This window comes from Coregonus clupeaformis, chromosome 23 (assembly GCF_020615455.1).
Source record: "Coregonus clupeaformis isolate EN_2021a chromosome 23, ASM2061545v1, whole genome shotgun sequence".
NCBI classification, from domain to species: Eukaryota; Metazoa; Chordata; class Actinopteri; order Salmoniformes; family Salmonidae; genus Coregonus; species Coregonus clupeaformis.
The window spans coordinates 38,301,377-38,524,862 of record NC_059214.1 but is presented as its reverse complement, the minus strand read 5'-3'; the positions used below and the strand labels follow the sequence as shown (position 1 = coordinate 38,524,862).

The 223,486-nt window shown below is 43.5% G+C and overlaps 7 protein-coding genes and 1 pseudogene across 9 annotated transcripts; 7 read left to right on the top strand and 1 right to left on the bottom strand.

Annotated features, from left to right (window-relative positions):
• The first annotated feature begins 27,801 nt into the window (after positions 1–27,801).
• On the top strand, positions 27,802–49,188 carry LOC121536149 (annotated as a pseudogene).
• Positions 49,189–61,183: 11,995 nt separating this feature from the next.
• On the top strand, positions 61,184–79,425 carry LOC121536985 (leishmanolysin-like peptidase). The gene is made up of 17 exons (XM_041844686.2): positions 61,184–61,509; positions 61,873–61,970; positions 62,081–62,111; positions 62,297–62,379; positions 62,727–62,844; positions 64,053–64,231; positions 64,442–64,547; positions 64,706–64,800; positions 66,571–66,688; positions 66,906–67,013; positions 68,024–68,100; positions 68,330–68,440; positions 71,355–71,487; positions 71,811–71,970; positions 72,192–72,322; positions 75,623–75,833; positions 75,970–79,425. Exons 1-17 carry the CDS (start codon positions 61,387–61,389, stop codon positions 76,068–76,070), a joined length of 1,983 nt encoding a protein of 660 aa, XP_041700620.1. The 5' UTR covers positions 61,184–61,386; the 3' UTR covers positions 76,071–79,425.
• Positions 79,426–83,300: 3,875 nt separating this feature from the next.
• LOC121536986 (TGF-beta receptor type-2-like) lies at positions 83,301–100,174 on the bottom strand. The gene is made up of 10 exons (XM_041844687.2): positions 99,989–100,174; positions 90,534–90,684; positions 87,445–87,647; positions 86,728–86,891; positions 86,195–86,449; positions 85,928–86,104; positions 85,331–85,582; positions 84,889–85,030; positions 84,620–84,747; positions 83,301–84,177 (listed from the first exon to the last, which is right to left on the bottom strand). The coding sequence occupies exons 1-10, from the start codon at positions 100,035–100,037 to the stop codon at positions 83,914–83,916; spliced, it is 1,785 nt and encodes a 594-aa protein (XP_041700621.1). The 5' UTR covers positions 100,038–100,174; the 3' UTR covers positions 83,301–83,913.
• A 607-nt stretch (positions 100,175–100,781) lies between these two features.
• On the top strand, positions 100,782–116,262 carry snx4 (sorting nexin 4). The gene is made up of 14 exons (XM_041844688.1): positions 100,782–100,930; positions 101,405–101,535; positions 102,478–102,616; positions 102,824–102,973; positions 103,511–103,558; positions 103,822–103,877; positions 104,285–104,357; positions 105,106–105,167; positions 106,907–106,972; positions 113,598–113,687; positions 114,076–114,175; positions 114,474–114,619; positions 114,811–114,925; positions 115,199–116,262. The coding sequence occupies exons 1-14, from the start codon at positions 100,841–100,843 to the stop codon at positions 115,244–115,246; spliced, it is 1,314 nt and encodes a 437-aa protein (XP_041700622.1). The 5' UTR covers positions 100,782–100,840; the 3' UTR covers positions 115,247–116,262.
• A 9,416-nt stretch (positions 116,263–125,678) lies between these two features.
• On the top strand, positions 125,679–139,560 carry LOC121536317 (phosphatidylcholine-sterol acyltransferase-like). The gene is made up of 6 exons (XM_041843593.2): positions 125,679–125,897; positions 137,087–137,243; positions 137,504–137,619; positions 137,704–137,799; positions 137,929–138,153; positions 138,783–139,560. Exons 1-6 carry the CDS (start codon positions 125,750–125,752, stop codon positions 139,403–139,405), a joined length of 1,365 nt encoding a protein of 454 aa, XP_041699527.1. The 5' UTR covers positions 125,679–125,749; the 3' UTR covers positions 139,406–139,560.
• Positions 139,561–153,689: 14,129 nt separating this feature from the next.
• Positions 153,690–160,302, top strand: LOC121536988 (zinc finger protein 148-like). The gene is made up of 6 exons (XM_041844689.2): positions 153,690–154,964; positions 155,179–155,307; positions 156,963–157,086; positions 157,246–157,329; positions 157,452–157,570; positions 157,783–160,302. Exons 1-6 carry the CDS (start codon positions 154,653–154,655, stop codon positions 159,430–159,432), a joined length of 2,418 nt encoding a protein of 805 aa, XP_041700623.2. The 5' UTR covers positions 153,690–154,652; the 3' UTR covers positions 159,433–160,302.
• Positions 160,303–168,801: 8,499 nt separating this feature from the next.
• Positions 168,802–196,756, top strand: slc12a8 (solute carrier family 12 member 8). Of its 2 annotated transcripts, XM_041844692.1 has the most exons (16): positions 168,802–169,085; positions 169,367–169,557; positions 171,882–172,028; positions 172,807–172,998; positions 173,214–173,445; positions 183,280–183,393; positions 183,884–183,971; positions 184,212–184,299; positions 191,648–191,794; positions 192,816–192,967; positions 193,060–193,183; positions 193,335–193,764; positions 194,079–194,176; positions 194,272–194,389; positions 194,876–194,936; positions 196,272–196,756. In XM_041844692.1, exons 2-16 carry the CDS (start codon positions 169,417–169,419, stop codon positions 196,435–196,437), a joined length of 2,298 nt encoding a protein of 765 aa, XP_041700626.1. In that variant the 5' UTR covers positions 168,802–169,085; positions 169,367–169,416; the 3' UTR covers positions 196,438–196,756. The 2 variants fall into 2 exon arrangements, with proteins under 2 accessions (XP_041700626.1, XP_045062374.1); XM_045206439.1 differs by lacking the exon at positions 168,802–169,085 and having other exon boundaries at positions 169,133–169,557.
• Positions 196,757–197,206: 450 nt separating this feature from the next.
• On the top strand, positions 197,207–214,326 carry LOC121536989 (protein HEG). 2 transcript variants are annotated; one of them, XM_041844690.2, is made up of 14 exons: positions 197,207–197,692; positions 201,850–203,154; positions 203,332–204,384; positions 204,582–204,695; positions 204,903–205,031; positions 207,259–207,350; positions 207,703–207,758; positions 208,032–208,192; positions 208,537–208,671; positions 209,020–209,062; positions 209,153–209,190; positions 210,396–210,483; positions 210,767–210,944; positions 212,795–214,326. In XM_041844690.2, the coding sequence occupies exons 1-14, from the start codon at positions 197,371–197,373 to the stop codon at positions 212,936–212,938; spliced, it is 3,858 nt and encodes a 1,285-aa protein (XP_041700624.1). In that variant the 5' UTR covers positions 197,207–197,370; the 3' UTR covers positions 212,939–214,326. The 2 variants fall into 2 exon arrangements, with proteins under 2 accessions (XP_041700624.1, XP_041700625.1); XM_041844691.2 differs by lacking the exon at positions 197,207–197,692 and adding an exon at positions 198,712–198,795.
• Positions 214,327–223,486: the final 9,160 nt, after the last annotated feature.

Sequence of the window (223,486 nt, the reverse complement as noted above, 5' to 3'; positions counted from 1 at the left end):
GAAATATATAGACATTTCTCAAATATTTTAGACTTGTTTTATTGAGTTTTTACCTGAAATTGCAGTAACAGCCTATTACATTATGAAATTGTCGCAGTAGCTGCCGGCTGCACTGAGCCATGTAAAATGATGGAAGCTCATCCCCACTATCAAAAACATGTCAAATGTAGATCATACAAATAGGATATGGTTTTTTTCTTTCATTTGTTACACTGTGTGGTGATTTCAGAGGTGGCACCACAGGTCCCAGAGTGGTGGGGGGGAAATTGTTTTCCTGGGGCCCAGAGTTTTTCCTGAGGAGGAGGAGGTGAGGGCTCTGGGAGAGTGGTGCCAGGAAAATAACCTCTCACTCAATGTCAACAAAACAAAGGAGATGATCGTGGACTTCAGGAAACAGCAGAGGGTGCACCCCCCTATCCACATCGACGGGACCGCAGTGGAGAAGGTGGAAAGCTTCAAGTTCCTTGGCGTACACATCACTGACAAACTGAAATGGTCCACCCACGCAGACAGTGTGGTGAAGAAGGCGCAACAGAGCCTCTTCAACCTCATGAGGCTGAAGAAATTTGGCTTGGCACCTAAAACCCTCACAAACCTGTACAGATGCACAATTGAGAGCATCCTGTCGGGCTGTATCACTGCCTGGTACGGCAACTGCACCGCCCGCAACCGCAGAGCTCTCCAGAGGATGGTGCGGTCTGCCGAACGCATTACCGGGGGCAAACTACCCGCCCTCCAAGACACCTACAGCACCCGATGTCACAGGAAGGCCAAAAAGATCATCAAGGACATCAACCACCCAAACCACTGCCTGTTCACCCCGCTATCATCCAGAAGGCAAGGTCAGTACAGGTGCATCAAAGCTGGGACCGAGAGAATGAAAAACAGCTTCTATCTCAAGGCCATCAGACTGTTAAATAGCCATCACTAGCACATTAGAGGCTGCTGCTGCCTATTGAATCACTGGCCACTTTAAGAAATGGAACACTAGTCACTTTAATAATGTTTACATATCTTGCACTACTCATCTCATGTATATACTGTATTCTATTCTATAATATTCTACTGTATCTTAGTCCATGCCACTCTGTCATTGCTTGTCCATCTATGTATATATTCTTAAATTCCATTCCTTACTAGATTTGTGTGTATTGGGTATATGTTGTGAAATTGTTAGATATTACTTGTTAGATATTACTGCACTGTCGGAGCTAGAAGCACAAGCATTTCGCTACACCTGCAATAACATCTGCTAAACACGTGTATGTGACAAAGAACATTTGGTTTGATTTGATCTGGTAGTAGGCTAACCTGACCAACTCCGGACCCTAGTTGTAGCATATGGCATAGTAATAAATGAGATGTAAAAATTTTTTTATATGGGTTATGATGGGACCCGATTTTTGTTCTAATCCGGTCACATGTAAAAAAACAAACAAAAAATCCTGGCCCTAGGAAGGATGAAAACATTAAAAGCCTTTACGCAGACAACTGTGATTGGACAATAAAACTAACAGGGCTGAGCTCACTGTCACGATCGTCAGGGAGAGACCAAGGCGCAGCGTGTTGAACGAACATGGTGAACTTTATTATCTTTAGTGATAATCGATACAATAAACAAAACAAGAAACGACTCGTGAAGTCCACGGTAACAATGACCGAACACGGAACAAGAACCCACCAACACAAAGGGAAAACAGACAGTTTAAATATGGCTCCCAATCAGAGACAACCAGCCAACAGCTGACACTCGTTGCCTCTGATTGGGAGTCACTCAGGCAAACATAGAATAAAACAAACTAGAACCCCCAACATAGACATATAACACATAGAATAAACACACCCTGGCTCAACAAATAGAGTCCCAGAGCCAGGGTGTGACAGTACCCCCCACTAAAGGCGCGGACTGCGACCGCGCCTCAACTAAAGCAAAACAGGGGAGGGCTGGGCGGGCATACCTCCTCGGCGGCGGTTCTGGCTCTGGCCTTGACCACCACCCTCCATTAAACCCCCCATAGCGCCCCTGGTCCAGTCTGGCCCCGCTGGCTGGAGCTGAACTGGACGTAGCAGGAGCGGTTAGCTTCAGCTCCGTAGTGGAGCAGTTGACCGGTACCTTCCCAGGCACCGGTGACCCAGGCACGGGTTGTGCCGGACTGACGACGCGCACCCCTGGCCTGGTGCGTGGAGGAGGAACGGGCCTTACCAGGCTGACGACGCGCACCCCTGGCCTGGTGCGTGGAGGAGGAACGGGCCTTACCAGGCTGACGACTCGCACCCCTGGCTTGGTGCGTGGAGGAGGAACGGGCCTTACCAGGCTGACGACTCGCACCCCTGGCTTGGTGCGTGGAGGAGGGACGGGCCTTACCAGGCTGACGTCTCGCACCCCTGGCTTAGTGCGAGTGGCAGGAACAGGCCGGCCGGGCTGGCGACGCGCACCGTAGACTTGGTGCGAGTGGCAGGAACAGGCCGGGCGGGGCTGGCGACGCGCACCGTATACTTGGTGCGAGTGGCAGGAACAGGCCGGGCCGGATGGCAAAGCGCACCGTAGACTTGGTGCGTGGAGCAGGGACAGGCCGGACTGGGCTGGCGACGCACACCGTAGGCTTGGTGCGTGGAGCAGGGACAGGCCGGACTGGGCTGGCGACGCACACCGTAGGCTTGGTGCGTGGAGCAGGGACAGGCCGGACTGGGCTGGCGACGCACACCGTAGGCTTGGTGCGTGGAGCAGGAACAGGTCGGACTGGGCTGGCGACGCACACCGTAGGCTTGGTGCGTGGAGCAGGGACAGGCCGGACTGGGCTGGCGACGCACACCGTAGGCTTGGTGCGTGGAGCAGGGACAGGCCGGACTGGGCTGGCGACGCACACCGTAGGCTTGGTGCGTGGAGCAGGGACAGGCCGGACTGGGCTGGCGACGCACACCGTAGGCTTGGTGCGTGGACCAGGGACAGGCCGGACTGGGCTGGCGACGCACACCGTAGGCTTGGTGCGTGGAGCAGGGACAGGCCGGACCGGGCTGGCGACGCACACCGTCCATTTGGTGCGAGGGGCCGTAACAGGCCGGACCGTACTGGGGACACAAACCACTGGCTCTACTTTGACCAGTGGCCCCCGTAACCTGGTGGCCTTCTGAATACGCCCCTTTTCTGCCTCCGTCAGCCCCGTCGTCCATGCCGTGTGCCCCCCCCCTAAAAATGTTCTGGGGTTGCCTCTCGCCTGTCCGACGTTGACCCGTTTGGCGCCGCTGCTCCTCTCTACGGCGCGCCTCCACCGTCTCTTCCCACGGACGCCGATCCATCCCGGCCTGTATCTCCTTCCAAGTCCAGGATCCTTTCCCGTCCAATATCTCCTCCCATGTCCAGGCTGCCTGCTCCTGGACACGCTGCTTGGTCCTTGTTTGGTGGGTTTTTCTGTCACGATCGTCAGGGAGAGACCAAGGCGCAGCGTGTTGAACGAACATGGTGAACTTTATTATCTTTAGTGATAATCGATACAATAAACAAAACAAGAAACGACTCGTGAAGTCCACGGTAACAATGACCGAACACGGAACAAGAACCCACCAACACAAAGGGAAAACAGACAGTTTAAATATGGCTCCCAATCAGAGACAAACAGCCAACAGCTGACACTCGTTGCCTCTGATTGGGAGTCACTCAGGCAAACATAGAATAAAACAAACTAGAACCCCCAACATAGACATATAACACATAGAATAAACACACCCTGGCTCAACAAATAGAGTCCCAGAGCCAGGGTGTGACACTCACTGTATGCAGGGTTTCATGGTGTAGGCCTTTGCATCTGTAATTATAGATACTCATACAATATGTCATCACTATTGTGTTGATTGATTAATTCCAGCCACCCGAAGTTTGAATATAAACCAAATTTGATCACGTTCACATTTTCTCCAAAAACTAATAATTGGGCCTATTTTAGGCTATAAATACATAGCTTAGGCTAAAAAAACATGATGTTACGTTTCCACCTGGCCCAGATGGGATCAGAGCACATAAGGCTTCTCTGGGCTACCTGCAACTGTGGTTGGTTGTTATCAGTAGGCTACACAGTTAATCAGACTGAAGCACAGACTAATTGTGCACTTTCACAAATCATGAGGTATTATATTAAATTTTGGGGGTGGCGGGTATGGGCTTCCATATAAAACAGCTTGCCACAGTGAATTCACCTATACCCACATTTTCAGTCCTAATTTGCTTTACCACATGTAATTATTTGCATGATAGTGATAAAAAATTAAGCCAGGTTTGTTGTAATGTTGTAAGGTAAGCCAACTGTACTTTTACAGTGAGGGAAAAAAGTATTTGATCCCATGCTGATTTTGTATGTTTGCCCACTGACAAAGAAATGATCAATCTATAATTTTAATGGTAGGTTTATTTGAACAGTGAGAGACAGAATAACAACAAAAAAATCCAGAAAAACGCATCTCAAAAATGTTATAAATTGATTTGCATTTTAATGTGGGAAATAAGTATTTGACCCCCTCTCAATCAGAAAGATTTCTGGCTCCCAGGTGTCTTTTATACAGGTAACGAGCTGAGATTAGGAGCACACTCTTAAAGGGACTGCTCCTAATCTAATCTTGTTACCTGTATAAAAGACACCTGTCCACAGAAGCAATCAATCAATCAATCAGATTCCAAACTCTCCACCATGGCCAAGACCAAAGAGCTCTCCAAGGATGTCAGGGACAAGATTGTAGACCTACACAAGGCTGGAATGGGCTACAAGACCATCGCCAAGCAGCTTGGTGAGAAGGTGACAACAGTTGGTGCGATTATTCGCAAATGGAAGAAACACAAAAGCACTGTCAATCTCCCTCGGCCTGGGGCTCCATGCAAGATCTCACCTCGTGAAGTTGCAATGATCATGAGAACGGTGAGGAATCAGCCCAGAACTACACAGGAGGATCTTGTCAATGATCTCAAGGCAGCTGGGACCATAGTCACCAAGAAAACAATTGGTAACACACTACGCCGTGAAGGACTGAAATCCTGCAGCGCCCGCAAGGTCCCCCTGCTCAAGAAAGCACATATACATGCCCGTCTGAAGTTTGCCAATGAACATCTGAATGATTCAGAGGAGAACTGTGTGAAAGTATTGTGGTCAGATGAGACCAAAATCGAGCTCTTTGGCATCAACTCAACTCGCCGTGTTTGGAGAAGGAGGAACGCTGCCTATGACCCCAAGAACACCATCCCCACCGTCAAACATAGAGGTGGAAACATTATGCTTTGGGGGTGTTTTTCTGCTAAGGGGATAGGACAACTTCACCGCATCAAAGGGACGATGGACGGGGCCATGTACCGTCAAATCTTGGGTGAGAACATCCTTCCCTCAGCCAGGGCATTGAAAATGGGTCGTGGATGGGTATTCCAGCATGACAATGACCCAAAACACACAGCCAAGGCAACAAAGGAGTGGCTCAAGAAGAAGCACATTAAGGTCCTGGAGTGGCCTAGCCAGTCTCCAGACCTTAATTCCATAGAAAATCTGTGGAGGGAGCTGAAGGTTCGAGTTGCCAAACGTCAGCCTCGAAACCTTAATAACTTGGAGAAGATCTGGAGTGGGACAAAAGAGGAGAACAAAATCCCTCCTGAGATGTGTGCAAACCTGGTGGCCAACTACAAGAAACGGCTGACCTCTGTGATTGCCAACAAGGGTTTTGCCACCAAGTACTAAGTCATGTTTTGCAGAGGGGTCAAATACTTATTTCCCTCATTAAAATGCAAATTAATTTATAACATTTCTGACATGCGTTTTTCTGGATTTTTGTTGTTGTTATTTTGTCTCTCACTGTTCAAATAAACCTACCATTAAAATTATAGACTGATCATGTCTTTGTCAGTGGGCAAACGTACAAAATCAGCAGGGGATCAAATACTTTTTTCCCTCACTGTATATTCGTATGAGAGGGTTAATTGTTCATTTATGATAGGCTAATGAACGTTACTTGATGAAGACATGCTGTTAGCCACTCTGTGCTTAATTTTGTCTTTAAGTTCAAATGTAATGAGTAGCCTACAGACAACAAAATAAACCCCTTTGTCTGCACATGCTTGTGAAAGTGTAATATAGTTTGGTTGCATTATTCAATGGTATAATATGTTTTAGAAAAAAAGTTTCTGTCATTGTTAAATAGTTTGTGCTTACTGGCTAATGGCTACTGTGATATTTACATCAATTTGAGCTGCTGACCAATAATTTCTCGTTGCCAGCTGCAATGAAAAGCAAGGAAAGGATGTGATGTAAATTGAAAAGTAGAAATCTCTTTCGCCATTCTGCTCCTCAGACTCTCCTTCATATCTCATAGTGGGAATAGGGCCTTAATTTGATCACCCTTTTGAAGTATAACTTTCCTGCAATGCAAGAAATGTTTAACTTGTAGTGTATTTGAAGTTTAAATGGGCTTCTGAAGTTTGTAATTTCCACTTTGACATTTCAGACTTGATTTTCCCTTACGGAAAATGTATCAACCCCTACAAAAATATCCATTAAGTATAGTTTCCAATAATTCACATTGCTGCAGGATTATTTTCCGGCTGTAGCAAACTGGCTCAAATTAAGATCCTACATCTGTAGAAGGGGTTTTAATAGTAGGCTATTATAGCATTAAGCCACATACTAAATACCAAACAAAGAGCAGCGCATATAATTGTCCTACAGGTTTACTGGAAATTATAATATTCAATGCCTTTATTTTCCATGTAACTTTTAATGCAGTGCACTCCATGTGAAGTAGGAAAAAAATGTAGCTGTAATATTCTGAAACTATAGGAAATTGTTTCACAACTTCTCTACTAAAACTAAAATTGTCCCAAGTCTGATGCTCCATCCCGTATCTGCAGCTTCCATATTTGTCCATACAGTGGGAAAAAAAAGTATTTAGTCAGCCACCAATTGTGCAAGTTCTCCCACTTAAAAAGATGAGAGAAGCCTGTAATTTTCATCATAGGTACACATCAACTATGACAGACAAAATGAGGAAAAAAAATCCAGAAAATCACATTGTAGGATTTTTTATGAATTTATTTGCAAATTATGGTGGAAAATAAGTATTTGGTCACCTACAAACAAGCAAGATTTCTGGCTCTCACAGACCTGTAACTTCTTCTTTAAGAGGCTCCTCTGTCCTCCACTCGTTACCTGTATTAATGGCACCTGTTTGAACTTGTTATCAGTAAAAGACACCTGTCCACAACCTCAAACAGTCACACTCCAAACTCCACTATGGCCAAGACCAAAGAGCTGTCAAAGGACACCAGAAACAAAATTGTAGACCTGCACCAGGCTGGAAAGACTGAATCTGCAATAGGTAAGCAGCTTGGTTTGAAGAAATCAACTGTGGGAGCAATTATTAGGAAATGGAAGACATACAAGACCACTGATAATCTCCCTCGATCTGGGGCTCCACGCAAGATCTCATCCCGTGGGGTCAAAATTATCACAAGAACGGTGACCAAAAATCCCAGAACCACAAGGGGGAACCTAGTGAATGACCTGTAGAGAGCTGGGACCAAAGTAACAAAGCCTACCATCAGTAACACACTACGCCGAGGGACTTAAATCCTGCAGTGCCAGACGTGTCCCCTTCCTTAAGCCAGTACATGTCCAGGCCCGTCTGAAGTTTGCTAGAGTGCATTTGGATGAACCAGAAGAGGATTGGGAGAATGTCATATGGTCAGATGAAACCAAAATATAACTTTTTGGTAAAAACTCAACTCGTCGTGTTTGGAGGACAAAGAATGCTGAGTTGCATCCAAAGATCACCATACCTACTGTGAAGCATGGGGGTGGAAACATCATGTTTTGGGGCAGTTTTTCTGCAAAGGGACCAGGACGACTGATCCGTGTAAAGGAAAGAATGAATGGGGCCATGTATCGTGAGATTTTGAGTGAAAACCTCCTTCCATCAGCAAGGGCATTGAAGATGAAACGTGGCTGGGTCTTTCAGCATGACAATGATCCCAAACACACCGCCCGGGCAACGAAGGAGTGGCTTCGTAAGAAGCATTTCAAGGTCCTGGAGTGGCCTAGCCAGTCTCCAGATCTCAACCCCATAGAAAATCTTTGGAGGGAGTTGAAAGTCTGTGTTGCTCAGCGACAGCCCCAAAACATCACTGTTCTAGAGGAGATCTGCATGGAGGAATGGGCCAAAATACCAGCAACAGTGTGTGAAAACCTTGTGAAGACTTACAGAAAACGTTTGACCTGTGTCATTGCCCACAAAGGGTATATAACAAAGTATTGAGAAACTTTTGTTATTGACCAAATACTTATTTTCCACCATAATTTGCAAATAAATTCATTAAAAATCCTACAATGTGATTTTCTGGATTTTTTTTCCTCATTTTGTCTGTCATAGTTGACGTGTACCTATGATGAAAATTACAGGCCTCTCTCATCTTTTTAAGTGGGAGAACTTGCACAATTGGTGGCTGACTAAATACTTTTTTTCCCCACTGTGTCACGATCGTCTGAAGAAGCGGACCAATACGCAGCGCGTGGAGTGAACATGATGACTTTATTTATTAAAGCAACCACGAAAAACAACAAATGACGATAGTGAAGTCCTCTGTAACACTGACAGAAACATGGAACACTGGAACAATAACCCACAAAACAAAGGAGAAAACACACAGAATATATATGGCTCCCAATCAGAGATAACGAGCCGACAGCTGACACTCGTTACCTCCGATTGGGAGTCATAGACCAATCACCACTAGACACAAACAAAATGAAACTCACCCATCCCCAACACCACCAAATGAAATACACCCAAACCAATGACAATGAACAACCCTGGCTCAAATATCAAAGTCCATGGAGCCAGAGTGTCACAGTACCCCCCTAAAGGTGCGAACTCCGGGCGCACCAATATCAGGACTAGGGAGGGTCTGGGTGGCGTCTGTCCACGGTGGCGGCTCTGGCCCCGGTCGTGATCCCCACCCCACCACAGTCACAACCTGCTTCGGTAGCCTCCTCCCAATGACCACCCTCCAACTAACCCCACCTGGACTAAGGGGCAACACCGGACTAAGGGGCAGCATCGGCCTAAGGGGCAGCACCGGGATAAGGGGCAGCACCGGGATAAGGGGCAGCACCGGGACAAGGGCAGCACCGGGCTAAGGGGCAGCACCGGACTAAGGGGCAGCACCGGACTACGGGGCAGTACCGGACTAAGGGGCAGTACCGGACTAAGGGGCAGTACCCGGCTAAGGGACAGCACCAGGATAAGGGACAGCAACAGGATAAGGAGCAACACCGAGCTAAGGGGCAGCACCTGACTAAATGGCGGATCCTGGCTGGCTGGCTCTGGCGGATCCTGGCTGGCTGGCGGATCCTGGCTGGACGGCTCTGACGGATCCCGGTTGGACGGCTCTGGCGGATCCCGGCTGGGCGGCTCTGGCGGATCCTGGCTGGACGGCTCTGGCGGATCCTGGCTGGGCGGCTCATGGCTGGCTGACGGAACTGGCTGCTCATGGCTGGCTAACGGATCTGGCTGCTCATGGCTGGCTAACGGATCTGGCTGCTCATGGCTGGCTGACGGATCTGGCTGCTCATGGCTGGCTGACGGATCTGGCTGCTCATGGCCGACTGACGGATCTGGCTGCTCATGGCCGACTGACGGATCTGGCTGATCCTGTCTGGCGGAAGGCTCTGGCTGATCCTGTCTGGCAGAAGGCTCTGGCTGATCCTGTCTGGCAGAAGGCTCTGGCTGATCCTGTCTGGCAGAAGGCTCTGGCTGATCCTGTCTGGCGGAAGGCTCTGGCTGATCCTGTCTGGCGGAAGGCTCTAGCGGCTCCGGTCTGGCGGACGGCTCTGATGGCTCATGGCAGACGGGCGGCTTTGCAGGCTTTGGGCAGACGGGCAGTTCAGGCCCCGTTGGGCAGACGGCAGACTCTGGCCGTCTGAGGCGCATCGTAGGCCTGGTGCGTGGTGCCGGAACAGGAGGTACCGGGCTGAGGACACGCATCCCAGGGCTAGTGCGCGGAGAAGCAACAGGGCATGCTGGACCCTGGGGACGCACCGTAGGCCTGATGCGTGGTGCCGGAACTGGAGGTACCGGGCTGAGGACACGCATCTCAGGGCTAGTGCGGGAAGCAGCAACAGGGCATGCTTGGCCCTGGGGACGCACCGTAGGCCTGATGCGTGGTGCCGGAACTGGAGGTACCGGGCTGAGGACACGCATCTCAGGGCTAGTGCGGGGAGTCGGAACAGGGCATGCTGGACCCTGGGGACTCCCATAACGCCTAGTGCGGGGAGCCGGAACAGGGCATGCTGGACCCTGGGGACTCACCTCACGCCTAGTGCGGAGAGCAGGAACAGGCCGGGGCGGGGCTGGCGACGCGCACCGTATCCCTGGTGCGCAGTGGCCGGAACAGGCCGGGCCGGGCTGGCGAGCGCACCGTATCCCCTGGTGCGTGGAGTAGGAACAGGCCGGGCTGGGCTGGCCGGCGCACCGTATCCCTGGTGCGTGGAGTAGGAACAGGCCGGGCTGGGCTGGCGGGCGCACCGTATCCCTGGTGCGTGGAGTAGGAACAGGCCGGGCTGAGCTGGCGACGCGCACCGCATACTTGGTGCGTATGGCAGGAACAGGCCGAACCGGGCTGGCGACGCGCACCTTACACTTAGTGCGAGGGACCGGAACAGGCCGTACCGTACAGGGGAACACACACTACTGGCTGCACCTCGGGACTAGGAACGGGCCGGACCGAACTGGTTACACACCCCAGTACCTCACGCCGTGCCTCAACACCTTCCTTCCCTGCTTTACCCAGTAGCCCCCTTGACCTGGTAGCCCACTGAATCCGTCCCTTCTCTGCCTCCGTCAGCCCCCTTAACCTGGCAGCCCTCTGACTCTGCCTTGTGGCAGCCTCCTGCTGCTCCGTCGCCCAAGCCATGTGCCCCCAAAAAATTTCTTGGGGTTGCCTCTCGTCCTTCCGACGTTGGCTCTGCCGACGCCGTTGCTCCTCTCTCCGTCGCCTCTCCTCTGTTTCGCTCCATGGACGGCGATCCATGCCGTCCAGGATTTCTTCCCACGTCCAGGACCCTTTACCGTCCAACAGTTCCTCCCATGTCCAGACCCTTTGCTCCTGGACGCGCTGCTTGGTCCTTTTTTGGTGGGTTATTCTGTCACGATCGTCTGAAGAAGCGGACCAATACGCAGCGCGTGGAGTGAACATGATGACTTTATTTATTAAAGCAACCACAAAAAACAACAAATGACGATAGTGAAGTCCTCTGTAACACTGACAGAAACATGGAACACTGGAACAATAACCCACAAAACAAAGGAGAAAACACACAGAATATATATGGCTCCCAATCAGAGATAACGAGCCGACAGCTGACACTCGTTACCTCCGATTGGGAGTCATAGACCAATCACCACTAGACACAAACAAAATGAAACTCACCCATCCCCAACACCACCAAATGAAATACACCCAAACCAATGACAATGAACAACCCTGGCTCAAATATCAAAGTCCATGGAGCCAGAGTGTCACACACTGTATATTTGTTGCCATATGTTTACCTAAAATATGGGGACATATTATGTATAAAACCCCTGACATAAAATGTGACTTTATGCTCCTTTTTATTCATCTGTTGATCTACAATCAAAATCGCCTATAGAGCTAAAACAACATGGATGCGGTGTCCATCTCCTGGACAAGCTTACTACAGGGCACAGACCTCAGTTTAAGGTCTGGTTTTGATTTACATTTGATTGCGTTGTCTACTAACGTGAATTCAAAGATAAATCAACAAAAAAAATTACAATGTCATTGGATTTAGGTTAAACGTTGGTTTAATTCCTTTATGTTTATGACTTTTTGCAAATCGAATCAGTTTTCCACTTTGATTCAGTCATAACGTACTTCTTGTTTTTTTCTTGTTTTTTTTACGTGGAAACAACCTTGAGTAACCAGTTTGCGCCCAGTGGGATGGCCATGTTTCTCCAGGAGATGGCACTCGTGCTTTATTTTAGATGTGAATGAAAGAGTCTTAACCTGTGGTCCCAACAGTGACAGTATGTTGCTCTGTCATACAGTATGTAAAGGGATGAAACACAGCCCTTGTGGATAGGTGTCTGGACAAGTAAAAAGTGACTGTCTGTCACAAAGAGAAATACTGGACTATTAAAACATGTTCAAACATATTTGGCACAAACAGTAGATAGCCTATTTCACTCAATGACATCTTGATTTGTTATACATAATTTACAATTGTTATTGTTCTTATTTTTGTTTGATATGTTATATTTTTAAAATATATTGTTAAAATTGTTATATACATATATTATTGTACACATTTTATTCATCAACATAGTAGGGAAATCCAATGTCAGGAATGAAGGGCCTATGTGGTTGTTGCAACTATAGCATAACGTCAAAAAAGGTCTCAGAAAACATTTAATGCATGAAGAATATGTGTTTTCTCTTATTTCATGGTGAGTTGTTTATTTGCCTCTACAGTTACCTCTCCTTCATTTGAGAGAGTAGCCGGCCTGTCAGGTCAGGGACCTTTCTGGCTTCAGCACCAGCTTTGCATTTTTACACCATAAGCAGAATGAGATGTCTTGGCAGTGAGGTACAAGAAGCATAAACCTGAAACCATCCACACCTTCATTTTCTGTCGGTTATTTCCCCTTTCTGTGTTTGCTTCCATTGATAGGCTACTCTCCGGTCCAGTGGATTCTTTCTACTAAGAAACATCCCTGTAACTGTAACCTGACCTTTCACAATAACATGTGAGTTTACAGCTCTCCCTAACTTGGATTTAGGAACCTACAGCTGTCCCGGGCTGATATGTGAGCCAGCCACCTTGCGACTTCAAACCATTGCAAAACCCTGGCCAGTAGGACAGGTTCGTCGACCAACATAACCCTCTTCAATGTATCAGTGGCTGGGGCTGAGTGAGGCAGAGGACATGAAAACTCATTCTTGCTTTCTACAAATAGGACAAACAGGTCCTGGTTCCTCAAACCTCAACCTGTTGGCTTGGGGACTGGGGGCCTTTCAATACAAATGGACTGAATCAGGAAGCGTTTTCTTTGTTTACAAACATATAGGCCTATTTCTTCATAATCCATATGGGTCGTTATTGAATTCCGGTGGCATTTGGGCATGGCATTTTTGAAAAAAACAACTTATTTAATTCTGTATATACACAGGTATATACAGTGGGGGAAAAAAGTATTTAGTCAGCCACCAATTGTGCAAGTTCTCCCACTTAAAAAGATGAGAGAGGCCTGTAATTTTCATCATAGGTACACGTCAACTATGACAGACAAAATTAGAAAAAAAATCCAGAAAATCACATTGTAGGATTTTTAATGAATTTATTTGCAAATTATGGTGGAAAATAAGTATTTGGTCACCTACAAACAAGCAAGATTTCTGGCTCTCACAGACCTGTAACTTCTTCTTTAAGAGGCTCCTCTGTCCTCCACTCGTTACCTGTATTAATGGCACCTGTTTGAACTTGTTATCAGTAAAAAAGACACCTGTCCACAACCTCAAACAGTCACACTCCAAACTCCACTATGGCCAAGACCAAAGAGCTGTCAAAGGACACCAGAAACAAAATTGTAGACCTGCACCAGGCTGGAAAGACTGAATCTGCAATAGGTAAGCAGCTTGGTTTGAAGAAATCAACGTTTCTCAATACTTTGTTATATTCCCTTTGTTGGCAATGACACAGGTCAAACATTTTCTGTAAGTCTTCACAAGGTTTTCACACACTGTTGCTGGTATTTTGGCCCATTCCTCCATGCAGATCTCCTCTAGAGCAGTGATGTTTTGGGGCTGTCGCTGGGCAACACAGACTTTCAACTCCCTCCAAAGATTTTCTATGGGGTTGAGAGCTGGAGACTGGCTAGGCCACTCCAGGACCTTGAAATGCTTCTTACGAAGCCACTCCTTCGTTTCCCGGGTGGTGTGTTTGGGATCATTGTCATGCTGAAAGACCCAGCCACGTTTCATCTTCAATGCCCTTGCTGATAGAAGGAGGTTTTCACTCAAAATCTCACGATACATGGCCCCATTAATTATTTCCTTTACACGGATCAGTCGTCCTGGTCCCTTTGCAGAAAAACAGCCCCAAAGCATGATGTTTCCACCCCCATGTTTCACAGTAGGTATGGTGTTCTTTGGATGCAACTCAGCATTCTTTGTCCTCCAAACACGACGAGTTGAGTTTTTACAAAAAAGTTATATTTTGGTTTCATCTGACCATATGACATTCTCCCAATCCTCTTCTGGATCATCCAAATGCACTCTAGGAAACTTCAGATGGGCCTGGACATGTACTGGCTTAAGCAGGGGGACACGTCTTGCACTGCAGGATTTGAGTCCCTGGCGGCGTAGTGTGTTACTGATGGTAGGCTTTGTTACTTTGGTCCCAGCTCTCTGCAGGTCATTCACTAGGTCCCCCCGTGTGGTTCTGGGATTTTGTTATCATTTTGACCCCACAGGGTGAGATCTTGCGTGGAGCCCCAGATCGAGGGAGATTATCAGTGGTCTTGTATGTCTTCCATTTCCTAATAATTGCTCCCACAGTTGATTTCTTCAAACCAAGCTGCTTACCTATTGCAGATTCAGTCTTCCTAGCCTGGTGCAGGTCTACAATTTTGTTTCTGGTGTCCTTTGACAACTCTTTGGTCTTGGCCATAGTGGAGTTTGGAGTGTGACTGTTTGAGGTTGTGGACAGGTGTCTTTTATACTGATAACAAGTTCAAACAGGTGCCATTAATACAGGTAACAGTGGAGGACAGAGGAGCCTCTTAAAGAAGTTACAGGTCTGTGAGAGCCAGAAATCTTGCTTGTTTGTAGGTGACCAAATACTTATTTTCCACCATATTTTGCAAATAAATTCATTAAAATCCTACAATGTGATTTTCTGGATTTTTTTCCCCTCAATTTGTCTGTCATAGTTGACGTGTACCTATGATGAAAATTACAGGCCTCTCTCATCTTTTTAAGTGGGAGAACTTGCACAATTGGTGGCTGACTAAATACTTTTTTCCCCACTGTATATATATAAACAGTACCAGTCAAAGGTTTGGACACACCTACTCATTCCAGGGTTTTTCTTTATTTGTACTATTTTCTACATTGTAAAATAATAGTGACGACTTCAAAATTATGAAATAAAACATATGGAATCATGTACAGTTGTGGTCACAAGTTTTGAGAAGGACACAAATACTAATTTTCACAAAGTCTGCAGCCTCAGTTTTGATGATGGCAATTTGCATATAATCCAGAATGTCATGAAGAGTGATCAGATGAATTGCAATTAATTGCAAAGTCCCTCTTTGCCATGAAATTGAACTTAATCCCCCCCAAAAAACATTTCCACTGCATTTCAGCCCCGCCACAAAAGGACCAGCTGCCATCATGTCAGTGATTCTCTCGTTAACACAGGTGAGAGTGTTGATGAGGACAAGGCTGGAGATCACTCTGTCATGCTGATTGAGTTAGAATAACAGACTGGAAGCTTTAAAGGAGGGTGGTGCTTGAAATCATTGTTCTTCCTCTGTTAACCATGGTTACCTGCAAGGAAACACGTGCCATCATCATTGCTTTGCACAAAAAGGGCTTAACAGTCAAGGATATTGCTGCTAGTAAGATTGCACCTAAATCAACCATTTATCGGATCATCAAGAACTTCAAGGAGAGAGGTTCAATTGTTGTGAAGAAGGCGTCAGGGCGCCCAAGAAAGTCCAGCAAGCGCCAGGACCATCTACTAAAGATGATTTAGCTGCGGGATCGAGGCACCACCAGTGCAGAGCTTGCTCAGGAATGGCAGCAGGCAGGTGTGAGTGCCTCTGCACGCACAGTGAGGCGAAGACGTTTGGAGGATGGCCTGGTGTCAAGAAAGGCAGCAAAGAAGCCACTTCTCTCCAGGAAAAACATTAGGGACAGACTGATATTCTGCAAAAGGTACAAGGATTGGACTGCTGAGGACTGGGGTAAAGTCATTTTCTCTGATGAATCCCCTTTCCGATTGTTTGGGGCATCCGGAAAACACCTTGTCCGGAGAAGACAAGGTGAGCGCTACCATCAGTCCTGTGTCATGCCAACAGTAAAGCATCCTGAGACAATTCATGTGTGGGGTTACTTCTCAGCCAAGGGAGTGGGATCACTCACAATTTTGCCTAAGAACACAGCCATGAATAAAGAATGGTACTAACACATCCTCCGAGAGCAACTTCTCCCAACCATCCAAGAACAGTTTGGTGACGACCAATGCCTTTTCCAGCATGATGGAGCACCTTGCCATAAGGCAAAAGTTATAACTAAGTGGCTCGGGTAACAAAACATAGAAATGTTGGGTCCATGGCCAGGAAACTCCCCAGACCTTAATCCCATTGAGAACTTGTGGTCGATCCTCAAGAGGCAGGTGGACAAACAAAAACCCACAAATTCTGACAAACTCCAAGCATTGATTATGCAAGAATGGGCTGCCATCAGTCAGGATGTGGCCCAGAAGTTAATTGACAGCATTCCAGGACGGATTGCAGAGGTCTTGAAAAAGAAGGTTCAACACTGCAAATATTGACTCTTTGCATAAACTTAATGTAATTGTCAATAAAAGCCTTTGACACTTATGGAATGCTTATAATTATACTAACTTTGTGAAGACCAATACTTGTGTCATTCTCAAAACTTTTGTCCACGTCTGTAGTAACCAAAAAAGTGTTAAACAAATCAAAATATATTTTATATTTGAGATTCTTCAAAGTAGCCACCCTTTGCCTTTGACAGCTTTGCACTCTCTTGGCATTCTCTCAACCAGCTTCACCTGGAATGCTTTTCCAACAGTCTTGAGGACTTCCCACATATTCTGAGCACTTGTTGGCTGCTTTTCCTATACTCTGCGGTCCGACTGATCCCAAACCATCTCAATTGGGTTGAGGTCGGGGGATTGTGGAGACCAGGTCATCTGATGCAACACTCCATCACTCTCCTTCTTGGTAAAATAGCCCTTACACAGCCTGGAGGTGTGTTGGGTCATGATCCTGTTGAAAAACAAATGATAGTCCCACTAAGCGCAAACCAGATGGGATGGCATATCGCAGCAGAATGCTGTGGTAGCCATGCTGGTTAAGTGTGCCTTGAATTCTAAATCAATCATAGATAGTGTCACCTGCGAAGCACCCCCAAACCATAACACCTCCTCCTCCATGCATTACGGTGGGAAATACACATGCTGAGATCATCCGTTCACCCACACCGCGGTTGGTAACCAAAAATCTCCAATTTGGACAAATTTCCACCAGTCTAATGTCCATTGCTCGTGTTTCTTGGCCCAAGCAGGTCTCTTCTTCTTGTTCGTGTCCTTTAGTAATGGTTTCTTTGCAGCAATTCGACCATGAAGGCCTCATTCACAGTCTCCTCTGAAAAGTTGATGTTGAGATGTGTTTGTTACTTGAACTCTGTGAAGCATTTATTTGGGCTGCAATTTCTGAGGCTGGTAACTCTAATGAACTTAACCTCTGCAGCAGAGGTAACTCTGGGTCTTCCATTCCTGTGGTGGTCCTCATGAGAACCAGTTTCATCATAGCGCTTGATGGTTTTTGCGACTGCACTTCCGTATTGACTGACCTTCATGTCCTAAATAATGATGGAATGTCGTTTCTTTTTGCTTGATTGAGCGGTTCTTGCCATAATATGGACTTGGTCTCTTACCAAATAGGGCCATCTTCTGTATACCCCCTCTACCCTGTCACAACACAACTGATTGGCTCAAACGCATTAAGGAAAGAAATTCCACAAATTAACTTAAGGTACACCTGTTAATTGAAAAACCCTTGAATGAGTAGGTGTCCAAACTTTTGACTGGTACTGTTTATCTTCACATTCTAAATCAACTAATATGGCAGCGTAATGACTGAATAATTTGTACCATTGTGACAACATTGTGCCACCAGTAGGAGTAGTAACACCAATAATGGTAATACCAATAAGACATTTTAGGTTGAGGATTTTCTTAAATGGCGTCCACAGATGCTCAAATTGAACATCATTCACACTTTAAAATAATTGTATAAAGTGATAAGATTAATAATTTTGCTCACTATGTTATTTCCCTTCATTTAAATTGAGTAACACCAAGTGACACTTTGGATTTAGATGAAATGATCAATGGAATCCTCAGATTTATGACAATAATTGCCAATAATTGATTTAATATAGACCCCTCCCATAACTATGGGACAAGGCAATATGCTTACCTTAAGTACTTTAAATACAATGCATAAAGTTTTGTAGTATAAAGGACTCATGTTTTATTGATTAACAGTTCGATATAAAACAAAGACATGGATGTGTAACCATTTGTAATTTCAAAGTGTGGTTCATGGTTGCAAAGGCAAGGGACGCAAATACCATCGCAATTCAAGAAGGACCCATATGGGAATGCAATTTGTTGTATTTTTAAATGTACCTTCATATGACAGCTATAGCATCTCCAATCAAAAGTTAGATCTAGAATCGGCTTCCTATTTCGCAACAAAGCCTCCTTCACTCATGCTGCCAAACATGCCCTCGTAAAACTGACTATCCTACCGATCCTTGACTTCGGCGATGTCATTTACAAAATAGCCTCCAACACTCTACTCAGCAAATTGGATGTAGTCTATCACAGTGCCATCCGTTTTGTCATCAAAGTCCCATATACTACCCACCATTGTGACCTGTACGCTCTTGTTGGCTGGCCCTCACTACATATTCGTTGACAAACCCACTGGCTCCAGGTCATCTATAAATCACTGCTAGGCAAATCCCCACCTTATCTTAGCTCATTGGTCACCATAGCAACACCCACCCGTAGTATGCACTCCAGCAGGTATATCTCACTGCTCATCCCCAAAGCCAACACCTCCTTTGGCCGCCATTCCTTCCAGTTCTCTGCTGCTAATGACTGGAATGAACTGCAAAAATCTCTGAAGCTGGAGACTCTTATCTCCCTCACTAACTTTAAGCATCAGTTGTCAGAGCAGCTTACCGATCACTGCACCTGTACACAGCCCATCTGTAATTAGCCCACCCAACTACCTCATCCCCATATTGTTATTTATTTTGCTCATTTGCACCCCAGTATCTCTATTTGCACATCATCTTCTGCACATCTACCACTCCAGTGTTAATACTAAATTGTAATTATTTTGCACTATGGCCTATTTATTGCCTTACCTCCATAGTTTACTACATTTGCACACACTGTATATAGATTTTATATTGTGTTATTGACTGTATGTTTTGTTTTATCCCATGTGTAACTCTGTGTTGTTGTTGTTTTTATCGCACTGCTTTGCTTTATCTTGGCCAGGTCGCAGTTGTAAATGAGAATCTCAACTGGCTTACCTGGTTAAATAAAGGTGAAAAAAGGGTAAGTGGGGGTAGAATGATTACTTTATCCTATCCCGGGTATTCCTTAAAGAGGTGGGGTTTCAACTGTCTCCGGAAGGTGGTGAGTGACTCCGCTGTCCTGACGTCGTGAGGGAGCTTGTTCCACCATTGGGGTGCCAGAGCAGCGAACAGTTTTGACTGGGCTGAGAGGGAACTGTGCTTCCGCAGAGGTAGGGGGGCCAGCAGGCCAGAGGTGGATGAACGCAATGTCCTCGTTTGGGTGTAGGGACTGATCAGAGCCTGAAGGTACGGAGGTGCCGTTCCCCTCACAGCTCCATAGGCAAGCACCATGGTCTTGTAGCAGATGCGAGCTTCAACTGGAAGCCAGTGGAGTGTGCGGAGGAGCGGGGTGACGTGAGAGAACTTGGGAAGGTTGAACACCAGACGGGCTGCGGCGTTCTGGATGAGTTGTAGGGGTTTAATGGCACAGGCAGGGAGCCCAGCCAACCGCGAGTTGCAGTAATCCAGATGGAAGATGACAAGTGCCTGGATTAGGACCTGTGCCGCTTCCTGTGTAAGGCAGGGTTGTACTCTGCGAATGTTGTAGAGCATGAACCTACAGGATCGGGTCACCACCTTGATGTTAGCGGAGAACAACAGGGTGTTGTCCAGGGTCACGCCAAGGCTCTTTGCACACTGGGAGGAGGACACAACAGAGTTGTCAACCGTGATGGCGAGATCATGGAACGGGCAGTCCTTCCCCGGGAGGAAGAGCAGCTCCGTCTTGCTGAGGTTCAGCTTGAGGTGGTGATCCGTCATCCACACTGATATGTCTGCCAGACATGCAGAGATGCGATTCCCCACCTGGTTATCAGAAGGGGGAAAGGAGAAGATTAATTGTGTGTCGTCTGTGTAGCAATGATAGGAGAGGCCATGTGAGGATATGACAGAGCCAAGTGACTTGGTGTATAGCGAGAATAGGAGAGGGCCTAGAACTGAGCCCTGGGGGACACCAGTGGTGAGAGCACGTGGTGCGGAGACAGATTCTCGCCATGCCACCTGGTAGGAGCGACCTGTCAGGTAGGGCGCAATCCAAGAGTGAGCCGCGCCGGAGATGCCCAACTTGGAGAGGGTGGAGAGGAGGATCTGATGGTTCACAGTATCAAAGGCAGCAGATAGGTCTAGAAGGACGAGAGCAGAGGAGAGAGAGTTAGCTTTAGCAGTGCGGAGAGCCTCCGTGACACAGAGAAGAGCAGTCTCAGTTGAATGACCAGTCTTGAAACGTGACTGGTTTGGATCAAGAAGGTCATTCTGAGAGAGATTGCAAGAGAGTTGGCTAAAGACGGCACGCTCAAGAGTTTTGGAGAGAAAATAAAGAAGGGATACTGGTCTGTAGTTGTTAACATCGGAGGGATCGAGTGTAGGTTTTTTGAGAAGGGGTGCAACTCTCGCTCTCTTGAAGACGGAAGGGACATAGCCAGCAGTCATGGATGAGTTGATGAGCGAGGTGAGGTAAGGGAGAAGGTCTCCGGAAATAGTCTGGAGAAGAGAGGAGGGGATAGGGTCAAGCGGGCAGGTTGTTGGGCGGCCGGCCATCACAAGTCACAAGATTTCATCTGGAGAGAGAGGGGAGAAAGAAGTCAAAGCATAGGGTAGGGCAGTGTGAGCAGGACCAGCGGTGTCATTTGACTTAACAAACGAGGATCGGATGTCGTCAACCTTCCTAGAGAGGAGGGAGAGAAAAGATGCCAGGTCCGCAGGGAGTCTAGTTTTCCTCTATTTCCTGTTCTGTGAGCCCTGTTCTGTGAGCTCGCAATGAGTCGTCAAGCCACGGAGCAGGAGGGGAGGACCGAGCCGGCCGGGAGGATAGGGGACATAGAGAGTCAAAGGATGCAGAAAGGGAGGAGAGGAGGGTTGAGGAGGCAGAATCAGGAGATTGGAGGGAGAAGGATTGAGCAGAGGGAAGAGATGATAGGATGGAAGAGGAGAGAGTAGCGGGAGAGAGAGAGCGAAGGTTGCGACAGTGCATTACCATCTGAGTAGGGGCAGAGTGAGTAGTGTTGGAGGAGAGCGAGAGAGAAAAGGATACAAAGTAGTGGTCGGAGACTTGGAGGGGAGTTGCAGTGAGATTAGTAGAAGAACAGCATCTAGTAAAGATGAGGTCAAGCGTATTGCCTGCCTTGTGAGTAGGGGGGGGGCGGTGAGAGGGTGAGGTCAAAAGAGGAGAGGAGTGGAAAGAAGGAGGCAGAGAGAAATGAGTCAAAGGTAGACGTAGGGAGGTTAAAGTCACCCAGAACTGTGAGGGGTGAGCCATCCTCAGGAAAGGAACTTATCAAGGCGTCAAGCTCATTGATGAACTCTCCAAGGGAACCTGGAGGGCGATCAATTATAAGGATGTTAAGCTTGAATGGGCTAGTGACTGTGACAGCATGGAATTCAAATGAGGAGATGGGTCAGGGGAGAAAGAGAGAATGTCCACTTGGGAGAGATGAGGATTCCTGTGCCACCACCCTGCTGACCAGATGCTCTCGGGGTATGTGAGAACACATGGTCAGACGAGGAGAGAGCAGTAGGAGTAGCAGTGTTTTCTGTGGTAATCCATGTTTCCGTCAGCGCCAAGAAGTCGAGGGACTGGAGGGTAGCATAGGCTGAGATGAACTCTGCCTTGTTGGCCGCAGAACGGCAGTTCCAGAGGCTGCCGGAGACCTGGAACTCCACGTGGGTCGTGCGTGCAGGGACCACCAGGTTAGAGAGGCAGCAGCCACGCGGTGTGAGGCGTTTGTATAGCCTGTGCGGAGAGGAGTGAACAGGGATAGACAGACACATAGTTGACAAGCTACAGAAAATGGCTACAATAATGCAAAGGAGATCGGAATGAAATGAACTAAACATCTGGGAAAGTGAGAGAGCGGGGCCTCCCTCACTTACGTTTCACTGAAACACCCAAATATAACTCTCCCAACTTCCACCTCAGAAACTATAATTGTTGTAAACTACAGCGGTTCAATGTTTTCTAGGAATAGACTAACTTAGTTTATTCAGCTAGCTAACTTGGTACAGTATTCTTCCGTGAAAACCGTCCAGGGCACCGAAACCTATGACGCCACAGCCAGTTAGCATGCCAGCCTCCAACAACACGGTTTAGCACCAATACTCGGCCACAACAAACCACCAGTGTGTCAACACGCCAAGCAGATAATTTGTGTCCGTGTCTAACGTTGTGTAAAGTTCTGGGTTAGTCCCGACAGCTTGAGCGAGTCCGTCATCAACTTATTCAGCCAGTTAGTTAGCTAGAATAGTTTGCATACTAGCTAGCCATTGCTCTCTGCCAACGAAAAAAAAAACTCCTCCCACGGCACGAACACACAGAGAGAGCTAGTCACCCATGTCCCGAATTCCCTTGAACGACTCTGGTTACCAGTATGTAAAAACAAAACACAAATGTAGGTTATAACTTACCCCTAGCAGCTACTGTTAGCCAGCCAAGTGCAAAGCTAGCCACTGAATCGACTCAGCCAGTTCGCGTCTGTTCGCTAGGTCGTTCCAGCTATTGTTTAGTTAGCTATCCAGGTAGCAACAAGCTAGCTACATTTCGAGTACAGTAGCTACTAACTACCTAACGCCAACGCTTCAGACAATGAGGTTAGTACAGTCCATGTATAACATACTGAGCTGTTGCCTGAAGCAGATCACACACAGTTGTGCCAAGTTCAGTGCCTAAATGGATGTTGCATGAGACAACCAATAATATTGCATTCAACATACACAATACCAACATACAGTCTCCAACCTTAAGACCAATGAGTCAAACAGATGAAGTGGAGGGACAACTGCATCATTTAAATATTAATTAGTGACAAGGTTTGATATCATGAGTTTAAATAATTTTAGATTTCCCTTCTAGTTGTGCACAATATAACAATGGAAGTTATCCTTAAAATGCAGGGCATATTACATTCAGGCATAATGTTATCACTTTACCCCTGTTGGTGGTATGGGCTTACAAACAAATCGATCCAGATCAGCTTGGTTTGCAAAGTACTTTTCCTCTTTTTTTGGTGGCTCATAACTTGATCCAGGCAACTTTTTCCTTGGCAAACCAAAAAGCCCATGAGCTGCTACCACCACTGTTCCATTGTCCTGTAAAGAGATGTCAAATATATTTGGATACAACTTAATAGTTTTTGGACCCCAGGAAGAGTAGCTGCTGCTTTGTAACAGATCATGGGGACACATCACAATTTATATCTTATGCTTTGATGTGTTTTTTGGTGGTGATTAAAAATGTAATAGGCCAAATACAACAAACCTTGGGACAGAACGGGCCCTGGGTTCCATCGGCAGTTTCTGGGGCCAGATGGCGCAACATATCAAGTTCGGAACTCCACATAGGCCTCATTTGTCAGGGCAGTATACAAGCCTCTTCCCTGAAACAGAGTCACTTAAAGTCACTCTGATTCATTACTGCATTCCAGTAGGCCATCAACACATACAGCAAATGCATCTTCACATACAAGTAGCATGTGGTTTCTATGACAGATCTGTTTATCAAAACAGGAATTTGGTTATTAACTTTTTCAGACAAAGAAGACACATTATAGAATCAGAATATAAAAGTGATTACTTACTGTCCTATGAGAATTGAATGACAGGCATATGGCCCTCAGTGAAACACCACTCTCAAACTGCAGGCTGGTAGTGAGCAGACCACTGCAGTCTGAGGCTGGCAGGGTGTGCAAGGCCAGAGCATGTACCTGACCAATGACACTGCTTACGGCTCACACTGGCAGAGCTCTACTCGCACATCATGCACTCGGCCTGAAAGAAGAAAAATAGTTAGTAATAAAAAGTTCAATTAAAAAGACACAAATAACCTGTTAACACAATGGAGCAAAAGCTACACATTTCCAATGCAAATATCAATAGTTTTCTTTGACATATCTGTGATGCGTACCGGCACAATCCGCAGTCGGGAATTCACTTACACCATCATTCGGGGTCAACAACGTAGAAAACTTTGCATTTCACATAGTAAACATAATCAACAAGCTTAAGAAGTTTAGTTTTGGCGAAAAATTTATGAGAAATAACGTTACCTCTGAGTGCATTATAATTAGCCTTGTCCCAGCCATAACAGCCCATATCTCATGTTTCAGTAGCGTGAGGCAACTTGATACACAAGGATACCCCCTGGACAGGTCTCAAGGTTTAACAATCCTTTAACCTGTCTCCTCCCCTTCATTACACTGATTGAAGTGGATTTATCAATAAGGGATCATAGATTTCACATTGATTCACATGGTCAGTCTATGTCATGGAAAAGGCAGGTTTTCTTAATGTTTTGTATATGTGACGTACACAAAATGTATGGTCACATTTGTGTTTATGTATTGTTTATTTGTATTGGGGAAGAGTGCTTTTACTGAAATATCAGTCCTCCAAGGTTTCGCCATTGCGATGTACTTATACTTCTGTTGGCTAGTAGGGGGCAGTGAGACGTGTTCGCTTTGCACTGGGACAAAATGCGATCCTTGCACCGCACCTGTGTGTTCTCATTGAGAGAACCGTAGAAAGAGAAGGCACGTTCTCCTGTTTCATCATTTATCCTGTGTTACAGGTCAGTAAAGTACAAAAATACAATGAATACCATATTATAGTTTTGTAACTTTCCTGTTGAAGTGAATGTAATGGTTTTGAACAACGTAGTAATTGTATAACTTCGTATTAGACAGAAAACGCATGTCTAGTGTAAAATGAAATGATGGCGGTGTATTCCTTTGATCTAGAAAACCCCAATTTGTTAACTCCTGAAATTTTTTGTTGTTGTTGAAAAAGACACTCCTGACAATATCCTAAGGGTTTAGAGAATTTGATGTTGTAACTGTGATGTTTAAGAACTTTGTAATTGTTGTACTGTAAATGTTAGAAAAGCCGCGAGCTAGCTCCGGTTAGCTGTTTGCTAGCTCCGGTCAGTTGGGTTGCTGGCTTCGGTTAGCGCTATGCTAGCTTGTTCAGTCATTTTCCAATAATTAGCATTAATGTCATTTGCAATAGTCTTGTCTTTCTATTAGCCCTTCTTACACTGGGTGAATGTATTTTGAGCATGGGTATAAAATAACTTCTAATGAGTTATAGCAGTCTTTAAAGGCTTTCATGTTTTAGAGTCTCCTATGAGGCTATAGTGGGCAACAGTCAACTACATAATTATAACCTGTTTATTAAAGTTAAGAGTAAATGTGTTGGGTATACATGTAAAGAATTTTAGGATGTGAATTGGATTGGAATGTAATATTTTGTATGTGTACATTTATGTGTTTTTGATATGTTTATGGAAAAATCAGGGATTTATGAGACCGATTATTAAATACACTTTAAATGGAAAAAAATACAAAAAAAAATTGAAATACAATGAAAAGATGATTTGCCCTTGAATGTTGAATAAAATAATTGAGAGAACCTTTGAAAGAGAAGCCACGTTCTCCTGTTTCATCATTTATCCTGTGTTACAGGAACTATTATCTGCTGCACCAGTCCCAAAACTGGGACCTGTAACATATACTCAAACAAAATTGCCTTGAACTTGTCATGTAATAACAACATTTTGAAAAACAGGTTATGTAGAGATCAAGTTGAAAGGTTTTTGTTTACTGTAAGATATTACTAACAAATGCTTTATTACTTACCAAAGTCATCAAATACCCTCAGAAGTCTACTGTGTAGTGAGCACTTATGGCCATCTCTCCGCCTCCAGTGCCATTTGAAAGCAAATGGAAGGGTCCTTTTAAATTGACCATCCTAAAGAGGAAGAGTATTGGTTAAGAGTTTGGCCTTGGTTTCAATGATTTAGCCATAGCTAAAAAGCATGACCTGGTGAAAATAAGTAAGTTGTGGGTGGAACTACAGTGGGGAGAACAAGTATTTGATACACTGCCGATTTTGCAGGTTTTCCTACTTACAAAGCATGTAGAGGTCTGTAATTTTTATCATAGGTACACTTCAACTGTGAGAGACGGAATCTAAAACAAAAATCCAGAAAATCACATTGTATGATTTTTAAGTAATTAATTTGCATTTTATAGCATTACATAAGTATTTGATACATCAGAAAAGCAGAACTTAATATTTGGTACAGAAACCTTTGTTTGCAATTACAGAGATCATACGTTTCCTGTAGGTCTTGACCAGGTTTGCACACACTGCAGCAGGGATTTTGGCCCACTCCTCCATACAGACCTTCTCCAGATCCTTCAGGTTTCGGGGCTGTCGCTGGGCAATACAGACTTTCAGCTCCCTCCAAAGATTTTCTATTTGGTTCAGGTCTGGAGACTGGCTAGGCCACTCCAGGACCTTGAGATGCTTCTTACGGAGCCACTCCTTAGTTGCCTTGGCTGTGTGTTTCGGGTCGTTGTCATGCTGGAAGACCCAGCCACGACCCATCTTCAATGATCTTACTGAGGGAAGGAGGTTGTTGGCCAAGATCTCGCGATACATGGCCCTATCCATCCTCCCCTCAATACGGTGCAGTCGTCCTGTCCCCTTTGCAGAAAAGCATCCCCAAAGAATGATGTTTTCACCTCCATGCTTCACGGTTGGGATGGTGTTCTTGGGGTTGTACTCATCCTTCTTCTTCCTCCAAACACGGCGAGTGGAGTTTAGACCAAAAAGCTCTATTTTTGTCTCATCAGACCACATGACCTTCTCCCATTCCTCTGGATCATCCAGATGGTCATTGGCAAACTTCAGACGGGCCTGGACATGCGCTGGCTTGAGCAGGGGGACCTTGCGTGCGCTGCAGGATTTTAATCCATGACGGCGTAGTGTGTTACTAATGAGTGGAGAACAGGAGGGCTTTTTAAAGAAAAACTAACAGGTCTGTGAGAGCCGGAATTCTTACTGGTTGGTAGGTGATCAAATACTTATGTCATGCAATAAAATGCAAATGAATTACTTAAAAATCATACAATGTGATTTTCTGGATTTTTGTTTTAGATTCCGTCTCTCACAATTGAAGTGTACCTATGATAAAAATTACAGACCTCTACATGCTTTGTAAGTAGGAAAACCTGCAAAATCGGCAGTGTATCAAATACTTGTTCTCCCCACTGTATGTATCAGAGAGACAGAGAGAGAGCAAATACATTTAGTTGATCTGTTTAAGTGCAACTGAAAATAGTACAAATGCTTGGTTTGAAGGTGATGACAGTGATCCTTCGTGGGATAAACCTCTGCGAAGGCCTCCGACACTGACCATTTAACTTAACATATGTTTGAGAAAATCGTTTATTTGTCAATTGGGCACATCATCAAACATTGAGAATGATACTTACCTGCCAGATCTCCAGGTAGTGCTGTTCCTAATGTGACTTGTTATCCTATGTTTTACAGGAGTGCCTGAGGCACCAGAGATGCCCAACGTGAGGGAGGTGTACACCGACAACTGCCTTGTGCTTTGGAGCGGACCTTATGATGGCGGCATGCCCATCACTAACTACATCTTGGAGAAGAAGGAGCCAGCTGCAAAGAGATGGTCTTGTGCCACCAGAGAACCCCTCTAACCAGCTACTCAGTTCAGGGTTCTCGGCCTTATTGAAGGCTGTCAATATCAATTCCGGGTTATGGCAGAGAATAAAATCGGCACTGGTGACCCCAGTCCCCCGTCAAACTCAATTCTTGCCAAAGATCCAATTGTCTATTACCTATTTTCAAAAGCCTGATAAACTATTTAGTATATTGTAAATTATTTATATGAAGTAAGGATTGGTTACTGATGCGTTTTCTCTCTGCATAGTTCCTCCCAGTCCCCCTGTACTGCCAGAAGCAATTGACAAGACCAAGGATACCGTAAGCCTGAAATGGCAGCTACCTCGCCATGATGGCAAAGGGAAAATCTTTGGTTACCTTGTTGAGTACAAGAAGGCTGGTGCATTAGAATGGTCAAAGGGCAATGAGACTCCTGAAGAGTGTCCAGAATGCAACTATGTTCTAAAGGGCCTGGAAGATGGAGCAGAGTACAACATCAAGGTCTTCACTGTGAATGCTGCTGGACCCTCTGAGCCTGCCCCTTGTAAGCAAACAGTGAAAGTACATGACAGACTGGGTAAGTAGTTCATTAAAAAAAAATCTATTAACTTTTTATCAACATGGAAATGATAATCAATAATTTTATGTACAACTCGTACAATAATATATTTTGTTTTATCCCTATAGAGAAGAAAGAGTTTCTTGATGCCAATATGTCCCATGACCATCTTGTGATGGTAGGAACTAATATCACTCTCAGTTCAGTGATAAAAGGCATGCCACCTCCCACTGTGGTATGGCAGAAGAATGGAGAAGAGGTTCCCGCAGATCGTTGTACCATTGCAGCCACTGCCACTGGCAGCAAACTTGTTATGCTCAACTGTGTCAGCCCCGACAGCGGCAACTACACACTCACTATTGAAAATGCAGCTGGAAAGAAGTCTGCTACATGCGCAGTGCTCATCTTAGGTACAGTGGGTGAAAAAAGTATTTAGTCAGCCACCAATTGTGCAAGTTCTCCCACGTAAAAAGATGACAGAGGCCTGTAATTTTTATCATAGGTACACGTCAACTATGACTGACAAAATGAGAAAAAAAAATCCAGAAAATCACATTGTAGGATTTTTTATGAATTTATTTGAAAATTATGGTGGAAAATAAGTATTTGGTCAATAACAAAAGTTTCTCAATACTTTGTTATATACCCTTTGTTGGCAATGACACAGGTCAAATGTTTTCTGTAAGTCTTCACAAGGTTTTCACACACTGTTGCTGGTATTTTGGCCCAGTCCTCCATGCAGATCTCCTCTAGAGCAGTGATGTTTTGGGGCTGTCGCTGGGCAACACAGACTTTCAACTCCTTCCAAAGATTTTCTATGGGGTTGAGATCTGGAGACTGGCTAGGCCACTCCAGGACCTTGAAATGCTTCTTACGAAGCCACTCCTTCGCTGCCCGGGCGGTGTGTTTGGGATCATTGTCATGCTGAAAGACCCAGCCACGTTTCATCTTCAATGCCCTTGCTGATGGAAGGAGGTTTTCACTCAAAAAATCTCCGATACATGGCCCCATTCATTCTTTCCTTTACACGGATCAGTCGTCCTGGTCCTTTGCAGAAAAACAGCCCCAAAGCATGATGTTTCCACCCCCATGCTTCACAGTAGGTATGGTGTTCTTTGGATGCAACTCAGCATTCTTTGTCCTCCAAACACGACGAGTTGAGTTTTTACCAAAAAGTTCTATTTTGGTTTCATCTGACATTCTCCCAATCCTCTTCTGGATCATCCAAATGCACTCTAGCAAACTTCAGACGGGCCTGGACATGTACTGGCTTAAGCAGGGGGACACGTCTGGCACTGCAGGATTTGAGTCCCTGGCGGCGTAGTGTGTTACTGATGGTAGGCTTTGTTACCTTGGTCCCAGCTCTCTGCAGGTCATTCACTAGGTCCCCCCGTGTGGTTCTGGGATTTTTGCTCACCGTTCTTGTGATCATTTTGACCCCACGGGGTGAGATCTTGCGTGGAGCCCCAGATTGAGGGAGATTATCAGTGGTCTTGTATGTCTTCCATTTCCTAATAATTGCTCCCACAGTTGATTTCTTCAAACCAAGCTGCTTACCTATTGCAGATTCAGTCTTCCCAGCCTGGTGCAGGTCTACAATATTGTTTCTGGTGTCCTTTGACAACTCTTTGGTCTTGGCCATAGTGGAGTTTGGAGTGTGACTGTTTGAGGTTGTGGACAGGTGTCTTTTATACTGATAACAAGTTCAAACAGGTGCCATTAATACAGGTAACTTGAGTGGAGGACAGAGGAGCCTCTTAAAGAAGAAGTTACAGGTCTGTGAGAGCCAGAAATCTTGCTTGTTTGTAGGTGACCAAATACTTATTTTCCACCATAATTTGCAAATAAATTCATTAAAAATCCTACAATGGGAGGAGATCACGTGACCCTTGAACGAGATGGCCGCATGAACTAGGAGCTCCGCACAAGTAGTTTCCAATTCCTAATCTTACCTCCACTTCAAGTTTAAACTCATTTAGCTTTAGTCAAAAAGTCATGGCGGCTTCAAAAGGCAACACTACAGGTGACATTTTTACCCGGACTCGAGTACTAGCGACGGAAAAAGCCTCCAAGAAGCAGCTAGCTTCAGAAAAAGCTAGCGCCATTAGCCAGGAGAAAGAGGACCCGTCCCCCGAGGCCCAACGAATGCCAACCTCGCACTCTGTCGAAGACATCTTTTCTGAGCTGAGATCCCAACGTACAGAACTCAACACTAAACTAGATGCCATTAACGCTCAGCTCAGTGCGATAGGGGGCAAGGTGACAATCCTGGAAAATGCCTTGCCTGACATAAACAACAAGATAACCATAAACGCGGGGCGCCTGGACGAGGCAGAGGGGCGAATCCTATCCACGGAAAACTTATTGACAGACGCCATGGAAACAATAGCATATGCTAAAAAAAAAATAGAGCAGCTGGAAGAGAAAACAGAGGACCTGGAAAACAGGGGGCGAAGGAATAATTGTGTTCTATTAAATCTGGGCGAAAAAGAAGAGGGAAACATGCCACTGATCCGCTACCTGCAAGACAAACTTCCCGAGTGGCTCCACCTGTCCACCGACAGACCCATAGAACTCGAGAGAGCTCACCGAGCACTGAGGCCCCCACCAGCAGCCAGACAACCACCGCGCCCAATCACCATACGTTTCCTGAGATTCACCGACAAGGAACGAGTCCTACAGGCGGCGAAAACCAACACCATCACAGTGGGAAACGCCAAACTCACCTTACTCCAGGACCTGTCAGCTGGAATACGCCGAAAGCGCCGAGAGTTTGACGAGGTGAAGAAATGCTCCATTGACCGAGGCATCTTTAGGGGATTCAAATACCCAAACGAGCTCAGGATTCTTCACCAAGGAGCCCTGCGACACTTCAAAACTCCCGAAGAGGCAAAACGTTTTTTGAAAGACAACCCCGGTCAATGAGAAATGGACCATTGACTTAATGTGATTACTGTTATTACTAAAGGAGGTAAGACAACATATAGCCGATATCCAAAGACCCTCCGCCCTGCTAAATTTCATTATAGCCGTCCAATCTATATTTATGTTCCTTTAGCTGAGAGGGATAGGCCCCATATTATAACTTAGGCCTACTGTATGTAGGCTGGGCTACTGATTTTATTTTCTCCCTTTCTTAATGTGTTCTGGACGGGGGCTACGTTGTCAGTTACTCAATGCGGGCGGAGAGGATGAGGCATTTCTTTGGTGGGGAGGGGGAGACGTTGTGCGTTGCTAACTGTTCCCGGTCTTTTTTTTTGTTGGAACACAGAATTGTGACTGAGCGGGGAGGTAATAGATCCAACGGGATATGTCGAGTTGTTTGGGAACTCGGCTGGGGTGTTCAGAGATTGTTCTTTTATGTAAACCATTTATTTTCCTTTTATGTGAACGCAGCTGTAAATACGATCCACCTTTATCCAGAGATGACTTGCACTAAAGTTCGATTACTGTTCGATGACGATGACTAGTACCTTAAATCTATTGACATGGAACTGCCACGGTCTAGGCCATGCAATAAAACGGAAAAAGATACTATGTGCTCTAAAAAAGGAAAAAGCAGACATCGCGCTATTGCAAGAGACACACCTCTGTGATGCTGAACATGCCAAACTCCGCAGAGCTTGGGTGGGACAGGTGTATTTCTCATCTTTCAAATCCAACAGTAGAGGTACAGCAATACTTATCCATAAGAATGTTCCATTCATAATTGACAAAAACATATCTGATCCGGAGGGGAGATTTATCTTGATAACTGGGTCACTGTATGGGCAACCAATTACTATCTTAAACATATACGCCCTAACACAGATACTCCTGCTTTTATGTCGAAAATGATAACTCTGTTCAATGAGCATTGTGTCTCCTTTGGAGTGTTGGCCGGAGATTTTAATTGTACCCTGAACCCAACCCTAGACAAATCATCTCAAATCACCACCACAAATCCTAGATCTGCAAAGATGTTGAACTCTCTTACTAAAGAGATGGGACTGATAGATATCTGGAGAGAGACTAATAGCTCAGCGATGGACTATACATACTACTCTAATGTCCATAACACCTACTCCCGTATAGATTACATTTTTATCCCAAAGAGTTTCATAAATTCAGCCACGTGTACAATCGGACCCATAGCGCTTTCGGATCACGCCTTTGTCCACCTCCGCTTTGACCTCTGCAAAAACATCCCGAGATCAAAGAGCTGGAAATTCAACACCTCCATGCTATCAAACGAAGCATTCCATACATTGGTAACTACATGGATAGACAACTACACACAAGACAACAAAGATTCTCCTGTTTCTCCGGCCACAATGTGGGACGCTGCTAAAGCCACACTAAGAGGTCATCTAATTGCATATGCTTCCTCTAAGAAAAAAGCAATGGAAGCACACAGGCTAGATCTGGAGAGGGAGCTGGAACGCTGTGAAAAAGTACATAAACAATCCCCAGACAGCACCTCCTGGAGTCAACTTAAAGCAGCCAAAGCCAAACTGAATTTGGACTATACTCGGGAGATAAAAAAAAAGTTTTCTTTACTAAACAGAAATACCATGAGTATAGCAATAGGCCTAGTAGATTGCTTGCTTATCAATTAAAAAAGAGCAGTCAGAGCGTACAATTATGGCTATCCGAACAGCAGAGGATGAGGTCACATATGATCCAAAAAAGATCAATTTAGCTTTTCATGATTTTTACTGCAAACTATATACCTCTGAGAGAAAACACACAGAGGCAGAACTCCACTCCTTCCTAGAGGGAATCTCGCTACCTAAACTATCAGAGACCGACCAAGAAGATCTCAACTCCCCCTTCACTCCTGAGGAGATCCTGGAGGCAATTACCTCCATGCCACCTAACAAGTCCCCAGGCCCAGATGGATTCCCCAGAGAGTTCTACAAAGCTTTTGGCCCCAGCTTAGCCCTATTTTCATGCCAATGCTGGAGGATTTTTGCAAAAACGGAGTTCTCCCAGACTCAATGCACACAGCTCGCATTACAGTGTTGCTCAAAAAGACAAGGATCCCCTATCCTGCTCCTCCTTCCGGCCCATAAGCTTGTTGGATTTCGACTACAAAATAATCACCAAATTGCTCGCCAAAAGACTAAACACTCTTCTTCCCAAAATAATAAAAGCGGACCAGACGGGATTTATTAGAGACAGATACTCTTCTGATAACATTCGCCGTCTTTTTGATATTATTGATCAAGTAAACGCACAGAAGACCCCTGTCCTGCTGGCTTCACTGGATGCTGAGAAGGCGTTCGACAGGATGGAGTGGAGCTTTCTGTTCTCAGTCTTAGAGAAGTTCAACATGGGCCCAAACTTTATTAAATGGATCAAATCACTATACTCTCATCCAAATGCCATGGTGACTACTAATGGACTGAACTCTGACAGATTCCCTTTGGGACGGGGCACAAAACAAGGGTGCTCGCTGTCCCCCCTGCTCTACTTGTTGGGGGCGGAGCCTCTGGCAGAGTTGATAAGGAGCAACCCAAGTATTATGGGTGTTCCTGCAGGCGGCCTGCAGCACAAGATTTCGCTTTACGCGGATGATGTCTTGCTCTACATATCCAACCCTGAGAAATCCCTTCCTCCCATCTTAGATACAATTGCTCAGTATGGCACGTTTTCAGGTTATAAGATTAATTTTAACAAATCCACTGTCTGCCCTCTCAATATTATACTCACCAGTTCTATGAAGACACTATGCCCATTCCAATGGAAGACACAGGGGTTTCAATACCTTGGGATATTCATAACACCAGATCTGAATAGGCTTTTCAAAGAGAATTATCTTCCACTCCTGGATCAAATCAAGAACAACCTCCAAACCTGGATCTCCCTCCCAATTAGCTTAGTAGGAAGAATTAATGTAATCCGTATGAACATCCTCCCTAGACTGAACTATTTATTTCAGATGCTCCCATGCTATCTCCCAGCTTCCTTTTTCAAAACAATTAACCAAAGCATCACCACATTTATATGGGGCAATAAAAAACCTAGGATCAAGCTTTCCACTCTATCGAAACCTGAATCTAAGGGTGGTCTTGCCCTTCCCTCCCTTCAATTGTACTACTGGTCTGCCCAAATCCGCAACATGCTAACATGGATCACAAACAGACAAGAGTCAACGTGGAGCCAGATAGAAGCCCAATCTTGTGGTTCATTGCCACTAAGCTCAACCATATTAATTGATAACTTTAGTGAAGTGGGCAACATAGCCAAAACATTTGTGATTTACAGTACCCTACGAGCGTGGAGGGACTGTAAGAAATACTTGGGCATCTCCTCCCAAATATGTTCTCACTCGCCTATAGTAGGCAACCCAGACTTGCCAAAAGCCCTGAGAGATGCCAACTTTAATCTTTGGCATACTCTAGGAATCAGGACCTTTTCAGACCTATTTCATCAGAAGACCACTACACTGAAATCCTTTCAAGAGCTCTGCAATGAATTCAATGTGCCAAGATCCCATTTTTTAAAATATCTACAAATTAGACATGTCATCTCCTCATTTACTTCCAAGAGGAGGTTTAGAACTCAGTTGAATGAAGTTGAAACCCTTCTTGTCACAGCACAATCCATTAAAGGCAAAATATCCTATATCTATAGACTCCTTTCTGAGAAAGGAGGATCCTCCTTTACTCCTTTGAAAATAATATGGGAAAAGGACCTTGGTCTGACTATCAGTGATGAGTTATGGGCGGAGGTTTGCGACAGGGTATACTGCTCCTCTACTAATGTAAAAATTTTTGTACAAATTTTATTACACTCCCCTGAGACTCCATAAAATGAAAACAGACATTTCTCCTAATTGTAATAGATGTACCTCTGAAAGTGGAACCTATATGCATGTATTTTGGAGCTGCAGAGAGATTGCCAGATTTTGGCAATCTATACATACTGCTGCACAGAAAATACTAGATGTACAGTTTGATATGACCCCGTGTCTCTATCTTCTTAATGCCCAGCAGGACTTTGTTCTTGATCCTGACAGAGAAAATTTGCTCATGACCATTACATACTTTGCTAAGAAATGTATTCTTCTATTGTGGGCCTCTAATACTTCTCCTACATTTAAAATGTGGATTGACCAGATTGTTGACTTTCTCCCTCTTGAAAAGCTCACTTATGACCTCCACAAGAGACAGCCCAAGTTTGATAGACTCTGGTCTCCACTACTCAACTATATTTCAAATTGGACAGAGTGAATGGGGGAATCAGGGAGATGGGCAGATGCGTGTTGTGTAAGGTGCTGTAAAACCTAAAAACTAATTATTGGCTCGTCATCTCAGCTAAGGCTGGAAATAGCTAATAAGAACCTTGATAGTGCTGCTGCAAGTTCTATAATTTAAATTTTGTTATAATTATTATTTGTGTGTGTATGTATGTATGTATGTATGTATGTATATATATGTATGTATATATATATACATATATAAAACAATTTTTTATTATTATTATTTTTTTAATTTTTTTTTAATTTTTTTTAATTCACATCTGTGAATGTGGAATGTGTTTGGTTGGTTGATTGAAAACTTAATAAAACTTTAAATTGAAAAAAAAAAATCCTACAATGTGATTTTCTGGATTTTTCTTTCTCAATTTGTCTGTCATTGTTGATGTGTACCTATGATGAAAATTACAGGCCTCTCTCATCTTTTTAAGTGGGAGAACTTGCACAATTGGTGGCTGACTAAATACTTTTTTCCCCCACTGTATGTTATATTTAACTGAGAACAATTAATAAGAAGTTTGTTTATTTGAGAAAAATCCCAACAAAAAGTTGCTCTCATTATGCATATTCAACACAACATTCAATGTACTGTATGATGTTATTTTTAGGCTTGCTTGTGGGGACTTATAATTGATTTAAATAAGTAAATAAGTAACATGTTGTGTTGAATAATTGATCAATATTTGTGTGTTTATCTAGATAAACCCGGACCTCCTCTGGACCTTAATATCTCTGAGATCACCAGTGAGTCAGCCTACCTGACCTGGAAGTTTCCTGAGGACAATGGAGGGGCTGTCATCTCTCACTACCTTGTGGAGAAGAAAGATGTAGAGGCTGAGAAATGGGTGCCAGTCGCTGCATCAAACAAGAAGCCTAGCCTGATGGCTCTGCATCTTATGGAAGGCATCCAGTATCTGTTCCGTGTTGCTGCTGAGAACCAGTTTGGCAGAAGTGCCTACATCATGACTAAGACGCCTATCAAGGCTATTGATCCTCTCTGTGAGTACTGATGATAATAAGAATAGAATGGAATGGAATAGAATAAATTAGGATGTTATTGCCCATCCAAGGATGGTAGAAAAATCTTTGCCATCCTCGAATGGATAATAAAGTTATATTCTATTAGGGCATTTTCACATATGACTCTGGTTCGGTTTCCTGGAGCGTTTTTGAGAATTCTACAGAATACACAGTTTCAGGGTGTGATTAGCAAGACACACATTCTACATGATGTTAGCGAGCTAGCTTGTTTACAACGGGGAAAAAGGTAAAATGATGTCATACATACAGTACATGCAGGCGAAAACTCCATCCCACCAAAACAGGCTGAAATTTCAAGCAGTCTTTTCAAACAGCTCTTACACTAAAGGGGCATTATCATAATTGTTTAAGTCAAATTAAATTGTATTTGGCACATGTTTCGCAAACAACAGGTGTAGACTAACAGTGAAATGCTTACTTATGGGCCATTCCCAACAATGCAAAGAGAAATAATAGAAAAATATTAAAATAATAATATGAGGAATAAATACACAATGAGTAACGATAACTTGGCTATATACACTCGGTACCAGTACCGAGTCGATGTGCAGGGGTGCTAGGTAATTGAGGTATATCTGTACATATAGGTTACAATTTCACAGTATTATTCCAGTGTGGAAATATATAAACACAGAAAAATCATGTTTTTGACTGCACTGGGCCTTTAAATACACTGTAAACCCGAATAAGTAAGCAGAACTTTAAAAAAGTGAGGCAATCAGTTGCCACAATTTTTTTGAGTTCATAAACTCAAACATTTGAGTATATCATCGCTTATATATTTGGAGTTCATGTTAAATGTAATTTTAAATTATAATTAAATTACATTTACTGATTAAGCCAACTCAAACATTTTCAGTTTATGCTACTAAGAATATTTATTCATCTTTCTCATTGCAATAACTCAAGAGAACTTAATCATTTCAAGCATGAAAACTCAGGATATTTATGTTTCATTAACTTAACATTTATTAGCTTTTTCAATCAATCTTCTGATTACCCATAACTCAAAAACATAGACTTGTTACAACTCAAAATCATTTACCACCAAACTTAAAATATTTGTGGCAGCTGATTGCCTTAAAAATAATAAGTACTCTTGACTTAAAAGTCAAACAAAAAAACATCAAATTAAAAGTAAATATGTTTTCTATTCAGATGTTTAGTAGAAACATTTCTTGCCCAGTCTTTTAGCAAAAAAATTTATGAATTTCTTTAAAAAAAAATACATAAATAACAATTAACAAGTCTACTTCTGGGCATTTTGTTTATACTTTAAGATGAACTATGTAATAGTAGAAAATATTCAAACTCAGAAAAGCTAAAATTACATTAAGAAAATATCATTATGTCACAAATAGCTTATAAACTGTTAATACAACATTACCAGGGGAGCATCAGCAAGTCTTGGGTGGTGACCAAAAATTAGAGTTTAGAAAGATTATTTGCCCACACCTGTGCCTTTTAGCACAAAATGAAACAATCTATTTAATAATAATAGTAATATAACAATAATAGTAATACAAATAATTAAGAATTAAAAAGAGAATTAAATAAACAATTACAAAGGCACACTTTTGGCCATCTGGTTGTAATCTTGCAGTGCAGCAATGTATAAACAAATTGCTTGTAAATTCTTCACAACTAAAACTGCTAAAATTTCAAAATGGTACATTAACATGTACAAAGGCAGTGTGTAGCCTTCCTTTGGCTATCTGGTTCAAATCTAGCAACTTCAGGGTGCACTGTATAGTTTTAGAAAATTAATTCAAACTCGAAAAGCAAAATTAACAATATTAATAAGACAATAAAAATGATTTGTTCCATTTCCGTAACTGAATAAACATCCCATCCTCAGAAGAAAATAAAGTCCATATAACACTGTTTCCAACTAGAAAGGTGGCTACTTTACTAAAGTAAAGTAGCCTGAAACTTTGAGGACAGTTTATTTATTTATGAAAATGTATCAATGAAGAGCTTTCCTTTCTGATAAAAATTTACTTCCCAAAACTATATAGTACACCTTTTAAAAACAAAATGCCATAGTGTATAAATATGGAGGATATATTTATTCATAATTCAAATTGAAAGTCCAAAGAGAAAACGAAGCAAGATCAAATTAATAGTATTATTTTACTACGCTACTAGGAAAAATCATGCCATAATTAAATGTATGATGTAAAAGCTTAAATGGAAATACTTCAATTAAAATCTCAAATATAATTTTTTATTTTAGCCTTTCCCCTTTATAATTTTCAATTGGACATTTTATCTTTTGAATTTTACGTTTTACATTTGACATTGACATTTTAAGATTCACCTTTTACATTTTGATTTAACATTAAGCTTTTCATTTAGAAGTGACAGGTGTCAATTTAAATGAGGAGGCGTGGCCCAACGGCTGGTGGGAGGGTCTGAAACGACTTCCAGCTGACAGTTGAAGCTTTGCATTTTAAATTTGACTTATTTAATTTAATTATGGCATGATTTTTCCTAGTAGTGTAGTAAAATAATAATATTTTTAATTTGATCTCGCTTCGTTTTCTCTTGGGACTTTCAATTTGAATTATGAATAAAAATATCCTCCACATATAAACACTTAATTCAAACCTGCATTTCAGTTTAACAACAATAAAATGTACATTAACAAGTACAAAGACAGTGTGTACTTTGTGCCATTTGGCTGAAAACCAGTTGAGTATAGCAGCAACTTTAACATCAGTTGAACAGTATCAGTTGAACAGTATTCAACATGGACCTGACATGACATATTCTCATTGTGGACTATGCTCTAACAGAGTGAGCCATTAGAATCCACCACTCCTTTTTGGATCTTCAGTTACACATACAACAACAGCTCATTTTTAAGAGTCTGCAGCTTGGGTGACAGTTTAGAGTCATCAAGACCAAGTAAGATTTTCTGTGTGAACTCAAAAGTGTTTGTCAGTCCCTTGGGATAGCTGAGATGTAGTGCATAAATCAGGCCGAACATTACCAGGAAGGCATCAGCAAGCCTGGGGAGATTGACAACCACATCACCCTCTAGGACGTGTGTCTGAACCGAGGTATGAACCGAACCGTGACTTCTGTGTACCGTTCCACCCCTAGTTGGAGGTCATATAAATAACAATAAATACACAAGTCTGAAAGACTCCTGTTCATTCTGCTGCGTTGTGCTCTCGTTGCTGAGAAAGTGAGATTATGTTTATGTGTTCCACTGTGAGGCTAATGACGGCTACTTGATTTTCTTTGCAGTTGATTTTTTTGATGCCGTAATGGGCTCAAAATGACACTTCACACTTATAAACATCTTGCCAGAGGTTTGTAGTTGAAAGACTGGTACATATACAGAAATTCTAGTGTGTTGGAAATGAAATGAAGATATGAATTTGTTAATTTACAGTACAATAGGCCTGATATCTCTTTACTGGGACTTACCACACATGTTCTGAAAAATCCAGAGACTTCCTCTAGTAGAAAAACAGGAAGGACATGGAGAACAGTGGTACACCTTGTGTGGACATCATGTAATTCCTAAGAAGATTAAAATAGTGTTGTGACAAGTTTACTAATCAAACCCAATGACAAACAGTCCCAACTAATTATTAATTAATTAATTACCAATACCTGCACATAAATCTACTAATAACCTGCTGACTGGTGCAATTGTGGAATTCAAAAGCTTATTTGAAGCATTAAACTCCCAACATTACACTAAGACTCTTTCTGTGAAATGTATAATCACCTGTGTATCATGGACTTTGAAAATGTTTGCCAAAGCATCTGCAGTCTTTCCAGTTTTGGAAGCTTTCTGTCTAAATAAGGCCATCAAACGAGGAGTGTGGCGATCAAGCTCGGCATAGAAAGTGTTAGGTAGGTTCTGGTTAGTTATCCGTTGGAACTCTGCATATACCTCCATTGAGGAAAGGACAGTAACAGCAATTATTTATTTTATGATGAATGAAATTAGGCAACATTACACACAATGTGACATACAGTAGCAAAGATAAAAACAGAAAAAAGAACCTACAAAATGAATTTATTTATTAAATTGATGATGATTTTACCTCAGACTGCATATGAAGAGCAGGCCAGAGGTCCATTTCACCGGTAGGCAGGACATTACAATAGTCTGTCGTCGCAAGGCAAACGTGGAGGCCATCTGCTCAGACGTTCTGGGGATGACACATCTGAAAGGGTATCAGTTGATGCAAGAGAACTGGAATCCTGTCTAACTGAAATATGAACACAGGCTTTTTGTGGTAACTCCTCAATGTCAACAAGGCAAGTGAGTTTTCCATCAAAGTCTGGATCTTCGTATTGCAAACTGAAGTCACAGTCCAATTCCAGTTGTTCTTTTAAAATCTCAATCACTGCATCAACAGAGGCTGGACGGGAGCTGAGTTTTAATTTTCTAACACGGTCTGCCTCGATGACACGAAGGATCATGTTTTGTGGGGCTTCAGCTGCCATCACTTTAATAAATGAAGAGATTTGGAGGTTAAAAACACATCAGCACACAGACATTATAGTGCATTTATAAGGCTTTCTAAATGTTTATAATCATTAATGACAACCTCCAACGTGTTCAGCATTCATAATGCTTTATACCTCCATGCCAAAGTGACAGTGTTTGAAAGAAAAATCTGAGACCTGGGTTCCACAGTACATTATAACTACCATAGGGCTGGGGGAGGCCCTAGCAGACATAATGAATGTATGGCAAAACAAACACTGCATGTCTCCAAAACTTATCAGGCATGTTTCCAGGATGCCAAGTAGCCTACTCATTTCAATGTAACAATTGCCGATGAGAACCGGTGTCAAAAACGAAAAGGTGGATGCAGGTGGATAGACAGGCTTCCCTGTGTGGCTGACAGCTCATAGGATCGAAGATGCTCTACATACCAGGAGTCATAATCACAACAGAGAAAATAAACATTGTGATTCACAAGGTAGATAGATCTGTGTTAGTCTGCAAAATTTCGACGGTCTCCCGCTCTTCTCCTCGGCTCCGGTCTGCTGCCTGAAGAGGAAGTGCACACAAATACTACAAAATAAAATATGTGAGCGCATATATGTAATTTATTAACTAGCCAACCTTGTAACAAGCAAACTATTAACAATTAATTCTTTATAAACGTATATACACGTGTGTGTGTGTGTGTGTGATATTTTATATATACAAATCTATCTGATGCAATTGATTTATTCTCAATTAGTTCTTGATTTGATTTATTTGTTCTTTCAAAATAAGACATAAATTAATGTTTAATCCATATAGTTTTAAGTTAAAAAAAAATAATTTTAAGTAGCAGTTACATAAAAATGAAAAATGTTCATATTATTCAAAAATTACAAGCTCAATAAACTCAAAAAGAAGAAAATTGCTACTGGCACTCAACATTTTAAAGTAAGTACAACTTTGAAGAACATTTTAAGTTTAGTTTATTACAATTAATTATTTTGAACATTCGGGTTTACAGTGTATTTAGAGACAATTATATTAATGTATTGCTTCACCCTCACAGATCCACCTGGCTCACCCCAGAACCCAAGAGTCACAGACACCACAAAATCATCAGTGTCTCTGGCCTGGAGTCCTCCTGATGAGGAAGATTGCTCTAAGGTCTCAGGTTATCTGATTTAGATGCAGAAGGCAGGCTCAGTCGCCTGGATCAAATGTAATACAACACCTTCTCTGATCTGTGAATACACACTCACCAAAATGCCCAAAGGAGAGGAGTTCAAGATCCGTGTGATGGCTTTATTCACCATTCTGAATTTCAGAAAAACCTGATCATGAACTGGAAGCAAAGTACAAGGACGTTTTTGTCGTCAGATAGTGTCATCAAACTCTCCGTACCCATCAAGGGTAAACCAGTCCCTACATGCAAGTGGACAAAGGAAGTTGCTGACATGCCTGAGAAAGCAATGCTCGCTTCCAATGACAATTGCACTGAGCTGGTGATCAAGGGCGCAGAAAGAACCGACTCTGGCACTTATGACCTGCTACTTGAGAACAAGTGTGGCAAGAAGACCGTTCACAACAAGGTTAAGGTTATCAGCCGTTCAACTGCTCCAGAGGGACCACTTGGATTCAAAGACGTCCAGGCACAATCTGTTAAGTTGACCTGGAAGGCTAATTCAGATGACGGTAGCTCTGAAATCCTTGGATACATTGTTGAGAGACAGCAGGTTCCCAAGACAGCCTGGTACACTGTAGACACCAGGGTGGTGGACACATCTCTGGTTGTGAAGGGACTGAAGGAGGGACAAGAGTATCACTTCAAGGTGACAGCTGAAAACACATTCGGTATCAGCAGATCTCTGAAGGTAACGTAACCCCTTGTCCCAAAGACTCCTTTCTGTAAGTATTACTTTATTGATCCCGTATTACATGAGTATGCAAACATATACACTCACTGGACAGTTTATTAGGTACACTGTGTCGGACCCCCCTTTGCCTCCAGAACAGCCTGAATTCTTCGGGGCATGGATTCTACGAGTCAGAAACGTTCCACAGGGATGTTGGTCCATGCTGACGCAATGGCATCACACAGTTGCTGCAGATTGTATGACAGTACACCACCGCCACCAGCCTGTACCGTTGACACCAGGCAGGCTGGGTCCATGGACTCATGCTACTTACGCCAAACCCTTACTACCATTAGCATGACGCAACAGGAACTGGAATTCGTTGGACCAGGCAATGTCCAGTGTTGGTGATAGCATGCCCACTGGAGCCGCTTCTTGTTTTTTTAGCTGATAGGAGTGGAACCCAGTGTGGTCGGCTGCAGCAATAGCCCATCCGTGACAAGGATTGACGAGTTGTTCGTTCCGAAATGCCGTTCTGCACATCACTGTTGTACTGCACCGTTATTTGTCTGTTTGTGGCCCGCCTGTTAGCTTGCACAATTCTTGCCATTCTCCTTCGACCTCTCGCATCAACGAGCTGTTTTCGCCCACAGGACTGCCGCTGACTGGATGTTTTTTGTTTGTCGCACCATTCTAGGAAAACCCTAGACACTGTTGTGCGTGAAAAGCCCAGGAGGTCGGACGTTTCTGAGATACTGGATCCGGCGTGCCTGGCACCGATGATCATACCACGCTCAAAGTCACTTAGGACACTTGTTCTGCCCATTCTAACGTTTTCTCTGATTAAAACCGGTCCCCCAGAGACATCAAGCATCGCACCAGAGGTTATGGATGTCACTAAGAGCTCGGCCTCTCTGTTTTGGTCGAGACCTAAGGATGACGGTGGCTCTGCAATTACTGGATATTTTAGTACAAAGAAGTGACCTCTGAGACATGGATCCGTCATGAGAAGAAGGTAGTTTCAACCCAGTTTACCGTCCCTAGACTCGGCTGACGCCGAGTACCAGTTCTGTGTTATTGCTCAAAATGATATTGGAGACAGCGAACAAGGACCTGTATCTGAACTAGGCACATGCAAAGATCCATTTGGTGAGTTAGAAACAGATAACCATGTCAGATGTCATGTCATGATTGATGACTTAGCTAACCATGTCATGATTGATGACTTAGATATACATTGAACTGCTACGTTTTTACATTTGCCCTGCTCTATTCTTCCAGACAAGCCAAGCCAACCAGGCGATATTGACACAGTAACTGTCACAAAGGATGCTGTCGCCATTATGTGGGCGGCGCCAGAATGTGATGGTGGAAAGAAGGTCCTTGGTTACTGGATTGAATGCAGGAAGTCTGCAGAGGCTACCTGGAAGAAATGCAACAAGATGTGCACCAAGGAGAAACAGTTCACCATTACTGGTCTGGCCGAGGCCGCTGAGTATGAGTTCAGAGTGATGGCTGAGAATGAGACCGGAATCAGCAGACCACGCAGAACAGCCACATGCATCAAAACCAAACTGGGCGGTAAGTGACTGAAGCAATTCATTATTTCACCTTTATGTATTACTTGTTTATAATACCTTGAGAAAGTAAGGTGATACAATTATTTTTCCAACAGCTGGAACTCAACCAAGCCTGAAGAAAGAAATGGATGAAGTTACCACTAAATAATACCAACCAGGAATTATGAAATGCCAGATTATTGGTAGACCTCTTTCCGATATCAAATGGTATAAATCTGGCAAGGAGGTTGAGTATCGTAAATATGAGATGAGCTCTGATGGCCGTAACCATTCACTGACCATTATGACAGACCAGCAAGAGGATGAAGGAGAATACACATGCAAGGCTATCAACGATGCAGGTGAAACAGAGACCAGTGGCGTTCTGGTTTTGGAAGCTGCTCCCCAGTTCAAACCTGACTTCCCGTTGAAGAATACCTACTATGCCGAAAGCGGCACCACTCTGCGTCTGCATGTTGCCTACGTCGGACGCCCTGAGCCTAAAATAATCTGGCTTTATGGAGCTACAACTGTGGTGGCTTCTGAGAATATCAGCATTGAAAACACAGAGCATTACACTCACCTGGTGATCAAGAATGTGCAACGCAGGGTACATGGAGGAAAATACAGAGTCAGACTGCACAATCACTTTGGCAGAGCTAACGCTCCCCACTCCCATTCTTATCAAGAGTTCAATGGGTAAGTTGAGTCTCACAATATAGTTACAGTACAAGATCATGTATTTGTACAAACATGAGATTAACATAGTTTTGGATCCTTACTAACGTTATTATGTTATATTTACAGATAAACCTTCACCACAACTGCTGCCAGTGGTCTCTGGTGTGACCAACGTTTCCTGTGTCGTGTCCTGGAAGCCTCCTCTCACTGATGGTGGCTCCAAGATCAAGAGCTACTGCCTTGAGAAGAAGAGCGAATGGACACTGGTCACTACTGATGAAATCAAATCCACAGTCTTCTCTGTCAAACGCCTCACAGAGGGATGCGAATACATCTTCCGCGTGAACTGTGAAAACCTTGGAGGAGTGAGTGAATGGAGTGTGGAATCTGAAGCAGTCGTTCCAAAGATTGAAGATTCAAGAGTTCAAGGGAGACTATCACCAACTGGTTATCTCTGCTGCTGATGAGGAAGACTCTATTGTCTACCAGATCAGAGCAACCAACCAGGGAGGATCCATCTGCACCACTGTCTCTCTGTGTCATGAATCCCGCTTCCTGAGTCGGTTTCTGCCTGAGTTGCCTGTTTTCTGTCCTGGAGTCTTTTTTTTCCTGAGTTTCCTGAACGCACCCTGTCTGGTTGCCGGGCGACGAGGCAAGGCGGGAGATCTCTCCATTACCCGCACCTGCATCTCATCAGCTATCTGCACACCTGGTTCTGATCATCACCTCTCCACTTCATAAGCTCTGACCTGCCATCCATTCCCTGCCGGATCGTTAGCCATGAACAGTATGTTGTGCCTGCGTATCAGCCTCAGATTACTAAAAGTTAGTTTTGCTGTTCTGTTACTTTTTGCTTGCTGTGAACTCACCTTTGTTTCCTCTGTCTACAGTTACTCTCCCGGAATATTCACTCCACCTCTGCCTGGTCGTCTGTGGCTTCAGAAACATCATTGGATCTGCCCATTCACTCCCACCAACTCACCTCCACTGCCAGCTCCGTCACCTGGATTCTCCTGCTTCCACATTTAAGTCTTTAAATAAATACTCACCTTCATTCAACTCACCTTGTCCTGGTCTGCTTCTGGGTTCCGCTTTAGAGAATCGTGACACTGGATGTTGAAGGTAAGCTCACTAATGTGTATGCAATAATACTTACATAGTATACAGTACATGTACAGTTGTACATTTACATGAATACAATTCCATGTATTTGTTCCACATATAAATAACATTATCAGTACATTTATAATACTTATTTGTTTGTTACTTATGATGTGAAATCTTAACCTGCCCAAGAATCTTAAGGACAAAGAGGCAATCCCTGCCCTCCGGGGAGAGATTTTTAATATCAAGATTTAATTCAGTGGCAAACCCAATCCTGTCATCATCTGGCAGAAGGGACAAGACCTCATCGATAACAATGGATACTACCAAGTCATCGTCACAAGGTCATTCACATCGCTCGTGTTCCCCAATGGAGTTGATAGGAAGGATGCTGGTTTCTACATCGTTTGTGCCAAGAACAGATTTGGCATTGACCAACAGACAGTTGAACTGGATGTTGCAGACGTGCCCGACCCACCACGTGGTACCAAACAAGTGATTTTTCAAGAGACTCAGTCACTCTGAGTTGTCAAGTACCTGCTAATGATGGTGGAAGCAGAGTAACCAGCTTCGTTGTGGAGAAGTGTCCCACAACAGCTGACCGATGGGAACGTGTTGCACAGGCTCGTGATACTCGCTACACTGTCATCAACAAGTTCGGAGGAACCAGCTACCAGTTCTGAGTCATAGCCGAGAACAAATTGGGTCAAAGTCAACCATGTGAACCAAGCGGTCCCGTTACAACAAAAGAGGACAAATCAAGAGTCCTTGGCTATGACAGCGAGGTTTGTGACAGAGATGTTCCCAAGCAAAAGGCTCCCCATTCAAGTGCCAAGAATGTGCATACCAAGTACATGATTGCTGAGGAGCAGGGACGTGGCCAGTTTGGTATCATTCACCGTTGTGTTGAGACCAGCTCTGAGAGGACATACATTTTCGACAAGGTGAGGGGTGCAGATCAAGCATTCATCAAGAAAGAAATTGCAACACTGAAACTGGCCAGACCCAACAACTTCTTGTGTCTTCATGAGTCCTTCGACAGCACTGAGGAATTAGTCATGATCTATGACTTTGTCTCAGGTCAAGACATCTTTGAATGCCTCGGCACAGCCGACTGAGCTGAATGAGTGTGAATTCACCAACTACATCAGACAGGTATGTGAAGCTCTTGAGTTCTTACACAACAAGAGTTTTGGTCACGTTGACATCAGACCTGAGAACATTGTGTACACCATAAGAAAGGGCAGTAAAGTCAAGATCATTGAGCTAGGACAGGCAAGACACCTGACTCCTGGGGACCAGATCAAGGTTCAGTACACTACAGCTGAGTAGTGCTCCTGAGATTCACCAGAATGACATGGTCAGCAGTGTTACTGACATGTGGCCAGTTGGTGTTCTAGTCTATGTCCTTCTCAGTGGACTCAATCCATTTACCGCCGAGACTCATCAGCAGATGATTGACAACATCTCAAATGCTGAGTACAGTTACGACGATGAAACCTTCAAGGTGCCTACTGTTCAAGCATTAGACTTTATCAACTGCCTTCTCACCAAGGAGCGCAAGCACCGGATGACTGCTGCCCAGGCTTTAGAACGTCCTTGGCTGAAGATGCCAGCAGAATAACTTTGCGCCACAGCAATAACGACCACAAGGCATACGAGATACTACCAGGCCATGGCAAAGAAAGAATGGGCCACTGTCGTCGCAGGAGCAAGAGTCACTAGCGGCGATGCAATCAGAGCCTAGAGAGTTGTCACAGTTGCCAAAGTAAAGATTGCACCATTTGAACATGGTCCAGTCGGTGGTCAAATCCTTCATACAGTGGTGGATGTGGGAGCAGATGTCAAATTAGTTTGCAACATTGAGAACTACGACAGTGCCACAGAGGTAACATGGTAGTGCGGTGTGCGTCAACTAGAGGCATGTGACAAGTATGAAATTGACTATGAGGATGGTCTGGCTGTCATTTGTATCAATGACGTCACCAAAGTAGATGACGGCACCTATAGATGCAAGATCGTCAATGAGTACGGTGAGGACAGTGCCTACGGACAGCTCTTTGTGAACGAAGTCAGATCATACCGCTAGCACTTCACAGCTTGTGTGGTGAAGAAGATGAAACGTAGAGTAGACACAGCAAGACTGCTCCAGAAACCACCAGAGTTCACCCTGCCCCTGTTCAACCATGCAGCTTACATCGGAGAAGATGTTCGCTTCGGTGTGACTATCACCATGCACCCTGAGCCACGTGTTACATGGTACAAATCTGGCCAAAAGATGGTCCCTGGTGACGATGAGAAAAAGTACACTTTCACAACTGACAAGGGTCTTTATCAATTGGTAATTCACTGTGTTGATGCTGATGAGGATGCGGAGTACTCTGTTGTGGCCCGTAACAGATTTGGTGATGACAGCTGTAAGGCAAAACTGGCTGTGACACCTCGCCCAGCTCCAAACGTGGAGTGTAGGGAAGGCCAGAATGCACGCTTTGAAATCAGAGTGTCAGGACTCCCAACTCTGAAGTGGGAGAAGGATGGCATGCCATTGGCATTTGGTCCACAAATTGAAGTGTTCCATGAGGGCCTGGATTACTTTGCCCTGCATGTGAAAGATACTCTACCTGACGATTCTGGCTGTTACAGAGTTATTGCAACCAATTCAGCTGGATCTGCCAGTTGTCAAGCCATTCTCAAGGTGGACCGTGTCACCCATGTGAAGAAGGTTTACGAGAGTGACAGAGACAAAAAGAAACAAGCAGAGAAATAACAAATTGAGAAGAAGGTCAGATTATCTCAAATCATGGCTGGAACTGATGTCATGCCACTTCCTGCTGTGGCACAACACGCTTTGAGAAAAGCTGCATTGTTGTGCAAACCAGTAGAGGCAACCAAGAAGGACAAGACTGAAGCTGAAGATAGGAAACGGGCAGAAGAAAGGGCAAAGAGAGCAGAGGAGAAGAGACTGCCAACCTCGTGAACGTGGACCAACTGCTCTTTTGGAAGACATGGAAATCAAACACTATAAACCTTGCTCCGAATCAAACACTATAAACCTTGCTCCGACATGAAATGGTACAAGAAACTCCGCAATCAATATGAGTTCCCTGAACCAATGGACAAGATTTCACAGAAGAGACTGAAACGCATCCGTCTCTCCAGGTGGGATCAGTTCTACGAAGTCCCTCTACCAAGAATCAAGGAATCTTACAAGCCAAAGTGGCGTCTTCCACAAGTTTCACAGGATGATTTGGAGACTGTCAGACCTTCAAGGCAACATATGCCTTCTCCTGAAATAGAAGCATATCAAAGAATCAGAAGAAGGTCTCTTGGTGATCTCTCAGGCGAGGAGCTTCTCCTGCCAATTAATGAATATCTGACAATGAAGATAACTGAGGAGACTTCAACTTGAGGAAGAACTTGAACTTGGCTACTCTGCTTCCCCACCAAGCCTTAGGCCTGTGCACTTTGAATTAGGTGCACTGCACCACACATCACCAAGACGTTCCATGAACGCCTACCAGACCTTGGACGTGAACTGGGGACCTCGGTCGGACACTATATCCTCTGGTACGCCGTAGTGCCGGAAGACGTGAGTAAACAGGGCCTCCGCAGTTTGCAGGGCCGTGGGGAGACCGGGCAGAGGAAGGAGGCGGCAGGACTTGGAAAAGCGGTCTACAACGACCAGGATGGTGGTGTTACCTTGGGAGAGGGGAAGATCAGTCAAGAAAGCAACACTTAGGTGAGACCATGGTTGTTGTGGAAATGGTAAAGGTTGTAACTTACCTGCTGGGAGGTGCCTAGGTGCCTTACTCTGGGCGCTCACCGAGCAGGAGGAGACGTACACCCTCACGTCCTTAGCCAAGATAGGCCACCAGTACTTTCTGGTCAGGCAGCGCACTGTACGACCGATACCTGGGTGACCAGAGGAGGGTGATGTGTGTGCCCAGTAGATCAGACGGTCATGGATAAGAGCAGGCACGTACCACAGCCCAGCTGGACACTGAGGTGGAGATGGATCTGTGCGTAATGCCTGCTCTATATCCGCGTCCATCGCCCATACTACCGGCGCCACAATGCAGGAGGCCGGGAGTATGGGGGTGTTGTCTCTGGGCCTCTCCTCTGTGTCATACAGCCGGGACAGTGCGTCTGCCTTCACGTTCTTCGTACCCGAAATGTATGACAGTGTAAAATGTATGACAAATGTATGACAGTGTAAAATCAAACCGAGTGAAGAATAGGGCCCACCTGGCCTGACGAGGATTCAGCCTCCTCGCTGCCCGGATGTACTCCAGGTTACGGTGGTCCGTCCAGACGAGGAAAGGGTGTTTCACCCCTTCGAGCCAATGCCTCCTCACGGTCAAACCTCGGACAACAGCCAACAGTTCCCGATCACCAACTTTGTAGTTCTGCTCTGCCGGGCTGAGCTTCTTAAAGAAGAATGCACAGGGGCGGAGCTTGGGTGGCGTGCCCGAGCGTTGATATAGGACAGAGCCTATCCCTACCTCGGACGCATCCACCTCCACTACGAACGGTAGTGATGGATTGGGGTGGGCCAGTACCGGGGCTGAGGTGAACAGACCCCGTTTCCTGAAGGCCAGGTCAGCCTCAGCAGACCAGCGGAGCCGGGATGGCCCACCCTTCAACAGGGATATAATGGGAGCTGCGACCTTGCCAAAGCCCCGGATAAACCTCCGATAGTAGTTGGCAAAGCCAAGGAAGCGCTGCACCTCCTTAACCGTGGTTGGAGTCTGCCAATTACGCATGGCTGAAATGCGATCTCCCTCCATTTCCACACCTGAGGTGGTAATGCGGTATCCGAGGAAGAAGACGGACTGCTGGAAAAACATACACTTCTCTGCCTTGGCATAAAGGTCCTTTTCCAACAGTCAGGCCAGTACTTTGCGAACCAGGGACACATGCTCGGCGCGCGTGGCGGAATACACCAGGATGTCATTGATGTAGACCACTACTCCGCGACCAAGCATGTCCCGAAACACCTTGTTCACAAAGGACTGGAAGACGGATGGAGCATTCATCAAACCGTAGGGCATCACCAGGTAGTCATAATGCCCCGTGGTTGTGCTGAATGCTCTCTTCCACTCATCCCCCTCCCGAACACGCACCAGGTTGTATGCACTCCTGAGATCTAATTTGGTGAAGAAGCGCGCCCCATGCATTGACTCAATCACTGAAGGAATGAGGGGGAGAGGATAACTAAATCTTTGTTCAGTGATCGATAATCAATGCACAGGCGCAGACCGCCGTCTTTCTTCTTCACAAAGAAGAAACTCGAGGAGGCGGGTGAAGTGGAGGGACGTATATACCCCTGGCCCAGGGACTCAGTGACGTATGTTTCCATAGCCTCCATTTCAGCCTGCGACAGGGGGTACACATGACTCGTGGGAGGTACAGCGTCTACCCGAAGGTTTATCGCGCAATCCCCCGCCCGATGAGGTGGTAATTTTGTCGCCTGCGTCTTAGAAAACGTGTGCGCCAAATCGAGGTATCCGTGGGGAATATGCACGGGAGAGGTACCGTCTGGACTTTCCACCGGGGTTGCACCAACTGAAACACCTAGACACCTACCCTGACAGTCTCGCGACCACCCCGTGAGAACCCTCTGCGGCCATGAGAAGGTGGGGTTGTGGAGTGCTAGCCAAGGGATACCTAATACCACAGGGAAAGCAGGAGACTCAATAATCGAAAAAGTTACCTGCTCACAATGAGTCTCCTGGGTGATCATTGTGACTGGTACAGTAACTTCCTTAACAAACCCGGACCCTAATGGTCGACTATCAAGTGCTCTGATGGGGAGTGGAATGGATGGGGGAACCAATGAAATGCCTTGACGGCGTGAGAATGCCCTGTCCATAAAGTTCCCAGCTGCAGATGGCACCGGAAATGGTCGATCAGGGCCCGCTCGTTCCACCCGGACCCCGCTGCAAGAGTCCGAAGCTCCAACGCGAAGTCCTGCGCGGTCCTCGTCCCCTGCCTCAGGTGGACCAGCGGCTCGTCCGCCTCTCGACCTTCGGGCAGGTGATCAAAGACAGCCTGAAAGAGGCGAGCGAACTCCCCGTAGTTCTCCAACGCGGCTCCTCCTTCGTTCCAAACAGAGTTGGCCCACTCCAGGGCTTTCGCCGAGATGCAGGAAACGAGGACGGACCTCGATGGGGCCGGCCTGATGCTGGAGAAGTAGAGCTCCAGTTGGAGGAGGAATCCTTGGCAGAGCGCCGCCGTCCCGTCAAACGCCCGTGGTCGGGATATCTGGATCCCTCCGGGTGCTGGGGTGTAGGTGGCTGGATCCGGTTGGCCAGCTGGTCTCGACAGATCGGGTCCTCTCCTCTCCAGGCGTTGGATGACCTGAAGAACCCGATCCATCGCTTCCCCCAAGCTGGCCAGCATTGTGGAATGCTCCTGGACCTGTGCCACGACTCCAGGCATGCGCTCCTCTCCCGCTGACTCCATAGCGGGTGGGTGATTCTGTGATGAGTGTGATAGAAGGAGTCAGGCGCAGGAGGGTAATCACCGAATACAGATTTTATTCCGTCGTACACAACTGCGCTGGATAGTGTGACGTCACGAGAGGCTACACAGCTTTCAGCGGGATTGCTCAAGTAGTGCAAGGAGACAAGGTTCAAACAAAACAAGGATTTTATTATAGGTCTTGGGAAATTAACGAAAATATAACAAAATTCTGTTCTCTTGTGGCTCTTTAAGGGTTAACAGTTCAGGGATGTCTCTTCCACATCCAAAATCATAATTCTCACTCGCTCAGATAACTTTTCCCCAGCCTTACTGTAGTCCACGTTGCAGCTAGTGGCCAACCCAGCAAAAAGTCCTTCCAAATGTCTCTCACGTATTTCCACCGGTGCATATATCCAAAGGTGAGTATTTCCCAAAGGTAAGTATCTCCAAATCCTTATATTCCTCATGGAAGTGGACGTGCAGCACTCTTGTCCTCCAGAGAGCCCAGGTTGGAGACTGTGTCTCTTCCCTTCCCAAACCTTCAGCTCATCAGCTCCTCATTTGTTTCAGCTGCGTAGGAAGATTGGCCATAGAGGGGTGGAGTTCCCGACCATACCAGCAGATGGAGCCATAGCTGTCTGGGTTTGCAGCCACCTCAGGGGGATGTAACGTCCCTCCAGGACACAGCCTCTCGTGACATCACACATCCCCCTCCTCGGGGCCGACGTCCTCGTCGGGGTAAAGGCAGCGAAGAAGGCATCACGCCGGGAGAGGGCGTCCGCATTGCCGTGGTGCTTGCCAGACTGCTCTCTCTTCAACTCCTCCAACTCTAGGACCAGGGACTCAGCCTCCTGTTGTCTCTCCTTGAGTTTCTTACTGAACGCATCAGCCTTGGTTTTAGCAGAGTTTAGCTTCTGTTGAGCAGCTTTCAGTTCCTTCTCTCTCTCTGCCTCCGCATTCTTCATCTTGTTCTCCAACACCTTGTACTTCTCCTCTGCCTTCTTCTGGACCTCCTTACTACTGCGCAGGGTCTCCTCACACTCCTCGATGGTCCTGCGCAGCCTCTCCAGCTCCTCCTGTTGCTTAGGGAAGGAGCTCTGTTGGAGTTTAGCCTGGAGGATATCTAACTCTTCTGTCTTCATGTCTAACTGTTGCTTTAACAAACGATACCTCTCAGCGGTCCCCTTCAGACCAGACAGTTCTTTGTCCAGATTCTGTAGCTCCGTCTCTGTGTCGGTCTGGGCACCTGCCATCCCTATCAGAGCCCGGGCGGGAGTGAGTAACTCGGAGGATTGCACCGGAGCCTTCCCAGGATGAGTCTTGCCTCTCCGTTTCCGAGGTACTCGGGTTATCCTCTCCTGAGACTCTCTCCAGAGTGGGTAAAAGGCTGGGCAGTCTCGTCCAATTAGGACAGGGACGGGGAGGGAATCAACCACCCCCGCCGTCGTGTGTATGGTTCCCCGTGTGCTGGTCATTGTAAGTTCAGTAATGGGGTATTCTCTGGTGTCCCCATGGACACAGGAAACTGGGAGGACTTTCCCCGGGGTCAGACACGTTGGGCCCACCAAATCCTTACGCACCAGGGTGGCCCGGCTACCAGAATCCAGTAAGGCCTCCACATCATGGTGATTCACAGTTACCGGGCAGGTGGGGGGTCGATCTGGGCCGCCATCTACGACTCCCAAGAGCGAGGCAAAACGGTGTGTGGGTGCTGAGCTGGAGGACTCCGCAGTGGGCATAGGTTCATCGGCTGGTTTCCCACACTGCCAGGAGATATGTCCCATCTCCCCACACCGGTAACACTGTCGAGTTTCCCCCCTCCTGGTGTACTCTTCTTGGACCCGCCTGGTTTCTGGCTCCCCCTGGAGCCGGGATAAGTCCTGACGTGGCTGGGTTCGAGACCTTGGGGTCCTTTGGACGGGTTCTTCCCATTTGTGGTGGGGCCGCCCTCCTGGGGTCTTTTTCGGGAAGCATTCAGCATCTCCGCTGTGGCCTGGTACTTTTCCACAGCTTCCACGGTCAGATCAGCCGTGGTCAAGGCCTGTTGACTGATGAACCGTTTTGCCTCATAAGGCAGGGCGCGTAGGTAACGATCCACCACAACGGCCTCCACCACCGCCGCTGCTGTATTCCTCTGCGGATCCAGCCATTTCCTTGCGATTCGGACAAGTTCATGCATCTGCGCCCGAGGAGGTTGGTCTGGTTGGAAGGTCCAACTGTGAAAGCGCTGGGCCATACCAAACTTTGTGAGTCCATATCTGCTGAGGATCTCAGACTTCAGGGCATCATAGTCAGTAACCTGGTCAGGGCCCAGGTCCCGGACAGCATTCAGCGATTCCCCGGTTAGAAAGGGGGCTAACAGACCAACCCACTGTTGCTTGGGCCAGGCTTCCCTAGTGGCCGTGGCCTCAAATGCATGCAGGTATGCCTCAATGTCATCGGTAGCTCCCATCTTAGATATAAAGTCACTTGCCTTTATTGGGCGGGTATTTTGGACCACCCTCTGTCTCTGCAACTGCAATTCCTCTGCCTTCAGAAGGTTGGCTTTCTTTTGCTCCTCCAAGAGAGCCACGTTTGCTTGCATCTGGGCTTGCTGGCCAGCAACAAGGGCTTTCAATATGTCCTCCATTTCAGTCGGCGGGAGCCTACGGCCAACTTGGAAAACTGGGTGATCAAACCTTCGGTATCCTCCTCTGACATGCACTATTAACGCTTGAGCGTGCCTGTATTCTCCACCATCTGTGACGTCACGAGAGGCTACACAGCTTTCAGCGGGATTGCTCAAGTAGTGCAAGGAGACAAGGTTCAAACAAAACAAGGATTTTATTATAGGTCTTGGGAAATTAACGAAAATATAACAAAATTCTGTTCTCTTGTGGCTCTTTAAGGGTTAACAGTTCAGGGATGTCTCTTCCACATCCAAAATCATAATTCTCACTCGCTCAGATAACTTTTCCCCAGCCTTACTGTAGTCCACGTTGCAGCTAGTGGCCAACCCAGCAAAAAGTCCTTCCAAATGTCTCTCACGTATTTCCACCGGTGCATATATCCAAAGGTGAGTATTTCCCAAAGGTAAGTATCTCCAAATCCTTATATTCCTCATGGAAGTGGACGTGCAGCACTCTTGTCCTCCAGAGAGCCCAGGTTGGAGACTGTGTCTCTTCCCTTCCCAAACCTTCAGCTCATCAGCTCCTCATTTGTTTCAGCTGCGTAGGAAGATTGGCCATAGAGGGGTGGAGTTCCCGACCATACCAGCAGATGGAGCCATAGCTGTCTGGGTTTGCAGCCACCTCAGGGGGATGTAACGTCCCTCCAGGACACAGCCTCTCGTGACATCACAATAGCGACAACAGAAAACAGGCACAGGGGAAACCATCTACCCTGGCAATACAAAGTACGGGTAGCTCCAACAATAATACAGGCACAGGGGAAAAATCTACCCCGGCAATACAAGGTACGAGTAGCTCCACCGAGCTACACTACTCTCACAAATAAACAATCACCCACAAGGACAAGGGGGCAGAGGGAACACGTATACACTGACTAATGAGGGGATAAGAACCAGGTGTGTGTAATTGACAAGACAAGACAAATGGAATGATGATATATGTAGCGGCAGTGGCTAGTAAGCCGGTGACGACGAACGCTGAAGCCTGCCCGAACAAGGAGGGGAGGCAGCCTCGGCGGAAGTCGTGACACAAGCACTATGGATGCAAGGACTGACCATCCATGAGATCATCAAAATTATAGTTTTAACATTTGACATTGTTTACAAACATTGGAGTAAAACAAGCTTATATTTTGGGTTCTGATGGGGTACGACGAAGCTGAACGAAGCTCACAAGACAATAAGTTATATTCTTCAAGAATCAATGGCTATATATCATTAATTTAACAGTCAAAAAATTGATGTAGCAGCAACTGCAGATTGCAGGTGTGGATGATGCAGATGCAGGAATAGCATATAACAGATGTACAGTGAGGGAAAAAAGTATTTGATCCCCTGCTGATTTTGTAAGTTTGGCCACTGACGAAGAAATTATCAGTCTATAATTTTAATGGTAGGTTTATTTGAACCGTGAGAGACAGAATAACAACAAAAAAATCCAGAAAAACGCATGTAAAAAATGTTATGTAATTGATTAGCATTTTAATGAGGGAAATAAGTATTTGACCCCTCTGCAAAACATGACTTAGTACTTGGTGGCAAAACCCTTGTTGGCAATCACAGAGGTCAGAGATTTCTTGTAGTTGGCCACCAGGTTTGCACACATCTCAGGAGGGATTTTGTCCCACTCCTCTTTGCAGATATTCTCCAAGTCATTAAGGTTTCGAGGCTGACATTTGTCAACTCAAACCTTCAGCTCCCTCCACAGATTTTCTATGGGATAGGCAGCATTCCTCCTCCTCCAAACACGGCGAGTTGAGTTGATGCCAAAGAGCTCCATTTTGGTCTTATCTGACCACAACACTTTCACCCAGTTCTCCTCTGAATCATTGAGATGTTCATTGACATACTTCAGACGGGCATGTATATGTGCTTTCTTGAGCAGGGGGACCTTGCGGGCGCTGCAGGATTTCAGTCCTTCACGGCGTAGTGTGTTACCAATTGTTTTCTTGGTGACTATGGTCCCAGCTGCCTTGAGATCATTGACAAGATCCTCCCGTGTAGTTCTGGGCTGATTCCTCACCGTTCTCATGATCATTGCAACTCCACAAGGTGAGATCTTGCATGGAGCCCCAGGCCAAGGGAGATTGACAGTTATTTTGTGTTTCTTCCATTTGCGAATAATCGCACCAACTGTTGTCACCTTCTCACCAAGCTGCTTGGCGATGGTCTTGTAGCCCATTCCAGCCTTGTGTAGGTCTACAATCTTGTCCCTGACATCCTTGGAGAGCTCTTTGGTCTTTAGAATCTGATTGATTGATTGCTTCTGTGGACAGGTGTCTTTTATACAGGTAACAAGCTGAGATTAGGAGTACTCCCTTTAAGAGTGTGCTCCTAATCTCAGCTCGTTACCTCTATAAAAGACACCTGGGAGCTAGAAATCTTTCTGATTGAGAGGGGATCAAATACTTATTTCCCTCATTAAAATGCAAATCAATTTATAACATTTCTGACATGTGTTTTTCTGGATTTTTATGTTGTTATTCTGTCTCTCACTGTTCAAATAAACCTACCATTAAAATTATAGACTGATCATTTCTTTGTCAGTGGGCAAACGTACAAAATCAGCAGGGGATCAAATACTTTTTTCCCTCACTGTACATAAAGGTTTTTTTGAAGAAAAAGGTAATGACATGAAATATCACTAATTATAATTCTTCCACCATATCAGTCATATAGTAAATGCACCAACCTGACACATTTTGAGAATTTAGCCTGATGAACTGAAGGCTAATAAACTGCATTTCTTTGGCACTGCAACAGTATTACTAATTGTTTAATAATGTTTACTCGACTACCGCCAGAGTTGCACTTCCATTCTTACTGAGATAAGTGGATACAGTGGGGAAAAAAAGTATTTAGTCAGCCACCAATTGTGCAAGTTCTCCCACTTAAAAAGATGAGAGAGGCCTGTAATTTTCATCATAGGTACACGTCAACTATGACAGACAAAATGAGAAAAAAAAATCCAGAAAATCACATTGTAGGATTTTTAATGAATTTATTTGCAAATTATGGTGGAAAATAAGTATTTGGTCAATAACAAAAGTTTCTCAATACTTTGTTATATACCCTTTGTTGGCAATGACACAGGTCAAACGTTTTCTGTAAGTCTTCACAAGGTTTTCACACACTGTTGCTGGTATTTTGGCCCATTCCTCCATGCAGATCTCCTCTAGAGCAGTGATGTTTTGGGGCTGTCGCTGGGCAACACGGACTTTCAACTCCCTCCAAAGATTTTCTATGGGGTTGAGATCTGGAGACTGGCTAGGCCACTCCAGGACCTTGAAATGCTTCTTACGAAGCCACTCATTCGTTGCCCGGGCGGTGTGTTTGGGATCATTGTCATGCTGAAAGACCCAGCCACGTTTCATCTTCAATGCCCTTGCTGATGGAAGGAGGTTTTCACTCAAAATCTCACGATACATGGCCCCATTCATTCTTTCCTTTACACGGATCAGTCGTCCTGGTCCCTTTGCAAAAAACAGCCCCAAAGCATGATGTTTCCACCCCCATGCTTCACAGTAGGTATGGTGTTCTTTGGATGCAACTCAGCATTCTTTGTCCTCCAAACACGACGAGTTGAGTTTTTACCAAAAAGTTACATTTTGGTTTCATCTGACCATATGACATTCTCCCAATCCTCTTCTGGATCATCCAAATGCACTCTAGCAAACTTCAGACGGGCCTGGACATGTACTGGCTTAAGCAGGGGGACACGTCCGGCACTGCAGGATTTGAGTCCCTGGCGGTGTAGTGTGTTACTGATGGTAGGCTTTGTTACCTTGGTCCCAGCTCTCTGCAGGTCATTCACTAGGCCCCCCCGTGTGGTTCTGGGATTTTTGCTCACCGTTCTTGTGTTCATTTTGACCCCACGGGGTGAGATCTTGCGTGGAGCCCCAGATCGAGGGAGATTATCAGTGGTCTTGTATGTCTTCCATTTCCTAATAATTGCTCCCACAGTTGATTTCTTCAAACCAAGCTGCTTACCTATTGCAGATTCAGTCTTCCCAGCCTGGTGCAGGTCTACAATTTTGTTTCTGGTGTCCTTTGACAGCTCTTTGGTCTTGGCCATAGTGGAGTTTGGAGTGTGACTGTTTGAGGTTGTGGACAGTTGTCTTTTATACTGATAACAAGTTCAAACAGGTGCCATTAATACAGGTAATGAGTGGAGGACAGAGGAGCCTCTTAAAGAAGAAGTTACAGGTCTGTGAGAGCCAGAAATCTTGCTTGTTTGTAGGTGACCAAATACTTATTTTCCACCATAATTTGCAAATAAATTCATTAAAAATCCTACAATGTGATTTTCTGGATTTTTTTTCTCAATTTGTCTGTCATAGTTGACGTGTACCTATGATGAAAATTACAGGCCTCTCTCATCTTTTTAAGTGGGAGAACTTGCACAGTTGGTGGCTGACTAAATACTTTTTTTCCCCACTGTAACCAGCATGACTACCACAGCATTCTGCAGCAATACACCATCCCATCTGGTTCGCGCTTAGTGGGACTATCATTTGTTTTTTAACAGGACAATGACCCAAAACACACCTCCAGGCTGTGTAAGGGCTATTTGACCAAGAAGGAGAGTGATGGAGTGCTGCATCAGATGACCTGGCCTCCACAATTACCCGACCTCAACCCAATTGAGATGGTTTGGGATGAGTTGGACCGCAGAGTGAAGGAAAAGCAGGCAACAAGTGCTCAGCATTTGTGGGAACTTCTTCAAGACTGTTGAAAATGTAGAAAATTGTAAAAATAAAGAAAAACCCTTGAATGATTAGGTGTGTCCAAACTTTTGACTGGTACTGTATATATATATATGTTGTTGTTTTTTACTGACAAATAAAATCTATCAATCCAAACTGTGCAGCGGCCATTTCATGAATGGAAAGAGACATCTGATACAAAACATCAAAAGGTTTAATGACATTCGGAGATTGTCAAGCCAAGCCTTCGATACTGGGTAGGGAGGGATGAATTTTCTGTTTGTCAAGATTGACATAGTCTATTTATTGTGGTGTTGAAAACGCAAACCCATGATATGGAAGCGCCGAAGTCGGTATGCTTTGTTTATTGGTTGTGTGTTGCATTGGCACAAAAACCTGTTGGTGAAATTTTTATTTTGAATATATTTTATATAATTATAAATATGGCATCAAAATTTAGAAAATCTGATTTCCCCCTAGCTGATCATTGTCTGCAGCCGGCTCTGATCGTAGTGTAGGCCTAATGAGACATGCAGGAAGAGTGAGTGAGTCCGACTCTGTGGTGATCGGTGAACCCTCAACCTTCTGGCCAGTAGCCCTGCGTGGCATCAACTGAGCCATAAAAACTTGATGAAGTGGCAAAGTCAATATCCATGTTTATAACTACAGGGTCCCTACATTTATTGTTATTTGTGGTCGTAAACATTAGTGTGCTATTTTATTTTTTTACAGTACAAGGGGGTCATGTGAAAATATTTGTAACATTGGGAAGGTGGGTGCATTGATTTATTTTTGGTCCAGCCCCCCAGTAAATTTCGAACTCCCCTTTAGCATGCAGTTCCCCCTGTATTGTTAAGATGGAAGACTTTTGTTGTGAAGCTTTTTTCAGGGAAATCTGACGACCCGGAAGTGATGATGTAAAGGCTAAGCACTACCAGCTAAACTAAAGGCTAAAGCTAGCAACACACGGGTAAATTGCATTGGTTTCGCCGGACTGATAAGATATATACTATCAATAACATAGTGGTGGAGGGGCATAGTTCTCTCTGTGCGCTGTGATTATGTAGTTAGCGATGAATGAAACAGGAGTTCAATCACTACTGGTGTCAGCTTCGCTGGACATAAGATGGCGACAGAGCTGAGACGCTTTTGGAAGCTTGGGTCATTGAGCCGTATCTGCACCTTCTCCCTTCTATTTCTGTTTGTGCATTGTCATACGTGTAAACATCAAGTCCCATCTCCGTCGGAGGTGAGTGTCGTTTATCGCTTGCTTACCAGTTATTTTCTCGTAAGGAGCGGTGCATAGCCGAGGTACTTTGCGTGGGGCGCTCGAGCCATATCAATAGGGGCGTTTCAGGTCGACTGTTAGAAAGTACAGAGTAGGGGGAATGGGTATTTTGGGGGCTGGGCCCTGTTGAAAATGTTACATTACACAAAGGTTTACTTTTTAATTTTGTTATTCAACATTTAATTGAAAGCATGCAATTACATTTATTATTTACACGAAGAGCGCTGTATCAAAATCACGCTAATCGTAACACACCTCAAATTGTTTCTACATGATAATACAGTACTACCGCTACTTTGCTTTCAACAATATTTATTCTTGTAGGTTGTCCATAAAGTATACCTGAAGTCTGAAAGATTAACCAAAAGAAGTTCTGATCAACAATTGAAGATAAAGATAATTTATGATTCAAGTGTGGATAAGTAAGTTAATTTTGTCTCCTACTATAGAATAGTCAGAGTTTGTAATATAAGTGTGTGCCAGGCTTTACTGTAGGCTGGTTATTGTAAATACACGTTGTCTTCTTCCAAAGGTTAACTTCAGACAAAAGAAGACTTGTGAAGGTATGTTTGTGTGAATGAGGTCAGAGATATTTGCCATTGACATACAGGACGATATGTCTATTGTCATGTCTATCACATGATAATGTTACCGTTGTGAAGTTTTGTTGCTGCAGGCTAATATTATGTTGTGTATCCTTTTTAGCTGGCTGCTGGTTTAATAAACACTGCCTTTTCGTTTTCTACAGGATAAACTTTTTCCACAAGCAATTGCTTATCTACAGAAGGCATTTCAGGTTCGCCGGCAAGCAGGACCTGTATTACTCAGCAGGTAAAGTTCTCACCTCCCATCACCCTCCAACACTGTCCAATAACATGATCACCCTCCAACACAGTCCATTAACATGAACACCCTCCAACACAGTCCAATAACATGTTATCATTTCAAGAAGACAATACAATAGTTTCATTTTTGTAATTCAGTTGGGGTAGTGAGTGTAGCATTTAAAAATGTTTCTAGATAATCTATATTATTCAATAGGCCTTAAACATTGCATGCTTCTCATATATTGAATATCAAAAGAGCACACTAAGCTAAGCTATGTCATTAATACAAGGATCGATCAGTCAGAGGTTCAGTTCATGCATCTTTCTCTTGCATTATAACGTTCTGTTCAGACAATGTGTGACCAATCAGTATCTGAGGAAGAAAGATGACCCTCACCGCTACTGCCAGGGAGCATGTGCAGACATCACTAAGTGTGGACCCGTCATTGTTCCTGAGGATCATCTGCAGGTCAGTCTACGCCACTGAAATTGGAACATGAGGTGTAGTGACGAAGTAGGTTGGTTGATAGACTAGTTATTAGTAATACCTAGTCTCAACTAACCTACTTAGTCAGTGTTGGTCACTGTTATTGGTCGCTCTTATTACCATGTGATTTCTGGTGATGATTTGTTATTGATGAAAAATGGCACATACATCGTCATTATAGGTGCCAGTCCTTCCACTGTTCCTCATGTCTTTTGTCCTCATACATTGCCCACTACTATCCACCACCCATAGGAACAATGTACCACCAGGCAGCTGTGGACCATTCTGGATTTATGGGATTAGCTAATGCAGCCTATGCCAGTTCAGTGAAATTTGGATTATGATAGGGCTTAGGTTGGAGTGCCTATTGTCCCACTGTGAGGTTGTGTGCAGAACTGAGGGTGGCCTCACTGACCTGACAGCCTCAAACAAGATTAGCCCTTCCGGTTCAAGGGTTGTTTAAGGCAGGTGTTGATTTAAACCACAGTCCAGGAGCTTTTGTCTTCTAAACTACCTCTATTGCTTGTTACTCACCTTTTTAAGCTTCGCCTTTTTAATCAGTGATGTTATTGTTCTTTTAGACATCTATTTAATCACTTTAAATGCAGTATTATTTGACTTGGCCTGAAGACATTAATAGTTACATGCTCAACTCTGTTTCCTCTATATGTTATTTACTCACCTGGCTTGCTACCATTGCCTACTGCTGCTATCTTCAACAGGTCTCTCTTGTAAAAGAGATTATCTCAATGAGACTAACCAAGATTAAATGGAATGAACTGAAACTGTCCTCGACACGCATATGATCCAACTGTCTGCGTGGGATTTGAATTCCAGCCACACCGGTCTTCACACTATCTTCCTCTGTCTCTCCCTGCTCATTCCATTTAGTCCTAGCAATAAAACTGGAAAAATACTTATATATATATATATATATATATATATATTACCAGAAAAAAAAGCTAAACTGGTAGGCCTATAGAAAGGTTGGCTGATGGTGGTCTTGAGTACTGTAGTTTGATGATATTACTGTATTATGTCCATTGTGGAATTTCCAGCAATGCAAGGTACAGTATTTCAGGGCTCACTTGTAGATTCAGGACTCACCTGTAAAAGTGACCTGGGTCTCAATGTGACTTTCCTGTTTAAAAAAAAAAAAATAAATGCAATTATGTGTATGTGATTTCCAGCAATGCAAGGTGTGCAGCGAGACAGGGAGGTCATGTGGCTCAGCAGGGCCTCCGGACGGGAAGGGGGTGGAGGGGGCTGACGTTGTCCTCTACGTCAGCGGGGTGACTACAGAACGCTGTGGACAGGAGAATATTGTGGCCTATGCTGCATACTGTCAACTGGAGTCTGAGCTGGACAGGTAAGCCTCCAACTCTGTACACTCTTTAAACATACCTGGTTAACCCTTTGAATATATTTTAGAGGCTTATGATGGCATTTTAGGCTATTCCAGATTACCGTAGCAAGTGATTGGGTCTGGTAGGTGACATGGTAGACCCTGGCCCGTGAATAGGTCTTTTAACCCAATGATATAAAAATAATGTCAGTTTCACTTTCTTTACCTTATCAGACCCATTGCTGGATATGCCAACCTGTGCCCCAATATGATATCCACCCAACCTCAGGAGTTTGAGGGCATGCTTTCAACCGTCAAACACGAAATCATACATGCCCTGGTGAGTGCATTGGAAACAATCTACTTTCTATTCCTATTGGGGGGAAGCTAGTCAAATGACCTAAATAAATGCCATAATGAATTAAACATGTCCAACACAGATTTCATTATTGATTGAGTAATGTGATTTTATTATTTTGTTTAACGTGTGTCCAACAGGGTTTTTCAGCAGGGCTGTTTGCATTTTATCACGATGATGATGGCAAGCCATTGACACCTCGGTTTGCAAGTGGACTACCACCATTCAACGAGAGGTACACTACCATTCAAAAGTTCGGGGTCACTTAGAAATGTCATTTTTTTCCAAAGAAAAGCAATTTTTTTTGTCCATTAAAATAACATCAAATTGATCAGAAATACAGTGTAGACATTGTTAATGTTGTAAATGGCAATTGTAGCTGGAAACAGCTGATAAAAAAAAAAAATGAAATATCTACATAGGCGTACAGAGGCCCATTATCCGCAACCATCAGTCCTGTGTTCCAATGGCTCGTTGTGTTTGCTAATCCAAGTTTATCATTTTAAAAGGCTCATTGATCATTAGAAAACCCTTTTGCAATTATGTTAGCGCAGCTGAAAACTGTTGTGCTGATTAAAGAAGCAATAAAACTGGCCTTCTTGAGACTAGTTGAGTATCTGGATCAAAATGGCCAGAAACAAATAACTTTCTTCTGAAACTCATCAGTCTATTCTTGTTCTGAGAAATGAAGGCTATTCCATGTGAGAAATTGCCAAGAAACTGAAGATCTCATACAACGCTGTGCACTACTCCCTTCAAAGAACAGCGCAAACTGGCTCTAACTAGAATAGAAAAACTGAGCAAGAGGACAAATACATTAGTGTCTAGTTTGAGAAACAGGCGCCTCACAGGTCCTCAACTGGCAGCTTGATTAAATAGTACCCTCAAAACACCAGTCTCAACATCAACAGTGAAGAGGCGACTCCGGGATGCTGACCTTCTGGGCAGAGTTGCAAAGAAAAAGCCATATCTCAGACTGGCCAATAAAAATAAAAGATTAAGATGGGCAAAAGAACACAGACACTGGACAGAGGAAGATTGGGAAAAAAGTGTTATGGACAGACGAGTCGAAGTTTGAGGCGTTCGGATCACAAAGAATAACATTTGTGAGACGCAGACCAAATGAAAAGATACTGGAGGAGGGCTTGATGCCATCTGTCAAGCATGGCGGAGGCAATGTGATGGTCTGGGGGGTGCTTTGGTGGTGGTAAAGTGGGAGATTTGTACAGGGTAAAAGGGATCTTGAAGAAGGAAGGCTATCACTCCATTTTGCAACGCCATGCCATACCCTGTGGACGGCGCTTGATTGGAGCCAATTTCCTCCTACAACAGGACAATGACCCAAAGCACAGCTCCAAACTATGCAATAAGTATTTAGGGAAGAAGCAGTCAGCTGGTATTCTGTCTATAATGGAGTGGCCAGCACAGTCACCGGATCTCAACCCTATTGAGCTGTTGTGGGAGCAGCTTGACCGTATGGTACGTAAGAAGTGCCCATCAAGCCAATCCAACTTGTGGGAGGTGCTTCAGGAAGCATGGGGTGAAATCTCTTCAGATTACCTCAACAAATTGACAACTAGAATGCCAAAGGTCTGTAAGGCTGTAATTGCTGCAAATAGAGGATTCTTTGACGAAAGCAAAGTTTGAAGGACACAATTATTATTTCTATCAAAAATCATTTCTAACCTTGTCAATGACTACATTTCCTATGCATTTTGCTTTATTTCCTATTCAAACTCATTTAATGTATGTTTTCATGGAAAACAAATAAATGTCTAAGTGACCCCAAACTTTTGAACGGTAGTGTATGTATACTTGATCATTATCCTCCACTGTCAGGCTGTGTATTTTATAATGGCGCCTTTTGTAATATGTATTTTATAATGGCGCCTTTTGTAATAAGCACTAGGCCAAGAAGATAATATAATACTTTTTCTGCTGTGCATTGTATGTTTCTAAAATCATATTTCAGTTGATGTTTGAGAACTTTTGCTTTCTATTATAGTTTAGGCCTGTATCAGTGGAGTGATGCAGTGATACGTAAAGTGACTCGATTATGGGACATCCGTGGTGGCATGATGGTCCGACATGAAGTGCATCTTCTAGTGACACCACGTGTTGTGGTAAAAATCCTGCTTTTAAGCTCCTCCCTATTTAATCATGTATTTCAATGCATTCGTCATTGGTAGATATGTCCCTTTGTAGAGGCTATGCTGTGTTGTGCTGTGCCATTCTCTGCTGTGCTGTTCTGTGCGGCGTTATGCTATTGTGTTATGTTGTCCTGCCCTGTCCTGTAATGTGGTTCATGTTTGCGTCCTGTACCCCTGCATGTGTTTGCAGGAAGAGGCGAGGAGACACTTTGGCTGTCCCATCCTGGAGGGTATGGAGCTGGAGAACCAGGGAGGGATGGGTACTGAGCTGAACCACTGGGAGAAGAGGCTACTAGAGGTAACAGAAGGGCTGCAGTTTGCATTGTACTGTGCTTAGTTTTTACTGTTATGTGAAATGATTCCTTTCATTACAGTATGTGTAGCCTACATTTGTGTTATAGCTTTACTTAGCCTACTAGAACTGATATAGACCTAACCACACCATATCCCTGTAGCTCAGTTGGTAGAGCATGGCGCTTGCAGCGCCAGGGTTGTGGGTTCAATTCCCACGTGGGACCTGTATGAAAAAAGTATTAAAATGTATGCACTCCCTACTGTAAGTCTCTCTGGATAAGAGCGTCTGCTAAATGACTGAAATGTAAATGTAATACCCTTTCACTCAGTTTCATAGTCTGTATAGCTATTGTGAATTCTGCATTTATTTTTTAGCAATAGTTCATTACTCATCAGCACATACACTGAGTGTACAAAGCATTAGGAACACCTGCCTTTTCCAAGACATAGACTGACCAGGTGAATCACAGTGAATGCTATGATCCCTTATTGATGTCACCTGTTAAATCCACTTCAATCAGTGTAGATGAAGGGGAGGAGACAGTTTAAGGAAGGATTTTAAAGCCCTGAGACAATTGAGACATGGATTGTGTGTGTGTGTTCCATTCAGAGGGTGAATGAGCAAGACAAAATTATTTAATTACCTTTGAACGGGGTATGGTAGTAGGTGCCAGGCGCACCGGTTTGAGTGTGTCAAGAACTGCAACTATGCTAGGTTTTTCATGCTTAACAGTGTGTATCAAGAATTGTCCACCACCAAAGGACATCCAGCCAACTTGGCACAACTGTGGGAAGCATTAGAGTCAACATGGGCCAGCATCCCTGTGGAATGCTTGACACCTTGTAGAGTCCATGCCCTGAGGAATTGAGGCTGTTCTGAGGGCAAAGGGGGGTGCAACTCAATATTATGAAGGTATTCCTAATGTTTTGTACACTCAGTGTATACGCTCATATAGGTTCATTATTAATCTATCTATGATAATAAGATGATTCTCCTGTTTGTATTGATAACAGAACGAAGCAATGACTGGATCTCACACCCAGAACAGAGTGTTTTCTAGGCTCACCTTGGCCATCATGGAAGACACAGGGTAGGGTTTTCTGACCGTTATATGGAATACAAGAAAATAATGACTTTGACCTTTTATGTCATTTAAAGCGCTTTGACTATCAAACAACTTGAAGGCTCTTTTTTTCTTGGGAATGGGTGTCCATTGGTGTGATTTGAAGGTACTTGACTTTGACATAAGCTTTGTATTGAAGTTCAAGAGTTTACCTGACTTGATGTACAATGTTTCCCATCATCTATGTCTTCTCTAGTTGGTACAGAGCCAACTACAGCATGGCAGAGAGGCTGGACTGGGGCAAGGGCCTGGGCTGTGACTTTGTGATGAAGAGCTGTAAGTTCTGGATTGAAAGGCAACGTCAGAGGTAAGGGGGTATCTAATCAGAGTTTAGGTTTTTTACTATACACAACTGACTGAAACATCTAAACGTCTAGGCATATGGCATGCCCCTAAACGAATTTAAAGTATTACTAGCCGACACACCGTGTCTCATATGGGGCGTTCCATTTGATTTCAATCACTTTTTGACCGCACCCAATTGATATGAACGAAACTTTCTATACATATTTGCCCATGGTAGAAGTGGTCAGAAAATAACTTTTTGGACCTGAATGCCAAAACATTTAGGAGATGGAGGTGCTCAAAGTTTACCCATTTTGCATACCCCACCATACCACCAGACTTCAATTTCTTCATCACTAGAAAAGATAAACGGTTGATATTGATATAATTTAAAAGCTTATAAACAGGGTTGTGAATCTATTTGCTAATTTGTTTTACCTTTTAACGTCAATTATCTAAAAAGGCATGAACTCAGATGTTTTATATTTTTGCATATGTTGTAGCTTAGACCCTATTTTACATAATCTGAGGTGTTTGTGTTGTGCCTGCCATCGGTTGAGACACAGTATGCTTTTGAATACAGGGTGGGTGTCATGTTTTGGCTGATAAATGTACTAAAATGGGAAAACTTTCAAATGGTAACACAAAGATGGTTGGGGGCCCACACATCAGAGAATGTTGACTCGAATGGAAATATCAGTTGTTTTAAATTATACTGTCAATCTTCCATAGGAAACCTATTGAAATCATATAAATATACACTCACCTGCCAGTTTTAGGTACGCCAATCTAGTACGGCACAGCGTGAATTCTTTGGGTATTGGATTATATATTTATTTTTATTAATTTTTTCGTCATATCCAATTACGATCTTGCCTCATCGCTGCAACTCCCCAACGGGCTCGGGAGAGGCGAAGGTCGAGTCATGCGTCCTCCGAAACATGACCTGCCAAACCGCGCTCCTTAACACCCGCCCGCTTAACCCGGAAGCCAGCCGCACCAATGTGTCGGAGGAAACACTGTTCAACTGACGACCGAAATCAGCCTGCAGGCGCCCAGCCCGCCACAAGGAGTCGCTAGAGTGCGATAAGCCAAGTAAAGCCCCGCCCTGGCCAAACCCTCCCCTAACCCGGACAACGCTGGGCCAATTGTGCGCCGCCCTATGGGACTCCCGGTCACGGCCGGTTGTGACATAGCCTGGGATCGAATCCGGGTCTCTAGTGACGCCTCAAGCACTGCGATGCAGTGCCTTAGACCGCTGCGCCACTCTGGGAGGCCAAGGGGGGATTGGATTCTACAAGGTGTCGGAAACATTCCACAGGGATGTTGGTCCATGCTGACACGATGGCATCACGCAGTTGTTGCAGATTGGACGGCGGTACATTCATGCTGAGAACGACCCATTCCATCTCATCCCAAAGATGCGCTATTGGGTTTGGTCAGCAACAATGTTCAGATACGCTGTGGCATTCAATCGTTGCTCAATTGGTATCAAAGGACCTAACGTGTACTAGGAAAACATTCCCCACAACAGTACACCACCGCCACCAGCCTGTCCCGTTGACATCAGGTAGGATGGGGCCATGGACTCATGCTGTTTACGCCAAATCCTGACTTTGCCATCAGCATGACGCAACAGGAACTGGGTGACGTTTTTCCACTCCTCAATTGTCCAGTGTTGGTGATCGCGTGCCCACTGGAGACGCTTCTTCTTATTTTTAGCTGATAACCCGGCGTGATCGTCTGCTGCAATAGCCCATTCGTGACAAGGATCAACGAGAGATGCCGTTCTTCACACCACTGTTGTACTGCGCCATTATTTGTTTGTGGCCCGCCTGTTACCTTGCATTATTCTTGCCATTCTCCTTCGACCTCTCTCATCAACGAGCTGTTTTTGGCCACAGCACTGCCGCTGACTGGATGCTTTTTTGTTTGTCTCACCATTCTCGGTAAACGCTAGACACCGTCGTGCTTGAAAAGTCCAGGAGGGCGGCCGTTTCTTAGATACTGGATTCTGCCAAATAGCACCGACGTACATACCATGCTCAAAGTCGCTTAGGTCACTCGTTTGGCCCATTCTAACGTTCAATCGAACAGTAACTGAATGCCTCGATGCCTGTCTGCCTGCTTTATATAGCAAGACACGGCTGAGCGATCCATTTTCGTGAACTGGGTGGGGTATCTAATAAACTGCTATCAATGTTGGGTGGACCGGTGGGCATCTTTGTGGTAGTAATTGGAAGTTAAAATTTCAATTCAATTAAAATGTCAATGATGTACCAGCTAAATTGCAGTGGTCTGAAGGGATATGTCTATTCAATGACTTCTGTTTCTATGATTGAAATGACACCCACCCTGTATTCGAGAGAATTCTGTGTCTCAACCGATGTCGGGCACAACACAAACACCTCAGATTATTTAAAATAGCATCTAAGCTACAATGTAGTTTACGCATTTTTTGATAATTGATGTTAAAGGTTAAAATATTACATTTGTAATATTTTTTAATCAAGAAATATAAAATAGTTTGACAACCCTGTTTTATAAGCTTTTAAATGATATCAAACTCAACCGTTTATCTTTTCCAGTGATAAAGATGTCTCATGGTAGGGTGGGGAATGCAAAATGGATCAACTTTGAACACATCTGTCTCCTAAATGTTTTTGCATTCAGCTCCCCTGAAGTCCCTTTCTGACCACTTCTACCATGGGCAAATATGTATGGAAAGTTTTGTTCCAATCAAAAGGCATGCGGTCAAAAAGTGACTGAAATCAAATGGAACAACCCATATGTCAACATTTCTGTGAACACAAACATCAAGCCATTTGAAACTCTATTAGAAATTCACTGTAACAACAATAAAACAACAATAAAAACATTTTAAATGAGAAACTGCGGCTCAACCTGACCCAACCCTCTGAGTTATTGTTTTTCAGTCGTAAAGTGGTGACCCCTTACTGTGACACAGTGCGGGCCACACCCCTCCAGCTCACCTGCAGGCAGGACCAGCTGGCTGTGGCCGTCTGCAACCTGCAGAAGTACCCTCAGGATCTGCTCCTGGACTACCAGGTAAAATGCCATCCTTCATAGTCACAAAGCCTAGAAATCAAGGCTATGACAATACACCCAGTGATAACAACATGACGCGAGCAAGCGTCTGTGTCAGAAACCTATTGGACCATCACAGAGGATTAGAAGACAAACAAAAATATTACAAGTCTATGACAAGGATTTACTACTACAAGCACTTGCACCCAAGCAAAGTTTGTACCTGTTAGACAATAAAGGCAACAAAAACAAATTTGAAATGTAAGATGTTGTTGACCAATTGTGTCCAGCATAGTGTAAAGTACACCACATACAGTACATCTTTTCCACTTCCTCTCTGACAGTACTTTGACCATATCCCTGAAGTCTCTGTGATGGATCTGGCCTCCTACGGTGGAGCTGTGGAGATCGCTGACTACTGTCCCTTCAGCCAGGAGTTCAGCTGGCACCTGAGTGGAGAGTACCAACGCAACTCCTACTGCAGGGTCCAGGAGAACCAGCCCGGTAATATCCCTTCCTTTCTTGCGTTGTTGTTGCCTTTTGGTGCCTCAGACCACTGGGCCTTGGTTCATATACACTGAGGCTGTTGACACTTGAAGGTTTGCAAAATTCCGGAAACATTCCCAGGTTTCCCAGAAATCCCAGTTGGAGAATTTTGTTTCAAGAATGTTTCCAGAATTTTGCAACCCTACTTACTAGTAGGCTACCTGACACACTGTTTCCAGATTCGTGGAGGAACTACGGAGCTGAGCAGTATGGTCCAGACTCAGTGTGTTTGTACCAGAAGACTGCCTTCATCATGGAGCAGTGTACCAGGCGCATGACCTACCCTGACTGGGGAAGTGGCTGCTATAAGGTAATGCAGAATAAGTAACAATCTTTAGATAGCTCTGTAATCTATGTTTTGTCACTTCATGCAAGTCTTCATAATAACGTTTACCACCTTTAAGTCTCATGCTAATATCATACAGTGAGGGAAAAAAGTATTTGATCCCCTGCTGATTTTGTACGTTTGCCCACTGACAAAGAAATGATCAGTCTATAATTTTAATGGTAGGTTTATTTGAACAGTGAGAGACAGAATAACACAAAAAAAATCCAGAAAAACACATGTCAAAAATGTTATAAATTGATTTGCATTTTAATAAGGGAAATAAGTATTTGACCCCCTCTCAATCAGAAAGATTTCTGGCTCCCAGGTGTCTTTTATACAGGTAACGAGCTGAGATTAGGAGCACACTCTTAAAGGGAGCAGTGCCGGACGTGTCCCCCTGCTTAAGCCAGTACATGTCCAGGCCCGTCTGAAGTTTGCTAGAGTGCATTTGGATGATCCAGAAGAGGATTGGGAGAATGTCATATGGTCAGATGAAACCAAAATATAACTTTTTGGTAAAAACTCAACTCGTCGTGTTTGGAGGACAAAGAATGCTGAGTTGCATCCAAAGAACACCATACCTACTGTGAAGCATGGGGGTGGAAACATCATGCTTTGGGGCTGTTTTTCTGCAAAGGGACCAGGACGACTGATCTGTGTAAAGGAAAGAATGAATGGGGCCATGTATCGTGAGATTTTGAGTGAAAACCTCCTTCCATCAGCAAGGGCATTGAAGATGAAACGTGGCTGGGTCTTTCAGCATGACAATGATCCCAAACACACCGCCCGGGCAACGAAGGAGTGGCTTCGAAAGAAGCATTTCAAGGTCCTGGAGTGGCCTAGCCAGTCTCCAGATCTCAACCCCATAGAAAATCTTTGGAGGGAGTTGAAAGTCCGTGTTGCCCAGCGACAGCCCCAAAACATCACTGCTCTAGAGGAGATCTGCATGGAGGAATGGGCCAAAATACCAGCAACAGTGTGTGAAAACCTTGTGAAGACTTACAGAAAACATTTGACCTGTGTCATTGCCAACAAAGGGTATATAACAAAGTATTGAGAAACTTTTGTTATTGACCAAATACTTATTTTCCACCATACTTATTTTCCACCAAATAAATTCATTAAAAATCCTACAATGTGATTTTCTGGATTTTTTTTTCTCATTTAGTCTGTCATAGTTGACGTGTACCTATGATGAAAATTACAGGCTTCTCTCATCTTTTTAAGTGGGAGAACTTGCACAATTGGTGGCTGACTAAATACTTTTTTCCCCACTGTATCCACTTATCTCAGTAAGAATGGAAGTGCAACTCTGGCGGTAGTCGAGTAAACATTATTAAACAATTAGTAATACTGTTGCAGTGCCAAAGAAATTCAGTTTATTAGCCTTCAGTTCATCAGGCTAAATTCTCAAAATGTGTCAGGTTGGTGCATTTACTATATGACTGATATGGTGGAAGAATTATAATTAGTGATTGTTCATGTCATTACCTTTTTCTTCAAAAAAACCTTTATGTACAGTGAGCGAAAAAAGTATTTGATCCCCTGCTGATTTTGTACATTTGCCCACTGACAAAGAAATGATCAGTCTATAATTTTAATGGTAGGTTTATTTGAACAGTGAGAGACAGAATAACAACGTAAAAATCCAGAAAAACACATGTCAAAAATGTTATAAATTGATTTACATTTTAATGAGGGAAATAAGTATTTGATCCCCTCTCAATCAGAAAGATTTCTAGCTCCCAGGTGTCTTTTATAGAGGTAACGAGCTGAGATTAGGAGCACACTCTTAAAGGGAGTGCTCCTAATCTCAGCTTGTTACCTGTATAAAAGACACCTGTCCACAGAAGCAATCAATCAATCAATCAGATTCCAAACTCTCCACCATGGCCAAGACCAAAGAGCTCTCCAAGGATGTCAGGGACAAGATTGTAGACCTACACAAGGCTGGAATGGGCTACAAGACCATCGCCAAGCAGCTTGGTGAGAAGGTGACGACAGTTGGTGCGATTATTCGCAAATGGAAGAAACACAAAAGAACTGTCAATCTCCCTCGGCCTGGGGCTCCATGCAGGATCTCACCTCGTGGAGTTGCAATGATCATGAGAACGGTGAGGAATCAGCCCAGATCTACACGGGAGGATCTTGTCAATGATCTCAAGGCAGCTGGGACCATAGTCACCAAGAAAACAATTGGTAACACACTACGCCGTGAAGGACTGAAATCCTGCAGCGCCGGCAAGGTCCCCCTGCTCAAGAAAGCACATATACATGCCCGTCTGAAGTTTGCCAATGAACATCTGAATGATTCAGAGGAGAACTGGGTGAAAGTGTTGTGGTCAGATGAGACAGAAATTGAGCTCTTTGGCATCAACTCAACTCGCCGTGTTTGGAGGAGGAGGAATGCTGCCTATGACCCCAAGAACACCATCCCCACCGTCAAACATGGAGGTGGAAACATTATGCTTTGGGGGTGTTTTTCTGCTAAGGGGACAGGACAACTTCACTGCATCAAAGGGACCATGGACGGGGCCATGTACCGTCAAATCTTGGGTGAGAACCTCCTTCCCTCAGCCAAGGCATTGAAAATGGGTCGTGGATGGGTATTCCAGCATGACAATGACCCAAAACACACGGCCAAGGCAACAAAGGAGTGGCTCAAGAAGAAGCACATTAAGGTCCTGGAGTGGCCTAGCCAGTCTCCAGACCTTAATCCCATAGAAAATCTGTGGAGGGAGCTGAAGGTTCGAGTTGCCAAACGTCAGCCTCGAAACCTTAATGACTTGGAGAAGATCTGCAAAGAGGAGTGGGACAAAAGCCCTCCTGAGATGTGTGCAAACCTGGTGGCCAACTACAAGATACGTCTGACCTCTGTGATTGCCAACAAGGGTTTTGCCACCAAGTACTAAGTCATGTTTTGCAGAGGGGTCAAAACTTATTTCCCTCATTAAAATGCAAATCAATTTATAAAATTTTTGACATGCGTTTTTCTGGATTTCTTTGTTGTTATTCTGTCTCTCACTGTTCAAATAAACCTACCATTAAAATTATAGACTGATCATTTCTTTGTCAGTGGGCAAACGTACAAAATCAGCAGGGGATCAAATACTTTTTTTCCTCACTGTATGATCTTACAGAATCACAAATTCAGTTCAACAATTTTTGTGTTGTGGGTTAAGGTAACCCTATTATAGATGTGTGACAGGCAGATATTTACATTTTGAAGTGACCCATTCAAAAAAACAAAATACTTAAATGTTATATTGTGGTTGTTTCCAGATGTCTTGCTCTACTCAGGGTCTGACAGTGTGGGTGCAGGACACTGCATACCAGTGTGTGCGTACGGGTCAGCTGCTGAGCGTCAGCGTGCGTATTAATGACTGGGTCTACAATGGGGTTCTCGTCTGTCCTGCCTGCTCAGACTTCTGTAGCGCCTGCCCTATACCACAACAGCTCCCCCCCCTCAATACCACCAGGAGAGTTCCTATTGGTGAGTTCCCCTGCCTGTCTTTCCTACCATGGCCTTTCCACATACATGCACACACATAGGCGCACACTCACATTATATAACTAGATACATTATATAGACCTCTTGGTACTAAGGAAGTGTTTTGCCTCTCTTCCAGACCCTTGCTCCAGTTCCTCCAGCTTAGTGGTACCTCTGTGGCTTCAACTGTTCAACTTCATCCCTCTGCTAGCTGAATTTATCCTGTGTGTGTGGAACTGACTGACTAGCTGGTTGACTGGCAGACTGTTTGACTGGTTGACTGGCTGGCTGGCTGGCTGACTAACTAACTGTAAGGTTCTCTCTCTGGGGCTGCGGCCCAAATGGAACCCTATTCCTTAAATAGTGCACTACTTTAGATGGGCCTATGGCCATAGGCCCTGGCCAAAAGTAGTGCTCTATATAGGGAATAGGGTGCCATCTGGGATGCAATCTGGCAGCCCGTTTTGTAGTCGACCATACTTGGCCATCCCACAACCTCAGGCATCCCATTCCAGGGTTCCACAGTCCAGTTGGAAAGGATTTGATCCTTGGAAAATCATGAAGGAAAAGTCAGGAAAGTTGTTTAGGAATCAATCACATTAACCCAATCGAAGTCAGGGAAATTTGTGATACTTTTGAACAAATGTTTCGTAAAACAAAATGCAGTGCAAAATATGTATTTTAAATATGTATTGTAAATGTAAATGCCTACAAGAACGATTTGAACCACAATACCTTATCTGTCCAGTTTAGAAACATTTCTACAACATAGAACTTGTTTTAATGTTACAGTTTTGGAACAGACAAGAAAGACCGTGGCCCATTGTGAATGTTCATGAAATTGCTAGATACTTTCAGAAAAGGGGAAAAATAAGCCATTGATTGTACTTCTCTTTTTGTCAAACTAACGAACGAGGTGCCAGCAAGCTGTAAGCAAAATCAGAAGAAGCCATACCCCAAGGGTAGATAGATGATCACGGTGAGGTGCCGGTGCTACTTTATGAATGACCCCCTATTCTAACACTAAAACATACTATATTCCCCTCAGGGGGACTGTAGCATGTACAGTTTCCTAGTGTTGTCATGCAAGGTTTGTAACATTCTTAGACCTCATATGAAACATCTACATTTTCAGTTAGCATTTTTATAACAAGTTCTCAGATGATTCAACGCCACTCAATGTAACAATGCAGTATTACCATTTTTGACAGCAGATTGTTGTTAGCGCGTAGTTGTTTCCTGGTGAAAGTTCTATATCTGGCAAACTGGGAAGGTGCTCTAAAAGTTTGATTGTCTTAGTTAGGCCCTTAAAATATCAATTTTGGTGGAATATTAGATGCTTTTGATGATTTTGTAGATGCATGTGTGAAGATAAAGGTGTAGCTGAAATGAAAATGGCACCAAGACTATTTCACAGTGCAGTAAAATAACAGGCAGGATAGTAGTGATGATGCTTGATGTAGATTGTAGTTAAAACGTTTTTTAATGATTTTCATAATTAATGGACTAATATATTATTTAAAAAATAACATTTTACTGGTGAGGGAGGGAACAAGACTTTATATATTAATAATTATAATTGTTTATGTTTGATGCCTTTAAATCCCCTATAACGAGCCAGAGATGATGTGGAATTCACCTTGATACTTACTGTACGTATTGTGTGTCTGTTATGTGGGAAGATGAATTGTGAACAGCCATAATGTACACCTGCTGAAGTGAATAGGCACTTGCCAGTTTCAGATACTCTTTTAGCTTCAAAGTTGGTCAGGGCATTATTCCATAGTACCTATAATGGAATAGATTTAGTAATGCAATTATATAGTACTTACACACAGTTATACAGTAGGACTTACCGCTGTATATTCAATTTAAAGTTAAAGGGATAAAAAGCATCAAGTACTATATGATGGTTATATGCCTCTAGTATTCCACTGTAATGTAGTGTGGACATATTTGACTTGAGTGACTTGTTATTTTGTTTTGTCTAATTTCAGTTGACATGGTGTGCTTTTACCATATTTTAATGTTCCTCTGGCTATTTTTTAAATGCACTGGACAATACAACTGATCTTGATTAGTGAAGTAACATCAGTTAATTTTGCTATTTAACTTGAATCTTGTACGGTGTAGGGTATGGCTTTTATAAATATGGCACAATTAGCAACATTTAAATTGTCCCTCTTCTCTAAGCACTCCACTGAATATTGAGTAATTCATTTGAGCATACACTTGGTATGAAACAATTTGGCAACCTTACATTTTTGGTTTATGTTATGTGCCTGAGGTTGGATTTTAACATGCATTGCAAATGGCATTAACAAAACAATCACAACCGATTACAAGATGGCAGGACACTAAAGACTAATAATGCCATGTCTATCTGAAGTGTAGTTTAACATGGCCTAAAATCAAACACGTCGAACAGTACTCAGTACGGTGTACACAGTAGTATGTAAATCCCTTATTGCACTACAGTTAAAGAAGTGCCACTGACATGCCATTTTATATTGTTTATGGTCCTATGTAGTAACTTGTTATTGTTAGGTGAGTAATAGTGTTATGGTTTTTATGCTACTTCTGTTTCTGAAGATATGAAAATGTGATTTCAATAACTGTGATAAACAAATGAGCAGCTACTGATTACTTTTTAGTTTTCACTTTTTTGCACACTGGTTTAAAATATATTAATTATTTTCCTATATAATAGGCCTAGATCTTTGGAAACTTGTTGTTTTTAAGTTTCATTATGGATCCAGTTGGATTTGTATTGTGGGTCATTTTGCAGCTGCTTGTAGAGGTTTTGTTTTCTGTATGGTTGCCAACAGGGTCTACATCAATTATGGGAACATTTATATTTCATCATGAGAAGGAACAAAACTGTAATGTGATGAGGTGAATTGAGACCACAAAATGGCTGAGAGTGTGATTGTTGGTCTATCTGTTAATTGAAATTACTGTACCAGAATGCTGCCTAATGGGATAGTTAAATATTTTTTATGGAAAAGACAAGTTAGACTATTCACCTTTTGTCATTTGTACCTGTGCAATTGTCTGCATTAGAATGTCTTGTTTGTTTTTTAGTTATATTCCAGGGCTACAAGTGAAGGATGGCAGTGCTTTTATTTGTGATAATTCTTTGTTGTACGAGAGTCCATTGTGTAGTGTGTGTGTGTGGAAAATGTGTTGATTTAAAAAATAGTGTGTTTTACAGTATCAAGGAAGCAGGCAATACGTGTTGAACAGTAGGATTTCTTTTTCTTACAGCTTACTGGTGGCAATCTTCTGATGGTCATTGTGAGTGAATATGAAAAGAATATAAGGACATTTCCATGTTATTTTTCTCAACATGAAGAAACATATGACGTTTGTTTGAAACAGTACAAAAATGAAGAACATGCATATACCTAAAAACTTTGCTTAATGTACAGAGACCAAATATATTTCTATGCAGAAATCTAGGGTTTTCAATTGTACATAAATTTAAAATGGCTTTAAAAAATCCTGTTAAGTTAACTCATCAAATATACACTGAGTGTACAACACATTAGGAACACCTTCCTGATATTGAGTTGCACCCCTTTTTGCCCTCAACAGCCTCAATTCGTCGAATGGACTACAAGGTGTCTAAAGTGTTCGACTGGGATGCTGGCCCATGTTGACTCCAATGCTTCCCACAGTTGTGTCAAGTTGGCTGGAATTTCCTTTGGGTGGTGGACCATTCTTGATACACATGGGAAACTGTTGGGTGTGAAAAACCCAGCAGTGTTGCAGTTCTTGACACTCAAACCGGTGCGCCTGGCACATACTACCATACCCTGTTCAAAGGCACTTAAATATTTTGTCTTGCCCATTCACCCTCTGAATGGAACACACACACAATCCATGTCTCAATTGTCTCGAGGCTTAAAAATCCTTCTTTAACCTGTCTCCTCCCCTTCATCTACACCGATTTTGAAGTGGATTTAACAGGTGACATCATTAAGGGATCACAGCTTTCACCTGGTTAGTCTGTCATGGAAAGAGCATGTGTTTGTACACTGTGTATTTTACTTGTAGTTTCTTATTTCTCATTAAAAGGGCTGTTTTTTCACTTGAATCAACAAAACTATTAAAACAATCAGAATAAATGATGACGAACTTGAATGTATTTTCTTTCAGTACATCTGTTCATGTCATTATTAGTTCTTGATACACGATACTGTGTAATATTGCTGCTCTATGGGGCCGGGATTCAATCCGATCACACTTTGTCGACAATGTTCCCGCCTTTGCGGAGACCGCATTCACAGTAAATGCTGCATATGTTGGCTCAATCGGAAATTACCTTTAAATGGCACATACTGACGAAGCGCAATCAGATTGAATCCTGGCCTAAATCTGCACTCCTTACTGAAATACTGTGACACGTGTATGTCAACCTTTTAAAATAAGGGTTCCGGAACAACAAACCAATAAAGCTGCTTGACAGTGGAATGTTTGATGTTGTTCTTTTTCATGTGTGTTTTTATGACAGTTTTGTGGTGTGTTTTTTCCCCCCTCACAAATAGGAAGAAAATAAAAGAGACCAGATACATAAACTATTTTATAAGAAAAATAGGTAACATGTTGTGGAACCAGTTCACAATTTTGTTTTTATCTGTGGTTGTTCATCAGAAGTCCAATAACATCATTCTTTAGTCTTCTGCATAGTTCATTAATATCATACTTAGACATTTCTCCATATAGTTAAGGCTTTGGTCTTACTCTGTGCATCCCCAAACTTGACCATTCTCAAGGGAAGAGGGTGAACCTGGGTTGTGTTCATTAGAGCACACCGTGGCAACGGAAATAAAAAAAATAGACTTGTCCAATAAGAAAGGCTAAGAGAGTACTTTCACATTTCACTCTATTTTCTTCCATTTGTGCCAATTGAACATGACCCAGCTCATGATTCAAAGAGGATGTCAGTGTCATGCCTCTCACAATTAGACAGAGCTTCTTTCCCAGACATTTATTGGTTCTCAGAGAAAAATCAATTGATCTTCGTAATGGCTTAATCAAATCTACACCAACTCCTGTTAATTAATTGAGTCCGCATGGTTAGTGTGATGAAAGATTTTAACATTACCTTTGAAGCAAGAGAGTCAGTGAATGCTTGAATTGGTGTAGATCTGAGTCTCATACCAGGCTGTCTGGGAGAGCAGTCGCTCTTACTGTGAGTTCTCTGATGTACAGTACCAGTCAAAAGTTTGGACACACCTACTCATTCCAGGGTTTTTCTTTATTTTTACTATTTTCTACATTGTAGAATAATAGTGAAGACATCAAAACTATGAAATAACACATATGGAATCATGTAGTAACCAAATTTTTTTTAAACAAATCAAAATATATTTTATATTTGAGATTCTTCAAAGTAGCCACACTTTGCCTTGATGACAGCTTTGCACACTCTTGGCATTCTCTCAACCAGCTTCATGAGGTAGTCACCTGGAATGCATTTCAATTAACAGGTGTGCCTTGTTACATTTACATTGTTAAAAGTTCATTTGTGGAATTTCTTACCTTCTTAATGCGTTTGAGCCAATCAGTTGTGTTGTGACAAGGTAGGGGTGGTATACAGAAGATAGCCCTATTTGGTAAAAGACCATGTCCATATCATGGCAAGATAAGCAAAGAGAAACGACAGTCCATCATTACTTTAAGACATGAAAGTCAGTCAATCCAGAACATTTCAAGAACTTTGAAAGTTTCTTCAAGTGCAGTCGCAAAAACCATCAAGCGCTATAATCAGGCCTTCATGGTCGAATTGCTGCAAAGAAACCACTACTAAAGGACACCAATAAGAAGAAGAGAATTGCTTGGGCCAAGAAACACGAGCAATGGACATTAGACCGGTGGAAATCTGTCCTTTGGTCTGATGAGTCCAAATTTGAGATTTTTGGTTCCAACCCCCGTGACTTTGTGAGACACAGAGTAGGTGAACAGATGATCTCCGCATGTGTGGTTCCCACCGTGAGGCATGGAGGAGGAGGTGTTATGGTGAAGGGGTGCTTTGCTGGTGACACTGTCTGTGATTTATTTAGAATTCAAGGCACACTTAACCAGCATGGCTACTACAGCATTCTGCAGTGATTCGGATCCCATCTGGTTTGTGCTTAGTGGGACTATCATTTGTTTTTCAACAGGACAATGACCCAACACACCTCCAGGCTGTGTAAGGGCTATTTGACCAAGAAGGAGAGTGATGGAGTGCTGCATCAGATGACCTGGCCTCCACAATCAACCGATCTCAACCCAATTGAGATGGTTTGGGATGAGAGTGAAGGAAAAGCAGCCAACAAGTGCTCAGCATATGTGGGAACTCCTTCAAGACTGTTGGAAAAGCATTCCAGGTGAAGCTGGTTGAGAGAATGTCAAGAGTGTGCAACGCTGTCATCAAGGCAAAGGGTGGCTACATTGAAAAATCTCAAATATATTTTGATTTGTTTAACACTTTTTTGGTTACTACATGATTCCATATGTGTTATTTCATAGTTTTGATGTCTTCGCTATTATTCTACAATGTAGAAAATATTACAAATAAAGAAAAACCCTGGAATGAGTAGGTGTGTCCAAACTTTTGACTGGTACTGTATATAAAGACAGATCATGCCCTCCTCTTAATAATGCTCAGACCAGATCAGATTTTAATTAATTAAACAAATAAACGATGTGTCTTAGTAAACAGATGAAGGCAGCAAGTACTTCACATGGTGGGAAAAACAAGTCTTGACAATCAATGCAGTTGTTTGCAATAGCTATAAACGGATCTAAAAGTATCCTTAGAAAGTACTTGTGTACAGCTACCAGTTCAAATTATCATTAAAAGCTCCTTGGTTCTCGTTTATCTTAAAAATGGCATTTCTCCCTGCTAGCTTGTGTGTTGTGGTCTCTAGCCTATATAACATAACATTCACAATTTGCAGTCAGAGCAGCTTGTGGTTAATCAGAATGAAACCCTTAGAAAAATGCAAACCTCTCAGCTCTGTGCTAGCTGGTTAAAAGTAGTGCACTACAGTATGTAGGAAATAGGGTGCCATTTAGGACACAACCAGGGGAGATGAGAACCACACCACTGTTTGAGGCTACATACTGTGAGAAGGCAATGGAAAGCTCATTTGGAAGAATAAATGATAATTAATCATAAGTAATCATTCTTGGAAAGTAAAGTAAATTATCTCCAATAGGAGCAAGGACCAATTTAAATAGCTGGTACACCAATGAAGGTTGTCAAAACTTAGTGCTATCTATACTGTAGCGAATAATAAACATTTGTACGTCCCAAATGGCACCCTATTCCCTGTATAATGCAGAGCCATATGAATCTGGTCAAAAGCAGTGCACTCTGTTGGGAATAGGGTGCCATTTTGAATGCAAATTAGTGTTTTTCTGTCATGAATCTTGTTCTGGAGGCAGCTCTGCAGAGTGGTTACTAGCTGGCACAGTCACAAAGTCATAAAATCTGATTTTAAACCTAACCACACTGCTAACCCTAATGCCTAACCCTAACCTTAAATTAAGGCCAAAAAGCAAATTTTTATTTTCATGAATTTTTTCAATAATAGCCAATTTTTTTCTTTGCAGCTGGCCTATCTAAAAGGAAATAGCTCCGTTCTGCCTCAAGGACAAGACTCATGAAAATAAACTTCAACCTGCATTTAGGACGAATCCATGTCATCATTCACTACAGGATGTATGTACTTAAGATTTTGAAACTAATCTGCTTTTTGAGTTATTGGTAAAATTGACATGTTACAGTGTGATAGTGACGTTGGGATAATGATTTGTGGTCTGCTGGTTAGCGCTGTTCCCTGAATCCTGTACACACAACTTTCCAAGGGGCAGAAATAATATCTCTTCAGTGGCAAAAGTTCATAAGTGCATTCATAAGACACTTCATAAAGGCTATATTAAAAATCAATCCGGAGACCAGCTCCTTCAAATGATACAATCTATCATACAAAAATGTGTCTCTTTTCCTCTTTGTTCGTAGGGTAGAGTGCCTTCAATCTATCATACAAAAATGTGTCTCTTTTTGGTGATCGAGTTTAAGTCCTCCTTATAATATCTCACCTATCTTCCCAGGGATGAGGGTCCTCTCTGTGTCTGTTTCAGGGGCCAGAGTGTCCACATCACAGCCGGTGGAGTCAGGGGAGGTGTCAAAGGGAGGACACTCCTGGCTGTTGTTGACAGCGTCTAACCCCCCCTGCTCCATCTCCTCTTCTAGACTTCCAAAGCGCTCCAACACACAGTGGGCTGTGAGCCTGGCCTCTGGGTCATGGTCCCAACACTCAGTGATGGTGGCACATAGCAGATTCATCCCCTGCAGTAGAGAAGAGCAAAACCAGGAAGGTTTGATTATTGACAACCAGGGTTGGGTTCATTTCCATTTCTATTTAGTTAATACAGGAAGTAAACGGAAAATGTATATTTACTTCTATCGGTTTACTTTCTGTATTGGCTGAATTGGAATAGAATTGACCCCAAACCTGTTCACAACCAGAGCTTTTATTTATGATTGATGTGATTGTTAACTGTTATCATATGTTATCATTCAAGCTGGGATTCAATCTGAAACCGTGCTGTAGCACGCTTCACATTTAAACGTAATTTCCAATTGAGCCGACATCTGCAGGGTTTACCTTGAATGTGATCTCAGCGAACACGGTAACATTGCCTTTAAAAGCTGCATTGTCAAGAAGTGCTGACTACCCAGTTCCCTCACCACGCTCTCACGTGCGCATGCCCGCAAACACACAGTTTACCTGATGTGTTTTCCAGCTGGTGGGTATCTCAGGTCTGCCTCTGTCCCTCAGGACCAGGTCCCTCATGCTGTCCACACACGGCTGGTCACACACCTTAGAGCCAAACGGCAGCTCATAACTCTTAACCTCTATGAAAATACAGGAAACACACTGTAAATCCTTTGTTATTTATCATCTATTCTACATTTATAGACTATGCTACTTTCATCAAAGTCTGAATTACGAACATTTACACCTGAATCGGCCCATAAAATAATAGCTTATTGTACCTCCTATGACTTCGCAGCGGGACACCATTTCCCAGAGGACCAGGGCCATGGAGTAGACATCCATCTGTTTAAAGGCCTCCAGATCCTCCAGATTCACTCTGGACTCCAACACCTCAGGGGCCATGTAGCGAGCTGTACCCACCTGGACAACAAGGACAGTGACAGTAGCTTAAACAAATAAACAATATATGAGGGGCCTGCTGATTCATTCTGGTTTTAGCACGGCTTTATAATACCATTTCATTCATATAGCATAATTTTTATACAAGGGGGCATTCAACCAGGACTCTACAATTTAATATGTGGTAATTTTCCATAATAATTCTCTCAGATACTTGTAGTTATGTCAGAAGGCAGCATGCGTAGGCCTACTGCTTAGTTGCTGTAGCTAGAGTGGAACACTGATACAGGTTCCCTGGGCATTTCACCTGTTCCACCTTACCTGGCCACTGTTGGCAAAGTCATCCACGGTGAGGGAGAGGTCCAGCCTCAGAGCCAGACCAAAGTCACAGAGGGCACACTCTCTACGGCTCTTCACCACGATGTTGCTGCTCTTCAGATCACGGTGGGCCACCGGCACCTTGGGGATCCCACAGGGGGTGGTGTCACTGTGGAGGTGGGCCAATCCTCGAGCCACCGACCCAGCCATAGCACACAGCTCAGCCCAGCTCAACACATGGCCCGCCAGGAAGTCCTAATGAATTAATTAATGAATTCATGAATGACACATTTAGTGACCCATCCCGCACAGGATTATTTGACAACATTTTTATGAAATTGTATGTACAATAAAATGTACTAGTTATCTTTTCTAGTCTTCTACTGCACCATATAACATTTTACATTTCAGTCATTTAGCAGACGCTCTTATCCAGAGCGACTTACAGTTAGTGAGTGCATACATTTTCATACTGGCCCCCCGTGGGAATCGAACCCACAACCTTGGTGTTGCAAACGCCATGCTCTACCAACTGAGTTACACAACAATATACACTTAATCAACCTAGCAATAAACAAAACAAAGCAAAATCAAACTAACCTGTAGGTTTCCCAGGCCGTGGTAGGCCATGACCAGCCAGTACTGCCTCTGAGGGGAGCCGGAGGGCCCTCGCTCCTCTGCTGTCAGGAATTGAACCACGTTGTCATGCTCCAGGTTGGCGTCAGAGAAGATGGCCCTCTCGTTGCTCCAGGACACATACTCCACAGACGGGAAGATCTTTAAATCAAATAAACATTTATTCAAAATGTTATATCACATGAAAATGACACAAAACACTACAGGAAAAAATGGGGAGGGACACGTCACCTTCACTGCCACCGTCTCATACTGAGAACCAGCTGCCTGGTGGTGAAGCCTGGCCCGCCACACCTCAGCAAACCTCCCCTTCCCCACCAAGGCTTCTAGCTGGATGGGTAGCTGCTCTGTGTTGGGGTTGAAGTTATGGGCCCGGACGGGAGACATGTCAGATGTAGCGTCGCTATTGATGGCTGACAGCTTGTAATGGCAGTCCTCACCGCCGGTGATGGCCTCCCCACTTAGTCCCTCTGGGATGTCCAAGGCCTGGTGAATTAATTCAGTATATTTTTAGTTACGTATCAAGTGGCCTTTAGCTACCCATCCCATAAGGGATTACTTTACACCTTTTCACAAACAGTAATGTACTGTAGCTTCCAGTCGGTTATGGCAGTGTCCCAAATGGCACCCTATTCCCTATATACTGCACTACTTTTGACCAGGGACCTATGGGTTCCGGTCAAAATTAGTGCACTATGTTGTAGGGAATAGGGTGCCATTTGGGACTCTGCCTATATTTTCCCATACCTGGTATATCCACCTACCTGGTAGTGTGTGCGTTTGGGAGCCCAGTCTTTGGGCTGCTTGCCGGGCTGTCTGGTACGGTACAGGTAGAAAGCCATGGTAGCGATGATAGCCACTAAAAAGGGAGGGACCAGGCTGATCACCACCACTGGGATCACATCTTTACTCTTGAGCTTGGAAAAACCTGAGGACACAGTTAAAAACACAGTGAAGACAACATGGAATCGGATCATAGGTTAGTATACATTACTACTACATTTTGTATTTACATTATAAATGTCTATTTTTTCCTCACGTTGCATTTTTTATTACATTTACATTTACATTTTAGTCATTTAGCAGACGCTCTTATCCAGAGCGACTTACAGTTAGTGAATACATATTTTTTTATACTGGCCCCCCGTGGGAATCGAACACACAACCCTGGCATTGCAAACACCATGCTCTATCAACTGAGCTGCATCCCTGCCGGCCATTCCCTCCCCTACACCGGACGACGCTGGGCCAATTGTGCGCCGCCCATGAGTCTCCCGGTCGCGGCCGGCTGCGACAGAGCCTGGATTCGAACCAGGATCTAGTGGCACAGTTAGCACTGCGATGCAGTGCCTTAGACCACTGCGCCACTCAGGAGTACATTAATAGACAATTGTAAATTAATCCCTTTCAAATTAAAATGTTCTGGTTGCACCATGTACTGTACACTGTGCCTGGATCTAGAGTAAAACAAGTGCTGTTACCATTGGAGCCCTTGTCGAATATAAGCTTATCGTTGCACTCGTGTTCTCCCAGGCAGCCACAAACGAACAGGACCCCATCCTCAGAGGGCTGAGGAGCCATCACACACTCGTTGGAGGAGTAGTTTGACAACATGATGTTCTCCAGGGGCTGCTGGGGCTGGTGGCATAACGTCTTCACACTCATACTCTCATTGTCCTTCCGCCTGGGACACAGATGCAGACACTAACAGACGTTAAAGCTGTACACGCACTCATACACTCACATGCACGCACACACACAAAGTTAATTACTTACATGCACGCACACACACAAAGTTAATTACTTACATTTCCACAGATCAATCATAAAGTGACTTATCAAACTAGTAAACTGAACTTAATTAGACATTTTCCAATAGGAAAATGTCTCTGGGAAAGCCTATAGTTGACTTTTTACTTTTGTGGTTTTGTTTGGATTGGTTATGTATGTATTTGCTAGAGTGGATTGGAAGTTTTTATTTTACAAATGGTCAATCCAATCTGCCTTTGTATCCTGCCAACAACAACACCAGTCTCAATAACACCAGTCTTTTTCAATTTGGAGGGGTCCCAAATGACATGCTCATAGTGCTCTGGTCAAAAGTAGGGCACTATATAGGGAATAGGGTGCCATTTGTGACAAACCCTCTGTCATTCAGAGGTCAGTAGATACTTCCTAGAAACAACCACTCTGGGCTACGAGGGGAGAAACTAAGATCAAGAATGTGTACCAAATGGCACACTATTCCTTATAAAGTGCACTACTTTGGGATCTAAGACCCTCTCTTTATTACTGTAGAGCAAGGATGGGCAACTTTGATGGGAGTGGGGGCCACAAAAAATCTGAACTCATCTTGATGGGCCACAGTGGCTCGCGGGTCTACATTCCGACATCCATACCCACACATGCAGTCAGATCCGGACCTAGCCTTTTTGGGGCCCTAAGTAAAACTTGAATAGGGGGCCCTCCCTGCTGTAGCGGTTTGACCACTAGGGCCCAGCATACCAGACGGTGAGCAACATTCAAACAAAGCCACAATGAACTTTGTCCTCCTCATCGCAAACATAGCAAATACCCCACTCACCACACTTGCCACTCATCATCATTTCTTAGCAGTATTGTTCATTAAAGAAACTCAATTAATATTTAGGAGCAACATTTGTTTTGTCTGGGATACACATACAAACATTTGGATCAACTATGTATCCTGTTTACTGAGAGTTCAAGAATTATTGTCATGATGAGGATAATTATTGTAGTAGAGGAGCATAACAGTCCAGTGAGCGAGTATATTGGGAAATATATCTTGTCAAAATATATTTGATAGAATGGGAAGCTATCAGCTAAACCAGATCAACATTAGTAGAAAAAAAGTATTTAGTCAGCCACCAATTGTGCAAGTTCTCCCACTTAAAAAGATGAGAGAGGCCTGTAATTTTCATCATAGGTACACGTCAACTATGACAGACAAAATTAGAAAAAAAAATCCATAAAAATCACATTGTAGGATTTTTTATGAATTTATTTGCAAATTATGGTGGAAAATAAGTATTTGGTCAATAACAAAAGTTTCTCAATACTTTGTTATATACCCTTTGTTGGCAATGACACAGGTCAAACATTTTCTGTAAGTCTTCACAAGGTTTTCACACACTGTTGCTGGTATTTTTGCCCATTCCTCCATGCAGATCTCCTCTAGAGCAGTGATGTTTTGGGGCTGTCGCTGGGCAACACGGACTTTCAACTCCCTCCAAAGATTTTCCATGGGGTTGAGATCTGGAGACTGGCTAGGCCACTCCAGGACCTTGAAATGCTTCCTTCGTTGCCCGGGCGGTGTGTTTGGGATCATTGTCATGCTGAAAGACCCAGCCACGTTTCATCTTCAATGCCCTTGCTGATGGAAGGAGGTTTTCACTCAAAATCTCACGATACATGGCCCCATTCATTCTTTCCTTTACACGGATCAGTCGTCCTGGTCCCTTTGCAGAAAAACAGCCACAAAGCATGATGTTTCCACCCCCATGCTTCACAGTAGGTATGGTGTTCTTTGGATGCAACTCAGCATTCTTTGTCCTCCAAACACGACGAGTTGAGTTTTTACCAAATGTTCTATTTTGGTTTCATCTGACCATATGACATTCTCCCAATCCTCTTCTGGATCATCCAAATGCACTCTAGCAAACTTCAGACGGGCCTGGACATGTACTGGCTTAAGCAGGGGGACACGTCTGGCACTGCAGGATTTGAGTCCCTGGCGGCGTAGTGTGTTACTGATGGTAGGCTTTGTTACTTTGGTCCCAGCTCTCTGCAGGTCATTCACTAGGTCCCCCCGTGTGGTTCTGGGATTTTTGCTCACCGTTCTTGTGTTCATTTTGACCCCACGGGGTGAGATCTTGCGTGGAGCCCCAGATCGAGGGAGATTATCAGTGGTCTTGTATGTCTTCCATTTCCTAATAATTGCTCCCACAGTTGATTTCTTCAAACCAAGCTGCTTACCTATTGCAGATTCAGTCTTCCCAGCCTGGTGCAGGTCTACAATTTTGTTTCTGGTGTCCTTTGACAGCTCTTTGGTCTTGGCCATAGTGGAGTTTGGAGTGTGACTGTTTGAGGTTGTGGACAGGTGTCATTTATACTGATAACAAGTTCAAACAGGTGCCATTAATACAGGTAACGAGTGGAGGACAGAGGAGCCTCTTAAAGAAGAAGTTACAGGTCTGTGAGAGCCAGAAATCTTGCTTGTTTGTAGGTGACCAAATACTTATTTTCCACCATAATTTGCAAATAAATTCATTAAAAATCCTACAATTTTTTTCCCTCAATTTGTCTGTCATAGTTGACGTGTACCTATGATGAAAATTACAGGCCTCTCTCATCTTTTTAAGTGGGAGAACATGCACAATTGATGGCTGACTAAATATTTTTTCCCCCCACTGTATGTATATTTGAATGTTTTTGCTGTTTTTAATGTGAGAGCAAGAGCTCTGGTGCGAAAGACTCATTTATTATATTGTATATGGCAAATAAACTTGAACTTGGGTGATAGTCCTTTGATGAAAACCTTCACACTTACCATATTGCAATGCAGATCTCTTCAGTCAGAGTACAGAAGGAGGAGAGGGAACAGTTGGTGTAACACACACTGTCCTCACAGATAGGGCTGGAGTAGTCACACCACTTACACAGGTTGGTACTGATGTGTGTGAAGGAGAGGATGGGAAGACCTGTGGAATACACACACACTAATCAGAACAAATCACTTCTGGATTTGAATAAAATTACTGGCACAAAACAGAACCATAGACTAGGGGCTCGATTCAATGCGTGTCGCCGAAGTTTAGCATTTTAGCGCTATTGAAATGTAAAGGTAAATTCTGATTGAGCCGACATAATGCAGCGTTTACACAGGAACATTGCCTTTAAATTTATTTTGTGCTGGAGCATACAGTTGAAGTCGGAAGTTTACATACACCTTAGCCAAATGCATTTAAACTCAGTTTTTCACAACTCCTGACATTTAATCATAGTAAAATTCCCTGTCTTAGGTCAGTTAGGATCACCACTTTATTTTAAGAATGTGAAATGTCAGAATAATAGTAGAGAGAATTATTTATTTCAGCTTTTATTTATTTCATCACATTCCCAGTGGGTCAGAAGTTTACATACACTCAATTAGTATTTGGTAGCATTGCCTTTAAATTGTTTCACCTGGGTCAAATGTTTTGGGTAGCCTTCAACAAGCTTCCCACAATAAATTGGGTGAATTTTGGTCCATTCCTCCTGACAGAGCTGGTGTAACTGAATCAGGTTTGTAGGCCTCCTTGCTCGCACACACTTTTTCGGTTCTGTCCACACATTTTGTATAGGATTGAGGTCAGGGCTTTGTGATGGCCAATCTAACACCTTGACTTTGTTGTCCATAAGCCATTTTTCCACAACTTTGTAAGTATGCTTGGGGTCATTGTCCATTTGGAAGACCCATTTGCGACCAAGCTTTAACTTCCTGACTGATGTCTTGAGATGTTGCTTCAATATATCCACATAATTTTCCTTCCTCATGATGCCATCTATTTTGTGAAGTGCACCAGTCCCTCCTGCAGCAAAGCACCCCCAAAGCATGATGCTGCCACCCCCGTGCTTCACGGTTGGGATGGTGTTCTTCGGATTGCAATCATCCCCCTTTTTCCTCCAAACACAACGATGGTCATTATGGCCAAACAGTTATATTTTTGTTTAATCAGACCAGAGGACATTTCTCAAAAAATTACAATCTTTGTCCCCATGTGCAGTTGCAAACCGTACTCTGGCTTTTTTATGGCGGTTTTGGAGCAGTGGCTTCTTCCTTGCTGAGCGGCCTTTCAGGTTATGTCAATATAGGACTCGTTTTACTGTGGATATAGATACTTTTGTACCTGTTTCCTCCAGCATCTTCACAAGGTCCTTTGCTGTTGTTCTGGGATTGATCTGCACTTTTTGCACCAAAGTACATTCATCTCTAGGAGACAGAACGCGTCTCCTTCCTGAGCTGTATGACGGCTGCGTGGTCCCATTGTCACACCCTGGCTCTGGGACTCATTATGTGGAGCCAGGGTGTGTTCATTCTATGTGTTTATTTCTATGTTGGTAGTTCTGTTGTGTTTATTTCTAGGTTGGTCTGAGTGACTCCCAATCAGAGGCAACGAGTGTCAGCTGTTTGCTGGTTGTCTCTGATTGGGAGCCATATTTAACTGTCTGTTTCACTTTGGGTTTGTGGGTTTTTGTTCCTTGTCGGTCTTTGTCACTGTGGACTTCACGAGTCGTTTATTGTTTTGGTTTTTGTGCTTTAATATAATAAAGTATGATGTTCGCTCAACACGCTGCGCATTGGTCTACTCACTCCTACGACGATCGTGACAGAAAAACCCACCATACAAGGACCAAGCAGCGTGTCCAGGAGCAGGCAGCCTGGTCATGGGAGGAAGCGCCAGGAAAGGAGATGGAGAGGCTGGCGATGGCCCAGGTGGGCAAAGTCCTGGACCTGGGAGGAAATCCTAGCCGGGATGGATCGCCGGCCATGGAGTGAGACGGTGGAGGCGCGCCGTAGAGAGGAGCTACAGCGTGATCAGGGTCGTCGTCGGACGGTCGTGAGGCAACCCCAGAAATTTTTTAGGGGGGGGCACACGGCATGGACGACGGGGCTGACGGAGGAGAAAAGGGGGCGGATCCAGAAGGCCACCAGGCCAGGGGTACACCGCCCTGTACGTCCTGTGCGGATGCCTCACACAGAGTGTGTGAGGGTAGGCATTCAGCCAGGACGGGTGGTGGCCGCTATTCACTCCAGGCCTCCTATCCATCTCCACAGCCCGGTTCGGCCTGTCCCTGCTCCACGCACCAAGCCTACGGTGTGCGTCGCCAGCCCAGTCCGGCCTGTCCCTGCTCCACGCACCAAGCCTACGGTGTGCGTCGCCAGCCCTGCCCGGCCTGTTCCTGCTCCACGCACCAAGCCTACGGTGTGCGTCGCCAGCCCAGCCCGGCCTGTTCCTGCTCCACGCACCAAGCCTACGGGGTGCGTCACCAGCCCTGCCCGGCCTGTTCCTGCTCCACGCACCAAGCCTACGGTGTGCGTCGCCAGCCCAGTCCGGCCTGTCCCTGCTCCACGCACCAAGCCTACGGTGTGCGTCGACAGCCCAGCCCGGCCTGTCCCTGCTCCACGCACCAAGCCTACGGTGTGCGTCGACAGCCCAGCCCGGCCTGTCCCTGCTCCACGCACCAAGCCTACGGTGTGCGTCGACAGCCCAGCCCGGCCTGTCCCTGCTCCACGCACTAAACCTACGGTGCGCGTCGCCAGCCCGGTCCGGCCTGTTCCTGCCACCCGCACCAAGTCTACGGTGCGCGTCGCCAGCCCGACCCGGCCTGTTCCTGCCACCCGCACCAAGCCTACGGTGTGCGTCGACAGCCCAGCCCGGCCTGTCCCTGCTCCACGCACCAAGCCTACTGTGTGCGTCGACAGCCCAGCCCGGCCTGTCCCTGCTCCACGCACTAAACCCTACGGTGCGCGTCGCCAGCCCGGTCCGGCCTGTTCCTGCCACTCGCACCAAACCTACGGTGCGCGTCGCCAGCCCGACCCGGCCTGTTCCTGCCACTCGCACCAAACCTACGGTGCGCGTCGCCAGCCCGGTCCGGCCTGTTCCTGCCACTCGCACTAAGCCAGGGGTGCGAGAAGTCAGCCTGGTAAGGCCCGTTCCTCCTCCACGCACCAAGCCAGGGGTGCGAGTCGACAGACTGGACCAGGGGCACTATGGGGGGTGTATTGGAGGGTGGTGGTCAAGGCCGGAGCCAGAACCGCCGCCGAGGAGGTATGCCCGCCCAGCCCTCCCCTGTTTTGTTTAGTTGAGGCGCGGTCGCAGTCTGCGCCTTTAGGGGGGGGTACTGTCACACCCTGGCTCTGGGACTCATTATGTGGAGCCAGGGTGTGTTCATTCTATGTGTTTATTTCTATGTTGGTAGTTCTGTTGTGTTTATTTCTAGGTTGGTCTGAGTGACTCCCAATCAGAGGCAACGAGTGTCAGCTGTTTGCTGGTTGTCTCTGATTGGGAGCCATATTTAACTGTCTGTTTCACTTTGGGTTTGTGGGTTTTTGTTCCTTGTCGGTCTTTGTCACTGTGGACTTCACGAGTCGTTTATTGTTTTGGTTTTTGTGCTTTAATATAATAAAGTATGATGTTCGCTCAACACGCTGCGCATTGGTCTACTCACTCCTACGACGATCGTGACACCCATGGTGTTTATACTTGCATGCTATTGTTTGTACAGATGAACGTGGTACCGTCAGGCGTTTGGAAATTGCCCCAAGGATGAACCAGACATGTGGAGGTCTACAATTTTATTTCTGAGGTCTTGGCTGATTTCTTTTGATTTTTCCCATGACGTCAAGCAAAGAGGCACTGAGTGTGAAGGTAGGCCTTGAAATACATCCACAGGTACACCTCCAATTGACTCAAATTATGTCAATTTGCCTATCAGAAGCTTCTAAAGCCATGACATCATTTTCTGGAATTTTCCAAGCTGTTTAAAGGCACAGTGAACTTAGTGTATGTAAACTTCTGACTCACTGGAATTGTGATACAGTAAATTATAAGTGAAATAATCTGTCTGTAAACAATTGTTGGAAAAATTACTTGTGTCAGGCACAAAGTAGATGTCCTAACCGACTTGCCAAAACTATAGTTTGTTAACAAGAAATGTATGGAGTGATTGAAAAACAAGTTTTAATGACTCCAACCTACAGTAAGTGTATGTAAACTTCCGACTTCAACTGTAGATCTTCAGCATTACGGATTGAATCGAGCCCTTGGCCTATACTTTACATGTGTACTGTATATGGCTCTTAGGACACCAATCTGCCAAATGTTATTTTGTTTAGAGCACACCCTCTTTATTGTGACAAGCTACATTAGATAGGTTGCAGACTCCGCTCTGGTTCATCTAGTGAAGGGGAGGTGTGCATCCCAAATGCTTGCAGCCAAGGACTGGGATAGGATATCCATTAAGTGTGAAGGTCTGCAGACATGGGGGTTGTTTTATTCGGTGCCTCATATGTACTTTGAGGCAGCTTCCAAACCACATGCAATGCATTGTTCAATCCCCACCAGTAGCAGGCCTACCAAGAACAGCTGGAAGCTGAAGCTTCAGTAGTTACTGGTTACTACACTGAACAAAAATATTAAACGCAACATGCAACAATTTCAAAGATTTTACTGAGTTACAGTTCATATAAGGAAATCAGTCAATTTAAATAAATAAATTAGGTCCTTATCTATGGATTTCACATGACTGGGAATACAGATGTGCATCTGTTGGTCACAGATACCTTTTTAAAAAAGGTAGGGATGTGGATCAGAAAACCAGTCAGTATCTGGTGTGACCACCATTTACCTCATGCAGCACGACACATCTCCTTTGCATAGAGTTGATCAGGCTGTTGATTGTGGCCTGTGGAATGTTGTCCCACTCCTCTTCGATGGATGTGCGAAGTTGCTGGATATTGGCGGGAACTGGAACACGCAGTCGTACACATCGATCCAGAGCATCCCAAACTTGCTCAATGGTTGACGTGTCTGAGTATGCAGGCCATAGAAGAACTGGGAAGTGTTCAGCTTCCAGGAATTGTGTACAGATCCTTGCAATATGGGACCGTGTATTATCATGCTGAAACATGAGGTGATGGCAGCGGATGAATGGCATGACAATGGGCCTCAGGATCTCGTCACGGTATCTCTGTGCATTTAAATTGCCATCGATAAAATGCAACTGTGTTCATTTTCCGTAGCTTATTCCTGCCCATACCATAACCCCACCAGCAAACCACTCGCCCACATGACGCCATACACGCTGTCTGCCATCTGCCCGGTACAGTTCAAACCGGGATTCATCTGTGAAGAGCACACTTCTCCAGCATCCCAGTGGCCATCGAAGTTGGTTACGACGCCGAACTGCACTCAGGTCAAGATCCTGGTAAGGACGACGAGCATGCAGATGAGCTTCTCCGAGACGGTTTCTGACAGTTTGTGCAGAAATTATTAGGTTGTGCAAACCCACAGTTTCATCAGCTGTCCGGGTGGCTGGTCTCAGGCTTTAGAAAGTATTGTGAGCGTTCCTTCCCACGCATCTTGTATCTGCCGTCCCCTCCCTGTGCTGTGTTGCCACATCACAACAATATTAATGGCTGATTAAAGCCAGATGATGAGGGATTTTTTCACTCCCAGAGGGATGGTGATCTAACAAAACTATGCAAACATTAAAAGAGGCTGTACACATATTTCACAAAGGCTTCCAGATGTTGGCCAATGCCAACCAACAAAATATATATACACACACACACACACACACACAAAAAAAAAAAAGACAAAGGAGAAAGGGGGAAGAAAAAAGAAAAAGAAAAACTAAAAGGCTGGCTAAGCAAAAACTTTCAACGTAAACTTTCAACTAATTAAAATCAGCAGTGACTGCTCCAGAAATAAATTGAAGCCAGAAGTTTCGGCCTGAGCCAAGTTTGAAGCTCAGCCCCTTTGTGTCTTTTTTGTGTGTGTCTTATGGGAAATCCAACTGCTCTGCTGTGTGCTTACAGCCGGGAGGCCCGGGGATGTTGGCTGCATTTATTTGCTTTTCAGTTTCAGCCTCAGGTCTCAACTAACTCTCCCTGGTTCCCTATCAGTTTACCCATAGAAATAGAATGACTAGAATTGGCATCCAAATGCAAGTCAATCGGTCTGTAATGGGTGGATCTGTGATTCTATTTCTATGAGAAAACACAGACACAGCGGGAGAGCTGAACGTTTGATGGTTCTAAAAAGATCAAATACATACTGTAACTTATCAGTTCTGTAAAAATGTAACCTATATAGGGTCAAATCTTTTCTGAATAGTGTCTTGATCTCGCTTGTAGAAGATCAGACAACACCAAAACATACAACAGATTGCCTGTTATGGGTAAATAAGAAAAACAAAACTCCCAAATAAAATATTATTCCCATCTGCACTCTCATTTATTTTGTCCCCTTGGCCAGAAGAAAACATATTGATGTCGTCCTATAGTCCATGTTTGTGCAAAGTTCACCTGACCAAGCGAAAAAGCTTGCTTCAAAGCAGTCAGCCTTATAGTTTTATAAGTGACAGAATCTCAGCTGACCCCCACCAAGCGTAGTAACCAAACCAGGCCACTAGTTGGCCCATTCTACACCAACCAATCTCCCTATTATTGATGCAGCATGCTGAAATCCCTCTCCACAGGACTCAAAAGGAAAGTATTTCCTGATACAATAGACAAGAACACAATTAAATTACCCAGGCATACTGAACGTATGTCCCTTTGAGGGACCCCACCTAGTCTCAAACAATAAATAAAGTTTACGCAGTCAGGTACTGTAGTTCTAACAATCAAATGATGTGATTTAGTCCAGTCTTAAAACTGGACCTTAATAAGCACAACACAATCAGTTAGTCAATATTCATAGCATCAAAATAAAAATACATGAGATAGAGATATGAAAATTGCATTACATACATTTCTCTGACCTACAAGTCCAAGTGAAGCATCTTATTGTTGCCATCTTATTGTGCACTCTTAGAAAAAAAGGTGCTATCTAGAACTTTAAAGGATTCTTCGGCTGTCTCCATAAGAGGACCATTTGAAGAACCCTTTTTGATTCCAAGTTGAACGCTTTTCATTCCAGGTAGAATGCTTTTGTGTTCCATGTAGAGTGCTTTCTACAGAGGGTTCTACATGGAACCCAAAAGGGTTCTGCCTGGAACTAAAAATAGTTCTACCTGGAACCAAAAAGGGTTATCCTATGGGGACAGCTGAAGAACCCTTTTGGAGCCAAAGGATGAGAATAAGAAGCTAAACCAAGAAGAGGGTTGACCCGAGCCGGAGGTCATAGTATTCACTGTTGTCATTTTTAAAAGGATTATTATCTCATACCCAGCAATGAAAAGCCACTGTATCTGTTTTGAATCTGTTGAATCGTTCTTTTCTCCTCAATGAGAGCTGTGCAACCCTTGCCAACCAGGCCTAGCGATCTTGGGAGCCTTTTCAATAAAGTACAGAAAAGTTTTGTCCCAAATGGCACCTTATTCCCTATATAGTGCAGTGTGCACTACATTTGGCATAGGGCTCTGGTCAAAAGTAGTGCACTATGTTGGGAATAGGGTGACATTTGGTATGCAGACAGAGGCTAAAAGAACACACAGGGGTCAGTGTGTGTCCCCAGTGGCCATCACAAGCTGGGCACAGAGAGAAGGAGGAGGGGGGTGGAGAATGAAGGGGATTTCTGCATCTTATTTTCGCCTGCTTAGGTCATCACAATCTTGTCATTGTGGGCTGATGTGGGATGATGGAAGGTCAGGCTAGAGAACACAACACAAAGCTCATCATGCCACAGCACTCATTGTGCTCTGTGTTACTTCGCTCCCTCAATATCACTGAATATCACCAGCAAGTAGTAAGTATGCAACTTGTTATGTCCCCAAGAGCGCACACATGTGAGAAGTTAAATACATACACAATTCAAAAGAAGACTTGTTCAACTCTTACTAAGTTCTGTAGCGTGAATGTCAATTAGTTTTTAGTTGGTGCTATAGCCCGGGATTAATTTTCTTCATAACATGTGAGAAGTTCACCATTACCTCTATAGTACTTACATGACCTCTGTGCTCCTCCTCAACCTACATTTTATCTATGTATTGTGTCACTTTGCTTCGTCAAAATAACTTGTAAGTAGTAAATGTGCAACTTTTTAAGTCCTCTAGAGGACACACTGAAAATGGGCGAAGTGAGAAGTTTCCCTACTTCTCGATATACAGTGCCTACATGAGCTCCGAACTCCTCCTCAATCTATGCTTCAATCTTGTATTCCCTGAGGAGAAGTGCCCCTGTTTGCATGCAGCATGGATAATTGAGCCTTAGAATCGATTTCCTGTTTGGAAATTTCCATTACAGATGGCAGCAGTAAAAAAAATGTATGTGGTCACATTGCATCAAAGTTCTATTGCATCTTTTCATCATTACTGACACTCTGGTTCTAATTAACTCGTTTTTTTTTATTTTGATTCAAAGTTACACACATTGATGTAATGATCAAGCCGGGTTTGAGCAAAATGTTTCATATGTTTTTATGTAATGAAATAAAATAACCCTAATGTTTGTGAGTTGTTGTTGTAGCTTATTGACTTCATAATAAAATAATTTCAGAAATGGTTGTGGGAAATTGTTTGAGACAAATGTTAGAGTTAATTTAGTTTACTTCAGATTCTCTTAATAGTGGCAACACTGAACATGAGAGTAAACAATATGTGCTTTCAAGTGAAATTATATTCTAAACATTCAAAATCTGCTGATAATAAATAACAGGAATAGCTAAAGAACTGTCAAGTGTCAGAAATATATTGTTCACCAGATTGGATGACTTGGATCATTCAGTCATTTCAATTTTATTATGTGCCTTCAGATGTTCTTAGGTCTCTTCCTACTATTGATTGAGTTTAGGTGACTGTCACGACATCATTTAGTTGGACAGTACCTAGGTCGAGCACGTATGTTACATGAGGTAAAACTACTGGTTTAATAAATCACATATAGCCTAGCTACAGTGAATACATTTTTTGGATTAAAACAAATCAACAGAAAGAAAGAAAGAAAGAAAGAAAGAAAGAAAGAAAGAAAGAAAGAAAGAAAGAAAGAAAGAAAGAAAGAAAGAAAGAAAGAAATGACAGTTATTGACTTATTTATTTTTTAATTAGGCTATTCCGTCACATATATGATATTGAGAAAATTACACCGAAGTCACTTTTCCACTGAAGAATGGACAAGAAAACTAAAAGTCGCATTTCATAAATAGAAGTTTTGAGCGTCTGTTTTACACGACCAGAACCTCCCTTGAATAAACATTTGATCCCCCTCCCCCTTCACAACTTCACCAGATTGAAGAAACAATGGACACTGAACACTTAAAAGTGAATACGGAGTGAGTAAGCGAATAAAAAAATACTTACAGAAAGACAGAAGAACAATATTCACTGCCGAGAATCTCCAGCACCCCATAATATTAACATACAAATGTAAACCTGATTAAAACGTCGTGGTCGCGCTGTATCTGTCAATGTATTTGGGAACGTGAGTAGTAAGATAGACGTTCATTTAGCTTATTGAAGTCGTATTCAGTGAAACAACTGGTTGGGCTCGGGGCTTTTGGCTGGAGTTCCGTGTAGGCGGATCCAGATGTTTTTCATCCAGCTGTGTTAAGGGACCCGCCCAGGAACTGGACTTCATTAATCGGATCCTAAACCCCGTAGAATGTGGGGTGACAGGGTGACATGAGATGTGTAGTAGGATCATAGTAGATTATATTAAATAATACTAATAACACTAATAATAATAATACTAATTATAGCTCAGAATAGGCCTAAGCATTCTTGAAAATGGAGGGTCTAATTGTCTCCAATTGTAGGCTATAACCTAGTAGGCCTATTTATATCTGCCAAGTGTGATTTGTGCTGTGTGTAGTTTATTGTGTATTTATTGTCTTATCGAATGCCACAACCGACATTTATTCCAGGAAAAATTTATTTTATTCTATTCACTTTGAGCTAGCAATAACAGCCTAATTTACACTTTCACTGTGCGTTATAATGCAACATATTGTTATTTTGGTAACACCTACCTATCCTTACCTAACGATTTTATCTAACGGTATATTTGACTATGGACACAGGGCAGGGCAGACAGCAGCTGATCTTTCTCATGACACTCAGGTGATTAGAGGTTGGGAAAAGAAAAGGGTTAAAGTGCGCATGCGAGTTTCTGCCTTTCTGCTGCATTGCTAACAAGGCAAAACTCAGGAAGAGATGATGGCAGTCTCGGGACCCGAGGAAATAGCGGTGATCGGGAACACCGACCTCACCTCCGCAGAACTAGAGAACAACATTAAAAACACGGTATAGCTTCAAACCTATTCTTATTGTCAAAAACTGAGGCATTTGGATTTGGCGATTAGCAAAGCTACGTACTGAGCCTGTTGAATGAGTTGGGTTTTCTAGCTACTGTAGGCTTTATCAATCTACGGAGCTTTGCGAGAGAGCCCCACTGTCACTGAGTCAGTAGCAGCTAGCAGGCTGTGCAGGAAAATACAGCTAAAAGTTAAATCATTGTAAAGTCGACGCAGAGTAAAGTTAGCTAGATTGTTCTCATTAACATGGTTGACTTTATCATTTTACCAGGAGCTAGCTTGCTAGCACACAACTTTGTTCTGCTACAAAGTTAAGGGACTTTGCTAACGTTACAGTACTTGTTTTAATCTAGGACCAGCTTTAGCTACCAATATTGATGCCCCTTATTGCATGTATACAATATAAAATTATACTGCATTGTTGTTGTTACCATGTTATGACTTGTGCAATATCCTCTTCTAGATGGTTGAGATTGAAAAAGGGACGAGTCTTCTAAGAAAGATGGAGATCAGCGTTGGAGAGGCAGAGAAAAGGACTGGGAAGAATACAGTCAACATGCTGGAGATATACACTGTTTACCTAATTGAGACACGGTAAATATTTGTGTCTCATCAGCTCTGAATCATCTGTGTGAATGATCTCAAACTATTGTTATAGCCTACATCTTCCAGCGCAACCATTTTGTGACACCACCATGAACAGCTTCTTCCACAATCACACCTCCACCTCCTTGCACACGTTCAGTCATTACAGGTGGTCTGACTCTAACAATGATGATTCTAACATCTGACTGTTTTAGAGAAGTGACTTGGGTACACTCACTTCATTGTGAAGATGCGTTCTAAAGGTTTTGTTTATTCACAAACTGCACATCACACCAGCTTTCTTACTTACTTTTAGCTAGCTATACTATTAACTGGTTTCATGTCCGGCCACAGAGAGTAGTATTTTTTTGTTGGTCAAGTCTTTAAAAGGAACCATATGTTTTTATTCTGCTTGGAGCAGGGCATGCTATTCCTCATGCACACACATGCACGCGCGCGCACACACACTGGGCCTTTGTTTACCAGTGAGCCATTGAGAGGGGAGTGTGGTGTAACCAGGCCCTCAGTGCAGTTAGACTGGAGAATGCCCCCCAGCCACTGATGGATACCTCCTCTCCTTCCTCTTCCTGCTTCTCTGTTCCTCTCTCTTTCTTTCTTCCTGTCCTCTCCTCCTCTCTCTGCTTTGTGGTCCCAGTGTGGATTATTAGTGGAGACAGACCATTATGGGCTCTCATTTCCTCCCTTGAGTCTTTGCTGCTGGATCCACATCATATTTATAAAGTCTCTATCTTTCTCTGTCTTTCTCTCTGTCAGTAGTCTCTCTCCTCTTGCTTTATATATAAGTTTTAGCATTGGAGTTCATAGAATGTTGGATAATTCTGTACTTGGTCCCTTTGAAAGATGTCTTATTGAGACATGTATCAGATATTTACTTGGAACTCTTATTTAAGTGCAGTTGTATGATTTTAGTCTTTTCCTCTCTTCTGACAGGCCGGTTGATGCTGTGACAGAAGGTATAACCCCAGCCCCAGACTCCTTATGGAGGAGATACAGCGAGTTTGAGCTTCTTAGAAACTACCTGTTGGTCACCTATCCCTTTGTTGTTGTTGCCCCATTACCTGAGAAGAGGGTACGTGAGAACAAGGAGGATGCCTTGGATGAAATTAGTGCAGTATAGTTTAGGAAGTGATATTTGTAGCATGATGTACTTACTACAGTACCCATAATGCTCTGTACAGCATCCAGTTTTAACTTAGTAAAGACATTCCTGAAGCTAACATAATGGTGTTCCGTCTCCTTATCAACATAATAGTAATTCTTTGTCTGTTTCTCTCAGGCAGAGATTGTGTGGCACAAGCTGTCAGCGGACAACATGGACCCAGACTTTGTGGAGAGAAGGAGGGTCGGACTGGAGAACTTCCTGCTCCGAGTAGCCTCCCACCCAGTTCTTTGCAACGACAAGATCTTCTACATCTTCCTCACTGAGGTTAGTTAGCCTCTTTGTAGCCAAGCTACTATACACCATAACGGGGTGAATCGAGCGTGATTCCAATCTGTTTGTGCTGTCTTGCTAACTCCCATATGTGTGACAAGAACCATAGGAGTAGGCAAGACGGCACAAACAGATCTGGGATCAAGCTCAAGTGATCCCCAATCGTTAGCAAAACCCACATTCTTCCCTCTCAAGACTAAAACAGTACCAGTAGCTAGTCAGATGTGCTTTTCATAGGTTTTGACAGGATATACCCTTGACAGAAAAGAGAGATCACAGACGAGGACCATTTCCTTACTCAGTTTCTTTGTAGCTCTGAGAATTGTTGTGGAAATAATGTCTTATGAAGTAGGCCTAAAGCTCAACTCTTTACTGACAAGAATTGTGTGAGTGTTGCTGTAGTTGAAAGGATCACCTTTGACCTTTGAGTTGATAGTGTGACAGTGTACCCCCAGTGCCCCCATTCATCAGGCTCTCCTATCTCTGATGGTCTTTGTCAAAGTCACACGGCATCCTCTCTCTGTCCCACAGGAAAAAGGATGGAAGGAAATGGTGTACGAGACAGGATTTCAAGCAAAGGTACTCCATCACAGTGGTGCAATAAAGTATATGTTTGTAAAGTTTGTAATCCGTGTAAACAAATGCATAAAGTGCATGTGTATATTTAGGACTTAGGATTTATTTTAAACAACTCTTAATTTTAATACTTATTCTGATATGTTTTAGGTCTCAAAGGTAAAGTGTTGTCTAAAATGATGCAGGTCCTCAATAACAACCTCTGATTTAACAAACGTGTGGGGGAAAAAAGTGTTTATGTAATTTATCGGTCTGTTTTTTTACAGGCTGATTCCAGGTTGAAAGCTATGAATGCAGCATTCAGGGTGAAGAATCCAGACAAGTAGGCCATAGAAATGATCCGTCCCAAATTGCACCCTAACCCTACTGTATATAGTTCACTGAACTCTGGTCAAAAGTAGTACACTTTATAGGGAATATGGTGCCATTTGGGATGCAGCCATTGTTTTCTTGTCACTGTTTTCTTTTGTGTGAAGCCAACCATACACTTCCATCTTCATGTGTTGTAACTTCATTTAATGAGTCTGTCTCTACTATTCATCCCATTGCCCTGTATTTGATGTACTTCCATACTTGGTTCTGGGACTGTGTGGGAAGTAGAGTTGGATCAGGTCAATGTAAGTTCGAACATTGACTCTTGTCTTGTTTATCTGTCTTGCTGGAAAGAAAGTGTTGATTTAAGTAGTGATTGGGTGAATTCTTGCTCTTCTCTGGCCCTGGCTTCTGCAGACGGTTTACAGAGCTGAAACATTACAGCGACGAGCTACAGACTGTAGTCTCCCAGCTGCTGAGAGTACGGGCAGTGAGTACAGGGAGCTGTCGGCATATTCACACATCTTACTGACTAGACTGGCTACCAGACCTGGGTTCAAATACTATTTGAAATCTTTCAAATACTTTGAGTGTTTGGTCTAGCCTGCCATTTTTTGAACTATTATATTGTTCCACTGAGCCAGGCAAGCGAAATCAAGCGAATAGTATTTGAACCCAGGTTTGTTAACTATACTCCCATACTGTCAGCTGTAACATACATTTTACATTTTAGTCATTTAGCAGACACTCTTATCCAGAGCGACTTACAGTTAGTGAGTGCATACATTTTCATACTGGCCCCCCGTGGAAAACGAACCCACAACCCTGGCGTTGCAAGCGCCATGCTCTACCAACTGAGCTACAGACTAGACATACAGTGAGCATTAATACACCTGAGCTGGCCTGGAAGTTGACATACATTAGAAGGATAAAACATACAGCTGGTCTGTCTGATAAAAGTGGATTTGCTGCTGCTGTAACACACAAACAACTAAATGACTAGACTAGGACTAGACATACAGCTGGTTATAACACACAGGCTGGCCACACTCAGCATATTCACATTTACTAGACTAGACTGACTACATTAGCACACTGACAGCTGTAACATACAACTTAGGCTGTGCATCCCAAAATGCCGCCTTATTCCCTACACAATACAGAAATTCACACAAAATAGAACATAAAAATAGAAGCAGTGGTAACAAAGAAACTATGCAAAATCTTTCTCCACTCAGAGGGTAGCAGATCGACTGTATGGGGTGTACAAAGTGCATGGAAACTATGGACGAATCTTCAGGTAAGAGAAGTGCTGTGTTTGGAAGAAAGGGTGATGTGTATTGCTGCTGCACAATGAACTACAGTGGGGAAAAAAAGTATTTAGTCAGCCACCAATTGTGCAAGTTCTCCCACTTAAAAAGATGAGAGAGGCCTGTAGTTTTCATCATAGGTACACGTCAACTATGACAGACAAAATGAGAATTTCTTTCCCAGAAAATCACATTGTAGGAATTTTAATGAATTTATTTGCAAATTATGGTGGAAAATACGTATTTGGTCAATAACAAAAGTTTCTCAATACTTTGTTATATACCTTTTGTTGGCAATGACACAGGTCAAACGTTTTCTGTAAGTCTTCACAAGGTTTTCACACACTGTTGCTGGTATTTTGGCCCATTCCTCCATGCAGATCTCCTCTAGAGCAGTGATGTTTTGGGGATGTCGCTGGGCAACACGGACGTTCAACTCCCTCCAAAGATTTTCTATGGGGTTGAGATCTGGAGACTGGCTAGGCCACTCCAGGACCTTGAAATGCTTCTTACGAAGCCACTCCTTCGTTGCCCGGGCGGTGTGTTTGTGATCATTGTCATGCTGAAAGACCCAGCCACGTTTCATCTTCAATGCCCTTGCTGATGGAAGGAGGTTTTCACTCAAAATCTCACGATACATGGCCCCATTCATTCTTTCCTTTACACGGATCAGTCGTCCTGGTCCCTTTGCAGAAAAAACAGCCCCAAAGCATGATGTTTCCACCCCCATGCTTCACAGTAGGTATGGTGTTCTTTGGATGCAACTCAGCATTCTTTGTCCTCCAAACACGACGAGTTGAGTTTTTACCAAAAAGTTATATTTTGGTTTCATCTGACCATATGACATTCTCCCAATCCTCTTCTGGATCATCCAAATGCACTCTAGCAAACTTCAGACGGGCCTGGACATGTACTGGCTTAAGCAGGGGGACACGTCTTGCACTGCAGGATTTGAGTCCCTGGCGGCGTAGTGTGTTACTGATGGTAGGCTTTGTTACTTTGGTCCCAGCTCTCTGCAGGTCATTCACTAGGTCCCCCCGTGTGGTTCTGGGATTTTTGCTCACCGTTCTTGTGATCATTTTGACCCCACGGGGGTGAGATCTTACGTGGAGCCCCAGATCGAGGGAGATTATCAGTGGTCTTGTATGTCTTCCATTTCCTAATAATTGCTCCCGCAGTTGATTTCTTCAAACCAAGCTGCTTACCTATTGCAGATTCAGTCTTCCCAGCCTGGTGCAGGTCTACAATTTTGTTTCTGGTGTCCTTTGACAGCTCTTTGGTCTTGGCCATAGTGGAGTTTGGAGTGTGACTGTTTGAGGTTGTGGACAGGTGTCTTTTATACTGATAACAAGTTCAAACAGGTGCCATTAATAAAGGTAACGAGTGGAGGACAGAGGAGCCTTTTAAAGAAGAAGTTACAGGTCTGTGAGAGCCAGAAATCTTGCTTGTTTGTAGGTGACCAAATACTTATTTTCCACCATAATTTGCAAATAAATTCATAAAAAATCCTACAATGTGATTTTCTGGATTTTTTTTCCTCAATTTGTCTGTCATAGTTGACGTGTACCTATGATGAAAATTACAGGCCTCTCTCATCTTTTTAAGTGGGAGAACATGCACAATTGGTGGCTGACTAAATACTTTTTTTCCCCACTGTATGTAATGACTTAATTAGTGTCAAATACATATTTGTTTTATGTGAAATATCTGCTCTGTGCTTGTTGGACAGTGAGTGGAGTGCCATAGAGAAAGAGATGGGAGATGGACTACAAAGTGCTGGCCATCACATGGATGCGTAAGTGTTTGTTTTTTAATGACACACATAGATGTAACCACACAATAATCTCCCATATAAATCCATAACAACTTTATTGGATTACAACAGGATTGTATTGCAAGTCTTTTCCTCCTCCTATCCCCTGGACATCAGTTTCTTTCCCTGTCAGCGGATGCATCTGAAATGGCACCCTACTCTGTATGGGCCCTGGTCAAAGGTAGTTCACTAAATAGTGAATAGGGCGCCATTTCAGACGCAGCCAGTCTCTCTCGTTATCCTCTGAGACCTCATACAAGCTCATTGAAGGAGCTGATATAGCGATGTGTTGCACAACCCCCCCCTTCCCCCCAGCAATGGTCTACATATTACATTGTTTCCCCTAGTTAAGCTATACAACACATTTGCCGTGTTTGATTTGAAAGCAGTTCAGGTTTCAAGCACACGGTCTGGTGTAGCAGGTAGTCGACCATGGGGGAATGGGGAGACTCGTGTTGTGAAGGTTATGGGTTTTAATTTCAACTTGGGTGCTGTGTATAGTTCTCTTTGAGTATCACAAGTGGTCTTGGCCCTGTCCTTGGTGTAGCAACTGGCACACACACACACACACACACACACCTTGGTGTGGTAACATGATTAGCCCCTACTCTGTCACTGATGGTTTCCAGATTGCAAGGCTCAACTCTAGAGGTCAGGGGTCACAGAGCTGGGACAGCTGAGGCGTACCAAGGAAAGGCAGCATTTCTGTCAACGGTTGATTCCCAAATGGCACCCTATTCCCTATTTAGTGCACTACTTTTGATGGTCAAAGGTAGTGCACTTTATAAGGAATAGGGTGCCACTTGGGACGCAGACAACCTTTTAATCCCCTGGTAATGGTCATAGTGAAGACGGATCATATTTCTCAGCTAGTCTCACCCATTGTCAGGTGTCTGTCAGAGCTATAACACTGATATTTGAGTCTCACTTCTGAGAGGGTGTAATGGAATATAGCAGATGTATTCTTGTAGACTCCTCTTTGCTGCAGGTAGGGCTGGGCGGTATACCGTATTTAAGCAATAAGGCACGAGGGGGTGTGGTATATGGCCAATATACCACGGCTAAGGGCTGTTCTTATGCATGACGCAACGCGGAGTGCCTGGATACAGCCCTTAGCCGTGATATATTGGCCATATACCACAAACCCTTGAGGTGCCTTATTGCAATTATAAACTGGTTACCAATGTAATTAGAGCAGTAACAATTATTTTTGTGTCATACCCGTGGTATACGGTCTGATATACCACGTCTGTCAGCCAATCAGCATTCAGGGTTTTAACCACCCAGTTTATAATTTACTATATACACCGGTATTGATGCACGGACCGGTTTGGGTTTTAATTTTACCTTCTGTAACGATATTTCAATGTTTGGTTTGTTAAATGTGATACACAACTCAGTTTTGTTCTTGTTTTCCCAGAAAAAGGGCAGTTTTCTGGGAAAACAAGCAGTATTTTAATCTTCTTGTATGGTTAAAGGTAAAATTTGGAGTAATGGCATATCCCATCCCTGCATTGAGGTACGTTTTCCGGCTCATATCTCGCGCCGGTTCCATGGTGTCTTAATGTAACCATGATTTCATTCCGACCCCAGTACAGCTCAGTGGAAACAAGCGTAATGGTAGGGTCGGTATCTTCTGGCAATCTGGCTAGCTAGCTTGCTAAATGTACTAAGAGTCAGAGCAAACATAGCTATCTAATACAGTCTGGTACCAGTGCTGGTGTAGGCCTAGATAAGCATGTTGTTTGTGCAACGGTATCTTCTAAATCAGAGAGGAATAGACAGGTTGGTTGTTTAGCAAGGGGAAAAATAATCGGGGTTGGCTTAGATTGTTGACAACATGTAAACTATATTTAGTCTCCAATATTTATTGAAAACATAAATACATTTGCACAATGAAAATACATGTCTCTGAAATACATCGTTACAGTTGTTGGTTGTTAGCTAGCTAGTGAATTTTAGCCATATTAGCATAGACATGACAGTCAAAACACCTCAACAAGACATGGTATCAATGACAAGATAAAACTAGCTGAAACGAGCCACCTAAGATTTCCCACATGGCAGCTTCTTATCATTGTTGCTAGCTATCTGTCCATCCAGAATCACAACAAACACACAGACTTCTGCCTCATTGAATCATGCCCATCGTTTTCGTGACGGTTAGTTAACCCATCTAGAGGCAAAGCATGAATATGTTAGCTAGCTACATGAGGTAGGAAAACATCTAATTAGGGTCATCTGAAAACACTGACCAACACCTTGGTTCCCCTGTCAATAATTCCTCCCTGGCTTATTCGTTCGTTGTCATGTCAAACAACAATGTATTCAAGGTCCTGCCCACTATATTTAATCATTCTATTCAATAATCATTCTATTTCCATGATTCCAACAGTTAACCTAGTAGCTAGGCGTAGATTTTTTGCCCATTTCATGCAGCCCTGCATGGCACAGTGTGGAAATGAAAACAAAAGTGCAGGAAATTGATGAAAATGCTGGAAACTATTTTTGTTTGAAGTTGTATTGAACGGTGTAAAACAATCAGAATGGAGAAAGCCCATTCGCTGCTCTGGCACCCCAATGGTGGAACAAGCTCCCCCACGACGCCAGGACAGCGGAGTCACTGACCACCTTCCGGAGACACTTGGAACCCTACCTCTTTAAGGAATACCTGGAATAGTATAATAGTAATCCTTCTACCCCCCCCTTTACTACCACTTTCTTTTGTCTAAACTAACACCTGACTTATTTCACCTGCTAGCACTGACTTGTTTAAAGAAATGTACTTATTGTGATCAAGATGTAGTTGTCCCTGATTGCACTGACTTTGCTCACAGCTGCTTGTTTGAAGAAGTGTACTTACTGTGATCAAGATGTGGTTGTCCCACTGGCTCTCTAGTGGCACAGCTAGCACTGCGATGCAGTGCCTTAGACAACTGCGCCACTCGGGAGATACAAAAGCCATCATGGTTGACAACTCCATTGTGTCCTCCTCCCAGAGTGCAAAGAACCTTGGCATAACCCTGGACAACACCCTGTCATTCTCCGCTAACATCAAAGCGGTGACCCAATCCTGCAGGTTCATGCTCTACAACATTCGCAGAGTACAACCCTACCTCACACAGAAAGCGGCACAGGTCCTAATCCAGGCACTTGTCATCTCCCGTCTGGATTACTGCAACTCGCTGTTGGCTGAGCTCCCTGCCTGTGCCATTAAACCCCTACAACTTATCCAGAACGCTGCAGCCCGTCTGGTGTTCAACCTTCCCAAGTTCTCTCATGTCACCCCGCTCCTCTGCACACTCCACTGGCTTCCCGTTGAGGCTCGCATCTACTACAAGACCATGGTGCTTGCCTACGGAGCTGTGAGGGGAACGGCACCTCCTTACCTTCAGGCTCTGATCAGACCCTACATCCAAACGAGGGCACTACGTTCATCCACCTATGGCCTGCTAGCCCCCCTACCTCTACGGAAGCAAGTTCCCGCTCAGCCCAGTCAAAGCTATTCGCTGCTCTGGCACCCCAATGGTAGAACAAGCTCCCCCACGACGCCAGGACAGCGGAGTCACTGACCACCTTCCGGAGACACCTGAAACCCTACCTCTTTAAGGAATACCTGGAATAGTATAAAAGTAATCCTTCTACCCCTCCCTCCCCCACAAAAAAAAAAGTGGTTGTCCCACTGGCTATCATAAGTTGAATGCACCAATTTGTAAGTTGCTCTGGATAAGAGCGTCTGCTAAATGACTTAAATGTAAAAAATAAAGTAAAATAAAGCATATTTAGAACTTTAACTTTAAATAAAATATTGTGATATTATATTTTGGCCATATTGCCCAGCCCTAGCTGCAGGTATGATGATTCTGTGGTTCAATCTCATTTCTGTAAGCTGATGTAGTTGTTTTCCCTATCACTTGACAGATGTAAGGAAAGGTTCTTAATAAAGATAAGCTTATAGTCAAACTTTAAGTCAGTAACCAGGTTTCCATCCAACCTTTTTATGCCAGTAAAATACATGTTGGATAAAAAATGTCACGACAGGCCAGATGGAAAAGGCACATTTGTCAGTAAACTTTCCAAATATCGACAAAACAAAATACGCTAGCCAAGTGAGATCTCTTTGTCTGTAAAATTCATCATGCGAGAAATGGCGGTGGAAATCCCTTTATGCGCAAATATTGATATAAAAACATATCATATCGAAGTAAACTAGGAGTCACGCGATGATATGTTGTTGTCCTTCCACTATGAATTGGAAAAGCATGCAGTTTATTAGGCTACAGATTTAAATAAGTTATGATGAACTTCACAGAGTGGTGAAAGTGCACGGTGATGAGCTTGATGCTCCTTTCCAATAAATATCGAGGGTCTTATTCTGGTGACATGATGACCGATGCTTAGCTGCCGTTTGACAAACAAAAATGATCCATAATAATCTCATCATGTAGGTAGCCTACTCGCACTGTATCTAAGAGCTGTTGGCTAGAGTGCACGTGCCAAGACCAGAGTGGGCATATTTGGTCGGAAAGTATTCAGACCCCTTGACCTTTTCCACATTTTGTTACGTTACAGCCTTATTCTAAAATAGATTAAATAAAATAAATTCATCAGCAATCTACACACAATACCCCATAATGACAAAGTGAAAACAGGTTTTTAGACATTTTTGCTAATTTATAAAAAAAATAAAAACGGAAATAATGTTTTTAAACAAGTATTCAAACCCTTTGCCATGAAACTCAAAATTGAGCTCAGGTGCATCCTGTTTCCATTGATCATGCTTGAGATGTTTCTACAACTTGATTGGAGTCCACCTGTGGTAAATTCAATTGATTGGACATGATTTGGAAAGGCACACACCTGTCTATATAAGGTCCCACAGTTGACAGTGCATGTCAGAGCAAAAACCAAGCCATGAGGTCGAAGGAATTATCCATAGAGCTCCGAGACAGGATTGTGTCGAGGCACAGATCTGGGGAAGGGTACCAAAAAATGTCTGCAGCATTTAAGGTCCCCAAGAACACAGTTGTCTCCCTCATTCTTAAATGGAAGAAGTTTGGAACCACCAAGACTCTTCCTAGAGCTGGCGGCCCGGCCAAACTGAGCAATTGGGGGAAAATGGCCTTGGTCAGGGAGGTGACCTAGAACCCGATGGTCACTCTGACAGAGTTCTAGAGTTCCTCTGTGGAGATGGGAGAACCTTCCAGAAGGACAACCATCACTGCAGCACTCCACCAATCAGGCCTTTATGGTAGAGTGGCCAGACGGAAGCCACTCCTCAGTAAAAGGCACATGACAGCCCGCTTGGAGTTTGCAAAAAGGCACCTAAAGACTCTCAGACCATGAGAAACAAGATTATCTGGTCTGATGAAACCAAGATTGAACTCTTTGGCCTGACTGTCACGTCTGGAGGAAACCTGGTACCATCCCTACGGTGAAGCATGGTGGTGGCAGCATCATGCTGTGGGGATGTTTTTCAGCGGCAGGGACTGGGAGACTAGTCAGGATCGAGGCAAAGATGAAGGGAGCAAAGTACAGAGAGATCCTTGATGAGAACCTGCTCCAGAGCGCTCAGGACTTAAGACTGGGGCAAAGGTTCACCTTCCAACAGGACAACGAACCTAAGCACACAGACAAGACAACGCAGGAGTGGCTTCGGGACAAGTCTCTGAATGTCCTTGAGTGGCCCAGCCAGAGCCCGGACTTGAACCCGATCGAACATCTCTGGAGAGACCTGAAACTAGCTGTGCAGCAATGGTCCCCATCAACCTGACAGAGCTTGAGAGGATCTGCAGAGAAGAATGGGAGAAACTCCCCAAATACAGGTGTTCCAAGCTTGTAGCGTCATACCCAAGAAGACTCGAGGCTATAATCGCTGCCAAAGGTGCTTCAACAAAGTACTGAGTAAAGGGTTTCTATAAACCTGTTTTTGCTTTTTTTTGCTATAAACCTATAAACCTGTTTTTGCTTTGTCATTATGGGGTATTGTGTGTAGATTGATGAGGGGGAAAAAAACAATTTAATCAATTTTAGAATAAGGCTGTAACGTAACAAAATGTGAAAAATGTCAAGAGGTCTGAATACTTTCCGAATGCACTGTATAACGCAACATTTGTTGTGACAAAACCATCAGTAGAGTTGAAAATGCGATGGAAACCCATTTAACTTGTATTTTCTATTGGGTACGTGGGAATTTAACCGCAAAAGTTATTTAATTTGCACTACGTCATCATGCACAGCCTTTTATCCGCAACAAGTCAATTTGATGGAAACACATCTCTGGTGGGAAAATGTGCATATTTCTTTTATGCTGAGTTTTTACTATTTGTATGGAAATCTGTCGCCAATTGGATGGAAACCTAGCTACTGACTGGAATAGATGTATTTTGGGTGTGTCCTTGCCGCATGGTATTCATGGTTCCCTGTCCATCTGTACAGGGTTTGATGGATTAAATTAAATGTATTCATACTCCCATCTCTTGCCTGCAGGTATGATGCTTCTGTGCTTCAGTCTTACTTTAGTGAGCTGATGTAGTTTCCCCATCCCTCTTAAAGGTGTGATCGAGGAAAGCAAATGTATTCATATGGACTCCCCTCTTGTCTACAGGTATGCTGCTTCTGTAGATGATATTCTGGAGGAAGAGGAGCACTATGCTGATCAGCTTAAGGAGTACCTGTTCTATACTGAGGCACTAAGGTACAGTATTACAGTACACCTACTGAACATCAGGACTGCTGCTGTAGGCCAAGTACATATCACTCTATAAACCCTAATGTAATCAAAGATACAGAAAGATCATTATGCCAAATCACTTGTCATTGTGTCCTGGGTTGTACTTATTATGGCGGTAGCTTCACATCCTCACGTCACCTAGCCAAAGACCTGTGTGGACCACTGTTGACTTTTGCCAATGGCAGACTGAATTCCAACTCACTGAGCCCCCTCATTGAATCTATTGAACAGCCCTCTGACCCTGTGTGTATGGTGCAGAATGATCATACATGTACAGTTAGCAACCATGATGAGCAGCTAGGCATCAGTACATCCAGTAGCAACCATGATGATCAGGCCTCTGTTTCTGCAGGGCAGTATGCAGGAAGCATGAGTTGACACAGTTTGAGCTGGAGATGGCTGCACAGGACTTAGCCTCTAAGAAACAGCAGAAAGAGGAACTGGTCACAGGGGTGAGTCATCACACACACAAGGTTGAGGCCATCTCAGTTCAGAAGAACCAGGATGCTTCCCAAATGGCACCCTATTCCCTATATAGTGCACTACTTTCAATGAGGGCCTGTAGGAGCATAGGGTGCCATTTTGGGCATAGCCTCAGTTTCTAAAGAGACATATGAAGCTCCCCAGCAAATAATATGAGGCAATAGATAGCAAGCACATAAATAAATTACATTTCGTCAAAGAAAAGTTGCTGTGAAGCTTATCCAGAATGGCCAGATGGAACGTTGATCTTTCCTTTCCTGTGTTCAGACTGTGCGGACCTTCTCACTGAAGGGGATGACCAGTAAGCTGTTTGGCCAGGAGACTGCAGAGCAGAGGGAGGCTAAGTTACAAGTGTTGGAACAACAGATAAAGGAGGGAGAGGAGACTGTCAAAGAGAAGAACACCGAGAGCGAGTGAGAAACCAACATCATTTTTTTCTGTCTCTCATCCTCTCTCTATGGCTCCTTTGATTGTCCAGCATGTTATAATTGAATCAATTTATTTGCTGCTTTAATCAGCTGCTTTGGAGGTTGACCAGCTGACCATTTCTGTTTTTAATTTCAAGGATTTGAGAAGGTTATAAAGCAAGTCTTTCTCTCCGCAGTGAGTTTGTGAAGACTGCCTGGGTAGACATTGAACGCTTTAAAGACCAGAAGGACCGGGACCTGAAGGAGGCCCTGATTAGCTATGCAATCATGCAGATCAGCAGGTGTAAAAAGGTGACACGTCCCCACAGATACTTAAAATGTATTGAGTATTCTGCCCGGAAATGTTTATATTTTGTGTTCTTTTATCAATACCAAATATATAATAAAATACTGTGTTACTGTGCTGCATAAAACATAATACAACTTCCTCTGTTTTGCTCTTTCTCTCTCTCTCTCAATTTCAATTCAAAGGGCTTTATTGGCATGGGAAACGTATGTTTACATTGCCAAAGCAAGTGAAATAGATAATAAACAAAAGTGAAACTCTTTCTCTCTCTCTCTCAGGGAATACAATTGTGGACCAACGCAAAGGAGTGTTTCAACAAGATGTGATCTTCAGGGCCAAAACAGGCCCTCCAAACAAACAGCAAAACAGAACAGGCTTTTTTTCAGGGGACTCCTCCTGGGGCTGCGTCCCAACTGGCACTCTATTCCCTAAATAGTGTGTTACTTTTGACCAGAGCCCTGTGGGGTCTGTGCACTATATAGGGAATGGGGTGCTTTTTGGGACACATTCCTGGACACAGTCCCTATGATCCTTATGGCAAAATACTGAGTGGTGTTTTGATCATTAATGCTCAAGAATAAATAAATAAGTGAATTATTTTTCTATATCTTTATCATGTCCGATTGCTAGCAGCCTTGATTTGATCGACTTGCAATTGCAGTTATTTCTCAGTGACTGTCTGACAAATGTATTTTCGTACAAATGTATTTTCGCTGAAACATTGATTTAAGGTAAATTCCCAAGCACTTACACTAATTTTTTTATAGAGATGCCAAGAAATGTGGACTGAATTCAATTTTCCTATGCTGCCTTTTACACAATGTTTAAAATCACGTCATAAGATTAGGCTTGCAAAATTCCTGGAATTTTTTATAAATTCCCTGGTTTTCCCAAAATCCGGGCTGGAGGATTCCAGGAATCAGGAGGGGATAAGCAGGAAATCCGGATTCCTCAATCTAGGATTCATGGAAAACCAGGGAATTTATTGAAAGTTCCCAGAATTTTGCAACCTTACATAAGATTACAACTATTTTTATTTTGTATTATTTAACCATGCAAGTCAATTAACAACAAATTATTATTTACAATGGCGGCTTGGCAAGAGGCAATTAGATTAGTTCTATAAGAAGATTGTGCTTGCCGTTTATTTTTCATGCACTTGTGCTTTTTATAATTTTATACTCGAGTGGTCAGTGTGGTTGGTATATTGACCTTTCTGTATTTTCTACTCTCAGTGCATTGTCCCAGTATACTAAAATAAGGTGTTCAATCTATCTGCAATATTAAAGCTGATCAACACCCTAAAAAAAAAAAAATATATATATATCATTTTACATTTTAGTAATTTAGCAGACGCTCTTATCCAGAGCGACTTACAGTTAGTGAATATATATGTATTTTTTTTTATACTGGCCCCCCGTGGGAATCAAACCCAAAACCCTGGCGTTGCAAACGCCATGCTCTATCAACTGAGCTACATCCCTGCCGACCATTCCCTCCCCTACCCTGGACGACGCTGGGCCAATTGTGCGCCGCCCATGAGTCTCCCGGTCGCGGCCGGCTGCGACAGAGCCTGGATTCGAACCAGGATCTCTAGTGGCACAGTTAGCACTGCGATGCAGTGCCTTAGACCACTGCGCCACTCAGGAGACTTATATATATAAGGTGTTCAAACTTTTCAGATGTTTTTGTACAACATTAAGAATGTAACCCTTCTATTTAAATGCCTTACTGTACTTTGCCATTCAAAACATACTCAGGCACTTGGCCTTAAGTAACCACCATGATGAATGGCAGGCTTGTCATTTCTGAAGAGTGGGTGGGTCAGTGTTTTGATAAATCTAGCCAAAGGAACAGGAAGGTCACACAGGAAAGACAGGATGTGATAATTTACTTATGGTAGTGTTTTGCATGTACTGGGGATGCGGCCCAAATTACTCCCTATGCTCTATATAGTGCACTACTTTTGACCAGAGCCCTATGGGCCCTGGTCAAAACTAGTGCACTATATAGGAAAGTGTGCAATTTGGGACACAACCCCTGGCCTCTTGCATCTCTGTTCACTCGAAGGGCTAGGGGAGGGGGTGTAATGTTAATCATGAATTTGGGATGAGATCAGAGCACTCTGGCAGGAAATTGTACTGTTTATGCGGTTGTAAGGTTGTAATCATTGTGCCAAAAATACACTAATAAATCTGAAGAATTCTAGTTTAAGGTCTCCTAAAATCATGTGTATGGTGTGTTTGTTTAAATGTTTATATAAATTCAGTTAAACTACTGTAACCCTTTTTACTTTTACTAGAAGGTAGAAGCACACAGCTGCGCTTATAGCAGGACACGATGCACATTTGTTGATGTTGTATTTCCTTTATCCCTGCTGTGAGGAGTGCTTTGAAAGTGCAGTCCAAAGATGAGTTAGCCTGCATTTACACAGGCAGCCCAATTCTGATATTTGTTTCACTAGTTGGTCTTTTGACCAATCAGATCAACTCTGAAAAAACGCTGTTGTGAAGAAATCTGATGTGATTGGTCAAAAGACCAATTAGTGGAAAAAATATCAGAATTGGGCTGCTTGTGTTTACGCAGCCTAACTGACCTCACGTTTTTCTCACACACAGCATTAATTAAGCAATAAGGCATGAGAACCTTTTGGGGTTCGTTGAGTGGCGCAGCAGTCTAAGGCACTGCATCGCAGTGCTAGACACGTCACTACAGACCTGGGTTCGATCCCAGGCTGTTTCACAACCAGCCTTGATCAGGAGTCCCATAGGGCGGCGCACAATTGGCCCAGCGTCGTGAGGGTTTGGCCAGGGTAGGCCATCATTGTAAATAAGAATTTGTTCTTAACTGGCTTGCCTAGTTAAATAAAAACCCAGGAATGATTGTATGATAACTCCCGACAGGCTGTTCAAGGCAAAGCCAAAGGCCAATAAAAATAGTGTTATCCACGATATGCTTTTTTAAAATGGTTGCCAACATATTAAAAAAATATTAATGAATTGTTTTCATTAACATTGTTTTAATTAGTAAATTCATTTTATTTCATCCTTCCACCAGACGATATAGTCCGGGCAAAAGCCAGTCGTTAGTACGGAGGTTCTATAGTTGCTAGCCAAACAGGCTGGTCGTTCATCCCCTAACAAAAAAAGATTGCAGTTTTGAAACTGCAGTAAAAGTGCAGTAACTCATTTGTTAAGTCAAATGACACCGCTGGTCCTGCTCACACTGCCCTACCCTATGCTTTGACTTCTTTCTCCCCTCTCTCTCCAGATGAAATCTTGCGACTTGTGACGGCCGGCCGCCCAACAACCTGCCCTGCCCTGCTTGACCCTATCCCCTCCTCTCTTCTCCAGACCATTTCCGGAGACCTTCTCCCTTACCTCACCTCGCTCATCAACTCATCCTTGACCGCTGGCCATGTCCCTTCCGTCTTCAAGAGAGCGAGAGTTGCACCCCTCCTCAAAAAACCTACACTCGATCCCATCGATGTCAACAACTACAGACCAGTATCCCTACTCTCTTTTCTCTCCAAAACTCTTGAGCGTGCCGTCTCTAGCCAACTCTCCTGCTATCTCTCAGAATGACCTTCTTGATCCAAACCAGTCAGGTTTCAAGACTGGTCATTCAACTGAGACTGCTCTTCTCTGTGTCACGGAGGCTCTCCGCACTGCTAAAGCTAACTCTCTCTCCTCTGCTCTTATCCTTCTAGACCTATCTGCTGCCTTTGATACTGTGAACCATCAGATCCTCCTCTCCACCCTCTCCGAGTTGGGCATCTCCGGCGCTGCTCACTCTTGGATTGCGTCCTACCTGACAGGTCACTCCTACCAGGTGGTGTGGCGAGAATCTGTCTCCGCACAACGTGCTCTCACCACTGGTGTCCCCCAGGGCTCAGTTCTAGGCCCTCTCCTATTCTCTCTATACACCAAGTCACTTGGCTCTGTCATATCCTCACATGGTCTCTCCTATCATTGCTACGCAGACGACACACAATTAATTTTCTCCTTTCCCCCTTCTGATAACCAGGTGACGAATCACATCTCTGCATGTCTGGCAGACATATCAGTGTGGATGTCGGATCACCACCTCAAGCTGAACCTCAGCAAGACGGAGCTGCTCTTCCTCCCGGGGAAGGGCTGCCCGCTCCATGATCTCGCCCTTTTTTTTTTTTTTTTTTTTGTCATTTAGCAGACGCTCTTATCCAGAGCGACTTACAGTTAGTGAGTGCATACATTATTTTTTTTTGTTTTCATACTGCCCCCCCCGTGGGAATCGAACCCAAAACCCTGGCGTTGCAAACGCCATGCTCTACCAACTGAGCTACATCCCTGCCAGCCATTCCCTCGACGACGCTTGGCCAATTGTGCGCCGCCCCATGGGTCTCCCGGTCGCGGCCGGCTACGACAGAGCCTGGATACGAACCAGGATCTCTAGTGGCACAGCTAGCACTGCGATGCAGTGCCTTAGACAACTGCGCCACTCGGGAGATACAAAAGCCATCATGGTTGACAACTCCATTGTGTCCTCCTCCCAGAGTGCAAAGAATCTTGGCATAACCCTGGACAACACCCTGTCATTCTCCGCTAACATCAAAGCGGTGACCCAATCCTGCAGGTTCATGCTCTACAACATTCGCAGAGTACAACCCTACCTCACACAGAAAGCGACACAGGTCCTAATCCAGGCACTTGTCATCTCCCGTCTGGATTACTGCAACTTGCTGTTGGCTGGGCTCCCTGCCTGTGCCATTAAACCCCTACAACTTATCCAGAACGCTGCAGCCCGTCTGGTGTTCAACCTTCCCAAGTTCTCTCATGTCACCCCGCTCCTCTGCACACTCCACTGGCTTCCCGTTGAGGCTCGCATCTACTACAAGACCATGGTGCTTGCCTACGGAGCTGTGAGGGGAACGGCACCTCCTTACCTTCAGGCTCTGATCAGACCCTACATCCAAACGAGGGCACTACGTTCATCCACCTATGGCCTGCTAGCCCCCCTACCTCTACGGAAGCAAGTTCCCGCTCAGCCCAGTCAAAGCTATTCGCTGCTCTGGCACCCCAATGGTAGAACAAGCTCCCCCACGACGCCAGGACAGCGGAGTCACTGTCCACCTTCCGGAGACACCTGAAACCCTACCTCTTTATGGAATACCTGGAATAGTATAAAAGTAATCCTTCTACCCCTCCCTCCCCCCCCCCCCCATAAAAAAAAGTGGTTGTCCCACTGGCTATCATAAGTTGAATGCACCAATTTGTAAGTCGCTCTAGATAAGAGCGTCTGCTAAATGATGTAAATGTAAAATGTATTTTGGACGCAGTAATTGCAGAACTACTGCAGTTATACTGCACTCTAATTGCAGTTACACTGCAAAATTATTGCAGTAAAAAAGCTTATTTTGGACGCAGTATTTGCAGTATACTGCACTCTGACTGCAATCTTTTTTGTAAGGGTCCTATCCCAGCGTTTTCCTAAATCTGTCCTTGGGACCAAGGGTTGCACGTTTAGTTTTTTGCCCTAACACTACACAGCTGATTGAAATTATCAAAGCTTGATGATTAGTTTATTATTTGAATCAGCTTTGTAGTGCTAGGGCCAAAAACAAAATGGTGTCCCGAGGATTGAGTTTTCTATTTTCAATGGTTGCTATCAGTGGCGATTTCAGCATGTAAATCTTTTTTTTTTTTTTATGCATGCCAGCAAAGCTACTGAACAACACAACACTAAACAATACATTCATTGCACTATAATGGTGACAAACGGTGCCCACAAACGGTTAGGGCCTACATAAAGCTGTCCCAACAGCAGAGCTTTCTTTTCAACACCATGGAGTGAAACCTTACCGCCGCTACACCTGGCTATCAGCGGAGCCTTGTCTGGCAGCGAAACAGTTAATTCAGCCTCATTTACTGCCTTTTTTTAAAAACATAGCTGATATGGCTGACTTGATTAAACAAATGTAGTTTCTGTAGCAGGCATAAGGGAACGATGAGCAGTGTCACGTTCGTTGAGAGACGGGTCAGACCAAGGTGCAGCGTGGTATGCGAACATGTTTATTAAATCAAATAAACATTAAACAAAACAAGAAACAACGTAACGTGAAGTCCTCAGGCTAAACACATACAAGCCTAACACGGAACAAGATCCCACAATTAAGGTAGGCAATCAGGCTACCTAAGTATGATCCCCAATCAGAGACAACGAGCGACAGCTGTCTCTGATTGGGAATCACACCCGGCCCAACATAGAAATACACTACCTAGATCACAAACATAGAATTTCCAGCATAGATTCTCACGCCCTGACCAAACCAACTAAAGACAACAGGCCTCTTAAGGCCAGGGCGTGATAAGCAGATAAGAGTCAATCCGCAATTTTGATAAAGACATTAATGGGCAAGCTAAGGCGGACGTAGTCCATATAACTATTTGTTCAGCACTTTTGAAATGTACAGCGACAGAATTCAGAACATGGACCGTTCTTACAGTACTCTCCCTGTACACCAAGTCAGAACCGTAGGATAAATAAAGGGGGCATATAAGCAGACAATGAAAGCTCTTACAATATTTGATGATGACATTTTTCTAAAACAGGCTATAGGCTACATGTGCACCACCAAGTCAGAACAGTAGGCTAAATTATGAGGGGGAAAGGGACCAAATGATTAGGGAGAGGCACATGGGCTACTAACAGCTTACTACACAACATACACTTAGTATTACTTTCTTACTACAGTACATATCTCCCTGCCATATTACAGTTGAAGTCGGAAGTTTACATACACTTAGGTTGGAGTCATTAAAACTCGTTTTTCAACCACTCCACAAATGTCTTGTTAACAAACTATGGTTTTGGCAAGTCGGTTAGGACATCTACTTTGTGCATGACACAAGTCATTTTTCCAACAATTGTTTACAGACAGATTATTTCACTTATAATTCACTGTATCACAATTCCAGTGGGTCAGAAGTTTACATACACTAAGTTGACTGGGCCTTTAAGCAGCTTGGAAAATTCCAGAAAATTATGTCATGGCTTTAGAAGATTCTGATAGGCTGATTGACATAATTTGAGTCAATTGGAGGTGTACCTGTGGATGTATTTCAAGGCCTACCTTCAAACTCAGTGCCTCTTTGCTTGACATCATGGGAAAATCTAAATAAATCAGCCAAGACCTCAGAAAACAAATTGTAGACCTCCACAAGTCTGGTTCATCCTTGGGAGCAATTTCCAAACGCCTGAAGGTACCACGTTCATCTGTACAAACAATAGTATGCAAGTATAAACACCATGGGACCACGCAGCCATCATACCGCTCAGGAAGGAGACGCGTTCTGTCTCCTAGAGATGAACGTACTTTGGTGCGAAAAGTGCAAATCAATCCCAGAACAACAGCAAAGGACCTTGTAAAGATGCTGGAGGAAACAGGTACAAAAGTATCTATATCCACAGTAAAATGAGTCCTATATCGACATAACCTGAAAGGCCGCTCAGCAAGGAAGAAGCCACTGCTCCAAAACCGCCATAAAAAAGCCAGACTACGGTTTGCAACTGCACATGGGGACAAAGATCGTACTTTTTGGAGAAATGTCCTCTGGTCACAAAATAGATGACATCATGAGGAAGGAAAATTATGTGGATATATTGAAGCAACATCTCAAGACATCAGTCAGGAAGTTAAAGCTTGGTCGCAAATGGGTCTTCCAAATGGACAATGACCCCAAGCATACTTACAAAGTTGTGTCAAAATGGCTTAAGGACAACAAAGTCAAGGTATTGGAGTGGCAATCACAAAGCCCTGACCTCAATCCTATAGAAAATGTGTGGGAAGAACTGAAAAAGGTGTGCGAGCAAGGTGGCCTACAAACCTGATTCAGTTACACAAGCTCTGTTAGGAGGAATGGGCCAAAATGCACCCAACTTATTGTGGGAAGCTTGTGGAAGGCTACCCAAAACATTTGACCCAAGTTAAACAATTTAAAGGCAATGCTACCAAATACTAATTGAGTGTATGTAAACTTCTGACCCACTGGGAATGTGATGAAATAAATAAAAGCTTAAATAAATAATTCTCTCTACTATTATTCTGACATTTCACATTCTTAAAATAAAGTGGTGAGATTAACTGACCTAAAACAGGGAATTTTTACTAGGATTAAATGTCAGGAATTGTGAATTTGGCTAAGGTGTATGTAAACTTCTGATTTCAACTGTACATAGCAGCAGCATACAATACATTTTTGGACTCACCGTTGTGCTGTGCTCACTTGAAAAGGAAGGTGGTGCGGCGGTACTTCTTGTGGGTAAATTTTGTCGAGAAACCTTTTCATCAAAGTCTGGCATTCTCTGGATTTATGGTGCTTTCAAGACAACAGGAAACTCAAAAAACAACAACGTTGAATCATGTCAGTGATCTTCAGGTCGGAGCTCTAGACATGAGGCCCGAGTTCCCGACTTGGAACTCCAAGTTGGATGACCGTTCAAAACGTATTTTCCCAGTCGGAGCTAGAGTTCCCAGTTGTCTTGAACTCACTGAAGTCTGAGATTTCCCAGTTCCGAGTTTCCAGTTGTTTTTAATGCGGCAGAAGTCATGCTGGATTGACAAGATGGCCAATGTATTCAACCTTTTCTGGCCCATGGTGTTGCGTGTGAATGTTTATCCTTTTAAGCTTGGAAAAGAGACCCTTAAACCCAGACTTGGACCACATACCCTCTCCACCGAATAGCAGGCAGGGGAAGCAAAATAGTAATTGCTTTGCAACGCTTGCAGTTAACCACTGATTCCTTCCAAATCACTCATTGTTGAATTTGCGGTTTTCAACTTGTTGTGTAATATTTATGTCCAACGGCTGTTTTATCTATAATTTCTCTTCATATGACAAGGATTGAAAAGCTTTTGCCAGTAAATTGTCAACGTGATTCATGATGATGACTGCTTGTCTAGCTTGCTAGCTAAGATTTTGATGACATGATCAGTCCAATCAAAGCTACGGTTGATATAACGTGATTTGACTTCCTTTTATCTGTGGCCAATGACCTTGAGCCTTCTTGGATGGGCACTTCTAATGTGAATCTATGGCAAGTAGGCCTGATCACCGACAACGATGAAACAGCCTATAGGGAGGAGGTCAGAGACCTGGCAGTGTGGTGCCAGGACAACAACCTCTCCCTCAACGTGAGCAAGACAAAGGAGCTGATCGTGGACTACAGGAAAAGGAGGGCCGAACACTGACATCTACGGGGCTGTAGTGGAGCAGGTCGAGAGTTTCACGTTCCTTGGTGTCCACATCACAAACAAACTATCATGGTCCAAACACACCAAGACAGTCGTGAAGAGGGCACAACAACACCTTTCCCCCCTCAGGAGACTGCAAAGATTTGGCATGGGTCCCCAGATCCTCAAATAGTTCTACAGCTGCACCATCGAGAGCATCCTGACCGGTTGCATCACTGTCTGGTATGGCAACTGCTCGGCATCCGACCGTAAGGCGCAACAGAGGGTAGTGCGTACGGCCCAGTACATCACTGGGGCCAAGCTTCCTGCCATCCAGGACCTATATACTAGGCAGTGTCAGAGGAAGGCCCAAGTCACCCAAGTCATAGACTGTTCTCTCTGCTACCAACCACACGGCAAGCGGTACCGGAGCACCAAGTCTAGGTCCAAAAGGCTCCTTAACAGCTTCTACCCCCAAGCCATATGACTGCTGAACAATTAATCAAATGGCCACCCGGACTATTTACATTGACACCCCCCCTGTTTTTACACTGCTGCTACTCACTGTTTATTATCTATGCATAGTCACGTTACCCCTACCTGCAAACGGATATGTGACAGGTATTAATGCCAAAATAACATGCAAGACAGGCAAAAAAAATTACATTAAAAAAATATGTCTGCCCCACCTGCCCTGAATTACGGGTACCCACTGGTTGCTTTGTAGCTATGCAGGAGCTACTACTCAATGGTTTCCACTAGCTTCTATAGCCACAAAGTCAGATTTGGCTACACAATTAGCTTTTTGGTCTTAATTTAGGGTTAGGCATAAGGTTAGCAGTGTGGTTAAGGTTAGGTTTAAAATACATTTTTAAGAAGATAAATTGTATAAAATGGGCGGGGTTTATGACTTTGTGGCTATAGAAGCTAAGACCCTTCTACATTGCTAGCTAGCATACTAAAGTTAACTCACATCAAGCAGCTAAAATTACAGCAAACTATGTGCATTTTCGTTTGTTTTACCTTTGTTTCTTTCTATTGCCATTTCTTTTAAATTATCCATCATAATGATCCTGATAAATGAATTCACATGGCTCAGAAGCTGTCAGTCTGTCACATTCATTCTCTATGCATGGCATGGTGTAGTTCGCAAAAAAAACTACACAGGTCGGAGGCAGACAAGGTTTAGACACCCCGACTGTTCAAACCAAATGCTAGCCAAGTAGCATGGGGAAATATTGTTTAGATGCTTTTTTCCAGGGGAGATTTAAGTTTCTGAATTGGCTGTGGGACAGCGGATGCGCATTGATAATTCAAATGGAACCGTTAACAGGGATTGTGGTAAATAACTAATTTACCTCCTTACTATCAACCAATCAGCATCGAGGAACCAAACAACCCGTTTATAATAGGCCAGGGGTATATTCATTCCGCCGATTCTGTTGCAAAACGTTTCTTAAAACGGAAGCAAACGGGGCGGGACCTAAATGAATTTGTCCAATAGAAACCCTCGTTTTAGTTGCAACTGTTTGGCGGAATGAATACAGCCCAGTTATCGTTCCCCGGACCTAGTGAGAGACAACTCTGTTAGCATTGACACGATAAAGATTTGGACAGAATGGGATACCCGCACTGCTGTACCGTGCTCCTTATAGTATTGCTTGCGCTACAGCAATCTGCTGGATTTTGGCTCTTCGATGTCTTTCCATCAAATTTCAAAACTCAAAACAAAGTGCCAAACAATAGCACTCCGCCGGTTCTTATAGGTGAGCAGATTTCTTTTTCTTGATTAGTTTGCTGTGATAGTCCTATTACAACGTCTCATATCTCATGGAATTCAATGTAAGTTTTATATGATTGTAATTGGCTATCCGTTTGGTTTCTTGTATACTGAAAGTCCAAAATGTATTTCACAAGACAGGTCGATTCTCTACCTGGAACAAGAAGCAAGTTCCAGGCAGTTTTCTATGGTATATGACGATTTTAGGTCCTTGAACTCAGTAACAGATGTTGGTGTGAATGTTAATTAAATCGTATGGTCCTGGCTGGGCCAGTGATATACAGTGGTGAGAGAAAGTTTGTAACCTTTAGCATTTTTGGTATTTCTGCATAAATTTGACCAAAAATGTGATCAGATCTTCAGATAAGTTCTAGTAATAGATAAAGTGAACCTGGTTTAAACACTAATTGTTCTTTTTCATTTATTTGAGTAAATTGATCCCAAATTTACATTTCTTTGTCGGAAAAAGTATGTGAACCTCTAGATTAATCATTGCAATAAAGTTGTATTAAAGTTGTCAAGTTTAGTACACTACATATACAAAAGTATTTAGACACGCCTTCAAATTAGTGGATCCGGCCATTTCAGCCACACCCCGTTGCTGACATATACAGTGCTGCTTGAAAGTATGTGAACCCTACAGGGCTGGTCATTATTATACATAAAATCCTTATCTAAACCCCAATTCGTAATAAAGACATTCCTAGTAAATGACAGAATGTCACGTCTACTCCCTCTCCTCCTCTCTGGCGCTCGCTGTCGCCAGTTCACTCACTATTACGCGCACCTGGACTCCATCACCTCCCTGATTACCTTCCCTAAATCTGTTACTCCCTTGGTGGTAAGTTCTTTCCCGAGGCGTTACTGATTATGTTCCTGTGTTTCACGGCTGTACACTACTCTTGTTTTGTTCCATGTTTCATTTATTATTACATTCACTCCCTGTACTTGCTTCCCAGTGTACACGTTACACAGAAACAAAAATTATATATTTTAACTGCCATAGCATCTCGATTGGATTTAGATCAGGACTTTGACTTGGCCAAAACACAATCTTTCCCCTGAGCCATTCTTTGGTAGATTTGCTTGAATGCTTTGGGTCGTTGTCTTGTTGGAAGACCCATTTTCACCCAGCTTTAGCTCCTTGACCGATGGCCTGATGTTCTGTTCAAGAATCTCCTGGTATACCTCAGAAATCATGGTTCCCTTAATGATGTGGAGTCGTCCAGGTCCAGAGGAGGAAAAGCAGCCCCAGATCTTGACATTCCCACCACCATGCTTGGCTGTTGGGATAAGGTTATTTTGGTGGTAGGCAGTGTTGGGTTTTCGCCAAACATAGCGGTGTTGATTGTGACACAAAAGGTCAATTTTGGACTCATCGGTCCAGAGAACGGACTTCCTGAAACCTTCAGGTTTGTCCAGGTGGTCGCTCGCAAAGTTACGTTTTTTGACAGCAAAGGCTTCTTCCTAGCAACCCTCCCATGAATGGCATTTCAATTCAGTGTTTTTCTTATTGTTGAAGCATGCACAGTTACCTGAGATGAAGCAAGGGAGGTCTGCAAATCTCTAGATATGTTTGGGTTGGCTTTTACCTGATTTATTATTGTTCTTGGGGATATTTTGGAAGAGTGTCCACTTCTAGGCCTAGTTCCTGTCATGTTAAATGCTCTCCAGTTGTACATTATTTGCCTCAGTGGACTGATGGAGCTCAAATCTTTTTGAGATGATTTTATAGCCTTCTCCAGACTGATGTGCTCTCACTACCCTCGTCCTGATGTCCTTTCCTCTCGGCATGGTGTGCTGTGCATACACCTGGATGGGTAACGCCAAACTGACCTGGTTTCTTATCTCTATTTATCAGAGTCCCACCCAAACTCTTTCCTAACGATCTCTCCTTTGATTGGTTCATTTGGTAGCTAATTATTTACCCACCTTATTCTACTTACCTACTTGAATTAACCAATGCAACTTGGGGTTCACTTATTTTTGCACCTGCACTAATTCCTTTTTAATTTTGTTTTTCTACTACACGCATGATTTCCTCTACACCAACATATGGTATTGGCAAATATAATCCTGTTATGTCAGATCAAAAAGACTGGTTCTGATTAAATGAAGATTTCATGGTTAAAACTGAAAAAATCTGTAATTGCACAAGGGGTTCACATACTTTCAAGCAGCACTGTATATAAAATCGAGCACACAGCAATGCAATCTCCATAGACAAACATTGGCAGTAGAATGGCCTTACTGAAGAGCTCTGACTTTCAACAGGGCACCGTCATAGGATGCCACTTTTCCAAAAAGTCAGTTTGTCAAATTTCTGCCCTGCTAGAGCTGCCCTGGTCAACTGTAAGTGCTGTTATTGTGAAGTGGAAACGTCTAGGAGCAACAATGGCTCAGCTGGGAAGTGTAGGCCTCACAAGCTCACAGAACGGGACCGCGGTTGCAACACTCACTACCGAGTTCCAAACTGCCTCTGGAAGCAACGTCAGCACAAGAACTGTTCGTCGGGAGCTTCATGAAAGGGTTTCCATGGCCGAGCAGCCGCACACAAGCCTAAGATCACCATGCACAATGCCAAGAGGCGGCTGGAGTGGTGTAAAGCTTTCCGCCATTGACCTCTGGAGCAGTGGAATCGCGTTCTCTGGAGTGATTAATCACACTTCACCATCTGACAGTCCGACGGACGAATCTGGGTTTGGCGGATGCCAGGAGGACGCTACCTGCCCGACTGCATAGTGCCAACTGTAAGGTTTGGTGGAGGAGGAATAATGGTCTGGGGCTGTTTTTCATGGTTCGGGCTAGGCCCCTTAGTTCCAGTGAAGGGAAATCTTAATGCCACAGCATACAATGACATTCTAGATAATTCTGTGCTTCCAACTTTGTGGCAACAGTTTGGGAATGGCCTTTCCTGTTTCAGCATGACAATGCCCCCGTGCACAAGGCGAGGTCCATACAAAAATGGTTTGTCGATCGGTGTGGAAGAACTTCACTGGCCTGCACAGAGGCCTGACCTCAACCCTATCGAACACCTTTGGGATGAATTGGAACGCCAACTGCAAAGCCAGGCCTAATCACCCAACATCAGCCTCCACCAGAAGAGTGGAGGCTGTTATAGCAGCAAAGGAGAGACCAACTCCATATTAATGGCCATGATTTTGGAATGAGATGTTCGATGAGCAGGTGTCCACATACTTTTGGTCATGTAGTGTATTTGGTCCCATATTCCTTGCATGCAATGACTACATCAAGCTTGTGAAAGGTGCTGCATGGTCAATCCGGTGTCTGCAGTCGCCGTACAGCATTTACTGCGATGCGGCCTCCGCAGAAGTCAGAGCAAACGTATACAGTACCAGTCAAAAGTTTGGACACACCTACTCATTCCAGGGTTTTTCTTTATTTTTACTATTTTCTACATTGTAGAATAATAGTGAAGACATCAAAACTATGAAATAAAACACATTGAATCATGTAGTAACCCCAAAAAGTGCTAAACAAATCAAAATATTTTAGATTCTTCAAAGTAGCCACCCTTTGCCTTGATGACAGCTTTGCACACTCTTGGCATTCTCTCAACCAGCTTCACCTGGAATGCTTTTCCAACAGTCTTGAAGGAGTTCCCATATATGCTGAGCACTCATCCCAAACCATCTCAGTTGGGTTGAGGTCGGGTGATTGTGGAGGCCAGGTCATCTGATACAGCACTCCATCACTCTCTTTCTTGGGCAAATAGCCCTTACACAGCCTGGAGGTGTGTTAGGTCATTGTCCTGTTGAAAAATAAATGATAGTCCCACTAAGTGCAATCCGGATGTGATGGCGTATCGCTGCAGAATGCTGTGGTAGCCATACTGGTTAAGTGTGCCTTGAATTCTAAATAAATCACAGACAGTGTCACCAGCAAACCACCATCACACCTCCTCCTCCATGTTTCACGGTGGGAACCACACACGCAGAGATCATCCGTTCACCTACTCTGCGTCTCACAAAGACACGGCGGTTGGAACCAAAAATCACAAATTTGGACGAAAGGACAGATTTCCACCGGTTTAATGTTCATTGCTCGTGTTTCTTGACCCAAGCAAGTCTCTTCTTCTTATTGGTGTCCTTTAGTAGTGGTTTCTTTTCAGAAATTCGACCATGAAGGCCTGATTCACGCAGTCCCCTCTGAACAGTTGATGTTGAGATGTCTGTTACTTGAACTCTGTGAAGCATTTATTTGGGCTGCAATTTCTGAGCCTGGTAACTCGAATGAACTAATCCTCTGCAGCAGAGGTAACTCTGGGTCTTCCATTCCTGTGGCGGTCCTCATGAGAGCCAGTTTTATCATAGCGCTTGATGGTTTTTGCGACTGCACTTGAAGAAACGTTCAAAGTTCTTGAAATGTTCCGTATTGACTGACCTTCATGTCTTAAAGTAATGATGGACTGTCGTTTTTCTTTGCTTATTTGTGCTGTTCTTGCCATAATATGGACTTGGTCTTTTACCAAATAGGGCTATCTTCTGTAAACCCCCCTACCTTGTCACAACACAACTGATTGGCTCAAACACATTTTAAGAAGGAAAGAAATTCCACAAATGAACTTTTAATTAAAATGCATTCCAGGTGTCTACTTCATGAAGCTGGTTGAGAGAATGCCAAGAGTGTGCAAAGTTGTCATCAAGGCAAAGGGTGGTTACTTTGAAGAATTTTAAATATAAAATATATTTTGGTTTGTTTAACACTTTTTAGGTTACTACATGATTCCATATGTGTTATTTCATACTTTTGATGTCGTCACTATTATTCTACAATGTAGAAAATAGTAAAAATAAAGAAAAACCCTGGAATGAGTAGGTGTGTCCAAACTTTTGACTGGTACTGTACTTTTTGCGCTTCGCAGAGCTGTTGTGAAGGAAGTTGTCAAGGAAGTGAGATTGTTTATACAGGACCTCCCACCACCACCTACCATCAATCAATCATGTCAATGCGGAGCTATACGGAGCCCTCCGCATTGTTACAACACTTGGGAGTTGAAAGCGATGCGGTACGGAGCTTGATTTGACCTCTGCATGCCTACGGATGCTGCACAATTGAGTTACACCCTCCATACAATGCCTCCGACCACATTTCCGTAGCAAGCATAAATTGGCTTTTAAAGGCTATGCATGGTCAATCCGCCCTCTAAAGTGGCCGTACAGCATTTACTGTGACACAGCCTCTGCAGACGTTAGGGCTTTCATACTTCTTGCGGTTAGCAGAGCAGAGGTATTGTGACAGAAGTTGTGAAGGAAGTGAGTTTGTGTTTATACAGGACATACCGCCCCCACCTACCGTCAACCAATCATGTCAATGCGGAGCCCTCCGCATTGTTACAAAATGTGAAAGTTGCACGGAGCTCGATTTGGCATGCCTCCAGAGGCTCCACAATTGCGTCACACCCTCCATTCGAAGCCTCCGACCATATTTTCAGATTAAGCATAAATTGGCTTTTATTCTACAAACTCCGATGCATTCCTGAGAAGCATCCAGCTGCAGATTGAGCGTTGACTCTGCGTGGTCTGCGAACCTCAACGCGCATGCGCGTGAGTCTCAGATGGTATTGCCGCGTTCAAAACAGCTGGGAACTCGGAATTCTCCAACTTCCGACTTCAGTGCTTTGAAAAAAACTGGGACCCCAGTCATCCAACTCGGAATTCCAACTCGGGAACTCTGGCCTCTTTCTACAGCTCCGACTTTCTGACCTGAAGATCACTGACGTCATATGATTTTACCTGGTATTTTTCTGAATTCCAAGTAGTTTTGAGCGCGTCATATTTTTGCGTCTCAAATGGTATGTGTGCAACCTGTAGACGTGGCCGTGTATGCACCTAAAAGTTGGATCCGATCCGCCAATCAAATCCTGAAGTAGAAGAACCTGTAGACATTTGTTGGTCTCATCAGAGAGGGAGAGGCCCAACTCGGCTGAAAATCTATCACCCTCCAGCAGGTGGCGTTTTTAAGTTTTGCCCACCAAGCAAGATAAATCTAAAGTTAAATGTGTTTCTATCGGATTTTACACTCTACAGATAGTTTTGTTACAAAAACTGTGATTTTGGCACGTGTGTTCTAGCCAAAAACATACAGTGGGGGAAAAAAGTATTTAGTCAGCCACCAATTGTGCAAGTTCTCCCACTTAAAAAGATGAGAGGCCTGTAATTTTCATCATAGGTACACGTCAACTATGACAGACAAATTTGAGAAAAAAAAATCCAGAAAATCACATTGTAGGATTTTTAATGAATTTATTTGCAAATTATGGTGGAAAATTAGTATTTGGTCACCTACAAACAAGCAAGATTTCTGGCTCTCACAGACCTGTAACTTCTTCTTTAAGAGGCTCCTCTGTCCTCCACTCGTTACCTGTATTAATGGCACCTGTTTGAACTTGTTATCAGTATAAAAGACACCTGTCCACAACCTCAAACAGTCACACTCCAAACTCCACTATGGCCAAGACCAAAGAGCGGTCAAAGGACACCAGAAACAAAATTGTAGACCTGCACCAGGCTGGGAAGACTGAATCTGCAATAGGTAAGCAGCTTGGTTTGAAGAAATCAACTGTGGGAGCAATTATTAGGAAATGGAAGACATACAAGACCACTGATAATCTCCCTCAATCTGGGGCTCCACGCAAGATCTCACCCCGTGGGGTCAAAATGATCACAAGAACGGTGAGCAAAAATCCCAGAACCACACGGGGGACCTAGTGAATGACCTGCAGAGAGCTGGGACCAAAGTAACAAAGCCTACCATCAGTGACACACTACGCCGCCAGGGACTCAAATCCTGCAGTGCCAGACGTGTCCCCCTGCTTAAGCCAGTACATGTCCAGGCCCGTCTGAAGTTTGCTAGAGTGCATTTGGATGATCCAGAAGAGGATTGGGAGAATGTCATATGGTCAGATGAAACCAAAATGGAACTTTCTGGTAAACTCAACTCGTTGTGTTTGGAGGACAAAGAATGCTGAGTTGCATCCAAAAAACACCATACCTACTGTGAAGCATGGGGGTGGAAACATCTTGCTTTGGGGCTGTTTTTCTGCAAAGGGACCAGGACGACTGATCCGTGTAAAGGAAAGAATGAATGGGGCCATGTATCGTGAGATTTTGAGTGAAAACCTCCTTCCATCAGCAAGGGCATTGAAGATGAACGTGGCTGGGTCTTTCAGCATGACAATGATCCCAAACACACCGCCCGGGCAATGAAGGAGTGGCTTCGTAAGAAGCATTTCAAGGTCCTGGAGTGGCCTAGCTAGTCTCCAGATCTCAACCCCATAGAAAATCTTTGGGGGAGTTGAAAGTCCATGTTGCCCAGCGACAGCCCCAAAACATCACTGCTCTAGAGGAGATCTGCATGGAGGAATGGGCCAAAATACCAGCAACAGTGTGTGAAAACCTTGTGAAGACTTACAGAAAACATTTGACCTGTGTCATTGCCAACAAAGGGTATATAACAAAGTATTGAGAAACTTTTGTTATTGACCAAATACTTATTTTCCACCATAATTTGCAAATAAATTCATTAAAAATCCTACAATGTGATTTTCTGGATTTTTTTTCTTCTCATTTTGTCTGTCATAGTTGACGTGCACCTATGATGAAAATTACAGGCCTCTCATCTTTTTAAGTGGGAGAACTTGCACAATTGGTGGCTGACTAAATACTTTTTTTCCCCACTGTATGCTGTGCGGGTAGGCTAGTCAACATGATGAGATTATTATGGATTTTTATTTGTCAAACAGCAGTCAAGCGTCGTTAATCATGTCACCGGAATAACATAATTGTAAAGGATAATCAAGCTCATAACCTTGCACTTTCACCACCCTGAAGTTCATCACAATTTATTTCATCAGTAGCCTAATAAACTGCATGCTTTCCCGACGAGTGTAGTGGGAGGACCACACATGTCATCGCGCGACTCCAAGTTTACTTCGATATGATAGTTATTAAATCAATATTTGCGCATAAGCGTTTCCACCGACATTTCCTCACAATTTATTTTACTGACACAAAAAGATCCCACCTTGTCTAGTGTATTTTGATTTATCGACATTTGGAAAGTTAAACGAAAAAAATGGTTTCCATCAGGCCGTCATTACATTTTTTGTCCGACATGTACAGTTGCTTGCGAAAATATTCACCCCCCCTTGGCATTTTTCCTATTTTGTTACCTTACAACCTGGAATTAAAATGGATTTTTTTGGGGGTTTGTATCATTTGATTTACACAACATACCTACCACTTTGAAGATGCAAAATATTTTTTCTTGTGAAACAAACAAGATATAAGACGACAAAACAGAACTTGAGCGTGCATTACTATTCACCCCCCCAAAGTCAATACTTTGTAGAGCCACCTTTTGCAGCAATTACAGCTGCAAGTCTCTTGGGGTATGTCTCTATAAGCTTGGCACATCTAGCCACTGAGATTATTGCCCATTCTTCAAGGCAAAACTGCTCCAGCTCCTTCAAGTTGGATGGGTTCCGCTGGTGTACAGCAATCTTTAAGTCATACCACAGATTCTCAATTGGATTGAGGTCTTTGACTAGGCCATTCCAATACATTTAAATGTTTCCCCTTAAACCACTCGAGTGTTGCTTTAGCAGTATGCTTAGGGTCATTGTCCTGCTGGAAGGTGAACCTCCGTCCCAGTCTCAAATCTCTGGAAGACTGAAACAGGTTTCCCTGTATTTAGTGCCATCCATCGTTCCTTCAATTCTGACCAGTTTCCCAGTCCCTGCCGATTAGAAATAAATCCCCACAGCATGATGCTGCCACCACCATGCTTCACTGTGGGGATGGTGTTCTCGGGGTGATGAGACGTGTTGGGTTTGCGCCAGACATAGCGTTTTCCTTGATGGCCAAAAAGCTCAATTTTAGTCTCATCTGACCAGAGTACCTTCTTCCATATGTTTGGGGAGTCTTCCACATGCCTTTGGCGAACACCAAACGTGTTTGCTTATTATTTTCTTTAAGCAATGGCTTTTTTCTGGCCACTCTTCCGTAAAGCCCAGTTCTGTGGAGTGTACGGCTTAAAGTGGTCCTATGGACAGATACTCCAATCTCCGCTGTGGAGCTTTGCAGCTCCTTCAGGGTTTTCTTTGGTCTCTTTGTTGCCTCTCTGATTAATGCCCTCCTTACCTGGTCTGTGAGTTTTGGTGGGCGGCCCTCTCTTGGCAGGTTTGTTGTGGTGCCATATTCTTTCAATTTTTTAATAATGGATTTAATGGTGCTCCGTGGGATGTTCAAAGTTTCTGATATTTTTTTATAACCCAACCCTGATCTGTACTTCTCCACAACTTTGTCCCTGACCTGTTTGGAGAGCTCCTTGGTCTTCATGGTGCCGCTTGCTTAGTGGTGTTGCAGACTCTGGGGCCTTTCAGAACAGGTGTGTGTGTGTGTGTGTGTGTATATATATACTGAGATCATGTGACACTTAGATTGCACACAGGTGGACTATTAAACTAATTCTGTGACTTCTGAAGGTAATTGGTTGCACCAGATCTTATTTAGGGGTTTCATAGCAAAGGGGGTGAAAACATGCACTACCGTTCAAAAGTTTGGGGTCACTTAGAAATGTATTTGTTTTCGTCCATTTAAAATAACATCAAATTGATCAGAAATAGTGTAGACATTGTTAATGTTGTAAATGGCTATTGTAGCTGGAAACTGCAGATTTTTATGGAATATCTACATAGGCGTACAGAGGCCCATTATCAGCAACCATCAGTCCTGTGTTTCAATGGCACGTTGTGTTTGCTAATCCAAGTTTATCATTTTAAAAGGCTAATTGATCATTAGAAAACCCTTTTGCAATTATGTTAGCACAGCTGAAAACTGTTGTACTGATTTAAAGAAGCAATAAAACTGGCCTTGAGAGTAGTTGAGTATCTGGAGCATCAGCAATTGTGGGTTCGAATACTGGCTCAAAATGGCCAGAAACAAATAACTTTCTTCTAAAAGTCGTCAGTCTATTCTTGTTCTGAGAAATGAAGGCTATTCCATGCGAAAAATTGCCAAGAAACTGAAGATCTCGTACAACGCTGTGTACTACTCCCTTCACAGAACAGCGCAAACTGGCTCTAACCAGAATAGAACGAGAAGTGGGAGGCCCCGGTGCACAACTGAGCAAGAGGACAAATACATTAGTATCTAGTTTGAGAAACAGGCACCTCACAGGTCCTCAACTGGCAGCTTCATTAAATAGTACCCGCAAAACACCAGTCTCAACGTCAACAGTGAAGAGGCGACTCCTGGATGCTGACCTTCTAGGCAGAGCTGCAAAGAAAAAGCCATATCTCAGACTGCCCATCTTAATCTTTTCTTTTTATTGGCCAGTCTGAGATATGGCTCTTTCTTTGCTTCTTTAATCAGCGCAACAGTTTTCAGCTGTGCTAACGTAATTGCAAAATGGTTTTCTAGTAATCAATTAGCCTTTTTAAAATGATAAACTTGGATTAGAAAACACAACGTGCCATTGGAACACAGGACTGATGGTTGCTGATAATGGGTCTCTGTACGCATATGTAGATATTCCGTAAAAAATCAGCCGTTTCCAGCTACAATAGCCATTTACAACATTAACAATGTCTACATTGTATTTCTGATCAATTTGATGTTATTTTAATGGACAAAAAAATTGCTTTTCTTTCGAAAACAAGGACATTTCTAAGTGACCCCAAACTTCTGAACGGTAGTGTATGAACTTACCATTTTTCTGTTATTTATTTTTTAGCATTTTTTGAAATTTTTTATTTTTTTCACTTCACCAATTTGGACTATTTTGTGTATGTCCATTACATGAAATCCAAATAAAAATTCATTTAAATTACAGGTTGTAATGCAACAAAATAGGAAAAATGCTAAGGGGGATGAATACTTTTGCAAGGCACTGTACTTTACTCGCATAGAAAGGTTTGATGGAAACCTGGTTTGTGTCACCATAAAAGGAGGGCGTTTTTCAAACGGAGTTATAATGCTCGTTCACACACGCAGTTTTATGACCGGTCTGATTTATAAATCTCATATATTTGTACATGCACAGACATTTCAGAAATGGTGCATACAGATATTTAGTGTGAAATTTACGCTATGTTTATAGATGAGGCCCCTGGCTTCTAAATTTTAACATTTTACTACTTTTTTTTACCAGTGCCTGGGACTGCAGGAAACCAGCTTGAAGCAAAGATTGACAAGCCAAGCCGTGTGCATTGGATGTGCTACAAAAAGACAGATGACTTTTTCACACTTTGGATTGACCTGAATATGTTCATGCCAATTGGGATTGACTGTTGGATCGATAATATAAGGTGAGGGGGAGAATGAATATGATCCATGTCAAAATAATTATGTTTAGATCTTATGATTAATTCAATCATTGTAACTCTTAGGGAGCATTTGCTAATTGTTCATTGTTGTATCAATAAATAATGCACTGTAATAGAAGAGCGACGCATACAACCACAACTCTATTTTCACAAGTTTGATATTGAGTGCTCAGCATTTTAGTGGTTGGGTTCATTTCCTTATGCAATAACATTCTGTACATACTGCATATTTCCTGCTACAGAATTGTATACAATAGGACAACTCGCAAGTCATCCAATTCTGCAGGGGTGTCTGTGAGAGTGCCTGGTTTTGGACAGACATATACTGTTGAGTTCTTGGACAAAAACAAGCTGTCAGGTGAGAACAACCATAATGAGGCCATTTTTTCTTATGTTTTCTTTTTGATTATGATTTCATTGAATGAAATCTTTCCTTTTCCAGGTTATTTTAATAATATGGTTACACATTTGGTCAACATGGGATATGTCCGCAATGAGGCTGTCCGAGCAGCACCATATGACTTCAGAGTAGCTCCAAGTAAGTGACATCATGGACACACACACACCATCCAACTGAAAATCACTTTCCTGTAGTGCAACTCATTCATTGTTTGTGCACACATGCTTACACATAATGTGAATGTTCCTATTTGTCTCACCTTATTAGACGAGCAGGAGGAATACTTTGCACGACTGAAGAAGCTGGTTGAGGATATGTACGAACAGTATCAACAACCACTTTACCTCCTGGGACACAGCATGGGAAGCAATTATGTCCTCTACTTCTTATATCAGCAGACCCAGGCTTGGAAAGACCAATACATCAAAGGCTTCATTTCACTTGGAGCACCCTGGGGTGGGGCAGTCAAGACCCTTCGAGTGCTAGCATCAGGTACTGTATGTCACAATTTGGTGGACAGATTGAACAACCTCCCCCATAGTAGAAACATGATATACTTGACAGAACCTGATAACCGGGTTGAAGTAGATCACATTGACAGTAGTCACTTCATATTGCTAAAAAAAATTTGACTTGCGGGTGAAAGTAGAATTAATTTATTTCCCAGTACGGGACCTTCTATATATGCACCTAATCATAGAATTACATATAGAATCCCTGTTAATTCAATAGGATCTCTGTGGGCCTAGTTGTAAAGATTTGTAATTTAACTTTTAAAATGTATTGTGGCATAAACACAACCAGTCATGTTTTTATCTGATTGTCAAACAATCACTTAAGAGCTTCTCTACTAGGCTATCTGTGCACGTTCATCCCCTCGCAACATATTTCCAGCCTCCAAAAAGTGGTGAATGGAAAGCGACATCTGTTACACAAAACACCAAAAGAGCCCCCACTATTTATTTTGCCGGGACGCCATACCGGACCGCCTTGCCCACATCTTCATTTTCTTGAAAGGGTGGTAGGTCAGGTTTGTCTGGATTACTTTGGCGAGTCACACATTGGCTGGAGATTGCCAAGATAAAATAATTGATATGAAATGATAACAATTGTCTCCGCAGGTGAAAATCTTGGCATCCCACTGGTGTCCAACATCAAGATCCGGGAGCAGCAGCGGATGACCACCACAAACCCCTGGATGCTTCCATTTGAAGAGGCCTGGCCTGCAGACCACGTCTTCATCTCCACGCCATCATTCAACTATACCCGCCAGGACTACCAGCGCTTCTTTAAAGACATTGACTTTGAGGATGGCTGGTTCATGTGGGAAGATACCAGAAACCTGACAGCTGGTCTGCCCCCTCCTGGTGTTGAGATATACTGCTTCTATGGTGTGGGGCTGCCCACACCGGTTACTTATATTTATGACGACCAGTTCCCAAATGCAGACCCCATAGACTATGTGTATGCTGATGGGGATGATACAGTGGACAGTCTTAGCATGGGTCTATGTAAACGCTGGATAGGGAAGCAAGCACAGCCTGTCCATGTCAAGGAATTCAGGTCTATGCCCCACATGGAAATAGTATTAAATAGGAAGGTGATCAACGTGGTCCAGAGTATTCTGGAGGGAAGATATGGCGAAGAGGATTCTACATTCCATGAGACTGATGAACATCCCATTGATTCCCCAGTCATGCAAGATCAGGCCCAGCCGGACCAGCCTCCCAAATCTACACTGTAAACTTTTGGGGAGAAAATGATTCACCCTCCCAATATACATACTATTACTGATGCCAGTAGGCTAGCTACGGAGGTGGACTTATACACTGAGTGCACAAAACATTAGGAACACCTGCTCTTTCCATGACATAGACTGACCAGGTGAATCCAGGTGAAAGCTATGATCCCTTATTGATGTTACTTGTTAAATGCACTTCAATCAGTGTAGATGAAGGGGAGGAGACTTTTAAGCCTTGAGACATGGAAAGTGAATGTGTGCCATTAGACAAAATATGTAAGTGCCTTTGAACGGGGTATGGTAGTAGGTGCCAGGCGCACCGGTTTGAGTGTGACAAGAACTGAAACTCTGCTGGGTTTTTTCACACTTGAGTTTAGCGTGTTTATCAAGAATGGTCCACCATCCAAAGGACATCCAGCCAACTTGACACAACTGTGGGAAGAATTGGAGTCAACATGGGCCAGCATTCCTGTGGAACGCTTTCGACACCTTGTTGTAGAGTCCCATGCCCTGATAAATTGAGGCTGTTTTGAGGGCAAAAGGGTGTGCAACTCAATATTAGGAAGGTGTTCCTAATGTTTTGTTCATTCGGTGTACACAGTGCATTCGGAAAGTATTCAGACTCCTTTCCCTTTTCCACATTTTGTTACCTTACAGCCTTATTCTAAAATGGATAAAGTACAACATTTTCCTCATCAATCTACAGACAATACCCCATAAAACAAGTTTTAGACATTTTTGCAAATAAAAAACTGAAATATCACATTTACATAAGTATTCAGACCCTTTGCTATGAGACTCGAAATTCAGCTCCGGTGCGTCCTGTTTCCATTGATCATCCTTGATGTTTCTACAACTTGATTAGAGTCCACCTGTGGTAAATTAAATTGATTGGACATGATTAGACACCTGTCTATATAAGGTCCCACAGTTGACAGTGCATGTCAGAGCAAAAACCAAGCCATAAGGTCGAAGGAATTGTCCGTAGAGCTCCGAGACAGGATTGTGTCGAGGCACAGATCTTGGGAAGGGTACCAAAAAATGTCTGCAGTATTGAAGGTCCCCAAAAACACAGTGGCCTCCATAATTCTTAAATGGAAGAAGTTTGGAACCATCAAAGACTCTGAAATGCAAAGAACATTTAAGGAGAGGGGGTACAAAAATGGTCAGATTAATACTGCCATTGAGAAAATACAAAAAACTAATCTGAAGACATTTTTTAAATCGACCAAGGCGTTTGTCTACAATGTGAGTTTCTGATATTTTACTGTATTTAGTCTTTGGACACATGGGGTTACTGTTTTTTACACATTGCATGAATCAAATGTGTTCAATTGATCAGCTCTTAATAATTTTTGGCATAGAGATTGACTGGACATACAGTTGCTTCAGAAAGTATTCATACCCCTTGACTTATTCCACATTTTGCGTTACAGCCTGAAATCAAAATGGATTAAATCCCCCAAAAAACCGCACCCATCTACACACAATACCCCATAATGTAAGTGAAAACACGTTTTTAGAAATGTTATTCACACCCGAATCAATCCTTTGTAGAAGCACCTTTTGGCTACGATTACAGCTTTGAGTCTTCTTGGGTATAAGTCTGGGCTTTGGCTGGGTCACTCAAGGACTTTCACATTCTTGTTCTGAAGCCATTCCAGCATTGCTTTGGCTGTATGCTTGGGGTCATTGTCTTGTTGGAACGTAAATATTCGCCCCAGTCTAAGGTTGTTTGCACTCTGAAGCAGGTTCTCATCAAGGATTTGCCTGTATTTGACTCCATTCATTGTTCCCTCTATTCTTACCAGTCTCCCAGTCCTTGCTGCTGAAAAGCGTCCCCATCGCATGATGCTGCCACCACCATGCTTCACGGTAGGGATGGTGTTAGATGGGTGATGAGCTGAGCTGGGTTTTCTCCAGACATAGTGCTTTGCATTCAGGCCAAATTGTGAAAAGAAATTCTCATCAGACCACAAAATGTTGCCTTCTGCTCTTTCATGTGCCTTTTTGCAAACTCCATGCGTGCTGTCATGTGCCTTTTTCTGAGGAGTGGCTTCCGTCTGGCTACTCTCCCATGAAGCACAGATTGGTGAAGTGCTGTAAAGACTTTTATCCTTCTGGAAGGTTCTCCCATCTCACCTCCCTGACCAAGGTCCTTCTAGCCCGATTACTCAGTTTGGTCAGACGGCCAGTTCTAGGCAGAGTCTGGGTAGTTCCATATTTCCCAATGATGTGCTCTTGGAAACTTTCAACACTCTAGAAATTGTTTTAGGGAAGGAAAGGGGGATACCTAGTCAGTTGCACAACTGAATGCATTCAACCGAAATGTGTCTTGCGCTTTTAACCCAACTCTCTGAATCCGAGAGGTGCGGGGGGCTGCCTTAATCGACGTCATCGGCGCCCGGGGAGCAGTTGTTGTTGGGGGTTAAAGGCCTTGCTCAAGGGCAGAACGGCAGATTTTTTCCACGTTGCCGGCTCAGGGATTTGAACCAGCGACCTTTCGGTTACTGGCCCAACGCTCTTGACCGCTAGGCTACCTGGCACCCAGGTGTATATACTATATACACTGAACAAAAATATAAACGCAACATGTAAAGTGTTGGTCCCATTTTCCATAGGCACAAAAAGCTTATTTCTGTCGAATTTTGTTGCCAAGTTTGTTTACATCCCTTTTGGTGAGCATTTCTCATTTGCAAAGATAATCCATCCACCTGACAGGTGTGGCATATCAAGAAGCTGATTAAACGGCATGATCATTACACAGCTGCACCTTGTGCTGGGGACAATAAAAGGCCAATCTAAAATGTGCAGTTTATCACACAACAAAATGCCACAGATGTCTCAAGTTTTGAGGTAAAGTGCAATTGGCATGCTGACTGCAGGAATGTCCACCAGAGCTGTTGCCAGAGAAATTGTTAATTTCTCTATCATAAGCCGCCTCCAACGTAGCTTTCGAGAATTTGGCAGTACGTCCAACCGGCCTCAGAACCGCAGACCACATGTAACCACGCCAGCCCAGGGCTTCCACATCCGGCTTCTTCACCTGCGGGATCGTCTGAGACCAGCCACCCGGACAGCTGATGAAACTGTGAAACTGAAGAATATCTGCTGTCAGAAACAGGGAAGCTCTTCTGCGTGCTCGTCGTCCTCACCAGGGTCTTGACCTGACTGCAGTTTGCAAATGCAAATGCAGTTAACAGACTTCAGTGGGCAAATGCTCACCTTAGATAGCCACTGGCACGCTGGAGAAGTGTGCTCGTCACGGGTTAATCCCGGTTTCAAGTGTACTGGGCAGATGGCAGACGACGTGTGGCCGAGTGGTTTGCTGATGTCAACATTGTGAACATAGTGCCCCATGGTTATGGTGTGGGCAGGCATAAGCAACGGACAATGAACACAATTGCATTTTATCGATGGCAATTTGAATGCACAGATACACTGTGACAAGATCCAAAAGCCCATTGTCATGCCATTCATCCGCCACCATCACCTCATGTTTCAGCATGATAATGCACGGCCCATGTCGCAAGGATCTGTACACAACTCCTGGCAGCTGAAAATGTCCCAGTTCTTTCATGGCCTGCATACTCACCAGACATGTCACCCATTGAGCATGTTTGGGATGCTCTGGATCGACGTGTACAACAGCGTGTTCCAGTTCCTGCCAAGATCCAGCAACTTTGTACAGCCGTTGAAGAGGAGTGGGACAACATTCCACAGGCCACAATCAACAGCCTGGTCAACTCTATGTGAAGGAGATGTGTCGCGCTGTATGAGTCAAATTGTGGTCACACCAGATACTGACTGGTTTTCTGACCACGCCCCTACCTTTTTATAAGATATCGGTGACCAACAGATTAATATCTGTATTCCCAGTCATGTGAAATCCATAGATTAGGGCCTAAATAATTTATTTAAATTGACTGATTTCCTTATGAACTGTAACTCAGTAAAATCTTTGAAATTCTTGCATGTTGCATTTATATTTGTGTTCTGTGTAGACAGGTGTTTATTTATAAATCATGTCCAATCAAGTTGTAGCGACATCTCAAGGATGATCAAAGGAAATTGGATGCACCTGAGCTCAATTTAGGGTGTCATCGCAAAGGGGTGCGAATACTTATGTAAATGAGGTATTTCTGTATTTATTTTTCAATACATTTTCTAAAAAATCTCAATTTTTTTCACTTTCATTATGGGGTATTGTGTGAATGTAGATGGATATTTAATCAATTTTTAATTCAGGCTGTAACAACAATGTGGAATAAGTCAAGGGGTATGAATACTTTCTGAAGGCACTGTATATAAAAACATTACCTAAAGAAATCAACACACTCACACCCCCCCCATCTAACAATTTCACAACATATACCCAATACACACAAATCTAGTAAGGAATGGAATTTAAGAATATGTACATATATGAACAAGCAATGACAGAGCGGCATGGACTAAGATACTATAGAATATAGTATATACATATGAGATGAGTAGTGCAAGATATGTAAACATTATTAAAGTGACTAGTATTCCATTGAGTGGCCAGTGATTTCAATAGGCAGCAGCAGCCTCTAATGTGCTAGTGCTAGGCTATTTAATAGTCTCATGGCCTTGAGATAGAAGCTGTTCTATAGGCAGCATTCTCTCGGTCCCAGCTTTGATGCACCTGTACTGACCTCGCCTTCTGGATGATAGCGGGGTGAACAGACAGTGGCTCGGGTGGTTGATGTCCTTGATGATCTTTTTGGCCTTCCTGTGACATCGGGTGCTGTAGGTGTCTTGGAGGGTGGGTAGTTTGCCCCCGGTAACGCGTTCGGCAGATCGCACCACCCTCTGGAGAGCCCTGCAGTTGCGGGCAGTGCAGTTGCCGTACCAGGCGGTGATGCAGCCCGACAGGATGCTCTCAATTGTGCATCTGTAAAGGTTTTAGGGTTTTAGGTGCTAAGCCGAATTTCTTCAGCCTCCTGAGGTTCAAGAGGCTCTGTTGCGCCTTCTTCACCACACTGTCTGCGTGGGTGGACCATTTCAGTTTGTCAGTGGTGTGTACGCCAAGGAACTTGAAGCTTTCCACCTTCTCCACTGCAGTCCCGTCGATGTGGATAGGGGGGTGCACCCTCTGCTGTTTCCTGAAGTCCACAATCATCTCCTTTGTTTTGTTGATGTTGAGTGAGAGGTTATTTTCCTGGCACCACACTCCCAGAGCCCTCACCTCCTCACTGTAGGCGGTCTCGTCATTGTTGGTAATCAAGCCTACTACATTTACATTTACATTTTAGTCATTTAGCAGACGCTCTTATCCAGAGCGACTTACAGTTAGTGAATAGTGCATTTTTTTATACTGGCCCCCCGTGGGAATCGAACCCACAACCCTGGCATTGCAAACGCCATGCTCTATCAACTGAGCTACATCCCTGCCGGCCATTCCCTCCCCTACCCTGGACGACGCTGGGCCAATTGTGCGCTGCCCATGAGTCTCCCGGTCACGGCCGGCTGCGACAGAGCCTGGATTACTACTGTTGTGTTGTCTGCAAACTTGATGATTGAGTTGGAGGCGTGCTTGGCCACACAGTCATGGGTGAACAGGGAGTACAGGAGGGGGCTGAGCACGCACCCTTGTGGGGCCCCAGTTTTGAGGATCAGCAAAGTGGAGATGTTGTTTCCTACCTTCACCACCTGGGGGCGGCCCGTCAGGAAGTCCAGGACCCAGTTGCACAGGGTGGGGTTCAGACCCAGGGCCTCGAGCTTCATGATGAGCTTGGAGGGTACTATGGTGTTGAATGCTGAGCTATAGTCAAAGAACAGCATTCTTACATTGTAAATGAGAACTTGTTCTCAACTGGCTTACCTGGTTAAATAAAGGTGAAATAAAATAAATAAATAAATAAACATAGGTATTCCTCTTGTCCAGATGGGATAGGGCAGTGTGCAGTGTGATGGCGATTGCATCGTCTGTGGATCTATTGGGCGGTAAGCAAATTGAAGTGGGTCTAGGGTGGCAGGTAAGTTAGAGGTGATATGATCCTTGACTAGTCTCTCAAAGCACTTTGTGATGACAGAGGTGAGTGCTACGGGGCGATAGTCATTTAGTTCAGTTACCTTTGCTTTCTTGGGTACAGGAACAATGGTGACGATCTTGAAGCATGTGGGAACAGCAGACTGGGAAAGGGAGAGATTGAATATGTCCGTAAACACACCAGCCAGCTGGTCTGTGCATGCTCTGAGGACGCGGCTAGGGATGCCGTCTGGGCCGGCAGCCTTGCGGGGGTTAACATGCTTAAATGTCTTACTCACGTCGGTCACGGAGAAGGAGAGGCCACAGTCCTTGGTAGTGGGCCTCGTCGGTAGCACTTTGTTAAACTCAAAGCGGGCGAAGAAAGTGTTTAGCTTGTCTGGAAGCGAGACGTCGGTGTTGGCGACGAGGCTGGTTTTCCTTTTGTAGTCCGTGATTGTCTGTAGACTCTGCCACAAACGTCTCGTGTCTGAGCCGTTGAATTGCGACTCCACTTTGTCTCTATACTGATGTTTTGCCAGTTTAATTGCCTTGCGGAGAGAGTAGCTACACTGTTTGTATTCTGCCATATTCCCAGTCACCTTGCCATGATTAAATGCGGTGGTTCGCGCTTTCAGTTTTGCGTGAATGCTGCCATCTATCTACGGTTTCTGGTTAGGGTAGATTTTAATATCTAAGTGAATCCAATGCATGTCAATGGAAAGTGAGGCATGTATTCTTCCTCTTTCTCTCCCTCTCAGAAGCACACATGTGCGTACACACGTACCACAGACACATGTTCCACGCACATGCACACACACTCTTCCTGGCACTTCACATAGGCAACCGTTGCTCGGTTCCAGCAGACAGAACATCTCAGCTGACGGTTAAAAAAAAATCACATTTTCCAGGAACCCCCACTGGTAGTCTACAAGCGTGACCACAATATTGGGGACGGCCTAGTGAGATCTGGTATTGCCCCCAGACACCCAATACAAATGGGAGTTACAAATGTGGCTCGTGCACAGTGCAACAGCAGGCCGAAACGCAGGCCGAAAAATCCCTGTTAGGGGTGTCATCTCATGTAAGACAAAGGGGGTCATCAGTGATGAAGACATTTCTCATGGTAGGGTGGGGTATGCGACTTTGAGCACTTTCTGACGACTTTATACCATAGGCAAACATGTATGGAAGGTTTCATTTAAATCAAAACGGGAGCAGTCAAAAAGTGATTACATTCATCTTGAATGACTGTTACGGATACAGGTATCCTGTGTCTTTTTGTGTTTTTTCCTCTCCTTCTGCCCTAATCACAGGTGTCCTGTATGTTCCTGATTGGGGGTTGTTGGGGTGTCTGCTGATTGCTGAGGTGGACCAATCAGTGGACATTCCTCTGCATTGCACCACCTGTTTCTGGTTTTTCAATCACACATCCCATTGTTTAAAAGCCAGTCAGTTGTGTTTGTTGTGAGAGACTATTTTCCGTATGTGAGTATGGATACGGTGGTGTTTTGTGTACTCACTCATTTGCTGGTTACTCTGTTTGGTAACTTTGTTGTGTGTTTCTGGGAAAAGGGGAATTTAAGCAAGTTGCCCTTGGGCATACATTACCCGTAGGAAGAAAACTGTCTAAAAACACTAGTTAGACCTGAGCGGACCACCCACTGTATTTTTGTATGATTAACAGTAACTTAGCGGTTCTTGAGGCAGGCAAGATCAGTTTAGGTTTTTTTTACACTATTGTTTCATTTCTTGGGTCCTGCTCAGCCCTTTTTCCCAAACCTTTACCGTGTGTTCAAAAATAAACATTTTATGTTTGACGGTAGTTTATGGTTGTCGTGTAGTTTTTGTTCTCACTGTTCCATGTCACGATTCTAATTTACATGAATTATGTTACGGGTCTCTTGTCCATCCACCCTAGACGTTTAAAGCCACGGGGTTCGTAACAATGACCCACACAAAATAACATTTCTACAGTTCCCACAAACTAAACATTCCACCAAAGAAACCAGTTAGGATATCAGACTAAACAACAATAACTTCAAAGACCTGTATTTGTAAATACATTCAGAAGGGTTGAGTTTTCCTACCAGGTGTTGCTTAGCTGAGTGCTTCACTTTATGGGGTATCATTATTCAACTACATACCAATTCTGAATATGTGAAATATGAAACCCAGATTTAGCAAATGCCAACCAGAGTAGTTGCTTTGCATGTTTGTGGTGTTTTATTCAAATGAGAGTAAAATATGAGAATGTGTAATATCTATATGGTTCTATGGGTAAGGAAAGGAGGCTGAATGATACAAGTTTACTCATCCTACATTCCCTTATCAGTTTATCAGCGAAGCAATGAATGCTCAGTGAATGCTGCCATCTGTTTTGCATCATAATGCAGTATTGTTTTGGGGGGGCCCTGTTTGCACTGTGACTTGGATGATAGTTGTGCTCAAGCGATAATCAAATTAAAGTAAACTCAGCAAAAAAAAGAAACTGCGTTCATTTTCAGCAAACTTAACGTGTAAATGCACTGCTCCAAAAAATAAAGGGAACACTTAAACAACACAATGTAACTCCAAGTCAATCACACTTCTGTGAAATCAAACTGTCCACTTAGGAAGCAACACTGATTGACAATAAATGTCACATGCTGTTGTGCAAATGGAATAGACAACAGGTGGAAATTATAGGCAATTAGCAAGACACCCCCAATAAAGGACTGGTTTTGCAGGTGGTGACCACAGACCACTTCTCAGTTCCTATGCTTCCTGGCTGATGTTTTGGTCACTTTTGAATGCTGGCGGTGCTTTCACTCTAGTGGTAGCATGAGACGGAGTCTACAACCCACACAAGTGGCTCAGGTAGTGCAGCTCATCCAGGATGGCACATCAATGCGAGCTGTGGCAAGAAGGTTTGCTGTGTCTGTCAGCGTAGTGTCCAGAGCATGGAGGCGCTACAAGGAGACGTGGAGGAGGCCGTAGGAGGGCAACAACCCAGCAGCAGGACCGCTACCTCCGCCTTTGTGCAAGGAGGAGCGGGAGGAGCACTGCCAGAGCCCTGCAAAATGACCTCCAGCAGGCCACAAATGTGCATGTGTCTGCTCAAACGGTCAGAAACAGACTCCATGAGGGTGGTATGAGGGCCCGACGTCCACAGGTGGGGGTTGTGCTTACAGCCCAACACCGTGCAGGACGTTTGGCATTTGCCAGAGAACACCAGGATTGGCAAATTCGCCACTGGCGCCCTGTGCTCTTCACAGATGAAAGCAGGTTCACACTGAGCACATGACAGAGTCTGGAGACGCCGTGGAGAACGTTCTGCTGCCTGCAACATTCTCCAGCATGACTGGTTTGGCGGTGGGTCAGTCATGGTGTGGGATGGCATTTCTTTGGGGGGCCGCACAGCCCTCCATGTGCTCGCCAGAGGTAGCCTGACTGCCATTAGGTACCGAGATGAGATCCTCAGACCCCTTGTGAGACCATATGCTGGTGCGGTTGGCCCTGGGTTCCTCCTAATGAAAGACAATGCTAGACCTCATGTGGCTGTAGTGTGTCAGCAGTTCCTGCAAGAGGAAGGCATTGATGCTATGGACTGGCCCGCCCGTTCCCCAGACCTGAATCCAATTGAGCACATCTGGGACATCATGTCTCGCTCCAGATGCTTTAGTCCAGGTCTGGGAGGAGATCCCCCATGAGACCATCCTCCACCTCATCAGGAGCATGCCCAGGCGTTGTAGGGAGGTCATACAGGCACGTGGAGGCCACACACACTACTGAGCCTCATTTTGACTTACATTTTACATTTACATTTTAGTCATTTAGCAGACGCTCTTATCCAGAGCGACTTACAGGAGCAATTAGGGTTAAGTGCCTTGCTCAAGGGCACATTAACGTCATTTAGCAGACGCTCTTAGCCAGAGCGACTCACAAATTGGTGCGTTCACCCTATAGCCAGTGGGATAACCACTTTACAATTGGGGGGTAGAAGGATTCCTTTATCCTATCCCAGGTATTCCTTAAAGAGGTGGGGTTTCAAATGTCTCCGGAATGTGGTGAGTGACTCCGCTGTCCTGGCGTCGTGAGGGAGCTTGTTCCACCATTGGGGTGCCAGGGCAGCGAACAGTTTTGACTGGGCTGAGCGGGAACTATGCTTCCGCAGAGGAAGGGAGCCAGCAGGCCATAGGTGGATGAGCGCAATGCCCTCGTTTGGGTGTAGGGACTGATCAGAGCCTGAAGGTACAGAGGTGCCGTTCCCCTCACTGCTCCATAGGCAAGCACCATGGTCTTGTAGCGGATGCGAGCTTCAACTGGAAGCCAGTGGAGTGTGCGGAGGAGGGGGTGACGTGAGAGAACTTGGGAAGGTTGAACACCAGACGGGCTGCGGCATTCTGGATGAGTTGTAGGGGTTTAATGGCACAGGCAGGGAGGCCAGCCAACAGCGAGTTGCAGTAGTCCAGACGGGAGATGACAAGTGCCTGGATTAGGACCTGTGCCGCTTCCTGTGTAAGGCAGGGTCGTACTCTCCGAATGTTGTAGAGCATGAACCTGCAGGAGCGGGTCACCGCCTTGATGTTGGCGGAGAACGACAGGGTGTTGTCCAGGGTCACGCCTAGGCTCTTCGCACTCTGGGAGGAGGACACAGCGGAGTTGTCAACCGTGATGGCGAGATCATGGAACGGGCAGTCCTTCCCCGGGAGGAAGAGCAGCTCCGTCTTGCCAGGGTTCAGCTTGAGGTGGTGATCCGTCATCCATACTGATATGTCTGCCAGACATGCAGAGATGCGATTCGCCACCTGGTTATCAGAAGGGGGAAAGGAGAAGATTAGTTGTGTATCGTCAGCGTAGCAATGATAGGAGAGACCATGTGAGGATATGACAGAGCCAAGTGACTTGGTGTATAGGGAGAAAAGGAGAGGGCCTAGAACTGAGCCTTGGGGGACACCAGTGGTGAGAGCACGTGGTGCGGAGACAGCTTCTCGCCACGCCACTTGGTAGGAGCGACCGGTCAGGTAGGACGCAATCCAGGAGTGAGCCGCGCCGGAGATGCCCAGCTCGGAGAGGGTGGAGAGGAGGATCTGATGGTTCACAGTGTCAAAGGCAGCAGACAGGTCTAGAAGGACAAGAGCAGAGGAGAGAGAGTTAGCTTTAGCAGTGCGGAGAGTCTCCGTGACACAGAGAAGAGCAGTCTCAGTTGAATGACCAGTCCTGAAACCTGATTGGTTTGGATCAAGAAGGTCATTCTGAGAGAGATAGCAAGAGAGTTGGCTAAAGACGGCACGCTCAATAGTTTTGGAAAGAAAAGAAAGAAGGGATACTGGTCTGTAGTTGTTGACATCAGTGGGGTCGAGTGTTGGTTTTTGAGAAGGGGAGCAACTCTCGCTCTCTTGAAGACGGAAGGGACATGGCCAGCGGTCAAGGATGAGTTGATCAGCGAGGTGAGGTAGGGGAGAAGGTCACCGGAGATGGTCTGGAGAAGGGAGGAGGGGATGGGGTCAAGCGGGCAGGTTGTTGGGCGGCCTGCAGTCACAAGTCGCAGGATTTTATCTGGAGAGAGAGGGGAGAAAGAAGTCAAAGCATAGGGTAGGGCAGTGTGAGCAGGACCAGCAGTGTCATTAGACTTAACAAACGAGGATCGGATGTCGTCAACCTTCTTTTCAAAGTGGTTGACGAAGTCATCCACAGAGAGAGAGGAGGGGGAGGGGGGGGGAGGATTCAGGAGGGAGGAAAATGTGGCAAAAGAGCTTCCTAGGGTTAGAGGCAGATGCTTGGAATTTAGAGTGGTAGAAGGTGGCCTTAGCAGCAGAAACAGATGAAGAAAATGTAGAGAGGAGGGAGTGAAAAGATGCCAGGTCGGCAGGGAGTTTAGTTTTCTTCCATTTCCGCTCCGCTGCCCGGAGCTCTGTTCTGTGAGCTCGCAGTGAGTCATCAAGCCACGGAGCTGGAGGGGAGGACCGAGCCGGCCGGGAGGATAGGGGACACAGAGAGTCAAAGGATGCAGAAAGGGAGGAGAGGAGGGTTGAGGAGGCAGAATCAGGAGATTGGAGGGAGAAGGATTGAGCAGAGGGAAGAGATGATAGGATGGAAGAGGAGAGAGTAGTGGGAGAGAGAGAGCGAAGGTTGCGGCGGCGCATTACCATCTGTGTAGGGGCAGAGTGAGTAGTGTGGGAGGAGAGCGAGAGAGAAAAGGAAACAAAGTAGTGGTCGGAGACATGGAGGGGAGTTGCAGTGAGATTAGTAGAGGAGCAGCATCTAGTGAAGATGAGGTCAAGCGTATTGCCTGCCTTGTGAGTAGGGGGGGACGGTGAGAGGGTGAGGTCAAAAGAGGAGAGGAGTGGAAAGAAGGAGGCAGAGAGAAATGAGTCAAATGTGGACATAGGGAGTTTTAAGGACATTACATCAAAGTTGGATCAGCCTGTAGTGTGGTTTTCCACTTTAATTTTGAGGGTGACTCCAAATCCAGACCTCCATGGGTTGATACATTTGATTTCCATTGATAATTTTTGTGTGATTTTGTTGTCAGCACATTCAACTATGTAAAGAAAAAAGTATTTAATAAGATTATTTCATTCATTCAGATCTAGGATGTGTTATTTTAGTGTTCCCTTTATTTTTTTGAGCAGTGTATTTGTATGAACATAACAAGATTCGAGAACTGCGACATAAACTGAACAAGTTCCACAGACGTGACCAACAGAAATTGAATAATGTGTCTCTGAACAAAGGGGGGTCAAAATCAAAAGTAACAGTATCTGGTGTGGCCGCCAGCTGGATTAAGTCCATTAAGTGCATCTCCTCCTCATGGACTGCACCAGATTTGCCAGTTCTTGCTGTGAGATGTTACCCCACTCTTCCACCAAGGCACCTGCAAGTTCCCAGACATTTCTGGGGGAAATGGCCCTAGCCCTCACCCTCCAATCCAACAGGTCCCAGACGTGCTCAATGGGATTGAGATCCGGGCCATGGCAGGACACTGACATTCCTGTCTTGCAGGAAATCACGCACAGAACGAGCAGTATGGCTGGTGGCATTGTCATGCTGGAGGGTCATGTCAGGATGAGCCTGCAGGAAGGGTACCACATGAGGGAGGAGGATGTCTTCCCTGTAACGTACAGCGTTGAGTTTGCCTGCAATGACAACAAGCTACTGCAATGTACTTGCTCCGTTCATCTTTCCCTCGATCCTGACTAGTCTCCCAGTCCTTGCCGCTGAAAAACATCCCCACAGCATGATGCTGCCACCACCATGCTTCACCGTAGGGATGGTGCCAGGTTTCCTCCAGACGTGACACTTGGCATTCAGACCAAAGTGTTCCATATTGGTTTCATCAGACCAGAGAATTTTGTTTCTCATGGTCTGAGAGTCCTTTAGGTGCCTTTTGGCAAACTCCAAGCGGGCTGTCATGTGCCTTTTACTGAGCACTGTCAGAATGACCATCAGGTTCTTGGTCACCTCCCTGACCAAGACCATTCTCCCCCGGTTGCTCAGTTTGGCTGGGAGGCCAGTTCTAGGAAGAGTCTTGGTTGTTCCAAACTTCTTCCATTTAAGAATGATGTAGGCCGCTGTGTTGTTGGGGACCTTCAATGCTGCAGAAATGTGTTGGTATCCTTCCCCAGATCTGTGCCTCGACACAATCCTGTCTCGGAGCTCTACGGACAATTCCTTCGACCTTATGGCTTGGTTTTTGCTCTGACATGCACTGTCAACTGTTGAACCTTATATAAACAGGTGTGTGCCTTTCCAAATAATGTCCAATCAATTGGAATTACCACAGGTGGACTCCAATCAAGTTGTGGATACAGCTCAAGGATGATAAATTGAAACAGGATGCACCTGAGCTCAATTTCGAGTCTCATAGCAAAGGGTCTGAATAGTTATGTAAATAAGGTATTTCTGTTTTTTTATTTTAATACATTTGCAAACATTTCTAAAAACTTGTTCTCGCTTTGTCATTGGAGTATTGTGTGTTGATTTGAGGGAAAAAATGAATTTAATCAATTTTAGAATAAGGCTGTAATGTAACAAAATGTGGAAAAAGTCAAGGGGTCTGAATACTTACCGAATGCACTGTATCTACATTAATTCATTGGCATAACTAGCTAGTTAATTTAAATGTTAAATTTTTTTGTTAAGGAGGACGTTTAATACGACAGCATTTCTTATTTTTAAGAGTGTTTCTTGAACGCATTAAACTTCGTGTTTGGTGAACAAGTAGCTAGTAGCCTAGTCTCGATTTTCTTCTGTCATCATATTCTAGTCCAGAGTGAGCGCAGTAGAGATGCAGAGCAGAACACACACAGCAGTGCTTCACTACAGGTGAGCGGCAGAGCTATCACAACGCCAAACAACTACCGTACATTCCCCATGCACTGCAGTTGGGCCAGATGCGGTGATGTTTCTTTCTGTCGCGGCGTATATCACACAGCGGATACACTTTTCGCAGATAAACGATCTTATTAGACTCTAAAGTAGGTAAGCAGGCTAATGTTACGTAAGTTAGCTAGGCTAGCTAACTAATGCTAATAGCTAACGTTACGTTAGTTGTGAACAGTTTGGTCTGCAGTGCCTTTTAGCTAACGTAAGCGACGTCTCGATTTGACTTGAGGTCTTGCTACCTATCTGTTAGTTCTGGTTGTTGTTGGTTCTGATCAGGCCTAGCTAGCTAGCTTGTAAACGTTTGCCATTCACAGCTAGCCAAGTTAGCTAGCTAGCTAATTATCTACTGCTAACTACGTTAGCTAGCTAACGTTTGTCCACACTGTGCCGGTAGTTATCTAGCTAGCTAACGTAGTTGTGTTACTTGTTTAGCTAACTAGCGAAAGTTGTCTAGGTAACTAAAGTTACCAATAATAACACCTAGTTACCTAACTAGGTAGTTAGTTAATCTAGTTAGTTGACCACTGTATAGCGACAGATGATGAAAGTTTAACATTAGCTAGCTACAGTATGGTCAAATAGCCTAGTTTTAGTGCTAACGTTAATTTTGGGCAGGTAAATGTGCTATTTTGAGTAAACGGGTTTGTGTTGGCTAACGTTATTTGGTTGGTTGATCATCTTTAGGTAGCGAACTACGTTATCACCCTAACCTCAGATTACTCAATGATGGCCCCACTAAAATGTAGCTAGCTAGCATTTGTAGTGATTATTAACGTTAGCCTATTGCTACCAAAGCTAAATAGTGGTGTTTTGTTTGTCTTTAACTAGCAAATACTTCTGCCCTCTCTTGACCCCACAGACACCTAGCTAGCTAGGTCTCTAGTAAAGATGAACATTGATGACAAGCTGGAGGGGATGCTGCTAAAGTGTGGTGGGGGAGTGGATGAGAGGGTGGGGATAGGGGGTGGGAGTCTGGTCGTCATGACACTGGGCGAGAGGGGGTTAGCCCACCACCCCCTGTTAGCAGATGATGATGATGATGATGAAGAGGATGATGACCTGACAGAGGTTTCAATAGTGTCTCATGACCTGATCGCAACTGATGAACTGATGGTACATGAGGAGACTGTGAAGAATGACCGGGAAGAGGGAATGATGCAGAGACTCTCACACAAGCTGCCATGCACGCTCCACATGCCTGTGAGTCCATATCATGCATACATTCTTATTGCCAGTCTTCTTCCGATACATGCGCTGTAGTGTAAACCATGACAATGGGTGAATCTCAAGTCTTTGTTCTGTCCTCTCTCTGCCTCCTCTTTGAAGACTTGGGATTCACCCATTGAGAGCTTTGTCATTCTGACTATAATCAGTGAAATTAATTCCTGTGAAGTGATTAAACTATGTTTTGCAGGTGAGCATCAAACAAGAGTTGAAGCTGTCTTCGGATCCACTGATGCTGGGGAAGAAAGAGAGAAAACAGCCCAGGGACCTCACATCAGAGTGTCACAAGAAGAAACGAAAACAACGCTCTCCTGCCAAGGTTCAAATTAATATATTTTAACTCCGGTTATATACACTGCTCAAAAAAATAAAGGGAACACTTAAACAACACAATGTAACTCCAAGTCAATCACACTTCTGTGAAATCAAACTGTCCACTTAGGAAGCAACACTGATTGACAATACATTTCACATGCTGTTGTGCAAATGGAATAGACAACAGGTGGAAATTATAGGCAATTAGCAAGACACCCCCAATAAAGATGTGGTTCTGCAGGTGGTGACCACAGACCACTTCTCAGTTCCTATGCTTCCTGGCTGATGTTTTGGTCACTTTTGAATGCTGGCGGTGCTTTCACTCTAGTGGTAGCATGAGACGGAGTCTACAACCCACACAAGTGGCTCAGGTAGTGCAGCTCATCCAGGAGGGCACATCAATGCGAGCTGTGGCAAGAAGGTTTGCTGTGTCTGTCAGCATAGTGTCCAGAGCATGGAGGCGCTACCAGGAGACAGGCCAGTACATCAGGAGACGTGGAGGAGGCCGTAGGAGGGCAACAACCCAGCAGCAGGACCGCTACCTCCGCCTTTGTGCAAGGAAGAGCGGGAGGAGCACTGCCAGAGCCCTGCAAAATGACCTCCAGCAGGCCACAAATGTGCATGTGTCTGCTCAAACGGTCAGAAACAGACTCCATGAGGGTGGTATGAGGGCCCGACGTCCACAGGTGGGGGTTGTGCTTACAGCCCAACACCGTGCAGGACGTTTGGCATTTGCCAGAGAACACCAAGATTGGCAAATTCGCCACTGGCGCCCTGTGCTCTTCACAGATGAAAGCAGGTTCACACTGAGCACATGTGACAGACGTGACAAAGTCTGGAGACGCCGTGGAGAACGTTCTGCTTCCTGCAACATCCTCCAGCATGACCGGTTTGGTGGTGGGTCAGTCATGGTGTGGGGTGGCATTTCTTTGGGGGGCCGCACAGCCCTCCATGTGCTCGCCAGAGGTAGCCTGACTGCCATTAGGTACCGAGATGAGATCCTCAGACCCCTTGTGAGACCATATGCTGGTGCGGTTGGCCCTGGGTTCCTCCTAATGCAAGATAATGCTAGACCTCATGTGGCTGGAGTGTGTCAGCAGTTCCTGCAAGAGGAAGGGATTGATGCTATGGACTGGCCCGCCCGTTCCCCAGACCTGAATCCAATTGAGCACATCTGGGACATCATGTCTCGCTCCATCCACCAACGCCACGTTGCACCACAGACTGTCCAGGAGTTGGCGGATGCTTTAGTCCAGGTCTGGGAGGAGATCCCTCAGGAGACCATCCGCCACCTCATCAGGAGCATGCCCAGGCGTTGTAGGGAGGTCATACAGGCACGTGGAGGCCACACATACTACTGAGCCTCATTTTGACTTGTTTTAAGGACATTACATCAAAGTTGGATCAGCCTGTAGTGTGGTTTTCCACTTTAATTTTGAGGGTGACTACAAATTTGAGCAGTGTATTTGCTTGACACTAGGTCATAATCACATGTTATGTCCAGATTAAAGATCTATATTGTCACCTGAAAACTACCTAGATGAAAACCACATTTTTTTTTTCTGGGTAAATGCCGTGCTTTAGTTGTACAGATAAATTGCGAAATAATTGACAGACCTTTTGTTCTTGTCTTTCCATGTATCACTCTACTTTGGTTAGATTCTCACCATCAATGAGGATGGATCATTGGGTCTCCAGAGTCCAAAGTGTCATGTGTGTGGGCACTGCAATGCAGCCTTCCGAACGAACTACCATCTACAAAGACACGTCTTCATCCACACTGGTATAATGTATTTTATGACCGTCAAGTCTTTTGATTAGCATTAAATGAACACAACAATGATTGTTAGTTACATTGTCTTGCGTAATAAGTAGGCTAACACAATTTCCCATTGAATATAGGCAAGAAAATATGGTCAAACTTACTATTGCTTGGTTTCAGGTGAGAAGCCATTTCAGTGCAGCCAGTGTGATATGCGCTTCATACAGAAGTATCTTCTCCAGAGACATGAGAAGATCCACACTGGTAAGAGAATGCCTCATGAAGCTATGATTGAACTATGGTAGCCAATGATTGGTCAAAGATCTCACCTGTTGAATGTTGATGTTACTAGCCCACAGAATGACCTGTCCCTTTGACTTTGTCAGGTGAGAAGCCCTTCCGCTGTGAGGAATGTGGCATGAGGTTCATTCAGAAATACCACATGGAGAGGCACAGAAGGACCCACAGTGGAGAGAAGCCATATCAATGTGACTGCTGCCACCAGGTTGGTTATTTATGTTATCAAAGCAAATGACAGACAATGAACTTAGGAGTTGGTCTTGGCAAGACTGCACAAACAGGTCTGGGTACAGGCTACATCACTAGCCTTCTATTTGAAAAATTATGGCTTATATAGCATGCAGAAGTTATTTTTTTAAACATTTTTTCTACTACTGTCCTTGTATGCCACAAACCCATTCGGCTTGTTTCCAACAGTACTTTTCCAGAACAGACCGGGTTCTAAAGCACAGGCGTATGTGCCGTGAGAGGAAAGCCCACAAGACAGCAGCAGCGGGGAAAGATGGAGGACTCCTGCGCAACACAGAATCTCTGGGCTTCTCCTTCCCTACCAAAGAGTGCTCACTGCCCAAGAAGAAACGCCTGAAGACCTCAGACAAGCCTCAGTGCGCTCTCTCAGCTGCTGCCACTGAAGACGTTGCCACAGTCGCTTCTCTTGGCGACATGGATAAGGTGGAGCAAAGACCGAGCAAAATCGAATGTCTACCTCTCTATGTGGTTTCCTCCAAGGTGGTCAAAGACGAGTATGTGGTGGCAGATTATTCTGTGGAGCTTCCTGACTTATCTGGCGGGCGGCAGTTGGGGCTGGGTGGGGAGAATCTCTCCTCTGAGGAGATTCATCCTCCCAAGCTGGTCCTCAAGAAGGTCCCCAAGAGGAGTCTGAAGCAACCAACTGAACTTGAACCACCTGAGAGTTTGTCCCCTTTGTCCTCTTTCGAAGACTGCAAAGTCACCAGGTACACGTTCGAGATCGTTGACAAACAAGATCTTCTGGACGTGGATGTGGCCAACTCTGACCTGGAGCCAGTAGATGCTCTCCCAAGAGGGCAGACGAAACCAGCATCCAGCAGCACAAACTACGACGATGCCGTTCAGTTCTTGAAGAAGAAGAGGTATCTCCAGCAGGTAGCTGTGGCCAACAACGACAACCGCGATTACGCCGTTAATGTAAGCAGCATAGCATCCCAGCCTTCCGCTACACAAGCCGCAGTGGCCAGCGTCATAGACGAAACCGTTCCCGCCACCATCTTGGAACCACAGCCGTTGAGCGTCGAGCTCAAGTCCAACCACGACAAGAACGTGCTCCCGGATGAGGTTCTCCAGACTCTCCTGGACCACTACTCAAACAAGGCCAATGGGCAGTCAGATATCTCCTTCAGTGTGGCTGACACTGAGGTGACCTCCAGAATCTCCATTAACTCCTCTGATGTGTCTGAGGGCAGCCCGGTAGAAAGCTTGGGAGGTAACTCTCAAGCCCCACCAGCAGAGAAGTCTAGCCTCCTGCACGAGTACTCCAAGTTCCTCCAGCAAGCTCTGGAGAGGACTAGCCAGAACGATAGCTACCTGAGCAGCCAGAGTCTTACCTTTGTCACCGAGAGCCCCAGCCTTTCCAACCAGCCTCTGTTCTCCACAGAGAAGCAGTACCCTTCCCCCAGCAGGTTTACCATTGGTACTGGTAGGTCAGGGATGAACTCTCCACTAAGGTCTAACTTGGAGAAACCACATTTTGGACTCCTTGTAGGGGACTCCCAGCACTCCTTCTCATTTTCGGGGGATGAAACCACTACCTCGGCCGTGTCGCCAACCGAAGACTTTCTGGAGGGAGTTGCGTCCTCGAAAAAGACTGATGCTCAAGGGTTGCATCAGACTTATCAAATCAGCACCTTCGATCAGAACTTCCCGTCGCAGTTCCAGACCTCACGTTCTGGAATCACCTCCCAATTTACTATTGCCAATGGACAAGTCAGTCTGCGAAGTCACGGAACAGACTTCTCTGAATACCCTCTTGAGACGAGGTCTCAATTGAACTCTTCCCCTGATGCTACAAGCAGTCAAACGTTTGGTTGAGGATAATAGTTATATTATTATGCGATAATTTTGAAAGGCACTTTATACCCATATCCTCTGTCCTGCCAAAATATGTTACACTGCAAAGGTGGGTGTTGCTCAAAGCATTTAGTGATTAAAAAATATATACTTTTCTGTTAGGTTAAAGTGGTCAATTTTGGGAATCGTGAAAATAGAAAAATATGTATATGAAGCAAAACATTTAATTGGGTTGTCGGGGGAAAAACTACAGCCCGACCTATGTTTTTTTGGGTCTGGTTCAGATTTTTTTCGGTGTACAAAACTTCCTGATATATCTGCCGATATATACTGTTTTACTGCGGGGAAATTAAAAAGTATAATTTTTCCAGACTGAATTCTCAAATTGCCATCCAAAAAGGCAATTGTCCAATAACTATGCTTCAAATGTTGATTTCATACATTGTGACTGACACATCATGAGAATGGCCGCAAGTGTTCAGATCAGCATGAGATGTGCTTTTTTCAACCTATTTATTTGAATATCGGTTATCGGTGGAATTATCGGCTGATACGATATATCGGTAAAAGGACAATATCGGCCGATAATGTAGGTGAACCGATATATTGTTCAGGCTCTAGAAAAAACACTAATGGGGTTTATTAGAATGTAGGCTATATTAAGAAATGTAAGCCACAAAGGTGTAGTGAAATGGATTTGATTGCATAGTCAATCATTATTGTTTTTGTCTCTAATTTCGTTTTTCTGCTTGACTTCAATCATGTTTCTTCCACCTTTTTCTTGCTTTAACTCTAACCAGGTATCTGTGCCTGTATTTATAAAGTGTCTCAGAGTAATAGCAAAGATTTGTATAACTAACCCAAGATAGACCAGAGCCTGTAGTTTCCAATGGGTGCAAATTAATCATAGTGGGCAGAACAAGCAAGGAGGTGGGCAGAGCCAAGCACAAGCTAGTGAGATCCTATTGGCATGTCATTTATTTGCATATTTCCGTTAGGGAACACCTACTCTGAAGTACGCGTGTGCAATAACTGAATTCGCCCTTGCACTCCTAAACAACGCCAATTAAAAAATACTTTGGCAAAGGGTGAAGTCTACAAAACGTAGTCTACTCTGTTTGTTACAGATTCTGTATGCAGATCAAATGTTTCATCAATGACGAAATGAGCAGAATGTCTGCCAAAATCCTTCTCGCTCCATCTTTTCCCACTTCCGGCCATGGGCTTCCTTACATCACCGTAGTGAATGGAAACTGCAACCGGATGCTTCACATTTATTTATACACCTGGTGAAATATCAGGCTCATTGTTCTACCTGTGGTAATGGTGCTGATCTAGGGTCAGTTTTGCCTTTTTGATCATAATGAATAAGACTGTATGGACAGGGGGGTCTGGTCCTAGATCTGAGACCCTAAGAAGGGACCCTGTTACCATGTGACATGTCGGCATAACAGTTCTGTGATTCTTTTTAAGTCCTGCTATATAACTGCTGAATGCAGCGTTGTCCACTTGTTGATAATGTATAGTTGCTTGCTAGACTCCTATTTTCAAGTTGACACCATGGTAAGAGTGGGTATCCTCATGGTGTATAGCCTGAAATATATGATTTTGATTTGATCAATCTTAATTTGAAGTCACGTTATTCAAAGCTCTCCCCTGAAAGAAATGTATGGTTGATGGTGTGGAATCAAGTATATCATTCATCATCAATCAACAGAACCTGCTAGAAATAGGTTGTTATAATGGCCAAGACAAATCTAAAGATTCTAAACATTTGATTTGTCTGAATATAAAATTATGTTTGCACAATGGACCTTAAGTGAGGTCATGTGGTGATAATCTCATTTAGATCTTTTTAGAGTTTAGATTATGGTTCAAATGAAAACCTAAATGCTTTGTTATTGGTCATAAAAATGTTATACATATTTGATGCATGCGCTTATCAGGAAACAAATCATGGTTCATTGCTTATGTATTAATCTAAACAGTCATAGAAGACTTGAAAGTCTAGAAGGGTTGGTACTCTTCGGGCCGGTTTCCCAGTACCAGGTTAAGACCACAGGACAAAATAAAATGAGTAGAATGGGAAATCAGTCATTGAATTTATATAAAATAAACGTTTTGCACACACTTCATTATGGGAGAATACTTGCGAAAGTATTCACCCCCCTTGGCATTTTTCCTATTTTGTTGCCTTACAACCTGGAATTAAAATAGATTTTTGGGGGGGTTTGTATCATTTGATTTACACAACATGCCTACCACTTTGAAGATGCAAAATATTTTTTATAGTGAAACAAACAAGAAATAAGACAAAAAAACAGAACTTCAGCGTGCATAGCTATTCACCCCCCTCCAAAGTCAATACTTTGTAGAGCCACCTATTGCAGCAATTACAGCTGCAAGTCTCTTGGGGTATGTCTCTATAAGCTTGGCACATCTAGCCACTGGGATTTTTGCCCATTCTTCAAGGCAAAACTGCTCCAGCTCCTTCAAGTTGGATGGGTTCCGCTGGTGTACAGCAATCTTTAAGTCATACCACAGATTCTCAATTGGATTGAGGTCTGGGCTTTGACTAGGCCATTCCAAGACATTTAAATGTTTCCCCTTAAACCACTTGAGTGTTGGTTTAGCAGTATGCTTAGGGTCATTGTCCTGCTGGAAGGTGAACCTCTGTCCCAGTCTCAAATCTCTGGAAGACTGAAACTGGTTTCCCTCAAGAATTTCCCTGTATTTAGCGCCATCCATCATTCCTTCAATTCTGACCAGTTTTCCAGTCCCTGCCAATGGAAAAACATGGTGTTCTCTGGGTGATGAGAGGTGTTGGGTTTGTGCCAGACATAGCGTTTTCCTTGATGGCCAAAAAGCTCCATTTTCTTTCTCATCTGACCAGAGTACCTTCTTCCATATGTTTGGGGAGTCTCCCACATGCCCTTTGGCAAACACCAAACGTGTTTGCTTATTGTTTTCTATAAGCAATGGTTTTTTTCTGGCCACTCTTCCGTAAAGCCCTGCTCTGTGGAGTGTACGGCTTAAAGTGGTCCTATGGACAGATACTCCAATCTCCGCTGTGGAGCTTTGCAGCTCCTTCAGGGTTATCTTTGGTCTCATTGTTGCCTCTGATTAATGCCCTCCTTGCCTGGTCTGTGAGTTTTGGTGGGTGGCCTTCTCTTGGCAGGTTTGTTGTGTGGCCATATTCTTTCAATTTTTTAATAATGATTTAATGGTGCTCCGTGGGATGTTCAAAGTTTCTGATATTTTTTCATAACCGAACCCTAATCTGTACTTCTCCACAACTTTGTCCCTGACCTGTTTGGAGAGCTCATTGGTCTTCATGGTGCTGCTTGCTTGGTGGTGCCCCTTGCTTAGTGGTGTTGCAGACTCTGGGGCCTTTCAGAACAGGTGTGTGTATATCAAATCACATTTTATTTGCCACATGCGCCGAATACAACAGGTGTAGGCATTACAGTGAAATGCTTACTTACAAGCCCTTAACCAACAATGCATTTTTTAAAGAATATATATAAAAAAAATAAAAGCAAATAACTAAAGAGCAGCAGTAAAATACAATAACAGTAGGGAGGCTATATACAGGGGTGTACCGGTGCAGAGTCAATGTGCGGGGGCACTGGCTAGTCAAGGTAATTGAGGTAATATGTACAGTGGGGAGAACAAGTATTTGATACGCTGCCGATTTTGCAGGTTTTCCTACTTACAAAGCATGTAGAGGTCTGTAATTTTTATCATAGGTACACTTCAACTGTGAGAGACGGAATCTAAAACAAAAATCCAGAAAATCACATTGTATGATTTTTAAGTAATTAATTTGCATTTTATTGCATGACATAAGTATTTGATCACCTACCAACCAGTAAGAATTCCGGCTCTCACAGACCTGTTTCTTCTTTTTTAAGAAGCCCTCCTGTTCTCCACTCATTACCTGTATTAACTGCACCTGTTTGAACTTGTTATCTGTATAAAAGACACCTGTCCACACACTCAATCAAACAGACTCCAACCTCTCCACAATGGCCAAGACCAGAGAGCTGTGTAAGGACATCAGGGATAAAATTGTAGACCTGCACAAGGCTGGGATGGGCTACAGGACCATAGGCAAGCAGCTTGGTGAGAAGGCAACAACTGTTGGCGCAATTATTAGAAAATTGAAGAAGTTCAAGTTGACGGTCAATCACCCTTGGTCTGGGGCTCCATGCAAGATCTCACCTCATGGGGCATCAATGATCATGAGGAAGGTGAGGGATCAGCCCAGAACTACACGGCAGGACCTGGTCAAAGACCTGAAGAGAGCTGGGACCACAGTCTCAAAGAAAACCATTAGTAACACACTACGCCGTCATGGATTAAAATCCTGCAGCGCACGCAAGGTCCCCCTGCTCAAGCCAGCGCATGTCCAGGCCCGTCTGAAGTTTGCCAATGGCCATCTGGATGATCCAGAGGAGGAATGGGAGAAGGTCATGTGGTCTGATGAGACAAAAATATAGGTTTTTGGTCTAAACTCCACTCGCCGTGTTTGGAGGAAAAAGAAGGATGAGTACAACCCCAAGAACACCATCCCAACCGTGAAGCATGGAGGTTGAAACATCATTCTTTGGGGATGCTTTTCTGCAAAGGGGACAGGACGACTGCACCGTATTGAGGGGAGGATGGATGGGGCCATGTATCGCAAGATCTTGGCCAACAACCTCCTTCCCTCAGTAAGAGCATTGAAGATGGGTCGTGGCTGGGGGGGGAGAAGGATTACTTCATCCTATCCCAGGTATTCCTTAAAGAGGTGGGGTTTCAAATGTCTCCGGAAGGTGGTGAGTGACTCCGCTGTCCTGGCGTCGTGAGGGAGCTTGTTCCACCATTGGGGTGCCAGAGCAGCGAACAGTTTTGACTGGGCTGAGCGGGAACTCTGCTTCCGCAGAGGAAGGGAAGCCAGCAGGCCAGAGGTGGATGAACGCAATGCCCTCGTTTGGGTGTAGGGACTGATCAGAGCCTGAAGGTACGGAGGTGCCGTTCCCCTCACTGCTCCGTAGGCAAGCACCATGGTCTTGTAACGGATGCGAGCTTCAACTGGAAGCCAGTGGAGTGTGCGGAGGAGGGGGGTGACGTGAGAGAACTTGGGAAGGTTGAACACCAGACGGGCTGCGGCATTCTGGATGAGTTGTAGGGGTTTAATGGCACAGGCAGGGAGCCCAGCCAACAGCGAGTTGCAGTAATCCAGACGGGAGATGACAAGTGCCTGGATTAGGACCTGTGCCGCTTCCTGTGTAAGGCAGGGTCGTACTCTCCGAATGTTGTAGAGCATGAACCTGCAGGATCGGGTCACCGCCTTGATGTTAGCGGAGAACGACAGGGTGTTGTCCAGGGTCACGCCAAGGCTCTTCGCACTCTGGGAGGAGGACACAACGGAGTTGTCAACCGTGATTTTAGATGAAGTCTCTCACAGTTGAAGTGTACCTATGATAAAAATTACAGACCTCTACATGCTTTGTAAGTAGGAAAACCTGCAAAATCGGCAGTGTATCAAATACTTGTTCTCCCCACTGTACATGTGGGTAGAGTTAGTGACTATGCATAAATAATAGACAGGAGCAGCAGCGTAAAAGGTGGGGGTGGGGAGTCAGTGCAAATAGTCCGGGTAGCAATGATTAGCTGTTCAGGAGTCTTATGGCTTGGGGGTAGAAGCTGTTGAGAAGCCTTTTGGACCTAGACTTGGCGCTCTGGATCTCAGTATATATACTGAGATCATGTGACAGATCATGTGACACTTAGATTGCACGCAGGTGGACTTTAACTAATTATGTGACTTCTGAAGGTAATTGGTTGCACCAGATCTTATTTAGGGGCTTCATAGCAAAGGGGGTGACTACATAAGCACGCACCACTTCCGTTATTTATTTTTTAGAATTTTTTTAACAAGTTATTTTTTTAATTTCACTTCACCAATTTGGACTATTTTGTGTGTGTCCGTTTACATGAAATCCAAATAAAAATCCATTAAAAATTACAGGTTGTAATGCAACAAAATAGGAAAAACGCCAAGGGGGATGAGTACTTTTGCAAGGCACTGTATGTCAGTCATTGTAAGAGAATTGCCCATTCAGCACTACTTTACATTAGCACATGTAGCTGTAAGAGATTCAAGCGATTGTTCCATTTTATTTAGGCTCCTGTCCTGGAAAATATATTTTATTAGTTCTGTGCTTTTTAAAATATTTCCAGCCACCCCCGTATGGTTCATAGTAATTATTGGTCTGTCAAGTCCATAAACTACTGTAGCTCCATCTGCACTTTTTGAAACAAACTAACAATTCGAGGTTATTGGTTACTTTATTTATTTTTAAATGAAAGTGCAACTTTCCCCTCTTTTATAAGCACTTCCCTTTCACACATTTTAGCCCTCTTGGTATTTCAGCAAAGACTGGCCACTGGCATCGCTTCCGATTTCCTACCTTTCTGGCACAGATATTTGAAATCGAATTTTTTTTGCAATATACCAGTCATTTATTATTAGGGGTTTCTGTGTGCTTTCACCTTAGTCATATTGTTAGGATGGCTTTTAGTGCCCCATAAAGTTCTGAACATCAAGCTTTAACTTGCACAATTACATTTTAATTAAATAAATGGTCTATTTATAGATATTACTATATTACACTGCATAACTTTCTGAATACTTGTGCATAGTTAGGCAGAGGTTACAGAAAAGGGTTTCCATGGTATTTGTTGTAACATAATGATAATTGTTGCATGTGAAGAGAAACACAACAGCCACATTTGAAATGTACCTTGACAAAATGAAATTATTTTCCTTTTTATATCGCCTTAGTCATTTTTGTCTTGCACGATGTCTCTGCTTTGTGCTTTATTGTTCATGTGTCTTTAAAGTTAAATTGTTTCGATTTGATAGCTATCTTATGTCAACATAGTTTTACATCAAATGGTAGCTCCTCTCACTTGTAACATTTCTACAATAGATTAAGAGATTTCATGTTAAGTGTTACAATACCCTCATTCTGGATTCAACAGCTATGAAACTTTACTCTGTAAACATTCCCTCAGTAGAATGTATAGAATGTTGGTCTCTCTCTGCTATAAGTAAGTTGTGTATTTTCTATTCTGGACAACCTGGTGGTATAGCTACATGAGTAGTACTCTTTCTTTTCATTAGATTTTCAATGCAATTTAATGTTTGTCAATGCACACCTACTTCATGTTCTGTGAAACCATAGCTTTTTGCAACCCATTTTTTAAACATCTCTCCGTAGTGATTTGATTAGCCCTGGACCACAGCTATGATTTGGCCTGCAGTAATTGAAGTCCACCCATCCTTACATGAAATAGTAGTTACAGTATTGTAGAGTGGACTGGACTGTCAGTTTGAAGAATACCTGGAGTATCATCCCCCTAAATTAATCAACAATTGATTATTCATTATCCATGTGGCATATAGCTGAAATGTTGACATGTAAATTAATCAATCATGAGATGGTTAAAAAAATATTTACATTTTGGGTTAAATTATCATCTGATTTGTATGGGTTTAGTGTTCAATGACACCTACTGTACACCAGTGAAAGAAAGCACTTTCAAAAGCACAGTGTATAGTCGCATGTGTATTTCTCCATGACTTTATCTAAGGCTGTGTTTACACAGGCATCCCAACTCCTATTTTTCTACTAATTGGTCTTTTGCCCAATCAGATCAGCTCTTTTGCCCATAAAAGATCAGAATTGGGCTGCCTGTGTAAACACAGCCTTAGAGAGACACTGAGTGTACAAAACATTAGGAACACCTTCCTAATATTGAGTTGCAGCTGCTTTTTCCCTCAACAGCCTCAATTCATCAGGGCATAGACTACAAGGTTTCAAGCGTTCCACAGGGATGCTGGCCCATGTTGACTCCAGTGCTTCCTACAGTTGAAGTGGATGTAACAGGTGACATCAATAAGGGATCATAGCGTTCACCTGGATTCACCTGGTCAGTCTATGTCATGGAAAGAGCAGGTATTCCTAATGTTTTGTATACTCTGTATACTATACCTATACTATAATTTTTAGACCCCAAAAGCTCCTCCTACAGAGGGAACTGAAAATATTTATCGTTGTGAAAAAGCAACCAATTTTGGGGACCGTTTAACCACTTACAGTAACCCCCTATCCATAAACTGACCATAAGTGTCCTTGTATAAGCTGGAGAAAAAGGAAACTTGTTTCATCAGTGTGGGGGGAAAAAAATATAAATGTTAAACTTTTTGACAAATACTTTGTTCTATTTTTGAAAATGCAATGTGTTGCTTGTAAAAAGGCTCTTCTGAAGTATGTAAGTCATACAGTCATTATTGCAGACCGTTAATATTAGATCATTGTTTGATTGTGAATATGTTGAGCTTCTTTGGCAATTGAGGACAATCTTCCTTTTGAGAATGAGTTATTTTGACTCAGGTTTTCATATTGTGTCATTGAACTTAAGGAAGGATAATAAACCAATTGTTAGCTAAGTTATGATAAAGTATTGAATTCTTCAATTTCACAGGTGGTTGATCAAAAGCCAGATGTTGATTTGCATAGTCTAAGTTGTCGGTTCGAATGAACTGGATGTTTTATTTTATTTTTTTATATGTAATGTACTGCTTTAATTGTAGCTGATGTATTTCAGTAAATTACTATTAGAAGTGAAAAATCTGATTATTCAATTTTTGTATTTCAAATTTGGAAGGACATGATAAACATTCTCAGTATAGTAGGCCTACTGTTTCCTAGTAATATAATGCATAATATTAATATAAACCTAATAATGAAAGGTAATTGATTAGGCTATTATTTTCCATCATGGGGCATATAAAATACACATAGTCTAACACTTGTGAATTCGCCTTGGTATTTCAATCAGGTTGCTGCCAAATGTACATTTGAAGGTTGGCCAAAACTAACAAATGGCATAGCTGTATCTTTTTGGAGCAGAGCAACACACCTATAAAGTGGCATTGGTCAAAACAAACATTTACCCGCTGACGTTAGTTGAACACGTTGCAATACTAAGCTTATGGTGCAGACAGAGGAAGAAAGTGTGAGGTCAAACAATAAGGTTGGATTTTTATCACAACATTAATCATTTATTATCTTTAATGTACTTTTATTGTATTAAGATTTTAGAATGAGAGACTCGATATTTGGAACAGGCTATTTTTGAGGACGTCAGTTGAGATGAGAGTTCATTTTTGAGGTAGGTAAAGAGATATCAAGCATTATTGTGTGCTGATTTTTCACTGATCCTATATCAGATTCGCTGAAGTAAGGACGACTTGAGATGGAAGTAGAGATTTTTTAGATCTGTGCTTATTGAACTGTTCCTATTTCCGATTGATAGCAATATAGCCTACGCGCATAAGCATATGAAAGAAACGAAAACATTTAATATAACGGAGGTGATCTTCTGGCATGTGAAAATGCAACCGTTTTCCTTAGACTTCATTACATTTTGCCCCAGTGAATACATCTTATGTCAAGGAATGTACCGGTAATTCGATACAAATGTTCTGCCTCGAATTCAACTACACTGCCCTACCTTGATCCAGGCAAGTCAGGCTCGTGCTGTTGAGTAATCACACCTGCTGCCTGCATCCGGGTGTCTGTGTTTAGTTGGCACACCTCTATTTGGCTCCAGGGAAGGTAAGGCAATGATTAGGCTGCCTTTGTATCAATATATTTAAATAAGCTCATGATTTTCCCCATCAAGTAAGGATTCCTAATTGTATAGCTTATTTCTGAAACACTGCCCTATAGATAGTTAGCCAGAAATGATTGGTTTTCAGACAATCTTTCCCTTTGTTTTTTGTCTACTTTGGGGGTTAATGAATATACAAAACTTTTAACCAGGAGTAATATTCACATTGATGACCTTGTTTCAAGGTTTTAAACTCTGGTGTACTTTATGTATCCATCCACTCCAGGGTACTAAACTGGAGTGCGTGCAGGCAGAGGTTTGGTCAAAGCGGTTGTTATGGAAGCGTTGCCATTCGGCCGGACTCTCCACAGGTCTAATGTGGAGGATGTGACAGAACTTCTGAAGGCTAGGGAGTCTAGAAGGGCCAGCGGCAGTAAAACCACACCTGTCCAGGATCTGTTCCATGAGGACGCTCAGGTAGGTTATCATTACAAGTCAAGACGTTGCTGAAATCCAACAGTTGCGTTGGTGTTAAGTTGCCACAAATGTTGCCTGCCCTGAGGGTATGAGGAAATCATCTTTGATGACACAGTTGGAGCCTGGTCCAAGATATGTTTGTGCTGTCTTGTTAAATCTCATGGTCATTGTTATGGCGTGGAGTGGGAAAGACTGCACAAACAGATCTGGGACCAGACCAGTGGCGACCCGTCAATCAGGGCAGGTGGGGGTCTTTTGAGCCCAACCTGTTTAGCTAAAAACTGTTTTGCATGTTATTTTGGCATTAACACGTGTCACATATCAGTTTGCAAACATTGTAGAAATAATTGAGTTAATAAAGCCGCATTCAAACATGGTCTCTTTTTTGCTTTCTTGAGTAAGGCAGCTCCAAAATGCAGGTGTTTCAGCCTAGCTCAGTGCTTTCTGTGGTGGTGGGGCAGCCAGCGGACAATACGGAGCGTAGGGGTTGGTAATGTTCTCTAGTTGCACCGTGATTGGCTCAGTGTTCTGTCACTCATGGGGACACTGCAAAATCTACGGGAAGAGCTTGAAAATTCAAGCCCCTTGGGTGCTGCCGTAGAGTTACATTAGAAGTGCCCATCCAAGAAGGCTCAAGGTCATTGGCCACAGATAAAATGAGGTCAAATCACGTTACATCCACCGTAGCTTTGATTGGACTGATCATGTCAACATCATACTTTCAAAATCTTAACTAGCAAGCTAGACAAGCAGTCATCATCATGAATCACGTCGACAATCTACTGGCAAATCCTTTTCAATCCTTGTCATATGAAGAGAAATTATAGATAAAACATATCGGTGCTCATCGGCCATTGGACATAAACATTACACAACAAGTTGGAAATCGCAAATTCAACAATGAGTGGTTTGGAAGGAATCAGTGGCTAACTGCAAGTGTTGCAAATCAATCACTAGCCTGATATTCAGTGGAGTGGGTGAGTGGTCCAAGTCTGGTTTTAAGGGTCTCTTTTCCAAGCTTAAAAGGATAAACATTCAACACCGTGGGCCAGAAAAGGTTGAATGCATTGGCCATGCTGTCAATCCAGCATGACTTCTGCCGCGTTCAAAACAACTGGAAACTCGGAACTGGGATATCTCAGACTTCAGTGAGTTCAAGATAACTGGGAACTTGTGGAAAAAGACGAGCTCCGACTGGGAAAATACGTTTTGAACGGCCATCCAACTCGGAATTCCAAGTTGGGAACTTGGGCCTCTTTCTAGAGCTCCGACCTGAAGATCACTGACGTCACGATTCGACCTTGTTTTTTTTCTAAGTTCTAAAAATGTATTGTATGCTGCTGCATTAATTATGTAATATGCCAGGGAGATATATATACTGTAGCTAAGAAAGTAATACTAAGTATGTTGTGTAGTAAACTGTTAGTAGCCCATGTGCCTCACCCTAATAATTTGGTCCCTTTCCCCCATAACTTGGCCTACTGTTTTGACTTAGTGGTGCACATATAGCCCATATTCTGTTTTAGAGATGTAACCATAGAATATTGTAAGAGCTTTCATTGTCTGCTTATATGACCCCTTTATTTATCATACGGTTCTGACTTGGTGTACAGGGAGAATACTGTAAGAATGGCCCATGTTCTGAATTCTGTCGCTGTACATTTAAAAAGTGCTGAAAAAATAGTTATTGACTACGTCTGTCCTAGATCGCTCATTAATGTCTTAATCGAAATTACGGATTGCCCTCTTATCCGCTCGTCGTCCCCTTATGACAGTTTGTACATATCAATTGTCAGTAGAAACCACATTTGTTTAAGCAAGTCAGCCATGTTTTTTTTAAAAAGGCAGTAAATGAGGCTGAATGAACTGTTTCGCTGCCAGACAAGGCTGTGCTGATAGCCAGGTGTAGCAGTGGTAAGGATTCACACTATGGTGCTGAAAAGAAAGCTCTGCTGTTGGCACAGCTTTATGTAGGCCCTAACAGTTTGAGGGCACCATTTGTCACTGTTATAGTGCAATGAATTGATTGTTTAGTGTATTTTTTAATTTTTTTTGCCCCTTCGAGATTTACATGCTAAAATCGCCACTGGACCAGACTATAAAAGTTGTGCAGGTAGCTTAGTGGTTAAGAGCGTTGTGCCAGTAACCGAAAGGTCACTGGTTATAATCCCCGAGCCGACTAGGTGAAAAATCTGTCGATGTGCCCTTGAGCAAGGCACTTAATCCTAATTGCTCCTGTAAGTCACTCTGGATAAGAGTGTCTGCCTAAGGACTAAAATGTAAAATGGTAAACATCTGAAAGTGTCGCCTACTCTAATCTGCAGGGGTCGCAGCATCTCGCTCAGCCATGGTGGAGGGTGAAACTGTTTGTGTGGGAGCCTGTCTTGTTTGGGACATGGGATGGAGTCTTTACTACCTGTATGATCAACATCTTTGGTGTGGTGTTGTTCCTCCGCACTGGGTGGCTGGTGGTGAGTTGGAGTTTCATTTAATTTCATTCAATACATTTATTTGACAGGGACAATGCACACAAATCAACATTTATGTAAATGTACCAGATTTGGCCAGCTAGCTAGTTTTCAACTGTAGTCCCAGGGCAGGTAGCTGTAGGCAAGAGTTTTAAGGGTGGGATCTAGACTAGTGTTTCTTTATGATCTTATTCCAAGTGACCACCTAGGGGTCCCCATACTCAACAGGCGGACCACGGGGGCCGGATCTGGACCCAGAGCGGGGTCAATATGGACCGCATGTTTTTGGTTGAGGGGGGGGACTGTCGGGCTTCGACCCCTGGTATTATATGTATACATAACATGGCAAAATGTGTAGAATTGTAGGGAATGAGCATTAAACCTGGAAAACTTTCTCTCCGCCATGAAGAGGGGTGTGAACAGTTTGGGTTTGCATGGGTTGCGAGTTGGGGGTTTGTTACTATGCCGATAAATGACAATAACCATTCGGACATTTGCCACCTAGGAAATTTGTGTGACTGGACCTTCTGAAATAGTACTTGAGTAACTCTGCCCTAGGGTGTGCACATTTTGGTTCTATCCCAGCAATAACACACCTGATTCAACTAATCAAGGGCATGGTGATTCATTGATTTGTTGAATCAGTAGTGTTAGTGCTGGGCTAGATCAAAAAATTTGCACACCCTGGGCGTACCCTAGGACTGGAATGAGAAACACTGATCTAGGACCTGCTCCATATATTGTATTACTTTCTTTTTGTTTTTTCTCTTGATGATGTAAGGGGAACCTAGGTGTGTTGCTAGGTATGCTCCTGGTATCTGTGGTGGTTATCGTTGCCTTGGTAACAGTGATGTCAGGCATCGGCGTCTGCGAGCGCTGTGGGGTCGGTAGTGGTGGAGTGTACTCCATGATCTCTACTGTCCTGGGAGGAAGAGTAGGAGGGACCGTGGGGCTCCTGTATGTTTTCGGCCAGGTGAGAAACAGCATGTTTGTGTGTGTGCGCGCCTATATGTTTTCATTCCCCCTTCATCCCCCTGCAACCCTTTGCCAGGTCATTGTGGTAAAAGAGAACTCACCTTCAGTCAACTCACCTTTTAAAACAAAGATTATATAGCTAAATAAATAAAAAGATGAATCTATATGTTTACATACAAAGTATGTCTTCTGCGTGGGTTTTGATTTCAACAGTGTGTGGCTGGAGCCATGTACATCACAGGGTTCTCGGAGTCTATCGCCCAGCTCCTGAGCCTGCAGAGTGAGTGGGCCGTTAGAGGGATGTCTGTGGTTGTCCTGCTCTGCCTTCTGGGTATTAACCTCGCCGGGGTCAAATGGATCGTCCGTCTCCAGCTGATACTACTGGCCATGCTGGCTGTCTCAACGCTGGACTTCGTTATAGGGACGTTTTCCCACCTCGACCCAGGTGTGTACATAACATGGCCTGCGGATGTGTTCTGCTTGACAAAATCTCATGGACTGTAGTGTATAGTGAACTGACAGAAGTGTGTGTGTAGAACTGACAGAAGGGCCATGAGTGCCAGGAGTAGCACAGTGGTGGTGTGAGGAGTTGTTCTTGTTTAGCCTAGATAAGTGGTTCTCAAACCTCTCCTTGGGGGACCCCCAGACGTTTCACAATTTTGTTGTAGCCCTGAATTAGCTCACCTGATTCACCTAGTCAAGGGCTTGATCATTCGTTGACTAGTTAAATCAGGTGTGCTAGCTCTGGAATAGTTCAAATACATGGAATGGCTGGGGGTCTCCGAGGAGAGGTTTGAGAACCACTGGTTAGATCACAGGTTCAATTAACAATTTTGTCCAGTAGGTGTCACTGTGCCATAATATAGCCTGGAGGATAACCACAAGCTTTCTCTGTACTGCATTTACTGTAGACTTCAGAGTTCATAAGCCCTCTCTCAGCCCCCTAGCTTAGTTGCAAATGTACTGCACCTCTTACTTCATACTCGTCATACTCTTATGCAGTAGCAGTAGCATATAAACATACCTAGTTCTTCCCCTTGGTCAAATAAAATCACAAATGTTCTTTGGTTGTAGAGAACCTTATAGGCTCCCCATCAGTTTGACGTTTCCAGACTGTGTGTGTGTGCATGTAGTAACTTGTGAACAAAAATTATGCAAAAAGGTGTACCCACACACGCTTCAGCCCAGCTTGAACAAAAATAATGCATACTGTAGAAAAAAGGTGTACCCACACACGCTTCAGCCCAGCTTGAACAAAAAAGGAATCAGGTGCTTGACTGAGGGACTTACCCCAGGACACTTCAACTGGTGACTATTCAGGAAAATAAAGAAAAAGGAGCACTCTGTTTCTGCATTGATCTGAAATATTGAATGCATGCGGTAATCAGTGATGAGGCAAGTTTGATTGACTCAGGCAGCACTCAGTCTTGTGTAATGTTTACCCAGAAGGTTTTTCATGATGAGGATATGGTGGGTGTGGTTTACCCAGATTTGTTTTTCTTTCCCCGGCCTTCAACAGGAAGTTGATCCCTGCTCTTCCTGTTCTCACTGATTATCCACTTCCAGTCCAAGGGAAGAGCACAGGTTGCGTTTCAAATGGCACCCTACTCCTTATGTAGTGCACTACTTTTGACAAAAGTAGTGCACTGATTAGGGCAGGGGTTCTCAAAGTGGGATCCGCAGTTAATGAAGGGGGTCCACGGCCAGATTATTATTATTATTATTATTATACATTTTTTTGCATTTATTTTTTTATGAATATTACTAACAGATTAAATTACTTTTGGCCAAGGGATCCGTGGAATAAGTTTGAAGTGTGTAATACATTTTAATAATATTAATCTACAATTTATGTTCTTAACGCTAGGTAACATGGGCCTGTGGGGCTCACAGGGATATTGGTATGCACAGTACTCCACCAATAAAAAAAATAAAAAATAAATGCACTGTAATTTAAGCTTTGAAACTGAAAAGTTTTCTCTCTGCCTCATGGCAAAATGTGTAAAATTGCAGGAAATTTGCTTTAAAGCTGCAACAACAAAAAATATCTCTGCCCCATGACAAAATTCACTCTGATGCCAAGAGGCGGGCCTTGTAAATGTTATCTGCAGACGTCATAGTAAAACTCCTTGTAGACTATTTTTATTGCACTCGAGTTGTGTTCTGATTATGAGGGGGTCCCTGATGAATTTGCTATCACAAAAAAAAAAAAGAGAATAGGGTGCCATTTGGGATGCAAACACACAGTGTTCCAGTAGGAGCTGGGCATTTCTCCTTTCTTTCTCTCAACAAACCACAAAGTGCGCTACCTAATTGGTGGTGGTGGTGATGGGGGTTGGTTTAGTTCAGGAAGCTGAAACCTTAAACCTTACCCCTTGCACATCATGTCTTTCCTCTCCTTTACAGTCCAAACCATTCATCCCTAATGATCCTCTCCTTCCCAGTCAGAACCCAGAGCCCAGGTCTGCGTCCCAAATGGCTACCTATTCCCTGCATAGTGCACTACTTTTGACCAGGGCCCTATGGGAAAATGGTGCCATTTGGGTTGCACCCCAGAGCTGCCATAGGGATCACTTCTCGTGGTTGTGGCCTAGTGAAACTGATGCAGTGGATTGCCCAGGTATTTCTCAATAAGTTGCTGCTGTGTTTTGAGGCGATCTCATGATTTGGCACGGAGCCACCCTGTCCTCCAGTCTAGCAGACTAGGACTGCGTCTGAAATGGCAACCTATTCCATATATATTGCACTACTTTTGACCAGGGCCAATAGAGCTTTGGTCAAAAGTAGTGCACTCTGTAGGGGATAGGGTGCCATTTCGGATACACCCTTGGTTGGGGGCTGTACGGCCTGCTTTGGCTGGCACCTCCTTTAAAAAGGAGGTGCCAGGCAAATGTGTTTATAGTTTGATAACACTTTAGATCAGACTATCAGACTGGTGATTTGAGTAGAAGGCCAGTTGGGCTGGTCGTCATTTACATTTTTACATTTTAGTCATTTAGCAGACGCTCGTTTTTTTTTCCGTTTTTTTTTCCCCCCATAGGGTCAAGGTGGTCTCAATGGTTAATGCTGTCTTTTATGGCAAGATTTATGTATTTCTGGTCATGGATGAAGTAGATTAAATTCTGAAACTGAAGTGTCAAATACTGTAGGTTTCAAGAATGACACATTTTGTCATTTAGATAGGTTGTCTATGTTACGGAAATGTTGTAGTAAAGGTTTGGTTACTGCTTATTACACTACCAACAGCCAGATGGTTACAGTTTTATTTACCCCATCTACCTGTCTTGATAACTAACTGACTCTGACTGTACTCTTAAATTTTTTTTTTATTATTATTATTAAATTTTTTAGCAGACGCTCTTATCCAGAGCGACTTAAAGTTTTTAGTGAGTGCATACATATTCATACTGGCCCCCCGTGGGAATCGAACCCACAACCCTGCAAACGCCATGCTCTACCAGCTGAGCTACATGGGACAACTAATGCGGTATAGACGTCTGAGAGGTAAAGGAATGATTAACAAACAGTTCCTCGTGGGAGAATCCAGAAGCTCTATGCCACTCCCAGTAGTGCCATAACTTTGAGTGAAATATAAATACATTTGAAATATCTTCTAAATCTCTAACATTTCTGCATCGTTATCCTGATACTGATCTGTGCTCTGTGTGGGAAAACTCATTATATGAGTCAAATGGGAATACATCTAACCCTTTAAAAGAGAGAACACGTTTTGATTTGTGAAGTGATCTTAACTTCCTTCCCCTGTTCATGTAACTGTTTAATGATGTAGTCTGACAAGTAATTCCTGGCTGCAGTAGTGTGGTCTGACTCTCGGGTAGTCTCAGTAGTGTGGTCTGACTCTCGGGTAGTCTCAGTAGTGTGGTCTGACTCTCGGGTAGAAAAAATACAGGAGTCTCAGTAGTGTGTACACTGGACGATAAAGTCATCTTCTTCGTAACTAATATAATAACTATCCTCTGTCCTCACGTTATAGAGTCTGTGAATCATGCATGCATGTGTTCATTTATTTAACCAGTGGAATTTAAGGGTATATTTCCTGTAACCAAAGGTGTTGGCACTCATCCCCCCCACCCCCCTTTCACTTGTCCCTCTTGATCTTAATTTGAACTCTTTTCCAGATTGAACATACAGGAAGTTCCAGAATGTGTTTCATTGTTTTGGTTGTAGGGTGTTAACCGGGCTCACCCACATTTTTGGACAATGACAAAAAGAAAAGGCCGGAACCCAGATTTGAGAGAGCTGCTCTTGAGACCAAGCGCCAAATCATCACATCCTGTGATATTATGAAGGGTCCTCCAATCAGAGGATCAGGGACTCCTCCCAATGAATACTGTCCTGGTTGTGGGTCAAATCCAACTAAATAAATAGAAAAGTGAATTATAGGATCTCTATGGTCATGGTCACCATTCTCCAGTCAGCACGCATGCATACTTTTTTTAATTGTATTTTTTTAAACCTTTGGTCAGTGTGGGTGAATGAGAGAAGTGGGTAGAGCTGTGTCGGTTGAAGTTGGTGTGTGTTAACACCATTATGTTATACAGTGGCTTGCGAAAGTATTCACCCCCCTTGGCATTTTTCCTATTTAGTTGCCTTACAACCGGGAACTAAAATTGATTTTTTATGGGGGTTTGTATCATTTGATTTACACAACATGCCTACCACTTTGAAGATGCAAAATAATTTTTATTGTGAAACAAACAAGAAATAAGACAAAAAAACAGAGAACTTGAGCGTGCATAACTATTCACCCCCCCAAAGTCAATACTTTGTAGAGCCACCTTTTGCAGCAATTACAGCTGCAAGTCTCTTTTGGTATGTCTCTATAAACTTGGCACATCTAGCCACTTGGATTTTTGCCCATTCTTCAAGGCAAAACTGCTCCAACTCCTTCAAGTTGGATGGGTTCTGCTGGTGTACAGCAATCTTTAAGTCATACCACAGATTCTCAATTGGATTGAGGTCTAGGCTTTGACTAGGCCATTCCAAGACATTTCAATGTTTCCCCTTAAACCACTTGAGTGTTGCTTTAGCAGTATGCTTAGGGTCATTGTCCTGCTGGAAGGTGAACCTCCGTCCCAGTCTCAAATCTCTGGAAGACTGAAACCGGTTTCCCTCAAGAATTTCCCTGTATTTAGCGCTATCCATCATTCCTTCAATTCTGACCAGTTTCCCAGTCCCTGCCGATTTAAAAACATCCCCACAGCATGATGCTGCCACCACCATGCTTCACTGTGGGGATGGTGTTCTCGGGGTGATGAGAGGTGTTGGGTTTGCGCCAGACATAGCGTAATCCTTGATGGCCAGAGTACCTTCTTCCATATGTTTGGGGAGTCTCCCACATGCCTTTTGGCGAACACCAAACGTGTTTGCTTATTTTATTCTTTAAGCAATGGCTTTTTTCTGGCCACTCTTCCGTAAAGCCCAGATCTGTGAAGTGTACGGCTTAAAGTGGTCCTATGGACAGATACTCCAATCTCCGCTGTGGAGCTTTGCAGCTCCTTCAGGGTTATCTTTGGTCTCTTTGTTGCCTCTCTGATTGATGCCCTCCTTGCCTGGTCCGTGAGTTTTGGTGGGCGGCCCTCTCTTGGCAGGTTTGTTGTGGTGCTATATTCTTTCCATTTTTTAATAATGGATTTAATGGTGCTCCGTGGGATGTTAAAAGTTTCGGATATTTTTTTATAACCCAACTTTGATCTGTACTTCTGCACAACTTTGTCCCTGACCTGTTTGGAGAGCTCCTTGGTCTTCATGGTGCCGCTTGCTTGGTGGTGCCCCTTGCTTAGTGGTGTTGCAGACGCTGGGGCCTTTCAGAACAGGTGTATATATACTGAGATCATGTGACAGATCATGTGACACTAAGATTGCACACAGGTGGACTTTATTTAACTAATTATGTGACTTCTGAAGGTAATTGGTTGCATCAGATCTTATTTAGGGCCTTAATAGCAAAGGGATGAATACATATTTACGCACCACTTTTCCGTTATTTATTTTTTTAGAATCTTTTTAAACAAGTTATTTTTTTCATTTCACTTCACCAATTTTGACTATTTTGTGTATGTCCATTACATGAAATCCAAATAAAAATCAATTTCAATTACAGGTTGTAATGCAACAAAATAGGAAAAACGCCAAGGGGGATGAATACTTTTGCAAGGCACTGTATAAGTGTGGTGCTCGTGGACACTGGGGGTGTGTCCCAGATGGCACCCTATTCCCTACATGGTGCACTACTTTTGACAAGAGCCCTATGGGGCTATAGAGAATAAGGTGCCGTTTGGGACACAACCTGCCTGGGCCTGTCTGTTCTGTTGTACTTCAGTTACATTATCATTGTTTGGATAGAGGGAGGTCTCGGTTGGTCATGTAATGTACAGGAATTTGGTGGGTATTGTTGTTTCATTTTGAAATTTGACCTTGTTATTATATTTAGTTTCTAAAAGTGAGGTCGTGTTGGGTTCGTTCTGTGGTGTTGCTGCAGTGTTAGAATGAGAGAACATGAGGTGTCTCTTTCTCTTTCTCTCTCTCTCTCTCTCTCTTACTTTCTCTCTTACTCTCTATCTCTGTCTCTCTATATTAGTTTCTCTCTCTCTCTCTTTATTACTCTCTCTTACTTACTCTCTATCTCTCTCTATATTAGTTGCTCTCTCTCTCTCTCTTACTCTCTCTCTCTATATTAGTTTCTCTCTCTCTCTCTCTTACTCTCTCTCTCTATTAGTCTCTCACTCTCTTTATTACTCTCTCTCCCCCACCTCTCTCTAATACAAATTACTCATCACACAGAAGACATTTGTAAGACTAGCCACCTCCTCTAACTACTTGGCTCCAACTGCCCCTCTGTTTAAGAAACTCAATATATTGTCTATCTACAACATTAATATACTCCACTTATGCGCCTACAAATACATATACCTCCCAGACAGCCTACCTAAACCCTTCAATGGATTCTTCTAGGTTAATTCCCAAATCCATGCGTACATCACAAGACTCTGCGATAACCTTCACCCTCCCCACTGCCGCACCTCACATAGTCAATTCTCTATCAGATACAGATGTTCCATACTCTGGAATTCCTATCTTCACATTGCCAAAACATCATCATCCCTCAATAACTTCAAACATAGACTAGGGGTCAGCCTGATGAACCAAACGACCCAGTAGTCTCCTCCATGTAGCCTAACTCCCACATGCACACACATAATCAAGCATGTTTTTTCTTGTATACTGAGTATATAATGTACATTTATAATTAGTATGCTCGTTTTAACAGATTTTTTAAAAACGTATTTGTATATTGGGTTTTGTGGTGTGATTTTTCATATAGGCCCTTTTAGGTTTCCAACCTCATCTGCACACAGTTTTTACCAGTTTTCTATCTGTACTATTTTTTCTTTCACTGTTTTTCTTTGGTGCGAATAAATAAAACCTAAAACCCTACCTCTCTCTCTCTCTCTCTCTCTCTCTCGCTCTTCCTCTTGGACTTGGAACCAGCAGGGCTTCTGAAAAGGGTGGCGACTTCCTTTTGGATAAACATGTCATTCATCTGAGAGAACAAATTCTTTCCCATCGCAAGATAACCATGAGGGAAGTGTTTGATGTTCTTACATAGGCGGGTCCTTCAGATTTCACCCTCTGGATTAAACCTTTTAACCCCACCAGAACATGGCTCTGTCCCAAATGGCGCTCAATTCCCTATATAGTGCACTACTTTTGACCCTATGGGCCCTGGTCAAAGGCAGTGCACTATATAGGGAATAGGGTGCTATTTGGGATGCAGCCTTACTGTACCTCAACCTCGGGAGGAACCACATTAACCATTACAAAGACTTCAGGAATAGTTTCTTGCAGCTGAATAACTTGATTCATACAAGCTTTTATTCATGGTCATTGAATACATTTCTTTATATTTTCTTGTTTTTTAATTGCTTGTAGGCTGTTTGTGTAGGCTTACCATTTACTCCACAGTTGCTTATATAGCTGTACTGCTTGCAGTCCTCCCTGCATATCATGACCAGCTATGTGCGCTGAAATCTAAACTATCCATACTCCACATGCCCCATGTAACATTTTATAACGTGGTGTGAACAAATCAATCATGTCCACCCAACGGTAAAGCAGCACAATGTTTATCTCTGTGCTTTTCTTGCAAATGTTTGTCGGGCGCCTGTGTGAGAGTTGTTGTCTGTGAGTGAGCACGCCCAGCCCAGCTCTCTCTCTGTGCTGTTTAACTTGGCTAGTGTTACTGTAAACTAGGTCCTGGCCCCCTGATTGCACGCATCTAGGCGGGGCGGATATGGTTCCTCTCCTCCTGGACAGTTACATAAGGGGCTGGGTTATGGTTAGGGTTCTAAGGGTCTGGAGTTGTCTGTCAGGATCAGAGCAGACACTTCTGTCTTGATCCTGGGGGGTTAGAGTTAGGGTTAGACTGGTTCCTGAACCCAGCCCTGGTCTTACCTAACACTGGAAAAAAGACTAGGGTCACTCTCTCTCTCTATTACTCTCTCTTTCTCTATTACTCTCTCTCTTTCTCTTTATTTCTCTCTCACTCTCTCTTAGACTGCAGAATTAGGTTGCTGTTAAACAGTCCGATTTTCTTTCATCCTTCCAACTAAATATCATGTCAGAAAAGCATTTGGAAATGTGACGTAAAGAGGAGCGCTACATGAGCAGGAGTGAAGTCACTGTCCACATATGACGGTGAAGACCCACATCATACCGGCACTCTCAATAAAGCCAACTTATCATCTGACCATATCCTGTGATTTCTTTATTCTGTATCAGTTAAAAATATTTTTACTTATACAGCTCACAGGCTTTTAGCATAGCCCCTTTTACACTCCTGGCTTACCTCTACTAGCTAACCACTAGCAGCCTTGAAACACAGATCAGCACATCAGCAGTTCTTGTACTGTTACACACAATCAAGATAAACCTTTACCATCATAGTAGACATTGAACGACTATAACCAAACTGGCTAGAACGCTGTTGTTGGCCGACGGTAGCTATAGCTAGCCACATGCTAACCTGAGTGCTACTACTAGCAGCAGTACATCCAAGTATAATGGCTAACAAACATTGGCTAGCATGATATCTTGCAAGTTATATCGGCCAATAAAGATCAGGCAGTTCAGCAAAAATAAAGACATACTTTTAAAAAAACTATTACATTTAATCCAATTGGTATTTATTTCTGCAAAATGGTGGTTGTAGCTTGCTTGCTTGCTATCTAGCTAGCTTATTCCACCCCCAAACACCATTCTAGATTCATGTGAGTGGGCCAGTTTGACATAACATGACAACTCTTTGGCCACTTTAGTACCTACTTACACGATTCACCTCCATCACCGAAGCCACCCGCCGTTGTGCTGTAGTAACACCGGTGCGGTCAGTGGACTTGGAGTCTTCATTGACTGTGGGCACAGAACCATTTATTTCCCTCAGCTTCATGGTGAATCAATCCACTCTTCCAATGTTGGTAGCAATCATAATCGTTTTTGACAGTGAGCCCTGCCTGTGACTTAAGAACCAGGCAGGGGTTCCCCTGCCCCAGTCTGCCCACCGCATCCTCACTAAGCGGCCCTACTTTCTTCCTATCTTATCGCATTTCGGGCCAAACATGCATACCGATAAACAGTGGTTGTAGTGCACTGCCGCCACCACCAGGCCGTTCCCTTCTTGACGTCAAAGCCTAAATGTATTGTTGGAGTTTTCAATAAATGTAATTCAAATTGCTAAAATGGAAGTGTATAATTATTGTGTTTTTTTATAAACTTTTGCATAAAGTCAGTTTTAAATGTAATATCATCAATCTATGTTGTTAGATTTGTGAAAATAAATTGTGCAACCTGCCCTTTAAAGCCTGCAGTAAGGATGCTTTATAACCTGTTATGAGGTCCCGTGTAACTCAGTTGGTAGAGCATGGCGCTTGCAACGCCAGGGTTGTGGGTTCGATTCCCACGGGGGGCCAGTATGAAAAAAAAAATATTATGCACTCAGTAACTGTAAGTCGCTCTGGATAAGAGCGTCTGCTAAATGACTAAAATGTAAAATGTAAATGTAATGAGCATGTATGAGCCTTAATAATAATCAGCAGGTTTTCCGTAAAATGTTACCAGAAGTTATGGAATTGGGCAGGAGTTAAAATGCCTAAGAGCATTATGAAAACTTAATGATCACGATATCCACACAAATAAGAGACTTAACTTTATGCTGAATCTCTGTTAAACCTTGGCCTTTGTGGATGTTTTGTTGTTTCAGAGCATGGCTTCGTAGGGTACTCCCAGGAGCTGCTACGTAAGAACGCTCTACCAGACTACACAACAGGAGAAGGATTCTTCACTGTATTTGGAGTGTTCTTCCCCGCTGCTACAGGTGAACTACCGGTACTATAGCCATGTTTACAGCTGCTTACGTGTTTACATTTTGGTAATTTAGCAGACACTCTTATCCAGAGTGACTTATACAGTCTGTGCATTCAACTAAGTAAGTAAGTAAGTTACAAAATCACATATCACAGTCATTGCACAGTCCCTGCTCTAGGTCTAACACTGTCACATTCTAGTGGTTCAAAGGACCGACTATAAACAATGCTTTAAATGCACAATCTGTAAGGTGTCCTGCTGTTCAATGGTCATAAACAATGCCCTTTTCTAGCCATTGCCTTCATGGTAGGTGTGAGCTTCCACAGTGACAATTTATATAAATGTGGTTATAATAGTTATAATTATAATAGTTATAGTTATAATATAATAATGATCTAGTCCTGTCCCTGGTGCTTCGGTGTGATGGCAGGCTTCAACATGAGCTCTGATCTGTCTGTGATCATAACAGTCAATCCTCCTGTCCTGTGTCTTGTATGTAGGTGTGATGGCAGGCTTCAACATGAGCTCAGATCTGCAGAGACCTGAACACAACATCCCTGTGGGAACACTGGCTGCCGTCTGTACCTCGTACGTGTCTGTTGTTACTACCAACACTTATATCATTGAGGTGTTCCAGGACTTGTTCCTCAGCCTTTTTTTTGCTGGGGATTAGAAAAACATTATACCATTTTATCTTTATTCCCACACCACTCCCAACATGCCATGAAGCATTTAGGATCTTGTGACATAATTTCCTATTTATAGTGAGATGTGTGATTTTCCATCTAACTGATGAAAAACTGGGGGTGGTATTGTTGGCCACTACAGGTGGTTCCTGTATCTGGTCTTTGTGTTTCTGCTGGGAGCCATCTGCACCAGAGAGGCACTGCACTTCGACTTCTTAATAGCAGAAAAGGTAAACTCTCTCTGTCCATCCTCCTTTCCTCATTGTGACCATAGTGACTACTTCCTTTTGAAGAGCTTACTCTCTTTCCTATTGATGATCAAGTTCAGAAGTATTCATGTCCAATGTACAGTGAGGGAAAAAGGTATTTGATTCCCTGCTGATTTTGCACGTTTGCCCACTGACAAAGAAATGATCAGTCTATAATTTTAATGGTAGGTTTATTTGAACAGTGAGAGACAGAATAACAACAACACAATCCAGAAAAACGCATGTCAAAAATGTTATAAATTGATTTGCATTTTAATGAGGGAAATAAGTATTTGACCCCCTCTCAATCAGAAAGATTTCTGGCTCCCAGGTGTCTTTTATACAGGTAAAGAGCTGAGATTAGGAGCACACTCTTAAAGGGAGTGCTCCTAATCTCAGCTTGTTACCTGTATAAAAGACACCTGTCCACAGAAACAATCAATCAATCAGATTCCAAACTTTCCACCATGGCCAAGACCAAAGAGCTCTCCAAGGATGTCAGGGACAAGATTGTAGACCTACACAAGGCTGGAATGGGCTACAAGACCATCGCCAAGCAGCTTGGTGAGAAGGTGACAACAGTTGGTGCGATTATTCGCAAATGGAAGAAACACAAAATAACTGTTAATCTCCCTCAGCCTGGGGCTCCATGCAAGATCTCACCTCGTGGAGTTGTAATGATCATGAGAACGGTGAGGAATCAGCCCAGAACTACACGGGAGGATCTTGTCAATGATCTCAAGGTAGCTGGGACCATAGTCACCAAGAAAACAATTGGTAACACACTACGCCGTGAAGGACTGAAATCCTGCAGCGCCCGCAAGTTCCCCCTGCTCAAGAAAGCACATATACAGGGCAGTCTGAAGTTTGCCAATGAACATCTGAATGATTCAGAGGAGAACTGGGTGAAAGTGTTGTGGTCAGATGAGATCAAAATCGAGCTCTTTGGCATCAACTCAACTCGCCGTGTTTGGAGGAGGAGGAATGCTGCCTATGACCCCAAGAACACCATCCCCACCGTCAAACATGGAGGTGGAAACATTATGCTTTGGGGGTGTTTTTCTGCTAAGGGGACAGGACTACTTCACCGCATCAAAGGGACGATGGACGGGGCCATGTACCGTCAAATCTTGGGTGAGAACCTCCTTCCCTCAGCCAGGGCATTGAAAATGGGTTGTGGATGGGTATTCCAGCATGACAATGACCCAAAACACACGGCCAAGGCAACAAAGGAGTGGCTCAAGAAGAAGCACATTAAGGTCCTGGAGTGGCCTAGCCAGTCTCCAGACCTTAATCCCATAGAAAATCTGTGGAGGGAGCTGAAGGTTCGAGTTGCCAAACGTCAGCCTCGAAACCTTAATGACTTGGAGAAGATCTGCAAAGAGGAGTGGGACAAAATCCGTCCTGAGATGTGTGCAAACCTGGTGGCCAACTACAAGAAACGTCTGACCTCTGTGATTGCCAACAAGGGTTTTGCCACCAAGTACTAAGTAATGTTTTGCAGAGGGGTCAAATACTTATTTCCCTCATTAAAATGCAAATCAATTTATAACATTTTTGACATGCGTTTTTCTGGATTTTTTAGTTGTTATTCTGTCTCTCATTGTTCAAATAAACCTACCATTAAAATTATAGACTGATCATGTCTTTGTCAGTGGGCAAACGTACAACATCAGCAGGGGATCAAATACTTTTTTCCCTCACTGTAGGTGTGATGTGTGTGATAGAAGGAGTCAGGCGCAGGAGAGTAATACGCATCCAAAGAGTTTATTCCATTGATAAACAGTTGCGCGAGCATGCGACAACAAAACTCAGGCACAGGGGAAATATCTACCCAGGCAACAACAAGGTAAGGGTAGCTCAACCGAGCTACACACAGCTCACTACAAACAATCACCCACACAGACAAGGAAGCAGAGGGAACACTTATACAATTACTAATTGGGGATAAGGACCAGGTGTGTGTGATTAATTAGACAAGACAAGTGGAGTGATGATAAATGGATCGGCAGCAGCTAGTAAGCCGGTGACAACGAACGCTGAAACCTGCCCGAACAAGGAGGGGAGGCAGCCTCGGCGGAAGTCATGACAGTACTTCCTACACATTCTTCAACATTTTGAACATGTACACAGACATAGGCTACACAATAATTGTCTGTGTGTTCCCTTATATCCTAACTGTGTGATAGGCATAATGGGAATCTGTTATTATAAGTGTGATGAAGTAGCCTGGTCACATATCTGTTTATGTTGTCTTGCTAACTTCTATGCTAATTATTGTAATTACCGAAATGAGAGAAACGTTGTACTGCTGAGGTCAATACCCTCCCACCCCCCACCCCCACACTCTCCCCAGTCACAGCTGTCCCTACACCAGCTAGCAGGGGGAGGTGGTGGAAGGGTGTGGGCGCTAGGGTTGATACACTGTACAGGGGGTGCAGCTCAGCTGTCTGGGGTGGGGGGTTGGATTAGTGGGTGGTGGTGTACGGGGGGTTGAGAGGGATGGGCTATCTGTTGCATATGTGTACACGTTATCTACAGCATATGGTACAGCAGAAATACTATTGAGCTCAGCGGAAATATACAGCACACACATTTTGTACACCAAGTTTTTTTTTAAGGGGGTAGATTAGCTTTAAAATTGCAGATAGATTGTAACTTCCATCAATGTAATTGTCTGCATCACTTCCAATCCCCCATATGTTTTTTTTTCTCGCAAATATATATATATATATATATATATACATATACATACACAAACATATACACATACATACATATAAATACATACACATACATACAGTGAGGGGAAAAAAGTATTTGATCCCCTGCTGATTTTGTACGTTTGCCCACTGACAAAGAAATTATCAGTCTATAATTTTAATGGTAGGTTTATTTGAACAGTGAGAGACAGAATAACAACAAAAAAATACAGAAAAACGCATGCCGAAAATGTTATAAATTGATTTGCATTTTAATGAGGGAAATAAGTATTTGACCCCCTCTCAATCAGAAAGATTTCTGGCTCCCAGGTGTCTTTTATACAGGTAACGAGCTGAGATTAGGAGCACACTCTTAAAGGGAGTGCTCCTAATCTCAGTTTGTTACCTGTATAAAAGACACCTGTCCACAGAAGCAATCAATCAATCAGATTCCAAACTCTCCACCATGGCCAAGACCAAAGAGCCCTCCAAGGATGTCAGGGACAAGATTGTAGACCTACACAAGGCTGGAATGGGCTACAAGACCATCGCCAAGCAGCTTGGTGAGAAGGTGACAACAGTTGGTGCGATTATTCGCAAATGGAAGAAACACAAAATAACTGTCAATCTCCCTCGGCCTGGGGCTCCATGCAAGATCTCACCTCGTGGAGTTGCAATGATCATGAGAACGGTGAGGAATCAGCCCAGAACTACACGGGAGGATCTTGTCAATGATCTCAAGGCAGCTGGGACCATAGTCACCAAGAAAACAATTGGTAACACACTATGCCGTGAAGGACTGAAATCCTGCAACGCCCGCAAGGTCCCCCTGCTCAAGAAAGCACATACAGTGGGGAAAAAAAGTATTTAGTCAGCCACCAATTGTGCAAGTTCTCCCACTTAAAAAGATGAGAGAGCCCTGTAATTTTCATCATAGGTACAAGTCAACTATGACAGACAAAATGAGGGAAAAAAATCCAGAAAATCACATTGTAGGATTTTTTATGAATTTATTTGCAAATTATGGTGGAAAATAAGTATTTGGTCACCTACAAACAAGCAAGATTTCTGGCTCTCACAGACCTGTAACTTTCTTCTTTAAGAGGCTCCTCTGTCCTCCACTCGTTACCCGTATTAATGGCACCTGTTTGAACTTGTTATCAGTATAAAAGACACCTGTCCACAACCTCAAACAGTCACACTCCAAACTCCACTATGGCCAAGACCAAAGAGCTGTCAAAGGACACCAGAAACAAAATTGTAGACCTGCACCAGGCTGGGAAGACTGAATCTGCAATAGGTAAGCAGCTTGGTTTGAAGAAATCAACTGTGGGAGCAATTATTAGGAAATGGAAGACATACAAGACCACTGATAATCTCCCTCGATCTGGGGCTCCACGCAAAATTCATTAAAAATCCTACAATGTGATTTTCTGGATTTCTTTTTCTCATTTTGTCTGTCATAGTTGACGTGTCCCTATGATGAAAATTACAGGCCTCTCTCATCTTTTTAAGTGGGAGAACTTGCACAATTGGTGGCTGACTAAATACTTTTTTCCCCCACTGTATACAGGCCCGTCTGAAGTTTGCCAATTAACATCTGAATGATTCAGAGGAGAACTGGGTGAAAGTGTTGTGGTCAGATGAGACCAAAATTGAGCTCTTTGGCATCAACTCAACTCACCGTGTTTGGAGGAGGAGGAATGCTGCCTATGACCCCAAGAACAGCATCCCCACCGTCAAACATGGAGGTGGAAACATTATGCTTTGGGGGTGTTTTTCTGCTAAGGGGACAGGACAACTTCACCGCATCAACGGGACGATGGACAGGGCCATGTACCGTCAAATCTTGGGTGAGAACCTCCTTCCCTCAGCCAGGGCATTGAAAATGGGTGGTGGATGGGTATTCCAGCATGACAATGACCCAAAACACACGGCCAAGGCAACAAAGGAGTGGCTCAAGAAGAAGCACATTAAGGTCCTGGAGTGGCCTAGCCAGTCTCCAGACCTTAATCCCATAGAAAATCTGTGGAGGGAGCTGAAGGTTCGAGTTGCCAAACGTCAGCCTCGAAACCTTAATGACTTGGAGAAGATCTGCAAAATGGAGTGGAACATAATCCCTCGTGAGATGTGTGCAAACCTGGTGGCCAACTACAAGAAACGTCTGACCTCTGTGATTGCCAACAAGGGTTTTGCCACCAAGTACTAAGTCATGTTTTGCAGAGGGGTCAAATACTTATTTCCCTCACTGTATATACATCTCCTTTTTTAAAATATATTTCCCTTTATTACTTTCCAACCCCACCACCCCTTCCCTAATTGGAGTAAACTAGTGAAGAACAATGCTTAGGCCTCTACTTCCAGCTTATACATGCTATATACATTTTATGGACACAGTCAATTTTACAATAATTATATTTTGTTTGTTTTTACTCCTGAACTTCCTCTACCCTCAACCTCTCTGATCATTTTCATGAAGTCCATCCGGTTTGCTTCTATATGCCATATCTTTCTAACTGTGCTCTTTCACAAAAGCTCTCAACCTATAACCTATATACTTATTATGGACACAGTATGCTTTACATTAGTTATCTTGTTGTTATTAGTTGTTAGTTGTTATTAGTCCCATCCTTTAACTCCATTCAACACCACCCATCTATCTCTTAACACCGTCCATATTGGATTTCTATTTGCCATATATTTTTCAACTGTATTGTGATGTTTTACAAAAGTTCTGAACCCTTCTATTCTCATTGTTTCTGTAAATTGAAAATAAACATTTTTGCTAAAAGTATTATTATATTATTGATCGATTGACTATGACTTTTCAGATCACCCAGTAGTGCTATCTGCAGAGTTAGCTCCATGTAAATATTGCAATCCTTTAGCCATTCCTGGACCTGTGTCCAAAAACAAGCTACAAATGGACAGTACCAAAACAAATGTTCTAATGATTCTGTCTCTTCGCAGCAAAATCTGCAGAGCTGGGAGGATTGTATCCCCCATATAAATAACATTCTATTGGTAGCAAGAATTTTGTATAATAATTTTAAAATGAAAAATTCTACGTTTTGAATCCGGCGTCGTTTTGCGTATCAGTTCATAAACACTATGCCATGGAATCGGTACGTCAAATCTCTTCGCAACTATTTTGCAATCTATATGGGACGGCTGTCAATCCTTTGGTCCTTGATTGAAACTGGTATAATTTTCTTTAACCAATTATGTTCTTTAATGCAGGGCCGACAGACAAGTTCCTTACTTTTTCCCCCTTCCACTTTCCTCTTCCATTTTTGCGGTAATGCTGCAATTATTTGGTTGTAATTTTGGGTAGAGCAGACATTTCCATATCTTTTTGTTAGCTGCATGTGCGACATAACTCCACCAGTCCTACCGATGATATCATTTACGAAGATTATACCTTTTATAAACATTCTTTCAAAAAAAGAAAGTTTTTTTATCAATTAGTATATTTGAGTTTAACCACAATATTTGTTGCATTATTTGTTCTTTCGTTTCTGGAGGATTAAATAGAAATTGCAACCAATTTTCAATGGCTTGTTTTAGAAATTGTGATATTTGGGAGATGATTTCCTTTTCAAACTGAAAGTGAGAGGTTGTAATCTGAATAAAGGGAAAAAGGCCATTCTTGAACATTGGGTGAGACAATCTTACTAATTTGCTAGAGAACCAGTTCGGATTTAAGTATGACTGAAGCTTTTAATGATAGGTCTAATGCTTTAATATTTAATAATTTATGTCCTCCGAATTCATATTCATTATATAAATAGGCCCATTTCATTTTGTCTGGCTTGCCGTTCCAAATAAAATTGAATATTTTTTTCTCATATAATTAAAAAAACTGTTTGCTAGGCATAGGCAAGACCATAAGCAAATAGGTAATCTGGGATAATACTAAAGAGTTAATCAGGGTGATTTTTCCACAAATGTACAGGTATTTACCTTTCCATGGTAGCAAGATCTTATCTATTTTTGCTAACTTTCTATTAAAATGTAATGGAGTGAGATCATTTATTTAATTTGGGATATGTATTCTGAGTATATCCACATCACTATCAGACCATTTTATTGGTAAACTACATGGTAATGTAAAAATTGTATTTTTTAGTGATCCAATACGTAATATAGTACATTTATCATAATTTGGTTGTAATCCAGAGAGGTTAGAAAATGTATCTAGATCCTCTATGAGACTGTACACCAAGTTCTTTGCAAACAGATTTATTTGTGATTTCAAAAAAATGTTTACTCATGGTAACACTTGATTTAAAGCCTGCAGGTAAATCAAATCAAATTGTATTGGTCACATACACATATTTAGCAGATGTTATTGCGGGTGTAGCAAAATGCTTGTACAAAGTTGCTTAGGAGCTAGAAGCAGAGCTGCCATGTCTGTCGGCGCCATCTTTTAACTAGTAAAGTGTTACCAAATGTGTATATGAAATTGTTCTAATTGCAAAAATACCTACATTATGTCCTCCTTTTGATTCCTGCTTCTAACCTATTTTCATAAGGGGTTGGTTGAGCAGAACTTAGCTGCGTGTAGTCATCATGGGACCGTACTCTAGCCTCTTTTCCTCCTCTGTTTGTTTGTTCCAACTTCCCAGGTCTCCTTGGTGGGTTTCTTGTTTCTCCTGGGCCTCTACATCTCCTCGCTGGCCTCCTGCATGGGCGGTCTGTACGGGGCACCCAGGATCCTCCAGGTCATCGCCCAGGAGAGGGTCATCCCAGCCCTGGCCTTCCTGGGACAAGGGGTTGGTTTGCCTGGCAGGATGGTGGATGATCCATAAATCCAAAATTAAGAGAAATGGATCAGGGGCTCTATGTATTAAGCATCTCAGAGTAGGAGTGCTGATCTAGGATTTTAGTTCATAATGAATAAGGTGACATAGATTGGGTGGACCTGATCCTAGATCAGCACTCCTACTCTTAGACTGTTGATACAGCTCCTGATAATCATTATCACGTGAACAGTGCCACAGAACTAACCTAAGCCAAAAAACACATTGTGCTGCTATAAACAGTTTGTCACAACTTGAACTGAACATTTTCTCTCTTGGCTAAATCAGAACCATCAAACACAATATAGTCTGTCTCGAGTAGGTGGGGGGTGATACCAGTACGAGGGGTGGGTTCCATGGGAAACGGTGAGAGAACGGCCTGATTTTAGAGTGGTCAGTTGAGTAAACTAACCTCACAGAGAAAAAGAGAACGGATGGAGCATCCCAAATGTCACCCCATTTCCTATATAGTTCACTACTTTTGACCAGAGCCCTATAGGTTCTGGTTAAAAGTAGTGCACTATTTAAGGAATAGGGTGCCATTTGAGATGTAGCCTGAGTGTAGCCTAACGGTTGGTCGTACCTTATGAAACACAGCACACTGAACCCCCCTTCCTCTCCTCGGACCACACGCCCCTCAGTACAGTGTGGCATGTACTGTGTGTGTGTTCGTGTTTGCTGGAACCAGGCCCTAGACATCTCACCCCGAATCAAAGCCTCAGAACAAACCCAGGAAGGGAGACGGACGGGCCGGCCCAGATTGGCCTGGAACACTGCCAGAAAGGGAGAGAGAGCGAGAGAGTACCAGTGGTGGTTCAGGCAGCTTGGCTGTAGTTCTAGTCAGAGCAGGCTTAGTCTGAAAACACAGCAACCTTTTTAAACAACCGGTTTGGCTCTTTTGTTGAAATTAGAGCTTCTCAGCAGAGCATAGCATATCTTCCTATTTTTTTCTCGCTCTAGCTCTCTCTTTGTCTGCTCTGTCTGTCTCCAACAGAAAGGTCCTAATAAGACTCCGGTGGCGGCCATAGTCTTAACTAGCCTGCTGACCATGGCCTTCGTCTTTATCGGACAGGTCAACGTCCTGGCCCCCATCGTCACCATCAACTTCATGCTCACCTACAGCTTCATTGACTACTCCTACTTCAGGTGTGTGTGTGTGTGCATTGGGCGGACATGTGTGCTGGAACCAGACCCAAGACATCTTGAATCAAAGCTGACTTTGACTACTCTTACTTCAGTGTGGCGATGACCTATAACCTCCAGCCCAGAGAGAAGAGGGTTGGTCCTGCCAAGAGGCCTGGGACTGGAGCCTCATCCTTCACAAACCATACTTCCAAGCCCCTCATGACCACCACCCACCAGGTTATTTTATGTTTTTTCATAAGTCAATACATTTGTCAAAATTCTGTTAAATGTTGAGTTCAATCAAGTGTCAATCAAAATTGATGCAAATTCATTTTCAGGTCAGTACAATACATCACAAAACAATACTTTTCCCCCCACAATCCACCAGGGTTATGGTACAGAGGGGGACGGTGAGAGCCCAGGGAAGGGGACCCTGTTAGAGTTTACTAGGGATATGGACCAGATCTTCCCCCTGCCCAATGGTGGTGAACAGGAGGAGACAGAAAAGGACAATGCCACAGAGAAGGTCTCCATGCCAGGCCTGAGAGGCAGGATCAGGAGGGTGAAAGCCCCCGGCAAGAAGACACTGATGGACAGCTTTGGGCTAGACCGTAAAAGCAATGCCTTCCCTAGTGAGGGAGATGAAGATGGAGAAGGAGGGGTTGATCAGGCTCCCCCAGGTCCAGGAGAGTGTGTATCCCCCCAGGAAAGGTCAGGAGAGCCCAGCCCTGACCCTGAGGAAGTGAGGCAGGACAAGACCCTTCCCGGTCATAACCCCATAGAGCTTGACCCTCCAGGGTCACAGAGAGAAAACACTGGTGAGGAGTACTTCGACTTAGAATTTTAGTTCACTTTTGGCATTTATTAAGTGGTACCATTGGGCACATGGTGCACAGCTCTGATTCAGTCAACTTCATCACTCCCTGTGTGCGTGGGCATGCATGAGTTTGTGTGTGTCGGCATTTTACGACATTCTCTACTTAATTTGCAACCATTTACCCCCCTCATAGAGTACACTATTTACATAGTGTTGTAATAGTAAAATAGGTTATTGAATGTCTGGATTGTGTCTACCTTTCTGTTATAATGCCTGTTGTTTATACTTCATTCATTTCTGTAAATATTATGGCAGGTTCTGACTGTAAACCAGACTACCAGGGATCAGAAATCCAACGGATGCCTGATTCCTTCTATGCCAAATTCTGCAACCACTGGATTGCACTGATTGGTGTAAGTAAGCCAGTAAAACATGCAGTATAACAGTTCTGCCCTATTGTATCTAAATGTATTTTCTTGATTACTAATGTTTTTTCCCCCCTGTGCAGGCATTATGTTCCATCCTGATCATGTTTGTCATTCAGTGGGTCTATGCCTTGGCCAATATAATAGTCGCCTTGGTCCTCTTCCTCTACATTGGAAAAGCAAGCCCTGGCCTTCCAATAGGTGACTATCCATCCATGTCAACAACTGTCACATTCACACATCTCTGTGCATTTCTAATACAAGAAAGTGTGTCAGTCACTGCTGAAGCCTTCAGTTACAGTCTCTCAGCCACACAGCTGTTCAGCAGGATAGTTAGAATAGCTGAGGTAGAGGATTCTGCAACTCTGTGATATACAATCTCCCCTCCATACAATTCCCTGCTTTGCTCCCCTAACTCAAGACTGTGACAGAGGCATACTGAAGATCACACATGCACACCACACATGCCACAGGTGTCATGGTTAGTGAAATGGTTTTCATATTTTACAGGTCACACAAAGATCTCCTACTGTATATCAGAGGAATAGTTTTTTATTCTGGAGTGGCAAGCGTTAGCTTATTGAATACATCTAACTTAGATGTTTTGTTTTTGAAATATGGTTTATAATATCAGCTAGTAGTAGATGTATCATATTTATTACAATGTTGTTTTTTGTGTGTTTACAGGAGTGGCAGCTCGTTTCAGCTTTTTCAGATGGATTAGGACAACCCTGAGCAACCTAGGAAGGTATACAGCATCAAAAAAACTTGTATAAAATGATCATCATTCATCATGTATTCAGCTTTCTAGTGTATTATGTTTAGCGTTGTCTTTAAAGGTAGACTCAGCCTAGAGCATCACCGCAGATATTGAGATGAGCGAGATGCAAGACTTCGCTCTCACACAGTCACAAAACAGTATCTGCGCATGTGCACAGGTTCGCTTCACGCTGTTCACAGCGTGGTAGCCACGGGACCAAAACAGCGAAGAAGTTGAGCCTTACGCTTCAATGCATCTACGTCAAATCGCTGAGTCTACCTTTATATAGTATAATCATTAAATATAGTAGACAGAAGCAGTGAAATCAACGTCTTGGTAACCAAGTTAAGGAAATGTTCAGGAACTCAGGAAATGCTCGTACAATATCAGCTTGGAGCAGCAACAACAACCGAGAGCACTGAAACACTGTACAGTATCTTTCCATACACAAGGCCAGGTCAGCTGGTTGCTTGTGATACAGTACGCACAGAGTCACCCTCTGGAGCTGTTTACCACTGTTTCTGGGTTCAGAATATAGGGAGTACAAAAAAAGTTGTCTCAAATAGCACCCTATTCCCTATATAGTGCACTACTTCTGATTAGGGCCCATAGGGCTCTGGTCAAAGTAGTGCACTGTTTAGGGAATAGGGTGCCATTTGGGACAAGATCCTGGCCAAAAGTAGTGCACTATATATGAAATAGTGTGCCATTTAAGACTTTGCCACACTGTAGTACAGTATGTTTGTAGAAGTGTCATATAATAGGCCTGCCATTTATTTACATTTTACATTTTAGTCATTTAGCAGACACTCTTATCCAGAGTGACTTACAGTTAGTGAGTGCATACATTTTCATACTGGCCCCCCGTGGGAATCGAACCCACAACCCTGGCGTTGCAAACGCCATGCTCTACCAACTGAGCTACACAGGACTAACTTTATGTTGAACTGGTCATGAGTACTAAGCACCAAGACATTATAAAGGCTTGTTGTACATGCTTATAACAAGTAATAAAAGCATCATACCTGCAGGCTTTAAGTAAACTGTTTGTCATGAGTACCAGGAACTACATTATAAATGAAATTATTAATTGAAGTTATGAAGCATCATATCCTACCTGAAGACTTATATTAATGTGTTACTGATATATTAAACTGGAATAAACAGACAGCTTTCTAATTCTATTCTATTTATGTAATGTTTGCTTTATTTAAGAGGAGACAGGGATTGAACTCCGGTCTTCGGGTTGCATACATGTGCCAAGACCCCAGACCATGGGGCCTGCACATTCTATTCTAACTATTCTAATGTCCTGTCCTTCAGCGGTGAGTATCCTCGGGACCGGATGGTCGTGACACCCTCTCTGTCAGGAGTCGGCATGGAAACTAGGCAGCTGACAGAAGAAAACCTGGACTTTGCCTCTCGGGACCGCTACCACCAGTCTTCCTTTATCGAACCAGACAGGATGGCACACCTACAACTCAACTGATCACCACAACTCTGGATGGCTGGTCCTATCACAGACCATAGTATCCTGGTCCAATATCTGTTTGTGCTGTCTTGCCAACTCATTACAATGACCATAGGAGTTGGCAAAACAGCACAAAAAGATCTGGGACCAGGCTGAAATAATGTCTCATTCTAGGCCTTATAGACAGATTACATATAAGCAGTCAAACTGAAAGCTGAAATCAATAGTCCTACTCTATGACATCTGGATTTGTACAGGTCTCTGTGACTGTGGCAATGCATTCCTCTCAATGAAATGCTCAAATGGTTATTCTCTATTTATTGTGTCCATGGTCATGGAATATATAAACAATAAATAATGTTATTTTCTTCCAATCTATGTTTGACCTCTGATTAGAATGTATGGCTTCATCTGCTTGTATGTAGATGGGTGGTGGTGGGGGATGTCCCTTTGCAACTTTGTAACATTTGCAGCTGATTTGCAATTTTGTGACTTGCAACTAACATCAAGTCAACGTTTCATCTGAGAGGTCTCAACTCCACACTTGTGGCATGCATGTCAAGATTAATATTGTATCTTATGTTGAAGAAATCAGTACAAAGTAACAGATTCAGAGATTCTTGATATTCTGAAGTCTAGTTGAGTGTAACAATAGACTAGCCCACAGCCCGCGGACGGGCTACTGGGAATTGGGTGGAAACCACTATCGCTGATGTGTGTGGGAGGAGCTAGGCGCCTCGGATATGATAACAGGCTTCTCTTTCCAGCACCACTTTATGGTTTCCGAATTTATTGCCCGCCATCGGATCAATGGGTGTTTAGGGTCTCCGAAGGGATTTTTAAAATTAGAAATTACTGAAGAATACAGTTTCCGATGGTGGTTGTGGGCGACTCGGCGCTACTTGTTTGGAATATACTCCTACCTTCCGCCGTTTTCGGGTCGTTTTGATTATGGAAACGTGTTATTTGAGTCACGTAGTTCTAGCGCGTCTTTTTTTTGTGGTCCTCTTGTTCGTTCTGAGACCCCTCAATGCGTGGACGTACACTTCCAGCAGCAACGATATGGATAGGACACTGGTGACGGGGGGATACTTTTCTCCCAGCGTCACGAACTCAGAAGAAATAACTGCATTACCAAAATACTTGTTTACTACTCCGGGAACTTCTACAGACTTTAGGGAGGCATCATCACCATCAACTGGAACAGAACTCCACCACCGAGTCAGGCATTCTGATGAGAGTGAGACCCGGATGTTGAGTGAAGCTAAATTAGGTAAGGGGTAGTAGGATAGGCCCCTACAGACATATGGAAGAGAGAACATCCCCTGGGATTCGCAAACGGGGCAATAGTTCTACACACTGTCCCATCCCTTTATGTGGCACGGATCGCCCGCGGTGACAATATTTAAAGTATCGGTGTTTTTTTGGGGGGAGATAGAGACTATTTAAACGTGATTTAATCATTGTATGTAAAAGTAAACTATAACGGACTGTTTATACACACCGGGGTCCATTTAGACTAAATAAAATAACAGCATTGAGGTTGAAAATCCCAGAACAAAATAAGATTCAACATTTCTGGATACATTTAAAATATGAATACAATCTTTGCGTAATTTGCTGGCACAGTCGAAAACTAACAATTCTGTAACTAAATGAGTAGGCTAGATGAGGCCCTATCTGTGGGCAATAAGAGTTGTATTTAGTTTTCCCACACTGACAGACACACTTCTATGCTTCTAACCATTGTTTCACCCTCCTGTTTGATGGTTTTGATAAATTACTATCTTACAGTCGAAAACCATCATAAGATTGCAACACCAGTGTTACACTAGTGTCTACACCCGATGTTATAAGGAAATTGGAAATTCACCCTAAGTGCAGCCATCATCTTAAAGAACATCAACTGGACCATGGACCCTGCTATTCACCTATAGCCTTATGGAAATTTGACGTAGCCTAATCTAAGCCATAATAAGGTCTTCTAATAATATATACTGAACAAAGATATAAACGCAACATGGAACAACTTCAATGATTTTACTTGGTTACAGTTCATATAAGGGAATCAGTCAATTGAAATAAATAAATTAGACCCTAATCTATCGATTTCACATGAGTGGGCAGGGGCGTAGCCATGGGTGGGCCTGGCTCCCAAGTGGGTGGGCCTATGCCTTCCCAGGCCCACCCATGGCTACGCCCCTGCCCACTCATGTGAAATCGAGTATTTCCCCACAAAAGGGCTTTATTACAGACAGAAATACTCCTCAGTTTCATCAGCTGTCTGGGTGGCTGGTCTCAGACGATCCCGCAGATGAAGAAGCCGGATGTGGAGGTCCTGGGCTGGCGTGGTAACATGTGGTCTGCGGATATGAGGTCGGTTTGTACGTACTGCCAAATTCTATGGTAGAGAAATTAACATTCAATTCTCTGGCAACAGCTCTGGTGGACATTTCTGCAGTCAGCATGCCAATTGCATGCTCCCTCAACTTGTGACATCTGTGGCAGTGTGTTGTGTGACAAAACTGCACATTTTAGTGTGGCCTTTTATTGTCCCCCAGCACAAGGTGCACCTGTGTAATGATCATGCTGTTTAATCAGCTTCTTGATATGCCACACCTGTCAGGTGGATGGATTATCTTGGCAAAGGAGAAATGCAAACTAACAGGGATGTAAACAAATTTGTGCACACATTTTGAGAGAAATAAGCTTTTTGTGCATATGGAACATTTCTGGAATCTTTTATTTCAGCTCATGAAACATGGGACCAACACTTTACATGTTGCGTTTAATGTTTTTTCAGTATAATTCATCATAGTGATCATTTGAGCCAATATACTAAAATGTGCTTGGCAGTTTATAGCCTATAGTAGATTAGAGTAATACACCCTGTACTGAACAACTTCTAAGGTTTACCTTTCAAACCAATTCATGTCTTTGTTGACTCTTTTTTCAGCACTCAGCCAGAGTTTTAGAAGTGTTGTTACCTCCATAAATTCGTATGAGGTATTGTCAGTGAGTAAGTGTCGAGAAAGTGTTGACTCTTTCCGGTAATTATTTGCGCAGAGTTCATTAGAGAGTAGAGTTATTATAGCCTCCTTGTAAGCATAGGTTACTACGGCCACTGCCAAGAGGTCTGAACCTTCATGGCACAGGGGTCAGTGTGCTTGGCTGTTAACTGCAGGTGCTCTGGTTCAAGCCCCGTTTTCCCTTCTCAATCACTACATCGGTGGCAACAGCTGTCTCTCAAGCCTTTACTGGAAGTGTGCCTCAATCTGCACAGGGGTCAAGGTCCGCTTCTTGAGAAGGTGAATAGTATAATGTCTCTGTATATAAGCGTAACAGTTCTGCCCCGAGCAGGGCTCGAACCAGCGATCTTCTGCACAACAACACACACTACCCAACTCAAAGCCAATGGTCTTAGCCAGCAGAGGTTGGCTTTAGAGCTTAGGGAAGTTGTGAATTTATTTACAGATGTACTCCAGCCAACATGCTTTGGGGCGACTTTCACATCTACTATATATGCGCGCTACAGTCTCTGTCAAAAGGTCTGAGTCTGGACATTTATGGAACAGCCAGGAGACGGCGTGCCTGCCCTGAAACCGCACGGTTGACTTATCGCTGGTTAAAGTCTAGTTCTGAGCTCAACGTTAGCTAGCCACACTAACGCTCTGGACCAGAGCTAGTTCAAGCCAAGGTTCATAATTAAATGGCTATTTGAATTAAATTACAGGGCAGACCTTATGTTATAACAGTTTCCCAATTAGGCCTACCACAATAGCTTAAACGTTACCATGGTAGCCCTAATCTCAGGTTGTATTGTAAGTGGACTGTCCCTTCAATCATTTGAGGATCTCCACCAGTCAAGGAATGGAACAGAACATATCTGTGTCCCAAATGGCACCTTATTCCCTATATAGTGCGCTACTTTTGACCAGAGCCTGGGCCCTGGTCAAAAGTAGTGCAATATACTATGGGGAATAGGGTGTAATTTGGGACAGAACCCATTGCATCATTGTCATGAACTGGGAGCCACACAAGTGGTGGTGCTGGTTTAGAAGGAATAAAGTAAACACACAAGCTAACTCATTGGGCCTGCCAGCACCAATAGTGATGCTTCCAGTCTGCTTCTGATTACAGTGTACTGAATGTAGGGCTAAGACCAGAGAGCTTTAGTTTAGAGGCAAATGGCCTAATTCTCTATGTGCACCCCAAATGACACCATATTCCATATATAGTGCACTACTTTTGACCAGGGCCCATACAGTTCTGGCCAAAAGTAGTGCACTATATAGGGAATAGGGTGCCATTTGGGATGCAGCCTATGTCTCTCTCTGTGGACTGACTATACCATTGCTGAACTCTTCTTCCCTCTATCTGCGTACTGACTGTCTGACAGTTTGACTGTCTGAGTGTGTCGTTGCTATGTGTTACATTCAGGATGTTATCCAGCACAGACAGCGCTCTTCCTTGGCACTGGCAGTAGGATATTGTTCCAAAACCCTCCAGCAGCATTGTTGAGTCAGTGCAGAAGTGCCAGGCTCAGGCCTTCCCTATAGACAGGCAGACATACAAGCAGGCAGACAGACAGACAGACAGACAGACAGACAGAGAGGCAGGCAGGCTGTCAACAGGCTGCCGCAGAGTAGATTGGCAGAGATTTCAGGCCCCAGACCAACTATAAACCCAGGTTTAGGCCGAGGTGGAGTTTGTAGGCCCTAGTAGTAGTGGTGAAACGGACAGGAACACTCCTCACCCGGGGTGTCTGTTCTCATACCATGAAATAGCCTACATGTGGTGTCTGCATGTGTAGGCCTAGAACTGCCATATCTTAGTAGTAGGAGGCCTAGTCATAGGTAGGTATCTGTATCTTTACAAACAGAAACGTCATTGGCAAAACAATTAAGCAATGGACTTACCAATGATATGTCAGATTTATATGACTTTAATGAGATATGAACTGTTTTCAAAAAGCTTATACAAACTATGAGCCAGAGAGCCAACTCTGCCTCAATATGAATCCAACCGATGTCTGCAGTGTGACTGTATTTTAACGTCTATGGCTTCTGCTAGATCAGGTTTAGGAAGGAAATGGCAAGGTCCCAAAGGCCTGAGTGCACCTCCATATTTAGGGCCCAGGCTTTTGACAGGGTAGACAGGCCTGGCTGCAAATTGTTCTCCACCCAAAATCATTACATCCGCAGGCAGCAACTCCTGACAACGTCTTCCCTTTCAGTGTTCGAAGCCAGACAAGACCACTCTGGGCCCATCTGTTGGCCTGATGTGCACATTGCAGACATTAAAGTTTTTGTTTTGGGTGTCTTTCTCCCCAACTCTTTATGTAGGCCTATGTGACACATTGCTTTTCTTGAATACAGAAAACTCATACCTATCATCCTTTTTAAACTGTATTTTTTTTATTTTTCACAGCCACTGAACAAAACACACATCTCTCCACGGACTCAACCCACGGGACATCAGAAGGAACCGTTAGTTTGTCGAAAGAGCAGATGAGCTCTACCATTGTAGTGTCGACAGAGGCTACCACACAGTGGGAGGACCGAACCAGACTAACACCAGACCACCTACCAGAGACCTACCCTGGGCTCCCAGTAGAGCTCAGGTCTGTGCCTGTGACTCAAGCCAGACTGCCTCAGGACAGTCCTGATGCTGACAGCAGTCTCAGGCAGGACCAGTCGACAAACCGAGGCACTGTGGGTCTCAGAGAGAACCAGTCGACAAACCGAGGCAGCGTGGGTCTCAGAGAGAACCAGTCCACAAACCGAGGCACCGTGGGTCTCAGAGAGGACCAGTCCACAAACCGAGTCACCGTGGATCTCAGAGAGAACCAGTCCACAAACCGAGGCAGCGTGGGTCTCAGAGAGGACCAGTCCACTAACCGAGGCAGCGTGGGTCTCAGAGAGGACCAGTCCACTAACCGAGGCACCGTGGGTCTCAGAGAGAACCAGTCCACAAACCGAGGCAGCGTGGGTCTCAGAGAGGACCAGTCCACTAACCGAGGCAGCGTGGGTCTCAGAGAGGACCAGTCCACTAACCGAGGCACCGTGGGTCTCAGAGAGAACCAGTCCACAAACCGAGGCACCGTGGGTCTCAGAGAGGACCAGTCCACTAACCGAGGAACCGTGGGTCTCAGAGAGGACCAGTCCACTAACCGAGGCACCGTGGGTCTCAGAGAGAACCAGTCCACAAACCGAGGCAGCGTGGGTCTCAGAGAGGACCAGTCCACTAACCGAGGCACCGTGGGTCTCAGAGAGGACCAGTCCACTAACCGAGGCACCGTGGGTCTCAGAGAGGACCAGTCCACTAACCGAGGCACCGTGGGTCTCAGAGAGGACCAGTCCACAAACCGAGGCACCGTGGGTCTCAGGCAAGGGCAGTCAACAGCCACTCTCAGACAGGACCAGTTGACAGACCTAGGAACCGTGGCTCTCCCCATCCCCGTCCAAACTGACAGCACCTACATCTCCTCCACTATGAGTCGAGCGGGAGAGAGGACCTTAATGTCTGTGACCTCCAACAGCACCTCCATGTACTCTGAGAACTCCAACTCCTCCTCCCAGTCCCAGGCCTCCACCTGGGACCTCCCGACCAGCCGCACCGGAGCCGGGGCTGGGGACGTCACCATCAGGATACCCTTCACAGGACCTGAGCATGGGCATGATGCTACGTCTGGGTCTGACTCCTACCCCCACACCAACACCAACTCCTCACAGAGTAAACAGCCCTCTGAAACTCCCTCTCTGTGTATATGTATGTCTGTGTATATATATGTACCGTACGTGTATGCCTACTGGGGAGAATGGGATATGCAAAAGAAAGTCTAATTTCCATTTCTCATGTAGAAAATTGACAAATAAAGTAATCTCTTCTTCTTCTTCTTCTTCTAAACAGAGTGGTCTGGTGGTTTATCCTCCAGAGGGACCAACCCACTGACTGGACCTCCCAATGTGACCCAACAGCAGGACCTCACCTCTCTGGTTTCAGAGGGAACCCCCAACTCCACCCCTCCACTCAGGGTGGTTGATAACCACAGCAGACGGGACACAGACACAACAGACTCTATTCAGCCCTTCAGAGGCAGGACATCCCAGACAGAAGAGGGGGTCTCTGCTTCATCACAGCCCCCTGTGCTGTCGTCAGAAGAAGGCCCCAGCCATCCCAGCACCAACACCTCTCAGGGAGGACATACAGATAGAGATTCTCCCTCCATCCTGGTCACCGGGTCTGAGACCTCCACCGAGTACTCCACAGGTCCCCCTAGCACCCGGGGGGGCCAGGGTGAGACAGAGGGTTTCCCATCGCTCCACACAGAGGACACTACAATCCTTGGCCTGGGTCTAACCACTGCTCCCCCAATGCTACGAGACAGTGCCACCGCCCTGGATGACTCCCTGTCCCGGTTCCTCTACAGCCAGCCTCCCTTCATCCCCAAAACTCAGCGACCGGCGGTGACCACAGAGGTCCTGGTGTCCATCACACCTGTTACCGTGACAATGAAGTCACAGGTCACCGAGGAGGAGCCCTACAGACTTACCACGGCAACCAGCACCACACCAACCCAGCCTCTGGCTACGACGCGGATGGTTCAGCCCAGTACCGCCGACTCCATTGAGGCCCAGACTCAGCCCACCATCATCCCTACCACCACTACCACTGAGATTACCCTGGGTCTCCAGACCTCTGCTTCCACCCCCCAGCCACCGGGCACCACACAGACTCAGACCCAAGGGCCCTCAATGGGGGTGAGCTCCACCGACGTCACCACCTTGCACCTGGAGACCAGCACGGCCACAACCACTACAGCCGCCTCCTCCTACAGTCACAGCGTCCCCACCAGGAACACAGTGGAACTACACACTACAGGGAAACACACTGACAGGGGAACCACTGAGATAGAAGTGACCACAGCTCCAATGGACATCAAATCTACACCACAAACCCCAGGTTTGTCAACACAGTATATCTTTCAATGCTTTGATTCTTCTTAAAGTTAGTTTTGCCTTGAATTGAGCTGGAAAAGTGAAATGAAGATCCCAAAACCTAATGACTGTTGTTTGGAACAATTAAGAAATCGTAAGCAACTATGAACTGCATTGATAAGAGATACAGTACGTCAGTCTGAATCCTGCTCTCTTCTTTAGGTAGTGCCTGTGAGCCCAACCCCTGTCTGAATGGAGGTGGGTGTCTACCCTATGGAGGGACTGAATTCACCTGTGACTGTCTGTCATCATGGATAGGACCGACCTGCAATGAGGGTGAGCTCAACCTACAATTTCCAGGCATATGTTAGTATGTGTGAGCTACTGGTAAAGTCTATATATTGCTAATGGTATTGAATGTTATAGTCTGTGTGTGTGTGTGGGGGAGCGGGGTGCGTGTGTGCATAGTCAGCTGTATGTTGTGTTGACCTGCTCTCTGTCCTCTGTCCTCTGTCCTCTGTCTGTTGTGCTGTGTTGGTTCAGATGTGGATGAGTGTGAGAGTGGCTCGGGCCCCTGTCCCAGTGACTCTACGTGTGTTAACACCAGGGGCTCCTTCAGCTGTGAGTGTCCCCTGGGTCTGGACATGGAGAACGGAAGAGACTGCACACGAGGTACGGCTAAACAAACAGTACAGCCTTTGTTTACAAAGTCTCCTATGACAATAAAAATACAATATTTAGGTCCTTATTTAATATACAGTATAATAATAAATAATTATAATATATGCCATTTAGCAGACAGGTTTATCCAAAGTGACTTACAGTCATGCGTGCATACATTTTATGTATGGGAATCGAACCCACAACCCTGGTGGTGCAAGTGCCATGCTGTACCAACTGAGCTATACAGGACCAGTTTGGATTATAATAAAGTAAGACAGTTGCACTACTAATCTTACAGCTAAACATACATACAAGTACTTTATTTACAAAGTCTCATATCATATAATAATGAAAATATGAACAATACTTAGGGACTTATAGATTAGGTTATGTTATTGGGTTAAGGTATACAGTTGAAGTCGGAAGTTTACATACACTTAGCTTGGAGTCATTAAAACTCGTTTTTCAACCACTCCACAAATTTCTTGTTAACAAACTATAGTTTGGCAAGTCGGTTAGGACATCTACAGTGGGGAAAACAAGTATTTAGTCAGCCACCAATTGTGCAAGTTCTCCCACTTAAAAAGATGAGAGAGGCCTGTAATTTTCATCATAGGTACACGTCAACTATGACAGACAAATTGAGGAAAAAAAATCCAGAAAATCACATTGTAGGATTTTTAATGAATTTATTTGCAAATTATGGTGGAAAATTAGTATTTGGTCACCTACAAACAAGCAAGATTTCTGGCTCTCACAGACCTGTAACTTCTTCTTTAAGAGGCTCCTCTGTCCTCCACTCGTTACCTGTATTAATGGCACCTGTTTGAACTTGTTATCAGTATAAAAGACACCTGTCCACAACCTCAAACAGTCACACTCCAAACTCCACTATGGCCAAGACCAAAGAGCTGTCAAAGGACACCAGAAACAAAATTGTAGGCTGGGAAGACTGAATCTGCAATAGGTAAGCAGCTTGGTTTGAAGAAATCAACTGTGGGAGCAATTATTAGGAAATGGAAGACATACAAGACCACTGATAATCTCCCTCGATCTGGGGCTCCATGCAAGATCTCACCCCATGGGGTCAAAATGATCACAAGAACGGTGAGCAAAAATCCCAGAACCACACGGGGGGACCTAGTGAATGACCTGCAGAGAGCTGGGACCAAAGTAACAAAGCCTACCATCAGTAACACACTACGCCGCCAGGGACTCAAATCCTGCAGTGCCAGACGTGTCCCCCTGCTTAAGCCAGTACATGTCCAGGCCCGTCTGAAGTTTGCTAGAGTGCATTTGGATGATCCAGAAGAGGATTGGGAGAATGTCATATGGTCAGATGAAACCAAAATATAACTTTTTGGTAAAAACTCAACTCGTCGTGTTTGGAGGACAAAGAATGCTGAGTTGCATCCAAAGAACACCATACCTACTGTGAAGCATGGGGGTGGAAACATCATGCTTTGGGGCTGTTTTTCTGCAAAGGGACCAGGACGACTGATCCGTGTAAAGGAAAGAATGAATGGGGCCATGTATCGTGAGATTTTGAGTGAAAACCTCCTTCCATCAGCAAGGGCATTGAAGATGAAACGTGGCTGGGTCTTTCAGCATGACAATGATCCCAAACACACCGCCCGGGCAACGAAGGAGTGGCTTCGTAAGAAGCATTTCAAGGTCCTGGAGTGGCCTAGCCAGTCTCCAGATCTCAAACCCATAGAAAATCTTTGGAGGGAGTTGAAAGTCCGTGTTGCCCAGCGACAGCCCCAAAACATCACTGCTCTAGAGGAGATCTGCATGGAGGAATGGGCCAAAATACCAGCAACAGTGTGTGAAAACCTTGTGAAGACTTACAGAAAACGTTTGACCTGTGTCATTGCCAACAAAGGGTATATAACAAAGTATTGAGAAACTTTTGTTATTGACCAAATACTTATTTTCCACCATAATTTGCAAATAAATTCATAAAAAATCCTACAATGTGATTTTCTTGATTTTTTTCCCCTCATTTTGTCTGTCATAGTTGACATGTACCTATGATGAAAATTACAGGCCTCTCTCATCTTTTTAAGTGGGAGAACTTGCACAATTGGTGGCTGACTAAATACTTTTTCCCCCCACTGTATTTATTCAATATCAAGCGGGTTACCTATATTTCATTAGATGAAAGAAACGACTGTAAACTTTACAGACTGTGTCTTGAACCTTAGTTAACCACAGTGTCTGTTTTCCTCTACAGCAAAAACCTTCCTGGGCACGTTCATTGTCAACGCCCCCCTGATCTCCAGGAGCGCCACCCTGCATGAGATCCAGAGAGAGATCAACCAGCTGGTAAGGAGGACAGGAACAGGGTGGGAAGTAGGGTTGCAAAGGGAGGGAATATTCCCTGTGTATATCCCTGAATATTCCCTGTAACCAGTAATTTTAGAATCTTTCAAGAATTGTAAACGTTTGCTAAATTACCGGGAGTTTTGCAACCCTAGTGGGGAGAGAGAAATTACTATCACTGATATACAGTATACTGTTGTGTATTGTGGATCTGTTGTAGTGAGGCAGCAAACCTGTTCAAACAAGATAATAGATGTATTAGGAATGTAAGGAAGGTATAGTTAATGTATTATAATTAATTCAAGATGATCATTGATAATCTATTAATAACAGTTTACATTTTTTTATTTTATAGTTGAATGCCTCACTATCAATTCTGCGTGGTTACCGGCGCTCTTCTTTGAGTAAAAAGTAAGTTTCTTCTTCCCCTGTACGAATGGCTTTGCATTTACCAATTTACTCGGAATGCATGACAACAAGCCATACTCTCTTGGTTCTTGTGTATTTTGTATGTAAAGTTTCATTTAAAAAAACAAGCAGGACCATATATTTAAAATGCCTTTATTGTAATGAATGTTCAATAGAACAAAAACTTTACAACTCTGACGCTTTTCGGCAGGACCTTCGTGTGTTGTGATTTTAAATGGACTTCAAATCAAGTTTGCTGTGATGTGTGTGTTCCAGAGGGAAGGACGGGGTTCGTATCTCTGCTGTCAACATGTTCTCTATCTCTACTGATGTGACCAGCTCTGAGGTCTACCACATCATACAGATGTCTCTGAACAACTGTAACAGCACCGCTGGACACTGCAGAGTGGTGGTCACTCACCAGCTCTCCTATCATGGTACAGCACTCTCTACCTCCCTCCGTCCTCTCTCTTTCACCCTCTGCTTCATGAGCCATCCTCACCTCTTTCCCCTTAACACCAGTTTTAAAGGGATCCTAATTTCAAAATGACATACTTGTTTTGTTACTTTGTAAGCAGTCTGTGGGGACAAGGGCAGAATGCAATTCATGATTTGGGTTTGTGTACGCAGCCACTGCCACTGCCACCATCTGCTAACTTAAGCCTTTTCTAACCATAAAACAATGGAAGTCAATGTACAACATTAGCATGTTTTAAATTTCATACCTGACCCTGTTACAACCATCCTTACCACACCCCTCTCTCCTCTCTCTGTCCCTCAGTTGAGAGTCTGTGTCTGGCCCAGAATACCCAGTGTCACCCTGAGCGTTCTTTTTGTACCGACTCCAATGGGACAGCCTACTGCCAGTGTCAACCAGGGTACTTCAAACTCAACCCTGAGGATCAGTCCTGCATAGGTGAGGCCTGGGTCTGGGAGAGGGTGGAGGGAGAGGATGGGCCTCAGTCCTGCATAGGTGGGGCCTAGAAGGGTGGAGCGAGCAGATGTTAGAGCACACCATAGCGAAACGTTTAGCAACGCAAAACAAAAACAAGTGTTTCTTATTGACATGTTCAGGTAGGCCCTCCCCCCCTGTTTCAGTATTCACTTTGGTGCCAAGTGAATGTAACCCTGGGTCAATCTTATGTCAAATTCACTTTAGTATTTTTATTTCATTGTAGCAAGCAGTGTATTGAAAAGAATGCATTATATAACTGAAACGTTGTTGTTTTGAAATGATTGTAAAATAACATTCCTTATCTTACAGAATGTGGTGATGGTCTGAAACAGGTCAATGGAACCTGTGTCAGGTAAGCAATGAGAACTCTAATCATTTAATCCATTGGACCATTCTGTTAATTCATGTTTTGGTCTTTTATTTGGTTGTTTATATCTTTCAGGTGCACATTTGGATTTGGAGGATTCAACTGTGGAAATTGTAAGTAGGAGAGTTTAATAACCTAAATAATCATTTAAAAAGTGTGAGAAAAAGATACAATTGAGAATCAAGACAACATAATCATTTAAAGGTATACTTCAGGATTTATCTACTTCCCCAGAGTCAGATGAACCATAGCCACGGGAAGTAGGGGTGCTTAGGGTGCTGCAGCACCCCCTGAAAAATCAGAATGAAAAAATTAAGTTTTTTGTTTTGTTTTTCTTCAAAAAAGTAGTGCACTGGGCAAAGTAGCGCGGGGCAATACATATTTTTTTTTGCACTCACAATCAAAATGTAGCTCCAGAGCCCTATACTACGAATCAGGTTTGAGGAGTTAGCGAGCAAACTTTGGTCAACTCTGAGTTCAACTCTGGATTACCGGTATCACGTTAGTGGCTCACCTTTTAGCCAGGTACATTTTTATGGCAACGAATCCTTCAGAACTAACCTGCTGCGGGACAAGCTAACTCAAGGCTAACTCCATTTATCCTGAAGAAGCGTCTGAGCCACGAGTTTAGGACCAATTAAATCAGATACCCTCCCTCTCGCAAAGATTGTACCATCATCCCTTGCATTTGAGGAAGATGACTGTTAAATATTTTAATAATCAAATGTATTTTTTTGTTAGTAATGACAGCATTTGCGTTCCAATCTTTACGTTTTTCACGCGATTGTATTTTGAAATTTGCGAACAGCAAATTGACAGCCGCAACCAACCATAGATATATAATCCATAGATGACAGTTCCCATTCAAGTCAAGACTGGCAGCCATTGCTAGTGTAACCATGAGTTTAACTGTCAAATTGCCAGGGTTAACGATAATAAATAAAATAAAGACAGCTCTTCTAAAAGCCTATTTCATACCATAGCCTGCTGAATTTGAAAAATAACATTTCTGTCATTTTGATTTCGGCACAAATGAATGAAAATGTGGCAGTGACTCACCCATGGATTGATGTTTCAGCGTTGTCTCAATGAAGAGTTCTTCGGCGTTCGACTAGCCATATGGGACATACACGCGTAGTTACAAGCCTGCTAGAGTTAGGGGCAGGCAGACGAGCAATGTCCACCGTCATAGTACGGATTAAACCTGAGCTGGAATGTGAAGCTGGCTAGCTGTATAAAAGCCTGAGTAGATCTAACTTGCTTCGTAGTACACCACTCAGACCTCCAGTTTATTCATAATGTTTTGTGTTTCTAATAGTCTACAAGCTGATAGCTGTGGTGGTATCGCCAGCAGGGGGTGCCCTACTCCTTATTCTCATCATCGCCCTCATTGTCACCTGCTGCAAGTAAGACTCAATGACACTGGTACTGTTGTTACCGTCTAATAACACAATAATATAATTACAAAACCTAATTTCTTATTCTCAGTCCATGTTGTATTATATTGAGCAAACTAATAATATCTCAATTAGAAAAACATTATTGTCCACACAATTTGGAAATAACTGTTATAAGTGTTAATAATCATGTAATAACGCAATAATAACATGCAAATGTTTTACTCAACTCAGTCAATGTGCTGCCATTTAATTAATATTTGTCTGTCTGTCTGTCTGTATCTCTTTACAGGAAAGACAAGAATGACATCAATAAGATTATTTTCAAGAGCAGAGATTTTCAGATGTCGCCATACGCAGAGTTCCCGAAGAGTAACCGTGTTTCTATGGAGTGGGGGAGGGAGACCATCGAGATGCAGGAGAACGGTAGCACCAAGAACCTGCTACAGATGACAGACATCTACTACTCGGTACGTATAGAAACTACTACTCTGTACATATAGAAACTACTACTCTGTACATATAGAAACTACTACTCAGTACGTATAGAAACTTCTACTCTGTACATATAGAAACTACTACTCAGTATGTGTAGAAGCTACTACTCTGTACATATAGAAACTACTACTCAGTACGTATAGAATCTTCTACTCTGTACATATAGAAACTCCTACTCTGTACATATAGAAACTACTACTCAGTACGTATAGAAACTTCTACTCTGTACATATAGAAACTACTACTCAGTATGTGTAGAAACTACTACTCAGTACGTATAGAAACTACTAATATGTACATATAGAAACTACTACTCAGTCCGTATAGAAACTACTACTCAGTATGTGTAGAAACTACTACTCAGTCCGTATAGAAACTTCTACTCTGTACATATAGAAACTACTACTCAGTATGTGTAGAAACTACTACTCAGTACGTATAGAAACTACTAATATGTACATATAGAAACTACTACTCAGTCCGTATAGAAACTACTACTCAGTATTTGTAGAAGCTACTACTCAGTCCGTATAGAAACTTCTACTCTGTACATATAGAAACTACTACTCAGTATGTGTAGAAGCTACTACTCTGTACATATAGAAACTACTACTCAGTACATATAGAAACTACTACTCAGTACGTATAGAAACTCCTGCTCTGTACATATAGAAACTCCTACTCTGTACATATGGAAACTACAACTCAGTATGTGTAGAAACTACTACTCAGTACGTATAGAAACTACTACTCTGTACATATAGAAACTACTACTCTGTACATATAGAAACTACTACTCAGTATGTATAGAAACTTCTACTCTGTACATATAGAAACTACTACTCAGTACGTATAGAAACTTCTACTCTGTACATATAGAAACTACTACTCAGTACGTATAGAAACTTCTACTCTGTACATATAGAAACTACTACTCAGTACGTATAGAAACTTATACTCTGTACATATAGAAACTACTTCTCAGTATGTATAGAAACTTCTACTCTGTACATATAGAAACAACTACTCAGTACGTATAGAAACTACTACTCTGTACATATAGAAACTACTACACAACAAAATGTTAATTAAGCAATAAGGCCCGGGGGGGTGTGGTATATTTAAGCAATAAGGCCAGAGGAGGTGTGGTATATGGCCAATATACCACAGCTAAGGGCTGTTCTTACGCACGACGCAACGCGGAGTGCCTGGACACAGCCCTTAGCTGTGGTATATTGGCCATATACCACAAACCCCTGAGGTGCCTTATTGCTATTATAAACTGGTTACCAACGTAATTAGAGCAATACAAATAAATGTTTTGTCATACCCATGGTATACAGTCTGATATACCACGGCTGTCAGCTAATCATTGGCTGATAGCCGTGGTATATCAGACCGTATACCACAGGTATGACAAAACATGTATTTTTACTGCTCTAATTATGTTGGTAAACAGTTTATAATAGCAATAAGGCACCTCGGGGGCTTGTGATATATCGCCAATATACCATGGTTAAGGGCTGTGTCCAGGCACTCCATCATACCCATGGTATATTGTCTGATATACCATGGCTTTCAGCCAATCAGCATCCAGGACCCAAACCAGGCGGTTTATAATAAGACAAACATATGAAATTTCTTCAGAAAACAATAGACAAACCAATTAGACAGAAGGGCCACTACATTTCTTATTTTTGCTCCACCACAGCAGGTTAGGATTAGCATACGCCTCCCTCTCTCTCTTTCTCTCTCTCTCTCTCTCTCTCTCCTTCCTCCGCTGTTGACACTGACCACCTCATCTAATTTTCCTGTGTTGCAGCCTGCTTTGCGTAACTCTGACCTGGAGCGTAACGGCCTCTACCCGTTCTCCGGCCTGCCGGGCTCCCGTCACTCCTGCATCTACCCCGCTCAGTGGAACCCTTCCTTCATCAGCGACGACTCACGACGCCGGGACTACTTCTGACGCCCAGCTACTCCACCTCTGCCTCTGCCTGGCCAGCCAACCCCACCTCTGCCTCTGCCTGGCCAGCCAACCCCACCTCTGCCTCTGCCTGGCCAGCCAACCCCACCTCTGCCTCTGCCTGGCCAGCCAACCCCACCTCTGCCTGGCCAGCCAACCCCACCTCTGCCGCTGCCTTAAGCCTAATTTACACCTTCCACTTCACTCGAACGTCCGCTCCCATCCGCACAAGGTCCGCATCTGCGCACCTCCTTGGAAAAGTGTCCTGCGGAAGAGGAGATTTGTCAGTGCGGAAATGTGCATAATTTCGTTCAGCAGACCTAGCAGACGGCTCAGAAGCTGAAGGTGTAAATTAGGCTTTAGCCTGGTCCCAGATCTGTTTGTGCTGTTGCATACTCCATCCATTGCTGTCCTTGTCAAGCCAAACTTGGCAATGAGTGATAAGTAGTTGGCATGGTAGCACAAACACTGGCATGCAGGCTACCTCTGTCTGGGTAGGGCTAACTAAAATGGCTGGCACTGGGGCTAGGCCTGAAGGTAAATTTGCATCCACTGCACTGGACTGTGGGTGGACTGAAGTCTGACTGCACCAAAAACACTGCACACTGATTTGATCATTGCAAATTTGATCATATGATTTGATTATATGTCAAAATAAATAATCCATAAATTATAAAAGTTACCATGAATTCATAATGTGTGGATAAATGTCTGTTCTGCGAAGTGTGTGCGCACGCGCGTGTATGTGTGGACACCCATTTGCCAACTGCTGTGAATTGTAGATTAACATGATGTCTTATTTTATTTCACTGAAAATACAGGTTGAAAAGAGAAAGCTGCCGAACTTGTTTTGTGTGTGTCAAGTAGTGTTACATTGTATAAAGATATTTAATGGCATATCAGATTATAAAAATACATGTATGTCGAGAAATCAATGTATTTGTCAGATGAGGAATAGATGCACCAAAGTGGTTTCATATGACACATTGAATGGTCAAGGTCTTTGCGGTCTGTCAGTCGGAACATTAGAACTGTTTTTGTAATTTATTTAATGTATTTCAACAGTTAGAAATGTATGAAGACATTTTCAACATGTTGCATTGTCAGAGGGACTCATACCCAACCCTGTTCTGTAGAGAGAAACATCTGAAGTTTGCACCACAAAAGGGTGTGTGTTTGTGAATCTTGGATGAATTCAGTTCAATAACCATGCTTAGATTCAGATCTCGTTGAATGTTTGCATAAAGATGTACTATATTTGTAATTAAGCCTGCTATTGTTAGTTTATCCTTTTATATATTTGTTGTCTTCCTTCTAATATGAATGGTCTCTTACCTCTGGCGTTTTAGTCAGACATGCGTATTTAATAAATAAAATAAAGTTCTGTACAACTGCTTGTCTGTTGACTCTTTAGAAGTGATCATTCGTGGAAGTTGTATTTGCATGATCACACTCAAGCTCAGGGCCTATATTCCTGAAGCGTCTCAGAGTAGGAGAGCTGATCTAGGATCAGTTCTGCCTATTAGATTATAATGAAATACAATTATATGGGCTGGGGGGGACCTGATCCTAGATCAGCAATACTACTGGGAGATGGTTTATGAATGCAGACTTTGTGTTGTTCATCTCATAGTTAGTTCTATGGGCTATGTCCCAATGATCTACTTCCTCCCAAAGTGTGCACTCAATTCCCTTCACTGATTTGAAAGGAAATGACTGGTATAAGAAATAGGGTGGAAACTCCCACTAGCTCATGCCTCCACCAATCCAATACTTTTAGATTTGTGGGAAGTGGTGAAAGAGTACACACTTCAGGAGAAAGGAGATTTTATTATTTATCTACTTTCATCTTCCATGTGGATGATTTCTTCATACTACACCCAGAAAGTGTTCCACAGGGATGCTGGCCTATCTTGACTCCAATGTTTCCCACAGTTGTGTCAAGTTGGCTGAACGTCCTTTGGGTGGTGGACCATTCTTGATACACACAGGAAACTGTTGAGCGTGAAAAACCCAGCGGCATTGAAGTTCTTGACACTCAAACCGGTACGCCTGCCAACTACTACATACCCAATTCAAAGGCACTTTGTCTTGCTCATTCACACTGAATGGCGCACATACACAATCCATGTCTCAATTATCTCAAGGTTTAAAAGTCCTTCTTTAGCCTGTCTCCTCCCCTTCATCTACACTGACTGAAGTGGATTTAACAAGTGATCATAGCTTCAACTGGATTCAGCTGGTCAGTCTATGTCATGGAAAGAGCAGGTGTTCCTAATGTTTTGTACACTCAGTGTACCCACCAAAAATGCAAAGTAGCTTGTTTTTAACCATGCAAATGATCTACATGTTTTTTTGTCTGTGTGTGATGTTGGGGTCGAGCTGGGTCACAGTGTGCTACCTGCGTAGACACATGAAGAGCATGAATGAGAGCGGCAGCCCCTTCTCCTCTCCCCGCCTGTACAGACCCACAGATGAGGGTCACCATCACTGGGATCCTGCAGGGAATTCTCTGCTTCCTTTGTGCTCTGTGGATCTTCATTGATCTTTCACCACTGTAAACCTGGGTATTGGTCAGTCTGTTTTCAGACAGCAGCTGATATTTGGCTCAAAGCCCAACAGGCTGTAGGGTAATTGAAGTTGTGTGGATGATACTGTCACTGTGGTACTGTAATCTCTCTTGGACAGATGCACGTAACATAAATGGTAGTAGCATCTGTCGACATACAAGGAATGACTAACAAGGAACTTTGTTCCAGTACACAGATTTTTCATCACTGGTCATTTGGACAAATCATGATTTTGCAGGTGCTCGCATCTTTCGAATTTGGAAAGGGAAGGGGATATTTGGCAAGTAAACTTGCCTGAAACTGGCTGAGAGTTTCAGTTTAGAGGGGTGGAGACTTCACTAGTCTAGTTAATACATTTTCTACCCATAACTTCATTGACAATCTGATGCAATTATGCAACATTTTAGTTCTGGGTGTCCGAGATGTACTGAGACTACAACAATAAATATAAAATACATTTTTATGACATTAAAGTAATCTCAGAAACCCAGAACTAAAATGACATGAAATGGTGTCAGCTAGTTATTTTGTACATCTGTCCAAGAGAGATTAACATTAAAGGGATAATTAGTTCACTTTATTTAATCTGGGTCTGTGAAACTGGCCCATAATGTAGATATAATATAATAGATAACCTGTTTTTTGTTTTACAAATGAGTAATATAATATGTTATTTATCTATTTATTTTTTTGTTTTACTTGTTGAGTTGGCCATGTGTTTTCCATCTGTATCCAAGATGCAAACCAGGTTATGGTACATTTAAGGTGTTTTCCATATCCCAGGCATGTGCGACACTGCACCTAATTTGTGTTTTTCCATCATTAAACTCCTTTTGTTAGGCATTCGTCAGTTTTGCAGATAAAGATTATAAAGATGGATAACTCATTCCAGGTGATTCAATACTGATATTATGTTTTTCTAGCCATTATCGTCTGATACTGATATGAAGGCCGATATACCATGCCTCCCTAATAGATACACCTCAGAAAACCGTAAATCTGTGAGTTGCACAAGATCCCTTCAGAATTGTTGTTCTGGTCCAGCAGGCCCCAATAAAAAGTTGAATCCTCTCTCCCCCTGCCACCAATGACGGCATATACAGTGCCTTCAGAAAGTATTCACACCTCTTGACTTTTTCCACATTTTGTTGTGTTAAAGTCTGAATTTAAAATAGATCAAAATGAGATATTTTGTCACTGGACACAATACCCCATAATGTCAAAGTGGAATTATGTTGAATTATATTTTTATGTTTACAAATTATATATGATTATATATGAAAAGCTGAAATGTCTTGAGTCAATAAGTATTCAACCCCTTTGTTATGCAAGCCTAAATAAGTTCAGGAGTAAAATGTTCCTTAACAAGTCCCATAATAAGTTGCATGGACTCACTCTGTGTGCAATAATAGTATTTAACATGATTTTTGAATGACTACCTCATCTCTGTACCCCACACATACAATTATCTGTAAAATATGAATACAAAGTGTTATGTTTGGGGAAAATCCAATACAACACATTACTGAGTACCACTCTCCATATTTTCAAGCATAGTGGTGGCTGCATCATGTTATGGGTATGCTTGTAATCGTTAAGGACTGGGGAGTTTTTCAGGATAAAAAAGAAACGGCATGGAGCTTAGCACAGGCAAAATCCTATAGGAAAACCTGGTTCAGTCTACTTTCCACCAGACACTGGGAGATAAATTCACCTTTCAGCAGGACAATAACCTAGAACACAAGGCAAAATCTATACTGGAGTTGCTTACCAAGAAGAAGTTGAATGTGGGCCAAGTTACAGTTTTGAACTTAAATCTACTTGAAAATCTATGTCAAGACCTGAAAATGGTTGTCTAGCAATGATCAACAACCAATTTGACAGAGCTTGAAGAATTTTGAAAACAATAATGGGCAAATGTTGCATAATCCAGGCGTGGAAAGCACTTAGATTTACCCAGAAAGACTCACAGCTGTAATCACTACCAAAGGTGCTTCTACAAAGTATTGACTCAGGGGTGTGAATACTTATGTAAACAAGATATTTCTGTATTTAATTTTCAACACATTTGCTAAAATATCTAAAAACATGTTTTCACTTTGTCTTTATGGGGTATTGTGTGTAGATGGGTGAGAAAAAAATATTTTAATCCATTTTGATTTCAGGCTGTAAGAACAAAATGTAGAATAAGTCAAGGGGTATTAATACTTTCTGAAGGCACTGTAAGCTAATTTGAATAATGCCTTATGAAGCTCATGTAATGTTCTACATTTACATTGTTTCCTTTTTAGTTTGTTACAGCTCATTACTTTCTGTATCTACGATGTAAATAGGTTATGCTACATTTACTTTGTTCTTTTGTTGCCTGAGTGAGACACCCCTGAAATCCCTGGCACTGGGGAGGTGTTCAGCAGATATCACTGCGAACATATTCCTCTGGCTTGTCAGAAATGCAGCGTACCTATATCAAGATGGATGTCTTGACCTTTGCCATAGTCAACAGGCCTCTCGCTATTCTCAACATATTGGCCAACTTGTTTTTTGCTTTTTGTCTGTTCTGTTCTGTCCACCGCGAGGCAGAGAGAGACTGAAACAGCCTGTAAAGATACTCCTGGGATTCTTGGTTTGCTGCACCACTGTTTACCTGGCAGTGTTTGGAAATAATGAACTACATGTTAGTAATTAAACTACATATTGCAGTAGCTTGGTAGTAGTTGAACAAAATTCCAATCTTGGTAGTGTTTTCTGTAGTTAATAACTTTTTTTTGCCATGTAGCGGTGTAGCTAACTGCTGGAACTACACCGCTACTTTTTTTGCAAAAGGAAAATATGGGTGAAGTAAGCAAGAATTTCCTTTTAGACCTGCCTAATTTTAAAACTTGAAACATCATTTTTGTGTTTAATCTGATAAATTACACATTCTGTTAACATCTGAGTACAGAGTGATCTGTTCTTGCAATTTGTATTCTATGACATTTCAGATTTAGATATGAGAATTTTTCATGAAGTAGTTTGGATGTAGTGAAATACTTTTTCAAAGTAACTTTAGTTAAGTAAACTATATTTTTCTTAAGTGTAGCTTTAGTGTATTATAACTTCTTCCAGTGTGAAGTCATTTGTAGCTTGGTAAACTATATTTTCAGAGTAGCTTCACTTATTGCAGTGAAATGTTTGTGCCGATTAATCTTCACTGAACATCCGGAGCTCTGCTTTTCTGCTTCTCTGATAGTGGGGTACACTTTATCCACCCGCATGTCAACCTCTGTTTGGCAGATTTTTTTCTACTACACCCAGATCGTCCCAGCCCAACGAGCTCTCTTCATCTGGGTGAAGAGGAACATCAAAATCATCATCTACTAGGGCCTGTTTGTTGACAGCCCGTTATTTTTGTTTGATGCTGCGGTTTATCGTTCAGTTGTTTTTCTCATCAATGTCTCTGGAAATAACAGCACTAACAGCACTTGTACCTCAACGAATGACACTACTTCTGGCTCAAATTGAATTTATTACACAAAGGTGTCTTTATGTGAAAATGATTTTAGTCTTTACTTGTCTCTGCTTGATGGTGGGGTCGAGGTGGGCAACAGGGTGCTTCCTGCGTAGACACATGAAGAGCATGAAAGAGAGGTGCAGCTCCTTTTCCTCTCTCTGTTTGCACAGTCAGACGAGGGACACCATCACTGGGATCCTACAGGGAATACTTTACTTTGAGCTCTGTGGATCTTGGCTGATTTCTTCAGCTGGAAACTTTCACCTAATACTTTACACACATTCGTCTCTCTCTACATGTTTGTCACCACTGTTAACCTGGGTATTGGTCAGTCTGTTTTCAGACAGAGAACAGTTGATATTTGGCTCCAAGCCCAGCAGGCTGTAATGTCATTGAAGTTGTGGGATAAAAGATGAAACAATCACAGTTGTATGACATTGACCCTTATACATTGATAGATTTAGATGTCATGTTAAGAACATGAACAACCTCATAGTTAAGAACACTAACAATATGGAAGAAAATGAAACGTATTCTACAATAACCAATATCACTCCCTAAAAACACAACCCTATGGAACAATCCTTGGATAGCTTTTCAGAATTGACCGATATATTGGTCTACATGGAAAACTAAAGGCATATAAACCGTAAATGACTTGGTAATAGGAAATACATGTATTTCCATGACAGAATTAAAAAGCAATTGTGGACTGACCAATGTACTGTAGATAGTTTTAAATACATGCAACTTAAAAGTTTCATATCAAGAAATTTCGATTTGAAAAATGTTGGACATCAGAGTAATCTTGAGGGAATCTTTTTTGAGTCAGAAAAGGATATTCATATGATAGGTAAGATAAACCATGCAGAAGACAATCTACTGAAATCTACATTTCACATTACCTTTGGGTTGTAATCATATTATAATGCTCACATGAATGTCATGCTAAATATATATGTTCATGTCATTGTCAGTCAAAAATCATTCAAATTCAGTTGCTAGTAGAATAACGTTACAATACAAATGTCATGTGTAAGAGTTTTTTTTTTATTATGTCGTTTTGCGACTAAACCTCCCTTGCACTGCACTGTAACACCTTTTGCTTAGTTGTTTCGGTGGGCTGGCCCTCATCATCTGCTCTGTAAGCAAAGTATTCACATAGTTCGCTTCTGGAGCCAGTTTTGTCAACAAGCTGCGGTTGTGGAGGTATAATGTTTTCGTTAGAAGAAGCCATGCTGCTGACATTTTCTCTCTCGCTTGCTCTCAAAAGTTGGTTGTGCTGTCAGTTGCATGTGCAATCGCAAGTAGCCTGGCTAGCTTACTACTGCCCCCTTGAGAAGATTCAGACAAATTACTAGACATACTCGACCCTTTCAATCCGTATATGACGCGAGACACATTTGACAGAAGTACAGAAAGTAACAAAAATGACAGTACCGAACCGTTTTTCATGTTTTAGTATAAAAAAACGTACCGAAGTTTCGGTATACCGCAACACTAGGGTAATGGCCTCTACCCGTTCTCCGGCTTGCCGGGCTCCTGTCATTCCTGCATCTACTCTGCTCAGTGGGAACCCTTCTTTCATCAGCAATAATTCATTTAATCATAATATATCAAAAGCATCAATCCATGAATTATAAATGTTACCATTTATTCATAATGTGTGGATGCATGTCTATCTGTTCTGCAAAGGGTGTGTATCTCTGTGTGTGTGCTCGTGAATGCATGTGTGTGTGATTCTGTACACATCCCTTTGTCAACTGTTGTGATTTGTAGATTAACATGATCGTTTATTTTATTTAACTGAAAATACAGGTTAAAAAGAGAAAGTTGCCAAACATGTTTTGTGTGTTTCAAGTATTGTTGCATTGTGTAAAGATATTTAACAGCATATGAGATGGAAAAAATACACTACTGGTCAAAAGTTTTAGAACACCTACTCATTCAAGGGTTTTTCTTTATTTTAAGTATTTTCTACATTGTAGAATAATAGTGAAGACATTGAAACTATGAAATAGCACATATGGAATCATGTAGTAACCAAAAAAGTGTTAAACAAATCAAAATATATTTTATATTTCAGATTCTTGAAATAGCCACCCTTTCCTTGATGACAGCTTTGCAGACTCTTGGCATTCTCTTAACCAGCTTCACCTGGAATGCTTTTCCAACAGTCTTGAAGGAGTTCCCACATATGCTGAGCACTTTTTGACTGCTTTTCCTTCCCTCTGTGGTCCGACTCATCCCAAACCATCTCAATTTGGTTGAGGTCGGGGGATTGTGGAGGTCAGGTCATCTGATGCAGCACTCCATCACTCTCCTTCTTGGTCAAATAGCCCTTACACAGCCTGGAGGTGTGTTGGGTCATTGTCCTGTTGAAAAACAAATGATAATCCCACTAAGCCCAAAACAGATGGGATGGCGTATCGCTGCAGAATGCTGTGGTAGCCATGCTGGTTAAGTGTGCCTTGAATTCTAAATAAATCACAGACAGTGTCACCAGCAAAGCACCCCCACACCATAACACCTCCTCCTCCAGGCTTTACGGTGGGAAATACACATGCGGAGATTATCCGTTCACCCACACCGCGTCTCACAAAGACACAGCGGTTAAAACCAAAAATCTCCAATTTGGACTCACCGGTCTAATGTCCATTGCTCGTGTTTCTTGGCCCAAGTAAGTCTCTTCTTATTATTGGTGTGCATTAGTAGTGGTTTCTTTGCAGCAATTCGACCATGAATGCCTAATTCACTCTGAACAGTTGATGCTGAGATGTGTCTGTTACTTGAACTCTGTGAAGTATTTATTTGGGCTGCAATTTCTGAGGCTGGTACCTCTAATGAACTTATCCTCTGCAGCAGAGGTAACTCTGGGTCTTCCATTCCTTTGCTGGTCCTCATGAGAGCCAGTTTCATCATAGCGCTTGATGGTTTTTGCGACAGCACTTAAAGACATTTTCAAAGTTCTTGAAATCTTCCTGATTGACTGACCTTCACGTCTTAAAGTAATGATGGACTGTTGTTTCTCTTTGCTTATTTGAGCTGTTCTTGCCATAATATGGACTTGGTCTTTTACCAAATAGGGCTATGTTCTGTATACCCCCCCTACCTTGTCACAACACAACTGATTGGCTCAAACGCATTAAGAATGAAGGAAATTCCACAAATTAACTTTTAAGATGTAAGGGTTGGTGTGAGGTGTGACCCAGGTGCAGTGTAGGATAGACAGTAGGCAGTAGGCAGAGATGGTGAAACAAGGATCTTTACTGGTGGTCCCAAAACCAGGATACAAAATAACGGACTTGTCACGATAAAATGAAGGAGGAGCAAATTGGTCTCCAAAAACAGGCTGACAGCAAACATACGAAATACTAACTACGACTGAAAACAACAATGAAACAGGGAGAACACTTCTCAAGTACCTGTACATATATCTCGCAATCAGACACTGATCAGTACTGTTTGGCAGAGAAAACAGAGCAAGGGAACACAGGGAAGTGAGGGCATAAATACACAGGTGAACAGGAAGACACAGGTGACACCAAAAGGAAAATTATTAGTCCAGACTGTGAGTGAGGAGGTGCCTAAGGTTGTCGGAGGATGACACCTAGTTGGTCGCTCCGGAACTAAGACCGCACAACGAGCTGTATATGGCCATAATCAAACAAGAAAATGTTCATCCAGAGGCGGCACTCCTAGTGGCCAGGGAATTTAATGCAGGGAAACTTAAATCCGTTTGACCTCATATCTACCAGCATGTTAAATGTGTAACCAGAGGGAAAAAAACTCTAGACCACCTTTACTCCACACACAGAGACTCGTACAAAGCTCTCCCTCGCCCTCCATTTGGCAAATCTGACCATAATTCTATCCTCCTGATTCCTGCTTACAAGCAAAAACTAAAGCAGGAAGTACCAGTGACTCGCTCAATACAGAAGTGGTCAGATGACACAGATGCTAACGCTACAGGACTGTTTTGCTAGCACAGACTGGAATATGTTCCGGGATTCTTCTGATGGCATTGAGGAGTACATCACATCAGCCACTGGCTTCATCAATAAGTGCATCGATGACGTCGTCCCCACAGTGACCGTCCGTACATACCCCAACCAGAAGCCATGGACTACAGGCAACATCCGCACTGAGCTAAAGGGTAGAGCTGCCGCTTTCAAGGAGCGGGACTCTAAACTGGACGCTTATAAGAAATCCCGCTATGCCCTCTGACGAACCATCAAACAGGAAAAGTGTCAACACAGGACTAAGATTGAATCATACTACACAGGCTCTGACGCTCGTCGGTTGTGGCAGGGCTTGCAAACTATTACGGACTACAAAGGGAAGCACAGCAGCGAGCTGCCCAGTGATATGAGCCTTCCAGATGAGCTAAATTACTTATACGCTCGCTTCGAGGCAAGCAACACTGAAGCATGCATGAGAGCATCAGCTGTTCCGGACGACTGTGTGATCACGCTCTCCGTAGCCGATGTG

Coding starts and splice junctions, on each gene's coding strand:
- LOC121536985 (XM_041844686.2), top strand. CDS start 61,387: ATGGCGACAGAGCTGAGACGCTTTTGGAAGCTTGGGTCATTGAGCCGT. Junction 62,112..62,296: donor ACAAAAGAAGACTTGTGAAG/GTATGTTTGTGT, acceptor CGTTTTCTACAG/GATAAACTTTTTCCACAAGC. Junction 71,488..71,810: donor ATCTGCTCCTGGACTACCAG/GTAAAATGCCAT, acceptor CCTCTCTGACAG/TACTTTGACCATATCCCTGA.
- LOC121536986 (XM_041844687.2), bottom strand. CDS start 100,037: ATGGGGTGCTGGAGATTCTCGGCAGTGAATATTGTTCTTCTGTCTTTC. Junction 86,892..87,444: donor ATTCGACAAGGGCTCCAATG/GTAACAGCACTT, acceptor CTGTGTCCTCAG/GTTTTTCCAAGCTCAAGAGT. Junction 84,748..84,888: donor CCGCTGCGAAGTCATAGGAG/GTACAATAAGCT, acceptor GTATTTTCATAG/AGGTTAAGAGTTATGAGCTG.
- snx4 (XM_041844688.1), top strand. CDS start 100,841: ATGATGGCAGTCTCGGGACCCGAGGAAATAGCGGTGATCGGGAACACC. Junction 102,974..103,510: donor TCTACATCTTCCTCACTGAG/GTTAGTTAGCCT, acceptor TCTGTCCCACAG/GAAAAAGGATGGAAGGAAAT. Junction 105,168..106,906: donor AACTATGGACGAATCTTCAG/GTAAGAGAAGTG, acceptor CTTGTTGGACAG/TGAGTGGAGTGCCATAGAGA.
- LOC121536317 (XM_041843593.2), top strand. CDS start 125,750: ATGGGATACCCGCACTGCTGTACCGTGCTCCTTATAGTATTGCTTGCG. Junction 125,898..137,086: donor CACTCCGCCGGTTCTTATAG/GTGAGCAGATTT, acceptor TTTTTTTACCAG/TGCCTGGGACTGCAGGAAAC. Junction 137,620..137,703: donor GGACAAAAACAAGCTGTCAG/GTGAGAACAACC, acceptor TTCCTTTTCCAG/GTTATTTTAATAATATGGTT.
- LOC121536988 (XM_041844689.2), top strand. CDS start 154,653: ATGAACATTGATGACAAGCTGGAGGGGATGCTGCTAAAGTGTGGTGGG. Junction 157,330..157,451: donor ACATGAGAAGATCCACACTG/GTAAGAGAATGC, acceptor TGACTTTGTCAG/GTGAGAAGCCCTTCCGCTGT. Junction 157,571..157,782: donor AATGTGACTGCTGCCACCAG/GTTGGTTATTTA, acceptor TGTTTCCAACAG/TACTTTTCCAGAACAGACCG.
- slc12a8 (XM_041844692.1), top strand. CDS start 169,417: ATGGAAGCGTTGCCATTCGGCCGGACTCTCCACAGGTCTAATGTGGAG. Junction 172,029..172,806: donor TCCGCACTGGGTGGCTGGTG/GTGAGTTGGAGT, acceptor TGATGATGTAAG/GGGAACCTAGGTGTGTTGCT. Junction 194,390..194,875: donor AAGCCCTGGCCTTCCAATAG/GTGACTATCCAT, acceptor GTGTGTTTACAG/GAGTGGCAGCTCGTTTCAGC.
- LOC121536989 (XM_041844690.2), top strand. CDS start 197,371: ATGGAAACGTGTTATTTGAGTCACGTAGTTCTAGCGCGTCTTTTTTTT. Junction 204,385..204,581: donor ATCTACACCACAAACCCCAG/GTTTGTCAACAC, acceptor TCTCTTCTTTAG/GTAGTGCCTGTGAGCCCAAC. Junction 210,945..212,794: donor TGACAGACATCTACTACTCG/GTACGTATAGAA, acceptor CCTGTGTTGCAG/CCTGCTTTGCGTAACTCTGA.